The sequence below is a fragment of the Camelus dromedarius genome, chromosome 3, assembly GCF_036321535.1.
Source record: "Camelus dromedarius isolate mCamDro1 chromosome 3, mCamDro1.pat, whole genome shotgun sequence".
Lineage (NCBI taxonomy): Eukaryota > Metazoa > Chordata > Mammalia > Artiodactyla > Camelidae > Camelus > Camelus dromedarius.
This window is the reverse complement of record NC_087438.1, coordinates 96,751,677-96,995,469: the sequence shown is the minus strand read 5'-3', so window position 1 is coordinate 96,995,469 and position 243,793 is coordinate 96,751,677. Positions and strand designations below refer to the sequence as shown.

Genomic DNA, 243,793 nt, shown 5'->3' with positions numbered 1-243,793 from the left:
ATGCGAAGGAGCCTGGAAGCAGATCTGCCAGCTCATCAAGCTATCAGACTGCAGCCCCTCCAGAGACAACCCCCCCACCCCAGTCAGAACCGCTACTGGATTCTTGACCTTCAGAAACGGTGAGGGTGACTTTTGTTGTCTTAGCTGCTAAGTTTTAGGGCAAGTTTGTTACATAGTAATAGAAACGAATACAATGATGAGGGCTTAGACCAGGTAATAGCCAACAGAGTGGGTGTAGTTGGACCCAGCATACATTTTTAAGAATTTGGACAGGTCCAGTTTGAGATATTTATTAAGACATCCAAGTGGAGAGTTTGAGGCAGACAGGAAAGTCCGGTTCCAGGAGAAGTCGGCATTTGGATGGTATTTAAAGCAGGAGTCTGGTTGAGCTCAGAAGAGTGAGCAGAACAAGAGAAGAGGCCCAGGGACTCTTTGAACAACCTGGAAGAGGTGGGGGAGGGGTACCTAAAAAGGAAGACAAAACCAGAATGAGGACAAGTGAGAGGGTTTCAGAAGGGAGGGCATGATCATTTGGATCACTAACACGGCGAGGATAATAGGAGGGAGACGATGAAAGAACCAGTCTGTCTGATGGTGTGGAGGACAGCAGTAGAATGGTTGGGCCAATGACAGCGAAGGAAGAGGAGACCAGGGCTACACATATCTCTTTAGGGAGTTCTGCTTCAGGTGAAGATGTCTGCTAGGAAGGGACATGGGGTTGAAGTTTGTTATTGTTAAGCCAGTCATTATCATGGTACAGGTGCAAGAGGATGGGGGTGTGACATCCAGAGATGTCAAGGATGCCCCCGAAGTTCTGACCCGCACCTTGAAACAAGGACACGAGAATTCCCATGGTGGGCATGGCCCTCCCTGCTGGGCTGGTCCAGAAGCTGCAAGGCTGTGCAGCACCAGGGGGAGAGGGACGGCAGGAGGGCCCAGAGCACTGCACATGCTATGGGCGAATCCAGGAGACTCATGTAATGTGAAATTCGACTCTGCTGGAAGGCAAAGAAAATGATTTCGGTCCCTCAGCCTTGGTTTCATAGTGGACTTTATTGGGAAAAGTTAGTGTAGGAAACATTCAAATTCATAAAAGTTTAAATAAGATAGTAAAATTATACCTTGTAGCTATAGTAACCGCTATAGTAATCACAAATAAGGTAAAGTCTAAATTATCGCCTAAGCACACACTGTTTTGTCAGGTTTCTGTTGCAAGCCCAAGGCAGGAGACGCTGCAGTTATTACAAGTGAGCCCAATGATGAATTTGCATTTGAAGCTGAAGAGAGGGAGAAAGGCATGTTCTGATTACAGCATCACAGCATTGTAGCCTGAAAAAAGCAACTTTATTAATGTCCTGCAGCACGGTATGTTAGTAATGGTAACCATGCATTAAAATTCTCATCTCATGTTATAGAGAATCATAGTTTTCTTCATGACACATTATCTTTTACTGAGTTTCATGTGGTTTGCCCCTCTGAAGGCCTTTCTGGGACTGTTTCCTTCTCCAGGGCCAGCCTCCTATGACACTCGGGCTGCTTACTCTGGGTTGTCTGTCTTTGGTCATTTAATACCAGCCAAACTGCTGGAACCTGGGGCTGGTGGAAGCCCCCTCCCTGAACCAAGGTGGAGTCAGACCCCCCCCTTCTCTCAAAGCCCTAATGCCACCACTAAGGACGGGCATCACAACTTGGTCAACAGTGTTACTAAAAAGTTAATGTGGAGTCTCTTTGGTTATAGAGTTTTTATTTAAGCTTATAAAAAATATAGCTAGATATATGCTCCTGAATTCTAAAAGTATTTCTGACCAACTTAAACACAAGTATGTCCTTGTAAAATTGGCCAGGTTTGAAATCTGCCATTTCCCTATGGAATCTAACATCAGTGTTCTATTTAGCAAATACATGTGAGTGAAGAACAGTGACTGATCATTAGAGGGATGAGGGGGCACCCTTAAATACTGTCCATGGCTTTGAACTCACTGAGGGCCTGCACAGGGTTCACGTGCTTCTTCTGAGATGCCCGTTTAATCTTGGTCTGTGTCTCATCCTGTTTCTCTCTCTTCACCAAGGGCTTTTTCTCAGGTGCCTTCATCTTCCAAGACACAGCAGGGAGGTTGAGAGAAGCCATACCCTGAGACTTCTGATACTTGGTGGAGGCCACATAGGATGCCTTCACTGTCTGCACCACAGCGTTCATCAAGTTCTTGGCAGCCTGGATCAGGGACATGGCGCTGTCCACCTAAGAGGCACAGATGGGGCAGTGAGTAGCAGAGGCCTGACCTCCAGCCCCATGTGCACCCATGGGCCTGGGTCTAGTGTGGACTGACAGGGGAGTCCCCATCCCTCCTGGCCAGGCCAAGGCCGCAGCCCCATTCCTGATTAACTCTCCCAACGGCTGGCTGCTCTTACCAAATTCAGATCTTTTGAAGAAGGGAGGAGTAATAAAAATGTAAGCTATGGGGGGAGGGTATAGCTTAGTGGTAGAGAGTATGCTTAGCACGCACAAGGTCCTGGGTTCAATCCCCAGTACCTCCACCGAAAAAAAAAAAAAGTCACAACATCTCTGTGAGAGAAGTACAACGATGATCTCCATTTTACCGATGAGGACACTGAAACCCAGAGAGGTTAAGTAACTTGCCCAAGGCCACACAGCTAGTTGGTGGTAAAACTGGGAATTGAACCCAGGCATTTCAGCTCCAGAATCTAGGCCACAACACCAGGCTTTAGGCTGCACCAGGGCAGGAGACAGGGTATTGTCCCCTGCTGTGTCCCCCTTGCCTGGTGCAAGTTCTTTCATGGAGAAAGTGTCCAGCAGCTGTTTGTTGAGTGAAATGTGGGTTCCAGTGAGCAGGAGATCTCATATTATAGCTTAATTCATTGCTCAGAAGAAATGGGGGAAAAAAGAAAGCAAGCTACTGTTACCTTACTTACTTACCCCCACCCCCAACAAGTTTTTGTTCACTCAAACAAATTGGGGAAAAATCTGCCAAAATCTTTGAGTGAGCCACAAACCCCGTGAACAGACAGAGGCAGCATTAAGTCAGCCATCCTGGACAGGACAGAGCCTCTCCCCTCCCCTCCCAGGTAAGTACAGTGGACCCCTGAAGTAGGCACTGTAGTTTTCATTTATCAGCTTAGCTGCTCTGGTCACAAGCAGCTGGTTGTGATGTTATTTCCCTCAGGAACAACATCATAACCATCCTGTCCCCACCAGGGGGGTGCTAGGGCTCCCTAGTACAGCTGGTCTGTCTACAACTCAGAGATCTGCTAAGTCAGTGGTTTTCAACCACTGCCAAACAGATGCCTCAGCATTCTGGCTTAGTGTGATTGGATAGTGACTCAAACTCTGAAAGCTCCCCATGTGCTTCTGACCAAATTGAAATTTCCTAGCCCCTGACCACAGCCAATCCAAGAACTGCCTAAAAGCAGCTACTTTAATTGACGAAAGCACAAGCAACTTTACCACCTTTCCTACCAGTTTTTTCTAGATTAGTTTCCTTTTAATTATAACTTTGTGTCATATTTTTTGCTCTTAGAACACAGTTATCCTAGGTTAACTTAGTGGAAATCTGCTACTTCCTAGGAAGGATGTGTGCCAACCTTCTATTTCAGTTACCATGTAGATTACTTGGTTTTTATGTTTTGAAGGTCGCTCCCCAAAGTAACAAAAGCCATGGTCTCCACTCTCAGAGGGCGGGAGCAAAATATGACCTAAAACCTTGTCTGGGTTTGGAAGTGATTAATGTAGATTCTTACGATGAAGGAAATGAAAATGAGAAATTTGGGTAAGTAATGAGCTTGAAAGTGGGAGAACAAAGTGATGATGCCAACAACAAATATATTATTCTCTGATACATTCTGGTAGAGGTTGCTTTGATTCATGACACTTGTGCACAATATCGATCGAAAGGACGACACAGGTACACAGATACTTACGGTTCCAGCTCGGGCAGGAGGAAAATGACCTCTCCCCTCTCCCCACAATAAGGGGTCCCAGCTTTCACCAACTATGCTAAGAAATTCAGCAGCCAACATGTAGCCCTTGGCCTCTCAGGACTCAGAAAGAAACTTGCGGGTTTCCCTAGCACACTCCCCAGCACCTTCACACTGACTAACTCTCTTCACAGATGAAACTTACCCCAGAGACGACCAGCTCCCCACCAAGATTCTGCACCTCAGCCTTGACTTTGCTACAGATGTTGAGTTGGTGGCAGTACAGGGCGATGCGCTGCAGGTAGGCCAGCAGGTCCTGCTTGCAGGCCGAGTCTGGGCACTGATGGGAGAGAGGATTTAACACCAAGCACTCTAAGCTCAGCCCAAACACACCCCACCCCCAAGGCTATTTCTCAAAGGCTCAGTGTGCCACCAGCAGCAAAGGGCAAGAGAGAGCAGTTACCCAATTACCTGAGACAGTCGGAGCCCTAGCTCTGCTGCAGGCCCTGCCCGTGAAAGTAAGAAAAAGCCTCAGCAAGTGAGAGTCTGGTTCTGGAGAAAAGTCAGAGTGCTGTGAGCTAGGTGATAACCATCCAAATAGCTCTTCTGCTCAGGGGGGCTTTATCTGCTCAGTTATGATGCACCTGGTAAACACCTGATGAAAGGAGAGCCCTTTCAGGCAAAGATGGAGAACAAGTGAGCCAAAGCAAGAAGAGCACTTGGGGGCCGTGAGGTCCTGACCAGTCTTTTTTGGACTTTACCCAGAAAAGGAAACAGAACACCTATCAAGTGTTTATAGCACCTCCTATGAGGTTGGGATGCAGTGAGTGAGAGGGTGGTATAACAAGCCAGCAGACCATGCTGGAGATTTAGAATTTTATTCTAAGAAGCTAATGAAGCACAGCAGAGCCACAGACATTTGCATTTTAAGCCAATCATACAGAACCACGTTGGCCACTGTGTTGAGGATGGAATGTGGGGAGAGGAGAGGCCAGGGCAGTGCAGACATGGGCCCTGCACGTCAGGACTCAGCTGGTGGCTGCAGGGAAGAAATGACCAGATGGTGTCTAGATACGTGTGGCCAGGGCTCAGGATCAGAAAGAGGGGAGTACAGGATGACTTCTGAATCTTTGGCTAGAGTTTGCAGACAACTCTCTTCACAGATGAAACTTACACAGATGAGGAACCAGTGTCACTCATCCTGCAGCCCTGAGCGTCTGGATACTTCAGGGAAAGGAGTGGGAAGGGTTGTAACTACAGCTGGGAAATGGCATCTCTGATGTCTTGGAATATCGAAGGAAATGTTATTGTAAACTTTCCAGGAGGTAGGAACCATTTTGGGGGGACGTACTAATACACAGAATAAAGGGATGAGGTCTGGGTGGTTGAGGTTACAGAAGTCTGTCCCCATTTGGGTACGTTAACCTTCCAAATCACTAGTCAAAGAGGCTTCTGATTCGTACATGATACAAATCTACAAGGAAAGGCTCTAATACACCTGGTTTCAGTGAATTTTTAAGCCCTGCAGAATTAGCTCCTGCCCGGAGGTGAAGTCCTAAAGAGAGCTGAGAGATAATAAATAGGCTAGTTTTAGCTGTCAACCAAGGAAAGATTTCAGGACATACACACCTCCTCCAGAGATGTGCTTTAATGCAAACGGGACCTGCCTTATAAAACTTGTCAAAATAAGAAACAAGAATTCAGAAAGCCTTAAAAATCTATGCTGGTATTAATCAAGCAGGTTGGTGAATTAAGAACAGTCTTTGAGATGGAAAACGCACTGTATCTCATGAAAAATACTGTTGTTGCCACTGGGCTGCCTGAGTCCCAGGATGAACTCTGAGGTCCACATGGCAAGTCTGCCACTTACATGGTCTGCGATGGTGCGGCCAAGCTTATCCATCCTGGATCCTGCCTCAGCAATTTTCTTGGCAGCACTGATCACATCTGATGTGTTTTTGAGTGGTCCTTTACCTCTGAAAAAAGGGAAGATGGATCACTGTAATTGAAGCCTTGTAGTTGGAGATGAACAGAAAAGAAGTGTGTACAGAGCAGCAGGTCCTGCCTGTGAGGTGACCTGTGGAGAGGAGGGCCTCCCCTCTGTGCAGGTAGTGGGGCCCCGGCACTGCTTACCGGGTAAAGTCCGTCATCTCCATCATGATCATGCACATCTGCTTGGCCAGCACGATGATGTCATTACCACTGTCGTCCCACTTGGACACTTCGGCATCCAGCTTGCTCTTTTCTTCCTGGAAGCTGGCCACCTGTTCTGCAATCTTTGCTTTTTGCTCCTGGGGAAGCTGAGCCATGATCGCCTGAAATCAGAAGCACAGAAAGCTCTTATATAAAGAGAATATGAAGTTCTCACAGTGCATCAGCCAAGAATCTTTCCACCAAGCAATCTATGACATACATAGGATAATGCTTTAATAAGGTTTCATTTTGCCTGAAGGGCCGTTTCTTCTCATTTTGCACAGAAGTTTTCGGCAGCTTGTATTCCCGATCCACTTACCGGGACCAGCTTTAGTGTGGAGAAAAACTGAGTAGAAGGCTACTGTAGAAGCTTTGTGATCATACCTGCACAGGGACAGAACCTGCTTAACTTAATTCTTTAGAAGTTTCATCCTCTGAGGCCTCAGGGCCTGGGGAGAAGAGGAGGGACAGGCTAATGCGCAGAGCCCTGTCCCGGGCAGGCCCTGTTGCTATCGCCACATTACATCTCTAGCCTTTCCAGGTAACATATAAGTAGTTTTAGAAGTGTATTTTAAAGGCAGTCAGGCAGAAGAGAAGCTGCTGCAGAGTATACATTTTAGCTGCTGAGACGGCATTTAAACCTCATCACAGCAGCACCCAGATGCCTGTTGCCCACCTCAAGTCACAGACTTGGGGCCTTAGGCTCCTCTCCACTCAGCTTTCCAAAGTGCTCAGGACCAAGTGCAGCTTAAAGCAGGGGTGTACTCGCTGTTCAAAATGATTTCTAAGGGGTGAAAAAAGACTCCTTAGAAATATTTCTTGGCATCCTCCCAAAAACATAAATGCAACTGATTGAAGATTAATGATTCCAATGAATGCAATGGCTCTGATTTTCCTGAATGTACCACTGTTGGGTTTTTTTTTTAAGACCATGAATAATTAAATAGTTCATGCCCATGGTATCTCTGAGATAGGCAAAGACAGCAATCTTTTTCAAGTTTCACTATCCTTTTAACAAACATTGCATTAACTAGCTTCTAGGGCTTTCCTGACTCAGGGCTCTTCATAAACCAAAGCCCCAGGGCGCAGCTGAGGCGGCCCATGCTTCTGCCCTGCCGAGGAGACATTTTGGAGGAACCTACAATCAACTAGCAGGTGCCACAATTTAGGTTATCCTCAATCCTACTGCCAGAGAAAGCTAGAGAAGAAAGTGTTCTCAATAGTAAGATCCTGAAGATGAAAAAGCCAAGACCAGAGACGGACAGGGAAGGTCTGCAGGACAACTTAAAGCCGGTCCTTACCCGGGCACTCTGGCCAGCTATCAGCTGATCATCTTCTGTCTGCACGCTTGTTCTGCTTCTGACATCAAAGTCTTCCGTCTCAAAGTCTGAGTCATCCAGCTCCTCAGGGGTCTGCCACCAAGACAGAAGTCACAAATCAAACACAACCCTGGGCCTGTAGCTGCCACAAGCCTCTGGGCCCACAAATGTATAGACATCCAGAATTTTCTGCAATATTCCAAACAGTTGTGGGGAATAGTTAACCTCTCAAGCTTTGTCAGAGACCCTGCCTCACCGATGTGACAGGCAGCCCGTTCAACAAACACCAGCCCTTCCCCAAGGACCTAGGGGTCCCTCATGGGGTTGAGGACTTCAGTTTCTACCAGTGAATCCAGACTCTTCATCTGACAAAGGTTTTCATTTCTTTCTGTACTTCTCCAATACCTGCATCTTAAGATAAAGGTGAGAACTGTCCTGGATGGAAAACATACTGTATTAAAAATAGAAGTGTTCCATACAACATTAGGCAGATTCATGTACCCTTCCCACTTTGTGACAAAAAGAAAAATGAATTAACTAACGCTGGCCCTCGCAGGGTACCAAAGGCTGATTTAAGGAGTATTTTTTATGAACTTCCTTTTATAAAAGGACAAAGTTTGGGTAAATACCAAAGGGACTGATTACTGGTCCTACCTCTTTGCTTTACTTATGAAATAAAATTCTTACTTCGCACACCCTCAAGGCTCTCGTGATTAGCTCTTGACTTGAAACATAATGTCATCTTCTGGAAGTTATCAGCAACAGGGCAGCAGGCAGAACAGCTGGGGCTGGCTCTTGGCCCAGCCGGCTGGCCTGTGACAGGAGGGCAGTGAGGCGAGGCCCTCATCTGCACCAGGACCTAATCCAAGCCCAGCCCAAGGGCTTGCTGTCAGGCCCAAATGAGAGGACGTTTGAGGAAGCAACTGAAACTGCCCAGACTGTACTGGGTTTGTACATGTAAAAGGTTGGGCCTGTCTCTCAGTGAGAAGAGGTGAGGACAGTGGGGGTCACACAAGGCACAGCTGAGTCACGTGTCAATGCAAAGCCTCACTGCCACTGGCCATTTTAATCTGGGGTCACAGCCACCTTTAGCACTGGGTGAGTGCTAAATCTGGAGGAGCTTTATTGAAGGGAGGCCTCCTCGTAGGATTTCCACTTTCACATCTTTCTCAATAGCCCATCACAGACCTAAGAACTGTTCTTGCCAGGAAAACCAAGCATCTCCTATTCATTCATGCATCTGTTAAGTATCTGTGTGCCAGGCACTGTTCTGGGCCCTGGAGACAAAATGACAGACAAAAACCCCTGCTCTCACACGTGTTCTAATGGGAGAAATGACAAAACATAATTACGTGACACGTTACAATGTGATCAGTGCTATAAATAAAGCAGTAGAGGACTGTAAAGTTTATATGGGTGGTCAGGAAAGGTCTCGTGAGAGGGTAACATTAAATCAGAGACTTGAAGGCAGGGAAAGTGGGAGCACACGGGGTACCCGAAGGAGGAGTGTTCTGGCAGGAGGGAGTCACCAATACAAAGGCCCAGAGACAGGAGCTTGCCTGGGGAATGGGATGAATAGCATGGAGGCCAAAGAGGGACTCAGATCACTGCCCTTCTGTCACAGGGTCAGCTGGAGCCCTGGGAGCAAAGCTGGGGCGCAGGAGGAAATAAGATCAGAGAGGTGACAGGCTTAGTTAGCTCCTAGAAGGCCTGTGGGCGAGTGTAAGGACTGAGTGGCACAGGCAGCCTTCGGAGAGTGTTGAGCAGTGGACAGCATGATCTAACTGAAGCTTAAAATGATCACTGAGTGCTCTGTGGATGAGAGGCAGGCATCTAGAGATGGGAAGGGGAAGGCCAGCTGAGAGGCAACTGCATGAATCCAAGAGAGAGATCCTGGTGGCCTAGACCAGGGAGGGAACAGTGTTCAGAGCCTATTTATTATGAAGGTAGATCCAACAGGATTTGCTGATAGATCAGATACAGGGTATGAGACAAAAAGCGGAATCAAAGATGAATCCAAGGTTTGGACCTGAGGAAGTGGAAGACAGAGTTGCCATCCACTGATACGAGGACACTGGGTGGAGAGATTAGGACCTCCCTTTGGGGAGTAATAAGCTCAAGTTGCCTATTAGTAAGTGAGAGGGAGTGGGTAAGGGGGCTAGACGAGTGTGGAACTCAGGAGAGTCAGCCTCTTGGTGGTTTTCTCAAGTCTTTACATATGAAGGGAATGGGTATAGTCAGAAAAGAGAGGTGAAGAACTCTGCCTCAGGGCAGACCAATGGTGAGGGGCTGAGAAGATGAGAAACCAGCCAAGGTGACTAGGAACTATGGGGGCCAGGAGACTTTCTTATGATGGGAGAAGTAACAGCATGTTTGTGTGCTTGGGGGAAGGCACTGGAGAAAGGGAATGGGACCCAGTGCCGGGGACGGGCTCAGCCAAGAGCATGAGGACATGTACGAGGGGAGGAGGGCAGAGGACACAGGCACAGATGCAGCATTATCTGCAGTGAAACAGGCACCAAGGCCAGACCGGGAAGGGGGCAGAGATGGGACACGGGGGTGTGGAGGTGGAGGAGCAGGAAGGGCCGCGAGGGCAACACTGCACAGCACCAGGCACCCCCGACGGTCCTGGGCTCGGTGACCCCAGTCAGAGTAGTGGCACTTTCCTACACCATACTCAGGAGACGAGATTTCACTAGGGTTGTATTTTGCAAAGCAAGTAAGAGGAAGTAAAAGGAGGCAAAGAAGACTGATAATGACAGACTCAAAGCTAGAAAAGGAATGAAGCAAGGACCTAAGGGGCTGAGTGAGGGTTCCAAGTGGTGAAACCCAACTGACTTAAAATCCTGGTGGACTCAAAGGACAGTAGGGAGTCACAGTACCAGAGCGAGTGAGCCGACCAAAGGGGGAAACCTCACACTGGGCTGACGCAGATACTGGTCATGTCAACGACTAGGTGAGCCTCCGCAAGTGAGGCTGAGGTTGGAGGAGGACAAGACATCAAGAAACTAGGAGGCCTGGGGGCTGGAAGGATGATTTTTTAATCAAATCAGGACAATAAGGGATGAGTTAAACCCTGGCTGTCCACAGACCTGCTTTGCGCTTGCTCTGGGCCTTCCTGGCTGACCACACCCTGGGTTTTGTGTCACCGAGCTTGCCAGGCCTCTGTTGTATTTTCCCTCTAGCTACATGCCAGGCCCATTTCATCCCATTAAAACCATCAACACTATCATACGATTCTCAGAGAAATGGGGAACTTGCTCAGAGTCACAGACTTAAAGAGAACTCCAAGCTGCCCGCCTGCTCCCAGGATGTGGTTTCCTACAACCCTACCTGCTTCCGCAGAACAGGACCCTGGAATGTGTAAGCATCCTGCAGTAAGCGCAGTTTCAAAGCACTTAAACCTCCAGTGGAGTTAACCTCAGACACCCAACGAATCCTCTATCATTCCCGTTTCCCCTTCACACAGATCTGGCCGCTGGGTTTAACTCTGCGTTCAACCAGACCAGGCCTCACCAAGCATGGGTTGTTCTTGAGCACAGCAGCAAGGATGAAGAAAAGCAAAAGGCTCCACCAGCTCCCTCCCCCACCCACAGCATATCCAGGTGACTTGGGCCCGCAGGCACAGCCAGCAGCCAACCAGACAATCTGTGAACAGTTCTCTCTCCTCACCTGAGAGAGGAGTGCTGTCTTGCCCAGGTGTTTCTACACTGCATACAAAATGGGTCCAGCCTGATGCAACTGCCTTAGAAATGGCCTCTGTTTCCAGCTGAGGGGGTAAAAAGTGGGACAGAACCCCTGCCTACTTTGGGAGGTTTTACCAGCAAACCACGAAGGTGTAAACGGAGCTCCCCTGACCCGACTAGATCGTCAGCATAGCAAAGCAGCCATCTGCTCAGCAGGCAGGCACTGCCTTCCAACCACCCACTCTGTGGCCAGAGCAGGGATGGCCTAGGGCTGGGGGATGTCCAAGGGACCCCAGGAGAGCTATGCACAGGCCCTGCCTCAGCTTCCAGAGCAACAAGCTCATGCCAGAACAGCTCGTGAGGGATCAACTGCTAGAGGAAGGGCAGCTCTGAGTCCCAGCCCAGCACCCAGAGGAGGGGGCAGTTTCTCAAAACCCCTTTGTTCACACCCACCCAAAGAGTGTCCTAGACTTTCTCTCAGACAGTGAGAACTGCTGCTCTCTCAGGGAGGATGGGTCAAATGGGGCCCAGAGTGGGTGGCGCTTCCATTCAGCTATGATGAGAGGGCACAACACGTGGCCTTGAACCTGGGAGCATCACATCCCCTCACCGTCAACACCCTGGGGTTCGAGCAGCCTGCCTGCCTGCCACCCCTTGAGGAGAGGGGTGCTCCATGTAAAGAACAGCTTCAACCTGCGTTAAGGAAATTAACTGACAACTATTTTCTGTAGTTTCCCTCTAACTCACACAGAAGCCTCATATTTGTTGTGATTGTTTGCTCTGAAGTAAACCATCAAGGCCAACTCATACTAGCTCCCCTTCTCAGCCTAAGTTTGGGCTCTAACTTGCAACTAAAAGTCATTTTAGACAATGTAATTAAATATATCTCATTCTAACAGCTTTTAGATTCATGGTTTTAATATACTGCCACTGCATCTGCAGAGTTCCAGAATGATGCATTGCCCAACTCTAGCAAATGATAAGAAAGCTGTTAAAACATCTGAAATGCAGTTACTCACCCTTATCATCAACACCGCTTTCCTGATGTCCCGGATGCCATCGTACACCAGGCGTGAGGCATCGATAAACTCGTTCTCGTCCATGGGCTGGGCGGGGTCCGAACTGAGGGCTTCCACAGCTGCTTCCACTTGCTCGGTAAAACGTGGCATGACTGCGGAGGAGAGAGGCATGGCAGACGCTGCTGGCCCGGCAGACATCATCCTTCCACCAGCACCCCCTAAATCCCTCAGTCAGACAGAGAGGCAAGGTGTATGATGAAGAGCCCCTGCTTCTACCTCCCTAAGATTTATGGTTGAAATAAATTAAAGGTTGTATTTTACAAAGACTCAAATCACCCTTGTCTCTGGCCAGATTCTGCAACATTGGATTTACATGGTTGAGAATTTGAACTGGGATTAACTTGAAGCCTTGCAAGAATGGGACCCTCTCCCCTTCATTCAGGGTTTATTCACAAATAGGAAATAAAATTCATAAGTTCACCTTAAATAGTGAGTTGAGAGTTATTCCCATTATTAATCGTGGGACACACATGGAAGAAATGTGTCTGCGAGGCCTTAATTTGGCTGACCAACTTCTCACAAATCTGCTCTACCACCAGGAACTTTGGTGAGACCCATGCTGAGTCCTGATGTTCTAATTCCTAACCACAAGGCCTGGCCACCAGGCCACCTGTGTGTGGGGAGCACAGTTAAAGAAGGGAGTCCCCGCACCTGTGTTGGAGAGCAGCTTGGTGGCTTCCAGCACCTTCTCTGTGTAGACTCCCGGCTCATAGTTGTCCATCTCTGAGGTGACTACGTGAATGACCCGGGCTGCCCGGCCTCGAATGGCACCAGCTGTGCGGTCCAACCCATCCACGTCTTTCTCCTGGAGAGCAATGACGCATTTGTTCACATCTTCCAAAATGTGATTCTCTGAGGAACAAACAAAAAGCTGGATGACGGAGGCGGCCTTCCACTAGAAGAGGACAATTCTAAGTTGGCATCTTTCACTCATCTGGTGCTCACTCTGTGCCAGATATAGTGCCAAAAGCTTTACACGTATCATTTCACTGAGGAGACCAGATTAAATGCTGGATTAACTGCCCCACAGAAACTCAACCTGTAGTCACTTCCAAGAATAACAATCTTCATTCCAGGTTTAAAAGAGAGGCAGAAAGAAACGTCCATCTTTAAGGCAGGTTGTTCTGTAAGCCAGGCAGAAAATTCAGATCACAGAACCCTTAATAATTTCTCTTTCCCTTAAATAATTTCACTGACCTTATACCCCCAAACAAAGTCTACATTAGAAGAAAAGGTTCACTGTAAGGCTTCATTCTCCCAGTCTCTCACCCCTCCCTCCAGTACATGTCGGTGGTATTAAGACAACCACCAAGACACCAGGACAGCTCTGGAACAGGAGGTTCTAGGAAGCAGGTTGAAGCCTCCTCTGGAGGGTGCTGAGAGAGCCCACCTGAGGCAAAACATCTACTAGCCCACTCATGGGATGCAGATGGGCCTGTTATGGTATTTGAGGAAACCCCTGAATCCTGTTAAGCTGACAAATGGCTCCTACCAGTCATAGAGCTGGATTTGAAGGACCCAAATACTATTTTTCCTCAAGGCAAAAAGCTTGACACTAGGTTTTAGGAACCCCAGAGTGAGAAGTCCACTTCAACCTCATCTATAATAGCAAAGTGGAGGCAACCAAAATGTCCAAGAGTAGAGTGGGTCATAAACTACAGGCTAACTATACACCTGTTAAAATCAATGAGGTCGATCTGTAGGGGCCGCCCAGAATGGGAAGAGGCACATTCTCTTCCCAGGAGCTGCAGAGTTCACCAGCAGACAGCCGGAATAACAGGGCCACCCAGACTCCATGGGGTAGGTGGGTGAGGGACACATCACCTGCTCAGAAAGGAGCCTTCTTCAAGACATGTAAGAACTCTTAGAAGCAGTGTCTGTTAAAGACATGCTCACTTCCAAGAACAAACAAACAAACAAAAACCCAAACAGACAAACAAAGACATGTTCACTTCCTTAAACCAAGAGAGTGCCTGACATAACAGGCAAAAGACTGATAGTCCTAGTTCTTCTGAAAGAGTCAGAAACACATCAGAAGGGGGGAGGGTACAGCTTAGTGGTAGAGTACATGCCTAGCATACACAAGGTCCTGGGTTCAATCCCCAGAACTTCCATTAAAAAGTAAATAAATAAATACACCTAATTACCTCCCCCCCAAACAAAAAAAGAAAAAATTCAGGAAACACATCGAGTCATTTCTTTGCCAGCCCTGGTCACCTTACACTGACATGTCATTATCCAGACTAGCTCCTGATTTAATCCCTCTCCAAAAGCCACTACCCTTCCCTCTGCTAACGTACTCAGTCAAGTTATATATAACCCCATGTCTGGAAGGGTGATAGCAAGCTTGACCACTTTAAGATACCCCAAACAAGAAAGTGGTCACGATGCTACTTCCTCTCACCTCTAGGGGAGCCAGAGGCAAAAGGTACTTGGCAGATCTAGCAAAGAACAGAGCCACCACAGTGCCCTGAGCTGGGCTTCCAGACCCCTGCACGCCCCAGGAACAAGGTCCTCCATTTTGCAGTTCCTAGGAGACTGCAGGCAGGCACTCGCACCTATCAAACTAAACATACTCTTATCATATGATCCAGTAATCCCACTCCTTAGTATTTATCCAAAAGAGATGAAAACATGTCCACATAAAAACCTGCACACAGATGTTTACAGCAGCTTTACTCATAATTGCCAAAACTTGGAAACGAGATGTCCTTCAGTAGGTAAACTGGAAAACTGTGGTACATCCAGACAGTAGAATATTATTCAGCGTTAAAAAAAAAGTGCTATCAAACTATGAAAAGACATGGAGTAACCATAAATGCATATGACTAAGTGAAAGAAGCCAGTCTGAAAAGGCTATATGATTCCAACTAGATGACATTCTGGAAAAGGCAAAACTATGGACACAGTAAAAGACCAGGGGTGGCCGGGGAGGGATGAATAGGTGGAGCACAGAAGATTTTTAGGGCAGTGAAAATACTCTGTATGGCACTTAAATGGTGGATACATTTGCCCAAACCTACAGGAGGCACACCACCAAGAGTGAAGGGCAGTGCACATCAGGGACTCTGAGCGGCGATGACGTGTCAGCGCGGGTTCATCAGTTCTAACAACCGTACTCTCTGGTGGGGGTGTTGGTAACAGGGGAGGCTGCACATGTGCAGGGGGCAGGAAGTAGATGAAAAGTCTCTTCACCTTCCTCTTAATTTTGCTGTGAACCTAAAACTGCTTTAAAAGTCTTTTTTTTTTAAATAAAAACTAATCAATCAATTAAAATAAACATCTTTTCAGGGAAAGTAAAAATACAGTAAGAATTTCTATTACAGAAGGGAAAAATGAATTATCACAAGATCGCTAAGAAGACTGTAAGTTAGCATCTACCAATTAAAAAACTGGCATGCTTGCCAGAGTTTACACCACTGTACTACTCAAAGAGAAAAATTATTAAACAGACTTTCTATATAAACTAATTTTAGGGAGAATATATGAACCAGTGATAAGAATCAATGGATTTAGAGCCCATCAGGAACATCTTTTATACAGAAACTCTTTACAGAGTAATTTAAACTAAACAGACTGGCACTGAGCCTGCCCACCATACTAGACCTTAGGTTAAAAACTGCTGCTTTCACTCAACCTACCATAACATTTGACTCTTGTATCAGGATAAGACAGGACAGGATAGGACAGGATAGGAAAGCTGTTGCTAACTAAACTATGAGTTAATGTTTTCTCATACCACTGATTTTAAGACTCATCCTGGTTTCAGGAAGGAAAGCACGTCTTAGAATCAATGAAGCATAATACTCTTTTTTTTGTTCATTAAGGTGGCCCCAACTTCCACCAAGGATTTGTTCACCTTCGTTAGACACGTATGTTTTTAAAACTCAATTTACATTTTCTGGGATTTATACTTCCATTTATTCTTCCAGATGAACCCAAACCAGAGAAGGGCTTGCCATTCTTCAGCCAAAGAAGCCTTCTACTTCAGGAAGCTGACTAAGGTAACATTCCCTACCCTCACTGGGAAAGCCCAACAGCTGAGGCCACTGCACGCCCAGGACATGCCACCAACTGGAGCCAAAAGGGGAGAAGTGAGATCCCACTGGACGTGTGCAAACATGGGAGGATTGGTGGTACCCATACTAATTTAAACCATAAGTTATTTTAGCTTTAATTGAATTTCCAAAGAAACTCAGCATGGGTCCATTATCAGTAGACACACCAATCTGTACCCTATTAAAAACTGATTGTTCAATAGTCTTTATTTGTAGATACTTCTAACAGGAAACACACACACACACACACACACCAGTCTATCCTCAAGGATTATGGACAATAATGTATCTGTTTTTCGTTTGAAAACCTTTCTAGGACTGCCTCTGCAGATCGACCTCATCCATTGTAATGGCTGCACAATATGCTACTAAAGAGATGGAGGGGCCATAATTCACCCACCCAGTCTCCTGTAGACATTTTGGTTGAAGTGAACATCCTTGCACAGGTATTCTGGCAAACATCTGTATACATATCCCTATTTCTAGCAATGGGATTACTAAGTCAAAAGGCATTATGTATATCAAGTAGGTGTATGATGCCTAACTGCTCTCCAGGAACCAAACCAACTGGCATTCTCCAGAAAGCCTGCATGAATTTTTACACTTCAGTCCACAGTGCCCACTGGGGCCCTTCCTGGGCTCCCTTTGCTCTGGATATCTTTATCAGTGCACCCTTACGCACACACAGGAGAGGATAATATCAATGCTTTATATAGAAAACTTACTCAAATATTATGGAAATATTCTGAGTGCTTGACATTTAACTCACTCTATAGTAGCTATTTCTTTAAAATCACTATTAATTAATGAGGAAACCAGGTACGAAAGTATTAAGTGACTTGCCCAAGGTCACACAGCTAGGAGGCATAGGAGTTAGAAATCAAATTAACTTTAGCCCTATCTTATCTTCAGTTTTGCCTTTCTGCTATTAAACACAAAAAATTAAGTACAAAAATCCTTTTATTTAGACCCATCAGACTGAATTATTTGGCACACTGACACTTAATGAAGAAGAGCACATATTACTACCCTTTTTTGTTGCCCTAAAGTATGTAATGAAAAGTATTATTTGTTTCCAAGAGCATTTGGTAAAGAAAAGGAATAAACCCAATCAGAATCACTCTAACCACTTGTGACTCAAAAAAAAGGAACCAAACCTTCCACATTTGAAAGTAGAGTAAACGAATGAGAAAGTAAATTGCATTTCCATGTAAAATTGTTTATCAAATACAATTCAAATGAAATTCAAACAGTCTTTATCACTTTGATAAATTTCAAACCACTGTCCTTAAGGGATCAGTCCATATAAATATACTTACGGTTTGCTGAATGCTGTCTAGCATCCTAAACCACCTCCAACATTTACAAGGCAACACTCTGAATAGAACAGCTGGGGGGAAAAGCATGCCCTCTCCCTCTTCCCTGGGGTAGCTTGCAAGTCTCTCTCTATTTGCAAGTGCCACTGGCTCATATTTGATACACAGTGATTCAAGTTCCCCCTGCCCTGCAGCCTCATGAAATATTGGCACCAGGGTCTTAGTGGCTTCACCAGGTTATATACAAGATGACTATTATTTTTTGAGCCATAAATTTAAGATATGACTTGTGAGAAGCATGAGGAAACTTCTGGAACCAGTCAGACAGAATACCCAGGAACAATGGAGATAAAGCAGCAGAGGATCCTCTCAGTCCTATTCCCTAAAGAACATCCCCTTGGATGGAGTCTCATGAGTGGGCAGGGCTACAGCAAACATACAGGCCCCATGGATTCCAAGAGGGAATATGATGGTGGAAAGTCATTACTGGAAATATTCCTCAAAATCTATCACCCTGCCAAAGGCCAACACGGCCCCCAGACACAGTAGAAAACCACCACTCCAAGGAGTCAAGCAGCATCCTTACTTTTCATTTGGCAAAATTTTATGAAGTCCACCAACCTTAGGTCAGACTCTGTGCCAGGCACTCGCCTGGCAGCCCCTTACTCAGAAACTAGCCCTTCGTGCCCAAGGACTGACGAAGCACCACTGTGCCTCAGCGCGACAGGAAATGGCAGAGGGGGCAGACCTCGGCTTCTGGTATAAAGACTGCACACAGCTGCTGCAGATGACCCCTGCTCTCCAGTTCGCGTGGCACCTTTAGTGACACTGTACTTGCACAAGGGCCAAGGACTGGGGACGAGTGGGGACCTGCCCAGTGAAAAGCGAGAGTCCACTCAACGAGAGTCAGCCACTTCCCTACTGAAGCGAAGCTGTGTGTCAGGTGCAATGAGGAGACACCTCTAGTGCATCTACATAAAAAGTGTTAAAACTGCCATAGGTGAGGTAAGTGCACAATGAATCTGAATGCTAAAAATCAACTGGTCAAGCCAGTAGAACTCTGCACATGCCTCTACTTGTCTCCTTCATCCCATGCCCCTAAAAAGCACACCCTAAAAAACAGTGGAATTGTGAATAACCGCCTTGTCCTGTTAATTACTTGACGGTGCTAAGCAAGCCAGGGACAAAACAGAGAAACACACTAAGGTGGATCTCTAAAGTTCAGATGCTCTGAAAGCACCACCACTTTCTGACTGAGAGGATTGTTTGATGTTTTTATTTGCTAAACAGAAACTGTCTAAACTCCTTTCCTTCAAGTCAACCCTTCTACTTTCCCATATTTGCATAAAAATTGAATACACTCACCAGACAAAAGTGTATCTGTTGAAGAATCTGATTTCTCTTTACCTTTCTTCTATTTTATGTCATATGCCCTAAAGATACTGCCTGGATCCCACTAAATGCTACTGCACAATCCCTTTTGTTCTCTGATTTGAAGAATGTTGCATGAGGGACATTGGATTCTATCACATTCTATTTTGCTGTTAAGGACTGAAAAAATCCCTTGAGACCAAGCCTTACTTGGTAAGTAAGTTTAGGAATGTAATATCTATCTCCAGAGGGGGGCTTTGCATTTAGATTTCAAAATTTGTTGTTTGCTTAAAAGTGTGCTGTGAAGGTGGAATGTTTTTCTCTAAACCTATGAAAAGAATAATTCAGTACTTCATTGGGAAAAACAACAGAAGGCCAAGATTTCCCAAAAAAGCAATTGCTGCATTTTTGGCACCTGCAAAGATGTGTTTGCAAATGGGTTTTTGTTTTAAAGTACCAACACCTGCAATCTGGCAGTCCTGCAGCAGCATGGTTCACCCCCTCATTTTGTAGTTTACGGATTGCCTGTTCCCCATTCTCTGAAGTAGGGCCAAAGCTACCAATCCCAAGGAGAACTAGCAGAGACAGGGAAACATTGGTATGCAGAACACACGGTCACCTTATATAGGTCACTGCTGGAGGACTGTGCTGTGCACGTACTTAAGCACCGCTTCTGCTTCAAGCCCCATTGCCCCTCGCGTCTCCCACGTTCCAGACCGTGGTTCCCTGGGGTGACAGGTAGTTTTAGCCCTACAAGTAGCAGCCACTGACTCTGCCCACAGCCACTGGCCTCAGGAAGCCTGGCACCTCCAAAGAGCAAGCAGTGCAGCCAAGGGCAGCAGAGGCCTGTTAAATGGAGAATGCATTTATACTTGCTCAACTCTAAGGAGACGGATGGAAATTTATCTCTGTGTGATAAACAGTGAATTGCAGTTGACAGACATTTTCTATATGAATGCAATTTACTATGTCATTACCAGTTTATGTTTATATAATGAAATCAACTGTTTTTGTGAGGTGAATTACCCAGATTTATTTTTTGCAAGTTCATAATTAAATGGTACTTAAATATTTCCTCTCTGTTTTCTATCTGTGCATCATGCAGACAGAGTCTTTCGAAAAGTAGGCAGTTAAACTATGATCATTTCTGAGAGAGAAAGAGAGAGAGAGAGAAAGAGAAGCTTTCCAAGGGGAATAATTTTTACAAAAGAAACTAAAGTTGGTGATGTCGGGAATCCCTTCTAAATCTCACAGGCTCAAAACAAATAACTACAACCTCTACCAGGACACAGGTCAGTGTTTTTCTAAACACAACAGCAGCAAGAAGGGTAGATGGTTACAGCGTTTGTACAGGTCACAGTTGCAAGGTCTTATTCTACACCAACAGGGAGAAACCTCTGCCAGCCAGCTTCTTACTTCATGCTTTTCAGATCAAGACCAGCCCCACCACAAGGGAGACAACTCCAACCCTGCCCCCCATTGCTCAGGAGGCACTAGTAGCTTCTTTTGTTTTGTTTTGTTTTTAAATTAAAATGAAAACCAGCACAATATTATTGCTACAATGATTTACCTGCCCAGACTCAGGGGCCTTTTGCTTGTCCATTATTGTAACTTAGGCATAAGTAATTATGCACTTCCTCACAAACTTCTCTGGGGAAGCAGCTCATTACCTGAGACAGCCAGGAAGTCATCGATGGAAGTAATGTCATCGACAGCATCTGTGAGAACCCGGACTTGTTTTTCCCACTGTTCTTTAAAAAGATCCATGTTCTCTTGGGCCAGTTTACTCTGTGGCTTTGCTGCTAAAGCCAGTGCAGCATTGATAACCTGCAAAGGTATTGAAGTTCACTGTTTACTGTTTCGGAGCCATGAAAATAAAATAGGTGAGACAATCTGGTCAGTGGAGGCTACAGCTTTGTCTCATGTGCATTTCACAAGGACACACAACACCACACGTTCCACAGAGATGAAGGAGAGAAGTGTTAAACAACAGGCTTCATATGCGAATGGAGAAGCAGCACATTTGAAGTACGGTAATACACTGGAACCACGGACAACAACAGAAGTATCTCTCATCTCTCCACTCAAGTGACAGGAAATCTTCACAATTTTTGACATTATATTCCAGGCTTTTTTCTCCTCATATACACAAGTATGTGTGCAAATTGAAAAATACACAATTAGAATTATATGCTACATAAAACTGACTATTCTGTTGATTCTTTTAGATACTGCTCTATATCATTAAATGTATGTTACAAACATTAGCTGTTTATTATTCCACCTTATAGCTGCACATCACTATTTTCTGATTGTAGAGTATCAGTATTCTTAATAATCTTGTGATGAACATCTGGCATTTCAGGTTTTTGATATATTATCAAAGTATACATATGAAAAATATATTGTATTCCAATTCCTGAAGTATATTTGACATATAACAGCATCACAGAAAGTGTAATATTTATTAAGCTTAAAAGGTAATTTCTAGGGAGGAGGGTATAGCTCAGGGGAAGAGCACAGGCTTAGCATGCACAAGGTCCTGGGTTCAATCACCAGCACCTTTGTTTAATAAAAAAAAAAAGTTTAATAAACCTAAAGGTAATTTCTTCTAAAAAAGTAGAAAGTAATTTCTTAAAAAGCTTTACTGAGATATAATTCACTTACCAAACAATTCACTCATTTAAACTGCATGATCCAAAGATTTTTAGTGTATTTACAGTTTTGCAACCATCACCACAATCTTTTTTTAGAACATTTTCATCACTCCAAAAAGAAACTCCGTATCTACTGTCACTCCCTATTTCCCTTAACCCTACCTCTTGGCAACCACTAACAGAACTTTCTGCCTCTATGGATTTACCTATTCTGGACTTTTTTCTATAAAATAAGTATGTCCTACAGAATGGAATATTAATATGTGCATTTCTGTAACTAGCTTCTTTCATTTAACATAATGTGTCAAAGTTCTTATGTGCTGTAGGACGCATCACTATTTCATTCCTTTATATTGACAAGTAACATGCCAGTATACAGATTTATCACATTTTATTTATTCATTCACCAGCTGATCGACATTTGAAGTCTTTCCACTTTTTGGCCCATATGAATAAGCTGCTTCATATGAACATTCACATACCTGTTTTGTTTCATTCTTGTGTACGTAAGTAGGAATATAATTGCTGGGTCATACAGTTAACTTTATGTTTAACTTTTCAAGGAACTGCCTTACCATCTTCCCAAGCAGTAGAACCATTTTACATTCCCTCCAGCATGTAGCAGGGCTCCAACTTCCCCACATCTTCACCAACACTTGTTTTCCCTTCCACCTCACTTTTTTTTTTTTTAATTATAGCCATCCTAGTGAGTGTGAAGTGATACCTCACTTTGGTTTTGATTTGCATTTTTCCGGTGGGCCATGATGTTGCACATCTTTTCAGGTACTTATTGACCACTAGTGTATACTCTTTGGAGAAATACCTATTCAGAACCTTTGATGTATTCACTGAACACATAAATAATGAAACAGTACAAAAATGAGCTGAAAGAGTAATTAGTAAGATTTCTGGGTACAAGGTGCTTACAGGTTATTGGAGATACCTGTGTTCATAATAATGCAACCTGGAAGGGAAGCAAACACAAAAGGAAACTGGTAGTAATCAAGATCTGGAAGAGGCAGAACAACTGTTACCACAGAGTCATTTGGGCGTGCTACCTGAGGGGAGGAGTTTTGGATGTTTTTCAGTGCTGTAGAAATCACATGCCTTCAGGTCATGTGCATAATTCCCAATATACTGGAGGGGTATTCAAGAAAGAAGTTATCAGCTTAGCCCCCAAAGACTGCGGTTAACAAACTGAAGAAGAATCAGACCCACTAGATTAGTGCGGCCATTCCCCTTCCCTCCTAGACAACTGGAAGCAGTAAGACTACATAATGACGGACTCACAAGCATCAGGGACCGGGCGGTCCCAGCTATTAATAGCCCACTACTTTCAAAAGTGAATGGGTTTGGACAAAAAATTTTTGGAAGACAAAATATCCTGTCTTCCCCATGTGTTATACAGTGGCTCCCCTATATTTATCATTTCAAGGTTTCTTCTTTGCTTTTTTCCTTCTTGCCTTCATTTCACACCAGGTGGTTCACCACTGTGGACTACTCTTCATTAGTTATCTCATTAATTCACAATGAATCAGAGTGGAGCTAGACCTTGTAAGAATATTTGGCTGAAGAAAATCCTTCCTAAGAGAGCCAAGTAAACATGGGTAGGGAATTAATTGTATGTTTTAAATACTAGGGTAATTTTCCATTACTAGGAGAAAACTGCTCTTTGTTCCATAATATCTTATCCCATACAGTATAATGGAGGAAAAGCACCTCGTCTAAGGTTAACTTTCTCATTTTGGTTACAAACCTGTTTACAAAAGACATTTGGTAAATTAAATACTCTGGTGATGGCTTAGTAAATTAGGAATAGAAAGATATTTAATATACTACTTTAAATAATCATCCAGCATGATAGTGGTAAAACTCTAAAACCATTTGTACCTTAAAAATCAGGATGTTATTCATCAGAATACCTACTGTCACAATTAGTTAAGGAATAAATGGTCTTTCTAGCCAATGAAATAAAGTAGGAAATGGAAATAAGAAAAAGCTGTTAGAAGGGAGACAGAATTACTTTTTAATGTAGATCATCTTTGTTTATCTAGGAAACTGAAGTGAGTCAACTGAAAAAAACTCTTAGAATTAGGAGTTCATTAAGGTAGCTAGGGATAATAGAAATACATAAAAATCAATAACTTTTCTGTATAATAGAAAACAGGACATAAAATGAAGTATCAGATCTTCAAGAAAGCAATTAATAGGAAATATTTGGGGTTAAATCTGTAAAAAAAACAAAACAAAAAACCCCCACAAGACTGAAGTAACAAAAAGTGACTAAATTTTTCTAAGGCACATTAAAAAAAACTTGAATAAATAGAAACACAGTCCATGTTTAGGAATAGAAGACTGATCTATTATTCACAAATTAATCTGAAACAGTATACACCTGACAACTGTGAGGAAAAAATCTTAGGGATAGGGAGCAACAGTATAGAAGAGAAAGTTAAAATGTAATGACTGACAACAGTGTAAACTGACTATACGTCAATTAAATATATATATATATAAAGCTAATGTAACTAAAACAGAACAGTCTAAAAACAGACCCTATCATAGAACAAAACTCAATGTATGATACAAGTGACATCACCAATCAATGAGGAATGGTAAGAGCAAGAGAACTAGACATCCAGTCAGTCTCTTCCTCTCCTCATGTGTGGACTCTGACTAAATGAGTGACTGTTCCACACCTCCTCCTGTAACACTCCTCCCAGCACTAGCACTCTCAGCTTACAGCTCTGCTTCCTAAATTTAAATGAGAAGATGAAATGCCATCAAAAGACAATGTCTACAGATTCACACCACCTTCTCTACCTGCATCCAGGCCACATACTGTCTTACCTCTTCTTAATTATGAACGTTCCTATCTGTGCTCCTATCTCAGACCAACCTCGCTACTTGTGCACTGGATCTCATTTCTTCTACCCTACTCCAAGGTGTTGTTCTAGCATTTCTCTCCCCTCTATTCTTTATCATCAGTATTTCCTCTCTACTGGATTACTTCCATCAGCTTAAAACAAACAAACAAACAAACAAACAAACCTCCCAAGTAGAAACAAAAAGCAAAAACACTCTCAATCCCGTATCTGCCTCATGCCACCACCCCATGTCTCCATAATCCTTACATTTACTTTGAAAGACACTTGCTACCCTCAATTCTTCTCTTCTCTCTTGAACCCACTCAAGTCAAGTTTGTCTCGCCTAAATTCTACCGAAACGTTTTTTGTCCAAGATCATTTGTCATCTTTATATGTTGCTCAATCCTAGGATCAATTCTCAGGTCACAGTTCACAATCATTTGACATTAATAATCACTCTTCCTAGAAACACTTTTCCCATTTGTCTTCCAAGATAAAACCAGCTTCTGGTGCTCTTCTGGTCTTAACACGTGCTCAGTCTCCTTTGCTGGATACTGCTCATCCTTCTAAACTCTACATGTTAGAGAACCCCAGTTTTAGTTCCACAACATTGTTACTCTGGGTATACATACTTCATTGGTGAGCTTATCAACAAGGCTCATGGCTTTAAGCATCATGTATGTGCTAATGAATCTCACATTTATACATCCTGTCCAGACCTCTTCCCTGAACTTGATCTGCTTCATGCATGTCTAACAAGCACCACAAAATTAACATGTTCAAAACTGAGCTCTTCCTCGAAATCACCTTTTTCCCCTACCAAAATGACAGCTCCATCCTTCTAGCTACATAGGATCAAAACACTTCACTTCTCGAGAAATCCTTCAATAAATTCTACCTTCAAAATATATCCAAACTCTGTAACTACTATTCACCATTTCCACTGTACTCTTGCCTGGATGAGCAGCACAGCCTGCTTTGGTTTCCTACACTGTTGTAACATATTACCACAAAAACAGCACAAATGTTATCTTACAGTTCTAGAGGACACAAGTCTAAAACAGGCCTAAAAGAGCTAAAATCAAAGTGTCAGCAGAACTGTTCATTCTGGAGGCTCTAGGGGAAATTCCAGTCCTTGTCTTTCCCAACTTCTAGAGGCTGCCCACACTCCTTAGCTTGTGGCCACATCACTCCAACTCTGCTTCCAAGAACACATCTCCTTCTCTGATGATGACACCACTCCATCCTTCATATAAGGACCCTTGTGATTACACTGAGGACCCACTCACATAATCTAAGGTAATTTAATCATCTAAAGATCCTTAGTTTATTTACCTCTGCAAAGTTCCTTTTGCCATATAAGGAAACATAGTCACAAGTCTCCAGAATTAGGACATGGACGGGGGATGGGGAGGGTTGTGGCACGCGGGAATCACATTATTCTGCTTACCACAGCTTCCTACGGGATCTGTCTGCTTCTATCCTTCCTCACAGAAGTCCGAGAAGCCTTGTTAAAGCCTAACAATTAGATCAAGTCAATCCTCACTCAAAACCCCTCAATAGCTTTCCATGTAACTCAGAGTAAAAAGCCAAATGCTTTTCCATGGCCCTAAAAGGCCCTGTAACACCCACAGTCCTGTGAGATATTTGACACCCCCTTCCTCGAAGCCTCTATATTTGCTGTTCCCTCTTCCTGGAGTGCATTCCCCTGAGACACCCTCCCTTGCTTACTCTGTCATCTCCTTCTGTTCTTTGCTTCTGCATCACTTTGAGTGAGGTCTTTCTTGACCATCCCAACCATACTATTTAACATACACATCAACATTTGTGGGATGCAGTTAAAGTAGTACTTTGAGAGAAATTTATAGCATTAAATGTTTAATTGCTACATTAGAAAAGAAAGTCACAAATCAATGATTTAAAAGCTTCTAACTTTAGAAACTAGAAAAAGGGCAAATTAAACCCAAAGCAAGCAGAACGAAGAAAAATAATAGAGAAGCCATTAATAAAATACAAATTACCAAAGCTCACTCAAGAATAAACAGCTAATCTGAGTATCATTATATTTATTAAAGAAACTGAATTCATTGTTTCAAACTGTTCCATGAAAAAAACTCCAGGCCAGATGGCTTCACTGGTAAATTCTCCCTAACATTTAAAGAAGAACTAATACCAATCAGACAGACTTTTCAAGAAAATGGAAGACAAGGAAACACTTTCCAACTTTTATGATAGGGCAATCAGACTTTACAAGAAAACAAAACAACAGGCCATTATCAACATGCAAGGCTCATATAGAGACCACAGTGCTCTGGGAGTCTGTTACCTGCAGACCACTGTGAGAGGGGGTGGAGGAAGAAAGAGATACAGAAAATGCTGAGACACTTTCAGTCAGAAGCAGCTCCTTTGAGCTCTTTTGTGAAATTGCTTTGTAAGAAAAGATCAGAGAATATCAGAAGTGGAAAAGTGAGGTGATTCAAAGGTAGATGGTCCTATGATTGTGAAATAATAGATGAGTGAGAGCTTGAGGCCGCAGACTTCCCGGGCCCATATGCCTTGGATGCTCATTTAAGAGCTATGTATTTTCTCATCACTTATAGACCAGGCCTGTCTGGGTTTGTGCTTATTTGATGCTTGTCAAGCCTGTTTGCCACAAAAATGAACAGCATTCCCACAACACAATGGGAGAAACAGCAGTATGGAAGGTAAATCTAAGGAGGCAGAAAGAAGAACCTACAATTTTATAAGTTATTTCTCAATTTAGTTAGTGAGAAGTACAAAAAAAGGAAATGTAGTTAAAGCAGTGGCTTCAAATACTTAATTCACCCTTGTGTAGATTTCCAAGAAAGGCCATACATTAATCCAGGCTATATGAATTATTAAATTGCCAGATTTGTATTAAATGTACAATGCTCATCCCTGCATAATGAGCTAAGAAAAATAAAATATTAAGTGAGATCATCTCCAAAATACCCTCCTCCAAGTTTAAAGACTCAGTTGTTAGAAACTTGCTATTGGTAGGATTTTTCCTTTTGGTCAGCACCAGATGAACAAAAAACTGAAGTATTTTAAGCAGCTACCACGGACTAAGACTTGAATACATCCATAAGCAAGATGATGTTGGGGGTATGGGGGAAGAGAATCAGGTCCTCCCCCAAAACAGCTTGATTTTCCTTCCTTGTAAAAGCATGGGGCTCTTTACTCAGATGGAGGTAGGTCCCCTTTCTGATGAACTGAGTGAAACAGTGCAGCCACAAAGCAGAAGACAATGCAGGCAGAGAGCTGACCTACTTCCTTTCTTACTCATGACAGTAAATCACCAAAAAACGTGGGTGCTTCTCTCCCCGTGCAAGCAACAAGATGAATCCACTTTCAGGTTACTTCCTCTGAACTCAACTTTAATACCTCAAATATTGGGGGTTAAAGTTGCTTAACTGCTAAAAACTTAGCACTTTAGAACAGAACTTCCCATTTCTAAAAGTTAATTTATTGGGTGAACCGAAAGACGGGGAAGAAAACTCCTCTAGAGTTTCCATCTGTCATCTCTCCCCTTCAGAAAGGAACAATAAGGTCTAGAAGCCAACTCTAAACTGTAGGTGGGGCCACAGAACAGCAGCCCCCAGCAGAGGGGCCAGGGCTGCCTGAATGCAGCAGCCCAGGTGCAAGGCACAAAAACAGACTAGAAAAACCTAATACACAGTCGATACTGTGGACGGCTGTTGACAGTAGCCTCACAACAAAGAAACATACACGTTAAGATAACAACTGTTCGTCTGCATGCTACAGCATATTAAATGCCATCTCAAGCTCCTGGTGAAATAACTAACTAGCCCAGTCAATTTGACTAACTTGCCCAGGGTTTGTTTATCAAACAAGCCAGTGACTCTGGAAGGAAAAACCTCAGGACTAGAACCCCCAGTGCCTGAGATCACTGCCCACATCAAGCTGAATAGTAAGAAGATGGTTCCGTTCTTTCTCAGAGGACAGCCATCAGCTAACTTGAAGGAGAGGTCCTTTAAGCATGAAACTCATGGGCCAGGGTAGGTGGGATGCAGCTCCCAGAAATTTGGTTTATCTTCCTCAAAGAACTTCAAAGCCTTAAATTAGTTACTGATGGTTTAAAATTAAGACTAGTCAGAAAAATATGAATTGCTGACTTCTCTTTAAATATTATGAAAGAGTCAAACTGACTATACTTCAATTTAAAAAAAAAAAAAGAAAAAAAATGAAAGAATCTAGCAGTAACGGGGCTGGCAGGGAGTCACAGCCGCCTAATTTAGAACTGGCACATGCTACCCAGTTTGTCATTACCATGTCTGCAAATGTCCACTGTATTGCCATTACCGAACCGCCCAGCCCTATTTGTGAGCAAGAGTAGGAAGGAGACTAGGTGAGAATCTCAGAAAATAATCACACCTAGAGAAACACCTTTTTATCTAGGACATATACTCAATACCAACTGTGATCTGTGCACTGTCTCTCTAACCCCACATCCCTTAAGGTCTGTTCCAGCAGGAGAAATGAAACTAACAAAGGAGAGGGAGAAAAGGTGCTTTCTGAAGGCAAACTAAAACCTGGGCAACATGGCCCAGCCACACATGATTTATGCACACCATCACTTTCATGAGGATCTACTAGAATCTCCATGTGATTTTTTTCCTAGGCTTTAAGATCATTTATATAAATATTCTTAGTAGGTGTGATCAGCGTATGCTACCATCTGTTTCAGCTGATATGTGAAAGCATTGTCGCTTTTCAAGCATTTCAAAATCAAATGGAGAACCAAAGGCATTAAAAACAAAGTGCTGAGGGGGTAAAATGGCAAGCTTGAGAAAAGAATGCCAATCTTTAGATCTGCTTTAAATTTATTTCATACAACTCGGTCATCCATGAACTTTCTGGAGGTGATTAAATTCACTATGCTTATCATCTGTAGAGTTACCAACCACTAGCAGACTTCATAACTGGAGCAAAACTGGGGAAATGTCAATCAGATAATAAGGGCCCACAGTTGGTTAATCATATTAATATTTAGATGAAGCAACAACTCTCACTGGCAAACTAATCCACATGGCTGAGAATGAGAACAACTGCACTAACTAAGCCATGTACCAATGGGATCCCAAATTAATAACCAGAATTTACTTATTTTCCCTTGAGTGTCAGGAATTATTTATGTGAAACAGCCAAGGTATTGGTTATAGTATATTTTAAAGTTGGTTGCAGACTTCACAGAAAACTTAATTCCTATGACCTCTATTCCATTACTCCAGTTCCCTTGCTTTATTCCCCTTTATTTGTGGTCACTGCCATCTGGCAGGACATTGAGAGGTAAATTTAAACCTTCAGAGTACGCCCATGACCATTCTCTACTTGGGAAATCATAGGGGCAACCTCTTCCACCAAACCAGCACTTACACTGCTTAGAAATCCCTGTAAAGGGTGAAGAGTATCCGGCCATACATACAAGATCAGTTCACCTCACAGGAGGTAAGCAACTCATGGGGCACTTAACAAAGCAACCATTCTTCTGTGTGCTTCAGTCTTTCTAGAGTCCCACATGCTTAACTTAGCCTAATCACCAGTCTTTCAATAGACCATTATAAATGCAGAGAAGTTCTTAAGCTTTTACTTCAGTAGCTGGTTGAATTATGTTAATATCTGTATCATAAGGCTACTTTAGGAGATTGCAAAGTAAGGCCTCTAGCTCCTGAATCTTGTTCTCTCCAATAAGACTCAGCTACTGGACATCAATCTGATGTGTGGGTGGGGAGCTGTTATTATTTTAGGCTTGTGGCGTAACCATCGTGATTCCAAGACTACCACATGTTGCAGATGGTCCTCCCTTAAGGAAGGTGTAGAATGGCCACTGCCCACCCTCCATTTGCCAGCAGTGGAGAATACTATGCATTTTTAATGACAGGTTAGTAGACAGTAATACGTGAGCCCTGAGGAAGTTATCATTTGATGTTAAACATAAATTTCTCCAAACTGTGTGGACTCTGGATCAGTGTTTTGTCCCTAACACTTCTAACTAAAATACTAAAAACAAAACTAACAAAATAAACCTCATCTCTACTCCAACCTAAACCCAATTTGGTGGTACCTTAAATACTGCAGGTTGTACTTTACCTGAGGACAGAGGGCTTCTAGCTGGCTTGCAGACATTCGAACAAGCTTTACACCTTCCTCATTGTTTGAGATGGAACAGGCCAAGTTGGCAACCTAGAAGAGGAAACGATATAAAAAGGTCTTTGAAGATTCTCTTTCAGCTGCAAAGGAAAACAAACGAATACCTACCCCATCCCTGACCTTTACAGAACAAATGACAAGAGCACCAATGGTGTTTTACTTTTCACAGACTGATTGCCTGCTTATAAGGACAAATTTTTTGGCTCTGTGCTAAAGAAATTATAAACTCATAACACAGGGTCACATTGTAAGTTGGTGGCAGAACCGTGAAAGATCCTAGGGATTTTAACTCACAGGTTTTACATGGGGCTCTAACCTGCCTGAACAGTAACTTCAGAAAGAGAGTCTCCTGGTATGAGCAATGCAATGAGAAAAGCTAGGGAACCAAGGGTACCTGGGAAGACTCACTTGTGCCCTCAAATAAAAATGTACTTTGCAGTTGTTCTTGAAGAAGGAAATCAAAATTCTGAGTTGCTGTTCTCATTTGACAGGTGAACGGTTGCTTACCCTAAGCCAAGATATATTTTATTTGAACACAGGCTATTCTTCAAATAAAAAAAATAGCATTAACACAACATCAAGATGGACCCAAGGCTATCCTCATCAGAGATGGAAAAAAAAACAGGGATAACATTCCACAGTTAAGAGCAAAACTGTCCTTCAACTGTATTCTCAAAAGCACTGACAGCTGGACTGTTTCCTGAATGATGCCACTTCATTTGAACTAAAATCTTTACCTTCCCATCCAAGTGTCTCAATGACACCACTTATGTAGCCAGAAACAATCTTTCCAAGTTGTATCATACTTCCTCTGCTGAAGCTCTGGCTGTTGCTCTGTAGCCACTGCTACTGTGATCACTTACCCACGTTTCTAAATGAAAAGGTTTGCCAATTCTATTAGCAGTACCATGGACCATCTGAATACACAGTGCTCTCTGATATACATCTTTCTCCCAGATGCAAACTGAGTTATGAATGAGAGGTGTAGGCAACTGAATATCAGAGGCACTTTCTGAGAATTTAAAATGCCAGAGTAAACAATGGCATTGGCAATAACCTTTGATTTTTCACTCCTCCACCCAACTCAAGTACATAAAGGCACAAGGAAAATTATATACTATTACTGTTGTTTACAGTGTTACAGTTAAGGATTATCAGCTTTCAGAAAGACCGCTATCAGAATCCTGCAATGGCTAATCACAAGGAGAAACAAAAGTAGTAACATGAAATTTAAACATAAAAATGCACAGCAAATGAAAACTAAGTCAGAACTTTAATTGCAAGGGCCTTCAAAATCACATTAAAAAGTAACATTTATAACCCCTTCTCAAGGGGGAGGATACAGCTCAAGTGGTAGAGTGCATGTTTTGCACGCATGAAGTCCTGGGTTCAATCCCCAGTACCTCCTCTAAAAATAAGTAAAAAAAATATAATCCCTTAAGGTTACAATTCCACTTACTGGTGTCAACTGGATCTGAGCAAAGAGTCACTATGTAGTAATTGTTCAGGATGACAATCTATAGAGCTGACTGTAGATTTCTGTTTGCTTTAAAATTGCTGCAAAATATGACCTAAACTAAATTCTGTAGAACATAAAACTTTTACGAACATTATCCCTCAAATGTACATTTTATGATGCTCCACTGAAGGAGAAAGTTTAAATTAGATGTGTTCATGAAGCTACAGCTTCTATTGCTTCACTGCCTTAAGAAGGCATTTTGAAAAACAAATACAAAATTTGAAGTTGTTGACTGAGTTAGCAATTTGGGACTAACAAAGATTCCTGCTGAGGTGAGAGGAGTAACACCCAGCACCGCCACTCAACTCCCACCATGTAGGAGGCTAGTCAAGTGTTAGATTCAGGAAGGTCTGTCATGTGTTTGAACCTTCCCCTCTCTACTCTATTAGATTTTAAATTCTAGTACAATTTTGTATTCCCCCAATTTTATGAATGTGTAAAACTCAGAAAAAAATATTTAAATTAAGAAACAAAAGATTATAATAAGTATTATCTACAGATCAGAAACCTGAGAGTGGTATATGGCTAGCACTGAAATGGCTGACTTCTGTCAACCACTTTTCTTGTTTCCTGATACAAATTCTATCAAAACAAAGGTCATGGAAGACTTATTTTTTATTTTAAAACGTTACTTAAAATGTTTCTGATGTACTGTTGAAACAGTAATGTTCTACAAGAGTACACTGCCTGCTTCAGGAGGTCACCCTGCCTGGCCTGGGAGGAGGAAGTGCGCGCCTGTCACTGACAGTCTTCTCCAGATGAATGGGCTTCAATTCACCCTCCAGGGACAGGGCTACTCACTTCTAACAATGACAAATGTGCAAATGCAACAGCTCGACCACAGCTCTGAGAGGCTAACCTCAAACACTAGTGCCAGGCTTGACTGTCATGTAAGCTGGGAATGAAGGAAGGGGCTTCCTAAATACCTCTTTCTGAGGCTTCAGAAATCTGGGATAGCAGTTAATACTGAGACTGAAGAAGATGCTGAAGTCTGAATTAAAAACACTCAGAGCAGCTAACTTCCACACAGAATCTGGCAGAGCTGAGACTCTGCAGAGTGATGTGCAACATCTCTAATTTGCTCCGGGAATAAATTATCATATCTTTGCTACCACAGTAACGTGTGTATTAACAACTTAAACATCTTTGATTCCTGCTTATCTAAAAGGGGGGCTAAGACAACACTATGACTACTAGCTTTGAAATCATGAAGGCCTCCTTTGCACTATTCTGCCTCTTTTAAGTTTGAATCTTGTAGAAAAGCAAAACATTTCAGAAAACTTTCAACTCCCTGATTAAAAAAAAAAAAAACCACCTAGCCCTGGGCTTTTGCTGGTTTTAGGAGTAGCTCAGAAATATTCTGTACTGTGCAGGGAAAAAAACGGTCACAGCCAGGTTATGTCAGATCAACAAAATATGACATCTGTACATGACAGAAAGGACAACTTTTTAGACATTTAGGAAAGCTCAAGAATTTCTTTGCTTAAATAAAATTTATGAAACAAAGTTCTTTGCTGGAAAAAAATATACCACTATAACTATTTTTCCTCTATTATACATGTGTTGATGGCTTTAAATGAAGTTTAAAATTTAAGTCAAGCCCAAGTTGTTTCCCACTGCCCCATATCCTGGAACCTTTGCAGAAAGACATGAAGAGATTTCTTTTTATTCTTGTTAATAAATTGATGACACTTGTGTTAGCCTATGCCCGCTGTGGAGGTAAAACAAGTGAGAAGAACTGTGGAAGCGGGGGCATTTAAGTCTCAGTAGTGACATCACGACCTAAGTAGCAGGCCATAAAGATGAAGCTCAAAACCTACATCACTTACCGTGTGGCCCTGGGTTAAGCTACCATCTGAGTTTTCTTCTTTAAAATGGCTAAATTCTCTACACTCTCAAAAAGTCCAAAGTAATAATAACTGAACTTTTCCAAACCTGTCATATACAAAGTAAGATGTCCCAACTGCACGTCATATAAATTTCAGAACCACTCAGTTACTTCCAAACCCACAGAGGAAATGATGATGGAACAGAGGTTAAGTTTCCATTTTCCCAATCTCCAGGGAAGGGTGCTAGTTATCTTATTAGGAGGAACAGGATAGTTTACCAAAAAATCAAACACTCATGGGTGACAGAAAAGTTCCAAATTGGACTGTGATAATGACTGCATAATTCTGTAAATTTGGTAAACATCATTGAAATTTATACTTTAAATGGGTGAATTTTATGGTATATAAATTATACCACAAGATGATGTTTTAAATAAAAATGCAGGTCAAGGTGGGAAGGGTACAGCTCAAGTGGTAGAGCGCATGCCTAGCATGCCTGAGGTACTGGGTTCAATCCATAGTACCTCCACTGAAAAATCAAATAAATAAACCTAATTACCTCCCCCCTGCAAAAAAAAAAGAAAAAAGAAAAAATGCAAGTCAAAGCAGGTGAGTAGTTAAGGAAAATTAGCAGAGACTAGAAATGAGAAAGCAGAAATTCTGAGAGGTAGGCAAGCACTGTTTATGTGGGGGTGCTCTGTGATCAGAACTTGGGTTAACTGCAAACACCATGGCCCTTGCAAGGCCCTTGCCTTAGATGAGAGAATCTGCATAGAGCTGGGACAACCAGAAGGCAGCAAACTTAGTGAAACAGTGAATTAAAAAAAAAGTCAACATGAGGAGGAAAACGTAGGATACTCACCAACATAAGCCCTAAGCATTCCCTCAAGGAGAAGAAGAAAAGAAAAGGCCTCTCCTTCTGTAAATTCTAACCAAAGGCTGGCCCTCCTTAGGGGTTTAGATATAGGAGGTCATGTATTAGCAATATCCATAAGCAACTGACATAAGTCAATATAAATGGAAATTTTCTCTGATGGAAAGTAATTTAAACACAGGCCTCAAAGAATTCCCAAATGCAAAATGTCAAGAATGTAAACTCACAATAAAAAGTGTAAGAAATACACAAGGAAATAAGCCACTGTGAACAAAAGCAAGCAAAAGAACTGTGTAATCAGATCCATGACTGCAGATACTCAAATGATAGAAAGTGGAATATCAAAAAATATATTTATTATATTAATAGAAATAAAAGAAAGTATACAAAGTATAGAAAAGGAAAAACACACTAAAAAATGACTAGGCAGAGTTGAGAAGGATCAAAATAGAACTTAAAGAGGAAAGTAGTAGTGCCTACCATTTCTAGAAATTTAAAATATCAACCAAACACTGCTTAAAAGAGAATCACTAACCTGGAAGTCAAAATGAAGAAATTACTCAGGAAATCAAAGAAATTTTCATGACATGGAAACCATAAAATAAATTAAGAGACACTTGAGATAGACTAAGGTCTCCTATTCAACTACAAAGATTTCAGAAGGAAAGAGAGGGAGATTGTGGAAGAGGCAATACTGAAAGAGGTAAAATGGCTGAAAATTTTTCAGAGTGGATAAAACATATTTTCAGATTTTAGAAGACAAATTCTAAGCAGAGTAAACAAAAAGAAATCCATATCCTGACACACTAGAATGTAATGAAGATTTAGAACAAAGACAAGATTTTTTTAAACAGCCAGAAAGTAAATACAAATTATCTACAAAGAAAGCTCAGCAAGACTGACAGCTGACTTCTCAAAGGAAACAATGGATGCCAGAGACAGGGAACTGGTATCTTCAGATCACTGAAGGGTAGCAGCAGGGGCATCATCCTAGGACTGTACATCCAATAAAATTATTTTTTCAAGAATTAAGGCAAAATAAAGACACTAAAAGCAAAAACAGAAACAATCACAGAGCATTTACTCCAGACAGATCTTTCCTGCCCCACGAAAGGAGTTTCTAATGAAGATGCTTCAGGAAAAAAGGAAGCAATCCCAGAAGGAAGGTCTAATATGCAATAAGAAATGGGAAGCAATGAAAATATGGTACCAGGTTGATGCCAACTTTTAAGCAAAAGTTGAAATAAGCAAATAAAGCAATATCAACAGTGTCTAACTCCTGGGCTAAGAATTAAGAAAACCAAAATACTGGACAACAATAATATTTAAGTTAGAGAATGAAGTTAAAAAAGTCTAAGATTCTTATATTGTTTCAGAAGGAAGAAAAGATACTGATTAACCACAACCTTTGAGTTAAACATACATGCTAAAATATCCAGAGTTGTTACTAATAAAACAATAGAGTGTATGGTTTCCAAGCAAGAGGAGGGAGGAAAAACAGAAGGGGGTGAGGGGACCCAATCAATACAAAAAAGGAAAGAAGTGTTAGATACAGAGGAAGAGGGATGGAAGCAGATGATTAAGAAGGGGAAAGTGAGAGAACATAAATCCAATGGTAAACTGAATCCACACTGTCACAATGGTAATAAATGTTTATGTACAAAACTAACAGTTTAAAAAAAAAAAAACTGCTAACCAGAATAACAGTAATTAAACGTTTTCCAAAGGATACATTTAAAATATTAAGAAACAGAAATTCTGAAGATTATTTTAAAAAAGAAACAAAGCTATATACTGGGATGATTAGGAGGAAGTCCTAGATTCAAAGACTCATAGCCTGCTGTTCTGCTAGTATTGTCAATGGGAGATGAAAGCCACATATGCTGATTTAGCCCCTCACCAGATCACAGCTGTTTGGATCTCAACTCAGTGTCGATTCAATATTATGATCTTGCCTTTTTTTTAGGGAACTTACAAGGAAAAAAAATCATGTGGAATGTATTACTATTTTTATTATCAAAATTGTTGAGGTCCCTATCTATTTAATCATTAACTGTCCCTTCTGTAAAAGCCCCACGTAGGGATTTTTTTTTTAAACATTTTATTTTTAGGATAGGCATATCTCCCATGATAAAATGGGCATATTTCCTCCTTTCTAACAACAACGACTACACAACTGATTGTGTTTCATCCTTTCCTCCATGCTACCAGGAAGTACAGTGCCACAACCAAACTCAAATATGGCAATAATAGTTCATAATTGTCTGTTATTTCTCTTCTAGGTCCTGATTTCCTGCATCTACCTTATTTTATCTTACATGTTTTTGTTCAAAATAAACCATGCCAAACCTAATTTTTGGAAGAGGCAGGATATAAATACATCTATTAACAGTATTAGAAATCATGAATTTACTAAAACATCAAACTATTTCAAACAGATTGTCTATCTGATATTTTAAAAAAAGGCTATCATGTGTAGTTTACCACTCAGGTGATACTGTAATCATTTCCATTTCCATGTTATTATATGGACCACTTAAAAAGTTCCCTATCTCAGTCTAACCTCCTGAATAGTCTATCAGTAAAGCCAGGAAGGATGCATGTCTAAACATTAGTCCCTCAGCTCTTCTGGTGAGGAAACAGGAGAGCCTACACTCTTTTCTGAAGCAGGGCCAGAGCTGGGCAGAGTGCTTCCTTAATCATTCCTACCAATGTTCCAAAAGAAAAGAATCTCGATGCTCCTTGAGAACAAAATTCACCCATCACCTTCACTTGACCATACCAAAATCTGACTAGGTGGTTAAGTTCAGCCAAAAAAGCTTATTTCGGGTCAAGGTGTTAAAACAGTACATGCAAGACATTTTCTTCTTGCAGAGGCCCACACATCTGAATTTAAAGACCCTTGAAAATGTGAGAAAAACTAAGCTCAATATGCTAAGGAAATCCTTCTGGAATCCAAGGTCAGCACTCTCCCTCAAGAACACCTGCCTGCTTTAGTGCAAACATCCTACAAGTCCTGGAAAATTGAAGCTTCATTTAATTTGCCATTTGCAAGAATTTCAGCTTACAGTATTTTACAGAGGCAATGAGAAAATATCCAAGATGTTACAGGTAGATCGTATAAGGTCAATGTTTAATTCAAATGCTCCTTACAGAGGCTTCTTCAAGGCCACTTTACTGCATATTATCAGCACATCACAGAATAAAAGTTATAATGCAGATCATTCAATTTGCAGTTAAAATATACATTTCAATCCAATAAAGCCATACTCTATGAAGTCCTGGATAATGGGAAATGCTTGGGGTGGGGTGGGGGGCCCAAGTAATGATAATCCAGTTCAAAATCATACCAGTTACATTTACTTTTTGGTTCTTAATTCACAAGGCAATGAACAAAATACTATCTTACTGTAGCAAGTTCATTATAATAAAAGGCCCATTTCAATACACTGGGGCTGAGCAGAAAGGGGTACTAAATGATACATAGTCTTTATAGGCAAGATTTTGTGAAATGTGTTTTTCCTATTTCATTCTCAATTCGTGAAATTGAAAAAAGACCTAGAAGAGAGCAAAATTAGAAAGGGAAAACAGATTGTGCTTTAGCTATTAAGCTGCTCACAGCAAAGGAGGTAGGCAAAGAATGAAGCAATTAAAGGACACATGGGTGTTGCATTACTGACAAAAAGGTTAGTATTTCTGACAGAAAATAATTTTTTTCACCTCAATACACTAAACTGAAGAGCAACATAAAGAAATCATTAACTTGATATGGGCGAGTCAAGTATAAAAGGTGTTACCGTTACCATGAGGCACAGCCATGCCCTTTCATACACAGGTGACAGAAAAGCCCTCACTGCTAGTTCCAGAAGAAAATGAAGAGAAGTGACACCCAGATTACTAATACTGACCCTCAACTCCTGTTCCCCACTCAGAGGCCTACTCACTACCTCTATATACCCTTCGCATGAAAAACGGGGATTCAAGACCACGTGGGGAGGTAATGGACCCCACTGACAACAACAGTCAGAGGCAGTCAGAGGTCCTAGCCAGACCCTGAGAAATTAAGAGCAGCCTCACAGCAAACACTGTTATTTGCTTTCCCAAGTAAAATCACAGTCATTTAATAAGGATCCAAAAGGCAGCAGGCACCACATAGCCTTCCAAACACTGCATCCACACAGAGGGAACAAAGAAATTCACTTCTGCGTATAAAACCTGAAGAGTCAGTAGGTGGTTTTTATTCTTGAAACTAATTTTGTATTTCCATAATGTGGTATACAGAGAAGGCACCATAAAAGGTTTCCATTTCTAAGTGGATGTTATCCTTAATACTATTCAGAAACTAGAAATACACTTACCCCAAATTAAATGAACTTTTTATACTACTTTTTTTTTTGGCTTGGGCATGGGGTGGGGGAGCAAGAAAAAAATTAAGAGATTCATAGCTAGCTGAACAGCTAACTATATACAAAGATCTGTGCCATCAAGAGAATGAATTCTTGTGGCAAGCTGAAAGGTTCTACCCTATGCTTTGTCTTAGACAATATTTTTTAAACATCATATTGGATAAAAGGAGAAGAGATAATGCTTATCTTTTTTTTTTTTTTTTAAAGAAAGAAATGACATTAAGTTTGGAAGGGTCTGTCAATAAGAGCAATGCCAGCAACAGCCCTGACAAGGACAGAACACTAGACTGAATCTAGGAAGTTTATACTAGGTAAATGTCAAAACCACAGAGAGAGCCAAACAACCAATTGCACACACACAGACCAGAATGAAGTAGATGGGACTGAGCAGCAGCACCTCCGGAGGCAAAACCCTGGGTCTGGCTGACTATGAGCACAGTGGGAAGGACACGGTGAAGTCACTGCCCAAAAGGATAAAGCCAACGGAAGCCTTGGTAGCTCCATCTGAATCCACCTGCCCCTGAAGCAGGAGTTCAATAAAGGCTGCCACTTGAGTGGTGAGCACTCAGAGAAGAGGGAGACCGAAGAGAGCCTCTAAAATACCTGAGGAAATCATCTAGACCACTGCTGTCCAACAGAAGTACAATGTGAGTCGCGTAAGAATTTTTAAACTTCTCAGTAGTCACATCAAGAGGTGAAATTAGAAAAAATATTTAATCTCAAGATAATACATTTCAACATGTAATCAATAAAAAAGTTAATAAAATATTTTACAATCTTTTTCTATACCACACCTTTGAAATCAAATCAGGGATGTATTCTGCACTTACAGCTCCTCTCAATTCACTCGTGTGTAGAAGTAAAAAGATGGACAGGTACAGTTCTGGAGAAGGAGACTGTGGCTCCCCATTCCTAACAACCAGAGAATTCCCCCAGTGGAATGTGCTGCCTCTGGAAGAAGGGACTTTCCCACTACAGAAGGAGTCCAAGAAAGGCTAACTGTCAATACATGGATATTAAACAGGTTATTTACATACCATAGGGAGAATCAATGAATTCTATAAGAATCACTCACTACAAAGAGAAGGACCCAAGTGCCTGGAGAGAACAGAAAACCTGGCTCCTGAGGGGCAAACCTCCAGGTAAAGGTAAAACTCAAATAATGCAGGGAGCACCAGATAAGACAACTGGTAAATCACTGGATAAATGGCTACAAACAGGATCTAGATAAAGCTGTAGGAAACAAATCTGCCCTGTCTAACTAACCTCTTGTATGTGGTATTTATGGCTAGGTAGCAAACTAGCTGAAAACCATGCATTCCACATACCTTCAAGATGGGGAGATGCTGAATAATAAAGAATATCTGGTCTTTGTCCTGGATTCCTGGGAGGGAACTTCTAAATCCTTGAAAGGTTTCAGTAGTGATAGGAAGGGCTTTCTTATTCATCATTTATGCTGATGAAGTAATTCCTGGTGAGCCCCTATACATGCTAGGTTAATGAGATGACTGAGGATGGGCAGGCCACTAGGCCAAACATGTGATTGGAGGAATGGGAGCTTTCAGGAAAGCCCAAGGTCTGGGGAAGAAAGATTCTATCAATCATACCTACATAATGAAATCTCAATAAAAACTCTGGACACTGAAACTCAGTGTAGCTTCTGACTGAACCACCAACGTGCCAGGAGGGTGATGTGCCTTGATTTCATGGAGAGAGGGCAGGACACTCTGTCTCTGAAACCTTCCCACACTTCACCATATGTGTCTCTTAATTTGGCTAGTCCTGATTTGTATCCTTTACAATAAAATGCAATCATAAGTATAGTACTCTCCTGAGTTCTATGAGTTGTTCTATCAAATTACTGAACATGAAGTGGGCCATGGGAACCCTCCAAATTTGGAGTCAGCTGGTCAGAAGTGCAAGTGGACTGGGGACCCTCTAACTTACAGCTGGCATCTACACTGAGGGCATCATGTCCTTTACCTGTGGGGTCTGTGCTAATTGCAGGTGGTTAGTGGCAGAAATGTACTGTAGTATTTTAGGAAGACAAACATATCTGGCAGAATTCTCAGTGGCTGAAGAATCTGAGACCTTCCTTTCTGCCAGAGGCCTATTACCACCAGCCCTTCTCAACTTTCACACAACACTCTTCCTTCCTCTAAAGCTCCAGGAAAATTGGCAAATGGCCCCTGAAACAAAAGTTGGCCTGTAGACATTTACTCTGCTTAAGAGGGGGAACTAATGAAAAGAAAGCAAGAAGTCAAGAGACTAACAAAGCGATTACAAGTCTTTTACCTTTGCTTAAAACAACTCTCACTCATTCAGTGTTTTATTATAATACAAAAGTACTAGTGTGGGGAGAAGCCTTGTCACTGAACAAAGTTCTACCTCAAATTAGGAATTTCAGGCTTCTACAACACTTTAAATTTCCTTTTCATGCACAGAGGCAATTACATATCCTAGTATCTCTATTACCATAAATGTAATTTAACTGTGTGCAGGATGGTACTACAAAGCCTTTGGTTATGGCTCAAGCAATGAAAAGTCCTGTGTCACTTAATATGTACATATTATGTGTGGAGGATGATGGGGGTGGAGGGCATAGAAAGGGGAGAGAGGTGAGAAAGGAGTCAGAACTGAGCTGCCACAAGGAAACTCTGAACTCTAAGGGGCCCTTGGTTAGTTCAGAATGAAATAAAAAGTATAAGCATGGACAAAGTTCCTGGAGCAAGGTCTCCAAAGCCATGAGGTCCACTGAGTGCTTCTCATTGGGCATAAGGCTTCCACTATGCCAGTAAGCTTGAGCGGCACAGCCCTCGTGGGAGGGATACACGTTACTTAACCTTTCTAAGCCTCAGTCTCCTTACCTGAGAAATGTGGAAAGTACACTGTATCTGCATATACATGGTACACAGTAGGGGCTCAGCCAGTGTCAGTTATGTTGGATAGAGAGGCTGAAGACTGCACAGCAGGTCCTTATAAAGGGCCCTCCAGCTGCAGTACAGACAAGGGCTCCCCTGTGAGGTTTAGCCTGCCATGTCCTTTCAGACAGCCCTACCCATGACATTACTGCTACCTGTTACCCAAGGCAGTGTCTGTGCTTCCTGCCTCACAGGCACACTTTCTAATATGTAGTCTACTTACAAGAGGCTGGCTTCCTGAAGACAATCTTGTACATTATACCTCATGAAGTCATGTGACTTTTGTGAACAAAGTTATACTGAATGGAGACACAAAATGAAACTCTTCTGATTTTAATTCCAAATGGCAGAATCATTACCTCGAATAGCAGACTGACCTAAGTATTTTGTACATTATTAATTCAGGTCAAAGTAACGCTTAATGTTCAAAGAAAACTAGATGTAAAACTAGTAATACATTTAATGTGATTACTACTGTTTTCCTAGAATAGTTTTATGGTACTAACCTGGCCTAATGTCACTATAAATCCAATGAACAAGACACACATTTTACATAAAAGGCTCATTTTCTGTTCATATATAATAACCAACAATAGTCTACAGAATATCTTTTCCAAATATTAGATGTTTTACATTAAGGTTTAAAAAAATCAAATAACTTGCATATATGCTTACCAAGTATCAAATTTTTAAAATAAAGTAATAATGAATAAATTAAACAGTAACATGATTTCAGTAGTCAGAAGGTAGGAGCAAGCCTTACTCACTTGGAAATTAAATAGCAATTCACTCTTTCTTCCTGTTACCTAATAAACCAACCACTAACATACACATTTCTACTGTTCAAACATATCTAATTAGCAACGTGTTAGGGCTCAGTTTCTTCAATTTTAAAACAAGACGACTGGGCTGAGTCTGTGTCTAAGGCAAAGAGTTGAGCACTTGACACACATCATCTCTTTTAGACCTCAAAATAATCCCTAGATAGTCATCATTATTATCCTTTTACAGATTAAAAAATGAGAATTCAGAGGGGTTCAGTAATTTACCAGGATGCAGGCAGTATGACTCCTGAGCTCCAACTTCTAGCCATTACTTTCTATAGGGTGTTCTAAATGTAAGCATGTCATGTTCTATCTTTATCTGCATTTACATTAAGTAGAGATATTAAGTTTCCAGGACAGGGACTATCTATATTTAACCATGTGCATAATTAATGTAAACTGACTAAAACCATAGTTTTGGATAGATATTAAATAATAATGAAAGACTTTTGCCTTATACTTATTGTATGTTACATGAACCCCACACTTTTCAGCTGATTAAATAATATGATTAAAAATCACCACACTCCGCCAAGTTACCCACAGTTAATAAAACTACTAATACACTTACCTCAATCAATTTGTTGGCATGTTCACGGAAAACTTGGGCATACTCTTTAACTTCTTTCTCATTTCCATTCTTTGCAGCTTCAATCAATACTAAAAGTGGAACGTTGGTTTCCAGAAATGAATCTGAAACATGGTCCATGACAGCTTTGCGAAGCTAATAATTAAATTGTAAAAATTTGATTTTATTTCTACCAAGAAGCTAGATTGCTTTTTTCTCGTCTACTTTTAAATGTAATAAAAGCTCATGACAGTATGGCTGCACTTATATGAGGACCCTTGTGTAAGCCATGCAGTTACATAATCCGCAACACAAGAAACACGATTGTAGAGATAATAGCTTATACTACAGTTACAGCATTTCAGCAACAGAATCTCAGTCTTCAAAACAAAATCCTTTTTTCTTGGGAATTACAAAACTAAAGCTTGTATCTGAAAGGAATAATACAAAACTGAACAGAAAACAGCTCTGGGTTGAACTGGCACATAGCCTTGGTATTAATATATATAATTAGCCTAATTGGCTAAATAAAAATGAGAAAGGAAGAAAAAAGCACTTTCTGGTTCATCTGAACAGGGTTAGCACATTATGAAGCTTAAACTACAAGGTTATCTTTATAACCATTTCTGATACCACTTTACCAAAAGGAAAATGAATAGATACATTCCATCTTTAATTTTGCTTTATGTCAGACATGAACAATAAGATGTTTCTCCACTAAGACTGGAAATTGTCTGCATGGTTGTTAAATTTCTTTTTAAGTCTTAATGAATTGTTTCACAAATTCAACCCTACTTTTTTTTAAAGACTAAAACTCAATTTGATTCCAAAATTTTAATGGGATTATTTACCATTAAATGAAGAGACAGACCCTCTGTATTTACTAACTGGGCAATCTGAGCCCCCCACATACCTCTATACCCACCATATTTGTACTGGACACGCACTTCCACCAAGGATCAAAGGGAACTGTGAGTGCGTGAACAGAATGTGCTAAGTCAAAATAGGAACTGCGACTTCTGCCTCTGTGTCTAAGTTAACATCACAAGATCCTGCAGGGTACTTTCACAGGTCCCCAAGTCATTTTAAATTGATTTTCTTACCTGAACATCCTTTTCACACTAGAGCTAATTTATTCAGTCCATTCCAGTGGGACTATATTATTCCAGGTCCCCAAGAGATTTTATTAGCCATTTAGAAGCTTATTAGCAACAAAACGAACAGAGATAGTCAGTTCCCTGTAAAAATTCATTCTTTGCCCCAATAAAGAATATGGGCCCAATATTTCTTGGGATTTTAACCAAAACAACAAAATTGAGAATTCAGGAAAGCAACTGGCACTTTCTACCAGCTTACCTGTCTACGCAAGTCTCTGGTCTTCTTGGTCATTTTATCTATTGCAGAATTGAGTGCATCGCTTCTTTCTTTACGCCCAGCCTGGGAAACAAGGAAAGAGATGCACATTTTAGTAACTTACAAGGAAATCTAATGATAATCAATAGCTATATTCAAATCAACATTGAGAAATCCATTTTTTTAGCATAAAGTTGGGAAATACATGGGGAAGGGGGAGCACCTTGTGGCTTTGTTCATAAAAATCTAATCTTACAACTCTTAGGCTCTATATTATCTTAGAATAGAAAGTAAGAGTTTTGCCAAAATAAGAGAAGCCAAGCGACAAGACTTTTGCTTAAAGTTCTACTTGAAAAATTAAATCTGTATTTTAATTCAATGTTCAGCATACAACAATTTCATTAGTGAACCAGCTCTCCTTGAACTGCAAGCAAGAACAGGTTACACCTGATTTTGATGAACTCTGAGATATGAAGAATGTCCAAATGTGAAAGATGGCACTTGGCACTAAAACAATGTGGAAAAGCAGGTTTTAAAACTAAGATGTACCATGATGGATCAGAGTTAGTAATGTATATTGTACAGCTCAAATAAGAATGCTTCTTTGTAAGATTACTTCAGCTGTATTCTTAAAAGTCTAGGCTAAGCTTAATGCAATTGTATTACACAGAAAAGAACATAGCCACTTGAAGAGAAGTATGTAAATCAACATTTCTTCAGATGTTAGGGTATTGACTGGACATTTACCCTGGGGAACAGTCTAAGCAGAATCAAAATAGATGGTAGTTGAAAGAAAAGGGACAAAGGTAGTTATCCCAGATAGAGCTAGCTACACGTGCTTAGAAATACCTACTAAGATATCAGCTAGGTTAAACTATGAAGTATATTAAAAGTTTTTCCTAAAAAATGCCCAGTCAACAAATATGGCTCTTTCTGTAAAACATGTAGTAACCACAGAAGAAATACAAATGGACAAAGGAATTTAACTCAGTGCTCCTCTACCCGTGGGTGCCCTCGAGACACTCTGGTATGGATATGCCTTCAGCACCTAAGTCAGCAAAGCAGGTGAAAAGCCAGGGATGAGGAGATGTGGTTACATGTTTTCTGAGTGCTTTTTAATGTATATTTGTTACTCAATTTCTCTCTTATGCCCCATCTGTTAAGTAGGGACAATGACACTTGTTCCTCTGTCCCCATCTCTGGAATGTTAGGAGAAAAGGAAGGAATACTGAAAAATATACGTTATTTAGCAGAGGACAGAAAGGAGACAAAAGAGGATGTAAGGATATTAAGAGATGAAATATAAGTGATAAGCTGATATAGTCACTATCAAATCTGGTCAGGGTCACATCCCTTACCTTTCCCGCCAACAGTTCTGTAACATTAGTGGGTACAAGAAAAAAAAAAGAGAGAGAGTCTCAACAAAAACCGATCAGGTATAAGAACTTCTATCTATCGGAGTAAACTGTGATTTATTCATGGACATCACTAGGAAAAGAACTTGACAAGTATAATTGGTTACTGACAAACTCAAAGATCAAAATACCAGAATCTAACGTAAAGGTGGCCAAAATTGAATAATTTAAAAAAAAAAATTAAACTGACCTCATAAGTAATCCTTAGAACAAGAAAGTCTTGGCACATTCCATGACATCCAAGCACTCAACCCTAAGTAAACCCAGTAAAACTTATTATTTCTAGCCACGTTTTGGGGGGTATTTTTAAGAGATCATTTATTCCAGAAAATATCTGTTATCTGAAACCCAAAAAGTTGGGCTAAATGACCTCATGAGGACCTAATCCCCTACAACCCTCAAATGACCAGAAATGTCCTCAATTTGGGTAGGAGGATTTAATTAGAAAGTTATATAAAAGCAAATCCTTATACTTGACTTCTGAGGGACTTCCATTCACACGGCAAAATTCACTTTAAGATGCAACACACAACATGAATCTGTTAATTCTTTGTGAAACTACCCTAAAAATCAATTTATCTTTCGTGTTACTTTAGGAAGTAGAGGCTTATGCCTCATTAATCAGGAGGGGGTAGTTTAGAAGCAGTTATTTACTAAAGCTTTTAGGTTATACTAGACAGACCACCTTTTAAATCAAAGCATCCCTTAAAAAAAAAAAAACAGTCCAAATAGCAAGTTAATGGTTCCAATCATTTAAAATATAACAGGAATGAGCACACACACATACACACACATACAAACTTAGAAATAAGCTTGATGAAAGGAGAAAGCTTACTGATCTGTAAAACAAGCCCTTACTTCTCTTTGAAATTAAACCTGTCATGATTTTTTACTTCTAGTTTTAGCTAGGCCAAAGTAAAGTTGCTCAATGAATCTTTAAAATAAGTGACTTTTGCCTCCCACCTAATTAGACTCTACTCACCACTAACCAGAGAGACCACCTAGGCTCACTCAATTTTGATATGTATGTCCCTGCTAAGCAGTGATAAAGAGCTTTCTAAGAAAGAGATAAGGCAAGTTTGGGGTTTCAACATAAAGCTTCTCCTCAATAAGTAAGTATCAGCTGAGCTGAGGAGAGGCGAAGGTTATTAGCCGGGGCTGCCTCCAAGCAACACAGTTCTGGCTGAGACCATGGAAGGGCTTTCAAAACCCATCTTTAAGAGAAGTGTGAAGAAGCCATTCCACACTCCTGCGTGGACAAACTTCCAGTTATTTAAACACACTCTTTACTGAGCATCTACTCTGCATCCATTGGAGTAGGCAGGCGTAGCCATAATCCTTCTCTCAGAGGGTTTCTAACCTGAGATAAATTAATTCAGAGCAATACCAAATTCAGTAAGACTCCATACTGTGCTGGGCCTGATGGGAGTTCTGAATGACATAACAGTGGGTCAGAGTAGTACGTAAGTTATGTAGGAAATTATATTTAAGTTTGGCACTGACTTTTTTTTTTTTTTAAGCATGAAGAACTAGAATTTCCTGGAGGATTTTATCCATTTTGGTGGTGATCTCTGAACGAAGAAACATTTTCTTTTCTCCTACAACTCCCTCACCCACCCATACCTCTGCCATAATGCTGTGGACAGTGTGTCTCAATGCTGTGGATGGTGCATATGTCCACCAACTCCCTGCCTACATCTTACCACTTCTCCATTCCTTGACTCCATCCAACTCTTCCATTTGGGAAAGAATGAAATATGTCCCTGGCACTGCTGGTGGTATCTTAAGGAGCATCTTAGTCCCTAGAAATAATGTGACAAAGGTTCTGAGGTCCTACAAAAGACTACTCAACCTGAAAGGTAACAGCACAAAATAAGCACAATGCTTCCAGGGAAAAAAAGAGTGAAAACTTCCACAGTACTTCCAGGGAAAAAAAGTGCTCTAATTTGAAGGCTCTACATGATCTCTTCAGGGTTCTGCTGCCAGACGCTTCCTTCTCCTCTAATTCTGCACACCCGCCCTGCTGGATCCCAGCCTTTCCCGTTATTTCAATGCCTATGGTGACTCTCCTATCTTCCACACTATGAACCATTCACAAACATTGTAATTCTTCAGACATGACATGCTCTCTCTCACCTACATGGAATACTCTCCCTCCTTTCTTCTAACTCCTATCCATCCTTTTAGATGCGTCATCACACCTTCTTGTTGAAGTTTCCTTTGGCCACCCTCAACCCTAAGTTCCAGTCAGGTGTCCCTCTGGGGTGTCTCCACAGCACCTCGTGCTTCCCCTCACAGCCATTCTCAAATCATACCCTGGGATACCTGCTGATATGAACAAATGAGAAACTAGTGACCAGTTAGACATGTTTAAAAATCATAGGACTCAGTGTGTCATCTATGTGACATTATCAGTCTCCTGCTTTCTTGATATTAGTGAAAATATAGGCTTTTAAAATAACTTCAAATACTGCTTCTGTTTTTACTGTAATCTAAAGGAAGGCTGGATAGAGTAGCAGAGGAAGGTAAAATCCGAAGGTTCAACCCTGAGACATTTAAGACCTATTTAAAAGAAAACAACAAGTTCTGATATATTTAATGGGAAGGTCTAACTCGATACAATGCCTCCATCAGCCATGAGAAAATTAAAATAAAAAAAACTAAGAATCATGATATTCTACAAGACTCAAGTCAGAATGGGCAACTGAAGCCTCCTTCCCCCAAACACAATGAAAGAGAGAGAAAAGAACGGAGCAGCATTGTCACTTCCAGGTTCTAAAGGGGAAAATGAGGGTTGTCATCCACAGAATAGAGGCCTTCAGGCAAAGCGGGGGTAAGGAACTTTAGAATGGACGTGATATCTAAGGTGTTGCTGGAAGGCTTTAGGGAAGAATAGGGTCTCTAATAGTAAAGAGACTCTTTAAGAAAAATGTTTGAAAACTAAAGGAGACTAGCACCCAGTAAAGAGTCAATTCATGTCTTCCTATGTAGAATTGAAAGTTTAGCTGTGGGCTGGGCAATACATTATCATGCAATATACATTTAGTGAGTAACATGAGAAACAATTTGACCCTGGTTGTTCTACCTGGTCCACACACAACTGATGGGCTCTCCATAAGCTGAACATGTGACAAGAGTCATTGGGAGCCTCAGGCAAAGACTATGTAGCTTAATAACAGAATATAATGGTTATATAGACATGCATTCCCAAATTCCTTTCAAACCTTAAAAGTTGCAAAGACAGAAGTTTCTAGTTTGCCTAATGTTACCTATTTCATCCTAAAAATTAAAAAACTAGGTAGGGAACTCCAGGGTCATATACTATCACCCCACTTTCTTTCCCTTTCCCCTAAAAGAGAACGGAAGCTTAGAAATGAGCTTTACTGGTTTGTCTGGGTATTTTCTCAGATGACAACCAGCCTTGCTTACTCCCTTCAGATTTTTCTCGGCTCCATGCTGCATTACACCTGAAAATTTGTCTATCAGTTTTAATAAGCTTAGGTATTTTCAACTCTGGCACACATGGCAGAATACAGCTTTCGATGTTTTTCCAACGGTTAACATTCCACGATGGCCTAACTATGCCACATGCAGTTATGTAGCTGCTATAACACAGAACTATTATTAAGTGAACCGCAATGAATATGTTGTGCCTTTCCACCAAATCCTAGAGGATCAGAATGAGTGTATAAACTATTCCTTTCTCTTCCTGGGGAAAACAATAACAAAATCCATGGTGGAGAAAAGTTAGAGAGCCAATACTAAGAGGGTCCTGGCATAAACTGAAGCATGTAGCTGAGATGCTTCAATCTCTTTTTGAGACACCAGGTCTCTTCTTCTTAAAAAAGATAATCATCTATTTGTTAAACAGCAACTGCATAGTAAGTTGAGATGTTCTCAGATGCACAAACAGGTATATAAAGCAAATAGGTATACAAACTAAGTATAGGTCATAAAATAAGACCTTAATTTTGAAGATACTAATAATCCAGGAAAAGAGAGAAAATGATTCAACTGGGAAGGTATTTCAGAAGGATTTTAAAAGTTCAGTTAACTGATAAAAATCAGGCTAAGATTTATAATAAACCAGGGAACTTCTCTGGTTTCTATGTTGATTAAAAAAAACAAGAAAACCTTTCTAAAGGTCTTTGATAATCTATTCCCTGCTAAAGATAAAGGGAATCCTTGTTTACTGAAGATTCTATAAATCTCATGTTCACCAACTGGAGCTTCATATTTACCATAATACAGCAAGTGTGTGTCTTTTAATATTAAGAAAGATTCTCATCAGTTCTGCCATTCATTAAAATTAAGTATACATAGCAAAAACCACAAAACTGTCTAAAGACAAATGACTAATGGGAAAAAAATTTGTAAAATATTTGGCAAACAAAATTAATTTAACAAGCAAAAATGTCTTACAAATCTTTATGGAAATGACCAATTTTAGGAGTGGGAAGTGGGAATGAGTGAAATACACAATCTACAGAAAAGAACAAATATAACCATATACCTATATACAAAATGATGGCTCAGTCTCATAATTAAAGAACAAATCAAAGAGAGCATTTTTCACCTACCAGAGTCACAGATATTTTATAAATTTTGCTAGCTTTCCAATACAGAGGCGGGAAGGAGTGCACACTTACAGACTACTGGAGGAAGCATAAAATGGTTTAAAAGTTTCTGGAAGGCAATGAGGCAATGCCTATCCATTTTAAATATACATCCCCTATAATCCAGCAATTTGCTGCTAGGAACTTACCTTAAATATAAACTTGCCTAAGGAAGCAAAGATATTAAAAGAACATTCATTTTACACTGTCTGCAAAAGCCAAAAGCCTCAAAACAAACTACATGTCCATAAAGTATAGTATAGCTATACATGCGTAAAGCTATGAAGCCTTAAGATACACACACACACGTGGGGAAAAACTATGAAGCCATTAAACAGAGAGAGAGACACAAACACACACACACACACACACACACACACACACACACACACACACAAGAAGTGGAACAGAATCAGCTCCCATGGGAGTTCAAGCTTAGCAAGTCACTTTTCAGCAATACGGGGTCAGTATCTCCACAGCAACTATAATGTTGACGTGCAGCTATAAGCCATTCCTTCTAAAAGTCATCTTATTCTCTTTGGGCTGAATTTTTGTCATTGATTTTCACTGCATTGAATGTTCAATTTTTTTTTTTTTTTTGCACGCGTTAAGTACATGTTGCCATCTCTAGCCCAGAGCACACTAAGAGGGTTCTCAGGGAATGACTTCAGCAACCAAGACTGCTATCATCTAGCCAATATACATGCAAATTCATTCTTTTAAATTTAGCCAGTTGGGTCAAAGAATTCACTAAAATTAAAAGAGATTCTTCAAGTAAACATGAATAGATAGCTTAACTCCTAGTCCTATCCTATACAAATGGCTTTTGTATAACCTGTGACCATCTATTCAGATAGGAGGAAACTTGTCTAAATAGAAAGCTACTCGAAAAGTAGAAAGGGAGAAGCAGGAAGGACAAATCCAAACTTGGCTCTATTTCAGAATAAAAAACGAAGCCTGCCACGCAGAGGGTGCGGGAAACATGAACATGATGAAGTCGCTGGCAGGTAAGAATAAGAAAAGCACTTGGCAATATAAATTTCCATCGATCTATGCATTAATCAAGACTTCAGGTAAGTTCTGTTTGGTCTGGATTGGTCTGATGTCTACAATAGGTGAAATAAAAGATCTTCATGGTTTAAATGTACCTCTGCTCAAACTTCTATTAAGATTTTCCCTCACCTAATGTCCAACTAAGGTGCTTAATCTTCTAGTGCCGGGCACAGAATACAATGCTAGCACAACAGAATTAGGCTGTCACGTGACCCTAATCCTCCCACCGCTGCCTCCACCCCACTACCCCCAACAGCAACAACTGCCAAAAAGCACATGCCTCCAAAACTAGATGAAGAAATCCTAAACTTTGTTAAGTTGTAGCATCAAAAGGAACACAACTCATCATCACCAGTATAAGCATCACTCCTTCCTACTGCTTTCTCAGTCATGCTTACTAAAGAAAACAAAAGGACTTTTAAAAACAAAATCAGTAGAGGGCAAGGACAGGAACATGGATCCAGTGAAAAATAGGGATTCTGTACGCCTAATGTGGACAGTCTACTTTTCAAAAGGCTTTTGAAAGAAAGATTCTCAGTAACACAGATACTTATTTACATTCAACAGTGGTCCCTCCCTCCCCCCGTGATTTCAACATGACTCTAAGAGCCTATAATTTTGAATGCTCTCAGACCCTCCGGCTCTACCTGGGACAATCAACTACTCTTTAGCCCACCTCTAACACGATAGGTTGGTAAGGCCATCAATTCTTACATATTCTGTCTGTCTCTCTCAGATAGGCTCTGTTTCTTGGAAAGATAACAAGCTAATGTTTAGCACTAAGCCCCAGTAGTTTTTCCTCTTTTTCAAAGAGCAAATTAAAAAAATTTAAAATAGACAATCTTTACCTCCAAATATATGCATGCTTGAAAGCAGTAAACAACTCTAGAACTGATCATTATCCTCTCCCATCCTTCTTTCCTCCTGCCTCCAAAAACAGGAGAGTAAAACCCACTTACTCTGATACAGGTCTTGATACAATAGAGGCTCAAGTATGTGGCTGTCAACTAAGAACCCTAAAAGGTTCTCAGCAGGGGATATACTCAAACCCACAAAATCTAGGACCTCTACCCTAAAAACTGCTATCACTTTTTGATAAATATGAGGAGATTCTCCAAATAGCAATGGTCAAAACTGGTAGCAACAAGGTTTATTTTGACAATCTTCTCCACAGCACCTCTGTGCAACACCTCTGGGTGCCGAGGCATTAAAATTTTTGGAGTCAGGTATGATTAAAGAAACAGTCATTTTAGCATAAAGCAAAATCAAACTCCCTGTCTACCACAAAAAAATAGAAGACTTCATGTTATATTATCTATACATCTGTTTCTTCAAGTGGGAAAATAATTTTCCCTAATCAGCAACATATATTAAAAGCAAACTTTCATGCAGAGTAATGCAGATAACTACAACACCTAAGCCCTGCTGCTTGGCTCACTTAATTTGCTTAAGACCATTTCCAGAGAGGACAGACAGGTTAGATTTTACTTCTCCTTTGCCTTGTCATGAACAACTAAAGCAGCAAAAATTGAAACAGATGATATGAAGAGCACCTTCCAGAGGTTGTATTGCCACTTTAATTAAGTCAAAGGCGTATGTACGCAGAATAAAGCTGCTCTAAAATGAAACCAAGAAAAAGTTTCATTCAGAAAGAACATGGGTTTCTTTTTAGTCCTTTTAGCTAAAGAAAGATAAAGATTCAAAAATGATACAAAATTCCATCAATGGAAACTGTATAATTCACCAATTTTAAGACAAACACTATGTCTTCTTTGATTCCACAGACTATAAACCTTTTGAACCCAAAGAGAGGGCAAGTGGGCTGGTGGCCTAGAGGAACTGTGCTCTGAGTACTGTGATACAGCAGGCTTTACTGCCCACATCTCCAGATGCACCGAAAAATAATTACTCTTGATTGCATTGGTGCTTTTCTGGGCAATTTCCCTTGCCCACAAATCTGTTATAATAGTACTGGGATAATATAATTTAAGGATTTTCCATTTGTTAGTATGTAAGAAGTAGGCCAAGCAGACAAGAGAGCAAAAAAGGAACAAACAGTCTAGGGGGAGGGAAATGCTTTTCCTTCTAAATTTTCATATACAACTCATTCTTAATCATGATTGTTCTAATCCAATTGATTCTAACGCTTTTCTCCTCGTGGATCTAATGTGGTTACTTCAGGGAAGAATTTAATCCAGCTCCTACTGCCTCTCAAAGGCTTTTTTCATCAGAGGGTGGCTAACTTCAATAAGAGCAAGGACAATAAATACATAAATACATAAATACATACATACATACATACATACATACATATATACATAAATAACAGAAACCACCCTTATCAGACTTCCCTCTTTGGAAGTTTTCAGAGCAAGTTCCTACAGAACAGTAACTCTGAAACCTAGGGTCACAGATTCTATAAGAATTGGATTATTTTCTATCTACAGAAAAAGGCACTAGCAACAAAATTCTACAAGCCAATTTTGGACCTAGGATAAGAACTTCTAGCCTATAGAGAGACAGCCTTCAGAAAGGATCGAGGTCATTGGGGGAGTAGCATCCTTGAAGTCTAAAACAGGACTTCTCTCTCCCTTCCTTAACCAGTAAGCAGGAAAGCAGTGGGGATACAAGTCCCTGAGAATAAGGGGTTCTACTCATGGGCAACTTCGGCTTGGGGACTTCTCTTCGGCCTGGGGAAGTGGTCTTAGAACTGCACTGCAGTGTAAGACTCTGCCTGTCAAATTTTCCTTCCTCTCTCCTTTCAGAAGTGTCAGATACGCTCTGTGGTCTAAAGATGCTATAGACCTCAGAGTATTTCTGCTGTCTTCTCTCTCCCTTTACACTTCCCAGGCATTTTCCCCAAGAAATTCTTAAACTTCTAATCCTATCACAGGGTCTACTTCTAGGAAAAGCCAAACTACACACCTGAATTTGCTGCCATTTCCACAGAGCCCTGAGGGAGGCACCCTGGAGTCTTCTAGTCCTCACTCCAGTGTCATATTCCAATACAAACTACACCCCTTAAGATAATCACTTCTTAGACTTGCCCAGAGGGATGAAGCCACTGGAAGCCAAGAGGCTGGTGATGTTCTGGTTTCACAGACGCCATGGGTAGTTTTGAGATTTCTGCCTACAGGTCTGAGACAAGAACCACTAAGGGTTAAGAGCCAATGGTATGGGAGAAACAGCATGGAGCGCCAAATCAAAATGTCAGATGTATACAGGCCTTACTTTTGTCAGGCCTGAAAATATAACTCTGACTCATGCCAGAAGTATCTTTCATGTTTATACAACACTAAACATGGAACTGTACATTCATGACCAAACTCTGAAAAGTGACACTGTTAGACAGGGATTAGATAGTGTTAGGTCAAGTTAAAAACAGCCAAAGCAAAAATCCCATTCCTAAGTGTAAGTGATCTTTTGTACCCCCTAGGAAGATTCTAACAACAGTTAGTAAAAGACTCAAAGTCAGTTCTTTAGGGTGCCAGTAGGCTCTTTTAAGTGTGCAAATACTCTATTGTTTGAGGGCCACAATGCCCCAAACTCAGTATCAGCTGAGGCTTTTAGTTGAAGGAGTGGGTGAGATTCTGAGATAAATATAAGAGATCATGTCAGAATCCAGTCATGCTGTGTCACCTGTCCTAAATCATTTCTATTCCACTGTTAACACTTAGGGCATGCAGTATTAAATGGCTGTATCAACCTACCCTTTTCTCCTACTAAGACATTCAAAGATCAAATAGCATTATTTCCTAATCAGCATTGTGATAAAGCATTATTATAAAACAGGACAGGAGAAGAAATCTTTTTAACTAGCTTTCTCCTCATATTTTCAAAAAGCAAAATAATCAAATGTTTCATTTTCCAAGCTTTTTTTTTTTGGCCCTTTATTCTTGGTTTATGATGTTATTAAACTCTTAATGACAAAGAAGCCAAGCTCACTTAGCTAGTTTACCAACACATCTGAAGCAAATCATAGTCATACTTCTATTTTAACCAAGCATGACAACAATGTGATTGACTAGCTTTCCAAACTACCAGAGCAGCAGGCACTACCTTTCACAGGCTGCTGTTAAATCAGCACTTCATAAATCGTGCAGGCTCCTGCCCATTTAGATGATCTCTCTATGCAGAATCGACAGTCTAACACTGGCTCTCCCAAGCATTAAAAAATGATCACTCTGCTAACCCAACTCACTGTTCAGACGGGTCTTCCTGAATGCAGCCTTTATTACAACCTCACTGCTGCTTCCTACACTGAAGGAATACCATGTTTTTAAGTCAGGAGTTCTTCTTTCTCGCTTAATATAATCAGGGGGTCTTACAACGACCCTGATACTGTTACAAAGCACAGTGCTTTATAACAGTAAAGCTTCTGGAAAACCCAAACAAAAGACACGTCACCCGGTGACGTCAGCCTATATACAGTTCTGTGTGGTCGCAGCACATAAGCAAATCCATTCTTGTGCCGTTTCTCGGAAAAGCTTTTCAGTAAATGCACTCATGCTGCTCCAGGAGCTCTTCTCTGCAACAAGCTGCCCATCTGCCATCAACAAGTTAAGACCGAGAGAACTAACGGCTGCAGAAAGGAGAGACTGAAGCTTTGATTAACCAGCTGAGCAGTTAGAGGAAGACAAAATTAATAACTTACATTCAAAACTGATTTAGGTGATCAGAGTGGTCACAGAAAATGAAACCACTGCTTTCGAGAGGAATATCCTAAGGAAAAAACAACTCACCCTGGTGGATTCAATTTTACTAAGAAAGCCTGGGACACAGAAAAACAGGAAACTGCTCAAAGGCTCCTGCATATTAGAGCCTTTTACAGACTCACTGCGTTGAGTCTAACAACCGCGACTGAATGCAGCCTCCAATGTGCTCAGAAGAATGGGTAAGTCCATTTATTTATGTGTTTCGTACAGTCAGCAAGGAATCACACTTAAAAATAATAAGCCACTGATTTCACATTTTATGAGGGAATCACGTCGTTTTTGGATTTTGACGTTTAGGTAAAAGCATATAAATACTGCTGATGACAGGACATGTTTTATGTTCTTTTTTAATGGTTTAAGTTTTGCTCTAGTCATAAAACAAGGTTAGTTTTTCTGCAGCAAATGAAAAATAAGTTACATGCAGTGAAATCTTTTGCCATAATGTTATGCTGTTGTTGTTTTAAGCTCATACGTTCTGCTGAAAAATATCCCATGTTCTTGTTTTTCTTAAACTATATTCTGCAGGCTTACATTTCAAGTGGCCATTAGGGGCCCCTATGCTGGCAGCAATATATGCAATGAGTATGGTTTTAAAAATGCTGCCTGCCCTGGGTATGGCGTGTCCACACAAATGCCGCTGTGAGAAGCTGCTCTTCTACTGCGACTCTCAGGGCTTCCACTCAGTGCCAAACACCACAGACAAGGGCTCTTTGGGCCTGTCCCTGAGGCACAACCACATCACAGAGCTCGAAAGAGATCAATTTGCCAGCTTCAGTCAACTTACCTGGCTCCACTTAGACCACAATCAAATCTCAACAGTAAAAGAAGATGCTTTTCAAGGACTATATAAACTTAAGGAATTAATCTTAAGTTCCAACAAAATATTTTATTTGCCAAACACAACTTTTACCCAACTGATTAACCTGCAAAATTTGGACCTGTCTTTTAATCAGCTGTCATCTCTGCACCCAGAGCTCTTCTATGGCCTCCGGAAGCTGCAGACCTTGCATTTACGGTCCAACTCCCTGCGGACTATCCCAGTACGCCTGTTCTGGGACTGTCGTAGTCTGGAGTTTCTGGATTTGAGCACAAACCGTTTGCGAAGTTTGGCTCGCAATGGATTTGCGGGATTAATCAAACTGAGAGAGCTTCACCTAGAGCACAACCAGCTGACAAAGATTAATTTTGCTCATTTCCTACGGCTAAGCAGTCTGCACACGCTCTTCTTACAATGGAACAAAATTAGCAACTTGACATGTGGGATGGAGTGGACCTGGGGCACTTTGGAAAAGCTAGACCTGACTGGAAATGAAATAAAAGCCATCGACCTGACAGTGTTTGAAACAATGCCTCATCTTAAAATACTCCTCATGGATAACAACAAGTTAAACAGCCTTGATTCCAAGATCTTAAACTCCCTGAGATCCCTCACAACCGTCGGCCTCTCTGGCAATCTGTGGGAATGCAGCCCTCGAATATGTGCTTTGGCCTCCTGGCTGAGCAGTTTCCAAGGTCGGTGGGAGCATTCCATCCTATGCCACAGCCCTGACCACACCCAAGGAGAGGATATACTAGATGCAGTCCATGGATTTCAGCTGTGCTGGAATTTATCAACCACCGTCACTGCCATGGCTACAACTTATAAAGATCCAACCACTGAATATACAAAAAGAATAAGCTCATCAAGTTATCATGTGGGAGACAAAGAAATCCCAACTACTGCAGGCATAGCAGTTACTACTGAGGAACACTTTCCCGAACCAGACAATGCCATCTTCACTCAGCGGGTAATTACAGGAACAATGGCTTTATTGTTTTCTTTCTTTTTTATTATTTTTATAGTGTTCATCTCCAGGAAGTGCTGCCCTCCCACTTTAAGAAGAATTAGGCAGTGCTCAATGATTCAAAACCACAGGCAGCTCCGATCCCAAACACGACTCCATATGTCAAACATGTCAGACCAAGGACCGTATAATGAATATGAACCCACCCATGAAGGACCCTTCATCATCATTAATGGTTATGGACAGTGCAAGTGTCAGCAGCTGCCATACAAAGAATGTGAAGTATAATGTCTACCCATCGTCAAAAATTACATCAGATAAGTAACCTATTTTACATAGTAGGGGCTAAATACATATCTAATTTTTACCAATGGTGACATTAAGCCTAATTTTTCCAAACCAAGTGGAGACTTAAGTTTTTGAAGTGTTGAAGTATTTTTAATTTTTTTTTAATGAAACCGTATTTTAAGTGTTAAATGAAGCAATGCTCACTTTAATTTGCACTCTTGTTGGAAATTCTAAAAATGCTTACTTCAAAATAAGACATTTCATACATGTAATTATATACTATCATGTGTAAACATTTACACTAAGGTCTCCATATGCTAATTTTTTCTACTGAAAACAGTTTGGAAAAAGCAGAAAGAGATATGGATCAATACTTGTTTGATTACTGCTCTCCACCCCAAGTACCACAAATGGCTTGCTGCTTAAAGGAGACTTAGCAAAGTTCTCTTGTATCATAATTTGGTATTTACTCAAACCTAAAATTTACAGCCAGTGTGGGAAGTAGAATTTCATGTATGCAGAAGACTGGTCAATATTAAACACTCTTCTTCCAGAGTTTTTGCCTGTGTTAGTACATATTATCAAAGTCCACATCATGAAATCAGAACTATTTATGTAATTTTAATAAGCTGAGTGACACATTTAAACAATGAATCCAAGTGATTGTGAAAAGATCTCAATACAATGAAATCAATACTAAATAATTCCACTGACTTTGTATCATACATCTCTAGTTTGACTTATAATGGACATGTTGATTTTTGTGGCATTTAGATAATTATTTTAAACTAGTACTAAATTACCATTTTACTAATTAGTTTACTAAATCCTACACTTACATTTATAGGTGAAAAAAGATAGAAATTATTTGGGGAGAAAAGATAAACTGAGTCAATTTAATAATCCTATGACCGGCTGCTCCCTTGAGTTTGAAAGCACACATAGAAATATACTCTCTTCCTCCCTCCCTCAACTGTCACGATCAAAGATGCTCTGCAAAGGGGTTTAAACCTCTTTCGTCTGCCTTTTCCTGATTTTCAAGCCTCAGAGTGTCAAATTTAAAATAACTGGCTAGCAACAGATGCAACACTGATTCTTGTCAGAACATGTTTTAAAGGAACCATGAAAATGGTTATATGCTAAATTTTGACCTCTTAATAAACACCTATTTGCACTGTAAGAGCATGTTTCCAAGTGAAGGGGACAACACATGTCTGAGGCAAAACTTCTTGAGGTGGGACACTCTACGTGTCTATGCAACCACACAGTGGTAACTTGAAGGTGTCACGGGAGATGAGGGGATGAAACAGAAAGGCAGCATTTTGAAATCTGACTCTTGCAGAAACAGGTTAGCAAAGTTAAAAGGTAGCCAAAGGAGGCAAATGGGTAACTGTACACGATCTGCATCAGACAGGGCAAGGCCCTGGGACCTGCAGCTGAAAGGGGGAGAGGAGGTTCTCCCCTATTAATATAAATGTTCCGTGATTAACAAATGATAATGATGCCACACTTTTCATGCAGAAAAGAGCCACAAGTATTTTGTTTCATCAATCATTATTTCTACAGAGAACCTATGACATATTTAGGATTTAGATGCAAGTTACCAATTCCTACAGAATTTTTCCATAAATAAGGTTCCATGTATGTAGTTGCAAAAACCATGAAATTAGACTACTGACTTGACTTTAGAAGAATGGCCATTTTTACAACTAACATTAACTGATGTGAAAAAGGGCATAATCCTTAGAGAAAACCATAAAACCACCATAAAAAAAAGTTACCTTTTACTTAACATGATATCCTTCATTCAAAGCATATTTCTTCCCAGGCCTGAACTGAAAACATGTTAAGATTATAGTTTAACCCATGAGATTTAATACTAAGAGAGGGATGTCTACCTACATTTCAAAGAAAATGTGTCCCAGTGAAAAGCAGACAAGATTACATATTACTGTAAAAATGTGCTCTCTACATTTTTTTTTTTTTTAAAAAGGGAGACAGATTAGCTTGGCAAAGTCTCAGCCCATCTCAGCTGATCTTCAGCAGTGAGCCTTTCATTTCTTGTTAACCCAGACCCTGGGACTGCCTCGGCAGGGACAGAAGCTGATTTTCTGGCAGAGAGCACAGCTCACAGCTTCCTTACAGAAGGGCTTGATCAGAAGCCCCCATTACAAATGAGAGCTCCACAAGCTAAAATTTACCAACCCATTCATCAGGGTAGCCATGGCCATTTGTCAGGGAAGAGCTCTGTCACAATACAACTGTGTCCTGAGCACACAAGAGTCCCCTAGCCCTGAAGGATAGCAAAGAAGTAGTTTCCATCATTTCAACCACAACCCTAAATTAATTAAAACTGTGAGAAGGGTGAGAAATACTGGCTGGGAATGCCCACATTAATCCTAAAGATTACAGTTAGTAAAATGGACTATCAATTGGCAAAATCCTTAATGTACGTAGAAGAGTCAATTGGAAAGGCAAGCCATTTAGTAATTCAGGGGAATAGCATACTTAAGCTACCAAGGCATACTTTCAGTTGGGAGGGGAAAAAAAGAAAAAAAAGGAAAAAAAGAAAAAAAAAAAAAAAAAACCAGATTCTTTTGCCCTTCATTTTCTGGGTAATGCTCTCTGAGAAAAGTGAATAACAGTGCCAAATAGCATTACCCTTTTTCATTTAAAGTGCAAACTTCCCTTTTCAATTGCCTATAGAAGGCAAGACTCCTTTTAATTTCAATCTATTTCTGTTTTGGTATCAGCACAGGTTTGAAGATGAGACTGTTAGTCATATGTGCTCTCTTTACCAACTGGCTCGGGTGGAAACGCATCACAACTACACTGCAGATCCTGGTAATACAATGTTAGGCCTTTCATTTTTTGGTGTCGTTTTATCTTCTTCAACACCCTACCCCTCAACTTTCCTTTTAAATTTTCTGGGTTAAAGGGAAATGACCACTTAATCAAGAACCAGAAAGTAATTAAATCTCTCTGGAAAAGGAGAGCTAAAGAAGGCTATGATACTGCACCCACATAGTAACCAACAGCTAGTCTGGAATCATTTATATTCATTTCTGTAGCTTGCCAGGGATTTCAATCACCTTTCTGAAATGAGAGTGGGCTGATAAATTTGCAAATCCACACACAACTAAGAGAATACCCATTGCCAACATCAAATAGCAAAGATACTAATTTTTTAAGCCAAAAATCTGCACTAACACATGTAATTTCTTAATGTGCCTAAGTTAATTTCTGTACCAATTCAATGAATGGAATTGATTGAACTTCCCAACTCCACTAATTATTAAAATCCATCTGCTTATTCTAATGCTAGTCACCAAGAGCTAGACTCCATCTTTCCAATAAAAATAAGCCCTATGTAGCACTAGGTCTGAATCCTAAAATTCAAAACAGGCATATCATTTTCTTAAAGCATATTTCCTACACACAGCTATTGGGGGGGGGGGGAAGGCTATAAATGGCCTGTTCTCTCTAAAATGTGGATATCAATATGAAATTTTAAAACAGTATTTTCAGAAGCTGACTTAAATGATCATTTTCCTAATAAAGCAATACAGTAACAGACCTGTCTCAAAACTGTTTTGGGACAAGCTTTTCATATCTTACTGGTTAAAGTACTTCGACCAGAAAAAGACAAAGATAAAAGTGATAGGCCATCTGTAGATAATTAAATATTTCTGTTCCTAACCTAGGGCAAACTCGTAGTACTTGAATAATTTAAGCCCAAAAACAAATAGTAAATGACTATTTAAGCTTTCATACTGCTACTGCAAACATCAGGAAATGTCTGCTACTCGTTCAACTAACCTATCCTTTGATAATTTTTTAAAAGCCTGATCTATAGAATGTTTGGTGAACCTTCCTATCAACACTGAAACTGGAAACTAAAAGTACAGTCCAAACACATTGTGTTCAATCACCTTAAGAGCCATTTTTTGGGGGGCAGGGGTGGGAGGTGGGCAGTGGGTTGGTGGGGGGCGGGGGTGGGAAGAAAACAGTATTATACTGGGGGGGTGGGGGAACAAAGTGCAGTGTACAGGAAAGTTTTGTTATTAAAATTGTGTATACTGTAAAAAGTGAATGTCTTTTTTTTAAGCTTTTTCTTCATAACCTATCAATTTTGACAAATGAAACTTAAAAAAATCATTTATGACAGATACAGAAACCTTAAATGAACAGTTGTTTTGTACCATGTTCTCTACAACACCAAATGTGCCAGTTGAAAAAAGGGCAGCTAATCATCACCTGCCTTCATTCAGAGAGACAAAAGCTAGGCAAAGAAGTAAAAGGGGGGAGGCAGCACTAGCTAAAAAAGCCATCATGCCAGTAAACAGCAGTCATGCAATAAGAAACTGCTGTGTCACAAGCCTTAGCAAGTGGACCAACAGCTATCTCAGGGGCCTAGAGTGGGCTGCCATGCCCCCTCCTCCCTAACAGTGGAATGCTGCCACAGCCTGAGGGGCTTCAAAAAGGTACTCAATTGCCTATACCCAGAAAACAGCAACTTGGCCTCTACCTAGGGAGTCCATTGGGGTTTGATCCTAGTAGTGCCTTGCACACCACTCCTGAGAGGAAGGTTCTCAAGTGCTGACCATGCTGGGATTTCTAGGATCCTTACATGACCTACCCTACCCCAGACACTAGCTCAGTAAATATGGATAGGGGAAAGGAAGTGAAGATTTTTAACTAGTGCTCCTTGCTTGGCATAGATAAACATCCCCAGGACAGGATGCTTTGCCAGAGCAGCACTAGGGGCAGAAACTGTCCTGGCCTTGAGTTGACTGCTAGCAAGTCGCCATCCTTGCCAGAATGCACTTACTGCTTCTCCAGGCCGGGAGCAGTGCAATAAGACCAGAAAGGTAAGAAGAAACAAGCTATGCCTTTCCCCAACACCCAGGGATGAGGGGAAGCTAATAAAGTTCTTACACCAGGAACCTCAGGAGTAACTAGGGCAAAGGCAGGAAGCACAGTACAAAACTGTACTTTCAAACTCAACCAGTATGCACTAGAGGGCATAGGTGATAGTAGTTTCAAGTTGCACAAAGGAATGGATTCCTATCCTTTATGGAATTAAAAGCAGAGCTTATTAACGTAATTCTCGCACATTTTAATCTTGAAAATCCCATGTAAAGCTACATCTGATTTCTTTATCAGTTATTTTAATTAGTTTTGCCTGTATGCCACAGCATTCTCAGGTTCCCACTCAGATTTACAACAGAATTCAAGGTTTGTTTAAAGAAATTTTTTTCTCTTTCTTTAAATATATCTAACCAGCTGGGTTCTCAAGTTTCCCTTAGAAATGTCCTACAAATTGTCTTTTACAAGGGAAAAAGAGGTAAAGATCACAGCTATTCCCAACATCTCTCCTTAGCATGACCTCCTCCTCACTAGACACTCACTGTCTTAAGGGACAGATGTTGGGCCCCCCTTCCCCTATCTGAAGGGGCCTTTAAAGAACAAGAAATCTCCAAAAGCAAGTACAATGAAATATCCTATCTTGCAAAGCCCACAAACTGAATATACCATCCCTTATACATGGAGGTCTAAAACTAAAGCTAGCCCATCCGCCAACTCAGGACCTTCTGGATAGAAACCCAACATGAAGGAGCACCTGTGAACAACCACCCTGAAGGTAGGGGGTCAATGGCTCTACCACCATCCAAAGAGAGAGGGCTTAGGAACCAGATTTTAAAACTGCAGACCCAGAGACAATTCCCAAAGTCTTTTCAAACCTTTCATAGAGACTCTACCAACAACCACAATTAAGAGATATTAAAATGTCATAACTTTACTGAATATCCGTTTACAATTGTGCTAAATTCATATGAACTACAACTTCAGGCCCTGGTATTTCTACCCAAACAAAAATAAACAGACCGACACATGCACAAACACACACACAACATCTCCAGGTTGCTTTTTCTGGAAAATCATCAGACAAAAACTCTACAGCCATTTATGTTTCATTAACATGAGACCCAAAACAGTTCCTCTTGTGATAAACAAAAACATTTCCCATGGCCTAGCTGCAAATACATAGAGGGCAACTGCTCAGCACATAAAAGCTGTAAAACAAATGTATTTATCATTTATATATCACCTACTTTTATAAAATCAAGGAAATTCAGCAAAATACATTCATATGTACAGAATGGATGAAATAAGGCTGTAAAAAGATCAAAAGCACGAAGGGATTCTTAACTGTAAGGGTCAAAGATATGTTTCACAGGATGCAAGAATCCCTTGAAATTATATTGCAAATATTGTGTGTGAGTCTAGAGATTTCACCAGAACCTAAGACATTTTGGTTAACTCACAATAAAAGGAAACCCTAAAGGAGCAATAAAACAGTTACTTTTAGTTTACAGTAATTTGGCCTTGATCTTGGTGGCTAAGGCAAAGAACAAAACAAACAGCTTTCCTCAGAGAAAGGATGCACACAGGTTTGTTTGGGGGGAACAAAAGAAGGGCAAAAGTTTGTGAATTATTTATAAAATAGAGCCAGCTGTAGGAACAATAAGGAAGCATGTCAGACAGTATCTCCAAGGAGGTTTTAGAGAACAGGCACACTTGTTTTTCATGTCAATCCTTGAAAAAACTACAGGAAAGGAGCCTAGACAGGCATAATGCATGGTTTGTGACCTACTCTTTGTGGTGACCCAAGACTGGAGGAGCATATACAGTCAGGAAGAATGAATATGCATCTACTCGGAAGAACAGTTCATGTTTCTACCTTATCACATCCCTGGGTCCCAAACTAAGGTGTTCCATCACATAAGGGACATCCAGTAAACTCCTAGTCCATTACATTACAAATCTTCTAGGCTCGGAGTACAATTTAAAATTTTAAAATTTTCCACTACATCATGAATGAAGAGAAGCACATTTCATGTAGTATCTCTAGTTATGCAGATGATAATCATAAATGTTCTTATTGGGTAATAATCTGTAAGATGATAACTAATATCCAAAGAAAGAACACATTTAAAAAGACATAGCATTCACTGGCCTGAACAGCTGTCAGAAATTTAACTGTCTCTTTAAAATTTAAAACTCATTCTATAGTCTTCAGCAAAACCTCCTAGGTTTCAAAAGGAACAAACAGCACAGGGTTTAGAGACCTGCTCCAGACGAGTCTGTGACCCTGGACAAGTCTTTTGACCTCACTGTGCCTTGGGTCTCTTACCCCTAACATGGAATTAACAGCAGGAACAACCAAAAGGGGATTTAATGCATGTAAATTCCTGAGAATAGGTGGCACAAAGTAAACACTGAATAAATATTTGGCATTTTAAATAGCAGTATGTAGAGAACTAGATGCAACAGATCCATCAAGCAGAGAATATAATCAATCACGTAGAAGACATGTTAGGTCCCCGAGTCACTCCCTGAAAATCTCTACTTCCCTCACTAAATTAACATATAGTATCCAAAATGAAGATTGATAATCAGTGAGAACTTTTAATAAGCCAATAGCCTAGATGCACTTTTTATATCTAATATTAATATACAACTGACTTGATTATTTCATAATGAAGTAATCTGCTTTATATAAATGTATTAGAATACTAGACGTGACATTACTCTGGTTTTATGAATCAAGGCTAATCTCAAAAGATTGAGAATCCCTAATTCCAAAGTTTCTTCCAGGTGAGACAGCCACTTAAAAATCAAATAATGTCTTTTCCTTGTTCAATAAAATCATACAGGACAACAAACTATCCATTATCATTAACAGATACTATTTTTTTTCAAGAAACATAAAATAATCTCATTGATATCTCAGCTTCTGACAATTTTACTTTAGGACAAAATATATGACCGAGAATTAAGAATCACTATTATGTTTGGTTTTTTTGCTTAGGAAAAAAAATGTACTTCAAGTCTACCACATCTAATTTAGGAAGCAGTCCATTCAATTGTGGCAGATTTGGTTCCAAGGCAGATTAACCAGAATTAATGAAGGGTTTGAACAGGAGAGGTAGGAGAATTTTAAAAGACAAAGATATACCTTCCGTCTAGACGGGTATGTTTCATGACTGTTGACCCTCCATAGTATTTAATCTCTACTAAATATAAAGTTTGCACAGAATTGACTTGTCTGAATGAAGGCACACATTTGGTCATATCAGAACCTACAGATCTTACGGCCCATGTTTTTCAATCAAAAACTTCTTTCTTGGCATTATCTTTCCAAGATCATGATCCAATTTATCCAGCAAGGAAAATTATCTCCTTCTTTACCCACAACTTTTCTCCACCTTCCCACATCTCCTGACCTTAGGCTTGCTCTCTTTCCTCATTTACCAGCACATAAACAAGTTTATCACACGTCTGCTTCTCTTCATGGCTTCCAAGACTCCAAGGAAAAACCATCTTATTGAGGGGAAAGCAGTCAGTTGTAGTATATCCACTGCTATACAGTTCCTTTTTAAGAAGTTAGCCGTAAGTTTAAAAATACTTCCAACTCCACAAAACTGTCTATCAGCTGCAAACTAATCCATACAATTTGGGAGCTACTATTAGAAACACAGTTGCTCATATGAATTGTCTTCTTAGTCTACCATTCTCTTTCTATAGATTCAAGTATCAAATAGTGTTTATTTACTTTGCTCTTACTTTCAAAAGACAATACCAGCATTTTAAGAATAGGTCCCCTTTTTGCTTTTAATATTAGCTTCACTCCAACTCTCTGACGAAATGCAATCCCTAATACTCCTCACATCTTTAATATTAACATCTATTTTGGTTTTATTTGGGAGGTGGGGGATATGCCTTGGGGCATAAAGGACATATGTATAGAGATCATGGCTGTAAAAGTTTAAAAAATGTAGAATTCTCTGGATAAAGATAGGCAGTAATTCTTCCTTCCCTAATCTGTGCTCTAAAATTTCATACTAGTTTTGTCAGCATTCCAGAGAACTGGACACAAAAACACTGACCTTTCATGTGAAAATATGTTCTGCCATAGTTTTTGCTCCAAATAGAGAAAAAGACAAGAGTATCAAGCGCTGATACCTATTCCAGGCTGGAACTGTCACACACGGTACACAGTAAGAACTGTGTTCAGAAGTGACCCTGATAATGGTATCTTCTCACCAATCAACCTCTCTAACTTGCCCTTGAAATTCACCACAGGAAAAAATGGCACTGAAAACGGAAGGGGAAAGAATTTACTACCCTCAGCACAGTCCTGTAGGCATCTGGGACAGTGCCAGGTCACCATATCTCCCTCCTGTCTCCTGACAATTCCTTTAGGCCAGTGGGTACAAAACTGCTCTCTGACATCTGTCATCAACTTCCAACGACTAGAGCCCATTTTATTATTGTGGTCAAACTGCCAGTCTAAGATTTAGCTACTGCTCAACATGAAAACCTAATAGCAGGTGGTCAAGAATTTTCTTCCTTTTGATGCAACATTCCTGAAGTGTCAAAAGACATTACAGTGAAATAAACAAGTTTCTACTCTACAGCACAAGGAACTATATTCAATATATTCCAGTAAACAGGAACATGAAAAGGAATATATGTATGCACATGTATGACTGAAACGTTATACTGTACACCAGAAACTGACACAACATTGTAAACTGACTATACGTCAATTAAAATAAAATTACAGTGTATAAGTAACATCATCATCCAGATAACCAATTTGTGCTCACGTAGAATTAGAGGCGAGGTGAATTACAGATACAATATGAAGAACCAGTCAAACTGCAAACGGGTTTATCTATAGTCCAGTTAGCCACTCCACCAAATGCATCACAATAAATTAAAACAAAAATTGTTAAACAAATATATTTCTGTTAAAAACACAAATCTTCCAGTTCCCCAAAATAATCAATATTTTGAAGACCTGCCTTCTAAATATTACATCAATTTTTAAACACACAGAGTCCTCAGTTTAAACTGAGGAGCTGAGGGTCTGGGTATTAGACAAAAAATAAAGGCAAGACTCTTTATTCTGATTTATTAATTAGCATTTATACTAACTGAACTCCAAGACCTGTTATCAACTGGAATTAAGAACACTAAAACAAACCCATAGACAGCATAATACTCAACGGTGAAAAGTTGAAAGCCTTCCCACTTAAATCTGGAACAAGACAAGGATGCTCACTCTCACCACTTCTGTTCAACATAATATTAGAAGTCCTAGCCATAGCAATCAAGTAAGAAAAAGAAATAAAAGGGAAGCAAATTGGAAGAGGTAGAATTGTCACTATATGCAAATGACATGATACTATATATAGAAAACCCTAAAAGCTCCACATAAAAACTACTACAGCTGATAAAAGAATTCAGCAAGGGCAGGAGAAAAGATTAACATACAGAAATCAGTTGCATTTCTTTACACTAACAGTGAAATATCATAAAAAGAAAGTTAAAAAAAAATCCCTTTTAAAATCACATCCGAAAAAATTAAATACTGATGAATAAATCTGAGCAAGGAGATGAAAGACTTATACATGGAGAACTACAAAACATTGACTAAGGAAATTAAAGATGACTTAAAGAAATGGAAAGCTATCCCATGCTCTTGGATTGAAGAATTAATATTGTTAAAATGGCTATACTATCCAAAGCAATCTACAGATTTAATGTGATTTCTATCAAATTACCCATATTTTTCACAGAACTAGAACAAATAATCCTAACATTTATACACAATCACAAAAGACCCAGAATTGCCAAAGCAATCCTCAGGAAAAAGAATAAAGCTGGAGGAATAACCCTCCCAGACTTCAGACAATACTACAGAGCTACAATAATCAAAACAGCATGGTATTGGTACAATACAGACATATGGATCAATAAACAGAACAGAGTGCCCAGACTTATGGTCAATTAATCCTTGACAAAGGAGGCAAGAATATACAGTGGAAAAAAGACAGTCTCTTCAGCAAGTGGCATTGGGAAAACTGGACAGTCGCATGTAAATCAATGAAGTTAGAACACTCCCTCACACCATGCACAGAATGGCTTAAAGACTTAAATATACAACATGACACCATAAAACTCCTAGAAGAATACAAAAGCAAAATCCAATCCAAAAATGGGCAGAAGACCCAAACAAGCAATTCTCCAATGAAGACATACATATGGCCAATAGGCACATGAAAAAATGCTTAATATCACTAACTTTCAGAGAAACACAAATAAAACTACCATGAGGCATCTCCTTACACCAGTCAGAATGACAACCATTCAAAAGTCCACAAATGCTGGAGAGGGTATAGAGAAAAGGGAACCCTCCTACACTGTTGGTGGGAATGTAGTTTGATATAGCCATTATGGAAAACAGTATGGAGATTCCTCAAAAACCTAAAAATAAACTTACCATATATGATCCAGCAACCCCATTCCTGGACATATATCCAAAGGGAACTCTAATTGGAAAAGGTACATACACCCCCAATGCTCATAGCAGCACTATATACAATAGCCAAGACATGGAAAACCACCTAAATGCCCACCAATAGCTCGCTGGATAAAGAAGCTATGGTATAGTTCTATAATGGAATACTACACAGCCATAATAAAGAATAAAATGCCATTTGCAGCAACATGAATGGACCTGGAAACCATCATTCTAAGTGAAGCAAGCCAGAAGGAGAAAGAAAAACACTGTATTATATCACTCATATGTGGAATCTAAAGAAAGAAGATGACACAAATGAACTGATCTACAAAACCGAAACAGACTCACAGACATAGTAAACAAACTCATGGTTACTGGGGAAAAAGGGGTAGGAAGGGATAAATTGGGAGTTTGAGATTTGCAAATATTAACTATATATAAAATAGATAAACACATTTCTTCGGTATAGCACAGGGGACTGTCTTCAATATCTTGTAGTAACCTATAATGAAAAAGAATATATGTATGTATATGTATAACTGAAACATGTTGTACATCAGAAATTGACACACTGTAAACTGACTATACTTCAATTAAAAAAAAAAAAGAACACTACACATAACACAGACTGGGAAGGGGAGGGGTGGGAAAGATTCAGATTCATTTTCAGTTTTTGACATGTTAAAGTTGAAATTCAAGTAGAGATGACAAGTCCAGGGTAAAGATCTAGGCTGGAAATACAAGTTTTGAAGGCATCATCAATGAATAGAGGTATTTAAAGTCACAGGACTGAATGAGATCACCAAGGGAATGAGGAGATGTAGAAGAGATTCATAGAACCACACTTTTCTCCTACACCAATCTGAGGAATCTTTAAAACAGTAACTGTCAAATGCAGTCAACCCCTCAATATTAAAGCCAACCAAAATAGTCAACCCAAAAAGGATGGGTTTCAAGGGCAGCACCCTCTCAACATCAAAACCACTTGAGCAAAGCATGTTCTACTGGAAAAACTAATGAGAACAGGTCAACCTACTTCAATGAAAATGATTTAAAACATTGCATATCAAAGGAATTGTTATCAATTAAAGACGTACACACACATCGTGTTAGGAAGTGAGAATGATGACTATCAAGTCCATCATTCATCACACCTCTAAGTATGTTCTTCATGCCATATAGTGATGGCGATGGTCCTGCCCTCAATGAGGTCAATGTGAAAAACTAAGAACCAGTAAGTGATCATAGGACAACCAGAAAGGCAGGTTTTAACATGGGGGTTGGGGGGGAATGTGCAGCTCACATACTAGAACTACAAGACAGCCAAACATTTAATGAGAAGACAACCATATAATTTTCTCTATCTTAAAGGTTTGGGTTAAAAAGTGTGCATTTGTCATAACTTATCAAGTAATACACTTAAAATTAGTACATTTCACTGTATAAAATTTACCATTAAAAAATTGAACTCAAGGTGGGAGGGTATAGCTCAGTGGTGCTATGTGCTTGGCATGCACAAAGTCCTCAGTTCAATCCCCAGTACCTCCAATTAAAAAAAAAATCAAAAAATAAATAAATCTAAAAAAACTGAACTCTAAGCAGGAGCGTATAGCTCAGTGGTAGAGCACATGCCTAGCATGCACAAGGTCCTGGGTTCAATCCCCAGTACCTCCATTAAATAAATAAACCTAATTACCTCCCCCTCAAAAAAAAAAATTGAACTCTTAATGACATGCAGCCTGCAACGTTTAGAGGTGAAATATACAAGTGCCTACAACTGACTCTGAAATGCATCAAAACAATAAGATGGATACAGGGATGAATAAACATATGGTAAAGCAAACATCAAAAAGTTAATCACAGAATCCAGGAAATAAGTGTGTGTATATGTGGATGTTCATTGTACAATTCTTTCAGCTTCTGGGTATGTATGAAAATTTTCATAATAAAAAGTTGGGAGGAAAGGGAAAAAATATTATTACGATTGTAATATATGGTATTGGCAATTTAACACACTACTACTCTCAACTAGACCTATAATGCTGCCCGGTGATTAAGAGCTTGGACTCTGGAGCCAGGCTAGATGAAAAGTGTACCATCTCTGCTTACTACTGGTGAACATGTGAACAAGTCAGTTAACCTCTATACCTTAACAGTATGAAACTCACACTCTGAAGATTAAATGGGAATGTGTGTAAAGCACTTAGAACAATTCCTGACACACAGTAAGCACTGAAGTGTGACCTGTATTACTATCTTTATTATTACTACTTCTACTCCTATTACTTAATATTTTTAAGTAATTCAACAAATATTTCAACTTTCCACTATACAAGATGCTAAAGTGACATAGGCCCTTGCCCTCAGGCGTTTATAGTTTAGCTGGAGATAAAACTTATAATATTCAATAAATAACTAATAAGAGATAAGCCAAAAAATGTGAATTGGATGGTCCCAGCTAGATTATTGATTAGAGAATAGGTAGAGCACTGAAGAATGCAGTGGAGAAAAGAACATTAACCTTAGTACGAAAGTACCAGCAAGATTTGAATATGGCTGGGTGGTTCAGGGGTAGCCAGAGCCATTAATCTGACAGATGATACCAGTAAGTGTAGCAACTCATAGCTTGGCCAAGATAGGGCCAAATGCAAGGGGACTCTGGGACCAGCAAGGATGCTCAGATTTAACATGGTCAACAAAATTTCTGGAGATGGCTAGGATATGATGATCAAAGTGGTAGTTTCAAAAAAAATGTGTTCTAGAAATTTTTATTGTTTTGCTGAGAATTTAAAACCTGTAATTTTAACTATCAGAAAAGGGCTGCTAAGGAGGATAGATAGATGAAAATTTATTTCAAGGACAGGTAAAGGCTAAGAACCAACGATCAGTTGAGAAAAAACAAATGACTCTCTCTGAGAGCACTGCCCAAGAGAAATGGGCAGCAGGCCAGGGCAAGAGGGGAAAATATGTAAAAAATCATTCATTCACCAGGATGTACTAAATAGAACCTCCAAATTCCCATGTAAATTTTAAGTTTATGCTCTTAATCTCCATTCTGAAACTATTTTCTGAAAAGATACATAGTTTCTCCATGCTTCCATATTTACAGCTTTCTTTTCAAGTGTAAACAAGGACTTTCTCTCATGAATTAGACAAAGAAAAGGCTGAAACAGCTACTACTTCGTAAAATATGGGGAGGCAAAGCTCTTGCTTGGGTCCCATTCACTCTACTGAAATCTACTCTTTTTTCCCCCATCTTAATCACGTACTCTTAAATTTTCTGCAAGATAAAGTTTTAAACTGTTAGAGCAATAATTTCTTACTCCCTAATGGTGCAAATACTAAACAGAAATGCAAAAGCACAGTGTAGTGACAGCCTGCTAATTTAACTCTCACATACTACAAAAGAATCTTATTATAAGGTTTAATGTGTTACTTTCATATATAAGAGGTTCATTAATGGCTTCACTGTTAAAATCCTCAGTGGAACTGCTGTTTCTGTTAAAAAAACTATGTGACATGGCTGCCAATACAATTTTAACAAAAGCCCCAAACCATTATCTACCATCTTAGTAACAGAAACTAAAGTTGAAAAATGACGTCTCAAGGTTACACATCACAACAGCAACAAGTTTCAGAATTTCAGAATCCTTTCTTTGCCTACTCCAATATAACACTATCATGTCTTTGGCTCCCTCTTTATAATCAAATACTTTCTCTTTCTTTAGAAAGATTAAGAAACTATTATAAGAGCTCTTCAATGTCTCACCTTTTTCTTTTCCAGATTTTCACTGCAGTCAAGAATAGCTGGTAAATTTCTCAACTTAGGCAAACCATGAAAATTATCAAATATCCAGATTTTTTTCCACAGAGTTAGGAATTTACATAATTTTTTATTTAACCAAAGTGGGGGAAAAAAACCTAAAAGGGAAGAACCAACCAGAATTCAATTCTTGCTGCTTTTTTCCAATTCTTTGTACAAAAAGAAAAGGGACGTACTTTTCCCTGGGCTGAGAGGGGCAAAATCAAGACTTTTCTTCCCACCAAATACGGTATGGAAGTGTTCACACGCCCAGAACTCTTTCATGCAAGTGTCTGCAACTAGAACCACCAGTAAAACACAGACTTCTAAGCTTTTAAAAAAAAAAAAAAGAGAGAGAGACTGAAAACTCAACAAGGTGCAAATTTGTACCAGATTTTGTCATTGGTACTAAAGGGTTTCGACTGATAAGTCTGAAATTTCCTGCATCCACAATAATAGTTACATATAGAACTGGCTGGTTAGCTTTCTTGGTTAAAACATGAAGGTTAAAAGGCTAGTCATGGGTTTTGTCTTTGTGGAGACTAGTTCTGCTCTTCACATTTTTTTTTAATATATTTTTATTGAAGTATAGTCAGTTTACAATGTTGTGTCCATTTCTGGTGTGCTCTTCACATTCTAAACTCCAATGTTTTTCTCTGTGAATGTTAAAATATTTGTCAATGGTTAATAATAGTACTCAAAACTGAGGGATCAGTGAAAACACAATGCCAAATGCTGGGGAGAAATCACTCAGGGTATATGTTCCACGAAGTAAGAAATACCTCTACATACAGGATGACATTATTACATAAGGCATCATTATCCCTTTTAATCAAAAGTATCTACATATGATAAGGAAGAATAAGGTGGTATCACAATAAATTAGCCCCCAAAAAACAGGGAAAATGTCTACAAAAAGGGTTAGTGGGTCAAATCAATTCTGCACTTAAAGTCCTTTACTCTATCTGCTTTCACAGTACCACACAATGTCTGTATATCACACCATTGTAGTCAGAAGTTTTGTCTAACTGTTCCTTCTTCCTGCTTTTCTCTCACTTAAGTTTCTCTTCAGTAATGCCTGGCAGCCCACTCATTCAGCATTTCACTCTGTGAGCATTTACACCTTTCACTTAAGTCTATGTAAGAGAGTATGTTGACAGGCACAAGTACATGTGTTCAGTTGGGGAAAAATGGAAGCAAAAAGACCTAAGATCAAGACAAAATAAAATAGCCTCTATTTGTCTCAAACAGAAAGCTGTTATTTAGCTCATTTCTTGTTAAAGTTTTTTTTTTTTAAACTTTGGCACCTTGTTCTGATCTCATGTCTTATACCAGCCATTTTTACTTGATTAAAGAAAGAACTTCTCACTTGAATATGTGTAGTTGCATTCAATGCTTGTATTCAAGAACTTGTATATCCACAAATAAACTGCAGATAGCCACACAAATTTTGCAGACGTGGGTAAAAATAAAAACAAGTACTCTTAAAACTATTTATGATTATAGAAATCCTGTAGATGTGATGTCAATGAGAATTGTGAAAGGAAGGTTTACCAAGAAATGCTACAGAAGGAAAGGCTCTAAAAAACTACATTAAACCAGTTCTCTGTCTGGGCTTCTTCCTCTATCTATCCAGGTCAAATGACTTTCAATTCCAAACACTTAAAATGGCCTATGTGAAAAAAAAAATTTTTTATAAAACCTAAAATCTCAAAGTTAGGCAATTAATTACTACCTTGTATTCAACCATGAAATTTCTGCAAAGGAATTTGTACTTAGAATATGTCAACTTATATGATACTCTCATATGAAAATTCTTTCCTAGAACCATAGTTAAACACTCTTTGCTCTTTTTTTGGTACTACTTCTGCATGTGTTCCATGCACACACACAGCCATAGCATATTCCCTCTGGATATTTTTGCTCAATTCATAGACAAGAACTAGAAGTACGCCTTTGTTGTACAGATCTATTATACAGGTATAAAGGAATTAAGATTTCCCTTCTAAAGAGTAACCATTAATGGAGGCTTCTAAGATTCAAGCAGTAGCTATTACTGTCAGTAATTCTGACTTAATAAAACTGAGTACACAGTTAGTGAATGTAGGAAATTTACCTATAAATATTTTTAAGGCCAAAAAGAAAAATAAAATCTGGTAATGCTGAAACACAATTTCTCAATTTAAACTAAAGCAAATATTTGCTAGTATAACTTACTGTCACAAAATAGTATTCCTATTTGGTAGGGGGAAAGATGGCTTACATAATGAATGTTATAAACATATGTCACTATCTAATTGGAAGAAATATTAAGTTGGAGCATTTATCTCCCACCAGGCAAATGAAAGACTGTGATATATTAGCATTGCATCAATTTAGCTGATCTGGAACTACACTTCCCAGAGTTCTCTTGCCTGAACAGTTTCAGGTAAGCCTGGACCACATGAGACTCCCTGGCATAAGATTTGAGACATGGAACTGAAGCAGCAAACATCTTTTTTATCCTGGGAAGGTCGTTGCAGGTCTAAGCTGCTACTCCAGGTCACACACATTGTTGCTTTTCTGTTGGCTCCCTTAGTTAGCATGGGTAGCAACCAAGACCTCAACTCCTACAGGATTTTTCTTCTTCAGCTTTTCTGACTTCTGGGTCAGAAGCACGTTTAAATCTGTGATAAAGGGAGTTCTCTTCTCCCTCAGAAACCTCTATCATTGTAGTTGGAAGTTTGGATGTAGTAAGGGGCCTACATGAATTTCAGGCTGTCCTTATGGGGTCCAGCTCATGTTCCAGTGACCCTGCTTCATATGTAACATGTTCTCTTACCGATCACATGTCCTGCTAACTTGACAGCAGTACCAGATTCAAAAGCAACAGCCTCACATGAACTGTTTAACCTGCTCCCATAATTGCATAAAGTCAAATCTCTATAATAAATCTTATGTATCTTTCATAGTTGTTCTGCTTCTGTGATTGAACCCTGAGTGACACAAAAGTGTGTGTGTGTGTGCGCGCGCACGCGTTTAAGTAATCTAAGGTGGAGAAGGCATTTTTAGCCAAAACAGGAAATATCCGAGCATAAAGCAAAAGATAAACACATACACATGAAAATAAAAACAATATTTTAATACGGTGAGAAAAAAAGGACATATATAATGTCAAAAGACAAATGACAGATTTATAAAAAAAATATACGCAATGCAGAAGGCAAATATGAGCTATAATATACAAAGAGCTCAGCAAAGAAAAAGATACACAAGCCATTAGAAAAATGGACACAAGCTATAAATAGGTCATTAACAGAAGAGCAAATCCAACGACCTATAAGAATATTAAAAGATTATTTGAATTCAAAAGTAGTCAGAAAATGCAAATTAAAGTAATAACAAGCTATTACTTCATACCTGTCAGATTTGTAAAATTAAATAACACCTACTATTAGAAAGAAAGTGAAGAAAAAGCTATTTTCTTACATTGATAGTAGAACTGCAACTAGCTTAGCCTTTTTTGGGAAAATACCCTACCAATATCCATTCAAATGAAAATATACATGTACTACTCAACCCAGTTCCATAAAATAAATACAGAATCTATCTCATAGAAATACAGCACCAAATGCAAGTTACCGCAACATTGCTCATGCTGCTTAAAAAAAATTTTACACAAATGCTTTTAAGAAGAAGCAAACTGTCAAGTAATTTATGGTACACCCACATCATGAAATACTACTCAGCAATTAAAAGAATGAATCAGAGGTAAATCAGGAGACTTGAAAAAATTTCCATGAGGTATTGATGAACAATAAGATGCAGGTTTGTAAATGATGATTCCACTTTGATCAAGTAAACACCTATACAAAAAAATTGATATGGGGCCTTTGGGGGGAGGGGAGCGGAAATCTTTTATACAAATGAACTACAGAGATATTCATACCAGATTGCTAACATTGTTTCTGTGGGAAAGGAAGATGTGGTATAAAGGAGAGATCTGAGTGGGAGGAGGGAGAAAAGGAGAAAGGGAAAATAAAAGTAACTAGCATGTGTATATAGATTCCATTTCTGGAAAAGCTGTATGCATGTGTATGTGAGTGTGTATAAATTTAAAAAGAGGATTAATTATCATTACCTTTATACATTTTTCTATTATATAGTTGCACTTGTTTTAAGTGATGCCAAATTTCTTATGGTTATAACATTCTAAAAGGCAACACAGATTCTAGGAAGCAACTATAATTGAACTATGGTAGTCATCAGATTCACTGGATCTTGGAAAGGAAATGACAACCATGTAAAAAGGAAAAAAAGCAAAAAATGGAAGAAGAATGAAGGCAGTGAAAAAAGAGGATGTACAGTGGAGAAGAGGCTGGAATCACTGTCCTAGAACATTGTCCAAGAAAGAGGTGAAAGAAAAAGTACTTCCCTGCACTGAGCCTGGACGCAGGAAATGTTGATACAGGTGGCAAGGGATTTGGCTACTGCCCCACAGCTTCATAGGCAAGGCCCATACTCACGGCAAGCACTGAGACACTGTTAAAAATACTGCATTATGACACTATACACATAAAGACACATACATTACTTAAAAGGTTAAAGCCAGGTCTGATAGAGGCCTTTAGAAGTCTGCTCCAGCACAAGAGCAATACTGATTGGGTAGTATTCATGTTAACCAGATGTACATACAATGAACATCTCCACTGCTTAGAGGCAGAAACCATGATGCCATCATAGCCCACCTTTACCTACAAGCAATACAGCATCACTTCCCAGGATGATCAGTTGCCCTGATCAACTGGACAATCTCCTGAGGATGTTAAGTTAAGGGCCCCAAAAGCCCTGGGGTCAGAGATCAAGCACAACAGAGCTCAGCAGGATAGGAAGAGAGGCTCAGTAAGATAGGAGCCCAGTAAAGAAAACAAAGAAGGCAATGTGGGTTCTTTCCTGATTACCCATGAAATGATCTAGACAGAATATTTTGTGGAATTATCCTGAACCTGAATTTCCCAAGTATATATCACTGGTAACATTACATTGCATGTTTTCTACTGGCACAAGACAAAGAGTACTTTTTTGTTTATTTATTTATTTATTAACAGTCAGGCTTCTTTCTTCTTACAGCATAGCATGGCAATGTTTACCATGGCTATAGGTGATGGATAATATCCCCTAGACTCTCTGTGCATGGGTGCATTGAAGGTCCAATACTAGAAAGTAGAAACTACTATCAGTAACCAAAAAAGACTTATTAGACAGGGATTTGGGTCTTTTTTCTTTTAATAGTGGTAGTAGAACTACAACCAATTTAGCCTTTCTTGGGAAAATACCCTACCACTATCCATTCAAATAAAAAATATGTATGTACTACTCAACCCAGTTCCATAAAATAAATACATCAGAATCTATCTCATAGAAATAAAGTATCAAATGCAAGTTACTGACATAATAAGCAGTTTCTCTACCACTGAGCTATTACCCCCCACCCTGGGTTTTGTCCACCCCCCACCCCAATAGTGGTAATAGGCAAATTTGAAGCTATAGAGGTATCACCTTTTGGGCTCCCAAACCAGAAAGCATCACTCAAGGTTAAGAACAAATGAAGGTTTTCCTGGACAGGAGCCAGGGTTAAGAGTTAACGACCACAGGAATGATGGAATATGCAAAATTTAAAGAGACTATAGTGAAATAATAAAACATTTAAGGTTATTATAGTGGATGAAGACTACTATAAATCATCTGTGATGAGAAAAGGTAATAAATTATGTAGTGTAAAGATATCTGACACTCTGGAATAAACAATTCAAAGAGGATAGTAAATGCCTATTGGCTATACAGATAATACACTAAGATGTGCTGTCATTAATAGTAATTATTTGTTAAATAGAAATAACCTCAATGTTACACAGAACAGTCAAGAATACAGCACTAGGCCTAAGGCTACTCGATCTGACTTGGTTGAAAAACAATTCAGACGTGAAACAAGACACAATGATTACATTCCAGATATGTGAGGTTTAAGGACTTCATTGAAATATGGGGCTATAAGCTGATGCTACAGAGGAGAAAACAGAACAAAGGCTCCAAGATTAAATATCTAAAAAGGAATCAGGAAAGCAAAGACAAATAGGAAACAGCTTTTGTAGGAGGGAAAAAAGAGACTGTGGAAAGTTTCAGCCAAAAAAGGGGTATATGGAAAGAGATTTAGTGGCCAAAATACAGTACTTAGGAAAACATTCTTAAAAGGAAAAAAACAAAATATATACTCACTGTATACTTTTTTATACTCTTTTAATTTTGAACCATGTAAATATATTACCTATTTTAAGAATTTTTAAAAAATGTTTTATTAGGTATAAGGAAATAATGTAGTCATAAGGCTCTCAGCTCAACAGAGATCAACCTTTTTCAAAACAAACCTATGACAGCCAGCAGATGAAATGCTTTCCCATTACTCTTTGCTTTAATATCATTTCTGAAGCAACTAGCCATTAATCCAATGAACAAGTTCACAGATAACATCTGAAGGCAACTGTTCATATCTCTTAAGTGAAGACTAATGATGCCAGCCAGCCCGCATGCCTTACTTCTAAGTCAGCCCAGCTTAACTACAAAGATTTTTCCTAATAAGATTTTTCCCTTCAGCCATTTTAGTGCTCTCAAGATTATAAACATGAAAGGGAAAGAAACCTTCTAGACCTCACACTACCTGTTCCACTGTCTTTTTAAACTACATAGGCCATATCTAAATTTACTGTTCTTGGTTAATTATTTAACCAACTCTAAGGTATGTAAATTTTCTTAAACAGTGAACTAGTGGGTTTACTTATAAGACCAGGAAAAAGTCTGACTCGTAACACCATTCTCCTCTTCTGCTAGAAAGATGTTTTAATAAACTAGAGGGGACATATAAACATGACTTGCATAACTATATGGATACAATATTCAAATTTTAAAAATCTATCTCAAATGCAATCACCAAATCCAAAATAGGTGGGGAAAAAAATGAAGAAATTTTATACAGAGATGCCTAAACAAAACTCAATTCAGAGAATGAACATTGATGATCAGAGCCTTGCCATGCCAGATAACTCAGAATTAACTATAAAGAAGTATGCCAGACCTAAGCAAAATGTACACTTTAATAGCAAAGAGAACATACTATGAACCTGGGAATAAGGCCACCAACTTTAGACAAGACACTTAAGACAAATGGAGAGCAATAAAATAACCTCCGCAAAACAGGGCCACCCTTGCTAAAAATTAATAAAATCTTTAGGCATTTTTACCAGAATGTACATAAAAAAGGGAAAATTCTCCAAATGTATTAGATCATTGCTAAAAGAGAGGAGGCAAGAAGGTAAAAAGACGGAGGGAAGGAATTAAGCTCTTTCACTCAGCAGAATGAGAAATGCCAACTACTCTAAGAAATCACAAGAGAGTAGAACAGGTAAAAACAGAAAATAGGACTTAAACGTTCTAAACCGTTCAAAATACTAAACTTTATTAGTAATAATAGTGGTAATAGTAGCAGTAGTATTAACAGCAGGGGCTGTTTTACACCCTCCCAAACACGCTAATATGCACAGGCACTATCATCACCCCCAACTCAGGCTGAGGCCACTGAGACCTAGAGAATTTTGGGTGACTCTTCATGCTCTAGTTAAGAACTAGAACAGTATCACTATACTGAAAATCCCTTTGATAAGGAATTTATCTTAATGCCAACAACCTATACGTTTTAGTAAACATGTAGTTCAAACCCCTATGGAGGAAAAACAAAACTTCCAATTAGGTAGATTTTACCACAGCAGAAGCAGGCCACTAAACCCCAGCTAAGCAAAGAGAATTTTAAAGATACAGAGGATCCACTTACTTTCTCTCCAGAACTGTAGGTTAACTGTAAGCATCCCTGACAACTTGACAACTAATGAGAGATATACTAGTCTATGCAATCTGTCACTTTTCAGCTTCTACTTTCAACTCCTCAGTCCCAGTAAAGAAATACCAACATCATTAGTATCAAGCTCCAAGCAGCAGCTATAGAACTGAGAGCTGCCTAAATATTTATTTTCTGTAATTCAGTGAAAATTTACAGGGGACAGCAAAGATATGCTCCATCTCCCAGGACATCAATTTAGAGAGAGATTCCCTCCCCAAAATAGGTTTCACAAGCACCTGCCCACACTGATCTGAGGGTGACTGTTTAGCAAAACACATCTTTCTTACTTCTTGCCAAAGTGCCTGAAACTCCACCATCAGGCATCTCTTTGAAAATTTTTCTTTTAAAAAAGCAGGAGGGTATGCACAAATATCCCCCAAACAAAGCAACAATAAAAAATGAGGAAAAGGAATCATTTTGACTATCTCAAATGACATTTTGACTAAGAAATTATGACAGCTAGAAAGCAATGTTTACAGTTTTCTCCCTAGTTGCAGAAAAAGCTTAAGAATTTTTGAAAATTCTTTCTCATAAAATGTTTTTGGAGCCTGTTACAATCTGGTCTGGTTGCAGCAGTAGAAAAAAGGTACTAACTACACAGTAGGTTAACATTAATGGAAAAATCTTGAAAAGAAGTCATTATGGTTAATTTGAACCTTTGTTAGTAACTGTACTCTTATGTTATGTACACAGAATGGAGCGAGACTTATTTTATGCCTGTAAAGTTGTTGTCGGCTTCTATGATGAAATTGAGCATAGTTGTAATAAAGCCTCAGGATCACTGAAAGCTGGAAGAAGGCTGCCACCTTTTACCTATACTTCACCACAGAAAAGGCAAGCACCTTGTGTTCACCAAAGTTGATAAATTTGCAGCTTAGCTCCACTGGGCAGCAGCAAACCCTACAGGATCAGCCATGCTGTTCTGGTAGGTACCTCACAAAGACTAGAAAAAGCCAGCACAAACTGAAGATTCATGCTGTTGAGCTACAAATACTAACCCATAGAAGCAAAAAAAGCAAAAATCTACTGTAGGTTAACAAAGAAATTAATGTTGCTTAAAACAAGCCACTCCACTTACAACCTATGCTACATCTTTTCTGCAATTCCTTCAAGTCCAAGTAGGCCTAGAATATAGCTATGAGATACTACTATAATTTATAAGCACCGTTACTTCTGTCAAAATCCCGCCTTTAAATCCATTATATACCCATGACCAAAAAAAACTTTTTAATCTAAAATGACTGAGTTGTATATATAAAAGCTGATTCCTTTTCATAGTTCTTAAGAGTTCTAAGATAATCAAATTCTAGTGATTACACAGAGAATCTTCAAATAAAAACTCCAAAGTATTTAAAATGTGGTAACTTAAGGGCCAACAATATGCGTATTGTACAGATCCACCACCCTTTCACCAAGACAAAATAAAAATGAAAAATAGCTTGAAATGATACATGTTCAATCTGATTTCTGAACTATTTTTGACTCAACAATCCTTAACTTGATATATTCATAGTTTAAATGAAGTAGCAACAGAAAATTGCAGGCCATTGGTCTGTTCGATACAAAGCCAGGAAATTAAAGAGGCCAACTTTATGCACAATGTAGGCTTTTAATGTAGCCGATGTCATTCCAATGGCAGTAACAGATATAGGTCCCATTTCAAATGGGGAAAACATTCTTTACTTCATATAGGATTAACAAATTGCCATGACTCCACTGGAAACGTAATTTAAAATACTCATAACGGTAGGATACATACATGTGAAAAAGCATGTGAATATACAATCCATCCAGGTAAATTATACAATTCAATGTTTTTTTAAGTATATTCACAGATACGTGAAACCATTAACATTAGAAAGTTTTCACCATCTCGAAAAGAAATTCAGAATACCTTCTTGCTATCACTCCCCCAATCTTTGCATGTGAATATTTAAAGTGCTAAATTTTAAATATCCAGGACTTGGTGATCATACTTGGTTTTAAGTTTAATGCACTAAATTTGTTGTCCTTTTCTTAAAAGTAGTTTTTAGTATTTAGTCTAAATTTGCTCCTTAAACCTCCAAAATCACAAATTTATCCATTCTTTTTTCAAAAGATTCTTCAGACAATTCCTGTCTATGAAAAAGGGTACCAAGGCAATCAACTCTTAAGTACATCCCCTTACACATATGAATGCACCACTTTTTAGCACCTGTAACAAAAATACATAGAAAACAAAGCCCACACACACATTTTTAAATGTATCTTTCCAATACTACCTACATAATAAGTTAATTACCCTTTTTCTGTGGCACATGCCTTTCTTGGGTTTAGAAAAGTAGAAACGGGCTCCAAGTCCAACTGTGCCAAACTTAACAGGGCCTTAAAGAATGTTAGACACTCTTCCTCCACCCACATTAAATATACACCCCCGAAAACTGTTGATTCACCGGATTCTTGGCTGCCAAAGAAAGTAGACTAGTTTAGTGTTTGACATTTCCTTTTGGCAGTCATTAGTTCTTAATGTGTCACTGTCTAGAGGCTAAATGGAATAGTTTCATTCGTTTCTACTTTAGCAGATCATTTTCTTGGGCTTGAGGAAATGTATCAATAGCTAAATCCACTCTATAAGAAAGCTGTCAGTAGAAGATGTTAGAATATAAAAATAATAATATGATTAAAACTCCTCTCTCCACAAGCCCCTTAGCACTAGAATCTGAATAGTAACTTTCTATACAGGAGCAAATTAAAGGGGAAAAAGCAAACATTTCCCAAGACTTCTGACAATGTTGGTGAGCCACTCTAAGAGGGGAAGAGAGGACTATTTCTAGGCAGTCTTACTTGTAAAATGGTTCCTTAATGGTTCTTCATTCCTGCCAAGCCAAGAGGTTTGCCATCTACTGCCCACTAACAAATTCCTGATTCTAAATCTATTACTGTTACTCCCTTCACTCACTCAGTGCCAATCAATGCCAATCTTGTCTTTCTGTCTTTGTATACTCTGTTTAATACAGTTAATATACTTGCTCCAGTGCTTCATTAAAAAACCCATTTTTCATTTTTGCTTCTTTTTAACCTTCATTGCACCAGTATTATCCCTTCTAAGCCGGATCTCCTCACTTTTATTTCTGCCCACAAAAAAAAAAGCACTAAAAAAGGAAAAAAAGAAAGACAACAGTAGATAGGATGTTTATATTTAAACAAGGCTTTCTCTAGCTAGAGGCCATGTCTATATACAATCAACAACAAAAGTAAGGAATCTTAAATCATCGTGGCCAACAAAACACTGTTTACGCCACCTAAAACTGTGCTGAGGCAACTTCTCAACAGGAAATCTTCAGGAGACAAGTCGTACCTGCACCCTCCTTGAAAAAAAGCCATGATTATTGCCATTTATTAAATTCCATTCAATCAAAGTCTAATGAACAACAATGTAAACAACACTACTGAATTTATCTAATAGTCAAGCAGATAAGAAACAAAAGGCTTCTTACTATACATGACAGAGCTCTAAAACTATGATTCAGGGGAGGGCAATGGCTCTGGTAATGCTTGAGGTGGTAGGCTATGGAATGCCTAGATAATTAAGCAATGACCTTTAGAAGGTAAAAAAAAAAAAAAAAAAAAAGAAGTGCTTACTAAGAATTAGCTAAGAAAACTCGGCATCATCCAATGACTACATTAGTTATACTCCTCTTTGAAACCTCAAGGAACTCAAATCTAATCTAGTGGCTAAGGGTTTACTTCAAGGACACATGTACAAGAACCCAAGGACAGCTGGGCAAATGGCCTTAGGAAAGTCATACAAGAACCCTAGGATTGTCCTCTTAGCTAGCTGCACCCTTCTCCAATCTCAGATACCTGACCCAGTGTTACTCTCTATGCTGCCTAATTAAATTCAAAGCTGCTGCCCATCCACAAATTCACTTTGCCATGACCTCTCATGACCCTGACTCTACTTAATGGCATAATTTCCTACTTCAGTTCCCATTTACTAACTGCATCATTTTCTCATTATTTTCTAATACAAATTCCCAACAGAACTTAATTGGCCTAAGAGACATCATAGGACAGCATGCAAACTGGGGACTGAGAAAGGGGCTGGATGGGATAAAACAAAGCATTCCAGATATTGCAAGACAGACAAATGCCCTCAGAAGCACTGTAAACATGGCAAGGACTGTGCCCTTAAATATCTAATATGCAAATAATGATAATGATAAAAGATGTCCTTTTAAAAAAACTTTATTATGAGATTTTCCAAACATATCCAAAAGGATTAAGAATAGTAAATGAACTTTCTTATGTAACAAGTTTTCACAATCAACAATTTTCTCCTTTCTTGTTTCATTTATAACATTTATTAGTTTTTTTGTTGGAGTATTTTAAAACATCCACAATATTGTAACATTTCATAAGGGTTTCTATGTATCATTCCTCATAAGCTTATGTACATTCATATCTACATTCAAATCTTGTCAAATCTTGAGGATTAGAAGAATTACCACTTGTCTAAACCTCAAATTAAAAACAGATAGTTACTGGGGGAAGGGTAGCTCAAGTGGTAGAGCACAGGCTTAGCATGCATGAGGTCCTGGGTTCAATCTCCACTACCCGCTCTAAGAATAAATAAATACTAAATACAAACCTAATTACCTCCCCTCACCAAAAAAGTAATTAATTAAATTTTAAAAAAAACTATATAGTTACTGGCATTTATCATTATAACCTAAACTAATGAATTCTTGATTCAGAGTGGTTTTAAGAAAGTAGCTAATTTTGCACTGCCTGGGAAAACCAAGTCAAAAAGAATAGTTTAATTCTAGCTCTAGAGTTTGCCAAAATGAAAAAGCTGAAGACAGCAAGTAAAAGCTAGCCAATGGAGTCAGTTTTAACAAACACTGTGATTAGAATTCCAATTTTAAGTGGGAATTTCTTTCTGAATGCTACAAAATTGAATACTGCTTTGAAAAAGAAAAATCCAACAAATGTCTTCCTAATGCTTTGAAGACCATTTCCTCAATTAAGAAATTTTAATAGCCTAAGAAAAATCAGCTTCTGAAAAGGGTGAAGGGGACAAGCAGATCCTTTATCACAAGAGAAATCACTGAATGAGGGTATATATGTACAGCCAACGTTTAAAAACCAATTTTTCAGTATATAATTGCTTTATCTATTTTTCACCAATACAGACTCTTAAAAGAACATAAATACATCTGTTTCTCAGCCACAAGTGCATTTATTGTTATGAGCTTTAAAGATTATAGCTGGGTATCACTGGTCAAATATTTATGATTTTTCTTACAAAGTATTGCGTGTTATTTTACACCAGGGAATAATAAGCAACATTTATATAGACACAAGAACAAGGGCAAGTAGAATATATATCTTTTCATTCCTAGAAGATGAGTTTCTTACTTGAATCTAGAAAACTAATAATTCTCCCTCAAAGCAGGGAGAAGTAATTCAGGACAAGTATGTTTCAGAGTTAAATTTAAAGGACAATTAGCAAGGAAGTCTTGAAGTAAGATACCACACTGAATTCTATTTGGTAGACTATTACAAACTACAAATTACAAAACCAAAAGTTAGAGTATCTGCAACTGGAGTAAAACCAGGAAGCCAATCATTTCAATGTATCTTAAAGAAATACTGGTAAGACAATTTACTGCCCAGACACTGTTTCAGCATAAAGCAAAGAAGTATCTTGCTTTATAGTATGTCTCCAAATCATACCATTATGAAAAGATTCTATGCCATTTGTTGAATGCACAATTCAACAAAATCAGTTATCAGCAGTCCCTGGTTCTAAATATCCAATATTCCACTTTAAAACAAATAAGCTATGGTGACTATCAAGTACTTATGTAGCAATCATCAGATATGAACACAGATTCAATTCAAAATAAACAGAAAAATTAAGGACATTCACTCAGAAAAGAAAAACATCACAGACTTTCACCCTTTTAATTTTATGACTAAGAAATATGAAAACCAAAGTAACTTTCAGGAAAGTATGCCTGAAATCAGAGAAGAGAAAATTTTCTGGCAGAAGGGGCTATACCTGTCTCTGGCAAAGAGAGTTTTGAACTCAATGAGTTTTTATTAACTACTCCTCTAAACAACTAATTACAGAAAAAAAAAAAAATTTAAGCACAATGGCTAGAAAACATTAGGGTAGAAAGTTATGACTGATAAGCTTTTAGTTTTGCATGTTTGTCATGTAAGGGCATTCTAGATAAAATAAACAAGTTTATTTTATAAACAATACAGTGCCTAGTTTGCTACACTTAAATAATTACAACATTTAAATGACCCAATTTCTTATCATCAACATATGACAATTTTGCCAAAAGTAAAGCTCCTTGGACCAAAAAGAATGAGGAAGGAAAAGTATTATAATTTCTTAAAACAATACCAATTTGCACATGTATATAGCACTATATTAAGCACTTTCTAGAGTTACGTTCACATCAAATATATCCCCTTCTCTCTCTCTGCTCAAATGAAGTGGGAAGAAGATCCTCCATCAGCTGTGATTAGAAGCTTGAACTACAAGATCATGCAGACTAGTGGGTGGAGACTACTTTGTTATAGACAAAGAGCAAGGAAATGAAGCTGTCATACAAAACCGAGAAGGATCTGCTTCAAGACACAGGAGAGCAGCCTCAGTCACTCCCTATCCAGATCCCTGTTCACCTTGTTCTTGGTTATACTTCATTTACTGCTTTTTTATTTCAAGGCATTTTGACATTTTTGCATTATTACCATCCATTATCCCATATTCATCATTTTACTTGGTCTTGTTTGAGTGGTTCTCTCTGCCTTTTAACAAGGTCAGGTAGAGAAACAGCTAATAATGACCCTGTTTCTCTGTTGAAAAAGCAGCTCTGGGGAAAGTTACTTGATCAAGTTTTAATGAGGCCTATTCGATGTAAGCATTATTGTCCACCATTCATGGCATCATATGTGAAGCACAACACACGAAATGGCTCTGAATTAAAAATCAGAGAAGTCTCGGTTCTAGTCTTAACTGTCCTTACCTGGGAATGATCACGGCCACGTTATTCTCTAGTTTCAGGTTGTTTTGAAAATAGGTGGTTGGGTTTCAGTTCTGGTTAAGATAGAGTAAACACATTCCACCCTGTCTATTCCACTGAATGCAACTAAAAACCCTGGACAGAATACAAAGAATTCAGTCTTTGAATCTAGCAATCTGAGAACTGAAATGAGAAAGGGCCCCATCCACAGTTATAGTTGGCAGCCAGGGCTATACCTATCTCAGCAACTGTTAGAACAAGCAGACCCTAAGTTTAAAAAAAAAAAAAAACACACATAAATAAGCAATCAAGTTATAGAAGAACTGAACCAACTGAAGCCATCAACCAACTAGATCTAATTAACATATACAGAACACCGCATCCAACAGCCAAAAAAAACAGGAAAAAAATAAATAACCCTCCATAGTCAAGTGCAGATAGAATATTCACAAATGTAGAACGACTGGGTCATAAAACAAATCTCAGTAAACAATTTAAAGAAATGAAATCATGCAAAGTATGCTCTCTGACCACACTGAATTTGAATTAAACTAGAAATGAGTAACAAATTTAACAAGAAAATCTCCAAATACTTGATAATTAAACAAGACACTGTACTTCCAAACAGTCCACTGGTCAAAGAGGAAGACTCAAAATTTTCAAATATTTTGAAGTAAACTAAAATGAAAATACAAAATATCATAATTTATGGGATGTAGACAAAGCAGGGCTTATATGTAAATCTTTACATTTAAATCTTGTAAATCTTTACATTTAAAAAGAGGAAAAGTCTCAAATCAATAACCTAATCTCCCACCTCAAGAAGCTAGAAAAAGAAAAACAAAAAAAACCTAAAGGAGACGGAACATAAAGAACAAAAATCAGTGAAATTGAAAACATAGAAAAATCAATGAAACCAAAAAAAACTTGTTCTTTCAAATCAGTAAAATTGATAAACCTATAGAAGATTGGATAAAATGGACCAATTCCTTAAAAGCCACAAACTTCTAAAATTTATCCAAGAAGAATATGTAACCTAAATAGCCTTATATCCATTAAGAGAAACTGAATTTGCAATTTAAAACCTTCAAAAAAATTAGTTGGCTGGACCAGATTAGGGTTCAGCAAACTTCTGTGAAGGGCCAGAAAGAAAGTATTTTAGGTTTTGGGGGCCGTTCCATCTCTGTCACAACCACCCAACTATGCCAGTGCAATGGAAAGCAGCCATAGATTGTAAGTAAACAAATGGACGTGGCTGTGTTGCAATAAAATTTACAAAAATAGATGGCAAACGAGACTTCCTGAGAACGATAATTTGTCAGCCACTATACTAGATAACTAATGTCACTTCCAAATTCTGAACTTTATAATTCTATACTTCCACAGTCAAAAATCACTGATATATATATATATGTGTGTGTGTGTGTGTGTGTGTATTTTTTTTTTTTCAAGAAAAGGATAATACAAATGTTATCACAGAAATAACTGGCTATATTCCGACCAAGACCTGCTAGAAGTGAGTACTATAGTAAACCGAAAACCCACATACACAACTCACCTCAATCAAACTAGTCTTGAATAAATCATTACCTGAAAAAGATGAATCCCTTTATTAAGGTGAAAAATCTTCAATTTCCCCATATTAATAGTACCTTGGAAATAAACACAGCATATGATTATAAACAAAACCTATAAATTCAAGACATGAAAAATTTAGGGGCTAAGTTTGTCTTTAAACTTTGTGTCATAATGACCATAAGAAACATTGTCAAAAATGTGGTGGAAAATACAGAAGAAAACATAAACCCTACTATCTCACCACCTAGTGACAATTACTAATATTCTGATATATTTAGGGGTAATTTTTTAATCCACAAACATCTTTTAGATACAAAATTTTTTCACGCCTGCCTGATATCTAAAGAGCATAAAGTAACACCAAGGACAGTCTAGCAGCAATCTCATGTAGGCAAAAACCTTACGCATCTGCAGCCTGACACTTTGCAGGCTTCTGGGTCTGCTCCATCATCCAGATTTCAGACCACTCCACTGCTGCCATTTTGTCCAATATATGCATCTTTCTGTATATAAAAGGTAAAGAACTTCCATGTACCTCGAACCACTTACTAAGCAACACAAAATATAACTGAGATGAGTCATCTTCCTCAGACTTAAGTTCTTCTAAACTTCTCACCTCACACCACAAGAAAATAACAATTTTTGACAAATAAGGTTTCTCAATTAAATAAACGCTGCTATCAAGAGAAGCATGCTCAAATTCTGCACTCAATGCAACAACTATTTATACCTAAATTCTCCCAAATATGCTAGAGAGTTCACAGAAAAGCTTACAGTAACAAATCAATAAAATCATATGCAAGTACAGCTATGCTTGTGGACAAGGATAGCCATGTACTAGCAATAGAAGTAAGAGTCTATTGCAGGAAACCCAAGGTTCACACAAAGATGGAAATCATAGCATACTGTATAACAGAACTCAGGCCCTCTATCTGCACACCACAGAGCCAACTGAAACATCTATGATCTTCAGGTAACACCACAGAGTCTAGCTTGGGAGCTTTCTTGTTCAGCTCATTTCAAGCAGCTATACCAGACCAGGTCTATCTTATTTAGTGTGAAATATTTAACTTCATTTATAAATGCCATTAATAAGTTTCATGTATAAAGCTATACAATGAAAAACTCCATGATTACTAAAGATGATGATGTAAAATCATATTTGCTGACTTACAAAGATGCACAATGACAGAAGTAGTAGGAGTCCAGATTTTTAGGTCAGAGAGATCCGAGTTCATATCTTAGCTGTAGGCATATGTATTTCTGAGCAAGTAACAATTGAATAAGGGTTATTATGGGAGTCAAACAGGTAATAATGGATGTCTCTTAGCACAATGGCTGACATATGGTAAGCTGTGTAATGGTACAGATAATCCTGATTTTTGTGTTAAAAAAGAACAGTAAGAAAAAAATAGATACGTGTGTCCTTATACACATATACAGTATGAAGCTGGAATTCTATATACCAAAAATGGTGATACATAATGAACACAGAGCTTTTATAATCAGAAAAAATTAACCTGTTCCAATTTTGAAAATGAGAAAACACAGCCATAAAGTAATGCAGTAACAGGCTCTTCGAAGAGTATCTCAAAGGCTAGGAAGCTTAGGCTAGGAAGCTTTGGTTCCAGGAAAGCATTTCCAAAACTGAGAAGAGATTAGCATCTAGATTAAGTGCTTCCCTTCACTGCAATAACAATATATCTTCAAGAGTGAACATTAACTGCATTCTACTCATATATTCCATATCTATTATCCAAATCAGATAAAAATTTTATACCTGATATATTAACATAATCAAACCCCTCAAATGACAGGCCCAGTCTGATACAAAAAAAATGTCCAATTACTGCACTACTCTTACAGGATCCTACAACCACTGCTTCCAATGTTTCTGGGCAAGAACAAAGATAAAATTTAACCTTAAGTAACATCACCTTCACCAGGTCTTAAGCTGTACCAACTTTCTTCTCCCTAAAACTAGTTTTAGCTATAAAAAATACAAGCTATAATAGCTACCATGTATGTGACTGTACCATTCTGGATATTCAACAAAGAAGTTGATGCTCAACTCTTATCTACTCATCTTAGTTGGTTGGTTATCCAGTAGTCAGAACTGTCCAAGAGAAGCATTATGCTGTACACCAGAAACTGACACAACACTGTAAACTGACTATACTTCAATTTTAAAAAATGCAAAAACCCCCACAAAATTACACAAAGTGGCAATAATTTTTTTCAAATTCAATTACGTTTCATTTTAATTTCAATCCATTCACCTTTAAACCTTGAAGTTTACTACACCCAGCTAAGCTGTTTTTTTCTCTAGAATCCTCACAGACAAAGCAACCTTGGGCTGATAGAGCAGGAACAAATTAAACTTAACCACATTTCCTTTCAAGGCAACCTGGAAGTCATTTGTGAAACTAAAAAGATCCACCGAATGGTCAAAAACCCTCTACTGTCATGCATCTGCAGTATATCCATGTTAAGTAAGTAAGGGTCAAATGCATTACTTTTAACATTAGTATCTCAGAGCATCATAGTTAGCAATAGAACCGAGACTACTTCCAACTCTTCAAACCACAATGCAAGTGGTTAAGCATTAAGGCTGCTGGCCTCCTGGCCCTTCGAGCCTTTTAAAAGGAGACCGGCCCTCACCCTGATAACGCTTTCACTCACTGCTTGTTTTAGAAGTACTTGATTTAATTTTTTCCAAAAATGTTATCTGTATATTTAAAGATCTACAGGAAGTAAACCACCCGTGGCCTCCTTTCCCAAACCCTCTAGAATGTAAGGTCAAAAAGGGCAAGGATCTTTGTTTTTTTCACTAATGTATCCTTAGTGCCATGAATATCCAAAATTATTAACTTTACTCATTCTCTTACGTCGGCATGAGTTCATTAAGCACTTAGAGTACCTCTTCTAGTATTATACGAGACCGTGAAAAAATATTTTAAAAGTAGTTCCCATCTTTCAAAAGCTTAAAACTTAGCTGCAGAAATTACATGGATAAAGGAGATACAATTAAGCAACAATTCAAGGAAGTAAACAATTGAGTGCAAAACTCAAGCAGCAAAGAAATAATGTAGAATGGTGCAGTATGAAATGGCCTTCAGCAAAGAGATGGGCGGGGGAATGTAGGCCTTGAAGGGAGAACAAGTTACCTTTAAAAGAGTAGGAAGGGAGTTTCAAAAACATAATGAATGATGTCTTAACTGGAAGCATGAGCTCAGATTGGCCTGAGCAGGCAGAACAGACTGAAAATAGAGAGAGTGAGTAGAGCCTATAAAGTAAGGCAATGGCAGTGGAGACAGAAAAGGACAAATGCAATAAACCATCATAGCAGTTTCTCCACCTTAACTGCAAGTTGGAATCACTTGGGGAACTTTTAAAAATACCGACACCAGTAACTCAATCCAGTAACTATGACTTAATCTGGGTACAACCTAGACATCGAGATTTTTTTAAAGTTCCTCAGGTTTTCTAATGTGCATCCAAAGTTAAGAATCACTGCCGTAGAAGAAAAACCAGTATAACCTAGTAAGTGGCAAGAGAGGATGAAGAAGGAAGACTTGAGATTACGATAAGATTTAAGATGTATTTATCTATCAAAATAACGACATTACTGAGAGAATCCAGGAAATGAAAAAGTAAAAACATGTGAGCCTTCTTCTGTTACCAGGGTCCAAATAGTGAACCAGTTCTAATTAATTCTGATTGTCCCAATTCTCCACATACCATCATTTGACTAATACTTTTCAAAAGAAATAATCAAAACAACGTGAATCTTCTTTTTCTTTTTAAATCAAGGTAGAGCTCAATGCAAAGATCATCAAAATAAATACTTCATAAATCCTTCCGGAATTCCCAGGTAGAAATAATCTCATCCTCCTTACAATCCCTATGGTATCTTAGTGGAATCTATGATGGCACTACCAATAAATGTCCTACAGAAACCCTGCATGTTTCAGTAGAAAGAGGTTGGTGCCCCATTCCTCCTCTGATTACACAGTGCCCAGCACACTACTTTGCAGCTGACACATACTCAACATGAACGCAGTGACAGGCAGATACTGCCAGTTAAATTGTGACTGTCACTGGAGGTTCTAAATGTTCTTGAATGCATCAGAAATAAGCAAAAATGTATCAGTTGACTCTGCTTCTTGTAAACCCTTTCATCATTCTAAGCTTTCTTCAAGTGTGCTGCATTATCTGCCCCCTTTATCCTAACTCCATTGCTTTTTTGTTTGTTTGTTTGTTTAGGTTTATTTACTTACTTAATGGACGTACTGGGGGTGAACCCAGAACCTTGTGCATGTTAGGCAGGCGCTCTACCACTGAGCTATACCCTCCCCAGCCACACTGTTTTCTGACAGGACCTAGCCTGCTCACTATTATGTAAGTCAATACAAGGAAACTAAATATGTTTATCTTTAGAAGGAATATGCTTAGAAATCACCTTCTAAAATATATTTTTGAATCTCCAGATAATTTCTTCCAAAACCCCTATGATCCTTAAATTCCAGCCAAACATCAATGATTTAGTTTTCACTTACATAATAAAATGTTATCTATGAGTGCAGTTATAGTCTCCATTTCTTCAGTATAAATGAGTGTTTCCCACATTTACTTACATCCATGGCACAAAACATAAAGTAGCATTTGTCTGTCATTCTGGGGAGCAAATAGGTTGCTCATATCAGTGATGACTAGCTCAAGATCTGGCCAACCCCAAGACTCAAGGAATACCTTTACGACTGGCAAGGAAGCTCTAGTATGGAGCAATGAAAACAGATTTTTCACATATTCTTCCCCCAAAAGTCTGTTTTTAAAGTGGTTTCCCAATCATACATTGGACACTTTTTGTACCACTTCAGCACGGCACATGATAGTAGATAACTGATCCACATACATACCATGAGTCCTCTGTTTCCCTGTTTACGACTCCAACATTGTGAGCCAGTCTTCAAATTATCCATTTTTTATATTTTCTGATTTTCATGCTTTTTATGGGCTTTTAAATGTGTCCCATATTTTCACTGTGACTTATCAACTGCTTTTTCCATTTGATTTAACTAAGCCTCTATAATCTCATTTTTCTGAGGTAGACTGTATAGGATCAAAACATGGTAATGGCTTAAAAAAATTCAAAAATGCTTCACTAATTTCACAATGTGCTAGAAACAAGATAAACACAGGAATGCATTTAGCTTCAGCCTATGAATTCCATCATGACTCACCATTATACATTCACTTATATAGGAATATAAGTGAACAAACAAAATGTATGGCAAAGGAACAAATAAGAAAGCACCAAAGATCTTTTCCTGAAAACTATTAAACAGACAAAAATCACTAGTGAGAACTATTCTACATCAACCTTCTTCCCTTTAAAATCATTTTATATAATTTTTATTTAAATTTATTCCTTTCCTTTCACAGAGTAAAATATTGGGTACAAGGTCTAAATGGCAGTAACCCTAAACTAGCATTAATAACTAGAATGGAAAAAGAAGTATTAGGGAAGGAAAAAAGAATTAACAGTAGATAAAGAAACTCAACAATTACAGGTTTTTCTATGGCAAGAAAAAGTCAGGTGTCAAATTTCACACAGCACTGGTTTTTAAACATAAACTTTAAAAATTCAAAAACACTACTCAGTTCACTAATACTCTACTTGGCAATTACCTACTCTTATAACTGACACGGCACATGGTTCGTTTAAAAAACTTCATCAACTATGAATATTTCCAGCATTTCCTTTTGCCCAAAATTCGATGGCCACCTAGATGTGATCATGGAATTTTAGGGGTATTGAAGGTCACAATCCTTAGGAGACACATTCTGAAATATTTAGCAGTGAAGCAACACAGTGTCTGCAACTTACTTTCAAATGTTTCACAGGAAAAAAGGTTGTATATGTGTATATATTTATACACACAAATGTGAACATATAGCTACATGTTAATTGGTAAATCTAGATAAAGGGCAGATGGGTGCTCATTGTAGGGTTTCTGTAAGTTTAAAATTTCTCAAACTAAAAAGTTGGAGAGAAAGGGAGCAGACAGAAAGCCATTTACTCATTCCTTGGAAAATTGTGCTCCACCCAATAGAATCAAGGAGCTAAGAACAGATTTGTTATTTATAGTTACAATACCTCAGACTGAATATCTGTTTTGGAAAACTCACATTGCCCATGTACTCCGAGAGCAGGTCCTGCAAGGCCTGGCGGACAGCGTTACACTCTGCAACGATTCTCTCACGCCGGTCATCACGTGTGCAGGATGAGTCAGCCATCAGCGCAGCCCCACTAATGATGCTTTCCAGGCGTTCCTCCAGGGAAGGCCTAAAGCGCTCCTCACTGAAGCTCAGGGGGTCCACAATGATTTGTTTCTGCAAAGGAAGCATTGTTGAATGTTAGTGTAATCCCTGTTCCCGCCAATACGCAAGAAGTGGGGAAAGTGTTGATTAGGAATGCCAAGATTTAACACAAAAATTCCAATGCCTGTAAAAAAGATACACTTCTTGGCAGATGAGGGGCATCCTATACAAGCTGCCCTATGGTGGATCACTTCTCAAAGAAGGCAGTGGAAGCAATACTATCTAGCTGAACATGGTCTACATAAGGCATGATACCACAAAAACAAACATTACAATCATGCTCACACTACTTAATCTGAACATATAAAGGTCAGCCTATACAGTAGCAGTAAATTAAGTTACCAAATGAGAATTACAAATGTTACAAATTACATTATAAATGTCAGTGCTTTTTTTTTCTTTTCTATGTTGAGTATAAAACTGCTACGACATGAGAACTGTTTCACTCCAAAAAATAAAAACATTGAATTCTGTCCTCAAAGTTTCAAAAAGGAATTTATTTATAATCAATTTCAATCTATTTTCCTCACCTTATACATCTCATCAAATTTTATAAACAATTCAGTCTCAAATTTATCCTGTCGTATCTGAATTAGAGACTTTGTTCAAAGACCTCCAGGTTTTCTACGTGAGATGACGGCAATCTGCCCAACAAAAGCTCTGAGGTACAACTGCCCCCAAAAGAATAAATCCTTCCTCTGTCTCCCGTTCACTCCCCTGACTCCACTTAAATCTAGCTTTGCCAGTGATGAGTAAGGTCAAGTTATAAGCAAACTGTAGGTACAAGGTCAAACATCAACACTTCCAGGACAGCAGCTAAAGGACTCCCTCCAACTTCTCCACTTGATACAGTTTATCCTCACGTCAATAAATGTCTGTGCAAATATTTTGCCTTTAATTTTTCTTTACAGAGACTATGTTCTTATTGATTTCAATTTAATGGCCAAGGTTTTTTTTCTTAAAAAAAGCTTGCCCTTTTCCAATAAGTACACATTTCTTCTTTCCCTTCCAAAGAACCATCAGTTTCAAAATTGAACATACAATACCTTCATTATTAACCTACATTTTAGCTCATCATTTTTCTTACCAGATTAAGTTATTGCAGGATTTCTCTGGGCAAAACTGAATACACAATGCCTTCTGTCCAAGAGGAATGAGAAATGAATGGTCACAGAATTTTAATACAGTCAGAGAACAGCAACAGGCCTGCAATCATTTAGTCCAACCCCATCATTTGAAGTTTCACTACAGCCCTAAGAGGCGAAGTAGCCTCTGATAGATATTACTCAGTTTAGGGCAAACAGTAACCCTTACTGCCTTGCAAGAGGCCAATACCTAATAGTGACAAATTTAAAGGGAAAAAAACAACTGTGCCAGTAAATTGTAAGATGCATCTTAAGAGTTTGCTATCAAGTCACTTACTGTTTAAGGCTCCAGAGTAAAAATTCAGTTCTACTACCATGGTCATTAGGTTTAACATTGTCTTTATGAAAAGTTTTATATCAGCCATGCATATCAGCAAGGATCAGTTACTCAGGAAAGTAAAGGGGTAAGACAAAGGAAAGAAAATAAAGACAAGGAAAAACTGCATTCCATTATATTGATTCTATGCTTCAAAGCATTCCTAATTCTCAAAGGATGCTGTCCACCTGGAAGGCAATTTTCCCTTATGTTACTTTTAAAAATGAACCTAACAGTTATGTTAAAAAAAAAAAAAAAAGAAAGAAAGAAAAACAACCTTAAAATAAAATCTTAAACTGCTGCCATCTACTGGAAGCCATGAGGCCTTGTGGGTAGGAATTTAAAACCATAAAACATATCATCAAAAAATGAAGATGAGAGTTGATATACAGGGTAGTATGTACACAAAATAAATACACAGAACAGATCTGAGGCATCATCTATAAAACGTAATTATATGGCATTATGCTGAGAAAGTATTTTAATTCCAAATTTGCTTCCACTTGATTAAATTTTGTCTAATATTACAATTTAGTCATTGAGAAGAGACGTGTATCTAGGCAGACAAGACCAAGATAACAGCATTTATTTTATAGTTACTTATGATATGTCTGCGTCTCCCACTAGACTGTGAGCCCACAGAGGGCGAAGCCTAAGTGCACTTTGCCTCTGTATCTCCCACAGCTTCGTACCTACCAAGAGGTTAAAATCTTGGTTGAAATGAACCAAACTCATCTCCTCAATAAAGAGTGACCTCATAGGAAACACAAACTGCATAAAAGAATTCAGAAGTTATAAGTCAAGTTAGTCAGACAGAGAAAGACAAGTCTCATATGATATCACTTATATGTAGAATCTTAAAAAAATGACACAAATAAACTTATTTACAAAACAGAAACAGATTCACAGACATATAAAACAAACTTATGGTTAACAAAAGGGAAAAGGGTGGGGAGGGATAAATTAGGAGTTTGGGATTAGCAGGTATAAACTACTATATATAAAACAGACAAACAATAAAGGTCCTACTATATAGCACAGGGTACTATATTCAATAGCTAGCTTGCAATAACCTATAAAGAAAAAGAAAAAAAGTGTGTGTGTGTGTGTGTGTGTGTGTGTAACTGAATCACTATGCTGTACACCAGAAACTAACATTGCAAATCAACTATACTCCAATTAAAAAACAATGATAATTCAGAAGTTTAACTACAACTAAAAGAGAAAAAAGAAGGGAAGGGAAAAGAAAGCAGAGGGGAAATAAAAGATAAATGATTTAGGCCAAGTCAAGACCAAGTAGACTGATGATTCATAAAATTTCTTTCAACTAAGACTACAAATCAAAGTAGAAACTGAGCTTTCATCAGAAATCTTGACCACGTTTCCCTAGAAATCCGTTAACTTTGAGGAACGGTCAGGAGCCTGACATTTCCTCCCAAGTATAACTTACATCAAAATTATTGAGAGCATATGCCAATTCTCCTCCTCCTCCACCCTGGTGCTGGGAGGCGTCGTCTGATGCAGTGGCCTGGGCTGCATTGGAAATGCCTGTGACCGCCTGCTGCAGCTGCTTGTATATCAGGTCTCTGTTGGCCTTATAGGCTGCGACATCAGGGTGCTGTAGGCATGCCTGGGATGCCGTATAGAGGATTGGAACGTTTTTCTGCAGGATTCCTCTGGCTGCAGCCATCTGATCACGATGGCCCACATCTTTCAGTTCCTACAAGAGTGAAGTAAGAATATGGGCTCTATTCATATAAAAATTAGTCAGAAAATGCTGAAAAGTTAGAATTTCTACTAATTAGACAGTATTTTCCTTAACAATCTGGCTTGAAAGTTCATCACGAAAGAGTCAGTATGGTTTAGCAGGTTAAGAGTTCAAACTTTTCCAAAACACACAGACCTGGATTTGAATCTCCAACTCTACTTTTTCCTGACTATTATGATTTTATTTAAATTCTCCACACTCAGTTTCACCTTCTGTAAAATAGGAGCAATAACAGTACCTCTCTTAAAATTGTCTTGAGGATTAAATGGGATAACGCGTGTAAAGCACCTAGAACACTAAGTAGAAAGCAAAACATAAAACTGCCTGCCATCTTGATTACAACCTTATAAAGATATACGTACCTATTCCAACCAAAACAAAAAAACCAGACACATTTAAACAGAGTAAGATTTATTATGAGGATTTCTTTTTTTATTAAGTTATAAAATTTCACTAAAAGAGTTTTGTGAAAAGTGGGATAGGATTCCACAGGTGTACACAAACTACGCAAACCAACCAGGTAACAATGTGGCAGACTGTTCTCCCAAGTACACAACTCCTCTCCTCCCTTCCCCCATCCCAAAGATCACCTTAGGACACGGGTTATTAAGGCATAAAGCTACATCATGTACTCCATGACTTTAATCCAAAAGGTTTGTATTTCATTGTAATGCTCTATAAACATGTAGTCTTATGTGAAACTGTCCTTTTTCAATTTCCTCTACGCCATAATTATAATCCGCAGTTAAAAGGATTTGAGGTTCCTAGCATGATTTCAACTACTGTCATCTAACTGGTCAACTGCATGGATATGCTAAGTGACAAATAAGTGGTACCAACAATAAGCAAGATGGGAAGGGGGTACTTCTGATATCCTATTCTTACTATAACTTACTCAGAGGAAAGAAAACTAAGTCTTTAGTAAATGTGGACTGCCACCACAGAAGAAAAATATAAATGATAACTATAATTGACCACCAACTGTTTCAACTCTATTTTATATGTGACCCTAGAATTTCAATGATACTGTCACCAACTGTATCCTAGAGTACAAATTTTAATGTTTTTAAAATGAGTATTACATGTGCAAACAGTAAGCGAAAACTAACTTAGAAAGGCCAAAGTCAATTACTCAGTTTAAACTCTGACTTTGTTAATTTGATGGCTCATCTGTCTAAATGAGTTCCTAATTAAGCATTAGAGACACCAGACCAGCTTCCTTTTTCTCAAACTCCACCTCACTATATATTTCAGGTTTGCATCTTTATTCAAACCTTGTATAAAATGACAGCTTACTTTTCCTCCTAGAATTCTCTTCTCATTTGGAATCTGAATTTGCAAGCAATAGCTCACAGCACTCCAAATGCCCTGTAGTACAGTACATTAGGCTAAATATTCAGAAACAGGACCCTGTGGATTTTGAGAATCAGTGATCATTTCAAGATCCAAGCTATGACAGGGGGCTGAGGCTCACCATTATGCTTAAACAGCTGATGTACATGTTCTGTGTGGCATTTTCTAAACGTCTTGCCCTCATCACAACGTACCTTTAACAGACTCTTTTTCACAAGTATAGGGGATGTATTTTAAGCTACGATGAAAATGACAGCTAAATATCATCATTTGTCCTAAAGCTGAAGTGTTCTACTTTCTCTTTAGAATTACTTTTGCCATAGCACAAAAAAAAATTAGATTTTGTTAAATAAAGATAGGAAAACAGACACTATCACAAAGCAGCACTATTTACTATAATAATAATGATCAATCATAGTCTTTTCAAGATATATAGTGCTAACAGGTAATCCAGGTTAGTGAAAAAAGTGAGTTATAAAGAAATATAATAGATTACTTATGAAATTAAAAGTCCCTTGTTCTACTTTAGCCTTCAAGATTCCCCAACTTGACCAATCCAGTTATGTTTCAAATGGACTCAGGAACGAACAGAAAACAGAAAGTCAAAATGACTACTTTCAATGTAATTTGAACTAACCATCACATGCAGTGGCCAAGAAACAGAAGCTTAATTCTAAGCAAGCCATAACACTGTCTAACCAAGACCTGGAAATTCAAGTGAAAGCTTCCTCTTATGTCCCTCTTAACTACATAAAATGGTAGCCATAGATAAACTTGATCAAATGTCTTATCTTGGGTTCAAGTGACTATACTTAAAGAAATGGTCCCTGGTCAAATCCAGCCAGTCCAGATGACTTACACATAAAATAATGCCAGTAGTATCCATTACCGATGTGTCTATTGAGGTTTTCAGAAAAATAATCATGAAGGTTTAAGAGTTCACAAACTAGGTAAGGAGTACTACGTTTTCACCAAACATCAACAAGCTCATGTACCTGGGTGAGTGAAAAGTAAACATCAAAGACTCCATCTCTAGCATCTTGGGGAACCAGAGTTGACAGTGCGAGGCAAAGAGGGTCCTCCTCACAGGAACCAGGGTCAATGCTGGCACAGCCTCACCTCTGCCATCTATTTTACCCTTACAGTCAAAGAAGACTTGAAGTCTAACGGAAGTTCAAAACATCTAGTCAGTAATATTCTAGCCTAATAAAGTGCTAGGTTAGGGCCACACACAGAATCCCTTTCCAGGATGGATCTGCAGTATGGCAAAATGGCTTATTCTCTCATTAAACAAGTATTTATTGAACATTATTCTATCTAGACAATATTCTAGGTACTATGGACTATAGCAGCAATTTAAACAGACAAAAATCCCTGTCCTCTGCAGCCAGAAAGTCTGGGTTCAAAACCTGACTTCACCACTCACTAGCTGAATATCTGTGTCAAGCTACTTAACCTCTCTGTGCTATATTCCTTCCTCTATAAAAATTAATATCTCATTAAATATAGCATCTACCTTGTATTATTTTTGTGACAATTAAATGAGTCTGTTTATAAACCACTTATAACAGTATTTAGCACATAGTGAACAGCTTTTTAGTTACTCGCTATTATTTTCAGCAACATCCTCACCACTACCATACCATCCATGTTCCAGAAAAACCTTCAAGACAAATAGGTAAATTCCAGACCACCTGCAAACCTTGTAAGGTTCAGCATTTCCTCACTGGGTGGCTGCTGCTTAAATGATATAAGGGAGGCTAAGAGAGCCAGTACACACATCATATCCAAATACTGCTCTTGAAGAAAACCCCTTTTCTGGACTAGGGCTACTTGGAAAGATAAGAGGCTCAAAAAGGAGCTAAATTATTACATACCACACATGGGGAGAAAAGAAAAGGTCAAAGGACAAAATTGTCCAGGGTGCTAAGCATACAGCAGTAGAGGAATTCTGCCAGAAAATACAAAGTGTGGAAAATCGTGACCACTTAATTAAGGGAGCCAATGGGCAGTATCCAAAAGGGAGAATGAAGTTTCCACTAGGCTGGTACCTTAGGATAGAATGAGCAGCAGTTTAATCCCCAAAGAAAGGAAGAGTTTACAGAAATACACACCAAGGCCCAGGTCCTATAAAAGGTCATTTTATGAGGCACCCAGGAGTCCACAGCCATCCTATACAATGAACTCTAGGCTAAAGCTAAAGGTTAAAGAATTAGCCCCCCCCCCCACTATAAATGACCATGAAATACAACAAACCCAAGACAAACTTTAAAATGGTGAATATTTGTCACTCAAGATACCAGCAGAAAACAGACAGTAAAATCAAACTGAGTAATTCAAAGATGGTTTAATGACTATGCTACAAAAGGTATGGGCAGAGTAAAGAACCACAGCCTGTTGGGGCACTTAGGCCCAAAGACAAAAGAGGAGGCAGTTACTAGAACCCAAAAAGCAAGATGTGGGGAGATACCACTCAACAGAGGCTATGACTGTTAGCCATCTGGGGCAACCATCAGGGAGGGGGTCAGGGGAATAAAACCCCAGTCTTACTCTATCTCCTCTAACCTCCTATTGGTGCTCCCAATGACCAACCCAACCAGAAGCTAGAGGACAAAGGAAACCCTAGATATAGTCCAGGTAGGTCAGGTTCCTGAGGCAGAGAGCAAGGTGACCAAGGGCAAAAACAGATATAGACATAAGATCATCTGGCATGTTAACTATTAATATTTTCATGACATCTTATTTTGGAAATGTTTGAAATTCACTTTTTTTTCTAATATCAGGGATTACGACTATAGAACTCTTCATGGACCCATGACACAAAGAATTAAAACTCAGGCAACATTACTTTCCAGTAAGTTTCTCCAGTAGTATACAGAATTCTGGACTATTACTGTGTTTTATCTCAAGAACATCATCAATTTACTTATTCCATTCCATCATTTTGCAAAGATATATAATAGTGTCAGTCTAAATGTTCTCACTTTCTTCACATGATAGTAAGTCTTCAAAAACCAAGATCAGACTACGTTTTAAGACAGTAAGATTATTCACCAAACTTTTTAAAATATAACTAACATTTATTTCACATATTCAAATGAGAACTTATACCAAGAACATTATGTAAAATAAATTGTGAACATAACTTGGCCAGCTTGTCATGTCTATAGAACTACCATACTGTAATTATACAACAACTTCTTAGGATCAGTCAGCCCCAGCAAAACAAAACAAAAAGAAAACTACTTGTGATTTATGTGATGGAGACATAAGCCAACACAAGGACAAATGATCAGCGCACAGTGAGCCTACACTAACTATATTGCTCAGGCATTACAACAAGACTAACTACATTATCCTGTGTAATATTAAGTACTGGAAATGTAAAACTAGGATCTCATCTGGGCAGTTTCAGTCTGGTCACATCTTATAACTTGATATACAAGCACTGACTACTATTCACCAACTGGCTACTGCTGAGGGCCTACTGAGTGTCTAGCACTATTATTATTTAATTCAATCCTCTCGACCCTGTGGCGTAGAATTCCTACACTAATGTAAATATAACCAAATAAAAGTTGAAGTCTCCAAAGTTGAGGTTGTCATATACTGGACATTTACAGTACTGACCCCATTTTCCTCATGCCTGTCAGAGTTCTTGCTGGGTGTCCTGTCCTTGAGAAGGCTACCCCGTTACAGGCCAGAAGGCAGATCTTCATTACTCTGAGTGAGACATAGTTAATTGCTTTCCTCTTAACAATGATTAGTTTAAAAGGGGGGCATGTGACACAATCCAGATTTAGGGCAAATCTGTTAGGGGCTTCTAAATGGTTTGCTTATTTATAAAGAGAGACATATGGAAGAAACAGTTCCTTTTTTCTCACTGGACATATTGATGTGCACAAAAGTCACACCTAGAGCTTCTACAGCCATCCAGTGCCAGGCACACTGAAGACAACAGTGCTGGATATGTCAAGAAACAGAATCCTTGATGATATTGCAAAGCCTTTAAATTTAACAATCCCGAAGTCACTTAACCTAACTTGGGGCTTCTAACTAGTGAGAAAATAAATCCCTCATTGTTCATGCAGTTTTGGAGCTGGATTTTCAGTAAACTGCAGTGTAAAATATTTTAAATGACATAGGTATTGGCTAACAATAACAAGAATTTATCTTTTCAGGGCTTTTTAAGAATAAGAATTAACAAGCTTGATCAAGACTACTGAAGTTGTAAGAGATGGATGGTGACAAAAGTATCCCCCTTTGGAACAAACACCTAACACACGGCATCCAACAGGAAGGGTACAGGGAAGACTTCAAGCACCCCAACAGGAAAAGACTGGAAAAATAAGAACATGGATCCAAATGCCACACAACACAAATTCATAACACTGTGGAAACTGCTACTAATAAATAATAACACTTTAAAAAGTGACAAAATATGGAAGGAGAAGTACTTTCTGATATAGAAGTAATTCCATTATGTTTTAACTGGTTTAAGGTTTCTAAAAATCTCAGACTCCACAACTCAAGTTCATCCTTCAACACTTGTAACAAAGGCCTATTACCTTTCTAGACACTACTGCAAATTGCTAAGCTACTTTAAGTAAAATTTTCACGGGAATTAAAATAGAAGCATAACTGAATAAAACTTAATTATAACCTTATTAACAATATAATACTGAAAGGACACATCATAAATTGTTTTCATGAAACTATAGTAGCAGAGATACTGGTACCTTCAGGAAACTTAGGTAAAATGAATTTTTCCCACTAGATAATAATATAAGCAACTTAAATATTTTCCAACTCATGACTGTACCTGTTGTCTTTTGGCTGCCATAATATTCAGCTTATCCACTTCAGGTTTCAGGGCTTTGTACTGTATTCCCAAGTCTTGTTCAGTGCCTGCATTCCTCAGTTTCAAGATACCATCTTCCACCTATAAGATATACCCCCCAAAAGAAAAATTCTCAACAATACAAGTCTGTATATGAGTAACATCTAGAATTTTTTAATTCCTTTTAACAGCTACTCAGATAGCAATCCAAACTTCCTCTTCAGTTTACATGGCCCTCAAACACCTGAGCAGCTACTACATGGGAACTTTATGAAGGACAACATTACACTGACTTCCACCTAAAAACATGCAATTTAACATACCTTGACTTCTCACTCTAGAACTCTACTGGTACAAGGAGATAATTAATCACTACTAGAAGGGAAGGAGTCAAAAACAATACCTTTGCTACAAATTCTTCATTAGAACAAAGACAATATGTATCATAGCAGAGCCAGTATGATGTACACTTGGAATAGAGCAGTAAGTGGAAATTAAAAGCATTCCTGGTCCATGTAGGTAAACCAAGTTCAAAACCAAATCAAATCCAGAGGGAGGCTACAGCTCAGGTGGTAGAGCACATGCTTAGCATGCATGAGGTCCTGGGTTCAATCCCTGGTACCTCCATTAATAAATAAATAAATAAATAAATAAACAAACAAACAAACCTAGTTACCTTTCACCCCAACCTCAAAGAAAGAAAGAAAAAAAAAAAAAACTGTAGAAAACCAAACCAAATCCTAGGGGAGGAGGGTATAGCTCAGTGGCAGAACACGTGCTTAGTATGCACAAGATACTGAGTTCAATCCCCAGATTGCCATTGAAAAATACATAAATGAACCTAATTACCTATCCCCCTAAAAAAAAAGTTAGCAAGAAACTAAATAAATAAAAAATTATTAAAAATAAAAATCCTAAAGGAATGCTGAACTAAGTATGGCCAGCAGCAGCCTCACCGTGATAGAACAAATTATAGACACAGGCCTGTACTTACAACTTTCAGCTGAACAAGTAATTTGTAGACATCTGCCATGTCAGCCAAAATAAGCAGCCGGGTAACAGCAGAGAGCAAAGCTCGAGCTGCCCGAACCATGTTGCCACGCTTCACAGAAGAACAGGGATCATCTGCAAACTCTCCAGCAGCACTCTTCATCAAGTCACCTGTTTAACAGGGTGGAAAAACAAACTCAGCAGGAATGGACCAAATAACTGGTCTACATTTTAAAAAATTAAAGTAGTTCAAATTTTGTATATTTCATGCATAGAATTTAAGGGGTTTTGCTTTTGTTTTCTAGCTATAACTAAGAAAAGCACCTGCATATATTGCTGGTGAAAGCACAGTATCTGGAAAGTGATCTACTACTGTACATCAAGAGCCTTAAAAATAACTCTTTCCATTGATCTAATAATATCATTTTCAGAAAAGGACCATTATATGTATCCTAAGAAAAAAAAAGAAGCCCAAGATTTAAATGGGAGAAAAAAAATGGATCTAATCCAATCTACCCTCATATCCACAGAATAATACAGAAACACAGCAGCCATTATGTCGGACCACCACACTTCATTAACCATCCCAACTATCTAATGCATACAGCTCAGGGACTCACTGGTATGTGAAAAGATAAGAGTTCAATCACTGACTCATTCATTTTCCTCAGAGCAAAACACTGCCAACAGCTCAGATGCTCAACAAGCATCTAGTTAAGTCAATTATGGTATAGCCACTGACTATTATGTAAATATTAATATATGTATTTTAAAAAGTTAAAAGCTTATGATGAAATCTTAAGTAGAAAAAAGACAAAATGGTAAGTGTATACAATCCATGTTTTAAAAAAAAAGAACCTACAGAATGGAAGAAAATACTTGCTAATGATGTGACCAACAAGAGACTAATTTCTAAAATACACAAACAGCTCATACAGCTTAATATAAAAAAAAAAAGCAACCAAATCAAAAAATGGGCAGAAGACCTAAACAGACAACTCTCCAAAGAAGACATACACATGGCTAACAAGCAGATGAAAAGATGCTCAACATCACTGTTAGAGAAATGCAAATCAAAACTACAATGAGATATCACTTCAAACCAGTCAAAATGGCCATCATTAAAAAGTCCACAAATGATAAATGCTGGTAAGGGTGTGTAGAAAAGGGAACCCTCCTACAGTGTTGGTGGGAATGTAAATTTGTGCAGCCACTATAGAGGACAGTATGGAGGTTCCTTAAAAAACTGAAAATAAACTTACCATATGATCTAGCAATCCCACTCCTAGGCATATATACGAAGAAAAATAGAATTCAAAAAGACACACGCACCCCAATGTTCACAGCAGCACTATTTACAACAGCCAAGATGTGGAAACAACCTAAATGTCCATCGACAGATGACTGGATAAAGATGTGGTGTGTGTGCGTGCGTGTGTGTGTGTGTGTGTGTGTGCGTGCGTGCGTGCGTGCGTGTCTGTGTATACACACACACACACAATGGAATAATACTCAGCCATCAAAAAGAATAAAATAATGTCTTTTGCAACAACATGGATGGACCTGGACAGTCATTCTAAGTAAGCAGAAAGAGAAAGAAAAATACCATATGATATTGCTTATATGTGAAATCTTAAAAAAAAAAAAAAAAAGGACTCAAATTAACTTATCTACAAAAATAGAAACAGACTGACCAAGAACAAACTTATAGTTACCAAGGGGGAAAGGAGGTGGGAATGGATAAATCGGGAGTTCAAAATTTGCACCTCTTGGGGAGCGATGGAAATGTTAGCTATCTTAACTGTGGAGGTGATTTCATAGGTATATACATCTATCAAAATTCATCCAATTGTACATCTAAAATACGTGTAGTTTACAGGAATTATACCACAATAAAGGTGTTTAAAAAAAGAGAAGGCTGGAGTCAAAAGAGAAATAATAGTTACATTAGGTTATAATTTGACTCTTTACATTATTCTGTACTTACAAAAACATTTTCTGTATTATACCCATAATAAAAAATAAGCTAAACACATACACATTTTACTATAGTTATTAGGAATGTCCAGCTTATACAATCCCTATTTCAATAATGCTAAAAAGTCATTTATAACATCTCTTAGAAACTTATAAAATAACATACTTCTTTGTCATGTATTTCTATTAATAATCATTTAGGGTGCCTATCACTTCTCTTTTTTTAATAGCTGGAAGCAACTCGAGGGCCTGGGCTGTGTCTGTTCCACCAGTTATACCGACAACACCTGTATGGTGACTATCTTTGGATTCCTGGAAAAGCAATTATTCCCTCCCTTGGCTCAATGTGTCCACTTCAGATTAAAGCCTAAAGGTTATTCACACTTTCATCTCTTCCATAAATGTAAGAAAGTACATCTTCAAGAAGCCTAGCTACTTCTGAAGAGACCAACCAAATTTCTCCTAGTTATCAAATCTCGTTGCAGAATATGAACTCAGGAGAAAAAAGTTAAATTCAACCTCAGATTTATATATTAACTAGGCTCAGAAGCATCATATACTAAGAGTAAAGACAAGCTCTACATATTTGTCAGGCCAGAAATAACTCACAATGAAGAATTTCATAGTTAAGAGTTTTCCTGGATCTAAGATACAGAAATACGGCAATTAAATGGATACATTAAGAAGTGCTATCTTGTGGTAAAGACAGAGCTCAGGCACTCACTTATTTATTCAGTAAGTATTTGAGCACCTACTATATATACATCAAAGACTATATTAGGTGCCAGTGATATGGTGCTCAAGATATAGCCCATGTCCTCATGGAGCTCTATGGAGCAGGTAAGACAGACAAGCAAACAATTAAAAGCTGATTAAGACAAGGCACCTGTACACAAAGGGCCCACAAATTAGGGAGTATTACAGTGCAATCAGAATTACAATAGCCCTGTAAGGAAAATATCAGGGAAAGCTATTTACTCATGTATGAAGTTGTCTCAAAAGCTTCGCAAGAAAAAGATATTTGCCTTAATACTAAGAGATATTACACAAGAGTTATTGGCCTTATACAATAAATAGAATTCTATCTATTTACTGAGAGCTTATTGCACACTGCCAGGGATACAAACCTGAGCAAGACTTACCTCTGCTTTCAAATGGTTTATAACCAGAAAAGAAGAAAAGTGATCACACAGAATTATGTGCCATGTGCCATTTTAACATACAAGCTGTAAGAAAAGCCCAAAGTATCATAGGGTCAAAGGAAGAAGCACTAACAACCAGTCCTGGGTAGAAGTGAAATGAGAGCAACAGTTTTACGGAAGACATGGTACTCTGAAATGGTTTCTACCCTCAAAGGATAGGAAGAATTCAGGGCAGCAGAGTTAAGGGAGTGAGCACCTCAAGCAAAAGGAACAGCAGCATAGTAATATTTAACATTTATTAAATGCCCACTCCAAGGCACTATGTATATTTTATTTAATCCTGTTAAACACAGCAAGGAGGTGGTAATAGCCCTTCTTTACCAATGAGACATCTAAAGGTTAGACAAGTTAACTAATTTAATTACAGTCACCTACCAGTAAATGACAGAGCCAGGATTTAGAATGCTAATGCTATGGTCTTAGAACCACTTATTAAGCTGCGTACACAATAAAAAAGGCATGACTGAGGCCTGAGTTCTCTAGTGTAACTGGGAAGGGATGTATAGATAAGCAGCAGACGATGGGGATGAAAAAGCCATAGACAAACAAAGCACAAAGAATTACTGAGCTGAAGAGGGAAAGTAAAGTCATAGACAATACAGGATTAACCTAACAAAACTACATATAATAAACTTGACCAGAGGTACAGGTCAGAAAGCCACAGAAAGAGGAGAGCATAGTAGTAAATCATAAAGGCAGGGGTCAAATGATATGATAACCTTTGACTGTAAGAGTGAGGGAAAAGAAAGCATTGAAGATTGCATAAAGGACTCAAAGTACAGATGTTCTGTGACAGAGAAGAGAGCCAGAGTGCTATATGTGTACACATGAATCAGGGAAAATTAAAAGAAAAAAAGGCTGGAGCCCTTGAGACTGTGGATTTAGGAGGAAGCAGAGGAAGACTCTAGGACAAGAAAAACAAAGAGAACCAAAATGACAAACTGTCAAAAAACAAGACGACAAGTGTTTGCTCTAAGAGGAAACCAGTCAACAAAATCAAATGCATATATACAGATGACTGGAATAGAACTGAAAATCCAGAACTATAGCAAATTAGTTTTCAACAAGATTGCCAAAACCATTCAGCAGGGGAAAAATAAAATAGTGCTGGGACAACTGAATATTCACATGCAAAAGAATGAAGTTGGACCCCTACCTCATACCATGTATTTTCAAAATAAATCAAAACCTAAATTAAGAGGTACAATTATAAATCAAACATCTTAGAAGAAAACACTGATGTAAGTCTTCAAGACCTCTGATTAGGCAATGGTTCCTTAACTATTACACCAAAAGAACAAACAGAAAAAAAAAAAAAAGATATAAACTGGACATCATCAAAATTAAATTTTTTGTGCTTCAAAGGACACTATCAAGAAAGTGACAAGACCCAAAGAATGCAAAAACATTTCTGAAAATCATAACTGATAAGGATCAAGTAATCACAATATATAAAGCACTCTTAAAATCCACAATAAAAAGAGAAACAATCCAATTTAAAATACACAAAGAATTATATCACCTCTCCAAAGAAGACATATAAATGGCTAACAAGCACATGAAAAGATGTTCAACCTCATCTGCTGTAAGGGCAATGCATATCAAAATGATACCACTTCATATCTACTAGGACAGCTCTAATAAAGACAAATAGTAACAAATGTTGGTGAGGATATAGGGAAATTGGAACTCTCATATCCCACTGGTGAGGATGTAAAATAGTGCAACCACTATGGAAAACAGTGTAGCAGTTCCTAAAAAGGTTAAATGTAGTGTTACCAATATGACCCATCAATTCCACTCCTAGGTACATCCCCAGAGAACTGAAAACATTTGTCAACACAAAAACATATACATAAATGTTTACAAAAGCACTCCATAATAGCTGAAATGTGGAAGCAACCCAAACACCCATCAATTAATGAATGGATAAATAAAATGAGGTATATTGATACAATGAAATATTTAGCCATAAAAAGGAATAAAGCACTGAAATATGCTATAAACATGTAGGAACCCTCAAAGCATTATGTTAAGTGAAAGAAGCCTGTCACAAAAGGCTATATATTATATTTCTCTACTTATATGAGATGTCCATTTATATGAAAGTTCTTGGGGAGGGAGGGGCAATGACAGAAAGATAAATCCATAGAGGCAGAAACCAGATTAGTGGCTGCCAGGGGCTGGGGCAGAAGGGAAGAGTGAGGACCAACTACTAATATGTACGAGGTTTCTTTCTGAGGTTAATGACAATGTTCTGGAATTACACAGTAGTTATGGCCGTACAATCTTATATATACTAAAAAATCACTGAATTGTATGCTTTAAGAGTGAACATTATGATGTGACTTATGACTCAGTAAATAAAGACAAAAAAGAATATCAAATGCAGTGACCTGAAAGTACAGACCCTGGAGTTGGAGGTAACCTTAAGTTTGCCACTTATCAGCTATGTGACTAGACTCCATAGCCTGTTTCCTCTTCTGTAAATTGTAGAGAATGCCTTGCTGTAAGGGTCAACTACTAACATATATAAAAAGGCCTAATTTATTACCCTGCACTAGGAAACAATACAAGTGTTGGTAGAAATTACTACTATTAGATAAAACAACATAAGAAGACAGAGAAAAGATTTTCACTTTGTTTCCTGAGTATTCATCTGTTCAAAAATGACTCTCAAGGGCATTCATGCCTTATCTCAACAAGTGTTTACTGAGCACCTGGTAAGAGCCTGGCACTATTCTAAACACTTGGGAGAGAAATTAACCAGACAAAAATCCCTGGTTCCAAGGAGCTTATGTTCTAATAGGAGAGAAAGATAATAGACATAATAAATAAATCAACTATATAGTTTGGTAGATGAAAGTACCTGGGGAGGGAAGGGCAGTGACAGAAAGGACAGGGGAAGTGGGGATATAAGATACAGTTTAAAATCGGGGTATCAAGGCAGGCCTCATTGAAAAGATACCACTTGAAGAAAGTCTTAAAAAAGGAAGCACAGGAGCAATGTGGCTATCTCAAGGCAACATCCCAGACAGAGGGAATACCAAGTCAAAGACCCTGGGGTAGATGTACACTACCATGATCTTGGAAGGCCAAAAAAGCCACTGAGGCTGGCATGGAGTTAGTGAGGAAGACTGACTTTGTGGGAGATGCAAAAGCCAGAGTTCAAGGGTAACAGAACAAGTTAGAAATAAAACTGCTCTTTCAAGAATCTTGCTACTAGGAGGAAAGTCAAGGGCCTGCTAAAAAAAAACTTTTTTTTTTTAGTTTCGATTTTGTACAGGAATAGCAGTATAGTGAAAGAGTAGGATCACAAACTTAGAAGTCAAACAAACTGTAGCTTCAACACTAAAATGGTCTCAGTTTCCACAGTAGTACAACAAATACAGATAATCCTCACTTTGCACAGTAGTGCTGGTCTGTAAAAACGATCATACAAACTCAAACAATACAATGTGATCTTTATCATCAATGGGAAAAGTTACAATTGTCTTGTGACCTTTAAAACTTTTTGTGAAAAGGTTAAAAGCTCCTTACTGATGATTATAAATATACACGGAAATGAAAGAGTACAACAAATATTTAATACACTGTAACTTAAAACATTATGAACACTATTAAAGTGTTTTACTTCTTTGTAAAAAAAATACTGAAACATAGTTTTTAACAATGCTTGCCTTTTTCAACATGATATAGAGAGCGTCTTTTCTATCCCTTCATGAATTATCGTATTTCTTTCTAAGTTTGGATCAGTTTCCAACATTTTATCTTTTGCACTTTCAAACTGAGCAGGGTGGACAAAAGAGTGAGCGTTTGAAGAAAGTGGAAGAAAATGTGAAGCAGCTGCTATGGGAAATAAAAAAGTGAATTAACCTGAAGTAAATGAAAGAACTGTGGAAAGAAGATAAAAGCCCAGGTTAAGCCAAACAGGATGAACTTAAAGTAGATTCTTAAAACTACAGTCAATCTAAATGAATCAAAACTCTTTAATGATTAGCTTACATTCAAATGGACCAGTGAAAAGTATTAAAGATAATTTTAAATTTAACTTTAATCACTCAATCTCACTATAATAATCGCCCAATTTATCCCCAACTCTAATCTCTATTTTCACCAAAACCACACCTCCTTCTAAATTCTCATTCCCACCCAAGTTTCTCTTAAAAGTTTCATTTCTCTACAGCTAGCACAAATCATTCCAAAACAGTATCAGGTCAAATAACAAGTAGAACTAGAATGAAGATGCAAAGTAAATTAAATATATTTACATCCACTCTAATCTCTCTTAGCTCACAACCATAATGACAAATACTTAACTTCATGGCTAACATATGTTATTAGTAATGAAAACAACACATCAGAAACATACTGTACAATAGATTAAAACATAGAAATTTTCTCTACTCACAAAACTATGAACAAATATGTAAATAAACCACTAGCCTTTTTAAAAAGGGACTCAAATTTCTGCTAAATGGTCATCTCTGTAAAAGGAACAAGACTTTAAAATTGACTTGAGATGTTTAATAAGGTAATAAAATAAATCTTTACTGTCAACAGGTTTACAGCATATATTTCTAAGAGTTATCAAAAGCACTCTGTATACAAAAAGGCAAACTAGGAAAACTGAGGCAGTCTGTCTGTCCAAGGTCACATGATCAGCAGCAAAAGCTGAGAATATAACTGTGTCTTCTGGCCTTGTCCCAATTGTCTCTAGTCTACTACACGACATCTTGTATTAACCAAGATATAAAGATGGAGCTTAAGAGAACCCACTACTACTGTTTCATCTGCCATGAAATCATATCTGTCAACATGCCGATCTCCTGGCATTTTCTCCTAACTAAGCTCCCCTGGAGTTCAAAACAAGGACAAAGGGCAACTGTAAGAGAAATTTAAAAACCACAGTTCTACATTAAAACAGGACAAGGTAAAAGCCTTTCTGAAGCATCAAATATCTTGAATAAATTCCCTTCAAAGCAATCCAAGTTTTTATTAAGTTATGGGGAAAAAGGACAAGCTTCAAATGTGTGTGGGGGTGTGTGTATGTGTATGAGAAGCAGACAGACACAGAGACAGACAGAAAAAGTTTTCAAAACGAGGTTTTTCTTCTTTTTTTTAACTTGATCCTAGGAAACATGAGATATTCTATTATGCTGCTCCTTTAAACAAAGAATATTACAAAGTAATGTTAATGAATACACATTATTCTCCCACAGGACTGTCTGGTGGAGATAAAAAAAGATATTGAAACTGGGTCTGAATCCCAATTTTGCTATTTGGTGGCTGTGTGACTTCAGGTTGCTACATCTTTACCTCTGTTTTCTTTCCTGTAAAATGGGAATATCACCTCCCATTCCACTGGGCTGCAGTAGAAAATAAATGAGGTAATAAATACAATGCTCAACAAATACTACCATGTCCTTTCCACTTTCCCATCTATTTTCTCCAATTCTTAAAATCCATTCAGAACATGGTCATTGCTCACACACCAAAGATTTCTTATATATTTAGAAATAAAGTCATGCTAGCAAGTTTCCTAAAGGATAAAGGAAAAACTGGCTTTTAATTTGCAGTGAAGAAGGAATAAAGACAGAACCCCCTTCACTCCAATCTCCGTAAGGCAGAAAGTGGTTAAAAAAAAAAAAAAACTGGTCCTTTTGTGGTAAAAGCTATAAGCAAAGCTTGACTTAGTTCACCTTGCTGGGTTTTAGTTTTTCTATCTGGTTTAAAAAAAAAAAAAAGAGTAATTAAGCCAAACTGAGGTTCCTTCTAGGTTTTAGTAAACTAGTCAACTCCCTCATCTATCCTACAATTTTATAACTTCCCATCCCAAAAAGCCCATGCCATACTACAAGAATGGCTCCCAACCACAATGCCATTAGCTGAGGGTACCAGGTTCTCAGAAATCCAGTAATGGAAACACCTCTGTAAGCTTTCAAAAGTCCTTCAAGGAGAGCCGAAAGACACAGCAAAGTTGTATCTTCCCTAAAAACAATACCAAGGATACTTCTAATACGTTCCTTGGCCAGAACTTTTTCTACCTTTAGGTCCAGAAAGCGACAAAAACTCAGCCACCTGCAGAAGAGCATGGTTTGTCTTCTATAAATTACATAATCCACCCACTCTAGGTGTCTTTATTAATAGGGAAAAAATATTTAATTTCTACCTTAAAAATAGACAATATGTAACAATCTGTACTGCACAACAAGAATGGAGATCACCATGTATTTACACCATGAGGGTGGGATGGGGAGACTACACCAACATACATGAAAATACCAACAGAGGTGGTACATCATAAGATTGTATAGCCTGATGAGTGATTACTTTCTGATACGTGTGTGTGCTTTTTTAAACTTTCTATAATAAATACACTTTCAAAGAAAAAACTTTTTAAATGATTTTAAAATGTAAAAATCTGTAATTCACGTCTGTGATACATAAATCTCAGGTATTCCTAAAAAGGAATAATGTAAAGTATTCCAAAAAGTCTATATGCAAAATTTTTTTTCTAAGGTATAAAAATCCCACGGCTATTAGTGTCACTACAAAAAGGAAAAAGTAAAATTAACATACATTATGAAATACAAAAGCTTATTTTTTGCTTAGTTACTTCAGGAAAAGTTCAACTGTTATACAGACTTAAAGTTAGACATTTCTTAAACAGAACATTTTACAAAAGCATATTGTTTGTTATCAACTGCCAGATCCAAAAGAAAAAGATATTTTAAGATATCCACCTGAATACACTTTCGAGGACCAGCAAACATAGTCCTGTGTCAAAATAACAGAAGCTTCCAGGAGAGGACCTAAAAGCCATTTATCATCTTAAGCATGTTCAAATTGTTTATTCATTTCATGATCACTTTCATGGCCATATGTGGAATTCCGACTGCTCCTCTCCTATTGTCAAGTCACTTTGATCTCTATCTCAAAATGATTTTTATTATCTAAAGTTTTTCATCCTCTCGGATATCTCATACTATCCTTGTTAACAATGGCAGGCTTCAGTCTTTAAAATCAAAACTATCCTATTTACCATACTCCTTTTAAGTTTTGGAAAAGTGAATAAAACTCTGGCCATAACAATATTAAAGAGAAGTCTTATTTTCTGGCTCAAAACAATCTCCTCAAATCATATTACTCTACAGAGGACATTATTCAGCATCAAAAATTATGTTGTGGGGGAGTACTTAATGATACTGAAAGATGTTCAGGATCCATTAAGTGAAAAAAGCAAATGAGCAAAACAATCAAGCAAAACATATTTCTACCCATGTAAGTAGAAATTCTGGAAGAGTCTAGACCAAAAGGTCTATTTTTGGTTTCATCTCAGGGTAATGAAATTATGGCTAATTTTTATTTCTTCCTTTTCCCTCTTACTATCAAAAACATGTTCACTATAGAAAACTAACTTTTGTTAAAGGAATGTTTTTAGTTCTACCCAGGAATTAGCCATAGGAAGAAGGGGAAGAAAAAAAGAGTAAGTAACCAGTATCACAGGTAAGTCTGTACTTAACAGCTGGGCATCTTTCACACAGTAGAAAGTAAAAAACATCCAGCTTTTAATTTGAATTCCTAAAACTTCCCTAGTACAGGATTTCTAATTCTTGAAAGTGACTTTTTTATTGCTTTAGCTCCACTGAGAAATCTACTCTATGCCAAATTCTCTTAAATATATATGAGGAAGGGATCTCACCAAAAAGTGATATAACCGTTATTATTTCTTTGCTATCATTCCACCAACTTTCATTTTACAAAATAATAAACTGACAAGACCAAGTCTGCACAAAATAATTTGCCAACTTCAAGATAATCAAGAATTAACATGCATTTCCCAACCTGTCCCAAAATCCCTTTCCTCCACCCCCTCAAAATTATTAAATTCACCTTCCATGATCTGATAATAAAATAAGTCATCTTCCACACTTGTTGTTGAAGATAAACCGGCAATATAGTTACAAAGAATAACAGATTTTGTAACATAGTCCTTATGGGAAGGGACCAAATGGTGGCATATATCTGACATAACCTGTATGCCCCGTGACATGTGGATGAATCTGAATAACACAATTAATCCTCTCCACCTTCACCTTTCATCAGTGAGGTATATCTGGCAAAAACCACAGACCCCTAGATGATACCACCATAATTACAGAAAAACTGACAATGGCAAAAAAAAAAAAAAAAAAAAAAAAAAAAAAAAAATCCTGACAGATGCTTGAGGAGAACTTCCCTGAGGTGTCATTTTTAATTCACAACTGTTCCTTTTGAAAATAAACTCAGGAAAAAAACATTTAACATCATGTTATTCAAATACTATAAGCCCATCTAAATCAGTTCAGAGAACACCTAGAAAAACTCTCAAACTATACCCTTCCTTATCCCCTGAGGGTAAGAAAAGGAGCTTTGGCATTTCTAATTTTTCCAGTCAACAGAACGGTTTTTTAAAAAAATTAAAATAGCATACCACACATATTCATGTTCTCATTTTCCTTACTAATTCAAGTGTGCCCTGATGCTATTCAGAAACACTCCAAAGAGAGGCACTTACTTCCTGATTACACATTCAAATAGATGCATAACATGCATTTCAACTTGGAATCACTTCCTTAAGAAATTAACCAGTAGAAACCATGTTTCTACACCATGGTTGAAGTCATGCCAAAGTCAAAAATTTAATACCGTAGGATATCTTCTCCAGCTACACTGTAAAAAGCATTAAGGCAATAAGTACTACTACTCATTGTAACTTAAAACTATTATTATCCTGGTTAGTAGTATTATTTTTGTGAATTTAACAAGACACTTTTTAAAAAGAGGCAAAATTTCAAGATGACAGGAAACATTAGAATTTAATAACTTCACTCTCCTTTCCTCACTTCCAAGCTGACTAAACCAGAACCCGAGTCTCTGCAAAGTAGCATATGCTAACACAAGAGTAGTGATCCAGAAGCAGACAGCATCCCTGACACATCCCAAGAAAAAAAAAATATAGCCTCTACCCTAGAGACTTACAGTTTAAGTCAGACAGACAACTTTAAAACATAAAACACCCGGACGACAACCAGTTAATGATTTCTTGGAATTTATACTTTGCTCTTCCTGCTCAAGTTAAATGAAGAGCAAGAAAAAATGGATTAAATGGTGAAAGTGGAGGAATAGGGGTCAATAATGAACACATTTTAAATTAATCACAGTCTTCAGGAATACATGAAGGGTACGAATTAGAGTGGGAGCACTTCTAACAACAGATACAGCCATCACAGGATCACATGAAGAGACATTCACAAAAATAAGAGGCAAAAATAGGATGAAAAATCTACCAGGATCACAAGGAGAAAAGGCAGGATAACAAATGAGAAGCCAGAACTTAAAGCAAAAGTATGAGAAAAATCAGCTGATTTCTTGTTAGGTTTAATGAAGAAAGTCATTACACTAATCTGAAAATCTAATTAACTTAACTTTAATCTTTTTTCAAAATGTTGAATATTGCTCTACTATTGCTCTTCCATACCATCGTTAACACTTTTTGAAACCCATCCTCAATATTCCAGGGTAGGAACACTTGTTTGTCATTTTTATCCTCTGAAAAATTAAAAAGCCCATATATAAGATGAAGCTCATGATTCTAGCCTGAATAAAATCACACTAACAAGACTAGAAAAATTAAAATTCAATCTCTCACACACACCCACACAAAGCTCCTCAAAGCTATGTTTCAAGTCTTCAAATCATGAACTTAGCAAAGCCAGACTCCACTCTGAAGTCTACATCTCAAATCCTACTCGAAATAGTCACTGACAGCTGCTTTGTCCTGATTACATCTGCCTTTTAACATCTATCTTGCAGGCTACCTATATTTCTGAAGCTGTCAACATCTGCACTGGACAAGAGACCAATTTTTACCTCTTTCAATCTGACTCTTGTCAGTTGCCAGGGAGAAAATTATGCCTCAAGAGCCTGACAGCTTGGGCTCAATATTCTTTTGTCAAGGATAAAATACATCATTATATTCCTTAAAATTGCCTTGCCAAGATTCTGACACACACACATATATGTACATATATTCATACACACACCTCCCATGTGTATTTTTTTCTCCCTATATACAAATCATGCAAACTCTAACACGGAAGATGGCATCTATGTCCTCAATTTCACTACACAATTACTGAGATAAATAAGAGAATTAATTAATATCAATTTAAAACTCTCACTGCCTATCCCTTCTTCATGCAATGTCCCTAAGAGACAGTCAGTTTTATCTAACTGGGTAATTCTGTGCTTCCAAAATTTTCAAATGCTGAGACGTTATCTGTGCAACAAGACCATAAGAGTATGCTCACCAATCAAATGTAACTAAGATCACACAGATGCTGTCAAAGTCAATAGTTTTAACTCCACTGTTTCAGAAGACCAATAAATACTACTTTCTTGCTCTAAAAGTGACAAGACACTTTCTACGGAAAAGATGGTTCTTGTAATGACTAAGACCTGGTATTGAACAACATTGACTGTTCTCAATAAGTTGAAGTTCTACTTCTACTCAAGGACTATAATTAAAGTTTATCTGAAATGGAGTAATGATCCCAAAGCCAGAACTTGAAAACAAAACCCTCCAAAGAAATCTTAAGATAAATACTATCTAAACATAAACCGATATGAAAGGGGGACACTACAAGCCAAACATTAAAGTGTTTGCTTTCTATCTACTGGACAAGGATACTTAGTAAAAGAATTTACTCCATTTTCACCTTCTAGCCATTTGGGGAGAAGAGGTATGAAGGTATTCTTAATAAATGTTTTTTCAGTATTGGAGAAGAGGCTGCAGTGAATTATCCAGATGTTTTCATGCTGTCCAGCACATACATGAGAGGTGATTGGGTGTGGTTAGTGGTATGGCAGTCATCAAACAAAAATCAAACCAAATAGTCTGGGAGGCTGTAAAAGTCACTGGATTTAAGCTGCAATCTTCACTCTATTCAACCACCTTTTCCAGGACTACCATAAATCTTGTCCCATCATTAAAATCATTACGCACACATACAATCATGTCTTGAGTTCCAATTCCAAGTTAACACTACCTCTGCAATACCAACAGATTAGTGATGAGAAATCTAAAAGATTAGCACCTCTGGCCCAATAAGCCATTTCTCAATTTTTGAAACCTGGTAGAATTCCCATCAATAAGAAAAACAACAGGGCTTCAACAAATCAACAATAAGAGTACTAAATGTTTACAGATACTTATCACTGCCCTAGGGGCTCTCACAAGCACCGTGTTTCAGATATATTCATAAACAAACATAAGAAATGATCAACATCAATTACCTCCAAATAATGCAATTTAAAAAAAAAAAGTAGCATTTTACACCTATAAAGATAGACAAAAATTTTAATGGACTATCCTATTACTTGTCAAGAAGGACAACTTGCTTCCATTAAACATCATTTTATTGTACCCCTTGCTCCTTTGGAGAATGCTCCCCCATTCTTTGTGTCCTGGAGTGTACATGTGAGCCAGACTGACTAATCAATCTCCTCTAACAACAGAAATTGGTTCAGTGCTGGGCGTGGCCAAAGCAAAACTAATTAGTCCCCTCAATGACTAAGACACAAAGATTGAGGAAGAAAAGTTTTTTCTGCTGGGATGACAAAAGTAGGATGACTCAAAAAAAAAGTAGGATGACCACCTCAAACTAGAGGTGGACATCTTATCCAATATGCATGTATGAAAACAAAGGTAAACTGAAATACATGGACTCAGGTAATGAAGAAAGTCTCAAATCTTTTCAGTCAGTCACATCTAGCCATGCCTGAACTCAGGGTCTACTCCTAGAATTCCCAGTTACAAAGACCCATAAACTCCTTTTTTGCTTAAACAAGTTTGAGCTGAATTTCTGTAACCTGTACTTGGTGAGGTTATATGATCATTAGCAAACTAGACAGACAGACAGATAGACAAGATAGATTAATAGATAATAATCCTACTGGAGAACAATTTAGAAATACATTTTTAAAGTCCTAAAACCTATGTCCCTGAGGAAACTCTCTGTATGGTAATTACATGGTTATATATACATGTAAAACTTTATCAAACTTTACACCAATTTGTGTACTTCACTGGATATAAATTATACCTTAATTTTTAAAAAAAGTTCTGTGCCCCTATATTCCTACTCCAGGAAATATGTCTTAGAGCTATAATTTTTTTTAAAAAAGGGAAAACATTGTATGTAAACGGTGTTCACTCACTATAGCATTATTTACATGAAAAACATAAAAATAACCTCTAAGTCCAATAATAGAGAAATGATGCAATAGAAAGTATAGAAAACAGTTTTAAAGATTAAAAAAATCATTGAAAAAAACCTATAATTAGTGTTAAATTTTTAGAAGAAAATAACAAAAATGCTACCAAAGTCAGAAATAAAACTAGGGTAAAATGCACTAAATATAAAATACTATTTATAAGAATTCAAAAATAAAAATAATGTAAATCTAGGAAACATACAGAGAACTCACATGCTATATACTAATGAAAGAAACAAAAAAAAAATGACCCAAATAGATGGAAACATTTTGTTCAGACTGAAAGACTCAATATAGTAAAAATGTCAACTCTCCCCAAATTGATTACAAGTTTAATGTAATTCCTATCAAAATCCCCAATTTTTTATACATATAGACAACACTATCTAAAATTTATACGGAAGAGCAAAAGAACTAGAATAGCTAAAACTATTTAGAAGAATAAAGTGAGAGGAATCACTCGACGTAATTCTAAGACTCATCACTACAGCAATAAAGACTGGGTACTGACAGAGGGATAGACACACTGATCAATGGAACAAAACAGAGAACCCAGAAATAATCCCACACAAGCACAGCTGACTGATTTTTTACAAGGTGGGGGCAAAAGCGATTCAATGAAGGAAAGACAGTCTTTTCATAAATGGGACTGCAACAACTGTATGTTCATAAGGGAAAAAAAGAACTCAACCTAAACCTCACATGTTATACAAAAAATGACCCAAAATGAATTCGAGAGTTAGCTGTAAAATATAAAAATACAAAACTTTTTAAAGAAAACAGGAGAAAATCTTCATGAGCTAAAGCTTGCTGAAGAATTCTTCAACCTAACACCAAAGCATGATCCAGAAATGGGAGTTGGGGGTAAATCAACAATTTGGACTTCATCACAATTAAAAACTTTTACTATGCAAAAGACCTGTTAAGAAGATGAAAAGACAAGCTATATCCACACCATGGAGTACTCATGGAATACCCTCTAGCAATAAAAAGTTAATACTATTGATACATCACCTTGGATGGCTCTCACGTTGAGGGAAAAAAGGCCCATCTCAAAAGGCCATATATTGTACAGCCAAAGATATCACCATTTATGTATGGGGAAACAAATCTACCTATATTTATATACATAGATATATAGAGTGCTATATATATATACACACACACATACATACACACACACACAGTTTTACATAAAGTAAATCCTGTTATACATACTTTTCTAGAAATTGTTTCACTTGACATTAAGTAATGAATATCTTTCCATGTCAATAAAATTAATTCAACATAAAAAAGTCATATATTGTATGATTCCATTTATACAATATTATTGAAATGACAGGATTTGAAATGACAGATTACTTGCCAGGGGTTAGGTATGATGGGGAATGTTAGGAATATGGGTATGAATATAAAGACATGGCATGAGGGAGAGCTTTGTGATGATGGACTTGACTGGAGAGGTGGCTACACAAATCTACACAGGTGATAAAACCAGAGAATTATATACACATATTGTGCCAATGTCAATTTCCTGGCGTTGATATTGTACTACAGTTCCACAAAATGTAACCACTGGGGGAAACTGAGCAAAGGGTGCACTGGACTACTCTGTACTATCTTTGCAACTCCCTGTGAATCAAAATTAAAAGTTAAGAAAAACAAAATAACCCGTTAGTTGACTTTTATTAGTATAAATAAACACGGGGAAAAAAATATTGTAATGGAATTTTTTTTAACTTGACAGAAAATTGCATAGCAGAATCTTAACAGCTCTAAGCTGAGGAGAGTATGCTAATTTTAGGTAATTCACTCGGAATTTTTAGTAGCACACACTGCCTCAATACATACCCTAAATGTTTCAAGTCTCAGAAAAAAAAAATTTCACATACTAGATCCCTTAGTTTTATCTATAAAGAACATCAGGAAAAAAAAAAAAAAAAAACAACCACCACCAGCCATTTACACAGGCCAAGCTGTCAGTAAACCTACAAGACACCTAGCCAATCCTCCCTTTCCATGGTCTAATACAGCAGTCCTTTCTGTGACAGCACCATCTCATCGCCCACTACCCTGGTGATCTCTAGACTGTTGGTCCTGCCTGCAGGCTCTCCCCTAACTCCTGTAATTCTTCCTTCACACACCTGACACTAATCTCTCCAAAACACCACTCTTTTTCTTATTCTGTGTTGCCCAGATGGCAGAACTCCTTAAAACAGGAAGAAAGTGAAGGAGACATATTTCAGTTTAACTTCAGAAAAAAAAAAAAACTTTAAAAATAAACCCAAAGTAATGCTGGGAAAAGCTGAAAAGTGCAAGGATACATAAATGGGCACCTCAGACTCTTGGGGCCTTCTTCTCCCTCATTCACCTGGAAATGACCACGAGCTATGAGGAAGAAGTTGCTGATGCAGTGGCAAGTCTCTGATTTTGGCCTCTGAGATCTAACTGAACTGTAACTAATAGATTAAAAAACCCTGTTCTAGCAGAAACTATTCCTCATCACTCCACTTTCAACTTCCCATCACTGGTCCTCCTTTTTCAACGTCTCTCCCCTTTTCAAACAAGTCTCGTTTAGGCCTTCCCATTTCTGTCCCTCAAATGTACCCTACCCAGCTAAGGGCTCTCTTTTTCTCATCAGAGCCGTACTCAAGGACAGGATTCATGAAATACATTTAGACAGTTTTCCAGGTATTGATAAAATATGTAAGTAATGACTGCTAATGGATATGAGATTTCTTTTGGGGGTAATGAAAATGTTCTGTAATTAAATAATGATGACAGCTGCACAATTCCGTGAATATACTAAAAACCATTGAATTATACACTTTAAAAGGATGAATTTTATATTATGTAAATTATACCTCAATTTTTTTTTAAAGTTAAGACTCTCCATTGGTACTCCTGTATTTACATTCAGCACTGAGAAGGAAAACACCTTAATTTTTGAGATGAGCCTTTTCTTGGAGAACACAGTCAATTATCTTCCTCAAACATCTAAGTGCCTATCAAGGACCAGGCACCATGACTGCTGCCACAGAGAACAGTCACTAGACCAGCAAAGAACCCACCTTGCTGGAGGCTAGAGAAGGGAAGACAATCAATTATTTAATTATCACTGTGATAAGAGCCAGGAAGAAAAAGTCTAAGGTAAGAATGATCTAACCAAAGTAGGCAATGTCGGAGTGGGTAGGGTCCCAAAAAGAGAAAAGAGCACATTTCTAAGAGGCACTTGTATGCCTCAGTCCATATAAGGTAGTTAACAACTAGTTAAGGTTGACTGGCAGTACAATGAAACCCCGAGATCAACAAGGGTTTCAATGCCATGCAATTGGTAATTGGCTCCCATCTACCACAGGAGACTCACCTGGTCTTAAGGCAAAGTGACCCTGCATTTATGTGAATGCTTTACCCACTGACAGTGTCAGATAAGCATTTAGTGTACTCACAGATGTTTGTGTTTATTATTCATGTAATCAGAGGCAAAAAAAAAAAAAGAAAAGAAAATTAAGTTATGGTAAAAAACTGTATACATTAGTCTGTTATTAATTATGACTGCAAAGAAAGCACAGGGCTTATACAAACACAAAGATACAAAAGGTCTAATTTTTGGCTCAAAAGCATTATTAATAAGTACATAAATCAATACTTATTTGAAAACAGTAAGCTCATATCTTTAATAGGCTGGGAAAACCCTATATCAGAAGTACAGCAGGTCAAATCTGGGAAAACCCTGTATCAGAAGTATAGTGGGTCAAATCTGGCCAACCCCATGTTTTTATTGTTTTACTGGAATACAGCATGTCCATTTGTTTATATATTGTCTGTAGCTACTTTCCCAACCTAATACCTAATCCCTTTTGGGGGGGGGGGGCGGGGAAATGCCAACTTATACTAGACGAAAGTAGCCCACATTGATTCAGAACAAGAAAATCTTCTTATATATCCCTTAGCAATTAAGTGTTCCACTGGATAAGCACAGACTTCAAGTGCGAAGAATTCTAATTCATTAGTCAATCTGTTATGGAGCTCTAGATAAATCATAATTACTCTGCATTTTATATACCAGTAAAATTCAGAGCAATTAGGTCAGTTTTGTGTAAGTGCTCAGGACCACTGAAAGCAGGCCTGGGAAAAGTGTCTGTATCAATTATCTTTTCCTGCCCAACAAATCACCCCAAAAGTTGGCAGGTTAAAAATGACATTACCTCCCTAAGTTTTCTGTGGATCAGGAATTCAGGGTGGGTTGGGGCTGCCATCACCTGAAACTTGACTGAAGCTGGGGGATCTGCCTCCAAGGTGACTTATTCACATGTTTGATAAATAGGTGTAAGAGGTCTCAGTTCCTCACCACAGAACCTCCTGAGTGTCCTTCATAACACAGCAGCCAGCTTCCCCCAGAGAGAATAATTCACCAGGAAGAGACAGCATGATAGTACACTCTTTATAATTTTGCTTTAAAAGTAGATGATGTAACTTTCACACCACATTCTATTCTTTATAGAGCCAAGAGTCTCTTAAGTCCAACACACATTTAAGAGAATTAAGTTAGGCCCCACTTCTTACAGGGAGAAGTGTCCAAAATCTGCAGATAACATCACTTCAAGATTTCAAGCGATGAGTAAACAGCTTTAACAACAGAACCAACAAGGTTTGGTTGACTAAAGAATCTGTGCATAACCATTTTCTTATCATATATTTTGCTCTATTTATGATAGGAGAGAGGTTTCATCACCATTTCTTCACATTCTTCAAACAAAAAGCAACCCAACAGAAAAAAGCAAGGCACTTCAGCTTTTCACAATCTGATACAGTAATGATGGGAGACAGTTATGTTTTTGTTTAAGTTATAGGGTTTTTTTTCCCTGCAAGAAGCAGGTAAATTATGGGGAATAGATCACAGATAGATCATATATAATTGCAAAGCTGCACTAGGACAGGTAAGTACTTATGATTCAGAGCCACATAAAAGATTTTCTTGGATATAAACAAAAACAACAAGAAAACAAAAAGTTTAGATGATTCGCAATTTGGGGGGAGTGTATTATACCATGGTTGCTACAGATTTGTATCACAGTAACTTCTGAAATAAGAAACATATATAGTGAAAAACAGATACATGTAACATTAAACACATTTTGAAAATAAATGTCGTAGTCACTAGAATCAATGAACACTAGACCAAACTCACTCATTAATATTGTGAGTTTCATTCAGAGGAGGCAAGAAAACTTGGAGAGCAAAACTTTCTCACAGAGGACAATGAAGTAATGGGCATCCTAATTTCCTCAACAGAAAGCTCAAAAATTATCCTGCATTGCACAATTAAACTGCTTTAAAATAAATTCATTCAAAACCCACTCTACTAGGTTGAATACTGTCCTCCCAAAATTCAAGTCCACCCAGAACCTATGACTGGCGTCTTTTCTGGATGTAGGGTCTTTGCAGATACAATCAAGTTTAAAAGGTCATAGTGACCCAGGAATCTTGCTCCTGGGCATATATCCAGAAGGAACCCTACTTCAGGATGACACCTGCACCCCAATGTTCATAGCAGCACTATTTACAATAGCCAAGACATGGAAACAGCCTAAATGTCCATCAACAGATGACTGGCTAAAGAAGATGTGGTAATACAATGGAATATTACTCAGCCATAAAAACGGACAACATAATGCCATTTGCAGCAACATGGATGCACCTGGAGAATGTCATTCTAAGTGAAGTAAGCCAGAAAGAGAAAGAAAAATACCATATGAGATCGCTCATATGTGGAATCTAAAAAAACAAAACAAAAAACAAAGCATAAATACAAAACAGAAATAGACTCACAGACATAGAATACAAACTTGTGGTTACCAAGGGAGCGGGGGGGTGGGAAGAGATAGACTGGGATTTCAAAATTGTAGAATAGATAAACAAGATTATACTGTATAGCACAGGGAAATATATACAAGATCTTATGGTAGCTCACAGAGAAAAAAATGTGACAATGAATATATATATGTTCACGTATAACTGAAAAATTGTGCTCTACACTGGAATTTGACACAACATTGTAAGATGATTATAAATCAATAAAAAATGTTAAAAAAAAAAAAAAGGGTCATAGTGGATTAGGCTGGACCCTAATTCAATGACTGTTGTTCACATAAGAGGGACTTTGCACACAGATGCAAGGAGAAAATAGCATGTGACAAAAAAAGGCAGAGACTGGAGTAGTATGTCTACTAGCCATGGAACACCAAGATTGCCAGCAACTGCCAGAAGCTACGAAAGAACATGGAAAAGATTTTTCATATGAGCCCCCAAGAATCAACCTGATGACACCTTGGTTTCAGCTATCTGGCCTCCAGAACTTCAAGAAAGTAAGTTTCTGTTGTTCTAAGCAACCAAGTTTATAATAATTTTATTACGGCAATCCTAGAAAACTAATATATCCACTTAGCTAATATTATGAAATTTAAATAATCTCATCATTTGCAGTATTAAGAAATATTTACTCACAAATTCAAAACAACTGGAGACAGCATCTCCATTAAATGCACTGTCCTTTTTGGGTACTGTCATAGGAATGAATTTGACTTAAGACTCCAGTGGACTATGCACATTGCTGTCAGCCAACAGAGATCCACTCAGGTTCTCCCAAAGGCCAGTAAAGCAAATGCACAGAGTAGGGGGTCAGATCAATTTACCTGATGTCCAAAAACCTATGTCTTTGTTGAAGTCCTCCTGCTGGACCAGAATTTTAACACAAAACTATAGGTTTCAAGAAGTTAATCTTCCAGATTTAAAGACCTCTTATCATATATGTAGCATCATGGTGATGACAGTTTTTCTAATAGTAACTACTGATAAGCTGTATGTTACAATTTCACTTTTTATTATTTCTGAGTTTCCCAAAACATGATTCCTTTAAGCTCAGATTTAAATTATTTCAAACTCAAACCAGTGCAAATATGGATGACTGATTTAACATATGAGTCTGACAGAATGGAGTAGTTTCAAGGGTATTTTCATAATGGCTGGACATTTTTCCATTTTATCACCCCTATGTCTTCAGCATGAACTAAGAGATATTATATAGGATGAAAAGTAAACTTCTGCCCCATTTATTTCCTATCAAATTGTGTTACAACACTTCTAATACTCAACTATTACTTATAACACCAAAGAGAAATGGATTCAGATCTCTCAAAATAGATGTTCCGTTGTTAGTATCTCTTCTGATTGAAGCTTAAGCCAGTATAATTTAATACTTTCCCAATAACTGAATATTATGTTATCTGAACAACTGGTAAGCATATAAGAATAAAAATATTGACCACAAAAAGTCACCTTCAAGAATTTTCTAGAAAGGCCTGCCTCTCTCTATATATGTAAAAAGCAATATTGACCTACCTTGTTTTCGAACATCTTCTACAGCAGCCACAAGCTCCTCCTTGAGAAATTGACTCTCCTTCGCAATTTTATCCCCCTTCTCCAAGAAATTCTCAGTTGCTTGTTCAACAGATGCAGCCAAAACATGGGCCTTCTTAGAACGACCTCTCTTCTTATTAGACGGCCCCTTAGTATTGGTGTTTACCAGAGTTGTAACCTAAAAGTTTCATTTTTGAAAATTAAACTGCAGTCAATTAAAATAACAGAAAAACTAACATCTTTAAATATAGCAAGAATAAATTATTCATATCAAAATGAAACATCACATTATGAAATTCCACTAAGTGTTAATAACATACAACTCTCTCCATACTGAAAATATTCAAGAATGATACTCTAGTTTCCAAAATAATTTAGCTATCTCAATGTGTAAGGTAAGAAATATAATATTTTAGTTCCTCAAACATGATCATTAAGTTTTTAAGCCCCATTTTACAAATTAAAAACTGACAACAACCAAGTTACACATCTCTATAATGTGTCATCAAGAAGTTCAGAAAGAGGTTAACAATGAGCTTACTACCTTTGCCTGGAGGTTACATTTTTCAATGTTTTCAACCAGTGCAAAATGTTTTAGGAGAATTTGCTTCTGAAATCTTTTCACAGTTTATTCACACAAATCTCAGCAATTAATTAGGAAAGGCCCTCAGTAAAGAAACGAACAACTGCTCAAAGCAGCCTACCGTGATGGCGTTTAAGTCCCAGACATTAACCATTAATACTACCAGATGATCTGTAGGTTGAAGATAACTAAAGATTTGTGATTAGGGTAATTTGCCCCTCAAAAGACCTACTGACCCCTCAAAAGAGCTGCAGTAGCTAGGCTCCAAGAAAGTAAATATTCCTGAGTCTTAGTACACACTCCTTCTTATTTATAATACTAGATTATATTTATGAGCTGGAATGGAGTTTTTTTAAGAAGAAAGCACATGCCGCTACATCTCATTTTCTTACACACTCTCACACATACACACACACAAGTGTAAAATGTGCCAAAACACTGAAAGTGCATAGCTAGTTGCTAACGGTTAATAAAATGTTATCACATTGTGATATCTGTGCTAGTAACAGAACATTCCAAACCTACCTCCTCAAATTAAAAGACCTGCTAATAGATCCTAGACAATCAAAGGTGTGTTAAGCAGAGTGAAGAGACTTAACAGTCAAGGCTCCATACCCCATCTTTCTTAGAAATAGCTTCCAAGCAAAGAGTGATACCAAAAAAACATCTACAAAGTGCAAACATTTGGAAAGTTGCACTACATACCACTGGCTCCTATTATGGCCAATAAGACTGAAAAAAAATGGCAGCAACTATGTTTCTAAAGAGTTAAATGAATCCATGCATCAATATTTAATTATTAGTGGAGCTAAACTGTCTAATTACTATCAGCCTAAACTCAACCACTCAAATGAAGGCTTTGAACTAAATAACCTTGCCCTGTGTTTGTTACCCAGGCCTATTGCTATGGAACCATGTTACAACAACTATGCATTTGTTTGTAGATTCTTACCTGGGTAACAAGAGGCTCCAACAGTCTTTCAACCGCCAAAGTCCTGATCTCTAAACTTTTGGGATCCCATTTGAAGTTTATGTTGCCTGCGTGGACAGCAGTCATTTCTGAAAGAGAAACAAAAACCTCGTCAGGCAAATATCAAACACAAACATGCTAATACGTAACAAATCTCCTAGTTAAGGACGTTAATACTAGGAAAGTGACATTCACCACAAGATAAAAAATTCTTACTAGCCTACACATTAGGGACTAATAATTCTTACAACCGCTTATACTTAAGATTTTGAGTTTATAAACATTAGGGGTGTTACAAGAGGGCATTCCCAAGCACATTGAGCTTTTCCCTTTGGACTTCCCTAGAACCAAGAAACTGTCACCCCCAGTTTTTCCATACTGACTTAGAATCAGCATGAAAAGGTAAAGTGAATGAAGGCTAATACAGAAGATCCTAGTTTTTCTTCCTCCACAACATTTATAGTACAATATTTCTAAAAGGTATACACTCCACTTCATTTTGTGATGGATTCTTAGGGAACATCTTGTCTTACTATATTGAAACATAATGCTTAAGGTCGGCTGCCTTCTGTACCTACAGCTATTATCACTGATAGCCAGAAGCAATTTCCAGTTGCACTTAGTCAAATATCACTGTATCAGTGTCAAGGTAAACTTCCATTAGACAGAGGCTGTAAGAGTAAGGGGAAAGACTTCAACCAAAATACCAAGCAGCTGGTGTTTGCTTCTATAAGTAGTGCCTTAAAGAAAAAAAAAGAAAAACAGAAGTGTGTCGTTGAGGTAAACAGTAACATAAAATTTCCAGACAACAAACTGTTGATAGAAATATAAAACCTTTCTTTAAAGGGTACATTCTTATGAAGGAGAAATTCTACTTCTTGATTCTTATTCTAAAGGAGAAATTAAGGTATGTGTAAAAACTTGGATACAACGACATTCCCAACAGCACTGTACACAATTATTAAAAACTGTAAACTAAATTTCAAACAACAGATCACTGAATAAATCACATAACCAACCACACAATGGGATACTATGCTGCTCTTAAAAAACAATGTTGACAAAATTTAGAAAAAACACTAAACAGTGTTCTCACTGCCCATCTTTATTTCTACTAAATATTATTTCCTTCAGGGGAAAAAAAATGGGTGGGGCTTATTCCAGGTCTGATATATACTATTGTGCAGAAAGCAAGGAAAAGCACAGAGACTAACAAGATCATATCAAAAAGATACAAGAACCAAGGGCTCCAAGTTCAGTAAAGAAGAATAACTGATGACTGTAACTATGTATTAGACAGACAGATAGCCTATGACCATAGGGATCCTCACAAGAAAAGAAAGGGAGTAGGAAAGGAATTTCTTTACCATGAATGTAGAACAGAATTAGAAAATGACCATTTGTAAATACCAGTGTAATAACTGACTGAGGCAAGGATTACCCATGGACATTAACACCATTAGGTGACAGGTTATTTATTAGAAAACAGCATATTTGTAAGGTGCCAAAGTATCACCTGACAGGTTGGTTACTTACTAATTACAAGGGGGGCAGGCTAAACCTTTACAAGGCTGAGATCTAATGGTCACCCCCTTAAATAACTAAATTTAACTTTTCTAATAATGAAGCTCTGATATTATATGCCTAATATGATGAAATATGAAGTGCTCTACACTCCCTAAAAAGTATTGATGGAAAAAACGTTTTAAATGTGTTTTTCATGAGCCTCGGTATTACTATAAACTGAGCAAAGTTAGTTGTGCAACAGCAAAGTTAAAATTAAATGTTTAACCTGAGTCTAATGAAGCCTCTGCATAGGGATTCTTAATCTTTCTCAATGCCATGGACCCCTTTAGCAGTCTACTACACCCTATCGACCAATGTTGTCCAACAGAAACAATACAAGCCACCTATATAATTATTTTCTAGTAGTCACGTTAAAAAAGTAAAGATAAACTGATGAAATTAATTTCAACAATATATTTTATTTAAAATAGTATATCCAAAGTATTATTTCAATATGTAATCAGTATTTTTTTCTATTAGAGATGTTTTACATAAGTACTAAGCATTGAAAATCTGAGATGTGTTTTAAGGCTCATTTAAATTCAGAAAAGCCACATTTCAAGCACTCAATAGCCACATGTGGCTAATGGCTTCTATATTGATTGCACAGTGCAGCTATAGATCCTTTCTCAGAATGCTTTTTAAGATGCATGAATTATAATTCAAATAATTACAAATAAAACACGTATACTGAAAATTAGTTATCAAAGTACTTTACAAACAAATGTGTGATGCAGTTAATATACATGCTCTTTATTAACATACTAAATAACATGTCAAGAAGTCTGATAACTACTTCAAAGTAATAATGAACATTCACTTTTTTCAAGATATAATCACGGCATACATGAAAAGCACTGAGATTCCTACTGATGGAACAAAGTTACAGGTTCAGTTGAAAACTGGAGTTTGTTTTCTACATTAATAGAAGGAAACACTATATTCCTGTTAATAGTAACAAAGACAAAACTTTTCCAATCCAAATTCAGTGCAGGTTAAGAAACCCTAAACCTAGACTGAATTTCAAGTTTATATGATGTATAGAAGTTTATAGGGGATACAGAGAGAACAGGTTAAGTAACACCATGAGGAAACAGACAAATCCAGAATGTAAGGCATTCTACAGGACAATGTGGCCTTAACTTTTCAAAAAGCAGGCAGCTGGTGGTGGGGGGGGGGGGCGGGGGGCGGTATTCTAGACTAAAAGACTAAGGAGACAAAAGAAACTAATGCAATACATGTACCTTGTTTGGATCCTGGTTTGAAACAAACAACTATTAAGAGATCTGTAGGAAAACTGGCAAAATTTTAATACTAAATATTAGATGATATTATGGAATTACTGCTCAGTTTCACAGGTGTGATAATGAAAATGTGGCTATGTAGAAAAATGACTACTTTTAGGAGACACATGGTGAAATATTCAGGGGTGAAATGTCAAGATGACTGCAACTTTCAAATTTAGCAAAAGTACAAACACATAAACAGAGAGATCAAGGAATTATGAAAAAAAACTCATAACTGTTAAACCTAGATCAAGGACATATGTATGGGTGAGTGTATATCTGAAATTTCTCATTTTAAGAATGGGAGAAATGTTGTAGAGGTTTATGAGAAAACGTTAAAAAAAATACTACTGAATATGGAAAGGGGATTTCTAAAACAATATGAAGTATAACTGCAGGAGCATATATAAACGAAAATATTAACAACAATATTACCTTTAAGAGTTAGGGATGAGTGGTAATGTTCTTTTTTCTTAACTATATTTTCTGATATTATAAAATTATAAAAATAACTTTCTAAATACCTGTGTAATAAAAAAGTAGAATCTTTATTTTACAAACTATAAGGACAATATAATCAAAAGGCATGCTTGATCATCACTTAACCGCTCTAAACTTGTTCCCTCATTTATAAAATAAGATTATCATTTACTTAAAAGAAAAAAAAAAAAAGACTATCATTACCTTTAGAGAGCTTCTGTGAAGATTAAACAAACTATGATCCACTGAATAAGTTCTATGCTAATATGAATAAAAGAGAAGGAAAATTTCTTCTCTAATAGAAAATCAACTAATAAATATAGAAGGAATAGCATTTAGAAAAGTCACCATTTAGGAAATATCATAATAATATTCAGGCAAGAATTATGAAAGAATGCTAAAGCAAGTAGGTGAAAATTTACTAAGAAACTGAGTATTTACATAGTTTCACAGTAACTCCCAACAGATTATTTATTGATTACAAAGAGGAGGAATACAGTAACTCTCCAGTGGAGAAACCTGACAAACAACACCTTAACCATGTAAAGAAAATTAACATCCCCAATAATGGGACAAATGAACATCATGTATCTCCTGATAAAAAGCACTGAGAAGGATACAACATCATTTTCTGTGGTATTTCCTGTCAAAATTACATTAACCTCAATCTTGTCATGAGGAAACATCAGACAAACTCAAAGTGAGGGATATTCTACAAAATAATCAGCTATAGTCTTCAAAAATGTCAAGGTAGAAAAAACAAAAATAGACTGAGAAATTCTTCCAGATTAAATGAGGCTAACAGACATGAAAACTAAATACAGGCATTTTGGATTGAAATTGTACTAGAAGAAAAATACTGATAAAATTTGATTAAGGATTCTGAAGTAAATAATAAACAGTATTGTATCAATGTTAAATTTTCAAATTCTCATTATTATATCATAGTTATGTCCTTGTTCTAAGTAACAGAAAAGATGTCTGTAAGTCACTCTCATATGGTTCAGAAAATGTATTAAATATATGTATACATACAGAGAAGAATGGAAAGTGGAATGGAAAGTAAGAGGAGGGGAAAAGAAAAGAGAGGGAGGAGAGAGACAAGGAAGAGGGAAACTGAAAGGAAGAATGAGGAATAGGAAGGGAGAAGGCATGGAGAGAGGGAAGGGCAGGAGGAGAGAAGATAAGGGAGGAGGAGGGGAAAGAGGAGAAGGGAGGAGGAGGAGGAGGGAAAGGGAGCGTAGAAGAAATGTGGGTAGTATAGCTGAGAATTTTTTTTAATTTTATTTCATTTTAATTAATGTTTAATAGCTACTAAGGACTATTTTATCAGATAGCATAGTTCTAGATTCTCTATAGAAAACATCATCAAACACATAAATTCTATATTAGAATAATGACCAGGACAAGGTAGAACTGCACATGTCTGTACTATCCCACTCCTGACAACTTTAATATAAAAATACCTGTTTGTATCCTCTCCCATAAAGGCATGCTTGAGGCACAAATAGGTAGGCCCCTTTAGATACTGCTGAAAATTAGTGCAGACATCAACTAACATCTCACCAAGACTAAGCATCAAAAAATTCTAGAATCAATGAAGATGGGATGCCAAAAGGAATTTGGACCTGTTTAATCTGTCAACTCAGAATGCCAGTTTCCAGGGAATTTGTTTCACCACAAGTGGGCAAATTTGCTCTCTACATTCATATTATGAACAGCCTATACTTTGGTTTTTCAAAGGTTATTTGTCCACTAAACTGATCAACCCAAGTCAGTCAACCTTAGGAGATGGGAGTGCTAGATTGCTGAAGGGCTGACAACAGCTCCAGCAAATGTCATCAAATGTCACAGATAAGACACTTCAGAAGGAATGATTTGTCCCATGGATACTGCATTCCTGTATCCTAGCATTCCACTGCCACTGCATCAACACAATACAGAAAAGCTTTCAAAGGTTACACAGGGAGGGAGTCAAGAGATAACTTAGGTGAAGCCAGCTCCAACTAGTCATGTGGTCATGTTTGGGTTTTAATTATTAAACAAGTATAACATATGACAATTCACTTTCCCAAAGAAAGAAACTCTTCCTTTTTCTTTTTTCTTCCTTGAAATAAAAAGCCTTCTTAAAAGGAGCTCAGAGAAAAGCTGTTAGCTCAATCCTTGTCTGGGGAAAGAAACTCATCTGAGGACTTAATGGCTTTTGAAAACCAGAAAATCAAGGTCCAAACAGCATACATATGCACTCTTATATTGTTTTAGAATCTACAACTTGTGCCCAGTTTCTTCATAAGTAAAACTGGGGCCAGGATGAGAGTCCTGAGCTGAAAGACAAGTCTGAAGCCACAGGGAAGTTGTAATGGAGGACCCTATGGGGCCTTCTGGAACAGACTCCCCTACCTCCCCCAGTGTTGTCACCTTGACTCTTGTCTGTAGAAAAACCTTAGCCAAAGAATAAATTTAATCAGAGAAATGAAAAAAATAGATAAGCAAAGAAAAGCAGTCAAACAGGGCAAAATAGTAATAGTTTAGTTATTAAATAAAGTCAAGGATCCTTAGTTCCTCCTCAAAGGCTATAGATAATATTCTGAGCCATATCCTTTGAGCTGCTTTATAGACACTAAAACCCCTACCAGGTGGAATAAGTTAACTACAAGATGGCCAGAGTACAGCCATGACAGAAGTTGCTCCACCTTACACAATTTCAAGAACTGGTCTCAAAGAAATGTGAACAAACCCTGGAACCAAAGATTAACTGTACTTTAAAAATCAAGATGACGCTAATCAGACCACCACAGGACCAATTTCAAGATGACTGTCAGAGTTGACTGTGCAGTTCTGCACGTAGACCCCTCCCCTCCACCTATACACCCCTGAAGCTCCCCTTTTTATTAAAAGCTCTTGCCCACTGACAGGTAGCAGAGAGTTGGTTCTTTAGGACATGAATTCATCTTCTCCCGAGGTTGCCAGCTTCCTAAAGAAAGCAACCTTTCCTTTCCTACAAAGCTGTCAAGGAGGAAAGCTGTTTGGAGATAACTCAAAGAGTGAGGAAGCTACCCAAAGTGGGCCTGGGAAGCCTGAGTTAAGCCACTCAGAGAAAAAAAAAAAAAGACTTTAGAAAAATTAAGATTGTCTGAGAGAAAGAACAAGAGTCCTCTGATGATTTGTACATGCTGTTTAAAATAATTTTTTTTCTTAATTCTCAGGGGAAAAAAGGCTTCTTGGTCTGTTATTTTCTTAGTTTTGACACTCTGGGATACAAAACAATTTCAATTTCTTCTTAACTGGAAAAAAGGCAGAGTGTAAGCACAATAATAATAAATTGCAAATGATAATCTGACTTCTCTGGGTCTGGGGAGACCTCTAGGAGGGGCCAGGACTGGTAAATGGGAAAAGCATGTGCCCAGCTCCCATCAGCTCCAGGCAATCTTTACTACACAGACCTAGGGTCAGCAGATCATTTGATATTTCAAGAGACCCAGACATGCAGATTTTTATGTGAAATCTCCCAATTTTAATGATAGCAACTTGTTCCAAAAATGTTTCCCTCTGTGCAGGACAAACAATCATCTCTGCAACCAATGAACAAGATTCTCCCCTGAAGTTCTTTCCAGTTCTACATTCCAGAACTCTACAACCTCTTAACTAATGTCTCTGAGGTCTCCAGCCTCCCACATAAAAATTCACCAGACTCAGACTCCCACTAAAGGTGTTAAAGGAAAGGACTCAATCACTCACTTCCATTGAGAAACTTGAAATATACCGACACTTGAAAATTGAGAACTCATTCAGTGTGTTTTCAAGTCTTTCAATAACCGTGATGGAAGCAGACTGCCTTGTGTGGCATCTTTAATCAAAGGCCCTGCCAAGAGTGACACTGCACATTATTAAACTACACAATGCAACCAAGTTATACTTCTGGTGACTCCAACCCTAAAGATTTCAAAAAGTAGAGGTAGAACATTTAAAGTCTAATGAAAACATGTTCTCTGGAAAGAACATGGCCTCTTGAACCACCTTTGACACTTACTTTTTCTCTGACCTTGGGCAAGTCACCTCACCTTTCTGGATCCCCAGTTTTCTCATCGATAAAATGAAAGGGGTTAAATTCTAAGCTCCAAATCCTCCTAGCTCTCAAATCCTAGTGTTCCCTTCATTTAAATTTCTCTCAATGGCCTCTTAATTGTTTCATTAAATGTAATTAATTATTCCCAGGTTTAGCCTGTGGTCTTCCTAGCTGTATTTTAAGTTTAAAGATAACTATGCTTATGCTTCCTTATATGCCTTAAGTTGCTGGCAAGGTACTTTACGCAAAGATGGTTTATACAGAGCACAGCATTAGCTGAACTAAATTTATGCAACCTGGTTTTAAAATATTTACAAGCCTACCAAGACAAAGCTCCTGCCTCAGTCTTAGTCATATCTTCTACTTCTCTACAATTAATGGTATTGTTTAGAGTAGCTAAACAAATAACTTTTAAACTCTTGGCAGTTTCTAGTTTTCCAATTAAGTTACAGAGCACTCCCTCACAAGATCTATTACAAAACTTACTAGAGCTAGCCAACCTTAATGAATTACAGCAACCTTAGGTTTTTCCAGGAGGGATCATGCTTAGTTCAACTAAATAAAAAGTTAAACTGTAGTTATTTAGTTTTCATTACCTTATAAATAGCAATCCTGTCTATAAAGCAAAAGTTCACTATAAATTCAGAAAGGGGCAGAGATGTAGGTGTTTGACTAGCTATCTTTATGATAGAAAGTGAAATGGAGAAGCAACAAGCAGAAAATAAAAGCATAGTTCCAGCAGAACCAAGGAAGCTGATTGTTGGCAAACTGCCTCATTCGTACAAAGAGCTACATAACCTTCTCCAAAGACATTAAATGTTCATTTACGACAGAATAGCTACATCATTCTTAAAATGTGTCTGCTCCAAAGCTTTAGAATATCCTTACCTAGATACTCAATGCCAATTTTTTTTTAACAGCAAGGTTAAGTTAATGCAATGTTAGGATGGTTCATTTAAATGCAAATCACGAAATTCAGAAATTAAAAGTACCCACAGAAACGGTAACTGTCACACTACAAACGATACAGGATTGTGTATTACTCAGTACAGTCATAGGGATGCCAGGTTTCATCTGCATTACAGAACACAGCTGTTGGAAACTCAACTCTCAAATCTCCCAGTTACTGACCAAAAATACAAAGTAACCCTTATAATTAAGACTCACTCTGATACCTATCTATTTTACTAAATCCACCCCTAAACCTGTCACTTTCTTCTAAAATGTAAACTAGGTGGGGATAGGGGAAGAGGGGCAAGAGGAATAAGAGAAAGTATAAAACACAGGTTCATGTAAACAAAACTTGCTTTACCCTGCCACCGCAAAAAAAAAAAAAAAAAAAAAAGCAATCTCTTTCTAATCACAAGTATAATATCATCATCCCCCTCCCTCAAAAAAAAATGCTGAGCCTTAGTCAAACCTGGGGGCCAAAATATAATCAGAGTAAAAAATCTCCGATTTACTGCAGAGTACTGGATCACATAAACCATCATTTGTATGTAATCAACTCATGCTATACAAATACATTTTGTATCAGGCACTTTTTTGGCACACAGTAGAAGTCACTCTCCTTCCAAGTATATAGATCACTGAGAAAAATGACAACTGGCTAGATCTTTATTATTTTTTAAAGATTATAATTATTATAGTTATTTTATTATTACTTTTTTAAAGATTATAATTATTTTTAATCATAAAACATACCATCACTCTCATTTTATTCCTTTTCTTACTTTCTCTAGAGTACCAAAAGCAATGGGGAAACACAGGGAACAGCTGATTGAAAGTACTGCCATGCCACAAACATCAGGAGACACAATGATTACCAAAATGCCAAGAAAAGGACAAAAGGTAAACCTTAAAAAAAGAAAGTTCAGTCAACCATTTAGCTGCTCAATCAGCAAATATTTGAGTGCCTTCTCCATAAAGTCAATATTCAAGACCAAAAAACAGCCTTCATGAAACTTCACTGTGGTAATAGCATAAATAAACATATAAGACAGTATCTGTGCTAGGAAATAAATTAGGCAGGGTAACAGTAATGAAATTAGGTAGGGTCCTTCGAGGGCCTTTCTGCCTTGATAACATTTGAGCTGAAATCTGAAAGTCAAGGAAGAGCCAATTAAGTGAATTATCTGGAGGAAGAGCACTGCAGGCAGAGGTAACAGAGATGAGGCAGCATCTCCCAGGACTTAAGAGGAAAAGGTGGCAAACGTGGCTGAAGCATAGAGCAAGAAGTGAGAAGAGATCAGGTAAAGGAAAAAAAAACAAAAACACAAACAAAACCAAGCTCCAGAGCTGCTTAAGTAACTGCAGTATGAACTCAGTATCTAGGTTCATTCACTTAGCTTCCACCCATGGCTGAGACCGTTAACAATGGAAGAGTGTTTAATAGAAAACTGCACTAAGCCCTCATAACAGACAACTGATTATGGATGCACAGGAAGTCTCTTATTTCCACAAGGAACTGGATGACTCTGGTCTCAAAAACAAAGATGAAACCAGCATCTGGACTGGAAGCACAAGTGAAAAGAGAAATAAAAAGGAAAAGAGGTTTTTGTTTTGTAACAATGGGACTAAAAGGCAGAGAAACTTCTCTCACAGCTGAGAAACCCACAGGAAGAAAAGGACTGTACTTTTCTTGGAGAACCAGGAGAAAAGATGCCTAAACTTGACCAGAGTCTAGGAAGTTACCCAGACTGAGTGAGAAAACAAGAAAGAACTGTCTGTAAAACTTGTAGTAAACACTTTCATGACCTATTCTGTCGTTCATTAATCAATGACTGACCAATTACTACATTCTTGGGATCATCACAGCAGTTAATTATTAAGCACAAAAGGAAATGGGTGCAGGTGCCTTTACAATGGAGAAATCTGGCAGAGGTCACTTAATTCCAAGTGTTTAAATTTAACCTCACCACCAGTGGAACAACTTGACAATGGCTGAGATGCCGAGAAAGGTACATCATTACATATGTAGCATTCTTGTCAAAAGTGGAAACAATGAGACAAATCTAAACTGCAGACATTCTTCAATAGTGGCCTAAAAAGTGTCAATGTCTTTAAAAAAAAAAAAAAAGACTGAAAATCAAAACGACAGAGACATGACAACTAAATGCAGTATAGGATTTTTATTGATTCCTGGAATTTAATATGAATATGGACTGTACATGAAATCAGTACTTCTGGGAATCTTATTTAAAGGAAAATTCTGAATCAGTAGTTCCAGGGTACCATATAAGAGTCTACATTTCTTGCAAGTTCCTAAGGAGAACATACACCAGTTCTTGAACCACTCTTTAGAAGGAATCATATGTTACCATAACAATGTAAATTTTCTTGCATGCTATTGTACTTAAGGGCAATGTCCTTATTCTTAGGAGTTACATGCTAAAAAAAACTTAGCAGTGAAGTACCCTGGTGTCTGCAATTTACTTTCAAATCTCAGAAAAAAGTTTATATTGAACAATGGAGCAAATTTGAAAAATGTTAACAACTGTCTAGATGAAGTGACAAATCAAGTGCTCACTGTACTTACTACTCTTCAAACTTCTCTATATATATTTGAAGATTTTCAGGGAAAAAAAAGTTGGGGAAAATGCTCAGTCTAGACAGGAAAACAGTTACAAATACAACAGAAAGTATAAAGTTGTAAAGTAACCCATCACTGCAAAGAGGGGCACCCAGGAAGGAATCCCCAATGGCCAGGGAATCCTGAGGATCTGATGTACTAGGCAGGAGGGAGAGCAGCTGTTTCAGGTTGTGCAAAGGGAATAGAGAGCTCTGGCACCTTATAAGAACCACAATCATGAGCGAAAAACAGAGGATAGTGAAACAGCAGAAGATAAGTCTGAAAGATACACAGAGAAATTAAGACATTAGAGGTTTGGGTTTTTCTTTTTTTTTCAGTCCAACAGTTTTATTGAAAGATATGAACAGAGACCCTCTCCCCCTGCAGTTCTGACAGCATCAGCCTCAAGCTCTGAGCATTTAGGCGTCCTGCAACCTGAGAATGTACTTTTTCTTTTGTAACTTAAAAACACCCATTCTACCCACACACCTACAGTTGATTAATCTTTGACAAAGGAGGCAAGAATATACAGCGGAGGAAAGACAGTCTCTTAGCAAGTGGTGATGGGAAACCTGGACAGCCACGTGTAAATCAACGAAGTTAGAATACTACTTCACAACAATGGCTTAAAGACTTGTACATTAAGACATGATAAACCTCCTAGAAGAAAACATAGGCAAAACATTCTCTGACATAATAAACCTTAGCAATGTTCTCCTAGGGCAGTCTACCAAGGGAATAGAAAAAAAAAGCAAAAATAAATAAATGGGACCTAATTAAACTTAAGCTTTTGCACAGCAGAGAAAACTATAAATGAAATGAAAAGACAACCTATAGGAGAAAATATTTGCAAAAATACTCATTCTAATCTTACTGTTTATAATAATTACTTGAGAAATCTTGAAATGCACCCCTCCTCCAAAAAAAGATTAAAAAAAAAAAAAAAAGGAGCAAGCTCCACCTCTTACAGTTACCAGTGAAGACCAAAAGCCGACAGCATGTGTTGTCCTGACCAGAGCAGTACTTCCCCAATCTAAAGGACTCCAAAACACAACTGGAGAGAGAACTCAGTTCCTTAAACTCCACAAGCCCCAAGCCAAGAGTTTTCCTCCCAATCTACTACCCCTGTGGCCTTCCTCACCTCTGCTGACCAAAGCTCCAGCAAATCTGCCCCTAGAAAGACTCTAGGCCCCCCTTTCTCCTCTTCCCTCCCCTCCTCTGCATCTTAGTAAACATCTCACTCTACTAACCCTTCCCATTCTTAGGAGTCTTTCCAATCATTCTACAGACAGTACCCAGTTATCACTGTCATGGAATCAACTCCCCTCTGAAAAAAACTTGGGGTTGCCTCCCTATTAGAGGCAGGTTGGAACCGAAACTCCTACAAACAAACCTGACCCGCACTAGCCTGTCAGACTCATCACCTGTCTCCACTCTAAACTCTTCTCCAGACAGTCTCAGACCTTTATAAAACCCCTATCCTCTGCCCAGATCCCTATGCCAGACTTTTCCATCTTCCTTCAAGGCTCAGAAAAATGTCCTCTGCTTCCATAGAAACAGCTGTTCCCTCTTTTCTGGGTTCCCCAGCACTTTACAAGCATCTCTATTATAGCACTGGCCATACAGCACTGTATCAGTGTGTCTGTCTCCCACGAAGTTGAGAGCTCCTTTGAACACAGGTACCATGGCTTTTTTAAGCATGGTATCTTTCACCTAATAACATTCTATAAATGATTAACTGAACTGGTTAGGCTGTTTTTCAGTTTTATTTAGCAACACATCTAGCAAATGTCTCTCTCCCAATATAGATTAGCAAAATGGGTACAGATTGCCAATTCTTACCCATTAGCGATATTACTAAAGCTAATCCCATTGGTTTGTAGCAGTGGTGATTTACACATTCCTAACATCTCCCCTAGCACCTTCTTTGAAAGGCAGACTTAATAAATGCATTGTATTTAACTGAATCCTTCTGACTATAATTGAGATATAGCAAACTAATGCCTTAGACCTAATTTAAAGACATTTAGAAAACATCACATCTTTCACTGGTCTTAACAACCCCAAAGAAGCTTAAATTTCTCTCAAGGATTGCCATCTTCCATTTCCTTCAGTTTTTCCACTCCTCCCAAGGGATCAAGCTCACATTTCACTTAGCCACTTCTGTGCAAAATGACAGGTTTCTAAAGATACACTTCAAGGTCAGTCTAGAGCTTTCCTGAGAACATGACGACCCCAGGTCCAAGGAAGCAAAATAAAATTGTAACAAATAAGAAACCTTTGCCAACTTACAGATCCCCAGGAATAGAAAACCCCCACAAACACTGACTAGTCAGTAATAGTAACTCACCCTTTCAGCTCTGCCTATTCAATGCACTATCATATTTCACAAACCATGATTAAGAGTCTAGATTAATACTGAAATATTTAACATAATGAAATGCTCAACATACCATGAGAGAATAGTAACTATGCATTTTTGCTTGGAAAGAAAGCATGTATCAGAGCTGCACAGGACAAATGGACTATTAGCAAAGGCTCCTATCCTTCATGTCACTTGAAATGGGCCACACTGAATGCATTTTCTGAGTTATGGCAGCACCTTCAGTTTCAAGAACAGTCTGCAGTCTAACCTGGCTAATAAACCAGTACAGGATTATGTAACCTGATAATTAACTGGGCTCCCAACTCACATCTTCAATTCATAATGTCTAATACTAACAAAACAAACCACAGCAAAAAACATTTCCAAAATACAACTGATGATCCACTTGTTTATAACAATATTTAATAATGCAACTCAGAATAAGAAAATGAAGGAAAGCCACAGCTTGATATAATGAAATGGAATAGCAAAAACAAAGCAATCCAAGAAAGAACTACCTTTTAAATGCAATTAAGGAATCAGATCAGTTATTTAATACAATTAAATTGGATTAAATTATTCATTACCAAGTTTTTTTAATGTAAATGATAAATTTTTTTTCTGTAAAGCCCTCAAAGTCTTTTTAAAAAATTCTTACAAATGAAAATTGTAATAACCTCCACAATTATCTCTTCTTTTACTACAGCGGGAACATGGAATGACAAGAAATTTTAAAAATCTAATCACACTACTTATAAAATACTTATTCCAAATGACCAAATCCTTTTTTTTTTAACAAATACTTAGAATAACACTCAAAGTTGCCTTTCGAACTATGTTTACCTTATATGCATTGCTCCAAACTTGCAGCCAGTGAAAAGGTACAAATTATGTCCTAATCAAAAAGTGGGGTTGAAAGATGATCCTACTTCCATCAAGAAGTAAACAGAAATGCATGCTAATTTCAAGCTCCATTAGAAATAGGTCAGGGGTATGCTTCCACATGCAGAAGAGAAAATTTGACAGTTATTAAAAAAAACTATAGAGAAAAATAATGAACATTTAGAGGCTCCAACAGAGAAGGGGCAATGCTAAAGTTTTATTTTGAAGAGTGGTTATTTCTGCACACTTGGAACTTTCAATAATGGATAAATTAAGTGCAGTCTTCTTGCAAGTGAGCAAAACTGCATGAGCCAGGGCTAATCAAATAAGCTGTCTACCTCCCTACACTGTTCAGCCCATTCAGCCCAGGCCTACAACATCGGAGGATAAGCGGACTACCACATTACACAAACAAAAACCAACACCCTCGTGGTCTGGAAGCAAGCACACTGGCACATGGGCAAATTTTAGGAACTGTTGCCTGTGAGATACTCCCTGATGCCTGCTGTATTTAACTTTTTTTCTTAAGAGAAAACAGAAGGTACTAATAAGACTTAAATTCTCCAACATGTACAGTATAACCAAAATTCCTTTAAGACTTCTAAAAGTGTGGCTTCAGTCACTCATGAAGAATAAAATGATTTGGGCTGGGAAAACAAAAAGGACAACTGATTTGATGTTTTTCACTATTCATTTAACTCTATATAGAAGATCAAACTTGCAAAACATGTATTTTTTGAATGAATTTATTTTTTTATCTGTTTGTTTTTTCACTTTTTACATGCAGTAAAATTCACTCTGGTATACTATTCTATGACTTTTGACAAACTCAAAACAGTTGTGTAATCTCCGCAATCAAGATACAGAAAAGTTAAAAGAATTCACTATATTTTCACAACAGCATGCACATACAACTAAACTGAAGAATATAAACATACAAAATATTAGCTTCAAGAGCTAATTTGGTACCAACTTACTACAAAGCTGCAATAATCAAAATAGTGTGGTACTAGCAAAAAAAGAAAGAAAGAAAAAAAAAGAAAGAAATACAGTTCAACATAACAAAACAGCCCAGAAACAAACCCTCTCATAGTCAAATAAGTTTCAACAAGTGTGTCAAAACCATTCAATGAGTAAAGGACAGTCTTTTCAACAACTGTGGCTGAGAAAACTGGAACTCCACATGTAAAAGAATGAAGCTGGACTCTTACCTAAAAAATTGACTCAAAATGGATCAAACATCTAAATATAAGAACTAAAACTATACAACTCTTGGAAGAAGTCACAGGGCAAAAGTTTTACATTAGATTTGGCAATGATTTCTTAGATATGACACCAAAGGTACAGCTAACAAAACAAAAAAACAGGTAAATTGGACTTTATCAAAATAAAAACTTTCATGTACTAAAGGACATTATCAACATAGTGAAAAAGCAACCCAGACAATAGAAAATGTCTGCAAAACATGTATGTGCTAAGAGATTAGTATCTAGAATATACAGAGAACTAGAACCAAAACAAACAGCCCAGTGATGTGTGAAGGCCTTGGACAGACATTTCTCCAGAGATATACATATGGCCAATAAACATATGAAAAGACACTCAATATCACTAATCATTTGGGGAATGCACATCAAAACTACAATGAGATACCACCTCACATTCATTAGGATGGCTACTATCAGAAACACAGAAAATAACAAGTGTTGGCAAGAATGTGGAGAAATTACAGCCCTTGTGCCCTGCTGGTAGGAATGTAAAATGGTACAGCCACCATGGACAACAATATGGCAGTTCCTCAAAAAATTAAAAATAAACTTACCATATAATCCAGCAATTCTACTTCTGGGTACATAGCCAAAAGTAGTGAAAGCAGTGTCTCAAAAAGATATCTGTATACTCATATTCATAGCAGCATTACTCACAGTCACTAAAACTTGGAAGCAATCCAAGTGTTCACTGACAAATGAACGGATAAGCAAATTGTGGGATGGATATATATACATACACACACACACACACACACACACACACACACACACACACACACACATATATATAAAACAGTATTCAGCCTTAAAAAGGAAAGGAAATTCTGACATAAGCTACAACATGGATGAACCCTGAGGACATTATGCTAAGTGAAATAAGCCAGTCACAAAATAAGCTGGTCACAAAATAAGACAACATAATTCCACTTAAATTAGGTACCTCGAAGAGTCAAAGAAACTAAGTAGAATGGTGGCTGCCAGGGGCTGGGATAAGGCGGTAATGGAAGCTGTTGTTTAATGAGTATAGTTTTAATCTTATAAAATTAAAAGACTTCCCGAGATGCACAGTGGTGATGAGTTCACATCATGAATATACTTAATATAACTGAACTGTACACTTAGAGATGGTTATGATAGTAAATGTTATGTGTATTTTATCAGAATTTTTTTAATTAAGAAAAAAAAAGAAAGGTTCGGAAGAAACTTGACACATGCTAAAACATGGATGAACCTCAAAGGCATTATGCTAAGTGAAATGAGCCAGACACAAAAGGACAAATATAAGATTCTACTTATATGATGTACCTAGAATAGGCAAATTCATAAAGAAAAAAAGTAAAACATAAGTCACCAGGGGCTGGGGCGAGGACACGATGGGGAATTATTGTTTAATGGGTAGAGTTCCTGTTAAGAATAAGGAAAAGTTCTGAAAATGGACAGTGATGATGATTGCACATCACTGAAAATATGCTTAATGCCACAGAACTGTACACTTAAAAAGTTAAAATGGTAAGTTTTGTTACGTATATTTAACTTTTTTTTTCCTTTTCAGAGTAGTAAACATTTTGCCCCAGGTATTTCACTGTTAGAAATACGGATGGGTAAAAGATTTAGCTACAGATTAAAGCAGCTCTGGGAAGCAAACTAAATGTCCACAGATGACTGATTAAAGAAGCTACACTGGAATAGGAAGGGATTATTAATATCCTATCCTAGCATTGTGCGATTAACCATATTTCACCAGTTCTAAAGCATACATATTTCACATTGTTAGGTTTCTATAATCTGTATGTCTTACAATTAATGGCATTTCCTAGCTTGGCAGTGTTTCTTTTTTCTTAGGGGTACATAAAATAAAGCTTAATCTTATACTACTAACAGGGAAGATATTCAAGTATGATTAATGGACAGCAGATTACAAAAGAGCAAATAAAGTAAAATCTAGTTTCTATAAAAGTTATAGTCAATATACATGCCTAGGAAAAATATCAAAGGAAGTACAACAAAATGTCAATAGTGTTTATCTCTAGGTGATATAAATGAGTGGTTTCATTTTTTTAAAAAACTTCAATAAAACGGATGTAAAGCCAGGCCTCCTCCATTCCCCTATCAATCTGGTACAATCCTATTTATAGCATATCTACCATAATTAATTTACTATTTATTGAATAGTATCTGCTGTGGGTTTAGATAAGTCAGTTATTACAAAAGACTAAAAGATACAAAAGAATGTGATTGCCCTGAGGGAGCTCAGTATCTAGCAAAGGAAGTTATAGTCTAGAAGAGTGTTTTGGAAGGTAAATCAGCAACTCAATACTATGTAAATAACTGAACTAGTCCACTGGTTTTACTCTTAAACCAACTTAATATGAACAAAAACATGTCCTGTCCAGCACTACATAACTGAAAGAATAAATGAACATTTTATCACATTAGAAGTTAAATATCCTTTATAAGTCATCTTATATATTACATGGCTGACAAAATTCAAATTCTCCAGCTGAGACTCACAAGATTAAAAACTCCTACAAGCAGAATATCTTCATAAATCATCGGATAATAGACAATGACAAATTAGCAAAGCAGGAAACACCCCGCCAGACAATTGTTTGCTATGACCTTTTAAAGACCACATTTTTAAAAAATTATTTCCAGAAGTTTTCCTTCCTCACCAAGTGCTCACTGTAGTGCAGAAAAAAAGGGAAAGGAAGGAACTTCTGATACATGCTACAACATGGATGAAGCTAAAGGCATTATGCTAAGTGAAATGAGCCAGACATAAAAGGACAAATGTATGATTCCACTTACATGAGGTACCTAGAATAGGCAAATTCATAAAGAAAAAAAGCAAAATAGAAATTTCAGAATTTCAGATAAGTTAAAGATCACTTTCAGCAAAAATGATCAATATTGCAATAGAAAAAGCCTATTAATCAGCCTTCAAATGGATAGCATTTGTGTCAGAGAAGGATGGAGCATTCCAGAACAAATGCCTTGCAGATGCAGAGACACGCAGCAACAATTTACAATAGAAGATTAAACTAGATCCATTTCCCCATCAGTCTGGAAGGATGCTGTTGAGCTGTCAAGGAGAATAACTACCACAGCTTCCAGTCCTTTGACAAACCCTCAGATGTGTGGCCTTTTGGCCAACTATGTGCGATTTCATACTGTTGGAGCATTCATTGCATCCCAGAGAGTTTCAGCTTTCTGTAAGTTTTCTGTGGCTGAACCAAAAAAGGAAGCATATGCAGATTTCCACAGAAATATGATCCATAAAAGATTTTGAGGAGATGAGGAAGGTTGGTAAATTTCAGAGTGCAAAGTGATTTTGGAATGTAAAGAATTTCTCTGGGTTGAATTCAGTGGAAATTTGTCACTTAATCTGTGTTCCTGAACCATGAAAACTATGACTATCTGGGCTAAGGAATAGTTTCTCTTGATAAATAAACAATTAACAAATAAGGAAAGGAAAGGAAAAAGAAAAAAGAAGAAAAGAAAAAGAGCTGAAAAAGTAAGTTAGGGCCAGAACTTAAAAGGTACTGAATGCCAGTCTAAGAGTCTGACCAGTGCAGTAACAAGACAGCAGTAAATTTCCCCAAAGAACAGTACTGTTTATATGTAAAAGACTGATCAGTGAAGAACACAGTAAGAAATTCAACTAACTTTGGCAAACACTCATAGATAGAGCAACAATGTTTCAGATCCTCAAATTAAAAACTGAAGGGAGCAGAGGGGTGAGTAGTGACTTCAAAGGGACAAAAAGGGATTTCCAGAGTACTGGTAACTTTATTTCTTGATCTGAATGGTGGATATGGATGGTGTTCACTTAAATAATTCATTCAGGTATTCTTATAATTTGAGTATTTTTGTACATGTATACTTTAAAAAGTTTTATTAAAAATAAAGGTCTACATTTGCAGCAACATGGATGGCCCCGGAGAATGTCATTCTAAGTGAAGTAAGCCAGAAAGAGAAAGAAAAATATCATATATCACTCCTATTTGGAATCTTAAAAAAAAAAAAAAAAAGGACAAATGAACATATATAAAACAGAAGCAGACTCACAGACATAGAATACAGACTTGTGGTTGCCGGGGGGGAGGGAGGTGGGAAGGGATAACCTGGGAGTTCGAGATTTGCAGATACTGGTATACATAAAATAGATAAACAAGTTTATACTGTACAGCACAAGGAAATATATTCAATATCTTGTAGTAGCTTACGGTGAAAAAGTATGAAAACAAACATATGTACATTCACATATGATTGAAGAATTGTGCTGTACACCAGAAACTGACACAACATTGTAAACTGACTATACTTCAATAAAAAAAATTTAGAGAGAGAAAATCGGGGGGGGGGGGGGAGGCCTAGACCCCGCTTCTAAAAAAATCCCCAGCTGAGAGGAAGTCATCCATAAAAATATTTACCAAACAGCACGAAAGATGCAACCAGAGAATATGTACAAGGTACCCAAGAAGCACTGAGATCCAAGAGAAAACCCAGAGGCAGTGACATTTAAGGTGGGTTTTAAAGAATACATGAGTTTGTCAGATGGGTGAGAAAAAGGGTGCTCCAGACAAAGGAAAAAATAAGAAAAAGGCACCAAAGCAACAACAGAACAATTTATCCAGAGAACTACAAGTAGTTCCAATAGTTCAAAGATAAGACAATCTAGAGTGGAAGCAGAGAGAAGGGGAAAGAGGGATTTATGTAAGAGGAAGACCAGATGGAGAGGATTGTATCTGATTAGATCTAGGTGGAAAGAGTAAGAATGGAATATAGTTCTCAGCTTGCCCAAAACAGCAACTTTGTATTCAAGACCCTCCAAACTGACTGTTGCCTCATCTGTCACAGTTCTACCCACAAGCTAGGCTCCAGACAGAAAAGACCCTTTTTCCTCCTTCATTCAACATGCATCTTTTTTTTTTTAAATATCCAGGCCAGGTACAATGACACAGGCTAAGGCTATCAGTCCCTGTCTTCAAGGCTCACTTTCTAGCAGGAAAGGCAAATAGGGATGTACACTACAATGGAATACCCCACCTGGTGAGAAGGGGTTTGCTGCTAAGAAAGTGCCAACGTAAGTCTTGAGAGATGAGTAAGAGCTCCTCGTAAAAGTGATGGAATACAAATTGTATGGGGTGGGGAAGGAGCAAGGTGTATCACCGAAGAAACAACAAAACAAGAGTTCGGATAAGCCGAGGCCCCTACATCCAATCCTTATGTAAGGCCTATCTCATTTCTCCCCGTAATAGCTCCTTTTATCTCCACCATCTTCACTCCCACCATTTTCCCAGCTCAACTTCCTACTTCCACTTGTACACAAATACAAGTCTTGCAAGCACTAGCAGGAGTGATCCTCTTAAAAAGCAAATCAGATCGTGAAACTTCCTACAATGGCTTCTTACAGTTCTCAGAATAAAATCCAAACATGTCATCTGGAGTTCCCTGGCAATCTCATGTGAGGCCTTCTCCACATTCCAAAAGTATTCATGCTACACAATCTTTCTCTTAGGTCTCTAAACACATAGAGTTCTTTCCTGTCTCAGGACTTTACACAAGCAGAGGACCCTGTTACCTCTGTCCAGATCTTCACCAGTACACACACACACATCCCCCCAAAACCAAGGTCGGTCTGTCATGTTTCACACTATTGTTACTTTCTCACATCCCAGAACTCTGCCAGTTACCACTGATCTCCACATTCGGTTTAGGTCTCCAGAAAAAGTTGTCTCATTTTGGTCCTATTGAGTTTTAAAAAGCCTCCCAAAAGCAGCTCTCTAGTGCAAAGATGACCAGGTGAGACATCTGCACTCAAAATAGACACTTCTGCTTTAGCACAAGTTTTGGACTTTAAAGTCTGATGCAGAGAAGAGAGTCTCATCTTGGATGGACAGGGCACCTCCAACCTCTAAGTCACCATATGGTACAATACGTTACTGATGGAAGGAGGGTGATACCACACCAATGGTGTTAAGGACTGAGATACAGTGGATAGAATCTTGGATATGAGTGGAGTGGGAAAGAAAAAAAAAAAGAAGACTGAGAAGCAAGAGCAAAAAATATAAAGAAAACCAGGACAGATTTATATCACAATTGCACAAACTCCTTTACTCTTTATGCTTTCTCCAGACAAAACACTACTCCTGTTTCACCCAATTCAAATGCCCTCCAGGAAGCCCTTCAGGTCTTATCCAAACAAAACTTACCAGCTCCTTCTCCATGCCTCCACAAGTTTCTCTTACCATTACTATTACTTAACAGTTGACCCACTGACAAGTTTCTCATCATTACTGTTAACAGCACTTAATGCCCTTGGCCTCACATGTACTACACTTGTGGTGCGTGTCTTCCCTGTTACTCTGTGAGCTCTTAGGCTCAGAGATCATTTCTTAATCATCTTAATCATCTGCGGGCCCTTAAGAAAGTGGATAGGGGGGCAAGGGCATAGCTTAGTAGTAAAGTGTATGCTTAGCACGCACAAGGTCTTAGGTTAAGTCCCCAATACCTCCATTAAAAAATAATGATTAAATTAATAAATCTAATTACCTATTCACCCTCCCCAAAACAAAAGTGGATAAAAAATATTTTTTAACTTGACAGAAGTGAAAAAGGGTAAATAACTGGGCAAAATGTATAATTTATTCACCCATTCCTCTTGTAAAACAAAATAACACATCCTAATCAATTTGATTTACAAATTCGTACTTCCTTAAAGTTACCTACTCCTGTACAATCTTTAAAAATCACTGCTAAACAAAATACCCTCATTGAAATGCCTATCCTGTTGCAACAATACAATGATGTAATCATTTCCTTCAACATAAATATAAAATGCCTTTAATTTAGTCGGAGACTTAACATAACTTACTCTTTCCTAAATTATTCTAAGTTCTGTACAAAACTAACACAAAGAGCATCGCAAAGACGCAGGAAGACATAAAAGGGTGTCAATCCTGGATTTGAGCCAACTGCCGCCTGCATTACTGGGAAGCCATTCCTGCCAAGCCAAGCTTAGGCATTCAGTCAACATTTCTCCCAACAAGTGCTTCACACAAGCACACTTTCTTAAAGTCAACAAAAAATATTCCAACGCCACTCGTGAAAACCGGGACTAATCAGAGCCAAGTGAGTCCAATTAACCAGCACAAGAAGTCTTGAGTAATTTCACAACAAAAGTTAACATGGCACACGCCGTAAGTCTACACGGGCGTGGCGCCTTCCCCGCCAGTCAGAAAAGGACACTCAAACTTTCACATTCGCTGGGGCAGGGAATGCCGGGGTGCGGACCCACGAACTTCGGTCCACCTGACCGGGAAGTTTCGGGAGCGGGGGAGCGACCACGGAAACCACAGTGACTTCACTGGAAAACTCAACTCCCAAACACACTCGCACCGGGAACAACGCGCAGACTCTTCCCTCAAGTAGGGCGGCCGAAGGGGACCAGCGCGGGGCTGGCGCGCGCACCGAGTCCACTTGAACAAAGTTTAGAAACCGAGAGAAACTTTCCCGAGAGGAAGCGCCGCGGCGGCGCGGGGCCTGCCGCTAACTCTCCTCCAGCCGCCGCGGCCCCCCACCTTCCCGAGCGCCAGGAAGCGCCGGCCCCGCCTGCCCGACCAGAGCCCAGGACCTGGGCCCAGGCCCGGGGCCCCGCAGGAAAAGCGGGCGGGAGGCCGCACAGGCGCCGGCCTGGGGCCCGATTCCGGGCGGGGTCGTGGAGGAAACCGTGCCCCGCCCGTCGGAGGAGCCCCTCGGCCCTGCTGAGGGGCCCCCACCTGCCTGAAGAGAATTACCTGCGGCGAGCGGAGAAAGCGCAGGAAGATTCCCGAAGCCCGAAGCCGACGACCGCCGCTTTGTCTTCCCCTGTCCGGCTCCGAGGAGGAAATGGGCCGCCTGGCGCCCCCGCCCTGGGCCCGCCCCCTGCCCGCGGCCCCCGCCCTGAGGCCTGGGCCCCGCCCGCCCTTCCCAGTACCTCCCTCCGGAGCGCTCTTCCCGGAGCCTCCCGCTGCCGTCCGGCTTTCCCGGTCCTTGCTTTGGGGGCGAGCCCCGCACCAAGGGAGCCTGGCGACTCCAGGCCCAGACCCCCAAAAGGACCTCTCGTTCTCGGCCCCTTACCCTAGAGTCACTTCATCCCAGGCCCCTAGTGAATACTCAGGCTGGGAGTGAGCCCCCGAGAGGAAGGAGGAGCGCTGACTCCTGGAACAGCCCTCCAGCTGGGAACGCAGGTGAGTCACCGCTCCGAGCACAGGTGAGTCTCTTGCCCGCTCAGGCCCCACCCCTGGCTGGTGCTGCAGAGTCCTGGGCATGCTCCTCTGAGGAGTGCTACAGGTGTTTCCAAGTAACGGGCTTCCAGAAAAGTGCTCTAGGCCCACCTTCTGGTTTATAGTAGGATAAAGTGAGGCCTCACCGCTTGAGGCAAAGTGGAACTAGAATCCGACTCTAGAGATCGCAGAATGTGCAATGGAAGCCCTCCTGGAAATCACCGAACACGGTCTGCCACTTGACAGTTGGGGAAACCGAGGGCACCCGATGGAGGACAAGAGGCATGTCACAGCAGCATCCCCTCCTGAGACTGATTGCTCCCCGCTCTACACACACTCACAGACACAAATTTGAAGGACCTGACTTCTATCCTTATCCCTCTGGCCATTTAGGGTATTTCATTCCCACTTGTCCTTCCTTATCTTCCTGGTTAATGCTCTCCAAAAAACTACAAAAAAAAAAAAATATATATATATATATATATATATGTTCACTATCAGCCTGGTATAGAAAACCCTAATAAGGTATTTCGTCAACCATGGGATGATGAACAAGTTTGATTTCAGTATTGGTCTATCACTACAAATTTATCCAGAGTTAAAGGACTATGCTCCGTAACTCTATATATTCATGACTTCACTTAAGGACCAGCTACTTTCCAAAGGAGACAACCAGATGGCCAACAAGCACGTGAAAAGATGCTGAACATCACTAAGTGTTAGAGAAATGCAAATCAAAACTACGAGATATCATCTCACACCAGCCAGAATGGCCATCATTAAAAAATCTACAAACGATAAAAGCTGGAGAGGGTGTAGAGAAAAAGGAAGTTTCCTATACTGCTGGTGGAAATGTAAATTAGTACAGCCACTATGGAGGACATTATAGAGGTTCCTTCAAAAAACTAAAAATAGACTTACTGTATGATCCAGTAGTCTCACTTCTGGGCATATACCTAGAGAAAAATATAATTCAAAAAGACACATGCACCCAATGTTTATAGCAGCAGTATTTACAATAGCCAAGACATGGAAACAACCCAAATGTCCATCAACAGATGACTGGAGAAAGAAGATGTGATAGATAGATAGATAGGTAGATAATGGAATACTACTCAGCCATAAAAAAGAATAAAATAATGCCATTTGCAGCAATATGGATGGACCTGGAGATCATCATTCTAAGTGAAGTAAGCCAGAAAGAAAGAAAAATGCCATATGATATCACTTATATGTGGAATCTTAAGAAAAAGGACACAAATGAACTAATTATAACAGATGATTGATTTCTTGATTACATGGAAGCATATTTGACTGTCCTTTATGATTGGATTACTGCATTCTGTTGATTCTTATTTTGTGGTTGGCTTTATTTCTTTGATAACTTTGTAAGTTAAAGAAGCTAAAGCTATAAACTTAGAAACAATAAACAGTACATATATGTAAATTTTTTAAAATATGTACAGAATATTGTATATATGTATTTACATGCAGTATATTGTATATGGGCAAATTACATCAATTTTACCTAGTAAAACTGAAAAATGAAAAAATTAATTAAATAAAATAAAAGGACCAGCTACTTAATTTGTGAGGCCCCTTATTCAAAAATTACTAGCAATTTCAAGACAGCAACAGTGGAGAACATTAAACCAAGCATGGGGACTTTCTAAACATGGGGCCTTGCTATAAACTTTGTGTCCTCCAAAATTAATATGTTGAAAACCTAATGCCCTAGGTGATGGTATTAGGAGATAGGGCTTTTGGTGGTGATGAGGTCATGAGGGCAGAGCCCTCATGAGTGGAATTTGTGCCCTTATAAAGGAGGCCCCAGAAAGATTTCTTGCCTTTTATGCCCTGTGTGGACACTGCAAGAAGGCTCTCACTATGAACCAGGAAAAGAGCTCTCACCAGAACATGATGATGCTGGTGCCTTGATTTTGGACTTTCGAGCCTCCAGAACTGTAAGAAATAAATTTACTTCTGAAAATTCTGAAATTTCTGATAGTTAAATTCTATTGTTTATAAGCTACTCATCCCGTTGTATTTTGTTATAGCAGCCCAAACTGACTAAGACAGGCCCTAAAGATGAAAGTGCAGATTTGTTTGAGTAAGAGAAGAGTAAGTGACAGAAAAAATAATATGATGAGAGACTTGCAGTGTGCTCTTTAAGCTAAGGGGAATCAGTTCCTGACCTCTCAAAAACCTTGAAAAGCTTACTAAGGGTAACTTGAGCATTCACTATGTCCCAGGCACTTGCTATGTGCTGGAGAAACAGCAGTGAATAAAACTGACTTGATCCCTGTTCTCACACAATTTAAAATGTAGTGGAAGAGACAGGTATTAAAACAGGTAAACTATTAAAAAAAAAATCAAATGTGAAGATATGGAAGCGATACGAGCAGATTTAGGGGGAAGTTAACCTAGTCTGGAGTTCAGTGACCTAAGATGGTGACCTTTATGTGGTGACCCACTCCAGTCAGACTTTAGCACTCACCTCTCCACCAAAACTGCTTTTACCAAGGTCCCTAATGACCTCCATGGTGCCAAATCCAGCCATCAGTTTCCATCCACAGTTGACTTCTACCACCAGCAGCATTTAATCACTCTCTCCCTTAAAATAGCATCTTCACTGGACCTCCAGGGCACCAGGCTCTTCTGATTTTCCACCAACCTCCTTGGTTACTTCTTAGGCTCTTTTGACGATTTCTTCTAAATTCTCTCAACCTCTAAATATTAAAGCAGCAGTTCTCAAAATGGAGCCTGAGGACTCCTGAGACTTTTCCAGGGGGTAGTAAGATAAAAACTATTTTCATAATAATACTAAAATACCATTTGCCTATTTCAGTCCCAATCTCTCATGGTGTACAATAGAGAACTCCACAGGCGGATGTCTAATATCGCATCAAACAGAATGCAGAAGCAAAGATGAGCTACCTTGTATTAAGCCAGACATTAAAGAAATTTGCAAAAATGCAAAACAATGACACTTCTCCCCCTCAATTTTCTTTTGTTTTAGAAAACAAGAGTGTAAAAGGATCTTGAGATCAAAAAGTTTAAGAACTGCTGTTAGAGTGTCCCAGGACTCCATCCTTGGACCTCTTTTTCTTTCTGCCAGCAGCCCATTGGTGATCTCATCCAGTCTTTTAGCTTTAAATATGCTGACAACTCCAGGTTTGTATCTCAACCTGAAGCTTTCTCTCTGAATTCTAAACTCCCAGATCTGGCTCCCTACTTGATACCTCCACATGGATATCCAGCAGACATCTAGGCATCTCACACTTTAAATGTCTATTTGACCAAAACCAGTTTCCTGATACAGCTGTCCAAACTTGCCAATCTCATAGTTTTCTTCATTTCATGAATGGCAACTCCATTCTCTAGCTGTTTAGGCCAAAACTTTGGAGCCATACTTGACCATTTTACTTTTCTTACACGTTTCTGATTCCTCAGCAAATCTTGTACCTCTATCTTCTAAATATGTTCAGAATCCACCAACTTTTCACCATCTCCACTGTTACCATCCTGAGTCAAGCCATCAACATCACTTAGCTTGAATTTCACAGGAGCCTCCTAACTGGTCTCCCTACTTCTGCCCCTTGCCTCCCTCAGTTCAGTCTCAATTCAGCAGCTGGAGTGACCCTGTTATAATATAAGTCCAAACATGTCACTCCTACTCTACCCAAAACCCTCCAGTGGCTCCTATCTCACTCAGAGTAAAAGGCAAGGTCCTTATAAGGGACTTCAGAGCTCACCTGCCCCCACACACTCCTCTGACACACTGGCCTCTTAACTATTCCTAGAACACGTCAGGCAGGCTCTTGCCTTAGGGCTTTCGCTTTCTGCCTGGAATACACTCCTCCAAATAGCTGCCTGACTCACTCCCTCACCTCCCCCAGGTCTTTGCTCAGTTGTCACTTTCTTGGTGAGGCTTCCTCTTGGCCACCCTATCTAAAATTGCAATCCCTTCCCTCAACATCCCATCTTTCCTTTGTTGCTTTATTTTTCTCCCTAGAGTGTATCACCATCTGACATATTAAGTCATATAGTATACATTAATATATATTTTTAAATTATTTTCTCTTGTCTTCCTCCTACTAGAATTTAAGCCCCACAAGGGATAAAATTTTTGTCTGTTTTGTTCAGTGATATGTCTCTGGTGTCTAGAATATTTCTAGAATAGGACCTGAAGGACACAGCAGGTCCCTCGATAAATGTGTTAAATGAATGAAAGAATGGATATATGGAATCTATAGAAAAGCACTGACAAGGTTGATGGGGAGAGAAGAAAAGAGTGATTCTAGACAAGTGGACAAGCAAGTTTGAAAGCCCGAAGTGCCACTCTAGGAAAAGAAGTTCTGTGATTTAGGAGCTGTGAAGTAGGCAGAGGCCGGCCAGACAAGGTTTTAGAAGCCCTCAGACTTTATTGTGAGGGAATGGGGTACCACAAAGGATTTCAGACAAAGAGATAAGATGATCATATTTTGGTTTTTTTTTTTAATTCACTTTGAAAAAAAGCAAATTGTAAAGCAGTGCACATAAATTTTTAAAAATATATATATAAAGCCGTGCACATAATACCTCATTTATGTTTGAACAATGTATACATATTCGTTTTAATGCTATTTTCTCATAGCAGCTGAGCCATTTAAAATGTATCATTTGTTCAAAACCCTCCAGTTCTTCCTATTTCACTCTAAATAAAATCTTCCTGATCTTGCACAGCCACCTCAGACCCATCTTTGGCTTTTCCTCTCCATCTTTCCACTTCAGCCCACACTGGAGTCCTAGATGTTCCCATAAAGCAAGGAAGCACTTTCCTTCCTCAGGGCCTTGGCATTTCCAATTTCACCTGCTTGGAATGGTCTTCTCCCAGATAGCCCCTTAGCACACTCCATGGATTTCTTCATTCAGATCTCTGCTCAAATATTACCTTGTCCAAGAGGCTTTCCCTAATGACCCTTTGTAAAATAACACTAGCACCTCTGTCCCTTCCCTCCCCTCTCCATCTTATTTCTTAACCCTACTGTACTTCTTAACATTTGTCACCACCTAACACATTAGGTATTTCAACATCACCAGGTCAGAGAGGCCTTCCCTGACCACACCCCCCACACCCCAGTCACTCTCCACGACGTAACTGCATTTCTCTCCTTTAAAGCACTCATCCCTCTCTAGAATTGTCTTGTTTGTCTACCGGTTTATTTTCTGTCTCCTCTATTAGACTATAAGTTCCATGAGGACAGGAATCTTATCTGACTTTTTCACTTCTTTACTCTAATAATTTAGCACAGTATGTGGAAGATAAAATGAACTTTAAAAATATTTGGAGAAAGAATGAGTGGCCACAGATATAGGAGGAAAGACAGTGTCATCAAAGCCAAGGACTTGGTCGCTGATGTCAGTTGATGACATTTGGGTTGAAACTTCAGGTTTCAACTTACTTCAGGTTGCTGAACATAGTGTACATAATCATGAGGGTTAAGCTGCATCAGGAATGTTAAGGAATGCTGTACACCAGAACTGACACAACATTGTAAACTGACTATACTTCAATTAAAAAAAAAATGTTAAGGAAGTGGGGAGGCTATAGCTCAGTGGCAGAGTGCATGCTTAGTGTGCATGAGGTCCTGGGTTCAATCCCCAGTACCTCCATTAAAAGGAAAAAAAAAAAGAGAATGTTAAGGAAAAAACAGTCCAAAAAGTCAGCAAGACTTTATGGAGTGTTCTGGAAAGTAACACAAAATAATGTCAAAATGTCAATAAAGATGAATCATCACAGATCATTTTAGAGGTTCTCTACATTATGAGCACTTTATTATTTATCTTCATGTGCTGGTAGATAGCTTTACAGTTTACAAAGCACTTTCTTGAATATTATCTCATTTGAGGAAGGTAGAACCAAAATGAGTAAATATACAAGAATGATGAAGAACTGACTTGGCAGCTTTGAAATAAAACTCTGGAAAATTTTTACCTCTTGTTGTTGCCATGAAATGATGAGCACCCCCTCCTGCATTAAGTCTCACAGAAGAGACCAAAGGGACTCTTGGATTAGCCTGGGGAAAGCTAACAAAAGGGGCAGATTTGGACAGAAGTCAGTAAAAACCAAAGGTAAAACCAAAGTGTGGGAGCACATCAGGGTCAAAGGCAATTGATCCCTGCTGGCCCTGGTGGTCTTTCCATTCCTTTTCAGAAGGCTAGGGGAGAGCAGTAAAGCCCTACCACCCTGGCAGTTTTGTCTGTTAGCTTAGCTAATGTATTTTCCTCATTTCTGAGTAGCTCAGTAATTTCACAACTCTGGCTGCACCTTAGAATAACCTGGAGAGCTTTTTGAAAATATGATACCCAAGCACCACCCTAGAGACTCAGATTCATCTATTCTTTGGGAGGAACTAAACACTTTAAATATCTACCCTGGTGATTCTACTGTGCAGCTGGAGTTGAGAATCACTGATAACCATTCTAAGACTGGACAGAAAATTAAGTCAAGTATACTGAAAACTTATTCATTAATTCATTTGCTCATACAATAATAATTATTTTAATGCTCAATGACTAAAAGTAATAGCTTATACTTACTAAATCTCCGGTAAATGCTAAGACCTTCACATGTCATCCAAGCCTCACAACAATACTAAGGTAGTTACTATTGTATTCCTCATTCTACGAATGAGAAAACAGAGGCTTGGGTCACACTGAAAGTATGTGGTAATGCGGGGACCCATATCTGCCAAAATCCAGAACCACGCTCTCAACCTCACCCCACTTAGCCTCTAAAATGTCAATGGCTTTTAAAAACTCTTTGTTGAAAAGCAACATTCAAATAGTTTTCACTTCAGACTATATTGTGATGGAGGTAATTTAAATCCCAGTTATTATGCTCTATACATTATGTCTTTTTGCACAGCTTCAAGCAGTGTGACAAGCAGTGCTGGCTGGGGGCTTTGGGGGTGTGTGGTGGGGGTGAGGGTGCTAGGACAGGGGCTTACTTATATCCTTTCTAGGCTTCTTATAATAGAGGATGTTGGTTTTAACCAGTGAGTTAAGTTTTAAATAAAAGAACCAGACTTTGGCCCTTGACACTTATGAAACATGTGTAAGGTTCTCTAGATTCATGCTATTCATCTTCCCTGCAGAAACTAAAATCAAGATTTAGTTTTTAAAATCAGTCAGCAGTGGGTGTTCATGATTATTTCCTCTGTGATATGATCAAAGATGTGTACACAAAAACAAACACCCCCCCCTTCATGCTCATATTTTTGTTGATAACAATGGAGAAGAAAACCTGAAAAGAAAAAAGTTAAAGACTGTGACAACCAAGCACAATCATATCTAAAAAGAACTCATTTAAAAAGGGAAGGAGATGGAAGAGGGGTGTTGTGCTTTATTCTTCTTTTTAAAATATCAGTGGGCTTTATTATGGAAACCTGGTCCTTTGTATTCACCATTCTAAAAATTCTTTTTTTGTCTGGCACTTTTAGATTTTTATAGGAGTATGGAAAGTGCTATCAAAATAAGAATTGTCACATTGTAATATAAACTGAATTAAATTAATATACTTTAAATTTCATATGTATTGGTGAATGAGTCATTTGTCTCCATTCATTGCTTCTGTTGCTTAACAACAATTTTTCTCAATTCCAAGAAACTTTGAGAAAAAGAAAACCTGTTAAAACAGAGCAGATAGATACTTCTGCCAAGAATCTTTACATGCTCACATATGTCCCCATATGGGCATTCTGAATATAGGAGAACATGAAGTGAAAGCCAGGACAGCCTTTGTCTTTGGTTTACCCAGAGTGAAACTGATTCTGGGCTGACTAGAGTCAGGTGGTCTGTATAGGCCTGAGATTCTCAGACTCCAGAGCCACAGAGGAGTCTGGCAAACCTACATTGCATCCTGTCTCCTTCCATCCATTCGAACTAGTCCAGCTTCTTTATTTCTTTAATTACAGTAACTCACTCTTCTGTCTGCGTATGCGTTTGGCAGGACCTGCCCCTCCATTACAGAAGGCTATTACCATATTCATTCATTTATTTGCTCAGTCAACAAATACTTTGGAGCACCTACTCTGTGGCATGCATTGTACTAGACCCTGGAGATACAGAAGTGGACAGCCCTCATGAAATTTACCTTCTAGAGAGGGAGAAAGACAATAAGTAGGTAACAATTAAATGAACAATATGATTCCAGATACAGTAAGTGCTAAGAGTGATCAGGAGGAGGCGTGCTCATTTAGACAGAAAGGTCAGGAAAGGCCTCCCTGAAAAGGTGATCTGAGCTGTGAGGCCTGATGACCAGAATGAGCTCTGTGATGGGGCAGAATGTCCCAGAGGAGGAGATAGCAAGTGTAAAGGCCCTAGAGTGGGACTAAGCCTGGCATATTCAAGAAATCCAAGGGAGGCAAGTGTGCTAAGGGGGTATTAAATGAGGAAAAGATAGTACTACATACGGTCTAAGGAGTATGTAGAGCCCAAATCATGTAGGACCTTGTAGGTGATGGTAAGGAGTCTGGGTTGTCCTATAAGACTAATGGCAAACCCCTGGGGGATTAAGAAATGGAGTAACCGTGACCTGATTTGCATTTTTAAAAGGTCACTTGACTGCTGTATTAAGAATAAAGTGTAAGAGAACATGAGTGAATGCCTGTCATCACTCATTTATTAATCTATTCAAAAATAGTTTTGATACTCAGCCATAAAAAATAATAAAATAATGCCAATTGCAGCAACATGGATGAACATGGAGAATGTCATTCTAAGTGAATAAGCCAGAAAGAGAAAGACAAATACCACATGATATCACTTATATATGGAATCTATATAAATAAATAAATAAATAAATAAATAAATAAATAAATAAATAAAAGACAGATGAACTTATTTACAAAACAGAAACAGACTCACAGACATAGAAAACAAACTTATGGTTACCAGGAGGGGAAGGGGTTGAGAAGGGATAAACTGGGAGTTTGAGATTTGCAGATACTAACTAATATATTATAAAATAGATAAACAAGTTTATCCCTATAGTACAGGGAACCATTTTCAATATCTTGTAGTAACCTATGGTGAAGAATGATATGAGAACACATGTTACGTATGTTCCTATGTGACTGAAGTATTATGCTGTACACCAGAAATTGACACATTATAAACTGATTATACTTCAATAAAAATATATTTAAAAAAATTTTTGAGTGCCTAATTGCCAGACAGTGTGCCAAGCATGGGGATATCATGGTGAGCAAGACATCATTCCTCCCTTCAAGGAGCTTACAAAACAGCTGGAGAGACAGAGAGGTACATAGGCTCTTATAATATAATGAGCTAAGTGCTTAACTGGGAATAATCTCCATTTGTTAAGGGAACCCAGAGGAATTCATTCACTCATTCATTTAGTGAATATTTATGTGCCAAGCCCTTGGGATACAATGGTGAACTAAACAGACAAGGTACATACCCCCATGTGTTTTACAGATTAGTAGAGGAGACGGCCATCAGTTAGACACTCTCATAGACATATCATTACCCATTGTGATATGAGCTATGAAAGAAAAACAATATGAGAATGTATAGAGAGGAGCTTGGATTAGTCTAGAAAGACTCAGGAGGCCAGAAGGATGAACTGCAGATAAATAGTTAAGTAGGTAAAAAAAGAGATGATTGTCAATCATGCATCAATAAAACGAAAAAAAAGAGGGGAAGAGTGCCGCGGGCCCACTGAGCCCTAACTCAAGCTCAGTGGGTCAGGAAAGACTTTCTGACATCTAAGCTGAGTCCTGAAAGATGAGTAGGAGTTAGCCAGGTGAAGGAGTGTTGGAGGTGAAGGGAAGCCATTCCAGAGCAAGGGAAGAGCTTGTGCAAAAGCATGGAGGCAATAAAACAGAGTAAATTCTGAGGGAAAGCAAGATGTTCAATATGGCTAGGCTGTAGATTAGAAAGGCACAGCAGGGTCAAAGAGAATGGAAAAGCAAGCACATTAGAATCATGACATACTAATAAATTGTTTTGACTGTTAAAGGATTTTAAGCAAGAGAGTGACCAGGCCAGACTGAGTATTAGAAACTTCTCTGGACACTAAGAGGAGACTGAGCTGAGCCCCCACAACATGCCACCCTTCAGCACAGCAGATCCTACTAGAAGTAGGCATCACGCCATCAGTGAAATCCCTCTTGGGGTTTTCTGAGTTGAGTGAAGTCCAATTTAGCAAATGACATTGGACCCTATTACTCTTTCTCCCCAGTGCCCACAGCCCAGCCCAGGACCAGCAGGAGTCATGAATTCAGAAGACATCTGCCTGTTGTGCTGAGCAAAAACCTATCAGTACCTCCAAGACTGGGCACAGCAGTTTCCTCTGCCTCATGGACCACAATGCAGAGCAAGGTCCCTTAGATCTCAATGGCTTATTCCTTTCATTAATTTGCTTAAGGTGAGGCTATGACCTCCTGACTGCTATCATTTGTCCTCAGCATTTTGCTCTTACCTTGAGCTTTTAGCCAAACATCTGGCTCTCTAGACCAAAGCCCTTTTTACCTGGTGGTTAGCAATGTCTTCTGACTGCCCTGCCCACCAAGGGGTCTTTAGGTTTAGAGGGTGGGGAGAAGTTGTCCTGTGTCTTCACTGAGTCTGAAGCCCAGGAGACTAGGGTGAGATTTCCAAAATGTGGCCAAGGCAGGTGCTCCCTGCCTAAAGTGGCTTATCATTGTTACAGGACAAAACCTAAATAGTTTAGCCTGGCTGATAGGGCTTTGGGATCTGCTACTTTCTACTAACTGTTCCCCTGCCTGGTGGACTCTCCCCCCGATCTCCCTATGGCAGCGCCTTCTAATCATTCAGGTCTCAACTCAAATGCCACCTCCTCAATTTGGCCTCTCTGATCACCCACTCTAAGGTAGCTGGATAGTCACTCTCTATCCCATTACCCCATTGTATTTTCTTCATAGCACACGTCCCCAACCAAAATTACTCACTTGTTTGTCTCCTTACTTATTGTTCGTCTTTTCCCTCTATGATGTGATCTGACATCTTGGACTTTGTCTGTCTAGCTCGCTGTTTTATCCCCCTTACCTAGAATAATGTTCTGGCACATAGTAGGTGCTGAATGAATAAATGGTGCTGGCTTCTCTTTCCAACCTCATCCCATTCTATTCCTGCATTCATTCCCTGAGCTTTGGAGGGACAGAGGTTTATGGATGTCTTCAGACTGCCTCGCTAGTCAAAGCCTCTAATTCCCTCAGCCTGGAACAACTTTCCTCCTGTCCTCACCACCCACCTTCTCACCCCAACATTTATTCTCTCTTTTCTTCCAGATTCTAAAATCCTCCAGATATTCATGCCTGGTACACACCTCTGTCAAGGCTTATCTCACAGTATTGCAATGGCATATGTTTACCTGTCATCTACCCCATCTTCCCATATCTGTGAACTCCTAAAGGAAGGCATCCATTCACCTCCTTATCCCTAGCACACAACACAATAACCAACACACAGTAAGGCACTTCATTAATGTTTGCTGACTGACTAGATGGAGAAATGCAGTTGAGAGAAACATGGATTAGGAAATCATGGTCATTTTTATGGCAGTGGTAGGAGAGGTTGTCACAAATTTAGACCTACAGTGGAGAGGCAGCCCCTTCCTATGGGCCAAACCAGGAAAATAACACCATATTAAATTCTGATTACTAAGAGCAAAAGGCAATGGGTGTGGCCAGAAAGATCTGACTTCTCATCATCCATGTACTCCCCAGTGGACAAAAGCAATAAATTCATAGGTGAGAAGTACAGGAGCATTCTCACCATCAACTCTGGCGGGATCAATCAAAGAGGCCTGGGAGAAGTGCCAGCTAAAGTCTGCACAGTGCTTTCCACTCCTCCAAGTATGTCCTCAAACCTTGTCTCACTAAGGTCTAGGGGGAAGGAAAGTAGGTTTCATACTACCAAAGACACTCTGAGAGGTTCAGCAGCTTGTCCAAGGAGACATCCCCAGGAGTGAGCTGCTCTATAGCTGTGCCTTTATTGTGCTATTTGGGAGCCCTTAACATGCTCATCCAAGCTTTAGTTGCTAAGCTCCTAGAAGTCTGTATAATTATTGTCTAAAATACAGAACAGCAGAATGTGTAATTAGGCACTTTTAATAAAGTCCTTTTGGATGATGCTGACGCTGATGCTGATGATGCCAAAGATGAGGGCAATTTTGATAATGATGATGAAGAAGATGCCATCCTTGAGGACAAGGGCCAAAAGGGAACTCTTATCTTAGAACAGACAAGAGACAGTGCCACAGGCAAGGGCTGATCAGGATACAGCATTGTCTAGTAGTTGATCTGGACTCTCGAGTTGGACCACCAGTGGACCCCTCAGGGTTTTACTTCTAATTAGCTGTGTGGCCTCACCAAGCTTCAGTTTCCCCATCTCTAAACGTAGAGATTATTAGCTGACTCAGGTTGTTGGGAGGCTCTTCTGAAGTAATCAAATAAGCTCATTATCACAGAGCCTGTATTCACAGTAAATGCTTCATGATGATACTAGCAAATCTTACAAACAGCATTCTTTATGACTGGCAATGTTCTTAGCACTTTACATATATTATGTGATGTCATTATGTGATATCCTGTAAGGTAGAAACTATCATCACCCCTGTTTTATAGATAAAGAAACTAAGGCACAAACAGGGAGCTTGAATAATTTTCCCATAGTCACAGAGCCAAAAAATGCCAGAGCTGGGTGTTAAACTCAGGCAGTCTGATTCCAGAGGCATTACACAGCTGTGGTGGCTATGGTGATGTGCTGCTCAGATTTCCTTGAGAGAACTGCTGTAGTGAGCAGAGTTGAGCCATTTCTGCCCAACATGGGACTCCTCTGATAAGTGACTTTTTTGCATGTGTGGTAAAATATACATAGCACAAAGTTTACCATTTTAACCATTTTTGTTTGGTTGGCTTTTTTGAGGGAGGGAGGCAATTAGGTTTATTTCTTTATTTTTAGAGGCGGTACTGGGGATTGAACCCACGACCTCATGCATGTTAAGTATGCTCTCTACCACTTGAGCTACACCCACCCGCATTTTAACGATTTTTAAGTGTACAGTTTAGTTGCACTAAGTGCATTTTTATTGTTGTGCAACCATTACCACCATTCATCTTCAGAACTTTTTCATCTTCCCAAAATGAAACTCTATACTCATTTAACATTAATCCCCATCCCCTACTCCCTCCCACCAAAGCTTCTGGCAACCACCTTCCTACTTTCTATCTGTATGAATGTGACTATTCTAGGTGCCTCATATAAGTAGAATCCTACAGTGTTTGTCCTTTTGTGACTGGCTTATTTTGCTTAGCATAATGCCTTCAAGGCTCACCTATGTTGTTTTGTGCCAGAATTCCCTTCCTTTTAAGATTGAATAAAAGTCTGTGTTTTGTATATATGATATTTTGTTTATTCTTTGATCTGATGGCCAATCTTTGCTCAGGACTCTCAGGCAGCCTGGCTGAGACTTTTTCAGAATGGCACTTCAGTCTGGAGCTCTTCCTACCCATTCCTCCCTTACTGCCTACCTCCTTTTCCAGATTGTCAAATCTTACTGTAGTCAGAAGATTCTCACTATCTTCCCCAGCTCCCTCTCCCTTTATTCCTCACAGATGCTCCCCTGTTAATCTCTCGCATGGCTAATCTCATCTTGGTGCCTATGTCTCAGAGGACCATACTGACACAATAGCTTCTTAATAAACATTATTTATCATTATTTATTGGGAAGGGGAAGAGCCATTTAAAGAAAGTTTATAAAAAAGAATTTAGGACAGTTAGACAGCATAATTGTGCATGGTATAGTCTTTTTTTTTAACCTTCTTTTGGTATACATATCTCATTGTAGAAAAGTTAGAAAACACACACATGTAAAAAGAAGAAAATTAAATTCACCTGTTATTGTACTATCCCAGACTGTTTTCAAGTATTACTGTCGTTAGTTTCATTTTGGGGTAGATCTCTCTAGATGTTTATATCTACATATGCAGTATCTGTTTCTTTTTTAAGAAAACTGGTTTCTTCCACAGGATGAAATGGGTGGAAATGACTATGGAGCTTGGACTGTATAAACTGACTTAACTTAGGAATGCATTCAGTCATTCATTCATTTAATACATATTTATTGAACAGCAACTAAATATCAGGCTCTGTTCTAGGCACAAGGGATGCAAGACAGACACAGCTTTCATCTGCAGAAAGCATACAATCTAGTAAAACCAAAGACACATCACTAGGCAATTACAATATAATTCTGTATATACTCAGAGCAAGGCCACCCAGCCCAACCTAGTTTCTTAGAGAAGGTGGTGTCTAAGTCAAGAATGGAAGGAGTTAACCAGGCAAAAGAGGAACTTTAAGAGGCATTGTAGGGCTAGAACTAGGCAAAGGATGTCATGCCCAGTAGGTTTGGCTGTAGCTAACTTTGCCCACAACTGCCAAAAAGGATTAATGACTGTGTGTGTGTGTGTGTGTGTGTGTGTGTGTGTGTGTGTGTGTGTGTGTGTGTGTAGCAGCCACTCAGACTGAGCAATGGATGTAAGACCTTAACCAGTCAAAGAATCTTGGGCAGAGGTTCTCAGTGAACACAGAGACCCAGGAACCCATCAGAAGAGAGTAGCTAACTGATCCCCAAACTTAGACTGGAAATACTGGCCAAGCATTAAGCTCTCTAAGGGCGGGGATGGCAGCTTCTTCATCTCTGTGGGATCTTTAGGCCCAAGAAAAATCCAAGTATAAAGAGGACCCTTGGTTGTAACTGGTGCCCATGGATCATTGTTTCTCAACCTAAAAACGCCTCAGACCCTGGATGATTCTGGCATCAACATGAGGTATGGAGTCCAGAGCCTTGGAAGCAATGCAGAAAAATACGAAAGCCTAGCCTTTCCTTGAGAAGATCTGAATTATTTATCAACAGTAGTTGCAACACTGCCCATCACAGAAATTCCAAGAGAGGCTATAGATCAGCAGGAAGTGAATATTCTTTCAAATACTGTTTTGATGTTAATTTTTTTGATTAGCAGCGATCTACATATTATTTTCTGCATCCCATAATTCTTATTTATTTATTTTTTTAGAGGAGATACTGGGGATTGAATCCAGAACTTCATGCATGCTAAGCACACACTCTACCATTTGAGCTATACCCTTCTCCCTGCATCCCATAAATCTTGTTGGCCAAGTTCTATTTTAGCATGCAGGTATAAATAAAATTATTCAATGAGATAATATCAAAAGAGCTCAAAGTGTACTGACAGGCACCACCATCTCATTAATGAGATGAATATCTTTAGGATGTGACTTGGGTTTAGGGGGAAAAAAGTGACAGACAACCACAGTGTGGTATTTTTAGGCATGTAGGTGAGGCAGGCACCCACATGTGCCACCACATCCCTCTGAACAGTAAAGACAGCTCTCACTTCTCTTGGGCTGGGAGAGGGTGGGCTGAGATGACCTGGAAGTGCTTCCTCACTGTCAATGTCCTTGAGAGTCTTTGGAGCAAGCCCCTCACTTCACCTCCAAATTCAATACTTGGCAAAGCAGCTGCCAGCAAGTGGCCTAGGGGGTCAAGTTCCACCTCTCTGGTCAGTTAGCCTTGGCACTGAGATGGACAGGAACATGCCCAGTCCTGGCAGCTGGACCCCCTAAAATAGGCAACCACAAAGACCAGTACTGGCCAGGAGTCTGCATGTCTTTTGCACGCAAGAAATGTCACCACCTCCCTCAGGGACAGGCCTGGGTGGGGGTTGTCACTGGGTGGGTGAACACCCACTGGTCTTCTCAGTCTATTTGGCAGTCAGGGTAAAAATAACACCAGCCGCATCATTTTCCAAAATTAAGGGCGATGCTATAGCAAATGTATGCAGATGTATACAGACACAGATGGGAACAAGTGTATTTAATTGTAAATGAGTCAGAACGGAGCAAATGAGATTTCCCTTATATTTGGGTTCCAAAAATTACAGAGAAAATGTGCCTGAGGCAGAAACAAACCAAAAAAAAAAAAAACAACAACAAAAAAAAACCAGGGGTAGGTTATTGATGCAGAAGCCACATGGGAGGGAACCTTTGGCATCTAGAGCCTGGGGTGGTTGTGGTCTTCTCTGGGGGTTATGAAAGTGCCCTGGCTCCCAGAAGCCCTAAAGTGACCCAAGTACTAATGGGAGGAACACAGGCACAGATGGCAGGACCCACGGTACCTCAGTCTCATTTGACCTGTAGGTGCCAGAGGAAGTGGGGAAAGGAAGGGAGGGCTGTAATGGACTGTCCCCAAGGAGGGAGCCAAAAGCTCGCTTTTGTGACCTCAGGGAAACAAGCTGAGGCAGAGAAAAACATCCCTGCCGAGCTCCATGTGGCCAGAGAGAAAGGAATGACAACAGAATACTTCTTGTTTGGAAAGCACTATTCTCCTCGACAGTTTAGGGAAGGCACTGAGTACAGTGCCAGGCTGTTGGTAGATGTTCAGTAAATACTAGAAGAAGGAAAAGACAGAGAAAGGATGGAAGGAAGGAAAAATATGTCCTCTTGCAAGTCCCTCCCATTCTGTAGACTGAAGTGATGCTGGAGGAAAGAGCCTCGGAAGCCAGAAGGCAGACTGCCAGTGTAAAAGGCATAGGCTTCAACAGACAAGAGTGTGCCCTTTCTCGGGGTCCAGGGGAATATGGGGGATGGGCCGGAAAGTGAGGCACATCTATCCTGCCAGACTTCCTACCTCCGTAAACTCATCTCCTCCACAGGCAGCAGTCTGGAATTCACATCTACCCCCTGCGCCTGAACAATTGTAATTTTTGCTCCACAGAGAACAGAAGAGATTGGTTTCACCACAGCCAGTGAGCTATCATTAAGGGCAGAAACCTGACAGGCAAGTTAGGAAGCTTTGTGCATCTGGGCCACTTCGGAGCGCAGCACCTCGAGAAATAAATGCCTGCAAGTAAATGAATATATGAAGGAAGCATGCAGTAATGAATGAACACAACAAAGACCCTTTCCCCACCCCAAAACGATCTCATTCTGTGGTTTGAGCCCTTTACCTCTCCCTCCCCAGGCTTGTTTCCTCTGTGTCCTGATGAGTCTCTGTCTCCCAACCTTGAGGAGCAGCAAACCCAGCTTTTTTCCTCTGGTCCAGCTCCCTGGCAGCAGGATTCCAGGAAGGCACGGAGCACAAAGGCTCCTCTTGGGGAAAGGGCAAAGGGAGCTTTCATCTACCGCCAGCCTGCATTCTTTGTTCATCACTTTTGCAGTACTTGCATTCTCACCACAGAAAGCCCAGAGGGCTAGGTTGGCCTTCTGGACTTTTGACCCAAGCCTCACCTCGCATCCACCCTCCTAACTCCCCCATCTCCACTCTCCCCCTACCCCACTCCCAGGATTTCAGCCTTGAAGAAAGCTAATACTGTGTGTCTGGTGGTCTGCAGTCAGCTCCAGGGAGGGTTCTGAGTACCACACACCCAGGGGAGCATATGTCTCAGCTCTGCAGGTCCCCTGAGCCACTCCTGCTAGTTGCCAGCAGATACGGAAACTAAAGAGGAAACTGAAGAAATGCCGCACAGCATCACCCAGCACAGCTGTGAGCAGCCCAGCACTGTCACTGAAGCTCCAGTCTGCCACATGCCAGCCTGGTGGAAAGGTTACTTAAAATGAAGTCAAGGAGAGTTGAAGATCAGCTGCAAGCAGAGGCCTGAGTCTCGGGTTCACAGGCTCTGTTTCAACACTGGCTTCCTACAAAAGATCAGTGCCCAAGCTCTGGCTACTTTCTGTAACCTCCCTTCCCTTGCCCAGCCTTTGCCTTTTGTGTCTGACTGTATATCATGTGCTGTGTTCTACTTTTTTTAGACCTTCCATCTTCTTTCCTCTGTTTTTCTTTTTTTTTCTTCCTTCTCCACCTTTTCCTCACTTGCTCCATTTGCTCAACACTATAGTTTATGGAGCTCTTTCAGACATGATGAGTTCAGTGGCATATGTGACAGACATATACCAAACTAGGCAATCAGAAGGCAGGTTTTGAAAAGATGGAGAAACAGACATTGATGTAGAAAAGAGACATTATTGTTAGTCTGTACCAAAGAGTTTTCCCTTGTAGACGTTTCACCCTGACTCTGGGCTTTGGAAAAGCAGCCCCTCGCCTTGCATCTCCCCCAAGCAAGACCTAAAGACTGGTATCTTTGTGTTTTGTGAGACATCTTGTTTTGGGTTCCCATAAAACAGACCTGAAACAGGAATTCAGGTGCAAATAGTTTATTTGGGAGGTGATTCCAGGAAACACTTGTAGGGAAGTGAGGAAGTAAGACAAAGAAGAGAAAGAGGCCACTAAAGGGTGCGTTATAAGGTAAGTTACTTTGTGGACAACTGGAACTCAGAGGTGCTGGGAACTCTGGAAGACAATGTGGAAGGTGCCTCAGGGTTATCCCCATCGAAGGGTAAGGATGTTCGACTAGACACATACTCCTGTCATTGGTTGAGAGCTGCTCTCAGAGCTGAGCCATTAACTCCTTGGCACTTCCCACTTCCCCTGTGCATTGGCCAAGTGCGCGCTTGTGGCCAGAGCAAAACCCACAGGCAGAGTCCAATGTGTTTGCATTAAGCGGTCACTGGTATGTAGAGGTAAGCAATAGGAGAATTTGAATCACAACATTTGCTACAAATGGCTGTAGCCTTCCAATCAGCACCCTTTAACTTGAGCCACTTTGAGTGGGTTTCTATCTCTTGAAACTAAATAGCCCCTCACTAAGCTATCCCCCCTTTCCCTTATCACCCCTAGTATCTAACCAAGACAGTGCAAAGCTTCCCCTTCTCCATTTCAAAATGTTTTTGAATCTCCACCCACTCTTTTTCCCTTTACTCTGGGCCTGCAATATTTTCCTTCCACCTGAGCTTCTGTACGCTCCTGCACGTGTGCGTGTGCATGCACACGTGCACGTGCACACACACACACACACACTCCCTGCTTCTTCCAAGACTTTGTTCTATTATGAGTTATGCTCCTTGAGTGAGGAGGAGGAATTATGAAGAGAGAGTGTTCCAGGCAGCAGAAGCAGTGGGAACCTGCTCATAAACTGGGTCTAAGGGCGCCCCTCTCAGTGGCTTCTCATCACTTGCGATACAAAGTCCCTGAGCCTAGAAGTCAGTGCATTAATCCTATTTATCATTATTTACCTAATCTATTTCTGTCTTTTCCTATGCATCTCATTAATCAACAAACATTTATCAAGGGCTTTATGATATAATAAGCATGGGCCAGTCACCAGGGAAGAGCAGTGAGTAAGACAGACAGGTAAGCAGCTCCTGTCCTCATGGAGTTTATAGACAATGAAGGGTGGAAAAGAGAGAGATGGAGTGGAGATCATAGGAAAATTGTCCTTCTTTGAACCAAAAAGCATTCAGGGGAGGATCCCAGATCCACCTGCCTTCCTGGTCTCTGTGCCTCTCCCATTTGTATCCAGCCTCCAATAATTCCTGCCTCCTGGTATTCACACCTGGTGTGGCTCCTTCCCACACTGTGCCCAGGCAGTCTATGTGACCAATAGAATATGGCAGAAGTAACGTTATAGCACTTCTGAGATTAGGTTATAAAAGACACTGCAAGTTCTGTCTTGGGCTCATTTTTCCCTCTTGCTCTCACATCATATGCTTTAAGATTCTGTTGTCATATCATAAGCATCTCTGTGGAGAAAATGAGACTTTCAGCAAACAACCACATCAGTGACTCATGTTAGAAGTAGATCCTCCAGCCCCAGACAAGCCTTCAGATGACTGCAGCCCCAGGCAATACAACCTCCTGAGAGACCACGAGCCAGAACCACCTTGCTAAACTGTTCACCAATTTCCATCTTTCAGAAACTGTGAGATAACAAATGTTTATTTTTAAAGCTGCTACATTTTGGGGGTACTATGTTACACAGCAATAGATTAATATGCCACCTCCCACCATACCACTTTTCCCTTGATATCTAGGGCCTTTCTGCTTGTCCATATGGTTTTCACTGTCCACCTGCTCAACAGCATCTCTTGGTGGTCCCAGTGGAAAGCATTACAACATGATACCCAAAGTGCTTTCGAAGCCTCAAAATTGGCTAAAACCCTACATACTTTTCCTTCCCTTAGCAGTTTTCCCCCTTAATTTATCTCCCCTTATAACTCAAGGGCAAATAAGAAGCCATGATTTCCTAATTCATTTATATTCACTTCTTCCCCATGGCCTTGTGAAAGTGCTCCAGTGTGAAAGAGGTCTTTCTCTGAGCCCCTTAAAGTTTCTATTCTTTCTGTGAACAAAAGAAGAGTAAATGAAACTTAGACCTCAAAACATTGGAGTTGGATTTTAAATGTGGAATTTTGTTCACTGAGTGGACTCCAAACCTGGCAGCTTCCTTGCCTTCCTCTGATTCAGTCCCTCTGCCTCATTGGAGTGCTCTGTCCATCACAGATATGCAAATACTCCCAGGGTGGTTTCCTCACAGGGCATGAAATACACAGTCAAATACAGACTCATCTTAAAGCCATCGTGCAGGGCCTGCACATGCCTAGAATTGAATCAGAGGGCTGGATTCTCTATTAGCAGAGGATTCAAGCTCTGGACTTGGTTTTCCCCTATTTCTTTTAATTTTCTTTCCTGAGAAGTAGCTCTGAAAATTCTTAAGGGACATTAAGTCACCTATCTGCCCTAGGTCACCACTGCCCTACGATTTGGCATTGAGGGACTATTTCTCCAGGTTTTGTGATAATCCAGAGTGGGACACAAGACGGAAAAGAGAGAAGCAGTTTTAGTTATTTTGGCAACTTTGGTTGTGTTCCTCTCCTTTGGAATGAGTAAAACTTTTCTGAAAGTCCTAAAGGAGATGGGGGAATACAGAATACTATTTATTGAGCCCCTGTTATGTATAAGATTGTTATTTCATTCCTTGGAGGAACTAAGCAAGGGAGAAACTGGTGGCATTTTTAAGCATGGCTACAAATTCTTTGATCCTCCTCTCAGCAAGAGGTGATATCTATTTTATGTTCTCCCTCTTAAATCTGGGCAGGCTAGTGACTTCTTTGACTGTAAAGTATGGTGCAAATGATGCTACGTGAGTCCCAAAGCAGATCATAATAAGGCCATGAAGTTGCTGCCTTATTGGCTGGGATACTCACTCTTGGAACCTGGAGACATCATGTAAGAAGTCCCAGAGACCACCATGCTATGAGGAAGCCCAAGCCATGTGGAGAGGTCATGGATAGATGCTTTGGTCAGCAGTCCCAACTGAGCCCAGTTTCAAGTCATCCCAGCTGAAATCCCAGACATCATGAAGCAGAAACAACCCAGTGTCCCTTGTCTAAATTATTAACCCACAGAATCTGTGAGCATGACAAATTGGATGGTTTTTTATGGCACTAAGTTTGGGGTTATTTGTTACACAGCAATAGATAACTATAACAGTATTATTATTTCGTTACATGGATGTGAAAACTGAGACTTGGAGAAATTAAGTTTTGAGGCTAATAAGTGGCAAAAGGATGATTTGAACTCAGGTCTCTTACTATAAAACCTATTGTTTTCCAAACAGATCCAATCAGGGATAAGATAAAAGGACAGCTGTGTTGCAGGATTGGTGAGAATCATACGACTATACTTTTCCTCAGTTGAACCACACCCCAAATCCTGCATTCACCTTTCCATCTCAGGACAGACATGGCCACATACTTTAACTCCTGGGGACATTTGGCAAAGATTAATCCAGCTTCTCTAACTGGTTATTGTCTGACGCTGAGTGTGAAAAGCTGGAGCCAGTTTCCTGGGTCTGGAGGACTCATCTCCATACAGGTCAGAGCTGTATGCTGGTGCCAGATTAACCCTTTTTTTTTTTCAGGTGGATCCTGATCTCCAGGAGATGCTGTGAGCTACAATCTCCTGGAGGATCAATCAAAAGCCCTTTACAATTGGCCTAAAAAAAAATCTGGATGTGCCTATGAGGTTGAGGTGAGTCAGGTTTGGCCCTTTGCCTCCTATGAAGAGAGGGTATGGGGTCTGGTTTCTCCTCTTTCTTTCCTGTTTACAATAGAGCTGAGGGTTTCATTTCATTAGTTTTATAAAGTCTCTGGAGGGTGTCAGGTGCCAGGTGCTGTAATAAGTGTGAAATATAACCTCATTTTTAGCAAGACAAAAAAATCCAGCCTCTGAGATTCAAATACTGGAAATCTTCTTGTAAAAGGCTGGAACCCTGTTGTTGACTTTAAATAAATTACAACTGAAGCATGATTGGGCCCCGAATTATTACCACAAGTCCTCTCAGGAATTCTCTCTCAAGGGAAGGCAATAAGACCTTGGTCCAGGAAGGGGACCAGATGGAGGCCATAGTCCTGCTACCTCTCATGGCTGTGGGCTTCCATGGCCCATCTTTTTTTTTTTTTTCCAGAATGTACCATTCTCCCTATATAGGTTCACCATCCCACTTCATAGACCTTCCTCAACACTCTCCCCACATCCTCTTAGCCCCACTTCTCTGCACAATAATTTCTGGTGAGTGCTGTAGGTCGAGTTTTCCAAAGGTACAGTTCTGGCCATTAACCTTTAAAGAGCAAAATGCCAGCAGTGCTGCATCATAGGGAGCACATCTTCTATTTACAGCTGCTTTTTCAGATCACAAGGTACTAGGCAAAGAGAGAATTTTGCTTGAACAACAAACAGGCGCTTAGAATTAATGCAGGGGAGAAAAGGCCATGATGAGATCTGAGCAAGCCATGGAAAATAGAGATCAAACACGAGATTCTGGCCAACACACCACAAGAGGGTTCTGGGGCTAAAGCTATGAGGAGCAGCTCTGGGCAATTCTACAGGAAAGGGAAATCAGCATTTACTGAACTCTTCTTATGTGTCAGGGACCATGCAAGATATTTTACGTACATTATTTACTCCTCATTTCAGACCTGGGAGGTCCCATTTTATGAATGAGTAAATTGAGGCTCAGAAAAAAGTAATTAATTAACTGAGGTTAATTGCCCCAAATCACATAGCTAGTATGGGAGGAAGCTGGGTTTCAAACCCAGATTTGTTTACTCCTTATTCTTTATCTTACTTACTGCTTGTGAAAGGTATATCCTTGCCTTGGCATAGATACCACAGTGTGTGACCCCCACCTTCTTCAAAATGCAAAATTAAAAGTTATTCCTAACACACTGACAGAATAACCTGAATGAAAGAATCTTTTATACCTCTTGAGGAGGTCCCAGAAGAAACTGAACATTGATTACTGTTCCCAGAATCTAGAGTCTATGCCACAGGAGTGACTCTGCCTCCTAAACCTCCCAATTTCCCTCACAGCCAAGCCTAAACGTCAGCCCATCCACAAGGCTTCAGTGCTTCTCAAGTCCCTACACATCTTTCTCTACTTTAAATGCATGTACCAATGACTCCAAATACCAATCTCTCAAGGCTGGCAGAACACTGATACCCAGCAATTTTCCACACCCTTATAAAGCTCAGTGTCTCAGGCAGGGTCAGAGAGATTCTTCCACATATCAGCCACCCAGGTCACTAGTGACACATCCATTATCCCAGCCCAACGTTATCTTTGGATCAGGAAGCTCTGCTGCTTTGGGGCCAGACTTGTGGCAGAGTTTTCTTGGGGATCCAGCCTCCCTAGTGCACTCCCTCAGAGATTCTGCAAAGAGTAGGGTTTAGGTCTGCACAGTTTGGAAGATTCCTGACTTTAGATTTCCTCCCAATCTGGCTGCCCTCCAGGGCACCATCCTCCCTCCCCTCCCTTCCACTTCAGGACCCTAGAAGAGCCTCATCAATGAGCTTAGGTTTGGGGAGGAAAACAAAGCAACACAAAATGGAAACTTTCTGCTCATTCCCTATCATTTCCCATTCACCTGCAAGCCCAAAACTTAAGAATCATTTTCAATTCCTTTCTTTCTTACACTATATAATATTACTCCATCAGCCTGCTGCCTCTACCTTCAAAATATATCCAGTGCTACCACCTCAGTGCCCATCATCTCTTATTTGGACTATTGTGGTCCTAACTTCAATTCTCACTCTGTTTCAGTCTATTTTATGCACAACATCTAGAACTACACTGTGTAATACAGTAGATATGAGCTACATATGGCTATTCAAATTAATTAAATAAAATGAGCTAAAATGTTATTTCCTGTGTCATACCACATTTCAAATGCTCAACAGCCACATTTAGCCAATGGCGGCACACTGGGCAGTGTAGACAGAACATTTTCATCATTGAAGAAGGTTCTTTTCGACAGCACTCATCTAGAGTGAGCCTTTTAACACTTCAGTCAGATGTCTCTAACCTGCTCAAAATGTTTCAATGACTTCCCATCACACTTACAAACAAACAAACATCCACAGACCTGACCATGACCTATAGATATCACTGTCCAGGTTCTGCTATGCCTCCTATCTCCTTTCCGATAGCTTTCTCCGTCTCTCACTCACTTCCAGCCCTCAGTCTCTCTCAGTCTCAAATGTACCAAGCATGGATTCTTCCTCAGAGCATTGCACTTGCTGTTCCCTTTGCCTTAAACACTTCTCCTTTAAATAATCACATAGCTGACTCCCTCACTTCATTTAGATATCTGCTCAAATGTCCCCTTTCCGGCAACTATCCTATCTGAAAAAAGGAGGCATGCCCTCTCCCTCCACCCCTAGTCACTCTCTAGCCACTTATTCTGCTCTATATCTCTTTACAGCACTTCTCAATGCCTGGCATTCTATTATATATTGATTTGTTTTTTGTCTGCCTCTCCCATTAGAACCCTTACTCCATGAAGACAAAGACTTCGTGGTTTGTTCACTGCTCTACTCCCTTGTGCATAGAATGCTGCCTGGCACATAGGTGAGACTCATGAATGTTTATTTACTGATTGAATGAATGTATGTTTTCAGTTTTGCAAATGTCACAGAGGCAAAGAATTACAAAGAATTTGGCCACCTTCTTGGAATGCAGAGGAGGGAAAAAATGTAGAGAGAACAAATGAATTAGTGTCTTAATAGATTACCCTGTTATGAACCTACATTATAGAATTTGGCATATATAGAAGAAAGTTTTATGCTTCTGTAAGGCTTGTTTTGAAAACATGAACTCTCTGACACTCATTAATATTTTAGGAAACAATTTGAATAAAAACACAAATTTCATGTTTACTTCTATACCCCCTTCATCCACAAGAAACACGAGGTGAGTGCAGAAAAATGCCCCCACCTGAATCACCTCACAAAGAAATACACAGAGCACACACAAACACCATACACGTGTTATGATCCACACCAAATCTGGTGCTAACTCACAAGCTGCAACTTTGCCAACATCCACTTCCACAAGCAAACTTCAGGGTTTTTTCTTTTTTCAAATCACAGGGCCATATTTACTATAGTATTTATATTTTTCTTAACCGTTTAACATCTGTAAAGCTAGACTACCATTTTTATCAGGTTCTTATCTTTTTAAAATAAGTCACTGGTTAAAATTTCACTGTTGTGCCCCCAACCTCTAATCCCATTTTCTGATAAGCCTCGAAGGATTTTTCAAAGCTCTGGGTTTTGGCAGAACACGTGTCACTGCTGAGGCCCAGGGAAGGCCCCAAATTGTGCCTCAATGGCATATTGCTTATTTTGAATTAAAGTTACTTAAGAATAACACAAGAGGGGCACCCTGACTCTCCTTTGTTTCCCTGAAAGCCGGAAATCAGTCTCTCATGGGACAGGTGCACTCCCCGCATCTGGAGGTAGAAGGATACCCTTATCATGAAAGACAGGTAACAAGGCAGAGAAGCTTACATGTTACTGTGTTACATGTTATAAACCATGTTACTTCTTTAATTTACCACCCCCCAAGCCTAAACTCCGTTTAGATTCTTCACTAACTGGGCACCCAAAACCTAAGTTTCTTTGTCCTGTCAATTCCTCACAAATAAAGTTTCTTTGTCAAAAAAAGTATAAAAGCTGCCAACTTTGGACATTTCTATGGGACCTCTATGCACATGAATTAAAATTTATTTCTTGGTGGGAGGGTATAGCTCACGAGTAGAGCTCATACTTAGCATGCACGAGGTCCTGGGTTCAATCCCCAGTACCTCCATACAAATAAAAACCCAATTACCTCCCCACCCCAGTTAAAATAAAGTTTAAAAAAATTTAATGTGTTTCTTTTTCACATGTTAATTTGTTTTGTGTCAGTTTTATTTTCAGCCCAGCCACAAGAACTCAAGAGAGGTAGAGGGGGAAATTTCTCCCTCCTCAACATTACCTTATAACAGAACTGACTGTACTTGGGTAAATCTACCCTCCCCCCATCCCCCAACTAGAGGGAAAGAACCCGAAGGGCAGGGAGTGATTTTTATTCCTTTTTTAATCCCTAAAGTCCTCCTGACAAGACAGCACGTGTAATAGATTTCTCAATTTATTCTACCCTAGCCTCCTTTAAGGAAATCCCCCACTAGCATTCTATCAAATTGGGCTTGGAATAGGGGTGGCCAGAAGGAACTCCAAAGAAACTGCCCAGGGAAGGTCTTTGTTGGCAACATTTCCCTCCCAGAGCTTCCAGGAATCCCACTTCAGGGAACCATTAACTTCCGTCTGATGGGAGCTAACCCACCCCCCCCCCCAACATTCCCAGGAGGAAGAACACGCACAGGGCCCAGGAGGTTGTGTCAGCAGGCAGCCCCCTGTCTGGGCCCTGCAGCACCCAACGGACACAGCAGCCAGTGCAGTGAGGAGGCCCAGAAAAAGATGTATTACCATCACAAAAGTTAATGGACCAGAAAGGGGAAAAATTAACATAAATTACCTTCGGCTGAAATCCTGCCTTCCTTGGCAGCTAGAGAAAAAGTTCATTGCAGTGCTTGAGGAAAACCAGGTCTTGGGAAGCAGAGGCCTTAATGGGCTAAAATATCACCTCCGACCCTCCCTCGAAAACAATAACTCCCTGATCATCTGGGCCTAGTAACAAATTATGCAAGGCAAGTGGCACAAAGAAGCTAGTTTTACTTTGCTGCTCTCTGGCTAGTCCTTTGTGCAATGAGTGATTTATGTAGCTTTTGCTGGGTGTGCAATGCATTCCTTGGGGAATTGGTAACCTCTACCAATTCAGCAAACCTTGGGGGTGTCCCTGGCCCTCTTTATTAGGAAACCAGCTCCAAGGCTTCTCTGGATGTAAAAGATATTTTTCCTGCCCCTCCCATGCTCCCCTGCCCCCTTACACAGGGCTTAGATGGCCACAGTGAGGCTAAGTGAGAGAACAGAATTCCACCGTGAAACTGTTCCCAAGGTGAGGGAATGGGGAAAGGAGAGAGAAGTAAGAAGGTGTTGATGGAAATTGTATGTACAGAGCAAGGCAGCAAGCTGGCATTAGAGCATAAAAGTTGGATGGTGGCTGAGAGATACCTGGTGTCAGGAATGATCAGGAGACTTTAAAGAACAATGATGTCTAAGACACAATTTTGTTATTGGCTGTGCTGTGTGGTATTCGGCCCCTTCTTTTTCCCTCAAGCTTTTAGTAAAACTCTACTACATGTAGCCTCGAATTGAGACTGCTTTGGTGAGTGAGGAGTATTGGCAGCATGAGAAGAGAAAGGGATGAGGAGCATAGTAGGTCAAGAATTCAGCAGAAATAGGTAATAAGAGCAAATATTTTTATAGCGCTATGGAGTGGCAGATACAGTTTTAAGTGCTTTATATTCATATTACCAGTAACTCATTTCATGCTATGAAGGAGGAACTTTCACTATTCCCATTTTATATACAAAGAAACTGAAGCCTAGAAAAGTTAAATAACTTATCCAAGGTCACATTACCAGTAAGTGGCAGAGCTGGACTGTGAACCCAGGCTCCAAAGCCATTCTCTTAAACACTGCACACTACCGCCCCTTGAGAATTCCCAAAGACACAGAGTTTAGGACATGGGGTTTCCTATTGTACTTGTGGGTGGGGAGCAGCATGAGGTGAGTCCTCCTAGCTGAACGTGGAGGGAAAGATGACCTCAGGAGACTGGGAGACTTGGATAAACCCAAGAGGCTTATAGTTGGATTGCACTTAAATTAGGAAGGGAGGGCCAAGTGAAGCCCAAAGTTCTTTCCTACGCTAGGGGTCTGTGAGGCCAAGACAGGGGTCCTGCCCTAGAAGAGGTTGTGGAGTTGTTGTGGAGGGGACACATATCTCGAACAAGTAAAATAGTTCACCGTGGAATGAACAGTCACACCGCACATAAAGCAACAAAGCAGTAAAGAGCTAGTGTGAGCTCTTTGGATCAAAATAATATACATTCGATGAAATGCTTTCGGGAGAGAAGAAACCAGGAAGACTTCGTGGAGGAGGTAGCCTCCTGCAGAACAGTAGACTATAATCACAAGGCTCTGGAGTCTCATTCCAAGCATTTCCCAGTCCTAGTCCCTTTCCTTCAGGTCCCTTCTTCATTCTCTTTCCTTCCATATCCCAGAATTCCTCTTACTGAATCAGCAAAGTGCAAGGGAATCCCTTGTGGAGAGGTGGGAGCAGGATGATCAAGGGCAGGTTTGGTCAGTCAGTAGGGAAATGACCTACAACAGCTCTGGTTCCTGAAAATGACCTACAGGCTGAATCTAAATGGAAACTTGGACTCCCCATCCCAGATCATCTTTGGTTAGCTTTTGTTTTTCAATTGAGATATGATTCATGTAGCTTAATACTCAATACTTTAAAACATACAATTGAGTGGTTTTTAATATGTTCACAAAGTTGTGCAACCATCACCACAATCTAACACAAGAACATTTTCATCATCCCAGAAAGAAACCCTGTGTCCATTAGCAGGCACTCCTCATTTCCCATTCAACCTCTCTCAGGCCACCGCTAATCAACTTTCTGTCTCTATAGATTTGCCTATTCTGGATATTTGTATCAAGGGAATCGTATAATGTGTGGTCTTTTGTGACTGGTTTCTTTCACTTAGCATAAGTATTTTCAAGGTTCATCTCTACTGTAGCCAGAATCAGTACTTCCATCCTACTGGTTCCTGGCTCCAACAGCTTCTTCTTCAGGTAAAGTGGTCTGCATTCTGGGTATTCACCTATCTCTCTAGTTTTCAGGGTGGCAGTTTGTCCTTTGGCCTTAGTTTCTGATGGATCTAAGAGAAGCTGTTGATTTTCAGTCTGTTTAGCTTGTTTCTTGTTGTGAGGCAGCTGGGATTTTGATAGGAATTGAGTTGAATCTGTAAACTAATCTGAGGAGTATTGCCATCTTAACTATATTGAGTCTTCCATGAACATGAAACTGAAGACAGATTCCTTAAACTATAACTTGCTTAATAAATAATATCCTGTAACCTGCCTTTACTGACCAAGCTCGCTTTGTTTTTGCAAAGTGCATACCCCCTTAGCTTCACAAGGCTTAGACAGTATATCACAAGACTCTTTTAACCACCCCCTATAGGTAACAACTCTGACGTATGGGTTGCTATAGTAACGATTGCTTAAATTGTCTTTCAAAAACATAGAGCTAGTCTTGCCCAGTTCAAGACTATGGACCATTCAACTGGGCCTGCGCAAGTGTCTGATGGATGACCTTTGGATACCAGAGGGCCAAAACCCTCTGAGATCATCATTCTTAAGAAGCCATTTCCTGAACATGAGTCTCACAAAGAAGCATGTAACTGAGACACACCTGCACAAAACACCAATTACTTCACCATTTTCTTGCCTCCAATCATTCTTCCCTATGTCTCAGCTTCTTTATCCTATAAACATCCCCAGCCCCTCACCTTTAGAAAGGTGGATTTTGATAACCTGTTCTCCAGTCTGCTTGGCTGAGTCGTGAGTAAACTGTTTCTCTGCTGCAAATCTCAAAGTCTCAATGTTGGGCTTCTGCACATCAGGCAAACGAACCTGGTTAGGTAACAAACCTGGGATGTATTTTCATTTATTTAGGTTTTCTTTAATTTCTTGCAACGGTATTTTATATTTTTCAGTGTATCTTTGCTTAACTTTTGTCCTTCCCTGGCTCAGCTGCTGCAGAGCTAAAGGGTTAAGATGTGAGAAGGGTAGAGGGGATTGTCACTATTTCTCAGCCAGGGGCAAGACCAGGACTCCCTTGGGATGACCCATGCGGGGTGTTGGGCAGTTATTAGAGGGCCTTTATGCTGAAATGCTGGGCACAGTTGTTGGTCAGTGTGTACTTGGCACTGTCCCACTCTGGGCCACTCACTGATGCCTAGTTCTTGAAATGCTGAGATGGGAAGTCTTTCAGGCTCATTATTCCAGGAAAGCATCTTCTTGGGCCAGCCTTGCAGTAGCAGCCTCAGTGACCATGAAGTCTGATTCCCAGCTGCTATCTGCCCTTGGAATTTCTCCTGCCAGGAAGGACAAGGTGCCTTCTCCAGGAATATTGCTGGCAGAGAGGACAAGAACCATGCAAACTGTCTTCCCAAGCCTTTCCCTAATCATATCAAAGTCCTTTACAAGGAGTCTTCTAGCCTAACTGGAGCTTGATAATTACAAATTATTTCTAGTAGAAATGCTGACTGTGGGAAAGCAGGTTAGAGCAAATTTAATTCATATTAAAGCCATGGTCAGATCATCATGAACCTTCAAGATATTTATTTTTCCATCAGCTCCTCCCTGGTTCCCCCACCTCCCTTTTTGGCCTAGCTAAGCTGGAGACTCGCCTAATACAAATAACAACATTAAAATAAAATCATGTGAAAGCTCAGGGGAACACGCCTGAGTAATGGAGAAGATAATAAGCTTGGACAACCACCTCAGCCCTCTCCTCTTAGTCCCTCAAGGCAGATGAAAGTTCACAACTGATTTGGGATCCCTTCTAACAGTAAATAGGAGGAAAACTAGAGCTTAAGTGGTTTAAGGAAAAAATTGTAATAGTGTACCAGATTGCTTTCACTCCACTGATACTCAGTCCCTGCATCTCTGAAGTAATTCCCACTCTCTAAGTCATGATAGGGGGAGCTGTGGGTATTGAACAGAACAAAGATATACAACCATGAGAAATAAACCAACACAGAGGTAGCTCCGTTCATTTGTTCATTCATTAAACATCTAATTGCTAACTGTCACAGGCACTGTGCTGGCTGCAGGAGACACAGAGATGAAGGAGGTGGCAAAACCATCCCTGCCCCCTAGTTGTTCTTAAGAAGGGAGGTAGATGTGCAGCCAGATAAGCCACACTACCAGCAAATTTGCTGCTTCCTAGAATCTGCAGCTAATGACTCCTCCCCTCAGCTTGGGTTGGGGCAGAAGAGGTGTTGAGTGGTCATCTCAACCATGTATCTAGGGGCTGGAAATCAGAGCTGCTAATTCATCTTTGAAAATGAGAAAAAAAGAAGGGAGGGAAGGAAAGAGGAGGGAGGACGGCTGTCACTGATCTTGCAGAGGAAGGCTTTTCTACTTCTCTTGTAGCTTTGAATGGACAACTCTGTTGGTCTCAGAGATCTGATTCTTCAGACATAGAGTCTGGCTTCAGGGGTGAGGGAGGTAATGAAAAGATTATGAAGGAAAAACAAGAAGAGTGTCTGAACCTAAAAGGTAACACTTGGTAGCAGCTATTGTCTATAAAATGGAGCTCCTCCCTGCTTGCCTTTCTTAAGAGACGGTGAGAATAAGGAAGAAGATGGCTGAGAAGTGTCTTGAGGTAAGTGGAGAAGTGTCAGGCTGACAGCCCTCATGCCAGCAGCAGCAGCATTCAACTGTGAGGCAAATCACTTGGGGGCAGCTAGAGGCTGCTTTACCTTATTACCACAAAAATGCTATGGTTTTTATTACTGGGTACAGTGGCCATGTTTTTGGCTCCTCCAGGGCCTGGGTGTTTGGTGAGTCATCCCTCAAATCTTTTCTCAGTGTGAAATGGATTGCTGCATTTTCAGGGCTTAATTGTCCGCACCAGCTAAAAGCTCTCTGCCAGTAATGAAAATACATCCACTCTTTTTATCAAGAAAAAAGGATAATAACTCAGCCAGCTTTAGCTTACATTTTATTGAACATCAGCCCAGCTTGTTTCTAAGGACATCTCTGATGTGAAACACAGAAGGCTGCTTGCTAGGAGGCTGGGGGACTCTGAGGAAAGGTCGGGGAAAACAAAGGGCAAAAGGGTGCCCAAGGCCACCCTCCTTACTCCCTCAGAGTACCCAGCTTTCCAAAATGACAGCTGTCCCTTCCCAAGGAGCTGGAGGATGTTGAAAATTGAAAATCTCTTTGCTTTCATTGAAGATGAATGACAACAATAGCAATGATAACTATGGCACTTTACAGTTTTCAAAGGACAAGCAGAAACTCTATCATTTGATCCTTGCAACCTCCCTGAAGAGCTAGCTTGACAAGTGTTACTGTGTCATTGCTATAAACAATGAAACTAAGGTTTAAGAAAGGGAAGTGACTTACCCTTCCCAGCTAGTGCTAGAGTCAGTGTCTGATACCCGAGCTGGGAAGCCTTTCAAAAACTCCACACCCAGAGGTGGGGGTGCTTCTTGGGGGGTGAGGGGAAGACGGACAGCGCTCGCGGGAGTAACGGGTACAAAATGGGGTAAGACCTCAGGGACTTATGCAGTTCTGAAAGACTACATTTGAAGAACCTAAAACAATCTCCACATTCTCTCAATTCTATCTCCAAAAACTCCTCTTACACCAGTGCTCCAGCCACACTGTCATCCTGCAGCAATATTCTTGAGCACCAAATTACAGTCAGCCATTCTCCACTTCCTCCTTGCTCACAGAAGCCTCGTTTTACTCTTAGAAGCCTGATTTTTGTCAGAAATTGGGAGCGCTGGCTCTTCAGTGAAGTTCAGTAGAAGCTAGATTACTGCTCTGTCCAACTCTAAACCAATGTGAGTTGTTCATTCTCCTTGCTAATGACCAATTTAGGAATGCACATCTGATGACATTTTGTCACATTATGAGAGGTAAAGGGAAGTCTGTGCAGAGTCAAAGGAAGGGGTTCCTTGTTCTGAAAAGGGAAGGGTTTCCCCTCTTCCTCTCTTCTTGGACATGGAGGATGAGGAAGTTGTATGAAGTTGGAGCTTTGGCAGCCATCTTGGCATCTGGAAGGACATCATCACAAGAGGGTGACTGAACAGAAAGAAGGGAATAGTCTGGCCCTAGATGTTGTTGATTTGCTAAATTAACCAACTTTAGAACCCTACCCCTCCTGCCCTAAGCTTATTTATATGAGATAAAATTCCTTCATTTTACACCATTTTGAATTGAGGCAACATCTCTTTCTTCTCACTGAGAACATTCTAAATGCTACACCTCTTTTCTGTTCCTCAAACCTTCCAAGTTTGTTTTCATTTCAGGGCTGTTCCCACTGTTTGGGACACTTTTCCTTCAGATGTTCACATGGTTGTCTCCTTCTCATCGTTTAGGCCTTAGCTCAAATTTCACTTTTCCAGAGAGACTTTTTAGGAGCTACCCAATCTAAACCAGTTGTCCAATCAGTATGTTTTCATCTTAGCACTTACTAGTATCAGAAATCATGTTTGTATTTGTGTTTACTTGTTCATTGTCTATTTTTCTCAGGAGAATATAAGTTTCATGTGAGTAAGAATTGTGTCTGACTCCCTCACCACTGTATCCCTACCAACTGGCACAGAGCCTAGCACATAGTAGGTGCTCAATAAATGTTTGGTGAGTGAGTAAATGAATCCCAAAGACAATCTCACCATGCTGCTCCCCAGTCTCCCTCTCCCCCATGGCCGGTTTGTGTAATGTTTCTGTACCCTTGGCCTTTCAATTCCTTTTATAAGAATCTAAATCTCAGGACCAGTAAGAAATAAAGAAGGCAGCAGAGAAGCAGGAAGAAAAACATCATAAAAGCAAAATTATTTTAGGCTTAAATGTAAAAAGAGAGCAGCCTGATTGCATAACATATGTAGATCTATGCAAATTACCATGCAAGTTAAATACTGGAGAAGTTTGAAGTGGTGAGAAGTCCAGAGTCCCATGTTGGATATGTTTTCCTTCCCACCAGGAAGTAGTATCAACTTCCTAGACTTACAAAGTAGGGATGCTAACATACAGTGAAAGAAAAAAATCAATTGAGAATCACACAAGTAAAAAAGAATTTAATTTAGTTGTTGGGTTTTTCTAAAAGACAAAGATAAAAAACACTCCATGCATCCACTTTAAAGAGTAGAAATAGGAAGCATAAAACTCTTACTTGGTTTTACATAATAGCTGACTGAGATTACAGAGGAAGAGGGAGAAAGGAAATGGAAAAAAGAAGAGAGAGATTTGAGAAATAACCCTGAAGTTACCCACATCCTTCAGAAGCAAGAATCTAATCTATGTAATAATACATAATTCTTTATATTCACAGAAAACAAACAAAAACACACTTCCCACCACCACACACCAACAGCCCTCTGGGTTAAAAAAAGAGAAAATATACATTTTCAGAGTTTGTTATTAAAACTGTTTAAATTCCTATCTAAAATATGGGAGAAAGGGTACTCATTCACTTGTTCAACAACTATTTTTGGAGCACACATGTCCTGGGCCCAGAAGTAGGTGCTGGGGAGCATCTGAGAACAGGATGTGGGCTCAGTAACTGCCCTCAGGGAGCCTGCATTCTCTCTGCTTCTCTATTCTAATTTTCAATGGGGGTAACAGCCTATACCTGTCTCCTCTAGAAAGAAGAGATTACTTGTCTCATTTTACAGAGGAGAAGGTCCGTTTTTTAGAGCAACACGCAGTAGGCAGTCCCTGTGCTGCCATTAAGGATTTGAGGGCCCTGTCCCAGGGCCACCAGTGGAATTGCCTTTTGACAGAGATCTCAAGAGGACGCTGACCTTATATGCTGGACTTCCCAGGATATTGATGATTTCAAACATTTTGAGCCAATATCTCTCATACTACCAGCTCCTTAGCTATCACTCTGGCCACCACCATATCTCACTTAGTAACCGTAATAGTCTCCTGACTGTCTCCCTGCTCCTAACCTTGCCTTCCTTCTGTCTGTGCTCCACACAGCAGCCACAGGAGCTTGCCTCTTCTCTGCTCCATTCCTGTGCTGACTTCCTGTTCACTCAAGAGAATGATCTGAAGTCCCTACGATGGCCTATAATCCCCCTCCTCTGACCTCCCCTCCTCTCCTTCCTGCTCATTCAGCTCAGGCCACACACTACCACCAATCCCACATTAGCCTTTGCATTCGGTACACCTCTGTCCAGAGTGCTCCCCTCACACACATACCTCCCTCATCCTCAAGGGAAGCTCACTCCCTTCTCTTTTCAGGGCTTGACTCAGTTGTCACCTTCTCACTTCCCATCTACCCTATTTAAAATCACAAATCCCTCTGCCCTCCACAATCCTGTCTTCTTTTCTGGCTTTATTTTTCTCCATGGCTCTTATCACTTTCTGACTTAATGCATATTTTACTCATCTGTCTTGTTTATTGTCTGTCCCTCCTCCATAGAATAAAAGCTCTGAGAGAGCAGGATTTTTGTTTGCTTTGCTCATTGTTGTATCCTCAGTCCCTTGAAGAGTGACTGACAAATTAAAAAACTATTTGTTAAATTAACACAAAATTGTAAACTGACTATACGTCAATAAAAACAAAACAAACAAAATACCAAAAAACTATTTGTTAAGAGTCCTTTAGTTTAAATTGACTTCATTTATGGAAAACGTGGCCTCATACTTCTCATTTTTGTGATTTTACAGAGGATCAGTGAAAATTTCATCGAAGGCTCAGCCTCGTCCTCACACTTATGTTTGGGAAGCCCTGGCCCAGAAGCTGTAAGTCCCTGGACACAAACCCTGGCTCTGAACCCCTAAAACCAGTCCCAGAAAGGGTGGGTCCTCATTGACACTCAGCTCATAGCAGTTAGGTGCCTGAACAGCAAATGTCAGAGCCTCCTCCTAAATGCAGGCAGATTTACTTTGCAGACGGCGAGGATGCATTTTAATTTGTTGATGTGAAATCTTAATTGAACTAAACTGCTAGAGGTAGTCTCTGTTCTCTGTCATAGTCTTAATTTAGTTGGCAAAACAAGATATCATCAGAGGAAAATCACAGGCAAAGATACGGTGCCCAAATGCAAACACCCTTCTGTGTTTGGAGGTGGGATGGTGTGTGATTGGCACAAGCATGAACCCCATCCACGCAACTCAGAATGCCAACTTGGCTTTCCAGGAGTAGTCAGGGCACATCACAAGGGCTCAGACACGTTGGCCCTCCCAAAGCAGCCAGGCTAACCACTGCTCCCCTCCTGGTTTCAATGTTCTATATTTAGTGTTAGAGCAGAAGAGATGGGGGGTTTCTCACCTGAAGGTACAGAAGTATGGGAGGTGCCAGCTCTTTCATTCATTGTTAGGCACCATGAGCCAGTCACTTCCCCTGGCCTCGGTTTCTCTACCTGTGCAACAAGGAGGTTGGAATTCACATCCCTAAAGGCTTCCATCACAACGTGCCATATATGACTCTCCTAGGACCTTCAGGCCTGTGTCAACGTCCAGACTGAGGCTCCTAACTATTGCCCACTAAATCCCTCCTGAGTTCTCAGCCATGGCATATGCTCACACTGATGGCCTCGCTGTCTCCTACGAGGGGTTAGGCTGCAGGCTTTCACTAGCATAGCCTTATCCCTGACTGACAGAGTCTCAGGCTGCAATTCTGGTGAGGAGGCAGCTTTAGGAATGATTCTCTTGATGATAGATGCCCCCTCCATCTCTTTCCCAGACCTCCACCCCTAGGATCCTTTTAGGCATGATATGTGTACCACACCAGCAGCTTCTATCTGCTAGGCCTCTCCATATCTGGAGAAGCGCCTGCTGGGGCCTTGCTCCAAGCTCACCCTTACTGTGGTGCCCCAAAAGGGCCTAGGCAAATCATCAGTGGAGGCTGGTGGGAATAGGCGCCCTGGGCAGTCCAGCTCAGATTTCTGTATTATCTTATTCCAAGGATGGTCTCTGCAAGGGAGTTCCCAGGGAAGTGACTCAGGTCTTGGTATCTGTCACTGAAGCACAGCTGTAAAAGGGCCAGGGGCAGCTTCCTTGAGGGTTAAATTCCTGAGCTGGCAAATCCCCACTCTGGTGACTCACTGGCTAGAAGAGAGGGTTGCAGGTCCCAGTACCTGCATTTAGTCACAGGTTCTCATGCTGGGAATCAAGTGCTGGGAGGTTTAGCAAAGAGGCAATGCCACTTAAAAGGAAGACCACAGCTTTGCAGTAGAAACCACCTGGCAAGTCCCTTCTGCTCACTGAGCTGGTTTCTTCATCTGTTAGGCAGGGATGGTATTACCTACTTTAGAGAACTGTTGTGAGAACTACATACTATAAAGTTTCTGGAGTGTCTAGTCCTGTGTGTGGTCCAGACTGCACCCTCCAAATGGCAGCAGTTGATGTGTTATTATTATTAAAGTCCTAGCACAGCATCGTGAGAGGACATGCAGAGCTGGAGATCTCCTTTCAATTCCTGGATAGTGGCAAACTACAGCTCACACAGAAACACCCCTGAGGTTCCTCTTTCTCTGAACTCTTCTGTCTTGTTCTGTTTCCCCCTCAGTCTGTGAGGAGGCCAGGGTCAGGGAACGATGATGGCTGGTTGGTGGAGTCATGGCATTAAGGAGATAAACTATGAGCTCTTCTTCCCTCTACCCTTGGTGGAACTGGATATGGCCTTTTCCCATCACAGGATGGAAAGTCTGAGGATACAAATCTAAAGCCAGCAGGCTTCTTGCACAGGAAGAGCCTGGACTTATGAGCAGCCTTCCTTGGGGTGTGGTCCTTTGTAGAGACTGGACTCAGCTTTTAATTAGGTAGGACTCTTTCTACTGAAAGTGTTGGAAACCTCTTTCAAATTCTTAAGTAAAAATTGAATGTCTTGATTCCCAGACTTGAGTAGCATTCTAATCGAAGGATCAAAGGAAACCCAGAACCAAGGGACTGGAAGCAGGGACTTGGCATGAAAGGACATGCTCTCCCTTGAAGAAAATCAAACATGGTGGTGCAGTAAAGTCTGGGCCCACTTTATGTTGGGAGGTCAGGAAAGGTCAGTCATGGGCAGATCTGTGGATGGCGCCACTCTGGGCAGAACTAATATAGCCGGTGCAAAGGCCCTAAGTCAGGAATGAGTTTGTTCAATGAACAGAAGGAAGTCAGTGTGAGTAGAGACAGTGAGCCAGGAAGAGAACATAAGAGAGGACAGCCACAAAGGAGGCAGAGGCCAGAGCATGAAGGATCTTGTAGGTCAAGATACGGAGTTTTTACTGTATTCAAGAGATTTGGGGAAGTCTCTAGAGGTTTTTAAACAACAGAGGGGGTTAACCTAACATATTTAAAAGAAAATTCTGGTTACTGTATGGAAAGGACACCAGGGATCAGGGTAGAAGAAAGCTTTGGGGGAGACTAAGGGAGGAGCAGATTTGGGCACAGGGTAGGGTAACAGTTCTGTCCTGGTCATGTTAAATTTGAGATGCTGATTACAGGTTATGTTATTTCCTTAGGGCTGCTGTGACAAATGACCACAAACTGAGCGGCTTAAAACAACAGAAATTAATTCTCTCACAATTCTGAAGGCCAGAAATCTGGAATCAAGGTGTAAGCAGGGTTGGTTTCTTTCAGGTGCCCTGAGGGAGAATCTGTACAATGTCTCTCTCTTCTAGCTTCTGGTGGTTGCCAGCAGTCCTCGGCTGGAGATACATCACTCCAATCTCTGCCTACATCTTCACATGGCATTCTCCCCATTTATCTCTATGTCTCTATGTCTTCTCTTCTTCAGTCCTAATGTATTTAGAGCCCACTGTAATCCATATGACCTCATCTTGATTACATCTGCAAAGATCCTATGTTCAAGTAAAGTCATATTCACAAGTACCAGAGGTTAGGACTTCAATATATCTTTCTGGGAGACACAATTGAATCCACAGCAGATATCAAGTGGGCTGGTAAGTATAGAAGGCTGAAATTCAGAGGAGAGGTCTGGCTTGGAGATACTAGCTTGGCAGTCATAGAAAACCAGCCATGGGACCAGATGTAGATAGAGTACAGAAGAGGTGATAGGTTGAACTCTACAACTGTCTAATATTTAGTGGTTCGTGAATAGAAGGAGTCAGTAAAGGAGAGTGAGAAGTGGTCAGTGAGGTAGAAAACCAAGAGAGTACAGTGTCCTGGAAGCCAAAGGGAGATCATGTTTCAAGACAGAAGTAGCAGTCAACTATGCTGAGAAGCAGCTCTTAGACCTGGTGGCATGCTGACCATTGGTGATCCTGACATTTTAATTTCAGTGGAGTGGTGAGGATGGAAGAGAGAATATGACAGAAGAAGTAGAGGTAGGAACTATATACCACTCTTTCCAGTAGTTCTGCCATGAAGCATAATAGAAAAACTGGGTGGCAATAGAAGGGAGTATGGGGTAACTGGAGGGTTGTTTATTTATGTTTTAAAGCTACAACACATTAGAGAATGTTTGTATGATACGGAGCATGTTCTACTGTAGCAGTTGGCTGTTGACAGAAGCAGGGACACTCAATCCACTGTATAAAGAGGGAAGGTAGATCATGTGAGTACACATACAGGTAGGGATATAGAACTGGCGCTAGGAAAATGAGGGAGCACCTCTCTAATTGCTTCTATTTTTCCCATGAGGGATGAGGCAAGATCATCAGCTTAAAGTGAGGAGTGAAGAGAGGGAAAGATGTTTCAAGACACAGGAGGAGTTATGAAGCGGAAGTTTTGCAGACTGAAAAGTGAATCTATTAGAGGAGTATAGGAGGGTTACAGAATAGTAAGTGTCCTCTTTAGAGTTCTCATTCATACCTGGGACTCTTTCCAGACATCTTTCTTCTGGGTCAGTACCTCCTCTCGGGAAAATGCTCTGGGTGGCATTATTTAGGTCTTATGCTTAGCTCTTGTCCAATCACTGTGTCCAGAGGATAAGACACTGTGACTAGGCTGATGTGGGTCACAAACTTAGCTTTAAGACTAGAGGGCTGGTGTTATGACTGGCAGCCCCACCAGAACCACATGCAGTTGAGGGGGAGGCAGTGTTTCCTCAAAGGAAACAGGGGTGCTAGACAGACAGAAAGCAACAGACATCCACTCTCTCCTACTGCTCTCACAGGGTTGTCCTGAGGCCCATGAGACAGTATCTGTGAAACTGCATTGTGGAATGCATAGCACTACACAAGGTGAGGGGTTATTACAGTAACACTTAGTAAATTATGGATTTGTTTACTTGTTCACTCAGCAAACAGTTACTGAGTGTCTAAATAAGGCTTTATACTAGATTTATGAAGGAGAAGAAACAAATTATGAATCAGATGTGATCCTCTCCATGAATGAGCTTGCAGTTTAGTAAAGATATATTAGTTAGCTTTTGTGGGTTATGCTGTGATAACAAACAACCTCCCCAAACTCTGTGCTTTATAACAACAAAGGTTTACTTCTTGCCCATCAGCTTTAGGTTAGTTTTGGCTCTGCTCCAAGAGTCTAGTAGATGTCATTCTTGTGGCAGAGGGTAGAGAGGATACTGTAATGGCTACTAAAGCTTCTGCTCTGATCACTTCTGCTCTCATTTGATTGGCCAAAGCAAGTCTCAGGACCGAACCTGGTAACAATGGGGTAATGAAGTTATCCTCCTTCCACAGGAAGGTGTTCCAAGTCACACGCCAATATCTGGCAATTTATAATACTTTTATAGAGAAGAGAAGTGCATAATTGGGAAAAAATATATATAATTATTACAAAAGGGTAGAAGCGCATAAATACTCATGACACAACAGAAAGTGATCAGAGTCCTATGATTCAGGGCATTAGGAACTCAAAGCGGAGAGCAATATTCTCCAGTTGGGGAGACCAGAAAAGAATTCTTGGAAAAAGTGGTCTTTGGGCTGCGTCTTGAACAATACTAGAGGATCTAGGTAGGTATAGAAGAAGAAGGCAGGGCATTCCAGCAGAGGAACAGCATGAGAAAGCCATAGAAGATGGAAAGTAAGATGCTCAGACAGGGAATGGTGAATTGTTTAGATAGCCTAAAGCAGAGAAATTGGGAGGAACTAATGGAAAGATAGCAAAATGAATATGTCTGCTGGCTCTGAGAGCATATAGAAGGTCTGATCCCCACCCCATCCAACCTAGGCAGGGGTTCCTGGATCAGGGAAGTGCCTGCAATTGCTAGTAAATGAGTCTAGAGCAGCTGGGCCTTTGGCTAGACTCTTCTGTCCTTCTTGGCTTCGTCAAGCCCGGGTCCTAGCCTCTCTCTCTCAATACCTCTTTCAAAGTTTTGTTGGAAATTGGATTCTTAGTGTTCTTATAAACATGGGTTTTCTGCTTGTTTCCTCTGCCTGCGGCAGCCAGCCCCATATCCAAAAGACATTCCCAAACAAGGAGATGTTCAAACCAAAAAAGAAGTCTTCCCAGAAACAGTGGGAGTGACAAGATGACCTGGTAGAGTACCCAACCTTGCAAAGAAAGCCTTGGGCTTCATCCTGCTGGCTTCTCTTTTCTACTGCAGTAGTAAAATGAGGTTCTGTTTTGTTTAGAATAAGATCCCCAAATTTATTTTGCTCATAATGTTATAAAAGAAAAATATAATGGCTCTTTATGGTTGCATGTATTACAGTATGAATTTCATTCTTTTTGGATTCAACTTATTACAGCAGTGATTTGGGTTAAACATTTATATAACAGAAACATTCTGCTTCGTATTATGTGATAAGAATGTGCTGATTAGTAAAATTAATTCTGTAACAATCTTGTTTGTTTTCTTTGTAGTTATCAAATGCAGTACACAGACAGAAAAAGCTTTGTGAGAGTGGGTCCTGGCTTGTTGGAACTAATGAGCTGCCTATGCGGTGGGTGTGTGGTCTAAATGATACTGGCCCTGGGCAGGCTTATACTTTTAATCATTAATGCCCTGCAGCCTGCTAGAAGCATGGAAAGAAACAGGCTGACTAGGACATGCCAGAAGACGGGGGGGGGGGGGGGGGGGGGGGCACCTGGAGGCCTCCCATTGCCCTGAAGGCATAAGTGGAGCTCAGGGCCCTGTTACTAGGCACAAACCTTGGTGGTCGTGCCTCAAGAGAGGCAGGACCTCTCCCTTGGGTATAGCCTCCCATGTCAAACATCTTAGTAGGTGCTAGAGCACAGGCCTGAGGAGAGGCTTGCGTATTACTTACTCCATCATTCATTCACCCAAAAATATGTACTAAATACCAACTCTGTGCCAAGCACAGGGTATAGTAATAAACAAGATAGACAAGCTCTCTGCTCTTTCAGTTTCATTTTAGTGTGGGAAGCAGACAATAAACAAGTTAAGGAATAAATCAGCAAGATAAGATCAGTTAGTAATAAGTGCTGTGAAGACAGTAAGAGGGTGATGTGATAAGAGTGCTTGGGTATAGTATAGATAAGAGTGCTTGGGCTTACTCTGGACTTCTAGTCAGGGGAAGGCTGCTCTGCAAAGCTGACATTCATGCTGAAACCAGAGGCATGGGAAGGAACCTACTTTGCAAAGTGCTGGGGGAAAGCCTTCTAATCATTGGGAACAACAGGAGCAAAGGCCCCAAGGCAGGAAAAGACTGCAGTTATTTGATGGATAAAAAGGAGACAAGTATGACTGAATCATAGTGAGCAAGAGGGAGAATGACTGGAGCTGAGGTTGGAGAACTGAATAAAGGTCAGATACATAACTGGGAAAAATGAGAAATCACTCTAGGTATTTTAAGTACACAATTGGGAAACTGGGAAAATCAGAAATCACTCCAGGTATTTCAAGTAGAAGGAATTTAATTTGAGGAATTGGTAGCAAACATGTTGGAAGAGTTAGAGGAAAAAAAGGAAGGAGATGAAGTTTTCCGAAGATTAGTAATTACAGGAAGTCACTATCAGCCCTAAAGCTGGAAGAACAAAATAGGAAATGGTTATCACCAGAGTTGAAAACTGCTGTGCTACTGAGGCTGCTTTTTTTAGTGATTTACCAAGATTTTAATGTGTTTGGAGAGAAATCTTACTGAAAGAATAGCGATGACTATTTTCTAGCAAATAGTGAGTGAAAAACAATTTTAACCCCAAGCTGAGGTGATAAACCTACATTTTGGGGGACACAACTGCTGTAAATGAGACAACTGTAGCACCCATCCAAGACAATAAAAGAAAGCCTGTGACAATCTGTCCTATTATGGTGAGTGTGCATCATAGTTCATCATGGTTTTTTGTGAGATCTTCCCCATAATTGGTGGCTTGGCTTCCAACAAACATGTCCCAGTTTTCCAAGAACTCCTCTCTAGTGAGCTTTTCATCCTTGTTTTTGTTCTACTCATATACCGGGTGCCTGGCCTTGGCCTGTGTGTGGTCATAGGCTTGGGGGAGGATCCAGTGGCGAATCTCATCTTTGTCCAGCTTCCCATCCTTGTTCAGATCCCAGAATTCATTAAACTGCCCCTGTTCTGACAGAACTCAGTCTGGCTCTGGGCCGTTCTCCTCATGGGAAAACACATTGGCAATATACTCATTTTGATCCAAAGTCATCCACTGAGGCTGCTTTTAAGAACTAAGCTGCCTGAGCAGGAACCCAAGAGAAAGCAATGTGGCCATTGCTGGAGGTGCCATGGCTTCTCGCTTACTCCTGCTCTCCAGTCTCCAGCCAGCGGTTCCAAGTGGCAGAATGTAACAGGAAGCCAAGTTATCAAAGGGATATAGGAAATGTGGATTGCAGGCTCCTAGGTTTTGGGGGACAGTGTAGAGGGCAGATGTAGAGCTGGACAACAACACTCACCATCAACCAGCGTTAAGGGTCTGGATATCATTCTGCAGGCCCCGTTCATGAGCTTTCCATCTGAAAAAATGCAGAACAGGCTGCAGGGGCAATTGGATCACCTCATTTCACAACTGTAAAATAGAAATGACAAAAGTCATGGGTTTGTTATGAGGATTCAGGAGCATAACATATAGAAAATAGTTAATGCAGTGCCTGCAGTGTAAGGTTCAATGAATGTTATCTATATATGAAACTATACTGAAAGTACAACTAAATCATGTGGGGGACACTCAGCCTTTTGGATCAAATAAAGTCCATCTTAGTACGTGGAAAGGCTGGGAACCAATGGTCTTAGGAGAGCTCAGTCTAGACAAATCGATAGGATCAGACAACCTTCTTTTCCAGTTTCTCCTATAGGGCTCACACAAAAGACCTTTGCCACGCTCTGCTTCTGTAAGCTCTACTTGGCCTCAATGGGAAACACAGAGTATAAGGAGTTTGATGGAGGAGTTGGGAATCTGGCAAAATAATGAGCTTTGTTCCAGTTATCTACTGCTGTGTAGCAAAATACCTGAAAGCTTAAGAGCTTAAAACAACCATTTTTCACACTCATGACTCTCTGGATCAAGAATCTGAATGGGTACAAGTGGGGAATAGATCGTCTCTGTTCTATAATGTCTCAGGCATTGGCTGGTTTGATTAGAAGTATGCAGGTCTCTCAACAGCTGGGGGCTGGAATCACTGAATGTTCTTTCAGTCACATGTCTGGTGCCTTGACTTGAAGATGAAGACTAGAGGCCAGAGCACCTACACATGGCCTCTCTAGGTGGTTTGGCTTCCTTACAACATGCTGGCTGCAGGCTAGCCAGTCTTCCTATATGGTGGCTTAGGGCTCTAAACATGAATTTTTCAGCTAACAAGGTGGAAGCAGTATCACCTTTACAACCAAGCCTCAGAAGTTTCTGAGAACCACTTCTGTTGCAACCTATTAGTCTATAATTTATAAGGAAGCCACAAACCTACTGGATTCAAGGGGAGGTGGGGTATACTCCACCTCCTGATGGGGGATTGACAAGGTTCTAGAAGAGCATATAGGATGGGAAATATTAGTGTGGCCATATTTTGGAAAATACAATCTGTCACAGGCCTGCAGGTTAGAACTCACACTTCCCATGGGCCTGGAACCTTGCCAGCCATTCTAAGAAAGTAAAGTCTGAGCTCCCTGAAGAAGATAGGACCAAAGGCACATGCCCTTGTCTGTGCGCTGCCTCAATCTTCAGACAAAGCCTCCCTAAATCTCAAAAAAAAAACGGGAGCTGTGGCCCAGAATACATCCTCAGAAGTCCTCAGAGAGTCCACTGGTAAAGACTTGGGGACCTATGTCACATTAGAGAACAAGAGAGTTGCCCGGGAGTCTCATCTGACACTGGATAATGATGATGATAGTAATGATAAGATATTTACTGAGTGCCCATTTAGGACCAGGCACTTAAATATGCCCAAAAAGAAATGTAGAGCCCTAAAAGCATATCTTAGAAAAGAAAGAAAATTGAAAATTAATGAGCTAAGGATCTGTCTTAATAAGTTACAAAAAAAAAAAAAGAGCAAAATAAATTCAAAGAACACAGAAGGAAGGAAATGGCAAGATGAGGAATAAAAACTGAAGAAATAGAAACCACATATGCAGCACAGAGAGGATAAGCCAACCCAGAAGCCAATTCTGAGAAAACTGAAAAATCTCTGATGATACTGATCAAGAAAAAGTTGAAAGAAGACAAAAATAAACAATGTCAGGAATGAAAAGAAGTATTTCTATGGATGCTTCAGGCATTAAAAAGAAAATGAGAAGATATTATGAATAATTTTGTACCAATAAAACTGAAGATATGTGTGAAACAGACAAATTTCTCAAAACACATAACTTACTAATACTGACTCAACTTGAAATAGGAAACCTGAATAATCCTATAATCATTAAAGAAATTGAATCAGAATTCAAAAAAAATTCCCATAAAGAAAACCTAGGCTTTACTGGCAAGTTCTAATTCTTTAAATACCCTCAGGGGAATTAGTATTCCCTTCTTCAGATGAGGAAACTACAATTCCAAGAGTTCAAGCAGCTTGCCTTTAGGCCAGAGCTAGCAAATGTCAAAGCCATTATTTGAACCCTTGCTGGCCTGGCTCCAAAGCCAGGAAGTTTAGCCATGACACTCCCCAGCCTTCTCTTCAAATGCTATAACTAATAGCATATATATATGAAGGTGAAGGACAAGTCTCTGAAGCAAAAATACAAAAACAGATTCTAGATTTCTAGAGATGGAAGGTAAAGCTCCTTTTTCCTGGGGAAGCCCTAGAAACAAGAATCTGGTTATGTCCACACAGAGAAGGAACCTGGAGATTAACCCCAGGACAACACCCCACCATCTTTCAAGACCTATTCAAATACCACCACTGTTCTCCTGCAGGGCACCATAAACCCTGCCTAAGCCCCATCGCTGCCCCGGCCTCCCATACACTTGAACGCCCACAGCACTACATCTGGGCCTCTTCTATACATTGCTGTGTATCATCCTCACTAATGTTTTCCAACCTTGGAAACACATGACTTCCTAAGAACACAAACTCTGGTTCAAGAAACATGCATTAAAACGTTAAATATTGGTACTCTAGGTGATCAGTGAGGCTTTGAAAATTGTAAGGCAGCTGTCGTAGTCATCTAAGCCATACAGAGTATGTTCTTACTAAAAGGCATTTTTTGAATTTTCACTGAAATAAAAACTAAAAATTTAAATATTCACATAGCAAACTTTGTGGTCCCTGTAGATAGATTTTATCTTTGTAATAAGGCATGAACTATCCATGATACAATGTAGGATTTCATTATCTCTTTAAATCAAAATTAAATTCAGTTTAAATTCTGTGGAACACTGGATTATTGTCTCATTTCTTTGCACCCTCCTAGGTAATAGGATTATATATCCACATTCTTTGCCAGGTAACTCTGCAGGTTCCTCCTGTGCGTGAAGTCTATTTCTCCATCCCTTGACTCTGGGCTTGGCCATATGACTTGTAACCAGTGGCGTCTGATGAGACTTGACACAAGCAGAGGCTTAAAATGGGCTGTGCATTGGGGCTGTTACTCTTGTATTCCTCCTGTCTCCATTAGAAGAACATTTCTGGGTTAGCCTGCTGGTCCTGGAAGGTGGATGAGAGATATATGGAGCAGAGCCAAACCACCCCAGCCAAAGCCAGCCTATAAGCAACTAGCCCACAGCTGGCCTCCAAACACATGAGTTAAATAAATACCTACTGCTGTGTGCACTGAAATTTGGTGGTTGTTATACAGCACTGCTGTGACATAGTTTACCAGGCCCTCAGTCCATGCCAGTTGCCACAGTTGTATCCCCTGCCTGGACTGCAAAGCACATCTGAAAGTGAGTGTTCTGAGGCAGCTCCATGCCCTCTGTGACAAGTCCAGCCACAGTGGCCTTTGTCAAGGCTTCTCAAACTGTGGCCCTTTTTGCTCAAGGCTCACAGGAATTCATGGCCTTCAGTGATTGCCTGGGTTTGATTCTCAGATCCATAACCTTGGACAATTCATTTAACCTTTCTTTACCTCATCTGTAAAGTGGAAACCATAATAATACTTCACAGGGGTCTTGTGAGAAATAAGTGACTACATATAAAGTGCTTAACACAGTGCCTGACATACAGTAAGTATGCAATAAGTGCCAGCTGTTACTATTATCATATATTTGTTCACCTAAATATTCTCCCTCCTATGTCCTCCCATCTCAGAGGACCTGTACTCACAGGAGTGGAGGTCTCTGCTCTGATGGAACTCACACCTCCATCCCCATCCTTCCAACCAACCCTCCTGACCTGGGCCCATCCCTCTTCAGTCGGAGAGCATTAAGCCTCCAATCCTAATCTCTGTTAAAAAAGGCTGTATGGAAGCTGACTTCCAGGTAGCCTGGTGCTTGCAACTTTTCCTTTCTACCCAGAAACACATAAATCCTCATGGGGGTCAAAAAAGTCCAAACCTCAATGACAACACAGTCTGGCTCTCCTCCCAGGAGGGGTGGAATGCTTTTCATTCCTTTGAGGTGAGGCTGCAGCTGAGAAAAACTAGACAGGGTTATTTTCTAAATAGGTCATTCTGCTCTGTCTAATTCTCAACAAATCTTCACCACTAGACTGTCAATTCCTTGGCTATGCTTTATTTCCTGTGTACCTCCAGAGTTTAGCACAGAAACCACACTTAGCAGGTGCTTGATAAAATGTTGGGTAAATAAATGAAAGGAGAATATGGGTTATAGGACCAAGACAATTTCCAAACTAGGAATGGAGAAATAAGTATTAGCACTCACTCTGTGCTCAGCCTCATGCCCAAAGCTGAGGCTCACACAATAAAAGTACTTGAGTCTGGACTCAAGTCCTCAAAGACTTAAAAGTCTACAAAGGAAACAAAGCTCAACCATACAAATCATTTGCTCTGTTCCACATCAGAGAGAGCCCACAAAGGTGCTTTGTTCAGAAGCTCCTGTGGGCTTGATGGTGCACAGGAGGCTTAGGGAAGAAAGAAGTAGGATGTGGCCCAAGGTTTGAAGGTCTGAGAGGGGCTCAGGCTCTTAGCAGAGGGCCACCAGCTTATCAGATGTCCAAGAACATCATGACTAAAGGCACAGCACAGGAATGAGTTTACTATTTGCGGGAAAAAACAAGGAAACCAGGCTGACCTGGCTGTAGGACTTGTGATAAGGAGTCATGGGAGATAAGCTTGGCTATTTTAGGCTGTGACCTGAGTGTGGAGACATGGAAGTCCAGGCTAGGAGTAGGTCCTGATAAGTCAGGCAACAAAGAAAAGGTTCCAGAGATGCAGTGTTACAAGCATCCAGTAGCATCAGGAGCTCTCACTCCTCTCCCTCCAGGACTAGATGAGATTTGAATCCAAGCCAGAGATTCCAGATATGAGCCCATTAGAGGGACAGAGCCCACAGCTCCTCTAAGAAAGAAGAATTTGTATTGGTGAGAATGTTTGGCTGCAAGCAACAGAAAAATCTAGCTAACTTAAGCCAAAAATGATTATATTCAAAAGAAATGGGGGTGGCTCACAGAATCAAAGAAAATACTTAAGAGGCTATTTTAGAAAGATGAGAAACCAGAACGGTGAAATCACAGGAACTGGGACAAAGGAATAATCTCTTCATGTTGCTTCCTTGGGGATAAATGAATTGCACTTTCATGACATTCCACTCAAGATTCAAGGAAGAAAGACCAGCTGACTGGCCTAGCTAGTGTCACTCTAATCTCTTGGCCAAGGAATGGAGGGAGTCTTTATTAATAGTTCACAAGATTGTAACTGCTGAAGCATTGCCCCAAGCCAAATCCCCAAAACTGGTGCCAGGGAAAATAGGTACTACAGGACAGGCCAAAACTGTAGTTTTCTACTACAAGGTATGTATACAAGGAAAACCTAGGGCCCAGCTGGGTCTTGGAGGTTGAAGAGAGAGGAAGGATGGAGGAGTTACCTGAACTGGTTTGTATATATGATTGTTAATTTCATGTGTCAACTTGACAGGCACACAAGATTCCAGATATCTGGTTAAACTATTTCTGGGCTTTTATTTCTGGGTGCATTTGTAAGGGAATTTCTGGAGGAGATTAGCTCTTGAATTAGAGGACTGAGTGAAGCAGACTGTCCTCTCTTTTCTGAATGGGTAATAATATTTAACCAGATATCTGGGCATCCCATGTCTCAGTCAAGTTAATACATAAAATTAACCAATCTGTTTAAGGCCAAAAAGGTGGAAGAACGTTGAATTCTCTTTCTTCCTGGCTGTATGAGCTGGGACATTGGTTTTCTCCTCTCTTCAGCTCTCCTAGTTCTCAGGCCCTCAGATCCAGATAAAAATCTAGACCATCAGCTCTTGGGCTCTCAGGCCTTCAAAGTATACCACCAACTTCCCTGGGTCTCCAGTTTACAGATGGCAGATCATGGAACTTCAATTAAGCCTCCATAATTGTGTGAGCCAATTCCCTATAATAAATCTCATTTCTCATTTTATTTCTACATCTAAATCTATTATCTATAGCTCCTATTGACTTTGTTTCTCTGGAGAACTCTGAATAATACCGTATACATTTATGACTGGACCCCTAGGCTTTAGAGCTTAGAGTTCACCTCAGATTCCTCTCTTAGAGGCCTTCAAAGTGACCAGGGTAAGAAATGAGCTAGTGGGAGGAAGGGACCAATTAAGGCTCAAGGTGGTAACAGGACAGTGTTGAGAAATGAACCCATGGATATAATAATTTAATAGTCCTAAGGGGAAGGAGAGAGAGACTTATCATTTCCAGGGTAAGTCAAGCAGGAACAGATTCTTTCTCACTCTCTGAGATGCTGAAAGGATCAGGGTGCTCTCCCAGCTTCCCCAAATCAAAATATAATTTGAGAGGATAAGGGTCAGAAACAAGTACCCATGCAGGGGAAAGCAAGGAGAAACTTCCTGTTTCATCTAGTTGAAAGGGAGTCAAACAGAGACAAGGAAGAGTTTGTTAGTAAAGTACAATTACTCTGCCTGCCTGTTTCTAAAGCCTGGCATGAGGAGAAAGGCCATCTGGGAATCCTGATGCTGAACATCCAGGGTAGAAGTAGAGTCAGGGCAACTGAAATCCTACCCACAGGGTTGGAACCTCCCCTGAGCCTGTCCCAGACCTGGTCCACCTCCGCCTGCTAGATGGGATGGGTTCTGATCATAGGTGGCACAGGGACTTGTAACCTTTTTAGGCATAGGGGTGAGTGACATCAGGAGGAAGCGACAAGAAGGTTCTCGATTCATTCTCCATTCTCTGGTCTGCTCAGTGCCCCAGGAAGCTGACCTCTATGGACAGTATTGCCTTGCCTTCAGCTCCTTTTGGCTTTGGTCAATGGGAGGCACTGACAGGAGATAAACCAATGGGAGGAGAGAGAGGAAGGGGTATTAATTCCCTACCCTCAGCCCCACAGCTGGGTCTTGGTGTCGGCAGGAGCTGTGTTCCTTTGCAGAAGGCCACAGCTCCTGGGGCAAGGGCTCTCCTAAATACAGCTCTCACCAACCCCTCCCTTATCCCTTCCCTTTCCAGCCTAGAATTGGTGACGGCTTTCTACTGTGGCTAGGCTCTGGGTGCCTCTAGGTCCTCTGCTATTTCCTGTAACCCCACCCAGGAAATATTCCCTTCATCTGCCTCTCTTCAGTTTACTCTGAGTATGCAATCTCAGGGCCTCTGCCAAGTACAGCCTCTCACCGTGTCACAGCAGTGTGGAAACCCCCAGTCACCTTGGCCCTTGTTAGGCATCCCTGACCAGGGCTGCCTCATATTAACCAACAAAAATCAAGGAATCTCAATCAAATGTTCTCTGGTATTTGGCAGGGCACTTAAGAGGTTATTCTGTCATCTCCTTGCCTCCACACATGGAGATCAGTAACAGGGCAGAGACCAGCCAGCCCAGGAAAGGCCATCAGCCAAGCAGAGGCCCTCTGGCCTCAGTTGCCACCAGAATAGGTCCTCTCCTGTTCAGCCCTGCCTCAGTTCCTCTGCTGCAGTCCTGTTCCTTGTCCCCTCCATGGACTCTTTCCAGCAGGAAAGCTGGGTCCCTCTTGGTAATCTACCCTCAAACTTCAGCTTGCTTCCACTTCCCTCCTCCTTTGCCCAGAGATAATCCTTTTTTCTGTGCTCCCATCCCCTTCAGAGCATGTGGAGAGCACAGAGGAAGACTGAGACCCTTCTCTGAACCTCACACTCCCACCCTAAACCTTGGTTGCCCCAGGAAGCAGCAGGCAGGGGGAGGCCTGTCTCAGACTGAAGACAAGACAGCTGCTCATTAGGGAAGCTGAGAACTGAAGGAGGTGACTAATGGTGTCAGGAGCAGAGCCCAGCATGTGCAGAGAAGTGAGCAACAGCATCAGAACTGACTGTGGGAGAAAAAGGAGAGGAGAGAAGAGTCAGTGCACAGAGCAGGCAGGGCTCTCACTCCCAGAGGATTCTGAGGATAAAACAAAACCAGCCTGACCTCTCCTCCCAGGAGCTGTCATCTTAGAAAAAAGGATTACTCTTGTAATCAGCTCTGTCACCTTGTGTGGGGCAAGGAGTGGTGGGGACATAGACACAGCCAAGGATGTTTGATTCCACTTCACAAACATCTCCTGAGTGCCTACTACATACTGGGGGCCAGCGGTGAATCAGACAAACATAATCCCTACCCTCATGGAGCCTGCTTCCAGATGCATTTAAAATGCAAACTCCCTATTCTGGTCCACAAAGCCACACTTGGTCTGGTCCCCGACCTCCTCTCCACCTGCATTTTGTGCTCCTCTTCCCTCTCTCATGCCACAAGGCCTTCCTGAACATGCCAAGTTCCTTCCTGCCTCAGAGCTCTTGCATCAGCTGGCTGTTCCCTCTACCTGGAACATTCTTCTCCCGGATCTTCTGTTCCATGGCTGCCTCCTTCCGGGCATTTAGGTCTCTGCCAAGGGAATTTCCTAGCAGGGAAAAGCACTCCAGGTGGTGGAGAAAGCTTGTCTAACAGTCTTGAGATGGGAAATAGTTGAAGAGCTGAAAGGAAACCAGCATGGCTGGGATAAAGCGGGCAAAGAGGAGTCTGAGCTCCCTTTAAAGCCAACCATAAGACAAAGGCTGTGATCCAGGGAGCAGTGATGAGGGTTAGAGGAATGAGACCAAGGAAGGCCTGTATGAGAATGTATGAGTGTATTGTGGAGTTGGTCACAGCTTCAAGTAATCAGGAAGCATTCTCAAGAGATTTATGAGTCGCAGAACCATCACCTGTGGCAAGAAAGAGGGGAAACACTGATCCAGGGGTTCCCACTTGCATTGTCAAAAGTTGCCCCCATGGTATTATCTACCCTACGCTTCAGGCTGGAAAGCCAAGCAGTTCTCTGTCTACAAAGAAGCCCTAGGGCAGAAAGCCAGAGGGAAAGGCCAGGGGCCTGAGGGGAAGGTGCTGTCAGGTCACGGCCATGAACTGGCTGAAGCTAGAGTGGAGCTTTGTCATAGCATTGGCTGGAATAAGAAGTGAAGTTGAAGGAATTTGAAGTGGGGCACAAGAGGTGTCCCATAGAGTGAGAGTAAGAGGAACACAACTTGACGCTGGTGAGAAAGCCTGAAGAAGTGAGGGATGAGCAGTGCCCATCAGAAGAGTGGGGTGGAGGGTAGTCTGGGCAGGAAAATGCTCCCAATACAAATGGAAGAGTGAACTGTGGTGGTCTGAGGCCCCAGGTGGGGACCCCCTCTTTACGGGTGCCCAGCCAGGCCACTGCCTACTCCTTTGTATGCCAAGAAGGCCATTTCTCACTTTTGGGGAATTTACTAAATATCCAGTAACATCATCCCATGGAAAGGGTGAGAAGGCAGGGCATTTACGTACTCCTCAAAGTACCCACATGCGACCCGTATTGGTTGAAAGGCTGGGGAGGATTCTCACGGTGTTTATCATGAGACTCTGTCCTAGTGTCAAGTGTGCACATTCATTCAGGAATCAGTATCTATTTACTGAGCATCTACTATATACCAGGTACTGTCCCAGGCAGAGGGGATGCAGAGGTGACCAAAAGAGCCAAGGCCCCTGCTCTCACCAAGCTCATATCCCGGTGAGTGATATGCAGACTTGGTACATTTTCCATGCACATTTCAATGTGTACATGGTACAAGCATGTGCTACCTGGTGGGGGCCTATGATGCTACTTTGCTTCTTCCATAGTCTCCCCATCACCACACCTATCTCCTGCTCCCCCCAGCCTCACACCGTCGGCCCCAAGCAGGCAAATGATTCCAGCCCCTTTGAGCTGAGGGCCAGCTCATTCTCATTTCTCAAAAAGTTTAATTTTGCCAACAGCCAGAGGCAATAACAGCAGCTCTGGAAATCTGGCTGCTGGTACACTGGGCTGGGATAGGCAGCCCAGAAATAATTGCCTCTTTGAGTGTTTTATTGGAATGTGCACGTGCTTCCTGCTTCTTGTGGGGACTATTCCCTCCCAGGGCTGCTTCTTAATGTGAGGAATGAATTAGGCCAGTGGGCTGCTTCAAGGAGAGGGTGGAGCATGGGTCGGCCTCAGGGCTGTACCTTGTCCATCTCCCTTCCTCCAAAGTCGTGTTATTCGAGCAGGAGTTTGGCGAACACTGCAATCCTGTCTGTCACAGGCACCAAAGCCTCACACTTTGTGGTCATACAATTTCCCCCAAGGTCAGCCCCCACTGCCTTGGAAGCCCCTTACTGTGCTGCTAAGAATGGGTGACCCTAAGACTTGGTCTGAGCTCTGAAGACTGCTTTGCCCTAGAAGCCTCCCCCTTGCTGCTGTCCTTAGCACAGGATGCCTGCTTCTCCTTCCTCTGAGTAGGGAAACAGAATGTTAATGATGATGAGTCCAGATTTTCCTGGGTGTGGAACCAGCCAGAGATCCTGGCTCAGTCTGCCAGGTCTGTGACTGCACCAAGATGGCTGCCTCCTCTGCAGCTGCTGTCAGGTGTGAGGGGAGTGAACAGGCAAAGAGACAGCGGAGGGGAAACGACTGTAACAAAGGAGGAGGTTTCATTTGTCTGCCCCAAATCTGGTGGAGTCTTCTCAAGGTCATTGAGAGACTATCTCCCTGACTACAGCCCAGTCAGTGCCTTCCAGCCTCCCTGTGGGGATACCATCCCACACCCCTGACGTGCTGGTGCTGGGCCCTCAGACAGGTCAGTGGACACTGCGGGAGGGGTTCCACCTCCATGCAGTTATTTCAGCTCTGTATTCAGCTGAAATCCTCTGTGGTTAAAGGCTCGTTGACTGTATTCTCTCTAAAATAATGACCCTTCATCTAGGTTATAATATGGTCTTGAGTGACATAAGGGAATGGCTGTCAGTGTGTGTACAAGGAAACACAGCCCTGTTCAGTATTCCCTGGTGTGGGACACAAAGACCTCCAGGCCTAGGGAACTCCTGCTGATGCTACTTGCAGCTCCAGTCCTCCAGGAGGCCCACAGAAATGCTGGGCTATTTCATTCCTTTCCTGTCGTGGCTCCTGGAAAACTCCTACTTATTCTTCAAAATCCTGATCAAAGATCACCTCTTCTCTGAAGCCTTGCCTGATCCCTTCTGAGGCAGAGCTCATCACTCTCCTTTGACTCAATAGTTCACTCTGCAGTAGTTCACTCTGATCTAGAGCAAGTTACTAATTATAATGCGACCTTTATAAAACTGGGGTAATGCAGCCTTTGCAGGGTTCAGGAGGAATTAGAGATAATGTATATTTAAAACCTACTATTGTGCCTGGCACATGGTCAGGGCTCAGAAAATGGCAGTTCTTGGAGTGATGATGGCAGTGATCACACTTTTTCAGTGGTCTGTTTACACATCTGTCACCTCTAATAGATGGTGGACTCCTTAAGGACAGAGTCACTGTTGAGTCATTGCTGTATGCATAGCACTCTGGCTGGCTCAGAATGAGCACCCAATAAAGGGTAATAAATGTCAGCATTATCATTAGGATACTTAAAATAATACTAACTGGCCTTTAGTGAGTGTTTACCACGTGCCAGGCACCATTCCAAGCAATTTAGCTGGATTATCTCACTTAATCTTCACAGCAATCCTGTAAGGTGAAGTGTTGTCATTCCCATTTCACAGATGAGTAAAGTAAAGCTTACTGAGGTTAGACAATTTGCCTGAGGTCACACTGTAAGAAGTGAGGGATAGAGGCAGTTTTAAAATCAGGTCCATGTGACTCCAGGGTTTTTGAACAACTCCACACTTGATTGCTGAGCATACTCTATACTGTGTCAAAGTCCTTAGTCCACCTGACAACAGGGCCTGCGTGTGGGTTACTTATGTAGCCCCCGAGCCTCACACAGATCCTGGCATGAAGTAGGCTCACCAGTCAATGTTTTTTGGGTAAGTAGATGAGAAAAGGAGAGGGAGAAAGGAGAAAGTCAAGGGGAGGTAAGGCCAGAAGAGGGCCTGGGAGAGGGCTGTGTCCTGGCTGTCAAATTTGCACACCTTTTCCAGGACCGGTGCCATTCCTACCATCCTACTTCCAACAGTGTTTGAAACGGTACTTACTCTCTTGGGAACAAACTAAAGCTCAAAAGGTAAGCTGACAACTCAGGTGCTCCCTCCTTCCCAGGCAGCTCCTCCCCATCCCTAGGACCCCTGACCTGACTTGTGGGGGCAGAGAGAGGTTTGCAGTACATGAGTGAGCCAGCATTTGGGAGAACAGGAAATAAAAGTAGGCTGCAGCATGTCTGTGCCTCAGAAGACTAGACTGTGGGGACCAGGGATTCACCCCCCTACCTCTGAACTCAACATTCAGGGTCTGACCTCACTCAGCAGGGTCACGTCCAAAGTCGATGGAGGTGACTCTCTCCTGGGCGCGGTGGGAAGGTCTCTGTTCCTCTTGTCTCTCAACACCCTGCAGTGGTGGCGGGCCCTGCCTGCCCATCTGACCTCAGGGCCAGGGTTGTAGGGACTTTGACCCACTATGTCCTAGCCCAGTTCTGCTTCTTCCAGTCCAGCTGGAACTAGGGAGGGAGAGGGAAATTTTAATTTACATTTCTTCCCTCAATTCAGAATCTAGGCAGCTATTTGGACTGCTTCACTGGAATATTCTTTAATTCTGAGTTTCTTTTTCTCATTATGGCTCGAAAATTAAAATCTCTCTGCCTTGGGCAAGTGAAGGCTGAGTGAGGGATGGCTGCCGCTGCCGCACATTTCTTATTTAAGTCAATTTGGAAACACTGACTGCTTTCTCTCAGGGTAGGTGACTGAGAGAAGAGGACAGGACAGACTTTAGCCTCCCTCCTTCCCACAGCGTTGGCATTAATCCTCCCATTACTCCCATAGCCCTCACTGACCTGGCCTAATCACAAATTTAATAATACCCTGGCTTGTAAAGCTCTTTCCCATGCATTATTTCCAGCTGATCCTCACAACAGCCCTGCAAGGAAGGAAAGCAGGTGTTCTTGTTCTTGTTTTTATTAATGAGGGAACTGCGGGCCCAGAGCATTTTACAGATGAAAGAGAAGCCCCTGAAGTCCTTGGAGAGGGGGTGACAGGGTGGGGGTGTCAAGGTTGTGACCCCTACCATCAGGTCCCCTTGCTTCTGAGAAGTCAGCTGGGGCAAGGCTGCCTTTTCTCATCACCCCCACAACACTGAAGAGGAGACCCACTCAGGAGCCATGTGACCTAGGGCACCTCCTGTCTCCTCCCTGAGCGTCAACTTCCTTATATTTAAAAGAGAGGTTGCCCTAAATTACACCTAGCAGCGCACGTGCCCAGACCCCAGGGGAAAGGAAGACAGTTGTTCTCCGTTGCTTTGCTCCATCTCTGTCCTTGGGTGGTGACAGCTCCTCCCTGTGTGAACACTGAGCTGTCTTTGCCTCGCTCTCTTCTCTTTGCAGATCTCTCCATGATTTGCCCACAGACTCAGAGGGATATTTGGTCCACATGGGTTTGTCTCCCAGTAGAGTTCCAGAACATCCCCTCCAAGAGGGGCCTGGAGAAAGTCGGGGGGGAGGGTGCTCCAGGATTGTCTCAGAGCCCTAGCAGCACACCGTTTTTATCAGGAGGTGTCTGAAGCCTTTCAAAGTCTGGAACAAGTTCACTGCACTGAGGGACACAGGGTCTAGGAATGCAGACCCCGCTGCATCTCAAGCAGCATTAGAAGTTGTGTCTGCCCTATTGGCAAATGGCAGCACCAGCTCTCTAGGGGCACAGGCTCTGGTGGGAAAAGAAGTTTCCTGTTCTACGTCTGCCTCATCCTCAGCTCCCTCAGTGACCTGGTAGTTTCCGCATTCTTCTGTTCTCTTTTGTGGAACACCAGGGAACCAGGGGCCCAAGGTACCACATGACCCTAAACCTCTTCAATAACCTCATGTTTTGTTCCTGGTGTGAAATGATAGCCACTCCCACCTGCCTCTCCTCCTCCCTGAGGAGCGGGAGTTTAGGGCCAGACTACACTCTTCATCACCACCTCAACTCCAGGGGCACAGAGGACTCTAAACCTAACCTCAACCAGCAAGAGGGACAGTCGGCCACCAGGGGCTTCCTGAGGCTGGTGCAGGAGGGAGAGCTGAGGGAGGGAGGAGGGAATGAGAACTTCCTGAAGATAACGACTTTGGATAGCAACCCAAAATCTTTGGATTGTTGAGGTACAGAAAATTAGACAGATCTGGGGTCAAATTTCAGCTCTACTTCAAGCTGTGAAATCTTAGACAACCTCTGGAAACTTCACTTTCCTCTTTCACTTTCCACAATGGTGATTATCCCATATTGTTGTTGCAGGACTGAATGAAATAATGTACATAAGACACTTACCGAGGCCTCCAGCCTGTATTAGGCACTCAGTAAATGGTTGCTCTTTCATAGTATTAGTATCAGTATCAGCACTATTGTTGTTGATGGCGGGTTAGGAAGTGGGGGTTGGAAACGGACTTTCTTGTTTGCAGAAACACTTGGCCACAGTGAGTTGGTGGGGGAGGAAATCCCCAGACAGGAGACAGGTGTCTCCACCAGAAGTTCTCTGAGATCTTGTGAAAGCTCAGCCTTACCTCTCCAGTGCCATCTTGTTGACTCAGACAGACCCACAAAGGCTATTCTGTTTCCTTGTGGCAGCTCACTTTATACTAGGAACAAATGGCATCTTGGGAAATTAGAGTCACAGAGACTGGTCAAGTCCCTCTTACTGTCAGATAAAGGAGCCCCTGTTCTGATTCCTGTCGGTAGCTAGGAATGATGCTAGCCTGCCACTGAGCACAAGGGCCTGGCCAGAGGGAACAATGGTTGGGCAGTGGCCAAGACCTTAGGAAAAAAACTAAGGTCCCAAAAGAGAAACCAGAGCTTCCCCAGTGGACACTCCTTTCCTTTTGTGCCTCTTACTCTTCGCTCCTCCCCAGTGCCCTGTTTCTAGCCCCACCGAACCCCATCTCTGACAAGGAGGGTGAGACCAAAGTGAGATCTCATGGGGTAAAAATTGGTACTCGTCTCCTGGGGGAGATAGTTTAGAGTGTTGGGCTTCTCCCCACAACACTAAGTCTGTGAAACTATATGATTGAAGCGCCAAGAAAATGGGGTCGAAATCCTAAGATCCTGAGAAGGGAGAGGCCACAGCAGTCAGTATCACCTCACCCCATCTCTCTCCTCCAATCCCAGTTCTTTGTTTCTTCTTTCTCTTCTGACTCTTTTCTCTGCCTCCTTCTCTTTTTTCTTTCTCCTCTCCTTATCCAGAGGCTGGGTTTGCAAGTTTTCATCTTCTGTTCTTAGACCTTCTATACGTGCAGGAGTACGTATAGTATCTCTATACTCTTATCTCTTTTTGTTTTTCTTGTTCCCTCTCTTTCTGATTGTCTCACGCAGAAGCAGGGACTCCTGCCTTCTCTGTTAAGAGAAATGAGAGAGCTAAGCCCCAGGGTTTAGGCTCAGGCTCCTCAGGAACACTTGGCAGGCCCGCAGGGACACTGGGCTGTGTGGAAGAGGAAAGCATGAACTGGCGCATGAGAGCATAAAGATGGCATAGACAAATGGAATGCAGTATTGATTGGGCTCTGGATGACTCACTGCCCCAAAGGAGGGATCTAGGAGGCTGATGTCATAGCTGGAGCTGATGGTGACACTGGCAGCTGCACCCCATCCCTGCCCTGAGACTTCTTCTCTCACGAGCTTCTTTTTGCCTCCCCATTACAGGGCAGGGCTAGGGAAGCAGATTTCACCTTTGGTGTCATTTAGAACCACAATGTGGTTTTCTTAGACTGAGACCTTCCTTCCCACATCCTCACCGCCACTTCCTCTGCCTGTCTTAGTAGACTTCCTAATGTGCACGTGGGCATTCACCATCTCACACATGTGTGCACAATTTCGAAGTGTGTGTACAGCTTACATGTAAGTATACACATACACACACTCAAACATACTCCCACCTGTCAGCTGTTTCCATCAGTGAGGGGAATAAACTGGGCTTGCAAACAATGCTAGGGGACTCTAGGGGCATAATTCTCTTTGGGAGTGATCTGAGGAAGAGCTTTGTGTGCTCTTGTGTGCTGGCATATTGATGCCATGTGCCTCTGACTTCAGTGGCCACAAACTTGAGCCAAAGTAAGCCCAGCATTTGGATAGCCATGTGTGTCCTTGAATATGTTCATTTCTGACTTCATAATCATGGGGAAAAATTGGGAAGGGATGTGGTTGGCAGGGGACAGGGGTATGTGGAGGAGGGCACTGAGTAGGGCCCAAGACTTTAGAAACTGACTCCAAGACAAATTTCATGATCATTCCTCTCTCCTATTCACCACAAATTGACTGTATCTTTCCCTCTACATCCTGGGAAGAAAGAGTTGAATCTCACTTGTTAATTAAGTCCCAGGAATCCAGCTTAAGCTGGGGCAGAGGAAGGGTTCCAAACATGACTGTGAATATTAACGCTATGTAAATCACATGCAAATACATTGAAAGAAGAAACAAATAGCTTGTGGGTCTTAAAAAAGAACAATTCGCCTGATGTGAAGGGAATGGAGAACCCACAGCCCTTATAATGGGGTGACTGGGTGGAGGATGAACCTACTTTAGTCCTCTGGAGATCCTAGCCTGTGGTGGAAATGGTTTGTTTGGCCATAAGCAACCAATTCACATGTATGTGTCCAATGCCCATCTGACATGGTGGCAGAGGTGGATTTTCCATTAAGCTAATGAAGCTTAAGCTTTGGGGCTACTCACTTGTACAGGCCCCATCGAAAGCCTGGACTTAAATTTATGCCTATAATTTTGTACTCTTTTTCTTAAAAAGAGCTTCCTCTAATTGTACAAGCTTTGGGACTCACAAAACCTAGGTCTACTGCCACAGTGAAGAGAATAAACTCTCTGTTCTTAATTTAATTAGCAGCCTCCTTTGAGATCAGCTGTCTATCAGAAATGCCCGTCTGTTTACATGGCCTTGTATGTCCCTCACTCCGGGTGGAAGACCCGGATAATCTCCAAGGCTGCTCCTGGCTCCAGGACTTCACAGTTTCCTGCCTTGAGGCTGATGCTGGAGGAGGATGAAGGTAACTGCTTTGCTGTGAAAGGGAATGTGGCCCTCTTGCCCAAACCCTGAACCTCAGGGAGCAAGTACCTGATAATGAATCATAATTATACCTACATTTCTGGAGACTTTGAGAGTTTCTAAAGGGAATGTGTCATTTGATCTTCACAACAACCTTGAGGGAGGGAGCACATATATACTATGGAGATTTGTTATAGACAAGGAAACTGAGGCTAAGAGAGGTGATAGTAAGATGGTAACAGCTCACACTCACAACCCTGTTGTGACAGCAAGAACGATTACATGTATTATTACTGTGCTCACTTAATCTGCACAATTCTATGATGTAGGTACTATTATTACCATCATTTTTAGAAATGGAGAAACTGCACAGAGAGGTTAAGGAACTTGCCCTAGCCAGACTAAAGAGTAGCAGAGCCAAGTTTCAAACTCGGGCAGTCTGGCTGCAGTTCTTGCTCTTAATCAGTTCACTGCCCAAACAACTCGTTTATGTTCATAGGCCAGAATTTGAATCCAGATCTTTCTGACCCCAGAGCCCTTTCCCATCACCACTAAGCACAACGACCACTTCCCTAAAGAACCAGGAAGTGCCAGCCACTTGTGGCCAGAGGCCCAGAGGGAGGCACGAGGTGATTGCCTAAGGATCAGTGTCTAGCCAGGGAAGGAAGGAAGAGTAAAGTGTTCCTCCTGGACTGACAGCTCAAGGTGGGCAGCGAGCCAGCAATCGCCAACTTGAGGTGAGTCTGGGGACGCTTCTTCCCTCCTGGGCCCTCAAGACCCCAAACTATCTGACCATCTCTCCCCACGCCTGTTAATTCTCTGACAAATGAGATCAAGATTACAGTCAAGAGGTGTATTTAGGAAGATCACCATGGCAACAAAATAAAGGATGGTGGATTAGGGGTGAGGTGAGTTAGGAAACAGCTGCAAAAATCCAGAAGAGAAGTGATGAGGTCCCAAATGAAGGTAATGACTGTGGTGTGGAGAAGAAAGAAGCTGCAGGAGTGAACAAAAGAAGGGTGGACAGGGATGCCTACATTCTGGCTTCAGTGGAAGAAGAGGAATAGAGAATGTAGGAGGTGTGGGGGAAATAAACAATGAGGCCTGTAGGATGAGGAACCCCCGGAAGCTGCCAGAAGTGATAACATTCTATCTTCCTGCTCTCTGGGTCCCTAGTCAGGCCGGTTCCCCTCAGGGTCTACTGTGTGTGTGTGTGTGTGTGTGTGTGTGTGTGTGTGTGTGTGTGTGTGTGTGTGTGTGTGTGTGTGTGTGTGTGTGTGTGTGTGTGTGTGTGTGTGTGTGTGTGTGTGTGTGTGTTTATGTGTCTGTGTATAGAAGTACAAGCCCTGAGGTCTGGGGCCACATCACAGGGAGGTAAGCTATGGGGAGCATCAGGGAAGCGTGATTTAGAGTCTCATTCCCACTGCCCTTCACTGTGCTGCAAGGACAGTTCAACGTAATGTATAATTACTGCCGCCCAACAAGGCTGCACTGTACACAAAGCTCCCTACCTTCCTCCTGCTCCCTCCTGCCTGCCTTCAGACTATAAATCAGTTTTCAATCCTGAGTGCTACCTGTAAATGTTCAAGCTCAGGATTCTCGCCTCACAATCCTGCATCCCTGAGGGGTGGTTCAGACTCTGAGTGGCCGCTCTCCTCCTAGTCCTGATTCTGACATCCTTCCTATCGCCTGATTGATGGCAAGAGGGTCAGTGAGGGAGCTGGAATTGGCTCTAGGGCCCAGCACCTGGCTTGGGGAGTGGGGATGAATGTCTCTGTGTCTACCTGACTCAGCCAGGCCTGAGCTGGATGCTGCCCAATGTGCATTTTCTAGATCATTTAGGCAAAAAGGCAATGAAACTGACCCTTCCTCCCAGAAAGGCACCCTCCTCCCAGTCCTGCAGGATATGCCAGAAGGCAGGTGGGTGCCTTCCCTAGAGAGTCTCTAAAAGATAGCACCCTCATCACATGCTGATGTGGGGATGAGGAGGCACAAGCCATGGCTTTGCCCTGAGCTGGGATGGGAAATCCCATGGTGTACCTTTGGGGTGATAAAAGGACAAATCAAGAGGACTTCTTGGTTCTTTGAGGACTCTGATTCTGTTTTAAAAAAAGATGGATGCTTTCCTTTTCCCCTTCCTGCCTCTCTTTGCTAGGATGACTGCAATGGCCTCCTCATCCCCTACCGGCATCCACTAATACCCTTCTAACACACCCTCCTGTTGAACGGAGGTTAGATCATACCTCTTGCATTCCCTGATTAAACATCTTTGTGAGATTCCCTCCTCCTTTAGGATAACACTGAATTCCTTCCCAAGGCTTACAAGACCTGACCCTGCCTGTCTTAATCAAACCAACCTCACTGGGCACCACTCATTCTCCCACTGCCTCATTCCAGTCACACTGCTTTCTGTTTCTCCAACACTCCTACCACAGGGCCTTTGCACTGGTAGTTCCTGAAACCTGAAGTGCTCTTCCTCCTACTCTTCCAGGTCTGTTTCACCACCCTTCTTTGATTGCTCCATTTGAAGTAGGTCCCCCTTTCTATCTCAGCACCCTGTTCGTTCACTTTATAGTACTTACATATTGTATAATTTGTAATTCTGTATTCCTCAGCTGGTTTCCTCATTTTTTGTGGGTTTTCCCCATTAGGCTGGACTCTCTGTAAGGGCAGGAGCCACACTGTATTGTTCATCACTGTATTCCAGGTGCTTAGCATAAAGCCTGGCACATAGTAGGTGTTAATTAAATACTCTAAATGAACTGAATGCATGGGAGGTGGCTGTCACAGGAAGTCCTATAAATTGAAGCTGATTCCACCTACCCCCATCCATCCCCACTTGCAAACAACAAACAGATTCATCCTTCCCTAGAAGATCAGGCTTGTACCCACCCTGAGGGAACTAGAAGGAGTTCCCCAAGGGCCTTGGCCCTCCTTCCTCTCCTTTGGGAAACTCTCTTACCTCTGGCCCCTCCTGGCTGTCCCTGAAGCTGCCCCTCTAAGCATGGGTCAGTAGCCAGTGTTCACCCTCTCCTACTCCCCTTCAGGTCCCTGGGTTGCTGCAAATGATGGCCCATTTCAAACTGATACCTGTGCCAACTAGTGGGAGCAGAGAGGAGCAGAAGGAAGAGTGGGGGTGTGAGCCAGGGACTCAAAAATGGGAACAGGGAGGAAGGCTGAGAAGGCAGCTCTTCCATGTATTATATCCATGATGTAAATGAAAATTAACTGAAAGCACCTTTTGAATAAGCAGCTTTTATTGAGGGAGCTGCTCTAACCCGTAAATGGCTTTACTGACCACCAGGAGCTTCCTGGTTGGGGAGGGGGGTGGGAAATATAACCGTGCTGTCAGGAATTGCTCTGCAGTGCCCTTGTCCCTGCGCCTTTAGATTCCAGACGTGCTTCTTGTGGCTAATGGAACTTGCAGATCTCTAACCTCAGCTTCCACATTGCACTCCCCTCCCCAACCCTGAGTCTGGGGAGCCGGGCCTCTGGGTCTGCGGGAGGCTTAGGCTGCTGGATGCTGCACTGCGTGGATCTAGATGTTGAGTGAATCTCGGGGCTGTAAGCAACGGAGTGTGGCTACAGTGAAACGGCTCTCGGAGCTCTCTGGTATAGCTCTACACCTGGGCAAGTGAAATTTTCCTGGGCCTGTGTGTAAAGGTATGTGTGCTGTGTGTGCCGGTGGGCTTGTGTATATACACACCCTGGGAACAGGCATCACTATATGCCTGTGTGGCTGTGTGTGGGTTTGCACCCTCATCCATGTCTCTATCCTTTTGTACTCTCCTCAGCTTGTAGGGGGCTGGCCTCAGATGGGTAGTCATGCTTTTTTAAGGACTAATGACTTTTTATCAGAATGATAATGAACTGATGACACATGGAAGCCCCTGGGCTCTGGAGAAAAACCAGAGAACAACTGGGAACAGAAAGGAGGTTGGTGGGCCTTGGGGGCTCAAGGACCTTACCTCTGAGAAAGCTCATTCCAGCTCTGTTCAGATTTTAGAGGGGAAGGGGATGGACAAAGGAGGCCCAGAGGATGCTGGAAACACATTATCAATATTCCCAGCCTGGCCTGCCTGCCTTTTCCAGGAGCCTCCAATCCCTGCTTTGCATCTGTTGCCCTCCCGACACACTCACCTTCACCATGACTGTGAGCTGTGAAGGCTAAGGCTGGTTATTCCACTATCCTAGCCTCTGCCCTCTAGCCCTCACTCAAAGCCAAGTCCTGTCCAGAGACAGAAGGGGGCTGCTCCTTGGTATCAGATAACAGAATTCTGAGAGGGTCAGGGACAGGTAAGCGGGCCCTGGAGCAAAAATGGAACATGGACATGCAGCCTGTCAAGACTAATTGGCTTCAATGATCTTTCATGATGGATTTTGGGCCAAGTGACTTGTCACTGGGGAAAGGAGAGGACAGTCCTCCAGAAGCTTGCAGAACTTCTACACTAGAAGGGCCTGGATTAAAAAACAGGAACTTCTCTCATTGGTCAGAGAAGATAAGTGATAGCCCTTTCCTGAAGGTTTCAGAGAGACTTCATGCAGACCTAGATTTACAGCACACAGGGGCTTACTTCACTGGAAAGCCCCTCTATCCCACTGTGCCAATAGGCAGCCACTTTTCTCCAAGCTGGAGAGCTCCAGCCCCCTTAGCAAAGCCTGGCACATAGTAAGTGTTCAATAAATATCAGTTGATGTGACTATTAGCATAATCTCCTAGAGGAGAGTCTCTGAGGGTGGTCTCTGCAAAGAGGGTTGAACCTCTAGGACGCAGGGAGACAGGAGGGATAGGGGGCATCTGAAGCAGGCATGATGCCAAGATGCTCATCTGGAGCACCAAGGAGGCAGAGGCCTTGGCCTCCACTGAGGCCTCTCCTTGCCCAGCCCTTGCTTCCCAGGGCCATCCTCTCTCAGGGCCCTGCAGGGAGTCCTCCCTCTGTCTCTGGCAGGCCCACTGACCTTTCTCTTAAATCTGCAAATATATTCTTGGCAAGTCTTGGAAATAAAATTGTGTTCAACATTTGTATAGGGCTTTCTGCCACCCAGCCCTTTACAGACATTAGCTAATTAAATGGAGGAGGATAAGATGGAAGAGGGTCTTGGACTCCAGGCCCTTCTGACCTGAGCAGCTCCAGTCTTATTTCTCCTTTCTTCTTTTTCTGTAAGGTTCAATTTATTCTATAGAAGTGACTTCTGGGGATCTGGCCATTGAATCAGAAAGGAAAGGGAGGAAGGAGTTTAAAAATATGTTGAGTAGATAAGTGTCTCCCTGAGGTCATTCTGTCCTACTGCCAGCCATATCCAGCAACTGGCTCAATCTGAGAGTGCAGATATGTGTCTGCCATGAATGGGTCAGTTACTTTCTCCCACTTTGGAGGAGGACATGAGACAGACAGTAACTTGGGCCAGAGTACGTTGCCAAAGATCCTTCCCAGAGTGCTAGGTGGACCTCTTCCTGGTCTAGGGACAGGGCCGACCTCTCAGCTCACCAGTCACAAACCTGGACAGCCCCTAGCCTGGAGAGAAGCACGTAAACCTCTACCCCCTGCTCTTCCTGGCCATGAGGGTTGGAGGGGAGCCAACCCAGCATCAGCAGAATTTCTTGCACTGCCCCCTAACTATTCCCCACTATCTTCAGACTCTGCCTGTGTCAGCAGTGAATCAGAGTGGAGCTGCCCTCCAATGCGCAGCAAGTCAATTGCCACCTGGAGAGGAGAGACGGGGTGGATGGGGAGAGAAAGGAGGAGAGAGAGAGAGACAAAGAGAGAGAGATTATCAGTGACTAGAACTAGCAGAAAGACCAAGAGAGAAACAAGAGACCAGTTATAGAGACTGACCTAAGGAAGACATAGGCCATATGTCAGACTGAGACTGTGGGAGAGAAGAAAGGAAGATTGGAAAGAGAGAGGGAGGAAGAAGACGATTCTCAGGTAACAATAGTGTTGAGACTGAGGATTTCTTGGCACAGCCAGAGGCAGCTCTATGTAGAAATTCCCCCAGGAGGCCTGGGAGAGCCCCTGGAAGAAGAGCTATATCTCCCAGCCACCAACGCCCTCCCCAAAAGGACAGTATCCACAGGTGCCCATCTCAGATGTAGGGGCTCTTTCAAGAGGCAGATGATGTGCATTTTCCTGCCTGATCACATCACAGGTATTGCAAGCCTGAAGACTCAGCCCTTCCCTCCCCAGGCCTGCCCCCGCCTACCCTTTCCCATCAGTCTGCCTGGTGCTGACTGGGGAGTCAGCAATTCTGGGGGCCTCGCCAAATGCAGCAAAGGAGGGCCTGACCTCCCCTCACCGTAATTATCTGTCTCATAAAAAATAGGCATTGAACTTCATAAAACCAATTAAGACTTCAGGGCCAGGGCACAGGAGCAAGCAGGAGTCCAGGCAGCTCTGGCGACAGTGGGAGCCAACTCTAAGGGCAGGGCAGTACCTGACAGCTCCCTCCTCTCAGCCCCAGCCCCAAAGGCTGCAAAGCTCCTGCAGATGCAACAGAAGAGGCTGAGGTCAGACCTAAGGAAAAACTGGCAGACTGGTTGGCAAGGGCAGTGAGCACTGGGATGGTTTTTTCCCTTTTGTGACCAGCAGTCCAACAGAGCCTGGTTTCTCCCTCTATAGCCCCCGCTCTGGTTCCAGAAAACCTCAAGAGCTTCCCATCGAGTTACCAAGGCAACCACAGCCCAGCAAGATTCACAGTGATGATGGAGAGAAAAAGCAGAAACTGACAGCAGCCCCACGACATGCTGCGAGGGTTGGGGCATACATCCTAGCGTGAGCAAGGAGGCAAAGGCTTTGGGCCAGAGCAGACATCCCCTGCCTCCCTGTCCAGTCAGTTCCAGGACTTGTTTTCCTACAGTTTGTGGCCAGTCCCAGTTGGGTGAGAAGACAGCATCAAAGCTTCCCTCACTGCAAGAGGGGGATTGTGGCTGGCTCTTCCACAGCTTTCCAAAATGGCCGATGCTGCGGCTCCCTACCCCTGCTTTTAAAATCCAGTGGAACTCTCTTTCATAACCACCTGCTCTCTCCCTTAGAGAAGCAGTGTTGCTAAGGGATCATGAGTATGAACTGCTTTATCAGACAGAAGTGGATTTGGCTCTTGGCCTGGTCACTTTCTAGGACTCTGTGGCCTTGGGCAAGTCATTTCTCTCTCAGTCTGTTTCCTTAGCTGAAAATGGGGATCTGATAAATCCCCAGGACTTAATAATATACATATATGTGCTTGTGCGGGGCCTGGCACTGGGTTAATATAAAAAATAGTTCATAAAATTTTATATTTATTATTACTATTTTAATTTTTATTATCATTATGTGCCTCTGTTTACTCATCTGTAAAATAGGAATCATGATTCAATGGGTTGAAGATTAAGCAAGATAAAGTATGTAAAATGCTTAGAACAATACCTTACACATAGAAAGTACTTAATGGTTCACAGCTGTTAGTATTATAATTTCTACATCTCCCCCCACCATCACCCCATAAGGCCTTCAGATTATATCCCTAGAAGCTATCACTGAGCTAGCCTAAACTCCTAGATTTTGAAGCTTCTGGAATTGTAGTAAACTTCTAACTCACTTTGGACCAAGAATAACCCTTTGACTTTTACACTCCCTCACTTCCATCTCAGGAGCCTGAGGTTCCCTGAGCAGGCTGATGTCCAGCTAGATCAGCACCCTGGAGGAAAGGGGTAAATGATCATTTAGAATGGAAAAAGGTTTTGTCCCTACACAGAGGGTCAGATGCCAAGCTGGGGGAGGGGACACAAGAGAATGGATGAAAGACCACATGGGTAGAGCTACAGTGCCTCTTAAACGTTCTTTTGCTGGTCCAGCTGAGGCCTCATTTCCATAAGGAGATCTCGGATATGGTGAGCAAGTGCAGGTTGCTCCCAAACCTTGACCTTCTTTCTGTCTGAAAACACCAACATTCCTCCAGGGCCCAGTCACACTTTAGACCTTTGAGACCCATGAACAGCCTGGTTTGTGATGCAGTCTTCCTCATCCTCAGCACTTTCCACACAACTGTACCTCACTGGTCCAACTGCACAGGTAGGTGTCCCAGGGTCTCCAGGGTGTGCTGTAAGCTAAAGCTTGCGCTAAAACTGCAGCTGGAAGAACTTAGGTGAAACCTCAGGACAATATCCTAGTAGAAGGAGCTGGAAGACACAGGGAGAAGACTACAGATAAGCTTCGGAATTCGCCTCACTACAGATTTTCGATCAGAGAAGGCCCAGTCCCTAATGTCTAATGACCTAGAGCTTGAGAGTCAATGCCTCAGTTTGGGGTGAGTGAGGCTGGGACTGTCCACACTCTTAAGACACTGGAGGAAGTCTCATAAGACATGGGGCAGTTCTCATGCCCGACCTGGCCAGGGCCTACAAAACTGAGCTTGTTTTTCTCTTTCCCTAACCCCCCTCCTCTGTAGCCTGGAGGACTGCTGCCTTAATGCTCACAGTAAACATGAAGCCCTGTGGGATGAAGTGGGCTCTAATGGCCTGGGAATTCCTATAGAGCCAGACTCTAGGGAGGACCAGTAACTTTGAGTTCTGAAATCAGAGACCACTTCTGAAGGTGACTTGGACATGTCCTCCCTCAGAATAAATTCACAGACTCAGACCTGTGCCCTCAGCTCTGCTTAGCAACAATACCTTTGTCTCCAGCCCAGAGAGCCCATCTTCTACACCAATCTCTATATACTGGCCTCCGCCCATTCTTTGGACAGAGAGAATTTTTGATACAGGCATTCTACCCTCCCTATGCCCATAAGTCGTAACTCGCATAGGCCCTGTTACTGGAGAAGAAAAATTTCTGAGGGTAGGTGGTCTTGGGATGACTGGGTGGGAGATGAGAAAGTCTAAGGGAGATAACTGGAAAAAAGCAGGAGTGGGAGCAGGGAAGAAGTCTCCTCTTTCACGGGCTTTCCCTCAAGGCAGCTGCTGCCCCAAAAGCCCCAGCTGTGACAGCTACAGGTCAGGAATGAGCCACACCCTCACCGACCTGCTCAGCAATCCCTCTGTACCCCATATTCATCAGATTCCCAGACAGGTCCAGGAACAGTCACAGAGGACTGTATTGGGTCCAGGAAAGAGAGAAAAAGCCTTTTCCCCTCTCCAATGAAGAACCTAGTGGGTAGCATATGGCTATTAGCAAAACAGATTAATCTGAAAGTCATTCTGAAGAAAATTCAGAACCCCAAAGATAGCTAAAGCAGGGTCAGGTGCTGGGGACTGGCAAGTGGCCAGGAGTTACACATTCCCAAAACTGGAACCCGCCTGGTCTTGGCTGTGACTCCCAGATAGAGACCTGCCCTACTAACTGATCTCCCAGAGGCAGAAGTCGGGTTCCTTTCATCCTAAGAAGTCTCAAGGACAGTTTAGAAAAGCCAGTTTTCTCTCAAGTCTCTGTCTCTGCCTGCTAGAAAAAGATTGTTTCCAGTTCTCAAAGGCTCTGCTCTGTTTACCCTCAGATTGACAGGTGGACAGACAAAATTTCTAATGTTCTTAGAGTCCAGGCTGAAGATGGCCACCCCACCCCAGATCCTCTCCTGGGATGACCAGAGAGTGCCCCTGCTGTCTAGTTTGTCTGAGGCCAATTGAGGGTGGAGGAAGGAAGGCCTGTTAGAGATGATTCTAGTTGCCCATGCTTTATGCTGCCCCTTCTATTACACTGCCAGAGCCTGAATCAGAGCTGAATTTTGGCAGGGGTCACCGAGGAGGGCAACTTCCAGCAAGCAGTCAACTTGGGAGAAGGACAACACACTGGAGCCCTGCAGCCTGGCATCTGGGCGCATGCCCAGAGCTCAGAGGAGGACTGGACTGTCCTGTCTACAGATGACCCTGGCTTCAGAAAAAGTCATGTTCCACGTACCAAATCAGCTGCCTCCTCTGAGCCTCAGAGAGAAGATGGCTGTGCCAGATTCAGTGAATCACCTCAATGAGTGTGTGGTGGGAAATCTGCCAGCCTCAGGGAGCACAGGCGAGACCCTGCTTCTCCTCAGCAACTCCCTCAGCTGCCAGTGAAACTCGACCAGATTTACCACTGATAATACACATAATAATAGCTGTTTCGAAGAGGACCTCTGGCTCCATGTCTATCAGCTCAGGAGAGACTAGAAGACTCTTCAGGTCTCTTTAGCTCCGACATTCTGTGAGCCTATAGGATTCCACAGCCCACCCCTAGAGGCTGCCTTCCCTCCTGACCACCCATGACTCCCCACTCCTGGTTCTTTCTTTAATCTGATTTAAATCCATCTTGCTGCATCCTAGACAGTGGCAGCTAGAAGGGAAGGTCTTCTTCCAACACCTGTTTTCAAGATCAGAGATTGAGGAAAGGGGAAAACAGATAGGACACTGAGAAATTCAGGGAAGAGAAAGAGCAAAATAAGGAGTGGAGAGATGCCAGCTAAGACTCAAGTTAGTATCTGAAAAAAACCATCTGATTGGCTGGAGAGGTAGGGAACAAGCCTCAGCATTGTCTCCAGTTGTTTTCCCTCTAAACATTTCTTCGTAGCTGCGTCTCTGCACTCCCACCACATGTAGGTGTGAGTGTGCATGCACATGTACACATATGCGCTTAGCCTGTGGGGAAGGCCTAGCTGTGTATGGGCTACAGAGGGCAGCATTCCTCTCCTAGCCAGAGAATTCTGTCTCCAACTGCATAATTATCTTCCCCTTTCACATCCCCCACTCCTAGCCTCCAAGCCTTCTAGCACTAGGTCTTTGTGATTTCAAAACAGCTCCCTCCCTGAGTGCCACATCCAGGGAGTGCTAAGCTGGTCGAATGGAAGGAGAGCCAGTCCTCTTCCCTCCAGAGCACTATCCCATCAAACAATCTCCCTTTACCTCCTCTCCCCTCCCCCTCTTTCATCACTGCTGATGACAACTGCAAAACAGTCCTCCTCATCCTGAGCCTTGCCATGGACTACAGGGGATATGCCTACTTGTGGGGTGGGAGCGGGGTGGGGGGGTGTCTGGGCAGCAACATTCCTAGCAATGCCAATACCCTCTGCCTCCCTTCTCCCACAGTTAAAGAAACAAAAGGGAAAGCCCTCCCAGCCAATCTCTACAGCCACTTGGCAGTTAACCCCAGCTTCCCCAAATCCCTGCCCAGGCTGCCCCCAACCCTGCCCTCCCAAGGTAGCCTGTATTTCTCAGACCTTGGAAAGTCACTGCAGGATATCTCACCCTGAAAGACAGATGTGTTCATGGGATGCAGGGAGACAGTGATGAATTTGCCCACACACTAGCAACCTACTTCCATTAACTCCTGTGTCCAAATAATTTCTTTAAATCACCAAAGATGAGGCTGGGGGAGGGGAAGGCAAGTCTGTGACATCAATCTTCAGTGGGGATTCCTCCTTCAAACCTGGTCAGGGCTGGGCAGGAGAAAAACCCTGCACGCACATATTCTGAGGGCTTCTGGGGCAAAGGGATGGAAATGAGACCCCCTCCTTTCCCCAACCCCCAATGCTGCCCCACAGCATCTCCTGTAACCCCAGTTATCTTCCAACCATCCCACTCCCTTGGGGCCTTGGAGAAACAACACAGATATGGGCTTATGCACACCTTCCTGGAGGTTTCAGGGCTCTGGCTACTCCTGGATGGGGTAGGGCTGTCCTCAGAGCATTCTGACCCTTCAAGGCAGACAAGAGAGCATCTCCTGTGTGATCAGAATCCAGGGGGACCCAAAGGGGCCGGGCATGAGAAGAATAACTAAGATCTGTACTGCAATTCCCAGTTTACTTGTTCCTTCTCAAACTACCTCATTTTACAGATGAAAAAGTAGAGACTCAGAGGGGTTGACTTGCCCAAAGCTACCAGCTAGAAAAGAGACAGATCTGAGTCAAGCACTGGTCTTCTATCTCCAAAGCATCCTTCAGGGAGCTCATGTTCTGGTAGGATAGGAGGCCAGGAAACAGATAACATTTCAGTTGCTAAGTATGTCCACCTACCTTTGGCTCTGGAACATAGTATCATCAGCTCAAACTACAGTTCTAGCCCCTGCCCTGCTTATACTGCCTGCCTCCAAGCCAGCTCCAGCTGGGATGTTTGTATATCTTGGGAATAGGCCAGATGGGGCCCAGAAAGCAGAAGGGACAAAGAAGGGAAATGCTGGCATTTCTCCAGGGCCCAGGAGCAGGGGAGGGGATGAGAGCTGGGCAGATGGGCCTGAACAGACCATGTGGGAAGCTGGGCTACAGGAAAATTGTGGGCACAATGTGGCCTGGCTGAAACATGGCTTTGCCCAACTGGCAACCAGAGCACTTCTTCCTTCCTCCATTCTCACCAACCCTCTCCAAACTGTCTGCTTCAGATGTGATTCCCCCCTCCCCAACAAAGGTGCTGGCATGTGGAGGGATGTTGTGAACAATTACTGACATCGTAGCCTTCTTGCAGCAGCAGCAGGCTGGGGAGCTGGCAACCCAGACCACAATAGAAACAGCTTGTGATGGTATGTTCCAGCAGATTGGAGAGGGTTCCCCATGGCTCAAACCTGAGGCTAAGGGGCCCGAATGGAAAAAGCAGGAAAGAGAAGGCCTGCAAACTCTTGGCCAACCAGTCAGCTTATTGATAGACTGAAATGCAGGCACCCATTTGGGCTCTCCCTGCCTGAAAGGAGAAAAGTCAGCATTATCCAGCCTGTGATTCTGATGGCTGTTGAGGCTCAATGTTTGGGTCCCCCTTAGAGGTACTCAACCTGTCCCAGAAACGAGGAGAGGGCAAGCAGGAACTAGTCGCTGGCACATGCTGACTCCCTTCATTCCTCTTAATAGCAGAAACTCATCTCCTCTCTCAAGTATTTCACTGAAGGAGGTAGTAGAGGGAGAATATCTTTCCTTCCCAGCATCTTGAAGAGCTGCCAGTAGTCTGAATTATCTAGCGGGACCAAACACATCATGAGATGCCAGGAAGAGCAAGAGACAAATACTTTGAGATTGGATTCAAGGCATGGCTTCCTCTCTGAGAACATTATCTGGTTACCCTTAAATCAGGGCACTCCAAATACTCATTCCATAAATCAAAACCACAGAACCCAAATTCTTTAAGATCAGCTGCAGAAGTAGCAGCCAACATAGAACTGTAGAGTCTTAGAGCTAAATGGTCCTCAGGGATTTCTCAGATTCCAGGCCAAAGTCCCTCATCATCTGTTTGGTGACAAAACAAAGTCTGGTCTTTTAGATTTTGAAGGGGGAAGCAGGTGATGCAGGAGAGAGACTTTCATGTATAGAGGTGCTCAATAAACTCTGGATGAGGACCATTGGTATAGGAATATGCTTCCAAAGAAGCTCACTGTCTTCTAGTGTAGGAGAGAAAAGACTATAGAGTAGGAGTGGGGAAGTCTTGCTCTTTTAGCCAAGGTGACCAAGGGACCTACTCTGCATCTCTATCAAAATGGAGGTAGGAGGACAGGTAACCATTAGACGGGCCTCCTACACTGGCATGAATCATTCTCAGGACACCTCTGAGCCTGCCTAGGCCCTGATCTTTGTCTTGATGCTTCTCTAGCTGAGGCTGGGAAGCTGGTGCAAACATTCACATCCTCACTCTTCACAGAGCTGCCATTAAGGAGCCTAATTAGCAGAGCCCCATGCTGGGCTGCTAATAGGTTGGAGACATTAAGTATAAATGGTTTCCCAGTCATGGGCAAGAGCAGAGCTCAGGAAGAAACAAATATTTTAATCTCAAAGAAATCTAGAAGGGGAAGGGGTTCCCTCTGCATCTATTGTTCTCCCATCCTCCACCAGCAACAGTTTCTGCGATTCTTAGATCCAGGAATTCCCTGCCTGAGGAGGGCCTCCCCCCACCTCCATGCATGGCAGGCAGCTGTGGGGAAGAGATCTGAATTCCCCTAATATGGGAATAGAAATCAATTCTCAAAGAGTCACAGGGAGGTTTATTCCTGGGACTAAGGCCCTTGAACAAACCTGATGGTCAGGAAATCCTTGACATTTAATTTAAATTAATCTTGTGATAACTCAAGGCCCACTTTCCTGTAGCTGGGGAACTGGGGAAAGGACTGCAGTAGAAGGTCAGGGATGGGAATGGGACAACTGTAAACCCGAATTAGTTGCTCTAGTGTTTCTCCCAATGCGGTTGGGATAAGCAGCAGCAGCAGCTGGGAACTTTGTACGAATGTAAATTCTCAGGCCCTACCCCAGACCTACTGAATTAGTAAATTCTGGATGTGACGACCAGAAATCTTATTTTAACAAGCCCTCCAAGTAGTTCCAATACTCGTTTAAGGGCCACTGCTCTTGGCTCTACCTCTCAGATGGGAGGAGAATGTTAAAAGAAGAAAAAAAATTAGGAGGGGATGCAACAAGCAGCTTCATCCAAAGGAAAAGAAAAATGGAGCTTTCCCAATGTGGAAATCCAAAGCTAGGCCTCTGAGGAGTCCTCTGATCTCAGACCATAAATGTCAGAGCAGTGTCTAAGCGGCTCTGCACGGAGGAGTCTGGGGAAAATAACCAACCCTGAACTTTTGCATTTTGCCCAGAGCAGGAAAAGATAATGGAACAACCGTTTCAGGTAATTTATCTCCTGCTCAGCTTTTCTGAGCTATCTTTCCCTCCAGCTGGGCACCCCCTGAGACTCCTATCCCTCCTTTCCATCTCCCCAGCCCTCTGGCCACTCCCTGTGTCTTACGTCTTTTCCCTTCATGCACTGAATGAGAACTATTTCAAACCGTTTCTTAAGCAGACCAGCAATGAGTGAGGCCCTACTCCATGTGGAGTAAGAGAAAGAAACCCATTATAACGTAGAACTGTAACCTGTAATGGGGCAGCCTCTCTTCATACCCACCCCTCTTTCCCCACCCAGGCCACACCAGTTCACAGTGCTGCCACAGAGAAAGAAAGGAGCCACTCTTTCCCTGACCTTTTATACTGCTCCTGAATGGCAGACTTGCAAAGTTAAAAAAAAAAAAAGAACAAAATAATTTAGGCTTCTAACCAACTTGTAAGTTTCCTGAGGGCCAGTACTGATCTATAGCTTTTTCTCCTTTTATATCCACCATACTAGATACCTGTCATACTAGCTGCCTAATGAACATCTGATAAATTGAACTGCTGAAGGGAGTGCCCAGAAGCAAGAAACTAATGAGTCTGTTTCCAAACTGGAACCACAACAGAGACCAAGAAATAAGTCCTCCCTGAAATGATTACAAAAGAATCCCCAACCTGCTGCCTTTGAGCCCAGGCACTGCCATCTTGGTCCACTCATTCACACAACAAGAATTTATAGCATACCTGCTCTGTGTGGACCCTAGATCTTAACAGTTTAGAAGGGAGGAACAGATATAAAACAAGTAAACCGTGAGAAGGGACAAATTGGCAGTTTGAGATTTGCAGGTACTAACTACTATATATAAAACAGATAAACAACAAGTTTATACTGTATAGCACAGGGAATTATATTCAATATCTTATAGTAACCAATAATGAAAAATATGAAAACGAATTATGTATGTATATATAAGACTGACCTATTATGCTATACATCAGAAACTGGCAGATTTTAACCTAACTATATTTCAATAAAAAAAATTAATTAATTAAATAAATAAAATAAAATAAGTAAACATGTATTTCAGGTGATGCTAATTGTCTTGGGGAAAAAAAGTAGTGTAAAGGGGTTAGGGATGGTGGGAACAGGAGTCAATAAAAGCCAGCATGAGGAGGTAGCATGTGAGCAGACACCTGAAGGCAGTGAAGGCGCTAGACCTGCTATCAGGAAGACTGTTCCACGCAGAGAGAAAAGCAACGCAAGAGCTCTGAGGGGGGGCCATTTTGCAAGGAGTTCAGCATGGCTGCAGTGGAATAAACAAGGGGGAGAGAGATAGGAGATGAGGTCAGAGAGAAACTGGTGCTCAAATTATATAGGGCCTTACAGACCACAATAAGGATGTTAGGAAGATGGCAGAGTGTAGGACCACGAGCTTGTCTCTCCTCGCGACTACAACGAAACCACAACTGAATGCTAAACAACCATCGAAAAAAGACTGGAACCTAGCAAGAAAGGTCTTCTGCAACTTAAAGAGGGAACCACAGCAGGACAGTTGGAGGGGTGTGCTCGTGATATAACTGGGCTCCATACCCCTCCTGTGGGCAACCCACAAGCTGAAGATTTATTAAGTCACAGAGGACCTCCCACAGGAGTAAGGACTCTAAGCCCCATGTCAGGCTCCCCAGCTCAGGTTCCGGCACTGGGAAGAGAAGAAGACCCCAGGACCTCTGGTTTTGAAGGCCAGAGGGGCTTGGCTCTGGGAGCCTCATGGGACTGAGGGAAACAGAGACTCCATTTGCTTGGGAAGCGTACACGGAAAGTCACGTTCACCAGGCCCAAGGGCAGAGGCAGTGATTCCACAGGAACCTGGGCAAGACCTGTCTGCTGGATTTGGAGGGTCTCCTGGGGACGTCAGGGATGGCTGCAGCTCACTCAGGGGATATAAAAGCCGGTGGCAGACATTCCAGGAGTATTAATCTACATGAGCTATTATGGAGGCTGACATCTTGATTTGATCATTAGTACCAAGACCTAGCCCCACCCAACAGCCTGTAGGGAAGCCTCAGGCCAAACAACATACAGGGTGGGAACACAGCCCTACCCATCATCAGACTTCCTAAGCCACAAAGGCCTCTAGACACAGCCCTACCCACCAGAGATCCAGGACCAAGCTTCACCCAGCAGTGGTCAGGCACCAACTCCTCCTGCCAGGAAATCTGCATAAGCCTCTAGTCCAGCCTCATCCACCAGGGGTAGATACTAGAGAAAAAAAAATAATAATCCCAAAGCCCGTGGAAGGAATCCACAAACACATAGAAAGATAGACACTACAAGGTGGCAGAGGAATATCTCCCAGGCCAAGGCACAAGATAAAATCCCAGAAGAAATAAGTGATGAGATAGGCAATTTATCTGAGAAAGAGTTTAAAGTAATGATGGCCAAGATGTTCAGAGAACTCAAGAGGAGTATAGATGCACAGAGAGAAGTTTTCAGCAAAGAGTTGAAAAATATAAAGAATACTCAGAGTTGAAGAATAAAATCACTGAAATGAACAATACACTAGAAGGAACCAAAGATAAACTAAATGAGACAGAAGAACAGATCAGTGAGCTAGAAGACAGATTAGTGGAAATCACTACTTCAGAATAGAAAAAAGAAAAAAGAATGAAAAGAAATGAGGATAGGTTACTAGAACTCTGGGATGACATGAAGCACACTAATCTTTGCATTATAGGGGTCTGAGAAAGAGAAGAGAGAGAAAGGAGTGAGAAAATTTTTGGAGAGATAATCACTGAAAACTTCCCCAGCGTGGGAAAGGAAACAGTCACCCAAGTTCAGGAAGCGCAGAGTACCACACAGGATCAACCCAAAGAGGAACACACCAAGGCACATAGTCATCAAATTGACAACTATTAAGGATAAGGAGAAAATATTAAAATTAGCAAGAGAAAAGCAACAAATAACATACAAGGGAACTCCCATAATGTTATCAGCTGATTCTTCAGCAGAAACTCTATGGGCCAGAAGGGAGCGGCAAGATACATTTAAAGTGATGAAAGGGGGAAACTTACAACCAAGAATACTCTATCCAGCAAGGCTCTAGTTCAGACTTGATGGAGAAATCAAAAGCTTCACAGATAAACAAAAGCTAAAAGATTTCAGCATCACCAAACCAGCTTTATAACAAATGTTAAAGGACCTTCTCTAGTCATCAAACCATAAGAAAAGAGAAGAAAAAGAAAAAGAAAAAAAGAGAGACCTACAAAAGATTGCTTTGGCTGTTTGGTGTCATTTGCAGTTCCTTATAAATTTTGGAATTGTTCTAATTCTGTGAGGAATGTCGTGAGCATTTTGACAGAGGTGGCGTTGGATCTGTGGATTGCTTTGGGTAGTGTGGCCATTTTGATAGTGTTGATTCCTCTAATCCAAGAGCACAAGAAATCTTTCCATTCCTTTGTGTCATTTTGGTTTTCAGAGTATAGGTAACCTCCTTGGTTAAGTTTATTTCTAGGTATTTTGTTGTTTTTGATGTAATGGAAATGTCTCTGCCAGTTTTAAAATTCTGGTTTTTGAAGTGAAAAAAACAAACAAACCAGTGAATGAAGGGCCGCAAATGGCAAAATATCCTTCTTTTTTTATGGGTGAGTTGTATCTGTATCTTCATTCTGTATTCAACTATTGATGTGCACTTAGGATGCTTCCATATCTTGGCAATTATAAATAATGTTGCTGTTAATAGCAGGGTGTATGTATCTTTTTGAATTAATTCTTATTTTGTGGTTGGCTTTATTCCTTTGATAACTATGTAAGTTTAAAAAGCTAAAGCTCTAAACATTCTTAGAAACAATGAACAGTACATGTATGTAAATTAAAAAATATATGTGCAGTAAAAAAAAAAAAGATCAAGCCATGGAAGACATGGAAAAAACTTAAAAGACATATTACTAAATGAAAGAAGCCAGTCCGAAAAGGCTACAAACTGTATGATTCCTACCAAATGACATTCTGGAAAAGGCACAGCTACAGAAACAATAAAAAGATAGTGGTTTCCAGGGGTCTGGGGAGAGGGAGGGAGGGATGAACAGATGGAGCACAAGGGGTTTTTAGGGCAATGAAATAATTCTGTATGATACTAGAGTGGTGGCTACACGTCATTATGCATTTGTCAAAGCCCACAGAATGTACAACATCAAGAGTGAACCCTGATGTAAACTATGGACTTTGGTTGATAATAACATGTCCATGTTGGTTCATCAATTGTAACAAATACGCCACACTGATGAGGGATGTTGAGGATAGGGAAGTATATATGTGTGGGTGGGGAGGGCTATGTGCAAACTCTCTGTATTCTGCTCAGTTTTGCTGTGAACCTGAAACTGCTCTAAAAGAATAAAGTCTATTAAAAAAAAATAAGGATGTTAGATGAGTGAGAAAGAAATGATTAGAAAGCTCTGCACAGAGGAGTGAGAAGTCCTGATTTTACAGAACTACTCTGGATGCTGTGTTCAGAACAACCTGTAGAGCAGAAGCAGGAAAACCACTTAGAAGGCTGTGGCAGAGCCCATTCATTTTCCCACAAATTCAGTCTCTCTCCATTTTAGCTGGGCAAAAGGCTGCTCAGAAAAGGGACTACATTTCTCAAGCCCCCTTGCAGCTAAGCATGGCCTTGTGACAAAACGCTGGCTGATGGGATGAGCAGAATGGATATTTGTAATTTTCAGGTTATGTTCTTAAAGGAAAGGGACTGCCATCCACTTCTTCCTTCTCCCTTTTCCATGGGCTGGAATCTTACGAACTCAACAGCATTGGAGCAGCTATATTAGGCCATAAGATGGAAGTTGTATGTTGAAGGACAGAGCAGCAAGCCATGCATGAGAAGCTAAGATCCTTGATACTGTGGAGTGACTGTATCAATCCCAGACCACCTATACACAAGTTCATACTTGAGAAAGAAGTAATCTTCTATCTTGAAAATAAAACATTGTATCTTGGAGACTCTGATACAGCAGCCTAATGTGTAATGTAACCAATCTAGAGGTGACTGCAATTGCCTAGGCAAGTGATGACAGTGGCTCTAATGAGGGTGGGCAAGGTGTAACTGAGATAAGTGACCAGATTCTGGAGATAATCTAAAGGGTAGGACTGACAGCATTTTCTGAGGAATTGGATAAGGAGACATTAAAGAAAGAGAAGATCCAGGAATGACCCCAAGGTTTGGGACTTAATAGAAGAGAGATGCAATTATTGCAGTGGAGAAGACAGTGACTCTGAGCGGACTCTGAGCGACATTCACATGGAGATGTCAAGTAGCAGCTGGATCTGAGCCTAAAGTTCAGGAGAGATACAGGGGCTGAAGATATCCATTTGGGATTTATCAGTATATAGCTGACTTTATCCTGAGATAGATGGGATTACCTAGGGAGTGAGAGTAGATAAGAATAAAGGTGCAGTGACAGTCCTAGGGGCTCAGAGATGGGGGAAATGAGGAGCCAGCACAGGAGACAGCAGAGGTAGGAGGAGAAATAAGAGAGGAGTGTCTGGGAAGCCAGACAAAGAGGATGTTTTCAGAAAAAGTGAGTGACCATCTGTGTCAAATGTTGCTGCTAGGATAAGTAAGAGGAGGACTAAGAGATAACTGCTGAAATGAGAAGCCATTGGTGACACTGACAAGAGAATTTTCAATGGAGCACTGAGGACAACGGAGACTGAGAAGAGAGAAAGTGGAGACAACCCTGAGTTCCTGGCAGGTAGAAATCACTCCAGCAGTCTGACTCCCACCCTTCCTATCCCAGTTCCAAGCATTCTGAAGGACAGGAGGGTACCCAGCAACTCTTCCCCACGTGTCTGAATGACCCTGCCATCTCCCCTCTCCCAGCTTCCTGGGGCCTCCGTGCAGCTCTGCCTCTGCCCTACTGGCCCCCAAGGCCACTCTCAAGGACTGCCTGGGCAGGCCAGGCAGCCAGGCCTGACACTCCTGGATCATAATTAGTGCTGCTGTTAATGATGTTTGGTCCCTGTGGAACAGCAGCTTGGGAAATTCTGATACTTACAATTTTCCCCCTCAGTGCTTTCTGGGATACAATTTCTCAGCCAGTGCCCGTGCTCCAGCCCTGGGCCCTCGCTGCCTCCCCACCAGGGAGAATTAAGGCAGTGCCTCAGATGCCATTCTAGAGGGCCTAATCAGTTAGCTAAAGTCATCTCCTCGCCATTATCACAGCGCTGTCATATTAACCCAGGCACAGCTTTGGGGGAGGCAGGGAGGAAGAGGTGGGGGCACCAAGCCAGCTCCACAAAGCATTCCTAGTGCTGTGACCAGAAAACTTAGAGAAAAAAAGGAGCCCTCCTGGGAGAGTTCTGGAATTTCTAGCAGAGATGCAGCTCAACCATCTACTCTTCCCTGATAAGGAGTCTCTCTGGTGCTCTTTTGTCTAGGGAGAGAGCCTCAGCAGTCAGAGACCTGGGCACTGCCCTGTAGCCCGGCATCCTGAGGCTGGACCTGAGCAAGTCTGAACCCAGCTCTCCTCTGCCCCAGCAGCTTCCAGTCCTGGCCTCTTACCCTGGGAAGTGCTCAGTTCATTGCTGTGTCCTGATCTCCCAGGTCTGGGGACTTTAATTCATTGTCCTGATGGGCCTCTAGCTCTCTAGGAAAGGAGGCTGTGGTGGGCCCCATGCCTCAGGGTCTTGGAGGAGAGCAGCCTTGGGTTAAGGGCACTGGGACTGACTGGACCTTGGCTTCTACTACAGGGGATAAAGACAGAAACCAGCATCTACAAAGCACTTGGTACATGGGAGACCAATGTAAAGTCTTTTTTTTTTTTAATGTAAAATATACATAACATAAGATTTACCATTTTAACCATTTTTAAATGTACAGTTATGTGGCCTTAAGTACAGTTACATTGTTGGGCAACCATCATTACTACCATTCCTCTCCGGAGCATTTTCATCTTACCCAACTAAAAGTCTGTACCCATCAAACACTAACTCCCCCAACGTAGGGTCCTGTATATTTACCTCTTCTAATCTTTATTGTGAGGTAGGAATTTTCCCCATTTTTACCAATGAGGACACAAGAACAGCCTAGGAAAGTAGTGCTGCCTTTCTCAAGGACAGACAGGCAGGAAGAAGGTTTGAATCCGAATCTGCCCAATTCCAAAGCTTATGCTCTTTGTAGTTCCCCACCCTGACCTGCCCAAGGTCTAGAGTCTTTGTGGGAACTGCATCACTGAGTGATGTCACTGAAGACTAGTTACTTCGTATATGATGTTGCACACCAAACTGTAACTGGCAGTGGGAGGGCTTCTGGCCAACGTGGTATGTAATTCTCAGGAAGGATTCCCAAATCAAGGCCAGCCACTATTAATCAGTCTTTTGACTTCTTCACAGCACCCAGCAGGAAAGGGTTCTACACATATCCTTCTTTAACTTGGTACCCTTCTCCAAAGTTGATTGTGTTCATTCCTAGGGTGTTGGACGTTGACACTGTGCAGGAACTCCCCCTCTGCAGTGTGGAATAATCAAAGGAACAGGCTGTGCAGTCAGATGAGCTTGGGTTCAAATTCTGCCTATCTGTCTGTCACTCTATAACCTTTTGAGGCCAACTCTAATGGGAAAAGAGAAACCCCTCAAGTTAGCTCAGGCATAGAAGGTTAGTGTCAGATACATGAGGAGCCACGTTGGGCCTCTCAGGACACTCCAAGGCTGGGGAGGAATCTAGATTCAAGGCGCCCTAGCAGCTGGAGGTCACAGCTCTTCCTTGTCATGCTCCCCTTGCCCCCAATGTGATTCAGCCACTCTGGGTAGGTCTGCTTCTCTTGCAGGCTCTGATTGCTGCTGGGAACTCTTTGCTTTAGGCTGAAGTTTCTAATTGAGGTAATCAGATTGGCTCAGCTCTTTTCTTTTTTCCACCAGGCCATAAATTAGAGGTTACTGGCCAGTCCATGTACTGACTGACCTTGGGTCAGAACCTCCCTCTGGGTCAATCACCAAGGGCAGAGGAGGATGGAGGTGGGTAAGTGGTGGTTTAAGAAGTTAGAGAGATGTTATGTGGTATATAACATGGCCTGCAGCCAAGTTTTGACCAGTACAGAGTCACAAAGGGGGCTGTGGAATGAGTAGTTAAACAGATCTAATACACTACGCTGTGTTACTTATAAAGTTATTTAACTTCTCTAGGCCTCAGTTGTTTTCTCATCTATACAAAATGGGACAGTAATTCCTACCTCATATGGTTGTTGTAAAGACTAAATGAAAGAACAAAAGTCAAAGTGCCTGGTAGTTGCTTAATTACACAGTGGAGTACTTAGTAAACACTGGTATCCCTTCCCTCCTCTAGGAAAGACCACTTCCAGTGCTATACTGATGTCAGCTAAAAACAAAAAGACAAAAAAAAAACAACCAAGACAGGGCTCTGTCTTCTGCTGCAGATTGAAGTCTCCCTGAGGACAAACATGACTCATTCTCTTTTTGTTTCCCTTTTGGCACCTCCACTTGTTGTATTTTATTCTCTTTTGCGAAAATGAGACTCTTAGCCAAGCACCTAGTGGGAGACAGAGATGTGTCCTTTTTTATATTCCTGAAGGGTCAGAATTGCTAGCTAACCCTCATCAAGAGCCATTGGCAGCATGAGTGATAGGGAGCAAAGAAGGCTTCTATGTCAAAAGGAAGATAAATGTGCCCCCACGCTTAGGAGGATGCTTTGATGGAAAGCCTCAGACAAGGCACCATTTTTCTTTGAAATGCTATGAGACAATAAAAATAAAAATAGGTCTTCCCCCAACTCAGAGGCCTGGGGCAGACGAGTTATTTTTCAGTGGTTAATCTATGCTCTGAGGAGTTATCCTAGGCCTCATTCGATTACCAACTCAGTAAATATTTATAAGATGTCTGCTCTCATGGAACTTATAATCTCATTAAGGAAGGAACTTACAATCTAATCAAACAATCCTACTCATGAATATGTAAGTACAAACCATGATGAGCATTATGAAGGAAAGGAACATGCTCCAGGACAGCATATACCAAAGAATCTGACCTACACTGGGGAGTCAGACCATGTTAAAGATTTTGACCTTCATCCTGAGAGCAATGAGAGGTCACGAAAGGGTTTAAGCAGAGTTTTGGCAGGATCAAATATGTGTTTTGAAAAGATAACTCAGCTACAATGAGGAGAAAGGACTGAAGGGAGATTGTAATTCCAGCAAGAGATAATGGTGCCTTTAACTTTGGTAGTGGTGGTGGTAGTAGCAATAGAGAGAAGTTATGGACCAAAAAGATAATTGGGAGGTAAAATTAATAGAATTTGGTGATTTAATGGATATTGGGGTGGCTGAATGTGGTGAGGACAAGTATTCCAGCTTGTATAACTGGATGGAAGACAATAAGGGAGATGACCTCAAGTGAAGTCTTAGGTCGCCCTTGAGGAACCTCTGAGACATGCAATGCCAATGCTGAGTTAGCAGCAGGATGCATGGGTCTTGAGCTCCAGGGAGGGGTCAGGGCTAGAGACAACAAATGTGTGGGTCATTTGCTCAGAGGTAGTTCAAAGGCAGAAGATGAGTTTGCCTAAGGGGAGAGCAGAGAGTGAGAAGAAAAGAGGACTTTGGGTCAAACCCTGAGAAATTTGGACACATCATCTAGGGCAGTGGTTCTCCAAGTATGATCCATGGACCCCTGGGAGGTAACCTAGATCCTCAAAGTCTGTAAGGTCAAAGCTATTTTCATTATACCATTAAGACATTATCTGCCTTTTTCACTGTGTTGACATTTGCACTGATGATACAAAAGCAATAGTGGATAAAACAGCTTGCACCTTTGCACAAATCAAAGCAATGGCCCTAAACTGTACTAGTAGTCCTTGTATTCTTCACTGCAGTAAAAAAAAAATTCACTTTCACTTAGGATTGTCCTTGACAAAACTGTAAACATTATTAATTTTTATTATATCTCAACCCTTGAGTAACATCTTTTTAATATTCTGTCTGAGGAAATAGGAAGCATACATAAAGCACTTCTGCTGTATCCTAAGTACAATGGTTGTCTCTAGCAAAAAGACTTCAGCAATTTTTTGAGTTTCAAGCTGAATTACCTGAAACATCATTTTCACTTGTTACAATGACTGAAAGACAAACTAAGATTATCCAGATGTGAATGTTTGGTAGACAATTTCCCAAAAAATGAACAAAGAGAGCCTGTCACTTCAAGGAAAACAACTGACAGAATTTGTTGCCAATGATAAAATTCAAGCTTTCAAGTGAAAATTAGAATTTTGGAACACATGTATCTGCCACCAGAATCTGATGGCTTTCCAATGCTTAATGACTTCTTTGATGAGATTTATGGTGATACAATGAATGTGATTTTTAAAATATTGTACAATGAAATGTATCATCATTTAGAAGATCTATGTAACTCATAGGATCTATATTTTCCAAATGACCAATGCATGACAGTTGCAAAAATCTACTCAAAGTGCAAGGTAAACCAGTGGATTTTAGTGTAATAGAGTAGGGATTGATTGATATGGTTTAAGATTCCACACTGTAATTCACCTTTAAGAAATTACCATGTGTTGAGTTTTGGTGTACTATCAAAGAAAAATATCTACAATTATTTGAAAGCCAAAATATTCTTTCCTTTTCCAACACTATGAGGTCAGACTTTCTTCATATACTTCAACTAAAACAACATATTGACACTGGTTGAAAGCAGAAGTGATAATCCAGATGCTTTTAAGATGAAGTTAGATATTAAAGAGATTTGCAAAAATGTAAAACATAACAATCTTATCACTAATTTTTTTTTGTTTTGGAAAAATACATTTTTTTCTGTCACCAAAATATGTTATTTATGTTAATATATAGTGGTTTATTGTTCTTATTTTAAAATGGATTAACAAATACTTTTAATTTCTCAATATTCATTTTTAATACAGTAAATGTTAATAGGTATAGCCCACACAAACAAAAGCTCTGAGAGGCCCTCAATAATTTTTAAGAGTGATAGGAATACTGAGACCAAAAAACTTGAGAACTGCTAATTTATACACTGAAATGTCCTCATTTTAAGAGGTCATTCTATCCATCTCCATCAACAAACAGCTTGGAAGAAGATATCTCTCCTGGTTGGCAAACATCTCTAGGGAAGAGGAAACATTACAACTCATGTATCCTCTCAGTGTTTCAGAGCTGCAGAGATGAATCCCATAAGCTTCCTAAAGAATCTAGTGAAAGCCCCTCACCCCCATCAGAAAGCCCTCACCCTGTCCTTCTCTCTTCCCCCAAAAGGTAATGGCTCAAATGAGTCAGTCAAACCCAAGATCTAAATCCATCAATGCCACCACCTCTTCCCACCAGTACATCCTACCCTTGATTTTTTCATCTGCTGCTAGTGGAGGCAATGCTAGAGGAAGGGAGCATGAAGGGGCAGATAGGGTCAGATGTATTTCTGAAATGCCAGCACATTCAATTTGTTGGGTATTTTGCATGAATTTCCTCTTGAGTTCACAGGCTCCTAACTCAGCAGAATTAAAATGGAATGAAGTAATTAGAGCAGCGGGCTGTGAGGATGTTCTGGACCTGGCATCACAGGAAATGTGGGGCAAGGGGAAAAGAAAAAGAGAAGAGAGCCTTGAAGAGAGGGCTAGGCAAGAGACCCATTCCAAGGGTCAGTTCCTCGGGAAAGCCTCCCCTATCCACCCTAGTCCCTGGGTCAGCAGCTCTCTCCACAGCTTTGCTTTCTAAGAATCTATCCTGGTCTGATCCCTCACAATCAAGCTCCAACCTCCCTTTCTAGTCCCCTTTTCAGACACTTCCACCACACGTACCTTACCTTAACTCATACGAAACTCATCATTCCCCCTCATTCCACAGTTGTTCGTGCCTTTGTACATGCATTTATTACACTGTACTGAAATAATTGCTTTCCTATCCGACTCTCCTACAAGACCAGTGGCTCCCCAACCTCTGGATTTCATACATGCATTGCATCCCAGTCACTAAGCAAATTGCCAACTCACAACAAGATTTTTTCTGTTTCGTCCCCAAACCGATTCTTAAATTAGTTCAAACCCATAAGCCCTAAATTACAAACAGGATGATGCTGTCTTGGTGTAATGCAGTAGTCTGAGTTTAGGTGCTAATGGTTTGTTGATCAAAGAAGTATGAAAGGCTAAGTGATATGATTAAAGGGATTGGTGGGTAGGTTATTTGTGCCTGACCATGGAAACCTGAATGCCTGGTTAATTTTAATAAAAGCTAATGACCACATTCCATTATCCCTTAAAAGACAGAGCCAGAGGCTCCTCACTCTGAGGCAGACCATTCCTGTTTCTCTAGATTTTCTTGTTACACTTGCTGGATCTCTCTGTAGAGGATCTCTGACTCTCTTGGGACCAAAGACCCTCCGCTTTCCTTCTTTCTGCGTCTAGGTGGGGTTGGAAGTGGCATAAGAGCCTGCTTTTGTCTCAGTCATGACTGGTAAGTCCATGTTCTCTGCATAGGTCCACTTCTTTGGATGAAAAAGGCCTTCTCCTAGTCCCACTGTTGGAATGAGGAAATTAAACTCTAACCAGTAAATTTCCCTCACAGACACAATTTTTGAGACATAACAAAAGATTGCTGAGTTTTCATTTTGCTAAGTAAGTAAACTTAAAACAAAAAAACTACCATAATAAAAAGGAAAAAAGGAAAAGAAAAAAACCCTACAATCTACTATCAACTTTTCAGTAAAGTGTGAAGATCTGAATATAATCTCACATTAAAGAGAAGTTTTATTAGTACATTTTTAGCCTTATTTAAAGACTCATTACATTGTTCTTGTTTTTTCTCATTTCACTATGGTGATGAAATGGACCAGTGAATACTCTAGTATGGAGTTTGGGAATAACTAAGCCAGAGCTTCTCTGAGCAGGGAATGGTTTTTATTCATTTGTATTTTCCCAAGACCTAACTCAGAGCCTGGTTTATGATAAATG

At 40.5% G+C, this 243,793-nt stretch overlaps 2 protein-coding genes and 1 non-coding gene across 5 annotated transcripts; 2 read left to right on the top strand and 1 right to left on the bottom strand.

Annotated features, from left to right (window-relative positions):
* Positions 1-1,034: 1,034 nt before the first annotated feature.
* On the bottom strand, positions 1,035-199,388 carry CTNNA1 (catenin alpha 1). 2 transcript variants are annotated; one of them, XM_064484329.1, is made up of 18 exons: positions 199,276-199,388; positions 131,793-131,899; positions 130,240-130,435; positions 107,343-107,509; positions 106,331-106,450; positions 99,838-100,107; positions 96,735-96,938; positions 44,969-45,049; positions 43,616-43,768; positions 30,612-30,704; positions 20,626-20,782; positions 12,862-13,062; positions 12,151-12,302; positions 7,428-7,538; positions 6,067-6,248; positions 5,804-5,909; positions 4,139-4,273; positions 1,035-2,239 (listed from the first exon to the last, which is right to left on the bottom strand). In XM_064484329.1, the coding sequence occupies exons 1-18, from the start codon at positions 199,322-199,324 to the stop codon at positions 1,952-1,954; spliced, it is 2,772 nt and encodes a 923-aa protein (XP_064340399.1). In that variant the 5' UTR covers positions 199,325-199,388; the 3' UTR covers positions 1,035-1,951. The 2 variants fall into 2 exon arrangements, with proteins under 2 accessions (XP_064340399.1, XP_031304974.1); XM_031449114.2 differs by lacking the exon at positions 199,276-199,388 and adding an exon at positions 155,097-155,204.
* On the top strand, positions 56,471-59,540 carry LRRTM2 (leucine rich repeat transmembrane neuronal 2). Of its 2 annotated transcripts, none has more exons than XM_064484327.1 (2): positions 56,471-56,943; positions 57,737-59,540. In XM_064484327.1, exons 1-2 carry the CDS (start codon positions 56,940-56,942, stop codon positions 58,834-58,836), a joined length of 1,104 nt encoding a protein of 367 aa, XP_064340397.1. In that variant the 5' UTR covers positions 56,471-56,939; the 3' UTR covers positions 58,837-59,540. The 2 variants fall into 2 exon arrangements, with proteins under 2 accessions (XP_064340397.1, XP_010980380.1); XM_010982078.3 differs by having other exon boundaries at positions 57,290-59,540.
* TRNAT-AGU (transfer RNA threonine (anticodon AGU)) lies at positions 161,147-161,219 on the top strand. The gene has a single exon. It is a non-coding gene; the product is annotated as a tRNA-Thr (tRNA).
* Positions 199,389-243,793: the final 44,405 nt, after the last annotated feature.

Excerpts from the sequence above, each read along its gene's own strand:
- CTNNA1 (XM_064484329.1), bottom strand. The coding sequence starts at position 199,324 with ATGAACGGGGCCTGCAGAATGATATCCAGACCCTTAACGCTGGTTGAT. Across the intron at positions 106,451-107,342 it reads TACTTGTTCAGCTGAAAGTT|GTGGAAGATGGTATCTTGAA; the intron begins GTAAGTACAGGC and ends TATATCTTATAG. Across the intron at positions 13,063-20,625 it reads TGACTTCCTGGCTGTCTCAG|AGAATCACATTTTGGAAGAT; the intron begins GTAATGAGCTGC and ends TTTGTTCCTCAG.